This window comes from Pseudopipra pipra, chromosome 3 (genome assembly GCF_036250125.1).
Source record: "Pseudopipra pipra isolate bDixPip1 chromosome 3, bDixPip1.hap1, whole genome shotgun sequence".
Classification (NCBI taxonomy): Eukaryota; Metazoa; Chordata; class Aves; order Passeriformes; family Pipridae; genus Pseudopipra; species Pseudopipra pipra.
Window position 1 is genome coordinate 44264723 of NC_087551.1, and position 288358 is coordinate 44553080.

Genomic DNA, 288358 nt, shown 5'->3' on the forward strand with positions numbered 1-288358 from the left:
AGACTTAACTTTGGCCACTGGGAGTCAACTCTGTTCACCTAGGACCTACAGCCCTGGAACCATTCCTGAAAGGAGGTGCCTACCTATTTGCTCAGATAATGACTAAGACACTGGTATTTTCTCCCAGAAGACTGTTGGGAGAAGAGAAGGTTTGGTGACGAGATGCCCCCCCACCCCGTGCTCACAGAGCAGCCTCACTGCTACAGTCCAGCTGGGAAGAGGCAAAGGTAAGTCGTTGTCCCTGTGAGCCACACCAGCAAGGCTGAGATTTTAGCCAGTCTCGTGTCCAACTTAAAATGCAAAATTAAAACTGGGAGCAAATACAAGTGATCTGGTGCCCTGCTTCCCCTCACTCTGTCAGGTGGCCACATCATTCCAGCAAGTCAGGCTTGCTCTTGTCGTCCCTCACGGGCAAATCTCAACTCTTTTCCTACAGAGTAGTGCAACACTGTGTGAAAGCCTTCCCACCTGCTCCCCTTACAGACCCCTGCCATCCCAGTTCCCATGCCGGCTGCACTCTCACATGCAACTGGATATGTGGGGAAATTGAGCTATGGCCTATTCGTGAGGAACAGGGAGCAACACTACAGAACTTGAGATGATGTCAGCCTTCTTTCAGAAAATTACTACATTAAAAAAAACAAATTATATCACAGAAGAGGGAGGGAAGCAAGGGAAGCGAGAGGGTTTATGCTATGTGTGCAGCACAAGCACCTCCTTCCCGAGCACGGTGACTCCCGTGCCCCTCAGGGCGCCTCGCTTTCCCAGATCTGATCCCAAGTCTTCGATTGTATCTTCTTACGCTTTGTGCCGTCTCCCCCTGCCAGCACCGCCCAGCCAACCTGCCCGCGGCAGAGCCATCCGGACCGAGTTCCAGCGACTTGCTGTGATCACTCTTAATTACAATTTCCTCTACGCAGACTTCATCGCTGTCAGTGCGGTGCACTGATTACCCGCCGAGAACATCCCCTCCAAACCTCGCGCCTGCCCCACCAGCATCTCCCCGTCACCAGCCCACACGCGGGCTAACCCCGTGGCTGCCCCTACACACAAACACACCGCCCGCCCCGCCCTCTCTTTTCCCCTCCCCGTGTCCCGCCCCGCCTGGGTCCGCCCCACCGCCGGTCCTCCTCCAGGGCTCCGGCGTGCGCTGGATGCTGCATCGGAGGGGACGGCGGAGCTTCGCGGCCGGGGCCACTCCACGGTAAGTGCACGGGCTCCGCCGTCGGGACAGCGGCGCAGGGGGGTCCTGGGGCGCCCGTGTCCCTCCGAGGTCCCTGCGGCAGCAGGGAGGCGGGCGCCGTCCCGGTGAGCTGCCGGGGGACAAAGGAGGCGGAGATGGGTCCCGGGTGCGGGGAGCGGTCCCGGTGGAGCCCGTGGGCGCTGTGCGGCTGCGGGCGGCGGGACCCGCGGAGCGCCTGGCTGCGCCCGCCGCCCGGGGCGAGGGGATGGTGCGGGCGAGGGCGCTCGGACGGATGTGCGCTGCCCGCCGAGCCGGGGGAGGCTCCGTGCTCCGCCGGGCGGCAGTCGGTCCTAACGCGCGGCAGCGGCTGCGAAAGTGTATTTACAACTTTGCGGCTGAAGGGCGGTGCGAGCTGCGTCCGGAGTGGTCTCCAGCTGTGTTACGTTATCAGGGGATTTTCCCGTCAGAGCCGCCGCCGTGGGTGTCCCTTTGCGATGGTGGCTGCGGCTCCCGAACGGAGGCAGCGGGAGCGGGCAGGCACAGACTGAGGACAGGAGGGGACGGGGCTCTGGAGGAGTTTGGAGTCGTGACAACTCATCAGTCCCTCTGTGTCGTGGACTGGGCGCCGCCGGTGGGTCTGGCCGGTGCTAGGTGGTGGAGTCATGCTTGAGCGGGACCGGCAGTACCACCGGCTGCGCGACGGGAGGCACCGGGGCCGGCTGCGGCCCCAGGGAGCTCCCGTGGGCCACGCGATGGCACGAGTGTGGGACGCGTCCCAGCTGGCGCTCGGATGGCTGCCACCTGCCTCGCAGGTGCGGGAGAGTGACAGGGCCACGGCCCCGCGGGTCCCCCCGTGCTGCAGCACCTGGGGCAGGTGAGCCGCGTGGGTCCAGCACTGGGCCGGCACCTCCGCGGGGGCAGCCTCGGGGGCGAGGGGCTGGAGGCATCTCGTGGGGCTGGTCTGAGTGGTCTGACAGCCGCCAGGGACTTTGGTCTGCCCGCTCTGGGCGGGACAGGGGAGGAGATGAGTGTCCCAGCAGGTGTGTGCGCGCAGAAGTGAGTGGGCGTCCGAAGTGAAAAAGTCTCCATACGTTTCTGTTTCTCTACTTCTTGGAATTTTTGGTAACGATTTACAGGGAAAGGCTCTGGGTTTCCTGTGCTGAGAAATCGTCATCATCTGTACCAAGAGATGTTTCTCCTGCTGTTCGGCAGTGACAGACTTTCAGGTTAACTCCCCTGTGGCATTTAAAATGCACATCTGTGGTTTTCCGCCACACCAGGAAACTAACGTGTTTTCTGAACCTTGTCCCTTCTTCAGAGTACTGCCATGATGCCCAGGCCCTGACAATAAATACTTCAAAAATGTTAAAAAAAAAAAACCAACAAAGCAGCAAACCACAACTGTTTGGACATTGGTGTCCCATTCATTTATTTAACTTATTTAATTTTTATTTTGTTCGTGGTAAACTTGGAATGACAACAGTGTCTGGGCCTCACTGTTGTTTGTTCCTTCTATTTAGTTGTTGTACATTCTTTATCAAAGCATTCTGTTTTCAGCACTGGTAATGTTGACAGTCTGTGTAGTAGTCAGTGATTTGGCTTCAGATGAGGAATGCCACATCAGAAGAAACTGGAATCTAAAGCGGGGGGGGGAAGAACAGGGGAAGTTTTCTTGCAGAGATCACCTTAAGGAAAAAAAAAGGGAATAAAACAAAAAAGAGTAAGACAAATATAAGCAAAGATAAGTCTAAACAATGCTATTGAAGAACATAAGTTGTAGTGATTCTTTTCAGTGATTTACCAAAAAATACTGTCTGTGCTCTTTGGAGAGGTTTTTTTTCCCTTAGAATTTTCATTATTGTTGTTTATATGAGCATGATAAACTGGGATAGACACCAGTGACACAAAACACCATTTATATTTACATGTGGTTTTCCATTCTAAGTGTTTTTTTTAATCGGAGAAGTTTTTATATATCAGGTAAGGGCCATGTCATTAGGGGTTTTGTGGGTGATTTTTTTGGTGGGGTTTTTGTTAGTTTTTTTGTTTGTTTTTGTTTTTTTTTTTTATAAAAAGCAAAGTTGATAGTACCTTCAGGCTACAGCACTCTGCTGTTCCCAACGCTGCAGGTAAAAAGCAGATGAATCCAGTGGTTAGCTCTGTATCAGATAGCTTTTGTAGTAAAGTCCTTGCCCTACTGTTCCTGCAACACAAGACAATGTAAATGACTTGCATGCTTACTGTGCTCCAGGGTTACACTTCTTTTCTTGCAGAAAGCCCTGTAATACTGCACTGCTCCTTGATTATCTTGTTGGTGTTTAGCAGTGATACCTTAATTCTTCGTGTGTGGCTGGTACCTGAGCATGGACAGACGGTAGGCTTGGCCCAAACAAAATCCTCTGACAAGGAGGACCTGCTCCCTGGAGAATTGCAGGAGGAGATAATTTGCTTCTTGTTAAACCATTTTTTATGCTTGCTTTTTCTTTTTTTTCCCCTCTATTTTCTCTTTTTCACAATTCTGTATCTCTTCAAAAATGCAGCACTCTCTGTAAAGCTGGTTTGCTTTTTTTTTGTTCTGTTTCTTTTTGGTCTGTGTCTTCCCATTTCCCCATTGCTTTGGTGAAGTTGATGTCTGGCAGTGCTGTGTGCAGTCTCTGAAATTGCATCTAATCGTAAAGACCCTGCTGTTAATTTTATCAAAGTATTGGCAGATTGGCATTTTCACACTTGTAATAGAGGCAAGCTGTGTTCCAGGTGGAGTTTTATCTATTCTTTTTGTCCAATTTATGTAAATCAGTATTCCTCTCTGCTCTGAATATGTTCAAGGCTAGCTGTGCACTTCAGGGGGAAAAAGAAGCAAACTGATGCAGAAGCTGCCTAGTTGGTCTGAATATTTAGGTGGTGATTCAAAAGCCATGAAATCACCAGTGGACTTTCTCCTTCCTCTGGGGAAGTAAGCCAATTTTTTTTTACTGGTTATTGCTGGTAGTAAAGCTATTCCTGCTCAGAAGAGTTTGTTATGTGATATATTGTGATAAAAAAAGCGTGTCTGTCTTTATTGGTCCTGTAACTTAAGGTATTACTTTTTTTTTTTAAATAAAGGCTTCATAGTCTGCTTACTTGTAGAACAAGATCTTGGTGAGAACAGAAAATGAAGGAAGAGTTTATTTATACTTTTTTAGACGGCTCTGCAAAATACTTCTGGAGTCTTGGAGATCCATTCCAAATCAGTCCAGCCTAGGTCAAGTATAAAAAAATACTATCACTGTGAAATAACTTGTGCAAAGACAGGCTTTTAGAAGATTATCTCTCAGCTGTTGTGCTTGGGGCAAGAGTATATTAGAACCCCTTGGGAGATACCCTGTTTATAGCCTTGGTAGACTAAAAAAAAAAAAAAGGAGTATGTTTCCAGTTGGAGAATTAACTGATAGGCTTTTGGGTCAGGAGACCTCATGCATTTGCGATTTGCATGATATAGAAAGGTGCTTCTCTTCTGAGTTGCCAGTAGAGAGACAGGTCTTGCTGCTGCTCTTGCTGCTCTTCCTAAGCTTCCCAACAGTTGCAATGGCTGTGAAGGAAACCTCACTTTCCCTTATTTTAAAGAACTTGGAGCAGCACTGTGTCTGTACTTTTGCTTTCCTGTTTCCCATAGATAGAAAAAATGAATGTTCTGTACTAAAGATTGCACTACATAGCAGAATTGCCAAGCACTGGAGTGCTAAACTGAAGTATCTTCTGTTTGTGTTCTTCGTACTGTACCTTACTGGCGTTGTCTTTACAGCACTCCTGGCTCTGCATATGTGTGCACTTAAATGAGATTTCCCTAAGGCTCCATCTCAAAAGAGACATGTCTGTGTGTCTGAGACGAGGCAAGCTTGCTGTTCCAGAATGGCTATTCAAGCAATTCACTTCCCTTAACCTTCTCAAGATCTCATGCCATGCTGTGTTGGTGATCCAGCTGAGAAAATGGAGCTTGGCACTTTTGAGCAGGCTTCCTCTGCAGCTGCTCCACGTGAGGTGTAATGGATACTGAGGCTGGCTCACACCCTATCCTGTATTTTTGCTATTTTTTCTTAAGCTTCTGCATTTCCCTGGGCCAGTCGATACCTCAAAGTGCTACTTACTCTTAAATTTCAATTACTATGCTTGATTTATGAAGTATGAGGAAGTCTTATAAGTGATTGGCATTCAATAGACAAGTCCATTAATAGGTTATGCAAAAGTAAAGAGATTCATGATGATGAGAAACTACATGTCAGTAGTCAGATGCAATAGGATACATACTACTACTTTTACCTGAATTGCATGCTCTAGCTGCAGACTTTAGTATTTGGGCATTCTTTGAAACATGTACATTGCTGAGTTCTGCATATGCTTCTGATAAAATAATATATTTTAAAAGGCTGCCTGTTTTTGTGTACAAAAATTCAAAGCCACTTTCCATCACTTGGAAGTGATGGGAAAACATAATCTCTGTGAGATCCTAATTTGTCCTTTTTTGCCTAGAGTCTTTAATACTTATTTGTCTATTTCTCTCAAAGGATTCCTGAATTCAGTTTTGGTTTCAGGAAAATATTAAGTTCAGGTGAGTCATGCTAGGCTGTCCTCAAAGGGAGCAAACTGCTGAGGAGCTTTTTTTCATCCCATGGGAGAACTGGATGGAAGCATGGCAGCCACCCACCGTGGTCCTTCCAGTGCTGCCCTGCCCTTGCACTTCCATGCTCTGCAGGAGCACCTCCTTTGGTGCTCTGTCCTCTGGTAAGCCTTTTTCCTTTCCTTGAGGACTAGTTAGTGTGCCCAAAAGCATGAGTCACTTTTACTTGGCTACCAGAGAATGCTACCATCCCTACGTAAGGAGAGTTGTCCCTGTCTTTGAGCTTAAGGACTAGGGCAGCCTACAGAGTAGCATAGCAGCATCATCCCAGGAATGGGTGTCCAGGGATTTTGGGAGATCCCTTCTTTCCAACGGCCACATTGTGGGGGATGCAGAGCAGAAGAGTTACGAGCTCAAGAGCATGTTTTGTGTTCTAGCACTCACGTGCGCTGCTTGATGTGAGGCACGAAAACTTCATAGCACAAAGGTGGGGAGTGTGAGCAGTCATGCCTAACTAAGAGCTGTGTCTAATCCTGCAAAGAAGACTAACGAGAAAGCATTTGCCTTGCTATTGTTAAAGCTCAATGTCGCCAGGGAGTGCTGCTTGTACAGGAAGAAAGAAAAAAATAGGTTGGTTGCTACCCAAGACCAATGCTCAGCGATTTCCCCATCTGTCCCACCTGCTTGGGTTCACAGCCCTGAAGTTTTTGAAGGCATCTTGCATTGCACCTCTTGAAAATCCTGAAGGAAAGGTGGGAGCCAGGCCCATATCCCATCCCTGCAAGAGGACCATGCTCAGACCTAACCTACTTGTGGTTAGCAGATGCAGAAGCCTTGCTGCAATTGTATCTCCCACATTAGGAGGCTGAAGCCAGTTGTCCCTGCTGCCAGTGTTGCATCTGTCCATAGGCAAGTGCATCAGTTCTGGGATCCAGTCCTTCTGAGCACTCAAGTGACTGGGAGGTGCCTTGTTCAGTGGCTTTGAATAGGGTCTTCCTACTAAGTAGCTATCAGTGTTTGAAGGCAGGTGTGTGTCCCAAGTAGTTTGTGGATACCAAATTTGGTACCTTACCTCCTTGTGGCATCTTTGCCCTTGGATGTGTTATGCTAGTCCTGGAACGATGCTGAGACAGACACATTTGAAAAGTCAGTGTGTTTCTGGGAATATGCTGCAGGATGTGACCTGGTTGTCTTGACTCTTGGTCACCTGTCACATCATCTGTAGCCGTGATGTAAAGCTGTTTAGCTTCAGTCTTGTTTTCTGCCCTGACAAGCAACTTTTTTCCCCCCTCCCTCCTGACTGATGCATCTTCCCAGAGAAACTTTCATCATTGCACAGTGTAGTCAAAAGAGGTGGGTGGGGTCTTAAAGTTGCTGGGAAAGGCTAATATATGCCATCATGACATCTTTTATTTACTCAGGCTCTTTATTACTCTGTTTTGCAGACAGTACTGGTGCCCTTCAGTGTGTGTCTGAGGGGACAAAATACCTGGAAGGTGAGGGGGCTTCTTGGTGTTAAATCTGTGTTTCATCATGAGTACAAAGTAGCCCACATGTGGGTTGCTGCCAAGGGCAGATTTGTTTCCAGGCAGTTGTCTGTCTGTCTTGCTGCAGGACTGCCTTGATTAAAGCTGCCTAAGCTGATTGTGAAACTGCAGCCTGGGAGTCTAGTTGTCTTAGAAGCCTAAGACATCTCTGGATAATGGCTGGAAAATGTTAAGAAGAATCTTAATGTTTCTGGACAGTTTTTGATGGGGTGCTGTAGGGTCCCTGTGGTAAGGTTTCATCAGGAAGATGCTCAGTGCTCATTCTCTATCCGGTCTAGGAAAAGCAGGTATTTTACTGTAATAAACCTTACAAAGCATGTTTCAAGGTGTTTGTGAGAGAAGCATGGAGTTATCTGTTGTTTTTTCTTGTTTTGCTATTCTGACCTGGTAGGTGATGACTCGTTCATCTGTTCCCTTTATCCCCTTGAGATGTGGCTGTGGCAGTACCTAAAGGCTGAAATCAGAATTAGCACCCAATTCGCTGTGGTCCCATGAAATCATGTGTAAAATACAGTGACGTTCATAAGGTTACATGAACCCACATGCTGTCTGGATGAGACCTTCCAGAGAGGTCGGCTGTGGTGTGGCCCCAAATTCAGTGATGGCAGGTTATCCTTGTGTCATTGTGTATATAGGGGGTATGAAGTGGTTTTGTGAGCCATCTTGCTGATATCCAAAGCAAACAGGTTCCTTTCTCCTTGTTCTCCTCCTCTTCTTCCTCCTGTGGAGGACTTTGCTGCTCTTATCTGTCTTGCTGGAGGAAACCTCATCCAGTCTTGCTTTGACCCGGTGAATGCTGAGGTTCTGGCCCTGTGCGGGGGGACAACTTGAGGGTCTGTGGAGAGAAGAGAGGAAGATTTAATTGAGTTTTTATGGCTGTGTTTCAACTGCTTAGCGAGAGAAGGCTTGAAATTAATGACAGGCATGTTTTCCAAAGCTCCGCTGCATGTGTGTTTAGGTAAAATAAACACTGCTAAATAAGCTGTGCCACCACTTTGGGCATTAATAAGCCCCCTGTCTGATACCAGAAGAATACAAATAAATACTGCTTTTGACTGTTGTAATTGATAGACTTGCTGGGCCTTTGAGCAAGCAATTACCTCTCGAAATGCACTTCTGCAGGAGCTAAAACATGAAGTGATGCTAGTTTGGAAAAAAAACCCCAACACAACAAAACCAAACCACCTGTGGGGTGTCCCAGAGGCCGATGATTGACTTCAGCTTTTATTAATTCATCTGCAGTGCATTTGCTGGAGCTTTTAGGGTTTAATTGAGGTTAAGAGGTTGGAATCAGTGGTAAACAAAAGAATGGCATATGGGCAGTCTGAAATTGTGTATGTTTAAGTAAGAGCATTCCTTCTGGCCAGTTGTTTTCATTGGGCAGTTTCTCTTGACTCACAACTCTTTTTTTTTTTTTAAAGGTGTAAACACACAATAATAGCAGGTTAATGATTCATTATGTTTTATCACATCCTAACATACCTCTAGGAAGAGAAGGTTGAGCTGAGCTTGTGTTTGACCTCCCCCTTCAGATTAAGGACATTTCTTTTTTAACCTCTTACCTGTTGTGGCAGGGTCCACAAGCTCATTTGTTTTAAAACAAAGGAAGAAAAACACGTTCTCTCCTGCTTTTCTCACTTCCCTGTTCCGAGGGTCCACAGCTGGCCTCTTAAAAATTGAAGTGGACAAAGCAGGTATGAGACCAGAGAACAAGTTTTCCAAAAGCTTTGTTTTATAGAGGCTATGGGGAAGTGGGATTCAGTTTCTTCAGTTGTCCCCAGGAAACTGTGTGCATATGTTTTCCATGGTCACTGTTTTGATCCTGTTTTCAGTTCTGGTATTAGCCCCATGAGTGTCTGGCCGTGATTTCCCCTTGGAAGTGGGAATGTGTACTGGCCAGTGCAGCAGTTTGACAATTAAGGTAAACCTCCTTATGTAGAAAAGCTTGAGTTCATTTTCCGAGGTCTTTATGCTGTTGATAAAGTTTATGGCATGTATGACATCAGCTGGCAATAATAATGGTGACTTGTTGCCCTCAAGTTATTCTGTAGACATCTGTACTTTATATACAACCATTAATAATGCGTAGTCCAGAGCCTAAGAGAGCATGCCAGTATAATTATATCAATAAGAGAACATAAATCAGAGTTTTTCTCTTAATATTTCATTTAATAACAGCTGTCACCTGTCCCGGAAAGTCAAATGTGTTTTTGTCACTTGCTTATAATTTAGAGCAATCTTTTTAAAACTCCTAGTTCTTGTTTAACTAAATACCAGTTTTGAAAAAAGTAATAATTATAGCCTTTAATAATCCCCTCTTCTGCAATTTTTTTGTGTACTTCTGTCTCATAAGGAATGCTCTACATAAATTGAATCAAAAATTGCTGTATTAAGAAGCATTATATATGCTGGCTCAGGGAAGGAGGTGCATGGAACAGCTTCTATACTTGTGAAAGGACACTTGTAGATCTTTCCTGTATTTGATTTAAAAAAAAAAAAAGAAGGATTGAGCATGAAGTTGAAGGGAGAGGCATAAAACCAAGTTCTGTTTTCTGTACTGTACTTTGTTTTCCTATGACAGTTTGCTTTTCCCACCTCCCACACAAGAATTTGTTTCTGCCGTGTTTTCCTTCTGAACCAGGACAAACATGATTTTAAATACAAAATGATTTTAAAACTTATGTGTAATGCATACATGCATGTACGTGTATTTGTATGTATGTTGTGTGTTAGCATATTACCTGCTTACTTGCTGCTTATGATCCCTCATCTTTGAATCCATTGTGGAGAGTGAAGGAAAAGCCCATGCCTCCCTTCACAGCCTGTCCCCTGAAGGTGGGCTGTGCTGTGGGTTGTGGGAGAGGGTAGCACTGCCAGTGCATTTGGCTGCCCTTTCTGGGGTCTGTGCCTGTCCCTGGATGCAGGGGGGATTTGTGGGCAGATGTCAGCCAGCAGCACCTCTGCTGTGGTGGTGATGAGTGTCCAGGTGTTGAACGGGAATCATGCTGGGGTGGCTTTGTTCAGGGTGGTTGGGGTTTGACTTGCATCAGATCTTGCACAGCAATGGAGTGGACTCCATGGTTGATATCTTGCTGGCTGAGGTCTCTGCTGCCGTTCTTACCTAACCCACTCTCAAGGAGCCTCTCCCTTTCCCAATGAATTTGTCAGGTGCCACAGGATTCTTCCTTGAGTGGAATGCTGGAGAGCATATGAGAGGAGAGGACTGTACATAAAATGTCACAAATTGCTTAGGAGACTGTGTCTAACCTAGCTGTAATGAGAAGATGATGTTGGCTATGTACTTAGGGCTGCTAACAGAACTTCCATCTCTTATTTCTGTTAATATCTTCATTTCAGCTCTAAGATACTCGTGCAGTCTGGGCTCAGCCCTCAAGAGGAGGTTGGTAGTGCTTATCTCACAAAAAGTGTTTGACAGTGACTCAGCCTTAGGAGTTTGTGTTCCACCTCCTCTTCTGAGTTGAGGTATAGAGGATTTGAGGCAGCAGTTTCCCAGGGACTGGGGATGGAGTGATGGGGAAGATCGATCAGATGAAGTCTTCTGCACTGATGCATGCCTGCTAGCCCATTGAAATCTCTGCTTTGGCTGAGAGTGAGGTACCTGGTCGAAGAACAGGATGCTCCCCCATGTCATGGGTGTTTTCAGGAAGCAGTCACCTGCCTTATCATTTTCATGCGTCTGGAAACCTTGAGTCTGGTTTGTTATTCCAGAGAGACCTCATTGCTTTATGGTACTCTCCTGGGACTTTCAAGCTATTTAAAGGTTGACGCTGCCTGGTCTGTGCTGTGATGCTGGTGGAAATGTTGGCTGGCCCTGGAAAATGGATGACTGTTGTTTTGTTTGTTTGTTTTTAAACAGCAAGAAGAAAAACATCCCATCACATGCATGCTGTGAGCTGCTTCCAGTGCCGACAGAAGCACGGCACTGATGCTCTCACCTTTTCAACAGGTGCATGGGATGAAGGGAGCCTGAGACCCGTCTGGAGAGGAGACCCTGGTCCCTGTGGAGTTGCCCACCATGAGCAGGGCACTGCTGACAGGCAGGATGCAGCCAGAGATCCGGAGTGTCTGCGTCTTCCTGCCCACCCGTGAGCAGCTCAGCCTAGCCGTTGGGGTGAGTGGCCAGGAGGGAGACTGGGAGGTCACTGCATTGTGGCCACAGTTCAGTTTTGTTAGCTCCCATTGTTCTCCCACAAGCTTGGTGCTGGTCTGCTGACCGAAAGGCTATTAGCCTGCTTAGGGTAATTGGTGCTCCATTTTCTAATTGGGCAGCTTCAGCTTATTTGCAGAACTCCTTAAAGTCACAACTGTGTTACAGGATGGGGGGTCCCCTCTGCTTTTTTTCTGTTGTTATTTACTTTTTATTATTTCTGAGTGTTTTTGCCACTCATAATACTCCAGCAGTTTTTGAAAAATTGAACCTGAAATGCCTTGATGACTTGGCAAGTGTGCCCAACACATGACTGTTTACTCTGGCATTTTAGCTATCACTGGTTTTGATAGCCCACAGATCCCTTCAAAGCCTCCAAGGCAGAGTAAACAGCCACTGAAGGTGGGCTTTTTTTGCCTCCTTTGAGTACTGTGCACACAAAAAACTAGAGGTAAGTTGCTTCACTTCTTTGATCTCTGCTTCGAATGTCTCAGAGTGTGCACAAGGTGAACAAGGTGAATCAGCTGGCAGCCCAGGGTGGCATAGTGTCTGCCACAGCACGGTGCCTCTTTGTGCACTGCCGGCTGCTCCTTGAACTTGTGAGAAACTCAGCTGACAAGAGGCACTTCACGTTCAGAGGACAAGGTAGCCTCAAAGATAAGTGCTCTCTTGTGAGCGTGTGCTTGCACTCGTGTGTGAGCTGGGGAGATTTTGCTTTGTTTTGGGTAGGTTTTCCCCCCCCCCCGGGATGAGGAGGGGGAGAAGACAGTTGAGGTAACTGTTATTTTAAGCACTTGATTGAAACAGCAGCTTTTGAAATTATGCGTGCCAATCTTCAAAATCCATGTCGGAATTTTCCTACCTTCTGTGTGTAAGTGTAGTGTCCTTAACTGAAACAGAGTTAAGGGCTGGATGGAATACAGCTTTAACAGCAAAATCTGGGACACTCTGCTTCTAGGTTACTGGTTCAAATCCAGCCCATCCACTGTCCCAGAAGGCTTCTGCAATCTGCTGGCTTTTGTGCAAGCCACAAAATGATGATTTAATTAAGTTCCTGGTGGCAGGTGCACAGACCTGGGTAATGGTCTGTTGCATCTGACCCTAAATCTCACCTTCTTACAGCTTTTATCAGGGAGGCTGAAGATGTGAGATAGTGGAGCTGTCTTGCTGTGGGGAAGCTGCAGACTGGCATGGAGGAGGGCAGTGTGCCAGCAGGGCTGATATTGTCACTGCTTCTCTCTGTACCTGTGCCCAGATTGAGCATGCAGCTGTTCCTTCACCACTGGCTTGTGCTCTGGTAAACCCCAAATACCTGCAGTTTATCATCAAATCAATTTAGAGTGAGAAAGGCCCTTAAGATCGAGTCTGACCATAAACATGGCACTGCCAAGTCCACCACTAAACCAGCTCCCTAAATGCTACATCTACATGTCTTTTTTAATACCCCCAGGTTATTTAATAAGCATAAGAAATGGTATGTTGCATTGAGTGCCTGCCCCTCCAAAGAGCTAGAGTGCCTTGAGCATCACCATTTTGTCCCACAGAGGCATCCCTGCCACAGCACTCCTTTGTATTCCTTTTTAAAGACATGCACCATCATGGTTTCTGCTGCCCTTTTCTTTTATGGCTGGGAAGTTGGGAAAGTGTGTACTTGGAGATGCCTGCATGTGAGAGGGAATAGCTGCCTGGGCCAAAACATGATACCTCAACACACAGTTGTGTCCTAATTGCATAGAGAGTGAAACATGACCTGTTACAGCTGGGCAAGTCACCAAAAACAGCTTTTCATTTGGCTTCTGACTTTACCACAATACCCCTTCAAAACAACAACAAAAATTAAGATTTCACAGCTGGAAAGATCTTTCTTTTTTAAAGAAACATCAAGGCAATTTTCTAGTGATGTTGGTAGAACCCAAATTTAATTAGCACAACCACAGATGATACTTTGCGCATTTATTAGAATAATAATGCCACTACTAAAGATTTCCAAAGCCTTTTAACCTCTTCAGAGTGGAATGCAAATACTAAACAAGCTTGCAGCTCAGTGAGGTAGGTAGGAATGGTTATCCTTCCAGCAGAATAAATTATAGATCCTTCCCCTGATAAGCGCAGTGTTTATGCAGGTAATTCCTCTCTCCCCTCTGCCATATAAATTCCACCCTTCCAGATAAGAGTTTACCTATGTGTTTTATGTGGTCACATACAGACTGAAGCCTGCTCTTTAAAATGAATTTGTCTTATGCCCTTCACAGATAGTGTTGTTGAAGAGAGAAGAGCAGGAGCCATTTTAAATTCTCTTCCTTCTAAATCAAGTATCTCTTAATTAACTTTGGCATCCACCTTTCTGAAAGCACATTGAATTTGAGGGGATAGTGAGGAGGAAAACTGTCTTCCTGGGGCCAACTGTGAACATGAGGAGAGGCAGAGCAGTGCCTCTAGTGGGCACCCACTAGTGAGTGCTGCAGCTGACCGGCTGCCCTGAGGATGACAAGGCAAAGTGAGAGATTTCTGCTTAGGAGAATGGACATCAGAGCACAGAGCAAAGCAGTCTGCCTTGTTCCAGGCAGCCCCAGTGGGGAGATGGCATGTGAACACCAGGGAGCTTGAGCAGGCTGTGAGTGAGAATGGTGCAACCAAAAGTCATATCGGTTGTACCAGAGATCTTGTACTGGTATCCAATTCATTCAGTTTTGTTTGTCTTGACAGCATTGTGGCTTATCAACACTTTTGAACCTGTTGGTCAATATCAACTAGTTTTTATGATCAATATCGAGTAGATTTCTTAAAATTTTTTGGGATGGTAGCAGCTGAAGGAAGGAGAGATGTATGCTAGCAAAGGTTCAGCTGCCAGTGAGGGGAGCAGGGCAGGCAACCACTCCACTTGTGTTTGGGTAGTTCAGGAGCAGGCACAGCAGATGCTGTACCTTGCCTAGCTGACAGAGTAAGGGTGGGAGCATGAACAAATTTTTGGAGGGGAGGAAGTCTGGTGAGGTTCTGTATGTTGGTAAATGGCAAGCATAGCTCTGAAGTCTTTCAGTGGTTCTGTGAGCAGAAGAACTGATGTTTCAAAGCATATGGACCAAGAAGAATAGAGATAGATAACTAATGCATATGAATGTACACAGAATGACCTTGGAGTAGCAGTTGCCTTCTGTAAACTTGCACTTGACTTCACTTTGGACTAAATTTTATGTGAAAAGAAGCCCTGAGTTTGACATGGGGCAATGCTGAGTATCAGTGGAAGGAATGATTCATGGCATTTCTGGGAGGGAGGCTGGCACAGGAATCTCATGCAAATGAGGAAAGTCCAAAGAGAAGCGTCCAAATGAAAAATGCAAAGGGAAATATTAGTTGCTTTGAGCAGAAGGAAAAACAGGAGGAGGGAACAATTTCAAATATAATTGGTATTGCATAGCCTTGAAGGCTGGGAGTAAAACTTAGTACAGAAAGCAAGTGCTAAGAGGAGAACGGACAAGGTGGTAGTCACATACCTGCTGTTCAAGAAATCTGCTTAAATCACTGTTTAGAGCTGAATGTCACAAAACATTGAAGTGCTTATTCCCTAGAACTAAGTATCATAAAGCAGGTTTTTCTTTCCTTAGGTGTGAAAGCATGCCATTTAGAAAATTCATCTCATAATATAGCATTTAGAGAGACAGTCCTGTGCTGCCAGTGACTCTTGTATGCCCATTAACTATTCTGGCTAGAGGTAGGTCTTTCTTAGCAAGTCCTTCCCAGGTAGAACAACATGCTCAGAGCTTGTTTTCTTGGGAAAGGAGACTGATCTGTGCCTAACTTTCCCTTCCAAATGTGTGTACTTGGTGGCTGAGCAAATACTGCATTTAGGAGTGAGACTGTAACGGTGCAGTCTCATGTGGAGAGTTGTGATAAGACCCAGATGTGGGTTTGGGTCTTACTGGAAGTGTGCCCTACCTCCTCCCTTCACAAAGCACACATGTGTTTGCACTGGTGTAGTGCAGGCTTCAAAGCTCCTGATGAAACAGTAGTGAGTGTCTGGCTAGTGATGCCTTGTCAAGTAGAAGAAAATGAGTACTTAAATGACCTCCTGTTTCCCATTGTCCTTGTCTAGTGACATGGTACATCCTGGGGCAGGGAGGGGAGTGCAAGCTGGTTTCTGAGGAGTGTGGCACACCTACCCTAAAAGAGTTTGAAGAATTAGGATGGTGTTTGGTTTGTAGGAGAGTTAAGCAGTCAACTTCTGCCCTGTCATCTTTGTTTCTCTGAAGGTAGCCCTGCACTATACCCCTCAGGATGGCTGCTCCTGCTGCTGCTGATCAGCATGATCGAGCAGTGGGTAATGAAATTGAGGGCCCGGCCCATTTTGCAGCTGGCTGCACCATGGCCTTAGCTGAGGTTGTCTGTCAGTGTTGTTCCGCTCTCCCCATCTGCTTTTGCTCAGATCTTCTTCCCCTAGGCCTCTGTGGGTTGGGGGGTTTCTGTTTGTGCCTCTGGTTTGTCAGTGCTTCTGGGTTGGTGCAGTGGGGCAGGCAGAAATGAGGCTATAGATGAGGGGATGTTTAGTGGGGGAACCTTCCAGTCATAGTACATATCCAGGTCTGCACATGCAGTTAGCCAGAATCTCACTCTTTCTGGAGGAGCCTGTGCTCCAAGCAGCCCAGCTAGCAGATTTACTCAGGAGCCATGCTGCAGTGCCATGGTGCTCCCATGGCCTGTGCCATGGTTACAAGTACTGCCCAGTCTCTGGTCCCCTGCAGGAGCATGTGCTGGCAGCTCTGTTTTCCCAGGGCTTCCTCAGTGCATGCACAGCATTATGGGAGGCAGGGGTATTGGAAAGTCTCAATGTGCATGGAAATGGGCAAGAGCTTAAAGGCTGTTTGTGACAGCAGCAGAAGATGAAGATGTTAATGACTGTGTAACCAGAAGTCAGCAGGAGACAGAACAAGCTCTTCTGTGTGGGTTACAGAGCAACCTCATCTCTAACCTACGAGCTATTTCATTTCAAACCACAGTATTGTGTTTCTTTGTGTACTTTTGTTTCTAGATCTGAATGAAAATTTTCAATTTTTTTTCTCTTAACCTTTCAAAACAAAATCTGCAAGAGAGCAGTATTTTCATTTCTGTATTTATTACTGATTATTATTCTGTAATAATACTGAAAACAAAGCATGTTCTGTGGGGTGGTTGTATTTGGTTTTTTTACTAGGGTACCCAAAAATGTATTGGCCAACGTAAAGAAGAGTTGCTCTATCCAGGTGCATGAGCCATCTGTGATGTTGGATTTGTTGTGTCTTTCAGGTCAAAGCCACTGGACAGGAGCTCTTTCAGCAAGTTTGTGATTTAGTGAAGATTAAAGAGCCTCACTTCTTTGGCCTCAGCATTGTTAAAAGTAAGCAAACTCAGTGCACGAGCAAGTGACTTGGCAAACATCCACAGACTCACTTGTGTATTTACAGTGTGTGCATATATACACAGCGGCCATGCCTGCAGGGGGAATTTGATTGTAATAAGGTCACAAAGTATGTAGATTATGCACAAGCTTCCCAGAGCTCTTTTGATCTTTGGTATGTGGGCAGACAAATTGGGAGAAGGGGGGGCTTTTGTTCTCCACCTTTGTTCTTAGGTTCCACCTCTTTAGGGGCTTTCTCTCCTGTAACAGGAATTGCTAATCAACATATTTTTCACTATATATAATGCTGTAAGTATTGAACAAGAGGTGAATTTTAAAAAGGACTTTGAGACTGAAAGTGTTACTTATCTTCTGAAGCCACACGTGAAGAATGTAGCACTGGGGAGGAAACTCAAATTATTTTAGGGGACTGAATGCACATGTGGGACACCTTGGGTTTTGAAATACCACATGGGAAATACAAAACTTCTCAGTCTGTAGGTTAAAGGCGAGTCTGCTTGGTCCTGCAGCTTAGTATTGCCCAGGAAATTGTGTTAAGATGATGCCTTAAAGAAGCAAACTGATATGAGAGATTACATTTCTAGGATGCTGTGAGCATTGGCACCCCTCCAACTCTTAGTAATTAGAAATGGATCTGTTGTCCTGCTTAGCCTGCCTCCCCACATTTTCAAAAGCACTGAAAGACTTTTCTCTCCTCCAGAAATTTTCTCAAGTATGTTATTTACTACTGTAATTCTAGATATTTCATTGAAATGAGAGTAGTCTTTTATGAGTCCTTCTAAATAAGGTTTCTTTTGCCCCCTTACAAATATGTGGGATAAAATAGGGGCTTTTTAAGTTTAATTGTCTCATTTCCTTTTTGCTCTCGTTCTCTTAAGAATTTTTGCTTTTTTTGAATATAGCAGTCAAACTGAGACCAACATAAGCTTTTTATCTCCATAAGGTTTGTAGAGTCTCCGAGAGATTCCATCAAAATAACTAAACCAGTAGCTAACAAATATACCTGTGTTTTTAAACCAATTCATTTTTTTTTAATGTGAGAAACGCTTGAATGCTTTTAACTTTTTTCACAAACAACTGTGTCTCTGAGTCCTCCCCTTTGCCTCATTTTTTTAACACCAGTTTTTGCCTATTCCACTTGGAGGACATCTTAGCTGAAATTGGAACTCCTGTCCTCCCCGGTATGACAGGGCAATTTCATTCCTATTTTCTTTGAATTAGGTACTCTTCTCCGGTTCTTCCTGTATTTCTTTCACTTTTTCCCTCCCTTCACATGTTTTTTGCTTCATATTTTCTGTACCCTGCTTTTTCCTTCCCTCTCAACTGTCGTGTGGTCCAGTTTCCTTCACCCTTCAAACAGGGGCTCTGACCCCAAAATACCCTATTATGGCAGATCTCTTTCAGTCTGTTGGAAATGCTGTGTAACCACCCCATCCCAAAAAGCATAATAAAGCTGTGTTGACTAGACCTTAAAGTATACTGTCCACAGCTTTAAATGGAAACTATCTTCTCACTACACGGAAGTAAAGGAAAAGAGTTGCAGGAGTCCATGAGGCTGAATTGACCTTTCTTTTTGGTTTTGTTTTCCTCGCTGTTCCTCATTCCTGCTTGCTGTAGCTCAGTTTGTAAAGCTGCTTAATTGAAGGCTTCTCATGCTCACCCTGGATGCTCCTGACAGCCATCTCCCTCTGCCACCCAGGCAGGTGCCAGAATTTTGGATAAGAAGATTTTGTTTTTATTTGTGCCCCTGTTTAAGAAACTGTTGGGGCCAGATGACAGAAGAGTGTCAGCAGTGAGTTTCTCAGCCTGAATGGGCATAGCCATCAGGAAGGCTGCAGCAAGCTCTTGAGAGAGGGAGCAAACCTGCTCAGTTTATTGCTTTCTCTGGTCCACAACTTTAGTCTGTCAAAGTCCAATAAGCTGTTGCCTGGAGTCTGGTGGGGGGTGGAGTTTAAGGTTTCCTTTATTTTGTTTTTAAAATAGCTCCAGGTTTATTACTGTAGAGCTGTAGCAGAGGAAATACTTTTTCTGTTCCACAACTTGATTTCCTCCCCCCATCTTGTTTTGGCCAACAGACTGGCGATTATCTCCCTTGCTGCCCATGGTGGCTGAGGTCTTGTTTCTATAGCAAAGGTAGCACTCTGAATCTGACATTTGGAAGTAGCCTTTAGGGCATTACCTGCTTTTCAGGGATTTTTGGCTTCATAACAAGCTATCACCTCAAGAAAGGGAAGCGCTCAGGTCAGGTTGTGGGGAGGCCTTGTGTAAGTTTTGCATTGCCCAGGGTTGTCTTGAGGTTACTTAAGTCAACTGCCTCGGGTGGGGAGCAAGTCAGTGTACATCCCACAGAGGCTATGAAGGGGAAGCATGGGGCTGGTCTGTGAGGAAAGGCTGGGTTAGATGTCCAGAAAATGGAGAGGAATCATCCACATTTGAGAACAAAGTATTCCTCTTCTGTATCATGCTTTTGCCTCTATGCTGCAGCTCTAAGACACCATTTTTTAAAAAAACAGCTGCTCTGTTTTAATAATTATATATTTCCTGCTTTCTTAATGTGTATTTATTTTTGAGAGTCTGATGCTGCCACATGCAAAACTAGGTATTCTAATCCACCTGCATCCATTACTTTCCTGCTAATTTATCAACAAAACCCTGACTGTCAGCAGTAGCAAGAGAATGAAAATTAAAGGATTTCTACAGCACTGTAGCCAATCACACTGCATGGATTATCTGGATTAGGAGCCCATTTGACCTGCAGACGTACAGATACACTAATGCTCACTTGGTCTCATAGTAAGTATGTGTGTGAGGGGTTGGGGTCCTTAATCATGAACAGAAGTTTAACCCATAAGTGTGGCAAAAATGAAAACAGCACCACAAAGCACCAGGCAAACTGCAAACCATGAATACTGTAAGATCTGAGTTCTAGGTCATGGAGCATGTTTTCCAGCATTCATTTCCTAAATTTGTTGCCTTCTCTTCTGACTGTTGCAGATGCTGAGGGAAGGCTCAGGATTAAAGGACGCAGTATTGGTGGCAGGACAGAATTTTTAGCCTCTTCTGCTCTTAAACTTTTATTCTCAAGAGAAAAACCACTTCAACCAAATATATTTGGTGGGAAAAAAACTTCTGTCTATAAGAAGCTGATCACTTTGAATATAAAGTTCAGGAGTGTACATTAATAAGAGGCCACACCAGCACAAACCCTGGGACGTGTTGCTCTTCTAGTTTCGTCACGGATTGTCAGGCAGGCTATACCTTGTGTGCTGCTGCTGCTGCTAAAGTGCATTTTTTCCTTGTAGTTTACTCAGTAAAAGACCCTGCCACCCTGCCAGGCTCAGTCTGGCTCCATAGGCATCAGCAACTGGGTCTTATGTGGCAAATCCTCCTGAGGGATCAACCTTATCTAGTACCCTGTGGGAAGTTTCTCTCTTGTTATCAGAAAGTGTGTGCAGCGACACATTCAGTCTTCTAAAACAAAACAGATTGTCAGCAGACAGAGAACAGAGAGGCCTCCTTTGTAGTTATAACACAGATCCCTCGATCCTGAGTCTTGGGTTTTCCTTTCTAGGAACAAACCTTGCTTGACCCAAGCAGATGGAAACCTTCGACTGGGAAGGAGCAAGACTGCAGTTCCTATACCCTGCTGCTGTCTCTCCATGCCCTCTTATCAATTTGTCATGCTGGCTTTCTATCAAAAACAAATCCCTTTGCTTCAGCTCCCCTGCCTCGAGGATCATCCTTTGGTTATTACAGCTATGGCTGTTCACCTTGCTAGGCCCATGCTTCCCAGCACACACTTAGCAAGGAGCTCAGTGATTAACTCTGCCAAGACCACTCTATCTCCAGTTAATTCTTCTGCATCTGTATATCCTCGAGAACTGAAGTTCATGGACAGAATATGCCACCATATTATCTTTATATTATGTGGATGTCTCTTACAACAAAGGGTCTCTTAAGAGACAGATGACAAAAGAAATTCTCCAAAATAGCTTCTGATGATTTCTACACCCCAGTCCTTCCCCACTCTCCCTGCTTCTGCCTGTCCTCTTAAATCTGCTTGGATAGTTGCATCTCCTTTATGAATTTTGTCTGTATTCTAACCTAAGGTACAACTCTATTACAGTGACTTTGATACCTCGAATGAGTTAAATGCAAGATAAGAAAAACATGTACAGAAATGTACCACCTAGAGGGAATTGTGGGATTTCAGCTGTTCAGAGAGTCTATAGTACTTCTTTAAAGTACTTATGCAGTCTCTTTCTATGAAGACATATTTTTGCCTGTACCTGCTGTAAATTGTTTCTCCTTCAGCATCAGTACAGCATCCAGCCAAGGGCTCTCCTGCCTGAGAACTGCAAGGAGTTTGTTTGCTCCTGGATGAGCAGTGCTAGAAATGGTTCGGCAGCTCTTCTTGTGCAGAAGAATCACTCATGACACCGCCAAAGTTTGAAAATCTGTGCCTGGGCTTGCCTTGTTACTAACTGTAAGATGCCAACATAAAATTCCTGCGGTGCCTTTTCATTACCAGGAATGACTGAGCCTTTATCTCAGTCTATGTTCAGACCTCAGCAGTTCCTAGCAGCCGCAGGACCTCAGGCTTCTTGATATTGTCTCCTTTCATAATAACCTCCATGTGCCTTGTGTCCATCCCAGGTAAAGAGACCTCAACCAGGACCTCTCTTGCTTTACTCCTAGTCTCTGTTGAGATTTTTCACTTGTTTTACTTGTATTTCCAACTAAAGCTAAAACCACAAGGTTATCCTGAGCCAAGTTCTTTTAGACCCCTTTGTAAACTAATCAACCAGGTACTGGAGAGTAGACAATGTTTCTTTCTGTTGGCTTGAAAGGTAACACCAGGAGCATCGAGAAGTTGTGTAGAGGTGATGGGAGCGGATGCCATTTGGATAGTGATGTTCCGAGACCACTAGCACTCACTCGGAAGCCTGGGGAGCTGTACATGCAAAAGGAGTGTGTAGCCAGCTCTTCAATTAAAAAAAAAAATCCATGCTAATATTCAGGGAAGCTAAACAGGTTATGTGAGCTCTACAGTATGTGTTGTGAGGTTTTTTTTTTGAGGTGGAGGGGGAGTGTTTAAGCTTTAGCTCTCCCCTAACCCCAGCATCCTTCTGTCCTGCTTCTGCTCTTTCATGTTGCGCCTCAAGGGACATAAAGGTGTTACTATGAGGCTTTTTGCAGCGTCTGGGAGAACTTAAGGATAATTTTTTCCCTTCTCTTTAAGGCAGAAAATGTATGCTATGTGGAAGTTTGGCTTTGCACTAAATTATATTTTATTTGAATCCTATTCTTTGGGAGTGTTTGGCTCTATTACTAAAATATAACCAAGTTAGTTAATGGGATGTTCCTGGCTGCCTAAGCTTTTCTCTTGGTAGAACACCTCTGTGGAATTTCTCAGTGCTTCTAGCCAAAATGGGCACAGGAGAACAGGTTTTTTGTTATTCACCATTACTTAGCTTTTATGCAGAGAACTTACCTTTCATAAAAAATGAGATGAGGAGGAACTGGTTAATGCAAAATAATGGCTTTTAGAGTAACAATGACTCAACTGATTTGACCCTGTATTACAGCCATCATTTTTTATTCCCATTTTTCCTGCAGTGTAAATAATGCCTATTGTAAATGTACATCACTCACTGGAACTGTGTCACTTTTTTTATTGACTGGAGACCTGGCCCATTATTTTTTTGCAACAACGCGCGTCCTACATTTTCTCAAGTATGTAAATGTGCTAAGCTAATTTTGCAGAGTAGGAGTGGTGAATGTTTGCATTTCTGGTAACTCCTTAATTTGAAATGTGATTTTTACAGCATAAACTTTCAATTTCATTTGACAGCTCTTAAAAGCTGAAATTGGGAGAAATGTGTAAATTGCATTACTGCTAACTAGCTGGCTGTCCAGAGACATTTCTTGGGGTTGCAGTGCAGTGCACTGGTGTGTTGTGCCAGGTCTGGTATCTGTACACACATACATGAGGGAACCTTGTAAGAGAAGCTGAGGTATTTCATAAGGTCACTGACAGCGCTGAGATGAAATTCAGAAACTCGGTGTCTGCAGATGGATGAGTGTGTATTCGCATGTGTGCATGCTTCTAAGTACCTTTCATGTGTGCATGGTTCTTAGAACCTTTCAGTTGTCCTTCAGCTGAGGCCAGTGAAGCAATGGCAGTTTGCGCCTGCTGAGTATCCAGCCCTGTTTGGATCGACAGATCAAACGTATTCTTCCCTGGAAAGATGGCCATCTGTGCATTTCTATACTGTCCTTTACAGCACTGCTCAGAAGTGCTGCAGTTTGGTGCCCTCATATCTGTTAGAGATGCTTGTTTTCAAACCAGACACAGTTTTGGCATCTGTCAAAAGATCTCTTAAGTTTCATCACTAATCCAGTTAAAGAAAAAAAAAAAACTAAAACAATCACAAACCAGTAGGGCTGCAGAGGGGAATACCTCTTTGTTTTTGTAGATGGAGGCTTACACTGCAGGTTGACATTCCAGCAATATTAACTTCATTAAGACAGGAATGCAGTGCTGCATTCTTGGACGGGAGGGAGGATGCTGGACTGGGCTGGGGAGGAGTGGGACCCCCAGGGAGAGCTGATACATTGGGGTGTCCTCCTGCAGCCTGGCTTATTCTTGGGGTCTGTGGACACCTCTCAGTAAGCCTAATAATAACCTGGAGTCCTCAGGCTTGGCATCTGGGCCCTCACAGAGTGATCTCTCTAACCTGTGTTATGTGACAGATAAATAGGGGCTGTGGGATGTGGGTAACTTTGACAACAAATTACTTTATTACAGTGTAACTGCTCTGTCATACTTTTCCTTTCTGACCTAGTATTCAGCTGTGATGGGATGGTTCAGGGTATGCCACTGCTCTTGCTATCACTATCTTTCCCTTCGGGCTGAGGAGTAATTCACCTGTTTCTCTAAACACCTCTGTGCATGGGATCATTCCTGAGTGAGAAAGGAAAACTGACCCCTCAACTTGGTACAGCTGTGCAGGTTCTCTACCCTCTTTACGAATGGCAGCTAAACACCACGGTGCTGGCAGAGCCGATACAGGCTTTACCTAGCAGTGCTGTGCCATCAGGAGCAGCCTGTTGTGGGAGACTGTAGTGAAGCAAGTGCCCTGCCCTGGGACTGCCAAAGCCCAGGGAGGGATGGGGTGCCATGCTTATGTTATCCCACTCCTGCCACTTGCTGTGCAATTGTTTCCTAAACGAGTTTTACTTACTTTTTAATAAAAGCTTTACAGAGAGATGCTTACCAACTTGGCAGCTGACAAGGGATAGAGGCAAGTCTAACGGATGAACAAACTCTTCTCTTTCACTGACTAGGACTTTTACCAGCCTCTTCAAGGCAGCATTATCTGATCTTAATGGACTTAGAGAAGTAAGGGCTGGGGCCGGCATAGCCCCCCTGCCACCCTATCTTACAGGCATAAGTGAAGAGGCAGGTACAAGATGCAACGTCTGTGATGATAAAATTTCTTCCTCTCCTTGTCCAAATAGCCAAACAACTTTTATATCATCTTGTATGCTACAGCACTTAAATTCCCACCACCAGCACTTTCAGAAATTCTATACAGTTTCAGTAGTGCTGTTAAATACTAAGCTGTTTCTGTAACAGAAATGTAATTGTGTTAAAATTACAGCTTCAATCAGTACAATGCAGGAAAGAGGATAAAAATGGAAACAGGACTTTTGGGGATTGTCTTCTTCATATCCAGTGTTACTGTATTTTACACAAGGTTTCCTATTAGGGTGGGATGTGGACCAGTTTGGGATAGCACCGGGTGTGGTTTCTTTCCCTTGAGGTGGGAGTTGAAGGAGTTGGCAATAGGGGGTTGTTTTGCTTGCTTGTTTTTTGAAAGCTAGTAAAGAACATATTTGCTAAATCTGCTCCTGTAAGCTTTGGGAGGATGGCTGCTTGGTAGCTTAGAGCCCCCTTCAACACCTGCTATGACGCTGGCTGCTGCCAGTCCTGCATCTACCATACAGGCACGAGTGCAGGCTCTCATTTGGTTGTAAATCTCCATTAGAAAATTTTCAAAATTTTTACCTCTATTCTCATCTTTTTTTTTTCTTTTTTTCTTTTTCTTCCCTTTTTTTGTTTGACATCAGAAAGCAAAAGCCAAAGTTTGGAAGTCCAGGCTGGTCTTCAGGGGCAGATTGTTTTGTGAAGGGCTCTTCTTTCTTTCTTTTTTTTTCCCCTGCACCTTTCATGTCTAAGAAACAAGCTCTTCATCTTGGCACTTATGTTACCTGTCAAAATGCTGTCCTGGGCAAGATCAAAGAGTAGAGGGACTTGTCAGGTGAATGTGCTCAGCTGGCATTGCTGCTGAAGCTTAAAACACCCATCAGGTCTTTTTTTTTTTTTTTTTAAGAACTTGAAGACCCGGGACAAAATTGTTCGCTGGCTGAGTTGTTTATATTTGATAATTGGGAAACAGTGTTACAAAATATCAGCTTTGAAAGCAGCATAAAGCTTTTTCAAGATGATGTGCCATTCTTGTTCACCCTCACTATGGTGGAGAGCAAGCCCTGGTCCTTTGGTCTTTTGAGAGAGGCCAGGTTTCTCTTCCTTTTCTTCATCTTTTTTTCCATATGAAAGAAGTTGGGTGTGAGCAGGAGAAACAAGACCTTCTGAGGAGGGCATTTCCCTTTGTTCTTCCTATTTCTCACTCTCTCAGAGGATCCAATTCACACGTAGATGATGAAACCTGTCAAATCCCACTCTGTTCGATTACTTATGCCATGTTGGAGCATGGTGCTACATGATGGCAGAATAGGAAGCTTGGGTAGGATTTGCTTGTTTAATAATAAAAAACTGAATCTGCTAAACTGACAGCACAAGTAGCTTACTAAGATGATGTTTCCCTTTTGTAAATGGTTTCTGGATTATAAAGTAGGAATTTTATATTTCTGGCCAAGGTGTTTGGGAAACTTTAGCTCAGCATCTCTTGAATCAAGGCATGACTGACCTTCCTTCCATACTGTCTGGAGTAGTGTATGTACTTAAGAATACTCTCTTTTTCCTGCCCTGTCTAGTCCCTGGTCGGCTATGTTTTAAAATGTATTGTTTGGACATAACTTGTAGAGTCATCTAAATATTTAATGAATAAAAATCTCTGATTATTTAACATGAAATCCCTTTCCTACTATCTTTCAGATAATGAATATGTTTTTATAGACCTGGAGCAGAAGCTTAGCAAATACTTTTCAAAGGAGTGGAAGAAAGAGACCACCAAAGTAAGAAGGGTGTTTTATTTTGGAGGCTGCTGCTTTTTTATTGAACTAAACAGTGAGATGAAAACTCTTAAACTAAGGTCCATAAAGCATTTCTTGAAGATGGTCTGCAGAATACTTTTCAGTAGCAATATGCAGTGACTTGTGCACAGCTGTAAAATTAATTAAAAGTGTTGAAACAGCCCCTTAAACAACTTTACCTGAGCAATAGTAACCACATGGTTGCGGCTTAGCTGCTACAGAAGTGGAGTGGGTCAGTGGGTCAGTTTTCCATTTGAACTTAGTCTAGAACTTAGTCTTGAGACCTCATTGTTATCCTTAAGCAAAACAGCCTAAAACCTTTTGTGACTTGAACCTGATAAAAGGGAGATGACTGGAGCTGTGACTCTTCTAGAGTACATGCAAAAGGACAGTGGAGGAAGAAGAAGGATATTTTGTTTGAGAAGAGTCCTAGTTCTTTAACGCTAGCCAGCCCTGTCAAGGGAGGGAAAAGCTGCATGAAATAAAGACAAGCCTATGTAATTGTTTAATGCTGGTCATTAAGACATCATAATGCCTGTTTGTGTATGTCATTATTAGAGGAGCCATAGACTAGAACAAAGTATAACAAGCAATTGGATTCAGATACCTTAATTGGCTCATTATGACTTTTTCCATCTTCCATAAGGGTTTTCTTTTGCAGAGTAGGCACGCTTGCCATTTTTGCTGCTCAGAGAAATTTGTAGATGACTAGTAAGGTTGGAGATCTCTCTTACCCCCAAACAAGTGCTCTGCTTTTCCCAAATGAGTGAGAATTACTTCAAAGACAACCGCAGTCATGCAGAGGCCCATCCTTTCAGCAGAGGCAGGTGTTTTTGGTCACCTCTGGATGGGGTACGCTTTGCGATTGCTTTGTGGTTGGATTCTTGCAGCACTTTCCAAGTCAGGATAAGTGTTGAACCTCTGATGTGATGTGAATCATAAAAGACTGAATGACTTGCCATTGGCAGTACTGCAGTCTGAGAGGAGTTAGCCTATCAGACTGGGTTAGTTGACAAGGAATTAATTCCTATGAAGAGGTTTCAGGTGGAAAGCTGAAAGTCCAGCTGATAAAATAGGGTGACAGTAAAAACGTTCCAGAAATAAAATGGAAATATTTGCATGATGATCAAGAAGCTGTCTGCATCAGATGTGCCGAGCATGCCACGTAACTTGTCCCAGTGAAATGGGTCCAACCAGCAAAACCTTGGAACTGCCTGTAGGAGCAAAGTTACCTGTGTGAGCAGTCAAGTGGCAAAGTAGGAAAGATGAAAGAATGAGGTAGTAAGATGTTCCTTTTTTATTTTCCCCTTTTTCTTCTTTTTTTTTTTCTCCTTTTTAAACAGGGCTGTAAGTCTGAAAGATAGGCTGTAGTTAAAACATCAGAACTCGTGCTGGCTTTCTTCTAACAGACATCCCCAGTGTGAAGCAGACATCAACATTGCCTTCTGGTCTGTGGCTGCAGGAACATGTGAATAACTAAACACAAGCCCTGCCAAACAAAAGGCTCAGAGTTGATATCAGGCTGGTGCGCCTCAGCCTTGGGCAGTAAATGCTGAACACGGCAGCACATGTGTCCTTGATAAGTGATGTGGTGCAGCACAGGGATGGCTGGTTACTCCTAGGTGTGCCCTGTAAACGCCACAGCCATGCCAGCATGGCATGCTGCCCTGCTGCCTTGCCTGGTGCTTTGAGGGAGGCCGATTTAGACTTGCTGTGTTCAGCACTAATGCGTCTGGTGCTGCCAGGTGCTGAGCTAGGTAACTCTGAGCCAGGCTGGGTGTCCCCAGGCTACACTGGGACTCATCCCTTCTATCCAAAAATCATCTTCTGTTCATAGGATATTTTGTGATTCAGCCTGTCTGAATGTTTTGTGATGCCTCATTGTTGTGAGCCTCCAAGACAGTCAAATTCCCCCCTAGAACTTGCCAAGAGCGAAGAGTAGAAAACGAAAAGCAGTGTGGGTAGTGAGCTTGGGAGAAGAGAACATTACCAGACAGGGGAACAGGAATTTTGGATGCTGTTCATAATTTAACTTGTCTTCTGTCTTTGCTCCAGGGAACAGAGAAATTCAGCCCTCCTTTTGTTGCGTTCTTTAGAGTACAATACTACGTAGAAAATGGAAGAGTAATAGGGTAAGTTCCCTTCTGCAGTAGCTACTGTGTTTTGAATTAGTCATTGTGTTCTTAAAGGGCAAGAAAAATAAAGTTTCTTTGTTAAGCTCATCTCTGTGAGCTCACAGAAATATCCTTAAAAAATCTATTTAAGAATTTTTTTTTAAGACCTTCACAGACTTCCTCACCCAGCTATGAATGTTTTCTGCCTGAAGCATACTCCATATCCCTAGGAAAATTGTGACTGCATTTCCATCTGTGTTTAGAGAGCAGGTTGAATGACGACATTATCAAAACACGATTAGCACTCTTTTGCTTGTGTCTTTTGGTTGTATGAAAAGCATCAGATGGATATACCAAAAATAGTTACTTATACTCTAAAGCACTTGCTAACAATTTTGGATCTGCTTTTTGTATCTGAGCAGTGCTCTGTTCAGTCTGCTCCTGGAAATGGACCTTTGTAAATGGACAAAAGAAATTACTTCATAAGTTAGAGAGTTTTGCATTTGGAGTCCATTCACATGGAATATGGACTGCACTCAAAACAGCACCACCCTCACCCACGGTACAGAACAAAGGATGAGGTAGTTGAAAATGAACAACTGACAGAGTTAATTTGCATCAGCACTTCTGGTGTGGCTCTGACCCTGGGGCAAGCCAAGAGTTGGGATCATTTGGGTGGATTAAAATCTTTACCAAATTTTTGGCATTTTTTTCTCATCTTGAACAAAGCTTGTGGTTTTCTGTGTTTTCTCTCTCCATAGTCTTTCTTTCTTGGATACAGGGGAGTCTTTCTTCTGGAGTATGTTTGGCTGATAAGTGCTTCTTATTTCATTTTGCTCTTATGTACAAAAGGAGATTACATATTATTCTGCCGCTCCTGATGTACATGTCCTTCAGCATGACAAGCAACTTTCTCTTGCACTAGTAGTTTAATTGGAGAGATGTGTGGAGCCGTGCAGAGGTAGTTACCTGGCCCCTTCAAACTATGCACACACACTTTTACAAGCAGTCTGTAGTGCCCAGCACCTCACCTATATGTACATGTCAGCAGCCTGCTTTCCATGAGCTCTAAGAGCAGGGGCTGTGTGGGTTATCAATGCTGCACTACAGTTATTATGCCTTATCAGACCATCCCGATTTAGCAGCTTGAGGAAGAAGACAAAAATAAACCCAAGGCTCCTCTACCTTCTGATCTACCTTGCAGGGAATTAGCTGCTGAAAAGTATCTTGAGCCTAAGGCAAGGTGAAATAATAAAGCAGTGCCAAGTTTAGAGGGGAAAGGAGGACAGGTGTGCAAGCAACAGGACTGGGAATTCAAGGGAGTTGACTCTCCTGGCTCCTACAGGCTTTTCAGAGAAACAGAAGTGCTTGATTGTAGTCAGTCTCCAAAACAGGTGTGGCGTGATTTTTCTTTCATCTACCTTCTGCACTAACTTCTTAGATCTCATGCTTCTCAAGGTAGAAGCTACCATTTCCCATGTTTGTACAACACTTAGTGGGAGAAGACCTTGATCTTGGTTTGGTGCTCCCTACGCACATATAACTGGTATCAGGGTGGCATTGGCACACACCAGAGATGTCAAAGTTTAATCCCTCTTCTCTGCAGGATGATGTTTTTGAGGGGTCTTATCTGAACTTTCTTCTTCAGGTAAATTTGCCTTTGTGTTTTGCAGCGATAAGGTGGCTCGGCAGCTCTACTACTGCCATCTCAAAGAGCAAGTACTTATGTCTCATTGCAATCACAAAGAAGAAATCTACTTCTTGCTAGCTGCCTACAGCTTACAGGCAGATTTGGGCAACTACAGAGAGAAGGTCCATGCTGGAAAATATTTTGAACCTCAGGCTTATTTCCCACAATGGGTAAGTTTGGGGGGAATATTTCTGTCAACAGATTGTACACACAGCAGGAGCTGTGTCAGGGTAGTACCTAATGCAGCCATGCAACTTCCCCAACTCCCACTGCAATGATCAGGCAGAGGGGTAGAGTATCATCCTGAGTTTCCCTCGGGAGATATCTCCTGTCTGTCCACTGGAGGTAAGTGCCTGTTCTTCCTGGACTCATTCATCAGTGAGGTGGGTGCTACATCCTTCCTTGGTGAGGGAATGTGCTGGTGTTACATGAATAACTCTGACAGTGCAGCTGTCTTTGTTTAATTCTTCTATGGCTTAAAGGGTTGTGCATTTGTAGTGGCACATCAGCAAGATCTGCACAACCCAAGCTCTCCAGAAAACCTCTGGGCCTGGAAGCCAAGTCCATTGTCCTTTGTTCCCATCTCTGTAATACTCGCCTCAGGGATGAATAAATCCAAACCCTAAGGGTTTGCTGTGCAGTGCCTCTTGTGCTTGCTTTGTCATTAATCTCTGGCTCAGCTGCAGTAAGAGGAAAGGGAAAGGCCTGGAAATGGGTTTGCATGTTTGTTTATAAGCATGTGCACATGACTTGTGCCCTTCAAGCCAAGAGCTGATTTAGTTGTCAAATGAAGGCAAACTAGCTAAGGCTCTATTAGTTCACTGTCCCAGGCAAGCTGCATCTCCCCTGAAGGACGACACTGTCACCTGCCTTGGGAAGAAGGTTTAGAACAGTGACAGGGATTGTCTTGGGGAAGCAAGGCTGATAGTCTCCTTTATGCACAAATCCTGGCTTGCCTGCCTTGCTGTGCAGAAATGCTCCTTTGTCCTAGACAACAGGCCCTCATCCCATGCCATTCTTTGTTATGGGTTGCCTGTCAGGAGGTAGCTAATGAAGTGCTGGAAAAGGTGGGTCTCGTGTGTGCTGTTTCTGAGGTAGTTAAAGGGCTTATCACAGACTATTGCTCATTTGGCAAACACTGCAAAGGCCTGGGCAAAGCCTGGCTCACCTGTGCTGAGCCACAACCCCAAGCGAGTACGTGGGTGATTTATTACATCATTATAAACACTGAAATCTGGCAGGCGTGGGGACGCTTCTCTCCCTGCCTCTGGGCTCCCATGGGGAGATAGTGAGAGATCTCCTCCTCCTCCAACGCAATCTCTTCCTCCAACACGTGCTTCATATCATTTGGCCAAGGGCTGCCCCAAGTCTCGTGCAGGTGAGGAGAGGCAGTGCTGCCCTGGGCTGACCCACCCAGCTTTGAACTGTGGAACTGGCACGTCTCTTTCTGCTGACGTTTTGCAGCTGATGGCAATGATGCTGTCCTCCATCGGGGCCAGCCTTCCTCGTGGGAGGGCAACTAATCGGTCAAGGCATGCAGAGGAGGGCAAAGGTGTTACCGAACAGAGTAAACAAGGGTTTTAATATAAAATGGAAGTGGGAACTGGGTGGTGATGGAGTCTGGTTGTTTTGAGCCAGGACAGGTTGTTTCTAGCAGGATATTCTCAAGTTCCTGGTGCAATCTAGTTTTAAATGTCCCCAGTGGTCGGGTATGTTGTGAAGTGAATTCAGCTGATGTCCCTCTTATCCGTCACTGCTGTTTACAGCCTGGAAGGGGCCAGTCAGGCATGGGAGGGGTCAGGGCCACCCTGTAGGCTTGTATGGAGAGAGCATGTGTGCAAGCAGGGGAACTGGGCACCCACAGGGCAGGAGCAAAAGGCCCAGTGCAGATTTTTGTACTGCTTAGTAGAGCCACGTGCCTGCCAACCACTCCCAATAGATAAAAAAAATACCTTGAGATAGTGTTATCTGTGCCTTTGAGAATGGAAATGCTAAATAAGCCTAATGTGTAGTTTCACGTCTTAAAAGGAAAACCTAGTATTTCTGCCCTGTTTGGAGATGTTGCTGCTGATTGTGTTGGTATGCAGAGCAATATTTGTTATCTGCCCATAAACATTTATGGATGCCAAGAGTTAGGAAAACTAATTCCAATACTTAAAAGTGAGAAGAGCTGACCCGACCTCTGTGGGCTTGGTCTGTTACAATTTTGCCATCTAGGATCTGTTTGGAGACATCAGTGTCATCTGGGCTGGTTTAAATGCTTATCCTCCAGGGAGGTAGAAGTGAACATGGACTAACATCTTGAGGGAATATATGAGCCTCCTCCACCTCCAGTCTCTGCTTTGCTGTTGATCACAACTGCCTCCCATGTGGATCGCTGAAGAGTTGCTGACCTGTTTGTTTTCTTTGTGGTTTAGATAATTGCGAAGAGGGGGAGCGACTACATCTTGAAACATGCCCCAGAGATGCACCGAGAACAGCAAGGGCTGAGCACTAAGGAAGCAGTTCTGAAGTTCATTAAGGAGTCTTGCCTACTGGAAGATGTGCCAGTCCACTTCTACAGGCTGCAGAAGGTTAAACAAAGAGCTTCTTATTTTGAACTTCTCTCGCATCATTGATTGAGTACACCATTGCATTTTTCTCTTTCTGTTTTTTTTGAGGGATGGTTGCCTCTGATTCAGAGAGGCCAAACAAATCTAAAATGCTCAGCCAATGAGGCCTGTCCCCACAAACAAATCTGTTGCCAATATACAGATATAGCTGGAATTTAGTTTTGTTTCTTGGCCAAGAAACTGGCCACAGGAATGGCAAAACTTAATTTTTGTCCATGCCTGTTGGTAGAATTGCACCAGGAAAATCAGAGAAGCCTTTTTTTTTTCTTGTTGAAGTTCATTAAAATAACGACAAGAGGTCAGCCAGCTTTCACACAAATGTCATGTAATAAGTGAAGGTGACACTGAGTCATTCCGACTTTCTTATCCCCTTCCTTCTCCAACCGTGTCAGACTGGTTGGTGTTTTTGCAGTTATATGTCAGTTTTGGATTCCTGGATTGTTCCTTGTGCCTAATATAAGGCAATGTAATGGCACAAGGCTTGCATCTTGCAAGACAGATAAGGAGAGATGGTTGTGATGCAAAGTTTGAGTTCTGTGAGCCCATAAATTTTTATCCCAAAATTTTCTTCCTCCTTCTCCTCCTAACAAAAACATGTCTTCCTTTCCCTAACTCTGCTGTGCTAGGAGAGGCTGAAAGAATTAGTTTATGATTTTTTTTTGGTCTTCAAGCAGAGGAATCTTATCAGAGACGAAGTATGTCATAGCAAGATACAGCATGAGCTAAAAGCAAGGCAGAATTCCAGTCCAGATGCAAACATGTAAAACCACCTGCTCTCAAAACCCAGATTAAAAGGTTAGAAGGAAAGTCCCGTAACTCTGAGTATTGATTAGCCCCCCCAGCCAAGGGACACCTAAGATCTACGAAGTCCCTAGATGGGAACAGCAGTGCCATGGCAAGGAGAGGGGGATGGGTGTCCCTTTGTTTTGGGCTCTCTGTTACCTGGGGAGTGAGAATGGTGCATGTTTGTGGGGATAGCAGAGACAACACATGGCAGTATGAGAGGTTACAAGGTACCTCTGAGAGCAGTAATGGTCCATGCTCTCAAATCACTAAAGCTACAGGATTCCCTGTCCAGGGCAGCTAGGACATGGGCTGTTGAAATTCCTGAGTCTCCCAGCACAAGGGGATTTAAGGTGTAGATATTTCAGGGGTCAACAAGGCAAGGTGCTCTTTAGAAACATAATAAAAACCAAATGAGCTGATGGCATCTGCCTGATGAGGAGTCCTGCTACCTCTCCTGCAGTAGGTGCCAGAACAGGGGCATGGTCTTTGTAGATTAACCTTTGACTCCAGGCTCTTCTATTCTTTTAGGATAAGAAGGAGGATCGACCAACAGTTATCCTGGGCCTGACCCTGAGAGGAATGCACATCTATCAGGTAACAGACTGCTGTGAAAGCCTTCTGGTGTAGCATTAACTCTGCCCAGTTCTCTGTCCTCCCCCCTCACTGTGGCTCCTCTGCCTCCCCTGTGAACACCAGGCTCCACATATCTCAAATTCTTGGTTGTTTGCAAATTCTTTGCACATCGCTGACTCCACCCTGTACCTGCCAGTCCCTTTGTCACTCTGAGTTTGATGTGTTGCAGGAGGTGAATCACGTTCGCCAGCTCCTCTACGACTTTCCCTGGTCGCACATTGGGAAGCTGGCCTTTCTGGTGAGTATGACGGAATGGAGGCCATCTGGCAGTGGCTGTCAACCTGGGATGTGGCAAAGCTGTCAGCCTGCCTGCACTGCCATGTCAAGTCCTGTCACTTGCATGCACAAAACCACAGCTATCTCTGGTAGCTGTGTGGCTGGAAACATGCTTTTGCTCATTTCTCTGGTATCTCTCCTCTATACGCAGGGGAAAAAATTTGAGATCCAGCCAGATGGCTTGCCCTCTGCAAGGAAACTGGTTTACTACACAGGCTGCCCCTTCAGGTCACGGCATTTGCTGCAGCTGCTCAGCAACAGTCACCGGCTCTTTCTGAATATTCAGCCAGTGTTGAAGCAAATCCAAAAACTGGAGGAGGCTGAAGGTATGTTAAGGAACAGCCAGGTGACTTTGGTAAGGGGAAGAGCGTATTAGGCTCTGCTGTTGCTTCACGGTGGCTGCTCTGTATCTAATTAATGGTGTTTCTGACTTATCAAGGACCCCGTGAGAGAAACAGAGGTGTTAGATGTTTCAAGTCTGTTCCTGAGAAATGTTTATGGCTCCCACGTTGTAGACTGTGATCAGAAAGCATGGGTGTGTGAGAGTGGTAGAGGGGGAATATCTCCTTTTAAGTAAGAGAAGATCCTTACTCTCTGTGTTTCCAGTTTGTGGATATGATGCATGCTTCTGAGTGGAAATAATTTTAAATAAAAAGCTTTCCATTGGAATGAAATCATCTTGCATTCAAGCAGAAGCACAAATTGTGAGCCTGTGTCTTAATTTTTTTAGTGCCCTTAACTAAACACTGCACACAATTTAGTCTTTAGTGTCATCCAGTTAAAAGCTAGGAGTTGCAGGTGCGAGAAACAGCCTGAGAGCAGATCAGGGTTCCCAGAATTTGTCTTTTCTGATGGGGTTCCTGTAGAGTATCTGTAGGAACGGTGATTTGAACACAAAAAAATACTCCCTAGTATCCTTGCAGGCAAACTTCATTCACCTCATCACCTCTCAGCTCACCCCCTTTCATTTTCCAGCTCTGCAGGCTGGGTTTCCTACAACTTCTCAGCCCACCTCTCTCTTCCTGGTGACTGTTTTAAATGCATTACATAGCCCTTCTTTCATACAATTGTGTCCCCTTCCCTCTACCCTTCACCTGAATGCTTTTTTCTCCTGTTTCTTTCCTGACTGCTGTTCCTCTTATTGTCCATTGATACTTTGTCTTCTCTGAATTGTAAGCTTTGTATTGTTACCTTCAAGGTCAGTAGCAGTCAAAGAGTAGCTCGTCCTCTTGCCCAAGGACATAGGCTGACTCCTTCCAGGTAGATCTCAGGAAGAAACTTTTCTGGTCCTTGCTCATCTCAACTAATTCTGATGAGCTTACATTAATCTCTGAAGTGGTGATCGCTGGTTGTATGGAATCAGTGTACAGGGCAAGGCAGCCCTTGGTCTCATCTAGCTTGGTTCTTTCTTTTTCCCTTCAGTGGGGTAACAACAGTGGCCTTGAGCTGTGCAGGCAGAAACACTGGCATGTGCAAGTCACCTGTAGAAAGGCTCATTGATCATGTATGCCTGTGGGCAAAAGGCCCTAGGTGGTTTTGTGTCTCTTAGGGTCTCATGGACTTCTTGACCACCCTCAGCACATATAAGCCATGGGAGAAACAATAAGTCATTAATAAACACCAGCTATGGGGATTCTGTTCTTCGCTGATTCCACATGTTGGTGACTATTTCAAGAATGAGCCAATGCATCTGATTTTAAAGATTGAGCACTTAAGTTAGCTAAGTAAGCCACTCTCTTTTTTGTTTGTTTGTTTATTTTTAGTTGACCTTTTCTTCACTGTGGAACCTGCTGTTTTCTGTATCATAACTGCCTCTACCTGCCTGTTCTAATTCAGAACATGCTGATTTACTTCGAATATGACTAATTCTTTTACAGCCAGCTGGGCATCCCAGTATCTGCTGAGCAAACAAAATACAAAACTGTCCCTCTATTTGTTCAGTAGCTGCAGGAGTTGTTCTTTAGTTGTGAGGTTGTGCCAATCCCAGAACTTACTGAATACTTTTGCTTCCCTTCCTTTGGTCTTGCGTAAAGTTCCCACTGGTTTCTCTCTTCTTTCTTCCCCAGAGAAGAAGCGTTACCGAGAGTCCTACATCAGTGACACACTAGACATGGACCTGGACCCATGTGACAAGAACTCCCGTGGCAGCGGGAGCAGTGGGGGCAGCCAGAGGGATAACCGTCTCTCACGCCAGTCCACAGGGAGCCATGGCAGCTCTCACACATCGGGCATCGAGGCTGACTCCAGGCACCGGGTGTCAGTGGAAATGTCGGTGGATGAGCCCTTCAGCATTGACCGGGTGCATAGGAAAGAGAAATCTTGCAGCTCAACCATCAGCTACGGTAGCTCTGGCATTGACATTGGCAGCAAACAGCGGGCTGATGATGACACTCGGGATGATGGTAAAGAATTTGGAGACGTGGAGCGACTTCTAAGCCCACTTTTGTCTTCTCCTGCAGGAGAATGGGGAGTAAGAGTCTGTACAGCAGCTTGGAGCACAAGTGTAATGCTAACCATTCTCCTGCTGCTCTCTTTCTCCTAGAGCTTGAGCTGGCAGTAGATGAGCCAGAGGAGATGCCTGTAGATGAGCCTTTAGAGGGAAACCAGTTAGAGGAGGCCACTGTGGGAGAATCTGTTGAATCTCTGCCTCTAGATGCTGCTAGCTGCCAAGGTGAGATGGCGTTCTGGTACTGCTCAGTGCTGCTCTTTAAGGCTCTAGCAACAGGCATAATCTGAGGGACCTAAGAAAACTGTTACCTTCTTCCAAACAACTGCCAGTGCTACTTACTACCTTCTGCAACAGGATTTGCAGTCAGCTCATCTAGAGGTTAAAGGGCAGCATTCCATGTTGTACAGTGCTGCTCTTCTTTGTGCTCCTCAAAGTCTCCCTTCTCCAAATGTGCCAAGTTTATATTCAGTTAATGACCAAAAGATAACTGAGGTCAATCTTTTTTAGTGAAGTAATTTGCTTTAAAATTTTGATTACCACAAAACAGCCAAGGGATTCAACCACAGAAAAATGGGCTAGTTACAGGAATTCATAGGTAAAGTTTTGTGGCTTGTGATACAGGGAATGCTAGACAACCGGCTCACACATGAGCTGTCTGGCCTTAAGATGTACAGCCTTTATAGTAAAACAAGATGGGTGAAAATGGGACATGTTGGTGAGAAACTCTTTTCTTGAAAGTTTTTAAATATTGATCTTTAGGGGTGAAAAGGAGCACTAGTGAGCAAAATTCCTGGAGCACTGAGGGTGCTTACTGATGCATATTTATATTTAGAGGATAGCAGGGATTGAATGTGGCCTGTGAGAACAACTTCCCTTTTCTGCAGCCCACAAAACCTCAAACTTGCATTGCTTTTCCCTTTCTCTTTCTCCTTTACAGCTATAAATCATGGATCGCTGTCTGTAGTGCAAGTCACGCTAATCAAAATGAGAGGCCAAAGCGTGGAATCCCTTCACCAGGTAAGGGAGGGGGTTGCTCAGCAGGGGGGTCTGGCATGTGCATGGGCATTGGACCAAGGTCTAGTGTAATGGAGACAGCTGTAAATCAGGTGACCTGAATTGGTCTGGATTTGACTCATTTTTAAATGGTGTAATCAAAACCAGCTGTTGGCCTGCTACTGCTCTCAGGAATAGGATGAGAGCAGCATTGGGTTCAGAATACTATAGAGAGGTTTGGAACAATCAGCGAGGAAATCTTGCAAGCCAGTTATTGTCTACCTTAGGTTTCTGGATGGGAAATGGAAAATCAACCACTTCCAGATTTTCAGTGGATTACAGAGCAAAGACAATCCATGCAGTTTGGGTGTGGGTTGCAAACTTAATCATCTTCCTGCTCCTGAAGCCAGAAGTAAATCACATCAGGGCAAAAACAGATGTTCAAGCTCTAATTATTATATCATTTGTGTGATTATACTCTGTGTGTGCTGAAGTCTTTGTTGTTGAAGTTTTCTTTCCATCAAACATTTGAGAAAGGGCAATTATATATAGTAAAGTACATAGTTTAATAAGTTTTGTTTGGAAAAGTCTTATTAAAATGTCTTTTGAAGGCCTCTTTTCAAAGTATAGCTGCATCCACTGGGGTAGAAATGTTGTGGAGTTTTGGAAAACAAACAAAGAAAAAGCCTCCACATTTTCTTTTCTCTCTGAATCCAAATTGGCGTTATCTGCTGAAATAATTGTAAATATCTGAACAAGGATTTCAATCACTTCTTAGGAGGTTTTTTTTTTAGTATTTCATGTTTCTTCCTGGACCCAGTCAAAAGTAATAAGAAATTTTCACTTATCACCAAAATAGTCTGTAAAGTGCTATAGTAGATTTGAATAAAATCTTGGTTATTTTTTCCAAAGCTAAAGACCATGCACTACAAATCATAGTGAACTTATGCCTATATTTGAGTTGACGGCTTAAGAGCTCAAGGCTGGAAGGAGGCATCTTGCTTAAAATAATATTTTTAAAGTTACTGCTGTTACCAACACATGCTTACTCTGTTACTTGACTGGGAGGCACCTGTTTTATAAAAATGTTTCTGATCAACACTTTTATACAATTGCAAAGACCTGGCTGCCACTTTTATGCATCAAATATTAGGTGCCTCCTTACAAAACCACCAAAACCTTTCTTACAAGGCCATGTTACTAAATGCTGCAGGGTTTCCTTAGCATTAACAGAACCATGCAACATATTCCTGTTTCTGGGAGTACAGCTGAGCCAGCACAGGGTTTCCTTCAGGGTGGTTTTTTTAATGCCCTTCCTATTGCAGTGAGAGAAGTGATACTGGGAGGACGTTTTCTGTGGTGCAAAAGAATACTCCTGAAATCAGCCTTATTATCAGCATTTAAGAGGTGACTATTAAAGAGGCAGAGCAAGACAAGAAGCAAGTGGTAAAGTTGGAAATGTCTCAAATGGTCAATAATTCCTTCACAGAGGCTGACTCATTACAGCTTGTATAGCAAGATGCTGCCTCTAGGAATTACTGCTGATTTGTTGCTCCTGTTTGCAGAATGATGTTATGTAGTGAAACTCTGTTGCAATTACTGGACACGGTAGCCCATTGGTTTGCATCATTGCCTTTTGAACCTTCCTTTCAGCTCAATAGACTTAACTCAGTGTGTTGAAGCGCTTGGGGTAGTTTTGTTTTAAGTGCAGTTTGTCCATTTGAGGATGACTGCATGGATCTGCCAAGAAATGTCAGGTCATTCAGGTGTCAGTATCTGTCAAGTGTTTCATCCATTGTGTTGGACACTGAGAACACAGTACAAACAGATCAGAATCTGGCTCAACATGATAAGGCAGCTTAATGCACTTGTAATTTTTTAATGGTTCACAGTTTCTTCATTAAGCCAACATCCTTCAGAAGGCTGGTGGGGCTCTTTTGAAAGAATGGAAGAACAATTTTGGAAAATTTGTAGCATGCATAGCATCCTTAGTCTGTATATGAGCTCATTGTTTTTATTCATGTATGTCTTGCTGAACTGGCAGGTCAGATCACCCAAAAGCAGGAGCTGCATGGACCAGCACAGCCAGAGTTTGGATGACATCCGCCTTTATAAGCACCAGCACCCGCCACTAAGTGCCACACTGTCTTCAGACACGTCCCACAGCTACACGTTTGGCTGCAGCCTGGAGGATAAGCTGTCTATCTATGGCTGTGTTTATTCCACAGCGGACTGCAAAACCAAGTCTGCCCTTTACGGGAAGCGGTCCATGAACTGCCTCTCCTTAGATCTTCTGGGAGAGGATCAGCTCCCAGAGGAGTTTGTGGTATAATGAGATTGGAGCTCTTCCATACCAGGAAACAGCTCATTATGGAAATATATACCTCATTAACACACGTGATGTCACTCTGGTTCTTGCAGAAGATTGTGAATGGTTTTGTTATTCAGCTTCGTATCAGGAAGTGACATCCCTTCTGCAGACCTGACTACAGGGCAAATCAACGAGTGTAGTAGCACTTAACGTTGACATTGGAAGTGTCTGTCTGAGCAGAAAATGGAAGTGGCTTGCACTATTAGCAGTGACACAACCAACATAAAAACCAAAAAAGAGTGGACCAAAACTGATGCTGAGCTAGTAAAGCAAACTCTGTCTAAATGGATTAATCAGAAAGAAATTTAAAGTCTATGTCAGTTTATCTTCCTGCCTTTCTCTTGTGGTCCATGTCTGTTAATGCTAGTGTACAGATAGTTTGGCTGTCTTGAGTTTGTGGTGCTGCAACACTGCCAACAGCTGTCAGGCCAGGATATACTCTGAGCACATTTGGAGGGCTGTGTATGGAAGTGTCTGGCCTGTTTCTGTTATAATGAATGCAAGTTGCCTATTTGCTTCACTGGGAGCAAGACGTGCTCTGCCAGGAGTTTATTCCTCTTTTCTTTGTTGTTGTTGTTTTGTTTTGTTGTAAGCATCCAGCCAAATACAGTGTGCGGCCTTTTTTTTTTTTTATTTGCTGCAACAAATGGAACTGTCTCTCAGCTGTCTAGTATTGCTGTGATGCAGATTGATAAATAAATGCTTATATCCTTGGGGAGATGGGGAGATGATAAAACAAATGACTTGGCTACTTCTGAGAGTACAGAAGACAAGTTAAGAGTGTTAATTGACTGGCTTTTGAAGACAGGAGTGTGACTGGAGAATTTGTCCAGACATGATCACCCCTTACTTTGATTCATACTTTTATGTTATTCTTGTTTTGTTGTTGTTTTTAATAAATCTGTTCCTTAGAATTTTTTCCTCTGCTTAGAAGACAAGTATGGACTAGAGAAAGTTTCTTTGTAAGGACAGACAGAGTGACTATGTCCCACTTAGTCATGGATAGGTCATGCAAATATGCGTGTGTGGTGCTGCAGGGCTGATGATGGTGGAAGTGTAGGCTGTTTGTGTGCCAAACTAAGGGTACTTGTTTGGTGATCTTGAGAGTGGTGGAGCTGGCTGTGCTGGCTCTCACTAGTAAAACAGTAATAATGACGCTTGATTCAGGCATTTGGTGTGGAAAATATCCTGCTACCTTGTTAGATACAAATAAACATATGTTTGATTTCCTCCCCTATCTTTCCCCAGTACCTCCTCCCCTCATCAATTCACAGCATTTCGGAAGCTTGTACTTGAAGGTATGTGTAACCTCTGCCCAGCTTTTGACAACCTTGCAGGTGTGTTTTGGCAAATTCTAAAAGCCAAGGGATGCTATTCTGCTGGTTGAGGAAGTGTGTGTTGTGCAGAGGAGGGGCGGGAAAGCCAGACCACGATGAGGAAGGTTTGAGCTGCTGCTTTGATGGCGGGCTTGCAAACTTAGTAGTTGTATGGTAAATTGCATTCCCATAAGCTGTCATCATCTCACTATTTCTATGCAAGTGTGGTGTAGAGACAGAGCATGCAGGTGCCTCTGCATTTGCTGAAGTGGCATCAGGGGCTGTACTTCCTCTGAGATGAATCCAGCACTAAACCCTAGCTGTGTGTTTGAGGAATGAACGGTGGGCACAGACTCACTGCAGCCATGACTTAATTGACTGTGCCCTCTTTGATCATGCTGTTCTTTCTTTTTGTAATGAACAATTAGAAACTGTGTGTTCACTGTAGCCTCTTTTCCTTTCTTCCAAACAAAGCCAAAATGCCTTTACAAAGTACTTGAGGTATGCTTACTGCATCCAAAATAAACTCTCCTAAATGGATCTAAATGGATAAAGTAAATCTGGCTGTCTGCTCTTGAACAGTCCAGTCAAGCCTCCCGCTGTCTGTTGCTCCCTGCTACCTGGGTCCTGTTTGGCTGTAAGCCATGGGGGATGGGCACAGCCAGGGTTCAGGAGGCCGGTGGCTGCACTGCAGGGAGCAGCCTTGCAGCAGTGCAAGAGCCTTGCTTTTGCATCCAGTGCAGAGCTGGAGTGGTGGGTCTTACTGCAGCAATGCCCATCTGTCTGTGGAAAAAGTGGGGGGGTGGGGTCTGGAGCAACAGCCATGCTAAACTCTCCTATGGTTACTTGTGGTTCTGGCAGTGGTCATTCACAAGACAAAAAGGTCAAAAATCAGTGTGCGTAGTTGTTTGGAAAACTGTCATAAAATGCATGTGCACCGTGTGCACACTTGTCTCAAAGACAATCACGCTCACACCTCCTTCAGCCTAACCACTGAAGTGTTTATTGCCACCAGGCAGCTTGGTATTCTCATTTTACAGTTACCAGGCTTCCAAAGGATTTGGTGAAGTGCTATAATGCTGCTGCCACTGGTTACAAAATACACCAATGCCTGAAAACAGTGTAATTGACTTGCATGAGCATCCACTGCCTTGTATGTACCTGTATTTATTCATGGCTGGTGGGGAAGGCAAATTCTACAGGTCTGGCCATCTTCTCTCAGTGGTGTGTGCAGACTCCTCCAGTACTATAAGTGATATATGCATATGAAGGGAAGACCAGACGCTTTTGTGTACAGACTGAGAATGAATATCTTCCAAGCACTGTGAATATCTATTATGCAATTTTTTGTATTCATATCAAAACCCCCCCACACGTGTTTCTGCTAGTAGTAGATTTTTTTTATTTGTTTGTTTGTATTTGGATTTAGAAGGTCTCTTTTTATTTTTGGTTTGATAGTTTGGTAGACATTAGTGTGTAAACATTTATTAGTTAGAAACTAGCTGCCAATATTTGTACATATTTGTAAAATACTCGTGTTATAATCACTCTATTTTAATGGTAAAAGTTTCTCCTTTCCATGAAAGGAATTTCTTGTTTAAAATAAAAATAATTATATGTACACCTGCAATAAAGTATGGATAGAAAAAAGTGGTTGTGTAGCTTTTTTTTCTTTTGCGTCCTAGGAGGATGGTGTCCAATGATGTCTTCGATTTGAGATAGGTTGTAGAAATTAATTTGCTGCCAGACTGTAATCCATATGAGCTCTGCTTGTGATGACAAACCCAGAGGCACTGTAGTCACTGGAACAACTCCTGTTCCTCCCTGCCACTCTCAGTAGTACAATGCCAAAGGGGCCTCTGTCAGGTATTAAGAACCCAGTTGAGCAGGTTGGAATCAGTGGGACACTAATGGGAGCTGAATCTAACTGAAGAGACAAGTTAAGCTGCTTGTGGTGGTTATTCAAGAAAACCAAGCGTGTGAACTCTCAAGGGTGTAGAGAGATCCTGTCAGCATCATCTGTGGGCTGCCTCCAAGGACAGGCACACTAGCCCACATGATTCAAAGTGCTGCTGAAAAGCAGCACTCTGCCAAAGTCACCTAACCTGCTGGTCTGGAGTCTGGCATGGATAAAGGAAAGTTTTCTTTTCTTGGGTTGTAAATCTATGAACGAGTGCCGTAGTATGACTATTTGGACCTCTTCTTGAAGAAGCTTGATGGCTGGGGGTCACTTGTTTGTTATTTGTTCTCTTACTTTCCTCTGAATATGTTATGAACCATCAAAGCTAGCATTCTGAAAAAAAAATTTGCTTTTTATAGATTTTGTTATTGTGTTGCCCTTATTCTTATGACATCCCTTCTTGTACTTCATATTTCTGTCCAGCACCTGCTATGTTTCCAGTAAATAGATTTTCAAGGACTAGAAACTCATCCATCTTTGGTTTGGGGATGCTGGAAGGAGGTGGTTTGATAACTCATGGAGCTTTCTGTGGAGGTAAAAATAACAGGCAAATACTAAGTCACCTGAATTTGAAGGGCTTTGTCACTTCTCTTTGTTTCTTTGCTTGGCAAGTTATAGCACTTTCTTGCCCACTAGGCGGAACGCTGCTGACCAGAATTCATGGAATGAGTCTGTTTCTGAAGGTGGGGCTTCTCATGGTACCGACAAATCTTGTGTGGGTTAAGCAAAGCGGTACGGCGTGGGAGGGGGGCAGTGTGGTTACTGCACTGGATCTGTGAGGAATGCCGGGTGTGGGAACTGCATGGGGGTACGGTTCGAAAGCTGGCGGGTAAGACAACCCAGGTATTTTGGGTGAAGTGAGAGCAGTTCCTCAGTGGAGTTCTTAGCAGTGGGGCCCGAGACACTGAAGGCCGATACAGCCCCCTCGAGGCTTCCCTCGGCGGCAGCGGGGTGAAATGGGGCACGACGAGGTGCCCGTGCCGCTGCTCCCGGGCTGGCGCGGCCGTGTGGCGGCAGTGCCGGGCCGGGCCGCGGGGCGGCGCCCGAGGAGCGCGGCGGCCCCGGGGCCGCGCTGCCCGCCGGGGCTCCGGGCGGCCCATAGGGGCCGGGGTGGGCCTGCCTTGGGCCGGGGGACACTCCTCGGGCAGCCTCTGCCAACACACTGCGGGCCCGGACTGCCTGCCGCCCCCGGGGCACGGGCATGGGCCGGCTGTGGGACGGGGGGCACCGGGGGATCGGGAGTCGGGCGAGCAGAGTCCAAAGCTGGCGGTGGCCAGCAGGTGTGCCTGAATCCCGCACGAAAAGTGTATGGAGTGGTTCCAGGTCACGGGGGCAGCATGTCGTCCAGCTCCTGCGTGCAGGGCAGTATGCCTAAACTGCACTGGGGAGAAAGCCTCTGGTAATCCTTGGCATGTGTGATAAACAAAGTCTCGAGTTTCTATAAGTTTCGAATAATAGTTTATTATATGGTAAAAGCAAGCAGCCGGCTGGGTGACAGAAATGAGACCAGTTTCCCAAATCTGCACACACCTACTACAGGGTACATTTAGTATTTATCTTAGCTACTTCATGCATATTAATTATATCATATACATATACATTCTACAGGTTTTTGCTAAGTATTTAATATATGGGTTTTCTTACAGCTAAAGCTAAAAGGGTTATCTCTACAACCAGTCATAATTCATGCATTCTTGGACGAACAGGCACCTAAAGATTTAAAGTTCTACTATATTTTATCCTTAGGATAGTAAGGAGGTTTTAGGCCTCTTGACCTTGTGAGGGTCTGTTTTATTTCTTTATGGGGGTGTAATTAAGTTTTACAATCCGTTTGTTTTATTTTGATGTAATCACCCATTTGTTCCACGAATCACAATTATTTATATATCACAGCATGGGATGCTCCAGGTGTGAAATGTCGATGTAAGTTCAGAACCACCCCAAGCGACTTGGTTTATGGAAGACACGCTCATTCAGTGGGATGGTAAGTCCCAGAGGCCGGGGCAGTTGTAGCCTGAGAGGTGATAGCTGCGGCAGCATGGCTCCGTGTGTGTTGTGCCAGCTCTGTGGCTGTAGCTGCCTTCAGTGTCATGCGTGGGGCCATCGCTGGAGGCAGGACAGGGGTAGACGAGCCTTGGGTACTACTCAGTGAGGCAGTTTTTCTTTCCTCATCGAGCTGCCTGTGCTCAGGGTGAGCATCTTTTCTGCAAAACCTCTGCAGTGTCAGAGCAGCGTCACTGAGTATTTCCCCTAGCTGCACCCGAGAAGTTAGATGTACTGAATTTTTAATTCTGTGCTGAATTTTTAATGACATCTGAGCATGTTTGCAAACACTTGCCCACTGCCCAGCTCCACTTCCACGACCCCCTTGGGGAGCTGAATATTAGTTTTGGGCTGCTGTCTTGTCACAATTGGGCCCTTTTGTCCTTGCCTTCAGCCCAATTGCAGCTGGGGCAGGTGCCAGAGTGGCTGAGCCCACAGCTCAGCAAGGCATTGCACAGGTACTGGGTGCCTCTTGCACAGCACATTCCTGGCATGGCACATTCTGTGGTAGCCATGGCTGGTGCTGGGCTTCACCAGGAGGGAAACAGAGGAAAAGGTGAATCTGGTTTCAGCAAGGTGCCTTTGGTCAGCAGGGATGGACTGGAAGAAGTGATGGGATGATGGAGAAATGTATGTGAAGGATTTTCCTTCCCCATGGATGATTTCACTTCTCTCATGCAAACATTTTATAGAGTAAACCCACTTCAAAGTAGTTCTCATCCTTCCTTTGCTGGCATGTTCCTCAAGCTTGTTTTTTGGGGGCACACTCCAGCCCATAGCCATGCTGCATTTTCATGCTCCTGGTCAGCCAGATACTGGCTGTATCTGTCCTTCTGAACCCTGAATTTGGCTCTGCAAGGAGGAGATTGTAGTTGCTAGAGTAAGATCCAGGTAGCAACCCTGCATGAAAAGTCTGTTGTTCTACCACAGACATGTAATGATCAAAAATCATATTTATCCTTTCTGGTAGACTGCAGGAGCAGCTGAGTATGGGCCATTGAAAAGCATAGCTGTGGTATTTTAAAATTCTGCTTTATTTTTATTCCTGGAAATAGAAACCTCACATTTTTATTTTAAATCTCATAAATGTCTGTACCAATCTTTATTTTTCTTTCTCCAATCACTGATGTTCTCAATATGTAATAAGATAATTGAATATGGCATATGCTAGAAGCCTTCAATCTCAAGCCATCATGTGGAAAAGTAGAGTATTCAGTGTAGGAAAAATTAGTTTGCATTAGCCACAGAAAGTACTCAACTCCTTTTGTACAACGAGCTAACAAACACACTGAGCTGGTTGACAATCATAGCAACAGAGAATGATTCCCACATCCACATTCCCTTATAGAAAATGAAGCCTTGACTGTGGCTCACTCTCTAATCAAAGGCTTTCAGGCTGGAAGACTTGCATTGAGGCAGCCCCTCCCTGCTCTTCTGCTGGATACAGGCTCTGGGGTTACCCTCCCCTCTGCACCCTCTCAGACACAAGTGCATTCAAAAGAGCTCTGGCTATTGGGATGGAGATTCCTGAGCAAAATCATGTGCTGTAGAAAGCCGGTACTTATCTCTGCTCCCTGTGTAACTTCAAGGGATGAGAGCGAGGAGGCTTTTTGCCCTGTTCTGGGGTACCCACCACAGGAAATAAGGTCTGTGCTACAGTATATTTTTGTTCCTGGCAGTGGTATTGAAATCTTTCTTGCCTGGCTTGTAAGCTGTGCTCCAATATTTTGGGTTAAATGAGTCACTGTGTGTGGAGGAAGCATGGGAAGCTAGCCTGGGTTTTATCTGTATTGTCCCCTGAAGTGGATCCTTAGCTCTCTGTGTTTGCAGGACCAGCAACACCAGTAGTGTCCTGCTCCTCTCCTCTGGCACACACTGCACACACTGCTGTTGCAATCAGGGAGGGTTTTCAGCCCATATGGTCTTTCTGTGGCTAATGCAAACTTTCTGCCTATTGTCTTTTTAGTCAGACATGAACAGAGGAATCCCATAATTCCTATGTTAAAGTGCTAATGGATTATGCAATGCATTTTTGGGAGCTCCTGTTCTTGGGATGGTCAGGAAGGACATGCCAGTCACCAGAGTGGGTGCATTAAGGCAGGTGAAGCACCTGGGGGCAGGGGGATAATGTTAGTGTTGCCAACTGTGACTGCATTTCTTGCAGGTGTTGCAGTGTTCTAGGTTTTCTTTGTAAAGCCCAGCTTCCTGAGTCATGCTTTTGCATAAGGCTCACACCTGATGAAGGGAAAATTTGGCAGTAGGAGTGCTCAAAGGGCCCAGGCCAGAAGGGCAGTAGAGAGCCCCAAGTACAGGTGAGTTTTTGAACACCTAGATCCACACTCATGCTTATGCAATGCCTTGAGGCTGAGAGTGGGGACAGCTTCACCTCTGGAGAAGCTGTGCCCCAGCCAGTCCCAGCCCAGCCTGGCTGCCAGCACTGGCATTCAGCTGGCCACAACTTGCAGGAGAATGAGTGGCAGGGTTTGCTGTGGGAGCAACTGGGTATGGTTTTGCTTAACATGTGCTCTGCAAATAACAGAGAGGGTACAAACCGTTGCTTTCCAATCTGCTTCAACACAAACCAAATTGAGATCAAACATTTTCAGAATTGCTGCTGAAAAATATAGGGCAAGCATGTTGCCACAGCCACAATGCTGTTTTTATCCTGTTTTCAGAATGAACACAGGCGGGTAGGAGCTCTTGCAGGCTGCTTTTCTCAAGGACACTGCCCGAGCATTAGCTGAGCTTGCAGACAACTGAGAATCTTTAAGGTTAACAACCTTTAAAGACTCCTCAAAGCTGCTGCTCGAGACTGCTACTGCCTGAATCTGGGTCTGCTTCATCAAGGCAGTACTGAGGCCCAGAGTTGCCTCTCTAACTCCAGGCAAGTGCCTGCAAAGCTCCAAGTACAATTTCTTCCCATTTGAGGATGAATGGATAAAATGGAGAGCCCCACAAGTCAGTGACAGCAGGGACAGCTGCTTTAGTGGTGACATCTTAGGTGTGGAGGAGCATGAGGTGGTTTATGGTGTCCCTAAACTGGTCTCCTCTGCCTCAGGGCAGGACCCATAAAGGGTGGATCAGGTGGTTACCTTGCTGCAGCTGGTAGCAGGTCCATGTGGAGAGTGCTACAGAGGAGGGCAATCAAAGTATAGGAAATCAATTCTCTTCTGAGGAGAAGAGAAGGTCTCAACAGATGCTCTGGAAGAAGTTACCAGAAGGCTTGGGTGTCATCCTGTGGATGAGCTACCCAGGAGAGAAGTAAGGAAAGCCTTGCTGGGGTAATGGGGTAGGACTTGTTTGCCTCTCAGTCTTTCCAAATGTTCACTGTAGGAGCCATAACCTACAAATTGCTGGGATGGAAACTGCTTCTACCTTCCTCCTGTCTGGTGCATCCTAATGGTGAAGATTCTGTCTTTTCCCTGTAATGTGCTGGTGTAAGGAATAACTTGCAAGGACTGCAGGCAGCAATGACATGGGTAAGGGCAGCAGTAACTCAGCAGGACCTTGTTAAGTCTTCTGTTCTCACTGCATTAGGACAGGGCTTATTCTATCTCTGACTGCCCTTATTTTATTTCATCTGTGTCCCTCATCTTACCTGGAGCTTGGTATTCTCCTGGGATAACAGCTCTGCACTGCTGGTCTCAAGCTGGAGAATATCTTGGCTTCACACGTGTCAGTTGTCCAACAGTGTCCTCTCCAGGGGCACATGTGCTGTGATTGCTAGTCTGACCTCCTGGGAGCAGTGATGTCTGGCTGTGGGCCCCAGATGCCTGGCAGTGTGAGCAGCAGGGTGAAGGTGGCAGCTCGGGATGTGGCAGTGGGACATCTGCAGGGACTGACCTGGTGGCAGTGCCACTTGGTGAGAGCAAGTGGGAGACACCACAGGACTTCCCCAGGAGACTCTCAGATCTGCTCTGTCAAGAACAGGTGCCTCAGCTGAAACTCTTGCCATGATCTGGCAAAATCTAAATCCTACTAAAAATGGGACTTGAGCTGCCTCGTGCAAAGTGCCAATGAAATCTGAACTCCCAGAGTTCTTTCCAGGGCTTCAATGAGTTAATATTGTATGAGACAGTGTCACCACATCTCCACTATCTCTGTGCCTGCCAGACCTTTATCAGAGCTCCCTCAAGACTCTGTGTCCTTTTCTCTTTTTCTCTTTCCACCCCTTCTGGGAGGTAGATGGTGTCCAAAAGTCACTGGCCTTCTTGGAGGCTGGATTCTTTTGCTTTCTTGTGCCTGTGATGGGGTGCCTCCTTGCCTTCAGGTGTCCCATCACCACACTGCCCTGTGACTGTGACGTTGTGTGTGGCCCAGAGCACAGCTGGCTGCAGGCATCCACACCTGGCCGTGTACACAGGTCCTGGTGGGGCCTGCCTGGTAGTGTGTAACCCTCTCTGGCTCTCACAGAGCACTTGGGGGTGTTGGTATCCTGAGTGCTTGGCTGGCCTCCCCAAAACGGTGACCTGGCTGAAGGCAGTTGGTGCTGCTCATGCAAGTTCCACAGCCAGACTGGATGCAGTCCTGGTGATATGAGAGTCAGGAGGCAGTACCTGTGTTCCCAGCTTCTCCAGGTGTTGCATTTCCCTGCTATGTAACTTGACCAGAGAAGGTTTTTATCTGGATTTCAGGACCCCTCCCAGGACCTGCACAGTGACTGTGCAGATAGTTTTCTTACCTTTCTCTGCTCCATGTCCCCATGCAACTGCACATTTCTACATTTTTGTTATTCACCAATTCTTCCGCTTTTTGTCTGTATGCCACAGGAGCTGAGCTAATGACTTGCAGCTGGGATTGCAAAGGATGATTTCATGGGACTAAGGTAGAATGGTTTAACTTAGACCTACCTGTGCTGAAAAACTGTTGGCCTGTTTCTTGCAGCCTGAAAGTGGCTGTTGTGTTTCAATCCCATGCTGCCTACATCAGTGTGTCCATTCTAAGTCCTCTCTCCTTCCCATGGGCAAACAAAAGAGCTAATGCTGGTGAACGTGCACGTATATGTGTTCTGGCATCACAGTCACATCCTGCCCATTGCTGTTGCAAATGTTATGCTGAATTTAGCAGATAAACCAGATTCTGGCAAGGAAACAAAAGTCAGGCTCAGATCTGACTATGGGCACCCTTTACTTCCCTTTGAATTGGCCATTCTTCACAACACAGCTGCTGGTCTGGTATCTGGTACAGGCAGTTTTGGAGTCTTCACAAACCAAGGAGAGAGTTAAAGAGTTCAAGAAGTATGTCGCTGTAGTGTTTTGGCTGATGTAATGGGCTTGCTACCACAAGGTCTTTCTGGGGTCTCATGGAATCAGGGAGCCAGCAGCAGCAAAAGACACTGCTGTAATTTCCAGCTGGCACGTGCCCGTGGTGAATCTACAACAGCTTTGCACAAAGAGGCATAAAGTCTATCTTCTGGATGGAAACTGGGAGGGCAGTGGACCGGGCACATGTTTCTCCATAAGGCAGCATCAGTAGGGGCTGTCCACGGGTGTGATGTCCTTTACGGATGCCCTCGCTGGAGGTAGCCCGGCAGTGGCTGTTGCGCTGCCTGACACCTTCCCAAAACCCAGTTTGTCATCCCTCTGTGTTGAGCCGTGTGCCATCTCCATGAGATGTCCCTGTTTGGACACTGCAGTATTGAACTGCCTGTTGTGAACTTTGTCCTGTCTCTGTTGGGAAGTGCTTTGTGCAAACCAGACACCATGAAATAACTTGTCAGGTCTGACTGCATAAGCTTGGTTGTGTTAGGAGGCATGTTAAACACCAGCTAGCCGTTCTTTATGGATTCAGCCTTGGCAGCAAACCCAGCCGAAGCAGCATGGGCTCCTCCCCCAGCTCCTTTTGAAGTAGCCCCTGAATGTGTGCATGCATCCACCCATGCTGAGCCATGCCCCTCCGGGAGGGCTTGGGACATGGGTCAGGAGAAGAGGAGCCTGGACACCTGGACCTCAAATGCAAACACTTGTCGGAGCACGTGTAATGCCTGTTATGCTGGGAACATTGGTGCTGCCTGGCCAAAGCACATAGAGCTGGAAGTATTGGAGGCCCACAGGTAAGGCATACAGGAGGACTGCTCCCTAGTGTGTCGACTGCCCTGCAAAATGCTCCCATTTCTGAATTGGGTTGTGTGTTTATCCTGGAGCTTGTGTAATTCAAAATGCCAGACCAGAACATGTAGTGGGCAGAGTCTGTGTGCATGTGTGTGTGTGTGTGTGTGTGCATGTGCTCAGAAGGAGGTAGAGTAGGCTCATGATGCAGAAGCCCAGACATCTGAAGTGAGGGAGGAACTATAATCTTCTTTCTCTTGGAACTTCAAAGCTTCTGGTGTAGCTTCCAAAACTTCTTACAGTAATGGAGTGGGGGATTTTCTTAGTGGCTTTTGTTTTTTGATTTTTTTTTTTTTTTCTTTTTTGTTTGTGGTGGTTTTGGTTTATTTGGTTTGGTCTGGTATGTTTGGTGGGGTTTTTTTGTGGTTTTTTGGTCTTTTGGCTTTTTTTTTAAATTTAGAGGAGGTAAATTAGTAAAGTCCAGAGGAAAATGAGAGAAAAAAACACTCCTTCTGGTGCTTGCCTTTAAAACTACTGGGCACTGACTCATCCCAGCCAGGATAGTAATTTCATGTTCCTGAAGAAGGGCAAGAGAGAACATGTGTCAGAGGGGATACTTGCAAGGATGAAGCCAGAGGAGCTGGGAGAAAAAGGGATGATAATTTGACTTAACTGTGGTTCCCCAGGAAAATGAGCAGAGATACAGCTTTAGGCCTGCAGGTCTGCAGATAAGATATGCCAGTCGCATGCTCTTGGAGTTTGACAACTATGGATTTTTTCCCCCGTGTTGTTTCCATCAAAACTGATGCTAAATATTTGGTCCAGATAGCTGGAGTAGCAGCTGTCTCTTCTTTGTTGCTGAATTTAGGTCCTGGTCTTTGAACTGCAACATCTGAATGTGTCTGGTCACTTGACTAGCATTTCAGCAGGTTTTCTAAGACTGATCTCCAAATCATTAGAGATGTGTCATGTACTGAACAAACCAGGTGAATTTTGAGCATTGCATCATCTTAATCTAGTACTGAGTTTTGGACTCCTCTTCAAAATGCTTTGTTTTATCAATCTCAAACTCTTGGGTATGGAGAAGAGAGCTCAACTGGGTTTTTTTTTCCATCTGAGATCTTGGGTAAGAACACAGGCAAAGAGGAGTGCTCAAATGCCAAGTTGGTTTGTGAAAGGCTGCAGAACCTTTGGCATTTCTGCGCTCTGGGCATGTTTGCTCCTCCATGAGCAGATGCTGCTGCTTCTTTGTCTGGTTGGAAGGGACTTGCAAGCCCATCAGCTTGCAACTGCTTCTCCATAGCAGGAGCCAAAAGCCCTTTCCAGTAACCACTTCATTCGGCCTGTTCCTCGCATTTTGCAAAGGTTTGGAAAAGTGCTTCATAAAATGGAATCAGCAATTTAATAACAAATTAAACATTTTTGTGAACCTTCCAACACTGATTATGGTTTTTCTAGCCTGGCTAAAACCAAGAGCAGCCTCTCTTTGTGGTGTGGCTGCTGCCGAGACATGAAGCCACGTGGAAATTAAATATATAGTTTTCAAATGTCAGCATAGGTCAAGGCTTTGTTTAAGAGTGGGCAAAAGGCACTGGGTGGTTTAATTACTTCTTTTTTTAACCCCATGATGAGATACAGCACTCCTAAGCAGTTGTGAATCACATCTCTTCCTTGGGCTCAGCTGATAAGAGTGTTCCCGGGTGATGAGGAAGATTAGAGGCTTGTCTGGAGGGGGTCCAGAGTGCTATGAACTGCAGTGTTACCACTCAGAGCAGAGGTGTTCCCTGTGGATACTGAGCAAAACATTCTGAGAGGGAACTGTAGGAGCCGCTGGACGGACAACACCAGCCACCTGGATGATAAAAGAAGAAGAAAATACTGAAGCAAGGATGTTGTGGTCCTGAGCTAGCCAGAGCTAAGATTAGTGTATGCGTGAAAAGAATCACAAGGTCAAGCTGGAAAGCCGCTTGAAGCATGGCTGTTCTCTGGAAGCAGTCACGTGGCTGTGTGTGGTGTGTGGGTGGATAAGAAGCATCTGGCTGGCTGGAGAGCTTGGACGGGGAGTCGGTGTAGATAGATATGGGGTAATAAAGTTACAAGAGAGTTCTGCCGGGACAAAAGTCTGTCCCATTTGAATTCATTCACTGCAAATGGTGCAGGGTGAGGACTTTTTTCCGCAGGGAACTGATGGGGAGCTGCTCCTATGCCATACGTCTGCTCTGCCTCACTGCATGCTGCCTTCCCCTGTTCAAAAAGCTGGATGCTGCAAGTGGACTGGGGACAGATTTGCAAATGCTGAAAGACACGGGTTGGACTAATACCACAGAGCTTAAGGTTACAGCTGGGCAGGTATGGTAGGGATTGAGGTTGAAAAAATGAGTGAAGAACCTCCACAGCAGTTGTATGTTCTTCAAAATCAGGTCCTTGAGCAATCAGTTTCCCTGGCTGTGGCAAACTGAGAGTTGGGGCTCTAAACCCTTTGCCTGGACTCCCTTGCTAGACTAGGGAGGCAGAGGCATTGCTGAAAGTGGATCTATCCTGTTAATCCCTTTCCTTTGGCTGCAAGGGGAACCACCAACCACAGTTGATAAATTCCATCTGTAATGATAAACTGACAGTGAAATGTGGGCACCAAACTCTACTTTTGGGACAAATTTTGGACTGGTACTGTGAAGGTTTTTGTGATTCTAGAGAAGTCTAGGCTTCTGCTACCTTTGTGTAGTCTGTGTGTACATGTATGTGTGTATTTTACCTTAGATAAGCACTTGCTTCTATTAGGACTTGGGGATTGGTCTGACAGAGTCCCATTTTACCTATCTCCAGATCTGCTGGATGTCCTGAAAAGCCAGAGCATTCACATGTGCTGGGAGAGACAGGAGCTCAAACATTTGTCGTTGAACTGAATCCAAATTTTCTGCTTTCTCAGAGGGTGCTTGGCCCGTAGGTTAGAGGATGTGTGAGTAGGGTGGCAGGGGCAAGGGGTGTGTGGAGTTTGAAACCTGCCTCCAGCTTTACATAACATGTTCGGGGTACATTGGCAGGAGTATGAGACCCTAAGCCTCTCAGGCAGCCGCCGTGCTGGTCAAGCTTCATGCCATTGACTCCTTGACCAGCTGGACACTAAACCAGGATGCTGAATACTGAACTATTCACAAGAGCAAATTCTCTGGTATTTGCTGGTTTCTATAATGGGTAGGCTTTTTGAGGAAGAGGTGGAGGCTTCTGGCTCCTGTTGGTAAAATGGTTTGCTCAGCTGCTCTGTGGAGCAATGAAGGCAGCAGCATAAACTCGAGAGGGGCGCTGAAGGCCAGTCCCATGGGTAGCTGGGGTTTGCGATGCCTTACATCACTGTGTGGAGCTTCCTACGGCCAGCTAGGGTGCAGAGGAAGGTGATATAGCTGAGCACTGACTGAATGGGCCACAGGAGATGGTTGGAGTCTAGGGGAGGAGCATGAGAGCCCAGCAGTGGAAGGTTAATGTGTTGACTGTCACCAAGGTCCATGCACCAAGGATCATGGACAGGAGAGAGCACCCCCTTATATGGAGCAGCACTGCCTCCAGAACGGTGACCCAGTGACCAGCTTGAGCAGGCAGAAGGTAGTTGGGAGTGCTCTTGTTTCAGTACAACAAGACAACAGCTGAATGCTGCACCATGCACTCATGGACTTCATTGAAATTAACTTCTCCTGACTTAGGTAGCTTTCACTCTTACTTGCTTGTGTACCCTTACAACCTTTACCCTTCTTCCCTTCAGTGCATCGCATCAGACACTGGGATTGAGCAATCGCATCTCTATAACCCAGGAAATTCCAAACCTGAAAGTTCTTAGAACAAAATGTTAACCTTCCTGCCCTGCATATCCTGTACGCTCCGTTGTGCAGGTCATACACTGAGCAATAGGCTACACTGACAAGGAAAACAGGAATAGGGAATGTTACATACTCAGAATTTGGCAGAGTTAATGTCAATGTACAAACTTAACCTTTTGGTACTTGCTCATATTTGAGGGGGTTATTTCTCTGCTCTAACAATAAGTATTGCTGCTTTTCCCCTACCATACAGATTGTAAACAAATGCAAAGTTTTGAAGAGCAGTTTTTCTGGAGAAAAGTGCAGCTCGTGACAAGTTGCATTTCTGTGTAACACTTAGAAATGTCAAATCCCTAAAGTACTTGAGGAACTTACTTACAGATGCTGGTGGAATCAGCTAGCCCTTGTCACTCAACCTCTCTTTGAGCTGTAATCCAGGCTGCCTTAGTAGCCTAGCTGTCCGGAGACTACAATGAGCTTGAAGTTGGCTGCTCCTGCATTTCACTTACCAGGCTAACACTCTTCGCTCTGACACTTTCTCACCTGAGATTGCTTTACCACCACTCAGCTTCATAAGTTCCAGTGGCCAAATTCTTTTTGTAACCATCTGTTACTGTTGGAATCAGGTAAAGTTAAGGCATTTTTTACCCTCATGACATTATTTAGGAAAGCAAGTGTTACTACTTGGTTGGATAGTAATTTCTGAGCACCAGAGCACTGCATGCAACACAGCAGCTGTTACATATTCAAGGCTGAAATTCCAATAATAGTATGCTACATAATCTCTGGATAAATATTTATGTTTGTGAAGGTTAAGTGACTTGGAGTACTATAAACTCCAGCCTTCTGGGTAGGCCACTGCAATTTAAGCCTTCTTGCAGTGACCCAACAATGACCTCTCTCCCAGTCTAGGGGCAGAGCAACTGCTGGTGGAAAAACTTAGGAGTGGATCTTGAGGCCTCTGCTGAGCAATAACATAGTGGGTAAAACACATCAGATGTTATTTGAACCCAACGGCTCATCTCAGAACCACTTCTCATCTCTAACACTGCTTAAACTTCCTTGAAACTTCTTCCAGTGTAACTTCATTCACAAACCCTGCATGATGTTTTCTCAGCACTGGTATAAGAGGGTGAAAGCCACTTGTGGATTACAAATAGCATATGACAAGCTGCTACTTGGTGTTTTATTTGTGTGATGGATGGTTATCCTCTTCTAATCTGCAGGCACAGCTTAAAGGTTGTGATGTGTTTAACTTGCTTCAGAAATGCAAGAGAAACAAGAGGCCAGAGTACTACTAAAACAGTTGTACAAGGTGGGTCCCATTAGGATCTTTAGTTCAGGGCCTCTCAGCACTCATGAAGCAAAAATACCCCCAAACTAGGCAAAGCTGTGGTTTTAGTGAACTCAGCAGAGCTGGAATTCGTTCCAACCATTTAACCTAAGTGTGTTTTCAGAAAGTTGTGTAATCCCTCATTTGCTTCCTAAACTACATTCCAGAGGGATAACAGATATAGCCTTACTCATTTTTCTCCATCTCACTAATGCCATTATTTCCCACCTAAAACCAGAGAACAGAACTCCATTCAATACAGCTCACAGACTGCTTTACACTCCTGCCTGTTGATACTGCATTAGGAATGACCCCATCCGTGCTAGATAGAAGAGCAATCCAAAATGTTTTGAAGCACTGGAGTGATATTTAGACTCTTGTCTTCTACTGAGAAAACAGAATGCACCCTTGGCCTTTCAGAAGTGAACCATCCTAAATCAGGGCTCTGTTGACTCAGTTCTACTTGCCCAAAGGTAACACACAGACAAAGCCATGTCTGAAAGCCCAATTTATTTCTCTGCCATTCCACCATGGTTGGTAGCTGTTGTCAATACTTACTATTATGTTAGGAGAAAGAACAGTATCAGCAGGTTTATTACTTACTAATGCCATGTTGAGGATTGTTTATTTTATCTGGCAGATGATATCTAAAAGAATGGCTTTAGGACAACAATATACATTTCAGTCTGAGGAACTCATTAATAATACTTTAATCCACAGGAGTCTTAAGTTTTATTTTGCTTTACTAGGCATTGGGAAATTTTTTTTCTTGGCTTGTCCTCTCTGAACTTGCCGAGCACGAGTCCCAAATCCCAGAGACTGCATTGATTCTGTTAAGTACTTCTGGCCAGGAGAGATGCAAAGCATAACCAACAGTTTAGCATCGCCTCCTAAAAGCAGGGAAAAGGCAAAACATACTTATTTACCTCATTTTCAGTAAGTTATACACTGGTAATGTATTGATCTACACAACAGTAAGAATAGGTTACCATTGCTTTTATGAAGCAGAAGATTGCTCGTGAAGAAAGCTGTTCAAAAAAGACAGCCCCTTCAAGGGAAGTCTATATCTAATAGTATGATATTTACCCCCAAGTGTTTCACAGTTTGTAACTTAGATTTTTTTTGCTCCTTATAACTTCATCAGTTAATCAGCACGTATGTTATGGGCCTGGGCACTTCATTAAGTTTTGCCAAATGTTTGTAAATTTGGAGCAATGGCAAAATGGCTTATTTGTGTGACAATAAAACAAAACAGACCCAGAAGTTTACCCAGAATGATCTAACAAAGGAGGAAATTGCCATTTTCAACACTTGACATAAACAGTGTCACCAAAATCATACACCAGGCATGGTTAAAACCAAGCTCAGCGCCTACACATAGCCCCTAAACTCACTTCTCTTTTTGGCTTTCCCTTTTCACAGTAGAGACTCCAGCAGTAGGTGAAATTCAAAGTTTAAGCAAAAATTAACAGTATTTCAGAAGCTCTGAAGAACTATTACCTCATTCACTGTCAGTGCCTTGGAGATTAAAAGCATGAGGGCTAATATTTTCTGGCTGAAGAAAAATGGACTAATATACTATAAAAATGGACACAAATCTGACACTACTGCAGGAATAACACTTGCTTTAAAACTGCTTCTGCATAGATGAGGAGCTAAAGAAGAGGAAGTGTCCCAAACACAGAAAGAAGTTGTAGCACAGTACCATGTCTTGTCTTTCTCCTTTGTCTCACTGCTACAGGGCACAATATTAAGGAATGTGCAAGTACTTGATTATACCCTGTAGTAATAAAGACTGAAGTTTAACTTGTCAACTGTACCTGACATGAAACACCAGTGAAATGCAATTTTTAACTTTTACATGATCCTATTGAGATGTTCCTCAAATGAACCTTGGAAACAGCAAGGTTTAGCCAAATTCAGGAGGAGTTCAGAACCCTCACTGTGAGAACACTCACACTGGCTCCAGGACCAGAGTCTTTGAACAGAGGCCACATACAAGCAAGGAGTACAAGATCATCCTCTAGTTTTATACAACAAAGGAAGGTGAAAACTAGGAGGAGAAATCTATAGTTAAACAGAAATCAGAATAATCCCTCACCTACGGAGTCCTGAAGCAGATGGGTAAGTTTGCTGTTCCGATATGGGACGTGAGACCGCTGCTCTGCTATTGCTCCAAGAACATCGGCCAGGGCGGACAAGCTGCGGTTAATAAACGATGTCTCTCTCAGTGCTGCCCCTGTCACTCCAGACATACCTGGTACAGTGTAGAAAAAGGCAATGGTAACACTAAGCAAAGCTACTTCAAACTGTAATGTGGGGAAAATTCTGTTGCTGTATCGTCTACTTTTGACTCAACATTTTTAAACACAAATTCTGAACCACGACTTCCAGCACACCCATGCCAAAAGCAAGATGCAGTGGTTTTTCAGTCTGGACTGCCAATAAATTGTTTAATACTCTACACTCTTTTGAAGAACTTTCTTAAAGAAGGTTCAGTGTCTACAGATGGTCTGAAGCATCTCATGTTAAAGTTGATCTCTTCATCTGTACAACGCACTTTGGCTTCATATGTATTAAGAACAAGGAACCGAGAACGTAGGAACACCTTAAGATCAGACAAGACAAAACACCAGTCCACAATGTCCTCAGAAAGAAGTCTGTTTTGTTTCACCATTTTTTATAATAGGTAACTGCCCCATCTATATCCCTTAGGAAAAAGAGGGGAGGCACTGATGGTACAAGCTGCAGAAGCAAAACTGTATAGCAGACACAAGCGTGAGGGGTTTGTGTTCACCCAAGGCTGTGAGGTGGAGGTTTATGGCATGATTTGCTATAAGGAAATGGATAAAGGAAAATTATGCCCTTCTACCACCCAACCAGCATGGTGGTATGTAGCTATGCTGCCCCTGAGCAACACTGGAAAGGTTTGGTCTATGCAACACATTGCACCAACTCAAAGAGGTGCTGCAAGCTCAACTCTGATCAGTATGGATGAGTGTGCAGTTAAGAGTAATTAATTCCTCCTGCCCATTTGGGGAAGAGAAATTTGCTATTAGCATTTAGTATCACATTATTCAAATTTGAGCTTTGTTCAGGACAGTGGATGAGGTACAGAAGTGATCTGCAATCACTTCTCCTTACCCAGAGCACATGATCCATGTTAGGCAGAGCTCACAGTAGTGGGCTGATCAGATAGGGCTAACAGTTTCCTCTTCTGCCTACTCTCCCACCTCTAGACAGGTACAGGGAGCTGCTAGAGATCCTGTGTTTCCCATAGGGCAGCATTTTCCAAACTGGGAGGACAAACGAGGAGTTCAAGAGGCAAATGTGAAAAGGCACAGTAATAGCAAAAACCCCAGAAGTCTGGACAATGAGGAGAAATGCGACTGTGGGAGAGGATGAGGTTAGAGTGGTAGAGACTTGTCAGAGAGACACAGAGCAAAAGAGTTTGGAAGACTTGCCAAAGGGTGGACAACAATCTGTGATAGGGTGAATCTCAGGCTGACATTACTGGGGCCATTGTGTATACAGACATCCCCAGACTTCGTTTATTCAAGGAAAGGTGGACTCCTGAGACAGCGGACATCACCTTAAAGCAGAAAACTGCAAATAGGTGAGGAGGTACTTGTTTAAACTGCTCATTATCTGCATTTGGTTAGATGAACTTCCACGAAAGCATGTAGCTGAGTTTTCAAACTGAAACCTAGTTTGCCAGAAAGGGACCACTTGGCCTGTAAATGACTCAGGATGGCTGTAGAGCTAACAAGGCAGGGTGCTGAAGTGTGTGAGAAGCCTGATGTACTGCTGCTCCCTTAGAGTTGCTGACATTTTAAAACAATTATGAGTTAACAGCTGCCCTCACTTTTACCAGGGTAAATTCACCAGCACAGCTGATGGCAGAGGGCAGTCTGCTGTGTGTGCTGGGCCACATCTAACACTGATGTTAGCACAGCTCTTCTAGCTTCACTGGAGGATCTGGCCTGCCGAGCCCCAACCCAAGGAAATGTTTGTCCTGGTTTAACTGAGAGAACAAACACACACCCTGTTGCAAAATTACATGTTTTCAGCATTTAGAGCAAATGAAAAAAATAATGTATTATATTAGGTTTCTCTGTAGAACAAAAGTTTAACAGTGAGCAACAGCAAGAATTCTTGGCAGTAAAGTAAAAGACTCTTTCATAATACTGGTTCAGTTTTCAAAACATTATTTCTGGAATGGTACATTTGGCTGCATGGTTTTTCTTGGTAAGAAAGCTTGTCCTTTAGGAAATAATCAAGTTTTTGAAATTACTGTGTGCATAGAGGAGGCAGGAGGAGGAATATGCTTTGAAGAAACAACAAAAATAATATTATCTTTTCAACACTAATTTCCACAAAAAGGCAGAAAACCCTACACATGGTGATATCAATTATTACAGATATTTGTAATATTTAAATAATTTATGCACTTGAAACATTTCTGTACAAAAACATGCTACTTTCCAGAGCAGAAAACCAGGCCTAATAAAACCAGTTTGAACAAATAATATACTTATGATATGGGTAAACACCCTGAGCTTATTTTAAGCTTATGCAGTCAGATTTTCAGTTATACTGTACCAGTGTAAAACTGGAACAATCAGCCCTCAAATTTTTTTTTATGGCAGGATCTGTGGGTTTAAGTGAGCCTGGTATGTGAGCAGGGTAGCATGTACCCCTCTATAAAGAACTAAAGGCAACTATTGTAACCTAGATCTGGGGTGATCCATGCCCACAAGCAGGCACATTCCCTTACCAACACACTCACTACCAGCGAGGTCCACCAGCTGCAGTCTAGTTTTGACTTGCTTAATTTTCTCAGTTGCTTCGACTTGCACTGGTGAAGAGGTTCCAGAGGAAGAGGCAGATTTACTATCTCTCGTTTTTTGTGGAAAGGTGCAGGAAACCTCTTTATTTAGTCTCTGACTGGCTTGTTCATCTTCCCATGAAGTACCTGTTTAATGGAAAAAGCAAACAAGGAGAGCTTCTCACTGACACTGGTAATTGAGATAGGGGAAAAATGGGACATCGATAGGGGATGTACAGTATCTGCTGTTTAAGTCTATTCTAACAGAAGCAATATACAAGTCAGAATCCATGGCAAGGCAAGCTGAATCACTTTTTCTATCTTAATTTAAGGTTTTACTTATCAAACTGATTGTACCGACTGGTAACAAGTTCTGGTGTAGGTTGTGTTGTATACAATGTGGAAAGCAAGAAACAGGAGTTCAGTAAGGCCTTTAAAGAGGTATTTTTTTCAAGTTTTAGACTGACTGTAACCAAAGTGAGATTTTGGATCTTTGGGAGCAGTAGGCTCTAAAGTCTGGTTCTATGTATTAGAAACATAACTTGCTGGTGCTCTGGCAAAAAAAAAAAAATCCTCATCCTGCCTTTTCTACTTTGTCCTTTCCTGTTGTTCCCCCTAGACTTCCTTCAGCCCTCATATCCCACTGCTGGATCTACACATGATAAGCTATTAGCTTCAATAGTATTACTCCCATCTGTCCAGGTTTGTTACCTACTACTATCCTTCCTCTTCCTCAGCAGCAGCATCTGGCTTTCACTCTCTGCTGAGAAGGAAGACAAAGACTGATTCTCTGGGAAATCTGCTTTCACATTAGCTTAGCAGGAATATATTTAAAAGGGATTTCCCAAAGCAGTTTTGCTTTTTAATTAGTGTTTTGGTTTTCATCCATCTCTCTCTTTCTCTCTCTAAAAGACATAAAAGAATAAAAGACACATACTCTGCTACAGGTCATAGAGACAACAGACCTTCTTGGGTGTTTAAAGAGTCTAGTTGGAATAGTACAAAGTTTACAGCTGCAAAACTTGAGTAAAGAGCAGATGACTTGTCTTGCAGAGCTCTATACTTCTCCAAGTAAGGAACAACTGCTAAAACCCAAGCTGGATGTTCACAGTGTAGACAGAGCAGCTGTGCTGGTTTACACAGAATAAATGGCTTCAGGCCATACAGTGTCAACTTAGTGGTCTCTTCTTTAGTTTCAGACAACAAAATTAAGAAACAGCTCTTCTCAAAAGACAGATAATACATGCTAAAACACCTTAATCAAATCTGAAAAAGTGCTGGCTTGTCAACCTTGGCTTTAGGTGCTGAACTCACCACAGATTTTACAACCTTTTATTTAGTGACAGATATCTGGTGGTATGGTATTTGACAATTGCACCTGGCTTTTAAATCAGGATCTTCTCTTTTTAAACAAGACAGAATGTGCTGTCACACATGCTGTCACACTGTTGCAGTGAGGCACCCTTTGCAGTGTTGCTCCGTGCCCCTACAGGGCACATCTTCATCCGTGCCCTGTGAGCTGAAAGCCTGAGTCTGCATTCAGCAATTACACATTTCTGCAGAGCTTTGCTGCCAGACAACATGCCACAGTGGAGTGACTGCAATTAGAAGTGGCAAAGGGAATTCTGGACTAGACAAGATGGCTGGTACCTAACAGTGCAACACTGAGTTTTGAAAATTGTAACATCTGTCTGACTGACAAGAATCTGGAGCTGCCTAGAGCTAACATCTGAAACACTGGAGCTGCAACTTCTGAAGTAACTGTGTCTTTTGGCAAGGCCTGTAGGTAAGTAAGGGCACTGTTTGTTCTGCTTTGCTGATACTGGTGGTTTAATTTCTGATAGCAATCTAAGGGAAAAAATGTGAAATATTTCCCACTTTCTAAAATCATACTGTTGTTGCAGAGTATGAAGGAGATGGACCAGAGCACTGGAAACAGAGAGCCTAATTATAACATAAGCAAAAGAAAATAAAGTTAACTCCAAAAATCCCAAAAGCAATAAACTGGTAAGTCTTGGTGTGGTAATGAAAAGTAGAAATAGAGATGTTGCCACCGTATATAAGACAACTATATTGTCTTTTCATGCAGTGACCTATTACTAACAGTTCAAGAGACTGAATTTAATGGACTTTTTTGCAAGGTTGGAGGTAAAACAATTTGATTATTTCTCACCCAAAAGCGTATCCAATCCCTATAATGCATGGTTAGCTTTACCACAAACTTTGTATGACATGTAATTATTCATTCTAAGTGATTTAACTACTTTATCTATCTTACTGAGATCTTAACTCTCTTATGACTTACTGACAACATTTATTCATTAATTGCTCCATGCTATAAAACTCCAAGAACTCTGTAAGTCAAGACATGTAAAGAAAAGTGGTAAGTTTTTATGAAACTCAAAGTTTCAGTAGCATTCAAACATCCAGGTGGTCTGTTATTTAAGAAGGTATGTAGAAGTTAGAAAAATGGAAAAGAACTGAGGGAATGTATCAAACATTGGAAAAAGGAAGAAAAATAATATGAAAATCTCACAGTCCACAGACTGTTTTTCTAAAAACAACTGGCTCTAGATGCATTTTAGTAACATCCTACTTACCAAAGTTATCTCCAAAGACAATTGTGGTTATGGTCAATGTCACTACCAGATGAGAACGAGAGGAGTGAGCATGCACCAGTGTTGGGTGCCTGACTCTCAGCTGTAGGCCTTTCTTGACTAGATGTAAAAACTCAGATGCATTTTCAACAGTCCTAAGAAACAAGAAGGATATTTAACTGACTCACAGGAAAAATCACATGAGAAAGCTGACAATTTAGGTGAGAATCTCAGCATCTCCACGTCCCTGCTCTTCTCCTTATACTGATCTCAGTTTTGAGCTGCACAAACAGCTGTATATAGATTTTTCCAGGTGGGATACAGTCCAAGATGAAAATTCAAGACAAAAGCTGTGATGTAGTCCTGAAAGTGCTGCAGAAGTGGCCTGTTAGCCTTGCAGGTCCATAGTTACTGTAGCTCAGCTCTTGAAGAAACTGAAATTTCTACATCTCCACACTTTGGAAGAGAAGACATAGGTTTAGACATTGCTGGAATCTCTGGTCTTACAGAGGTGGATTTGTCCAGTTTATGTTGAGGTAGCTCCTTTTCTTAGGTAGTATTAGGCAAAACCCCCCAAAATTTCTCTGGGCCTCTGGAAAACATATTTCACATTTGGAATGAAAACCAGAATCCCTGGAAAAAAGTTCAATTCCACTGTTCAATGTCAGAATAGATTAGGCATAAGTTCCTATAGACCATTTTATCTTGTACTATCTGTTTACTTTTCCAGTTAAAGGAAGTACTGCAAATATTATCAGTCAAAAGGCAAAGACCTAACACAGAAAGTGAAATTAATACAGAAAGTGAAATTAATACAGGGAGTGAAATAAATTGATTAGCTAAAGAAGAAAATCACTATGATTTTCCCTAGGTTTGCAGTGTTTAAAACAAATGAGGAAAGATTGCCTACCCTTTCCTTTCTCTGCATTGCCTTCTTCAATCATCATTCAAGATACAACACCTGAACAATAGTTTTTAGGTGGGGGTACGAGTTAGGACTGCCTGGTGACTGAATGCCCTGTAATAGCAGAATCATAAATAACACTCCTGACAGGCCACAGGCTTGGTTCCACAATGCTGAAGTCAGCAAAAGCAAGCATGTGATAAAAGGCAAGGTCTTCATTATTTAGATTTGGCTGATTTCATTAAAGGTCACACCGGACACAAACTTATTTGATGTTAAGAGCCATACTTGAAGAGTTTAGAGACAGAAGAGCAAAAGAAAACAAACTATGCCCAACTAAAGCAATTTCCTCAGAAAATAAAGCAAGGGCACCTGAAGAACAGAAAAGCACTTGGCCACACCATATTTATAGGCACTTAAGAGAAGCAGCCACCTAAAAGCAGTTCTTTGTGTATCCAGGGCTGCATGAAGTAAATAATCACTACAGACTTCTCCTGTCAATCCTGAGCCACACATGTTGGCCTCCCTTGTAACACCTCTTGGTAGAGGTACCACTGGTGATGTCTCCCTGGTTGGTTGACCTGGCAACAGCAGGGAAGCAGTGGCTCTAGTTCCTACAGTCAGAGCCTCATACTGGGGTGATCTGAGTATTGCCTCCAGTCAAAGGAGGCACACATCCTGCCTTCCCAAGTCTTGAACTGCATCTTCCAGTGGCTGGTCAGCCAGGACTGGATGCCCTGAAAGGGAAGCAGCCTTGGCTGGGATGCAGCACCAGACTATTGGGTTCTGCAAGGTGCTGCTGTGCCCTATCAAAGGGGTCAGTGCCATGAGCTGCCACCCTACAATGACCATTTGCAGAAGACAGGCCTCAGGGTGTGCTGTCAGTGCTTGTCACCTCCTGGACAGCTGCAGCTGGCTTTGGAGGGAAGCAGCATCCCCAGTGTGGTGAGCTTGGCACAGTAGCTCCTCAGCAGGACTGACAGAAATAATATTTAAGTATAATCTCTACGACTTAATGATGCTCTATATGCCACACATTCCAGGACCAGATTCTACAAAGAGAAGCCCTATTGTGGTTAGGTTATGAATTTGATGCTGAATGTTCTCCAAGGTCAACCACACTATAAAAGAAGAAAGAGACTTGAGGTTTTTGTGATTCTCTAAGATGAACATGTTAGCAGGAAAGAGACTACTGTACTTTAATGGATATATGGAGAAGCCAGTGAGACCCAGCAGGCCAATATATTCTAGATGAAATATTATCATAAATGAGGATGTGTTTTTATTCAAAGCACCAGCTGTTTACTTTAGATTTTGGGCAGCCGGGTGGCCTCATTCAATGGTTCCCTTACTTTGTTTGGGTTTGCTTTTTCTTATTAACCTTTCTGTGTAATTATTAATATAACCTGTTTATGAATTGGAATTTTTTCACTGCTTGCATTGTAATTGAAGTACAAGTCCATATTTTTATTTATGTTTGCATTAGAATTTAGTATTAACTGATTGAGATAAGTGGTTTTTAAGAGGTTTAATTCAAGGCGCCAAGTTCCTTTAACATAAATTAAAATTTACAGAAATAAACAGAGCAGCCATTTTATTAACTAGAAGGACAAATGAAACCTTATTGCAGCTTCTACTTCTTTTCTCTGTGGCACAAGTCCCACTGCATCTCCCCTCTCCCTTCTCCAAAACCTACAAAAAGGTATGAGTCACTCACTAACTATACAAAGCTCCCTTGGGAAATGGAGTAGGCACTTTCCAGGAATGAACTGAAGCCAGGCCAACATCCTAGTTACTGAAGTACCATAATTAAAAATTACTTAGAAGTTCTGATGAAACAGGAAAATTCAACTCCTCTCATGCCCACACTACATGCACCCATCTTCATTTCTTATGTCATACGGTTCCTTTCCTCTCTAGTCAAAGGAAAAAGATTTGCTCCTCCAAGAAAGATTCAGACACACAGGTTAGGCTCTGCTCCCAGCCTCTTCTGGAGTTTTTCATTCCCTTAACAGCATAGCCTTACTTAGTAAGTAAAAGAAGGCATTACAGTAAGTACAGCTGTAGCCCTAAATACCCTAGCTCTTCCTACAGTGTCAAATTGTGTAAATAAGAATCAAACTTACCATACATCGATGGTGGGAAGGTATACATCTTAAAAGTGAATGGTTAGAAGCTTAGCTGCTTCTTAGCTTTTAGTTTGAAGAACCTCCGTTTTCAAGAACTATGGGTTCAAACCATATCAATGGTTTGCTAACACATCAACACATCAATTCCAACTTTAACGCCTCCAGTTGTGAAAACAGAACACTAAGCAGTAGTAAAATGGATATTTGTATTAAAAGATCATGTAAAATCTAATTATTTTTACTTTTTTTTAACTCCAACGTATGTATGGAAGGCTAACATTCTACAGCTGCTTAAAAATTTACAAATAGTACATAAATTTCTATTATAATGTGTAAATTTTATCATTTAGTAAGACTAAATGGAAAGTGCTTTGTGACTCTTATTCAGCTGACAAGAAGAGCCATAGACCCAGCAACAAGAAAATATGCAGCAATCTTCAGGCATTCTGAGTGGAAGGCACTTCACACAGGAGTATAACTCAAACTAATTGTACAGTTATTTCTGGAAGTATTTTGACATTTGCAGTGAACTGCAGTCTAATAGACTGAGCCAACAGAAACAGAACTGTTCTTTTGCACATGATAAGGACTCATTGTTTAGATGCAATCTCGTGCCTATAATGCAATTTTGTGACAGCTATACATTGCATTAACACCAGACCATGTTTGGATGGCAAGGATCAAGTCATGTACTTACTCATGCGTAAGCAATGGAACATCACTCTTCCCTTCTCTGGTTGTGACAACATCACGCTTGATGCTAAATACTTTTCCATAACTGTCTTTGGCCAGAAGATCAAAAATTTCATTATTATACACTTCTACAACAGAAACCTCAACCCAGTAACTTCCTGGTGGCTTTTCTGAAATAAGCCTGGAAAATAAAAATAAGGGAAAAAAAAAAGAAGAAAAAAGCCAAAAAATGTTCAAGTCAAACCCCAAGTAAGCAACGTGTAAATAAAGATTTATTCTTTAATGGTAATCTAATTACAATCTGATTAAAGTGCTTATTAAGTATCTGTAGCTGTGGTTGTTAAGCTGAAGAATCAGAATATACAGTTAAATTATACATGAGGCAGTATATAAAACTTAACTTTCCAAACAGCTGTACTGACTCAAATTGTTTTTCTCCACTAGCCTTCTGCCTCAAGATTTTTTTTATATCATTTCTCTGCTGGTTGTTATTGCATTCAGAGCTCAGGGTATAAAATCTGGCAGAGTGCAAGCAATGAACAGACAGAGATGGCAAACTAGATCTGTAAGAAGTTATCTGTCCACAGCCTGGGAAAATTAATAAATTAAGGGCTTGTCTATTCAGGAGAGTATTTACAGTTAGACAGTTATTCTCATACAAAACTGGATCTTTAATTTAGCTTGTACACTTCTCCAAAAGAAACAGGCTTAGCTGGAAAAACCTCTAATGGCTCTTCTGTTATAACACAGCAGCACATCAGTTCTTGTATTAGGTTCAAGTAAAAAAATTCTCAAAGCAGGAGCAGATTGTGGTTAAAAATGCTGCTATCCTTTGGGACTTAGATCTAATCTGGATCCTCTTCAATTGTCAATTTTCACTAAACTTGTAAGAACTTAATTATCTTTTGGACTCCACAACTATGGTTGAAACATATTCAAAAGCTAATTAGGAGTCTGAAAGACAGATGGACAGATAACACACAGCAAGACTGCATAATCTTATTGTCTTAGAAAATCAGATTAAGCAGGAGAGAGACTAGAAATCCATATAAAAACTAAAAAAATCAAATGGCAGTCAGAGAAGATACAAATATTAATAATTCTGAAGCTGAAATCTGTAATGATAAATACATTACAAACATTATTTCATTCTTTCTATAAAATTTAAGGTGACTACCACTGACAACAAGCCTTTACTTAGTTTTTACCTGAACACTTCTTGGGTAGCTCGAGGAATAATTCCAAGTTCTGATTCATCTTCTATAGTGAATGCAAAGTTCCCCTCTACCTGTGGTCCCAACATTGTGTATGTCTTCCCACTTCCAGTTTGCCCGTAAGCCATGATACACACATTGTACCTGAAATTTAAAAGGGCTTTCATTTATTTTACTGTTACCAAATGTGTTTGTTAGGTGGCAAGTCAAACCCCAAACGATTTGGGAACACAAACTGAAACAAAAAAATAAATACACTGCCCCTGATTTCTTTCTGGAGATCTCAAAATCTGAAAGTAACTAAAGTATTGCCCATAACATCCCCTAAGCAGATTTTATTTTTTAAGCAGAGTTGAAGGGATGCTTTTAAGAAGTTGTTTCAGGGATGCTTAGCTTGGAATGACTGATGAGGTTAGATGTCCTGTCTGCCCAACTTCCAGTAAGTGCACTACTGAGCTGCTTGTAAATCAGCTTGTGAAGCACTGCAGTTTACCAGACAGCATTTTAAAGTAAACCATCAGTGGGTTTGATTTGTCTTACAGTGCTGTGCTGCAAACCACTGCACTAGTGTCTTAACAGCTGGGAACTCTTCATCTCTCATAGCCTTTTTCAGGCAGGCTCATCAGTCAGAGAAGACAGCTCTAATAATAAGAGGCACAAATTTTATACCAAAAACATTAGTTCAGTACGAGCATGCACACAATGACTACTCTGGAATAAAGGTGGCAGGAACTGCTCTGATATGGACAAGTCAAAGATGAAAAGTGTACAACATTAGTGCACAGGTACAGGCATCTATGAAACACAATTCACCATCTTCTGAAGTAGACAAGTAAATACATCTAATGCACAGAGCTCTGAAACTGCCTTTTTCACTGCACTGAAAATAATAAAAAAAATAGTCCACAGTTGGGAGCTCAGTTGTGGATGTCTGTGCTGTTCAGGGATCTGAACTTAGAGGTATGATTCCTATCTAGAAAGTGTGTTTCTAACACAATTAGATCAAAGTCAACACAAACAAAACAAGTGGGAGGGCACAGATGCATCCAGCCACAGTACTGCTTTGTAGGGAGGACCGATACTGTATTGTACTCCTTGGCTGCATCTGCTCTGCAGCACCTGCCAGCATCTTGGTGTTGACCATAGAACTGTGCCAGCAAAACCCTTGGAAGACATGTAGTTATGCTGATAGGACCACTCCCTCCCTGGACTATCTTGTTTGTTCAGAGACACAACATTAGCAGAATCTCCATACACGAGGAGCACTTTGCCGTTTGCTGAAATTTCTGCTCTATTAGAGAGTCGCAAGAATGGACTTGCTCCTGTTCTGCCAGGGAGTAAAATTTCACTGCCTAAGCTACCTCCTCTGTGGGCAGACCTGAAACAGCTGCTTCTGGTTATGCAATGCTTTTCCTCATATCAAAAATGTTGTTTCAAGCACATGCCATATTTCAATGAACACCCCTCATCTAATTGTTTTAAATGTATGGCTTCAAGCCATGAAATATTTACATGGCCACTGCCACAATCTTTTGCATATTAAACATGCCTAGAAGCAATTATTTTGGGAGGATTATTTAGAAAGCTTTCTCTTGTTAGAAAGAAATGTGGGCTGATAAGCCACACAGCAAATACCTGGGTGACCTTTCTGGGGATGTGAAATCAAAGTTGCAGTCAGAAAACTTATAGTAAGGTCCCTCCAGATTTTAGGATACAGAGTATAAAATAGGATTCTAATCATAGATTTGATGAAGTAAAGGAGATAACTGTAACTGAAAACAAATAGCACTGCAGCAAAATTAAATGTGATGGATATTAGGGCTGTAAATCTGAAACGAGGCCTTCTTGAAGTATTCACTGCTGACATGACTCTACTTGTATTTATGTCAGTAGAAAAGGTCACGCTAACTTTAGTAGTTTTCAGCTAGACTAATAATGAGCAGTTTTCCCAATTCCACCCCTCATGCACACTGCCTGGCCACCTGTAGCTTATTGAGACTTCTAGCTCTGCTTCAAAATCAAAGAGATCTTTGGAACCAAAATGGGAGCCAAAAATTTGCAGGTTGTAGTTTTCCACAGGAAAAACAGAATTCAAGTCTTCTTAGAAGTCTGTCAGACTTTCCCATAGTCCAGCTAATCAAATTTTCCTTAATTGTTGCTTGTTAGAAGACAGTAAACATCATGGACAAAATACTTCTGGCAGGATATAAATGATATGATTAGAAGCTAAGTAGACAAGTGATTGGAACATTGAAGAGACAGATGCAAATTGGGTATCAATCAGTGAAAATTTCTCTGCCAAAGCCAAAACAGTATTTCAGTAAGCCCAAATGAGCTAAAACTGGCCAAAGCGGTATTATATCTAAGTAGGCACAGGAGAGAATGAATTGTTGGGGGATTCAACAAGCACCAGATTACTATATATTTACCTGTATAATAGTTTACTTCATTGGTGTTCTGGTTACAACATAAAGGTTTCAAATAGAGAAGTCTAAAATTTTTTTACTATGATTCATCAGATATTTTTCCTTCTCCTCTGCTTCTTACCATATATAACAGTTATATTCTTGTTTAGAAAATTCTTACTGTCAAGCTAGAATACCAGTAGTTTTGTAGCACTCTCCTGAAAAGAGTGTGGGTGTTCACTATAGCAAAGTTATGACTAGGAGAAACACTGTTTAAGAAAATCAAAAGGAGGAGAAATATATTTTCCTCTTTAAAATAAACAAAAAAGTTTGATCCTTCAATGCTGTAAAGAAATGCTATATTACTCCCTTGCTGGTCCTGTATGACTCATTGTAAACTTTGAAGCCTGCTGTACTTTGTTTTGCATATGGAAAAATCTTTCCTTCCTGTATATTTATACTGAAAAATGAAACAATTCATTAAGAAAGAAAAATAAAGAAAAAATAAGGAAAAGGAGCAGAACACTACTTTCCACTTAACCTAAAAGTTGTTACAGACCACTTTGGAACCCAGACTAAAACAATCAGGAGCAGCGAAGAGGTTCAAGGCTCAGACTAAGTATGTCTGTTTCCCATTTACAATAGGAAGGCTGCTGTGCTCATATGCACAGACTTACCTTCCCTGAAAATCTGCTCCTGTTTAAACAGCACTTCTGAAAGAACAAGACAGGTCTTTTGTTTTTGATAACATTTCCTAACTGAAAACGAAAATGCTGGATTCTAGGACAGGATTCTCCCAGTGTGAAAATTAGAAAGTGGGAAGTACAGCAGATCAAGGTACAAATTGGGTATATCTGAAGACACTTAAGTGACATACTGAGCCAAAGCAAAATTATGTTCATTGCAAAAGGAAAAGTAGGGGGAGAAAACAGTAGTTTTAAGACTTCTTTAAACTCCTCCAACCTAGTGGTCCCTAAGTTGCTTAGCTACAGAAGCTGTGGTCACTTATCAGTGGTAAACAAGAATAATGTGATATATGACTTCCCTCGGCCCAGGTAGCCCTTGGGGGCCCCTCTGTGGTATATGCAAAGGGATGTCTGGGATTTCCCAATATCCACAGTATCCTGATATACCTCTTTTAGGCCGCTTTTAAGAAATGGAGACTTGGAAACTTCAGTGCACACACTGCCAGGAACAAGGACTGCGACAGTTCAACTCTGCCACTGTGGAGGGAAAGGAACTGTCTTTTCCTCTACAGGGAGGGAAAGTTACATGACAGCTTTACCATATAATCAAGTGACATTGGAGCAGGGATGAAAAAGGAGCAGAAAAGAAGTTATGTACAAATCTCAGTTGAAGCCTAAAGGTTTATAACAGTATGCACTTTAAGGCTTCTTTGCAAGAATAGCTTAAGTTGGCTCTAGTATAAATGAGAAATCACTTTATAAACTTAAGCGGCTAGAAGTAATTTCATATACTCGCTAGTGCTTGTTACTGATCAGTCTTGTATTCAAACCAGAATGCTGTTTTACCCCTGTGCCTGAAGAAGCAGTAGAACTGCGACTGAGGATGTTCCATTCTGGTTCAACCAGGAATCGATCACACCACGTCCAATGGCCTGTGCTCGCGCATAACCAGAACTAAGAGTGGCCCTGGCAGGCCTTTCATATGTGAACTGTTGGACAAGATGTACCACCATTTCTGCAATTGGAAAATGGTTATGAAACATAACCTACAAATCCCCCATTAGAAGCGATGCTTCGGTTTGCCAGAAGCAGACCAGAGGAAAAAACTTTTTTTATTTTTACAAATTTATCTGCTCTGCTAAATTTTGTAAAGCGTTTTCACTGTTTATACAGGGAAACATCATTCACTTGGTGTTGAGTAGAAAGAAAACAGGGAAATGGAACTGTAAAGCCACAAAACTTGACTGGATCACCACTATTAAGTAATTTTCTTTTTTAATTTATGGGTTTCAGTAGATTATTGTGCTTTAGCTTTCTTACTCCCACCTTTTAACTTACCCATCCAGAAGAGATGTTAGCAAAGGGGCCACATCTGCAAACACTGCATCTTGAGACTCTGAATCATTGTAAACTCTGAGGAAAAAAGTGCAATGATTAACCAAATTAAAAATATAAATATGTTGTCACAATACAAGAATGCAAACTATGGAAAATGTAGGCCAGTGACATAAAACATGGAGCCTGCTGACATTTTTATGTCAGGGAACTGAAAATTAGAACTCCAAGGTTCTCACTCACTTTTTGGGAGCAGCTGTTGTGTGTGCTGGAGGGAACGAGCCAGACGTGTACACTTGTAAGAGGTACACAGGCTGCAAACTTGCCTGGGGATTTGCCTCAGAAGACTCAGTGGCAGAGCAGAAATCAGAATACACCTGACGGTCATGTTTAAAGATGCACTGTCTTTGTGGGCAGTATCAGTCTAAGGTATTTCCATCCTCACCCCCATGAACTAGATTATCTACTCTGAAATCAACACTTCTCACTCAAGGGAAGACTTTCTATTACATTGTAATATGAATTGCAGATTAATTTTCAAAGAGAATGAAAGACAATTAAATTTAATGAGTTATTCCGCCTCTTAGAAAAGAGCAATGACAGTTCAATCCTTAGGCCAAAACTATGTCTGAAACAATCCCAATAGTTTTTCAAATCCAAGGAGTAAAGAACCAAACACAGGACATTCAAAGAAATCTTTCCTCCAAGCCTTTCAAGTTTGTAACAACATAAACTCAAGACCTGAAAATAGGAAATCATCAGAGAGAAGAAATTCTGATCATAAAACGTGGACATGCTAACTCATTCATTTCTTCTCTAGCACACCAAAAATGTATCCTCCCCAAGATTACAGCCTGCAGCGCGCATTGTTTATACAAGATGAACATAATCTAAAACATGAATGTCATTAGCCACACTTAAATATTTGAGGTATGAATGCCTATTTTTGTCAAAAGCTCCCTTTCTGGTATCTTTCTGTGGTGATTTTTTTTTATTTTTTTGTTTAGCTAGCTCTGTTTTCCAATGAGTGATACGTGTTCCTTATAGCTCACAGCAAAATGGCTAATTAGAAACGGGAATTTTGGTAGCAGCAAACATTACAAAACATAGGCACTTCACTGTGTATACAGTGCACTAGTAGACTTCACCTAGCAGTATCCCACAGCTTGTGTATGATACTACAGGTTTAACTGAATGAAGATAAAGTGTGCTCTTCAGCATTTACTCAACCCTCTTTTTATATCTGACTATGATCTGTCTGCTACAGTCTATAGAGTCCACAAATATAGTTTTTGTATTCATGTTCTCCATAAATAAGACTGTGCAGAGGGATCACTGATAATCAGATACAGAACTGGAGTCAATACACTGAGTTCTGCATTTTTCCTGACAATAGACAGAGGAAGGAGCAAGAAACACTATGGTGGCTAGAGACACAATAATTCATCTCTGTGCCTCATCCTAATCCTTGAAAGCTGTAAACTGGCCTCAAAATTGAAATATGAGTTGAATCTCTGTTTCAAAAAAAATATTATTAGAATTAGCATTCAGTTTCTTTTTGCATCTTGCTGAATTCTTGGCTTGAAGTAACATCCTGTGGCAACGTGTTCCACAGACTAATTGTAAGTTCCATGAAAATGTACTCTCTTTAATCAGGAAAGGAGCACTTGTCTGGCTTGAAGAACACATACTGGTTGTACTGCCATTTCTCTGATGTGCCCTTATAGTACACAGAGAAACCAACAAATATGCAGAGATGTGGCACAGTTTGTACCAGGAAGACACAGACACTGAATAGCAATACTCCATCCTTGCTTTGCATGCATATGAGCATATGCTTCAGTTAACTTTGCACATCAAATCTGCAAGGCCAATACAAGAGTGTAAAAGCACTTCTAAACACTTTTCTCTGCTTCATCTATTATCTGCACTTGATGAAATATTCATTAGCACCAAGTCCTTCCATCTTAACCAACTAGGCTTCTAACTCAGTATGTGTTGAAATATTTTTTCTTAGCATATCAAAACATCTCAGAGCTAATACATAAATTTAAAAAGGGAAATGAAAAAAGAAAAAATAAACTTAAAAAGGTATTTTAAAGACTAAAACATTCACTGTGTCTTCAGATGCCATTGATGACTTTTGTGGACTAAGACAGCAAACAGATTGCTAGCGGCCACAACCCAGGCTAGAGTCAGCCAGTCTTAGCAGTTCATTTGCACTGCAAATTAGAATCACAGAATCATTAAGGTTGGAAAAGACCTCCAAGATCATCAAGTCCAACCTTTGACCAAACACCTTGTCAACTAAACCATAGCACTAAGTGCCACGTCGAGTCGTTTCCTGAACACTTCCAGGGATGGTGACTCCACCACCTCCCTAGGCAGCCCATTTCAATGCTTAACCACCCTTTCTGTGAAGAAATTGAGTGTAGTGCAGCTTGAGGCCATTACCTCCAAGTAGTACAGCCTCAGACAGCTATGTCAGGGTCAGGCTCTGGTAGCCGATCAGCGGAAAGGCACAGGGCTCCATGTTACAGTAACTACTCCAAATATTTACTCAACTTCCTAAAGGAGTTTTACTGCCACTACTTAGCTGCTGTGGTTCAAATGCTACTCCTACCCAAATAAAATGGTTTATAAAGTAATCTTGAACTAGTTTTTGCTACACTATAACCACAGCACCAGCTGAAGTATGGACACCCACTTCACTAGCTATCTGAAACCATGAAAGATGCCGCAAATCCAAAGACTCTCTTTCTTTAACCCCATGTATTTTTACCAGAACGATGATAGATTTGTCCCTGTGTACTGATTAATGTTAATTTCACCTTGAAAAATTCTGAGCTTCTTTTTTATTTTCCTAACTGATTTGCCAATAAAATCGTAAAAGCATAACATGCTGAAAGCTGGAATTTTCTTCCTGAGCTGAAATCAAATATTTTGACATTTATTAGTTCCATAAAATGTTGCTAAAAAAATAAACATTTTTGAGTTCATAAGAACCATATGCTCCTCTGTTTATAAAAAAGAGTTGTGCTGGGACATTAAAAAAACATTCTCCAAGAACTGCATTCTTTGGGGGATTTACATTTTTTTAACCCTTTTCCTGATTATCAGGATCTACACCACATTTCCAGAGTCACAGCACTCTGGAGTCCTGTGTCAATATCATTAACTGTATTGCTCTACAGAGTTGAATTCCAACATTATTCTGTATTTATTTCAACTAGCATGGCTCTGTTAGGTACAGCTGAAAGGTGAAAGGATTTACTTTGAGTAGCTTAGCAGACGTGTGAGGGGGCCATGTACCCTAAGAGATCTCATATGCCTTGAATCAAAGGAGTCCTATAACCTAGGGAGTCAGTAAAGCTTCCTCAGGATTTGCATTATCTCAGGAATTTTCAAGTGATTGGTGGCCTACAGGACAGTCTCTGTGAATAGAAAAAGGCAGCATTTTAGAAGGAACCTCAAGGAAAGGGTGAATGACTCGCAATCTTTAGCAAACCTATGGCAATTCAGGCTAAATCTTAAGTTTAAACCAGGACAGATAATTCATTTTGCATACATTTGACTTTAAATAAGGTTTTGCCTTCAAGCAAGGAAGCATGAAACTGTCCTCAAATGTTCTGTTTCCAGAAGGTTTTGAAACATGGTTGGAGGTTGAGAGCCTACCGAGTCATTGCAATATATAGATACAAAGTTTGCATTAGAAAAAAGGCACTGGGGTAAAATTTTGTATTTTTTTTCGTTTACAGAAATCTCATTTGTATTAACTCTTCATTCCTGTTTTCAGAGATTCAGGTCAGCACCATTCTGAAAGAACAGAAGGCACCCTTCAAGCCTGACTCCCTGCATTTTTCTGTCTCATACTGACTCTCTGGTGCCACCGAAACCCTTATCACAACTGGTACATTCCAAATCACACTCATCTATGCGGATTTTTGAGCACCTAACATGGAAAGTAGTCACACTATAGCCTTTCCCTTGGGGAGCAATGATTTACATGCCACTACTCTACCCTGCTGTCTGTGTTCAGGCTGTTTGGACATCAACTCCTACAAGTGCTCAGTCCAGTTTCTGGGTCAGTCATGCTGTATGTCTAATGCTGAAGTCACGCAATCCACCTCAATTCATAGAATCATTGAATGGTTTTGGTTTGAAGGAATCTTTAAAGGTCACCTAGTATAACCCCGCTGCACTGAGCAGGGACATCTTCAACTAGATCAGGTTGCTTAGAACCCCATTCCACCTGACCTTGGATGTTTCCAGGGATGCAGCATCTATTCCCTCTCTGGGTAACCTGTTCCAGTATTTCACTACTTTCATTGTAAAAAAATTCTTCCTTATATCTATTCTCAGTCAACCTTCTTTTAGTTTAAAACTATTACCCCTTTTCCTATTGCAACAGGCCCTGCTAAAAAGTTTGGCCCCATTTTCTTATGGGCCCTCTTTAAGTACTGAGAGACAAACGTCCTTTCCTTACCTTTAAAATATTTTGCTACCTCGCAACATGTTGCAAGGATCATGACAGCTACTCAGATTGTGAAGAGTCAAATAAGTCTATACAGGTTTCAAATTTAGGCATATCAGCAGTCTTTATTGAGAGGGAGCACTGTCATCTATACCCCAAAGTGCACTATTCTGCCCTGGGAAGAACATATATATCACACTAAAAAAATATTCCATCAATCCAGATTTCCAGATTGCTACACAGGACTACCCACCTTTCAAACTGAAAAGTCTTGTTTATTGATGCATGACCAGGACGGCTACACTTGACAAGGACAGTTTCCTAAGAGAAAAAAAACCCAAAATATTTACAGTTAATATGACAGGCACACACACAAGAAATATGTATCAATTCTAATGTTCCAAGTGGCAGCAGTAATTAAGGATCAGGAAGTCCAAGGCCCTTCACCCACCAACACACAAGGCTTTAGAGCCTGTACACTGCAGTGAACTAGCAAGACCATAAGAAAGGATTTCAAATCCCACTGAGGTTATTAAATAACAACCAACACAAAACATACACTTAAGTTCAACAGAAAGAAACAAGAAAGAAACAAGAAACAAGAAACAAGAAAGATACAAACCCTTATATGAACTTCTTTTGTACCTAGAAAGTCACAGGCAAGTAAAACCAACCTTCCTAACTGCTACCACAGGTAGAAAAAATGGCAAAAAGAGCTCTTTTTTCTTATTTGACAAATTTTCACAGTGCATTTTTAGACTGATTTCATATATAGTTATGTCTAGAACTAAGCACAAGATGCACATTTCATTAAATAACAAGCTAGTTCACAACTGTAAGAAAGAGTTGCACTGGTACAATTGGTAGAATTCCATGAGGTTTTAGTGGAATCCACTTTCCAGATGAATTATACAGTAGCTTTGTAAGTCCAGCAAACATGTAGGCCGCTCTTTAAACTATTAGCGGAGTACAATCACAGCAGTCTGACATGCCTTATGTAGCAAACTCTGTGCCCTTCTGCCCCTCATGGCTGAAGTTGCCTAACTGCTGCAAAAAGCAAAGAAAAATTATGTGGGGGTTTACAACAATTTGGGTGGAAGCTCGCTAGCACACAAAATACTTCATCCCATTCAAGGAGGTTTCCTACCTTACTAACCTGTGGTTACAGAACTGTATTTGATGGGAGTGCTGAAATTCATAATGTGCTTCAGGCAAGTAGCTTGGAATGCTGAACTAGTGGCCTTCAAATGAGTAGTGCCACAGACTGAAGTCGTAAAGAGCTGAGCAAATAATGATTGCATAGCAGTATGCCCAGCAGGCAAATGGTTAATAAACATCAAATTTCTTGCTTTGAGTTTACAAGTATTTCTTCCTCTTTGGAGAAAGAAAATGTATCATTATCAAAGTAATGATGACAGAAACACTTACTCTACGTAATGAGGTATGTTACCTAGCAGTGCCAAAATTAGCAGAGTACAGATCTCAGTAAAACACTTTGCTACAAAATGGTCTGACACAGAAATTCTAATAGGATCAGCAACCAACAGGCTACAGGGGAAGGGAAAAAGGAAAAAAAAACCAAAAAGCATATAGAGTTATGGAAGACATTTCTGATTCAGATATCAAATTTACTTGCAGAGCAGCTTTCTCTAGGGTGAAAAATGAGACAGAAAAAACCTCTATTTTGTGTTAACACAGAAACAAAAGAATTCACTGTAAATAGGCAGAAGTTTCATATGAGCATTTGTAATGACCTTCCTTTCTCAGGAGCTCAGTATGGCCTAACATATCCACCACAGCTGCAGGCCTACAGAATCTCATCAAGTTTCCCTGTCAATAGGGTTTGTGAAATCCATACTGCTGTCTCACATGAACACCAAAGAACCTTTTTTGCACCCTAGAGTTACAGAATACTCCCAGTCTGAGTTCTTTCAGTGCCATAAGGATCATGAAAATGACAAAAGGATACTTCAGAAATATCCACAATCATAAATATTCACTATCTGTCCTGACACCCAAGCATGACTCCTCAAGCCTGGTGAACAGATCAGTAAGTGAAATTAAGGCAGAGAAATAATTTCAAATGAGTTATATGGAATACCAGATACAGACATGATCACAGAATCTAGCTGGGATAATTATAATTTCTCATTGCTTGTTACTCTGTATCTGCTGAATGCTGACCCCTTTTCCATGACTGCTGTTCCACATCACAGACAATGTAAGGGAGCCTGTGACTGCTCCTCATGTGTCACTGTCAACTTCAGTGCAACTAAGACTGACAAGGACAGCTTAAAGGATTCCCCATACTGGGGAAGCACCACAGGAAGAAAATTCTAGCTGGGGATAGTGATAAGCAACTGGGGAATCATAATGTCTTCAACTGCTCCATCCATCTGATCTACTACAAAATTATCTCCCAAGGAAAGAAGGGTCTTGGCTGTGTTAATTCATGTTTCCACAGTCCTATCTTTATTAAACAGCAGAATTTTGTGATTTCCTTGATATTCAGAGCAGCCTCTTAGCTGTCCATTTGAAAGGAATTAATCAAGGGTCCAGAGAAGGGCAGCAATGGAGCTGGTGAAGAGTCCAGAGCACAAGTCCTGTGAGGAGTACCTGAGGGAACTGCGGATGTTTAGCCTGGAGAAGGCTCCAGGGTGACCTTATTGCTCTCTACAACTACCTGAAAGGAGGTTGTAGCCAGGTGAGGGTCAGCCTTTTCTCCCAGGTGAGAAGCAACAGGATGAGAGGACACAGTCTTAAGCTGTGCCGGGGAGGACATTAGGATTATTAGATACTGGAATGGGCTACCCAGGAAGGTGGTGGAGTCACTGTCCCTGGAGATGTTTAAGGAAAGACTGGATGTGGCACTTAGTGTCCTGGTCTAGTTGACCTGGTGGCATTCAGCCATAGCTTGGATTTGATCTCAGAGGTCTTTTCCAACCTAGATGATTCTGTAAGGTAGAGGCAGACACCTTCTCTTCTCTGCCAAAGGAAGTTGAATTCCAACATCACTTCAACAATTAGGCATCTCATTTAAGTATCTACATTTAGTGCTGTGAATCCAGGCGAATTCAGAGCTACTCATTCAAACATGGCACCTGTGTTCACTAGTGCACAGAGCACAACCTCCAGAGACTGACGGAACTACAGAAAAAAAAGAAGGCAGAATCCTGGATCAGAATTACAGAATGTTCAAGATGGGAAGGGACTTACAGAGATCATTGAGACCAACCCCTGCTCAGAGCAGAGTGACCTACAGAGGCTGCCCAGGACTGTGTCCAGTCAGGTTTTAAGCATATCTAAAGATGGAGAGTCCACACACCCTCTGGGAGACTTGTGACAGTGTTCGACTACCCTCACAGCTTCTCATGTTTAAGCTGAATTTCCCATATTTCAGATTGCTCTCATTCCCCCTTGTGCTGTCACCACCAAGAAGACCCTGTGCATTCAGTACCTCATCTGCTCATTTTCTCAGGTAGTGACAATATCACCACTGCTCAGTGTCCTCATCTGTGTGGAGGAGCTCAACCTGATGTGTGGCATGTACTCACTCTCCACCATTATTGCACAACAAGCTTCAGACAGTTGTTGAGGTTATGTTGAGGAGCTGGGCACACACGGGAAAGCAAAAAGAAAACTTCAAAAATCTTCAAGTAGCTCAAAAACTGAAATGAAATATTCTTCTGTACATCCAATAAAATCCTAAGCTTTTTTTTAGACTTAGAATGGGAATTTTTCTCTAAACAAGACGAGCAAGATTATAGAAAAGACTGCATGCGTCTTTCAAAGAATGATACAAATATCTAAATAAACAAAAGACAAACCACTCAAAGACTAAATGGAATTTATGTAGTCTCACAAAAAGATACACAACCATTCTGTCCAAGTGTCAATTCTGCCTGTCTACAGACAGTTTGAAGGAAGTCTTACCACAGCTCCTGGCAGAAGAGAAGCAAAGCTAAGTTATACTGCAACTTCTGTCATGGTCTTCCCTATTCTAGTTACAAGACAAAGCTGTAGCATAGATGAGACAGATTAGCATATTACTAGAGCTGCGGTCCAGTCCAGGAACAATGTCAAGTTGAAGCTTGTCCAAAAGATCCAAGCGTAGTTTCCGATATGTATGCTGGACTGCATTGTGAATCTGATTCTAAAATGTGGCTCTGTTTTCTGACACACACTAGCTCTGAAATGATCATGGCAGACAACTGCCTGGTTATGTTAGACACACAGAGTATTTTCAGGAAAAAAACCCGGAAAGACAGGTGCGGTGGTTTGGGCTAGGCCTTCCTTGGTGACCAGTTTGTAACCAAGGAAGGGTCCAGATTTACCCAGTATTCCCTACGATTTTTACGTAAGCCAGACTATAAGAAGAAAGGAGGAGAGGCCTTCGCTCCCTTTCCTTCCGGCGGCTTGGAGGTGCAGGTTCCCTGCTGTCGGGTCTGCCTGTTGGGGAGTGAGGCCTGGTTAGGCCTTGTCGACCTTGGGAGGTGGAGGTTGCCAGCGATCGGTCCAGAGCGACTCTCGGTTGTCCCAAGGAAAGTGTGAGATATTTCCTTGCTAACTCTTTTAGTTACTAGATCTCGGGCCACTAATCGGGAGATATATATATATATATATATTATTTTGGTTTTGTTCCTTTTCCCTTCCCCCTTCCCTTTCCCTTGGGAAATTGTATATATTTTAATTGCATATAAGTGTAACATAGGTGTAAATATATTTATATATATCATTTTAGCTGTCTCTCTCTCATTTCGGGTTTTCTTGGTTGTTTTTCTCCCTCTTCTCCCTGAGGTTTGGCGGAGGGGGGAACTCTTGTGGTAGGGTTTGGAGACTTGGCAGGGAGCCAGCTTCAAACCATACCAACAGGCATGATCTAAAAAGCAAAACTAATAAACTCAGCACCTCTATCACTGAGAAACCTCCTTCACCTTGATCTAAAAATTCCTTTAAATCATAAGTATTTGTCTGCAAAATGGTTAACTTGTTTCTAGAAATACAAACAAAATACAAACTTTGCCTGTGTTGCAACTAAAAGCTCAATAATAAAGCCCCATAATTTAATCTGAAAATTGTGTATTTATCCTAGCCACAAACATAACACCTTCAGTTGTTGAAATCAAAATAAACAGAAAATAAACATTATTTTCCTCTACTTTTGTTAAATTAGTCTAAATTGACTGATTTTTTTAAGAAGGATTCTTACAACAAATTCTTTTTTTAAAAAAAAGATAAGTTTGTGTTAAGAAAGTAATACAAAGACTTAAGGTGTTTGATCAAAACTGGAAAGTACTTTAACCAAATAAATGTCAGGGCAAACCAATAAAACATTTGAAGTCTATGTTGTGTTTTCCAAAACCAGGAAGTTAACACGTTGCAAATTGCATTTGACAATCAAGTCTATGCTTACATATATATTCCTGAAATATTCAATAAGGTTAGCATATTGAAGGTTACCGTGTGAGTCTCATACAAACTAAAATTCATAAGCTCACATAAGTAAGCAGATATTGCTTTGTCTGTAAATGTACAGATATTTAATAAATCAGGTATCATATGAAATAATCCAAAACCTAAATATTGTCTAATTTCATCTTAATGCAATAAAATTTAACAGGTCAGAGATGGTTGTGGTATTTTATAGTACAGTGAATGGGCTGTGGCATCCAGAACACTATGTCTACCATTACAGGTCCCTGCTTTTTATCTCCTGACATATTTACTCTTTCTTAGTCTCTTAATGTGCTCCATTAGTTATCTAATTGCATATATACATATATATATAATTATCCATATTATGCAAGTGAGATCTGCCTAATGAAGCTATAATTTGGGAGATTTAAATGCATAACACACTGTAGGTCACTTCAGCAATATTTTAAGCACTACACTGTAAAAGAGAATTTGGCTAATCACCATGTAAGTAATAGTGAGCAGCCAACTAAGAACCATGGCAGCTAAGCAAATTAAGCCCCAAGTTAATACTTTAACCTTAGCTCACACTACTGAGCCTTTTTAAAATTTTTTTTATCTTGGTAATGGCCTCAATTACTGTTAGAATGTCATTTAGATTTGCAGCTTCAACTCATTCTCCTTCCTCCAATGATCTAAACCAGGACACTCTAACATGCTTGACTGCAGTACCACCTAGGCTGCTGTGTTTCATGTGGGATCATATTTCTCTCCTAGTGCATTAGCTGTGTTGCAATAATAAAATTTTAAAAAGCCTGACATAATTTTAGAAATAGTTACAGCAAATACAAGTGGCTCAAAGGGACTGACTGCAGAAAGTCTGCAAAGGGACTGACTGCAGGACTACTGCAAACATACAATCTCTGTTTAATGGATGGCTGCACCAGCAGAAGCTGCAACCTATTACCACTACGAAGAGTCAGGATGAAAACAGCACAAATTACCTGCTATTGCACCCATGGGTGATCAAAGCTGGGCTCCAACTGACAAGAAAGTACCTATATATTTTTTTAAACTCATGGTTCACATATCCCTCTTGTTTCTTCTTCTAGTATCTATGAATCTACTTTTGAATTTCACCATCAAATACTTACATCATCAGCTGCATATGCCACTTTTTCTGAAAAGTTTCTTTGCCTGTAAGGGGAAAACAAAAGCCAATGGGGAAAAAAAAAAGGTACCATTCAAATAATAAGTGTTCCACTCAGCTGAGGAAAGCCCATGTTCAAAGTGCCTGAAGAGCACCTTTCAGAATTGCCAAGTATCCCATGTACCTAGTAACACTACAGTTAATTATGAATAAAAAAGAAATTAAAGTGCAATCAAGCAAAATAATCTGCTTTAGAAAAGACATTTAGAACAAACCAAATTAACACTAATTCATATGCAAGCTATTCTATTACTTTTAGATTGTAACATGAGCTTGTAACAAGAGGCTTTCACTTTAGAACTTTAAAGTGAAAAATACGCCCTTTTTAGGTATTTGTCCCTAATCTTGTATCCATTACTAGTCTAAACACTGACTGGGAATGCTGAGGTGTATAAATTTATTCATTTGTGTAAGTGTTTGGAGAGTCAGTCCCCAGTTTTACAGTTTATTCTAAAAAGTTTTATTTAAATTACTTTTGATACATTAAGAAAAGTTACTCTTAACAATTTTTTTGGCCCAGTCCATCATGTTTTACACTACAAGTCATCACTTGATTGCAATATACCATACTGCAATGAAAACAGCGAGTGGGTTCCTTCCCAGCTATATCAAGCACAAGTTAATGCAAGTTTCTCCTTCAGGCTCCTTGAAATATTCTGTCTGTAATTTTTGACATTATTTTAATTAAGACAGTTCTATTTTTTTTAAGATTTGCCAAAAATTAATAAACTTTAAAACACTGAATGTATTTTTTTTAAAATTACCACACAGTAATAGTAAAATAAAGCTCCAAATCAGTTATTTACTGACAGAGCAAATTATAATGTTACTGGTTTCTAGCCACCCACCAAGTTTTCTCCTTCTTTCTTTCTTTGTGTATGTTTCAATCCCTATTTTCTTTCACGTTAGTCATCTATGGAGAATTTGGCTTGTTAAGCTCATCTAATCTCTCTTTGCCTTTTGGATCTTGGAATGTTTTGACACTTTGGTTACAGTAAACATATTATAAATTAGGGATGCAGAGCCAGATTATACTGAAATAGAATTACCACTGTGTGTGCTAACAGCCAGTGTGTTCTACAGCATTACAAAACAACTGCAATGCTGAGTGTGTTTCTCTATCCACAGTTTCTGGCAGCTATTACATTACTGCATGCCAGAATTTGTATAGGATAGAGAATACACTCTAAACTGACTGCAGCTGTGTTTCTTCTGCCAAGACACGGATAATCCTGGCTTGGCAGAACAGGTATGGCTTTCTACTGAGGTGGATATACTTTTAGACAGGGGGCTGAGATTGGCTAAAGCCAATTTAGCAAGAGAAAGAAAACAGCAATTAGTTTTTATGATACTATATTGTCTCCACACACACATAAAAACAGAAAAACCAAGGACACAGTTTTTTTCACATAATTATAAGTATCGTTTTCACTGTATATTAATTATGAGTCACATAAGATCTAAAACAACCAAAATAAATTACCTATCTTGTGATATCAAATGCCCAGCAGCATCATCGAAAGGTAGTAATGGTCGAATCCTGCAGTGGACTCTGATATTTCCTCTCAATTCCTAGGGTTAGAGTATTGAGCTGTATTTAACACAAGCTGCTGTAGAGGACAAATACACTAGAATTTGCCAAACAGACATGAACATGTTTAAGAAAGCAAGTGTTTACAACATCATAGCCCTAGACGCTGTGGGAAGAAAAACAGAATCAATATAATTTGTCTTGGTAAGGTAGGAAAAAGTACTTGAGGAAGTATGAGCACTTCAGAGATCTGGAATTGTGTAGCCCTCTTCAGTTTATATGGGAAAAAAAAAAAAGGCTTTCACTCCAAGACATTCTTCCCTTCCTTTTTCTCCTTCCTCCTTACCTGAGCTTCTTCAGATACCTATGTTAACTCAACAGACAAGATTACACACTCCATTTCTCTTCCTGCAGTCCCGAGCAAGATGTGGAATATAAAACATGTTGTACATTTTCCTCTCCACTGTGTGTTCCTACATGATTAAAAAGCCAGTAGCTGATTTTTCTCTGCAGGCTGTTTTAGACTTCAGTTTCTTTCTTCCTTTTTGCTGGTGGTCATTTCTTCTTGTTTTGTATGACTGAAAACAGCTAGCCTTGTGATGACTAGTGACCACTGTCATTAATGCCCCACTGACCTGAGGAATATCCTTTCAATTAACTGCAACATAAGGCAGAGTTTGGAAGGTAAGCACTTTTTAACAAAGAGCTTCATTTTCCCAGATAGAAAGTCTTTAAAGAATTTTGTTTGAAGGTGGCTTGTGTTTCTAAAAATCAGGTCCTGAATCAGGCAACCCAAAACTAGTCATTTGTGGGGGTGGGGAGGAAGTTAAAGTTCATAAAGGAAAAAATTAATCCCAAATGAACCATCGCTAATGGCTGAGCAGGATACATCTAGACATATTTGAAAAAATAAAACACAACTATTTTGCAATTTCAAGTTAATATTTTTAGAATTTTAAAAACTATTTCAGAAGCTTCAAATTTAGAGAAGAGGATGAAAAAACTCAAGTTTTGTCCACTATTCAAAATGGATGGTACTCAGAGCATTATGTTGCACGAGTGCATTGGAAAGATCCTTGTGTAGAAAGAAAGGGGTGGTGGGGTTTACTGTAAGACAAATGTGTCTCAGCAAATAGGTGTGTCATATATTGACAATTGGGGAAGGTGATATATCCAGGAAAAGAGGAAATTATGCAAATAATTTCAACAAAATAAGAAAATGTTCTGTCATTAAATATACTTACAACCAAGCTGTTATGTAGAGCCCTCCTCTTCTGCTTTTCTTTCTCATATCTCTCTGTCACTTCTTGTAGAGACTGCTCAAGATCAAAAGCTTTTATCTGAAACACTAGAAGAAAGCAGTTTCAAAGAAAAAAACTCTGTGACTTTACAAAATTAATTTTCTAGCAGCACCTCATGAAATCATAGAATCATAGAATCATAGAATCATAGAATCGATTGGGTTGGAAAAGACCTCCGAGATCATCGAGTCCAACCCTTGGTCCAAATCCAGTCCATTTACTAGATCATGGCACTCAGTGCCACGTCCAATCTGTGTTTAAAAATCTCCAGGGATGGTGAATCCACCACCTCTCTGGGCAGCCCATTCCAATGCCTGATCACTCTCTCTGTAAAGAATTTTCTCCTGATATCCAACTTAAATTTCCCCTGGCGGAGCTTAAGCCCGTGCCCCCTTGTCCTATTGCTGAGTGCCTGAGAGAAGAGACCAACCCCCACCTGGCTAGAACTTCCCTTCAGGTAGTTATAGACGGTGATGAGGTCACCTCTGAGCCTCCTCTTCTCCAGGCTAAACAACCCCAGCTCCCTCAGCCTCTCCCCATAGGACTTATGCTCCAGTCCCTTCACCAGCCTTGTTGCTCTTCTCTGGACCCGCTCCAGCACCTCAATATCCTTTCTGAACTGAGGGGCCCAGAACTGAACACAATACTCAAGGTGTGGCCTCACCAACGCAGAGTACAGGGGTAGGATCACTTCCCTGCTCCTGCTGGCCACACTATTTTTGATACAGGACAAGATCCCATTGGCCTTCTTGGCCACCTGGGCACACTGTTGGCTCATGTTCAGCTTCCTGTCAATTAGTACCCCCAGGTCCCTTTCTGCCTGGCTGCTCTTCAGCCACTCTGTGCCCAGCCTGTAGCGCTGCATGGCGTTGTTGTGGCCAAAGTGCAGGACCCGGCACTTGGCTTTATTGAACTTCATCCCATTGGAATCAGCCCATCTCTCAAGTCTATCCAGATCCCTCTGCAGAGCCCTCCTGCCTTCCAGCAGGTCGACACTCCCTCCCAATTTAGTGTCATCAGCAAATTTGCTGATGATACACTCAATCCCCTCATCTAAATCATCTATAAAGATGTTAAACAGGACTGGGCCCAACACTGATCCCTGGGGAACACCACTGGTGACCGGCCGCCAGCTGGATGCAGCTCCATTCACCAGCACTCTCTGGGCCCGACCCTCCAGCCAGTTCCTAATCCAGGAGAGGGTATACTTGTCCAAGCCATGGGCTACCAGCTTTTCCAGGAGTATATTATGGGAGACAGTGTCAAAGGCCTTGCTGAAGTCTAGATAGACCACATCCACAGCCTTCCCCTCATCCACCAGGTGGGTCACCTGATCGTAAAAAGAGATCAGGTTGGTCAGACAGGACCTGCCCCTCCTAAACCCATGCTGGCTGGGTCTAATCCCTTGTCCATCCTGAAGGTGCTGTGTGATTGCACTCAGGATGATCTGTTCCATAACCCTGCCAGGCACCGAGGTCAGGCTGACAGGCCTATAGTTGCCAGGGTCCTGCTTGCAGCCTTTTTTGTGGATTGGGGTGACATTCGCCAACCTCCAATCATTTGGGACCTTCCCAGAGAGCCAGGACTGTTGGAAGATGATGGAGAGCGGTTTGGCAAGCTCTTCTGCCAGCTCTCTCATCACCCTGGGATGGATCCCGTCTGGTCCCATAGACTTGTTGGGATCCAGCTGGCTCAGTAAGTCGCTAACTACATCCTCCTGGAATACAGGAGGGCTATTCAGGTCTCTGTCTCTGTCTATCTGCTCTAGAGGCCAGTTGTCCTGAGGGCCACCTGTCTTACTGCTAAAAACTGAGGCAAAGTAGGTGTTAAGTACCTCAGCCTTCTCCTCATCTTTGTTAACTATATTTCCCTCAAAGTCCAACAGAGAACTGAGGTTTTCCTTGCCTCTCCTTTTGCTATTAATGTATTTATAAAAGGACTTTTTGTTATCCCTAACTGAATTAGCCAAATTAACTTCAAATTCCACTTTTCTTTCCCTAATTTTTTTCCTGCATGACCTAGCTCTCTTCGTAAATTCTTCATAAGTAACCAGCCCTTTTTTCCACAGTCTGTAAACTTTCTTTTTATCCCTGATTTCTTTTAGAACCTCCCTATTTAACCAAGCCGGCCGTCTTCCCCTCCGGCTGGCCTTTCGGCACACTGGTATAGCCTGTTCCTGTGCGCTCAAAATTGCCTGCTTGAAGCATGTCCATCCCTCCTGGACCCCCTTGCCTTTAAGGGTTGTTTCCCAGGGTATGCCTTGAATTAGTTTTTTGAATAGGCCAAAATCTGCCCTCTGGAAGTCCAGAGTAGAGGTTTTAATGATGGCTCTCCTTACATCCCTGAGGATTGAAAATTCAATTATTTCGTGGTCACTATGCCCCAGGCAGCCTCCAACCACTACATCATCCACCAGCCCCTCTCTGTTTGTAAACAGTAGGTCTAGTGGGGCCTTACCCCTGGTAGGCTCATTTACCAGTTGATGAAGGAAATTATCCTCTATACACTCCAGGAACCTCCTTGACTGCCTCTTCTCTGCAGTATGAAGCTCCCAGCAGATATCCGGCAGGTTAAAGTCACCCACAAGCATGAACTTTTTCAAACAAATTTCAGTTAGGAGGGTTAGTTCTTGATTTACTAGACACCTCTGAAAAATCCCATCATAGCTCTTGCTTTGTGAAGCTACAGATAATTACCACAACTATACATACGAAGACTTGAAAAACAACTAAAAATATAAAATAGTTAAAGGCAGTTCATATGTGTCAGTTTTTTCTAATACCCATGCTGTTCACCTCTAGTTCATAATGTTCTTCCACAAGTGCATGCATGCAGGGAAACCATGATGTTAATAGCTGGGGAAACAAAGTATGAGAGTTTCACTATAAAAAATCCTTTTCTTGCGTCCTGCATGTGGAGTGATAATACTAGCATCTTTTTGTTTGGAGAATCCCATGCAAGTATGTTACCATAAATTGCCAAAAGGGTCTCTTATAGTTACTGACCGCTAATCATACCGTATTTTTCAAAACACAAGGTTAGAATTCATTGATTATTTAAGTAATCTCCATAATAAGTATCTTTATTAACAAATTTTTGTACACACTTTGAGTTCCCCAAGTCTCTTGACTAAGCAGTAATAGGTGCAAAGCAATAGGTGCTAAGGGTAGTCTTCCATTATTCCAGTTTTGAAAGGAAAAAAAATTACTAATTTTTTTCAATATTTAAGTGGTCTCTTCTCGAGGATTTTGAGAAGCCAATTGGACATTATAGATCCAGTTTCAGTTAACTTACGCCCTAATTACTCTTTTTTTTAATCTTTTTCTGACCACCCCTTCTATGGTGAATATAACTGAAAACAGAAATCAACCTGGGGGTTTCCTAATTTGACACTAGGGCTTTTGAGCAACGTTCTCTAGAAAATGAGTCGAGTTGTTGCATTTAGCAGATGGTACTTTGATATTTGTAAGACTGATCCATCAGTTTTAATGTCCATTTTCTGTAAAGCTTTATGTGCAGCACAGAAAAGCTTCTTGAAGCTTCACAGAGCAAGTTTCCTAATGCATAATTTATTTCTGAACTTTTATTTTTTTTCTGAAAGTAGAGCCATATAGTTACAAACACTTATTTAACACTTTCCTAGTTGTCTGCTTGGCATTAGCTGCAAGCTATTTAGGAGTTACATTTTCATCCTTAACCTAGGGGCAGCCATTGGGTACATCTGTTTCAAAATACTAATTTTACTTAATCTTCATTATGCAAGTAGTTACTACATGCCTGCAGTGCTTTCCCCCATGCTTTGCCCATCTCATTGACCTATACAGAAATTCTCTGGGAGCTGGGAGTGCTGATTTTTTTTGTTTAAACATTACTGATCATAGTTAGGATCTTTATCAATAATCAGACTAACAGTTGTGATGTCTTGCAAGCACATTTAGGATTGTAATGTTCCTTTAACTGACAGTCCCTGTTAAGAAGTTTTTCATTCCCTCCCATTCAGTGCAGCAGCAGATCTTTTACTGTGCTTGCACACCTGTTTCCACAGTTTTATGGAGGTCTAAAAGCAATCCATCTTTCTGAGCAGTTTCTGTCCTGGATCAGCTCCCTGATCTGTTTTGCATGTGGTTACATAAATAGTTACACAACCATAACAGAAAGTTCCATGAAAGGGACATGAAAAACTGGAGCAGCATAACAGCACAGCCACAACTGAGATATGGATGTGTAGCTGTCCCCATAGCTCCCTGAGGTTTTTAATGTTTCTTGCCATACTAGATTCCAGTTTAAAAAGGAGACCAATCTGATCATGTCTTCTAGGACAAGCAGCTATGATGTAATAGACTTAATTCCAAAACTTCTTTTGAATTCAGCTGTTTTATATCCTGGGCTATAACATTATTTTCATCAGGGCCTATTGCAAAAACGAGAGGTAATGGTCTTATAACTAAAAAAGGGTTGATTTAGATTAGATATAAAAAAGGCGGTTTTTACAACGAGGATGGTCAAACACTGGAACAGGCTGCCCAGAGAGGTGGTGCATACCCCATCCCTAGAAACTTTCAAGGTCAGATTGGATGGGGCTCTGAGAACTTGGTCTAGTTGAAGATGTCTCTGCTCACTGCAGGGGGGCTGGAACTAGATGACCTTTCAAGGTCCCTTCCAACCCAAACCATTCTATGATTCTGTGATTATTCTTTGGGCTTCTACAATATTTCTGTCGCTGGATTCAAGGTCCCTCCCCTCCTCAGATACTCCACGCTAAGAAGAAAATGCTTTCAACAGGCAGTTGAGCTGTTGAGACACGCCTGCTGAGTTGAGAATAAAAGATGCTGTTAGTTCACGTTCCACAAACACATCTGCACAGTGCAGAGCTCAGTCTTCTCCAACAGTAACAAAGCACACAGGTGCTGGGATATGGGTAAAGTGGGAAATAAGTTCCTTACCCAATCTGCCCTCTTCTCCAGCCCAGAGAGAAAGTGTCCTGGAATTGCAAAGTATATCTAAGTCACTGGGCTGCAGCAGCACAGATACTGTAATTTCCTCTTTCTGACAATATCTGCGTGGTGAAGCAATCTAAAAAGTAATCTTAAATTTTTATAAATACCTACTCTTCCAAAAATCTCCTGAATTACTGCATCTGTCTCAGTAGTATCATTTGAGTTGGGGGGCCAGTATTTTTGGCAAAAGTGATAGCAGCCTTGTTTATGAAGGAAACAGGCCTATAACAATAAAATAATAGGCACTTCTCTCTCTTATTAATTGCTACTATTTAAATTTCAGTGGGAAAGGTGGCAGTAGCCTGGTTTTCAGACTGTGAATAAATATTTCTAGGTAAGGGACTACTCAGTTATTACAGGGAAGTTTTCTACTTTGCTGGATGTCAACTACAGCCTTGGAATTAACCTATTCAAATGTTTCTTCTATAATTCTCCCCCCTCATTTTCAATCTCTATTTTATGATTAAACTAGTAATATATATGATCTCCAGAATATATACTTAGGGCTTTCTGTCTACAAAAGATTCTATGTAATTAAAGGATGGCAATTCCAACTGTCATATTTAACCTTAACAACAGAATCTCCATCTTAAACATTTGACAGAGAACTGAAAACCAGTGAAATTCAAAACAAAAGTCATCCACCAAAGTACCAACACGCTATTTTGTAACAGGCAGGGAAGCTTCTCCTGCTTATGATTCCATAGAACAATGCATCGTGAAGTGCAAATTGAGAACAGTCAATAGGAATTACTAGTTATTTACACCACAACAGCTCAAGTGCCAAATCCAATCTGCTATCTGTTCATTTAGCCTCCTGCTTCAATAAGGGAAACATTCACCTTTAGATAAAGTTCATTTTCCTCTTTGGATTTTTTCTGTTTTAAAGATGCCTTGATGGAGCATTTTCTGTACACGGATAATACAATAAACAAATCAATTTTAATCATAACTTAGTACATTACAGGGACAAGTTCTGTAAGCATCTATCACCAAGAATGCTGTTTGTTGATATTGACTTGAGGAGTCCCATGAGAATCAAATCAGTCCAAAAATGAAGTGTTTCAACCAAAAAGTAAAGCAGGACAAAACCAAATCTTTTAAATGGTAACACATGGATATCAGAGTATCGCACAGGGTCTCTGATTATATTGTTTATTTGTTCTTAGTTCATCAGGCTGCTAAGCTTCAATATAAGCTCTGTATGTGTCATGTGCTTCTCAGCTCGGTAAGAGCTCCACCAGAATCAAGGATACTGAAAGCAAGTGCAGAGATCCATATCATGAGATCCAGGTGTCAGACCAATGCATGTAGCCCTCAGCGAGGAGGGCAGAGAGCACCAGTGCCTGTTGTGTCTCCTCCAAGAACAAAGAAGCACCTGAATTCCGAAACAGTAGTCCATGTGGTGTTATTATCTACAGTCTAGCAAGTGGAACTGGGTTTTGATTTGGAAGTAATTTTTTTTTCTGTAAATACACAGAAATATTAAAAATCCAGTCTATCCTAATTTCAGGCAGTGTTTTCAGAAATCTCTGAATTCACCTAAGTCCTCTTCTGATACAGTCAAAAGGAGACAAATTTCAGCTTTATAAAGCAACACATTCTTTATTTGGCTATTCTAAAACAGTCGAGATATCACACCTTAAGAACTGCAGTTTAAAAATGTTACAGCTGAGCCAACTCAGCAACAGTCTAATAGCAGCTGCAATCCTAAAAAAAGCTAAATCTCTGCAGAGTATTTGCACTCCTTCTAACTCATCAGAACTCCCTGACAATCTAACGTCAAACAAGAAACAAGTGCTACAATTTCAGTGACACATTTCAAAAGATCAAACTCAACCTTTTAATGTTAGTAACATTTAGCAATTATATTGTTGATGTTACATGTTCAAAATGTAAGTGCAATGAGCCTTACTTTGCATTGCTTCATTTTGCAGCTGTACCCCTTGGACTGCTGCCAAAACTTGGTAAAGACAAGTCTTGCTTTGACGCCGAAACTCTTTTGAAAGCTCAAGAGCAAATGAATGGAGGCTCTTCAGGTCTTGCTTAAGCCTCTTCTCAGCAAGAAGAAAAATATGTTATAAAGACACAAAAACAGCAGTTAAGAAGAATCAATATAACAACACAAATAATTAGGGTGAGATATCATAGGCAGGAAGAACCCTCTACTTGATGAAAGGAAGTCTTCAGGAGTATGTCTTTCAGCATGTTTAGAGAAGGATCCTGCAAGACATTTAGCAATGTAATTTCCTAAAAAAATTCAGCAAGCCTATATGGATCTTATCCTACATATTCTGACTGTTACTCAGTTTCAGGTGTATACCAAATCTCTTTCTTATTTCATCAGACAAAATAAGTGTGTGTGAGTGTGTGTGTGTTCTATTCACTTATAGGACGTATTCAGAATTACCAATGAAAAGCTGTGATCTGTATATCCCTTCCTGCATTCATTTTCCACACTTTGATCAGGAGATACTTGCTAAGATTCAGTCTAAGTCATTTCTTAAGTAAGCTAATTCTTTGCCTTCTTATGAGAATAGGTGTATTTTGAAAAGATCAGAAACCTTTATTGTTCAGAAAATTATTTGTACTATGGACATAACTCAGCATAAGATACATTATAAGACTTTTAAATGTTTATAAGATGGGCTTATATTCACTTACAAGTCCAAATAAATAAAAACAAATTGACCTGATTTTAGGATTAGTAGACTTCTTGACATCTAAGTCTTGAAACCAGCATGTAAAACCATTTGTAAGATGAACTTAACAATACCTTATCCAACAGAAGCATTGTGATCTTTCATTAGTCAACCTGGTACAAAGTATCACATATTCTGTGACATTTTATTTTTCCAACTATGGTACTGACCTCGAATTAATCAACTAGTTTCAATGATAAAAAGGCAATCTTAAGGGACAAAATCACTGTATTTCTTACTCTCAAATGCCACAGAATGTAACTGGGAATAAGTATTTTTTTTTATTACAGGTATAGGATTAACATTCATCTAGACTTTTATCTGGAGAGCTTTGCTCTCTCCTAGCATTCACTGATGTCTAATAGTAAACCATCGCAATCCATTGCTATTGCATCACAGGCAGTTCTAACTAACCGAAAATGTAAAACACCACCACAAAATTTACTGAGCAGAATCACTGTATTTAGAACAGAACAGAATAGTTCAGTTGGAAGGGACCTACAGTGATCACCTAACCCAACTATGATACAATTAAGCTGCATCCTTCTGCCTGTTAAGAATCAGATTTTTTCATGAGATACTTTTCAGTCATTTTATGCAGCCAGTCAGTGCTGCCCTGAGAAAAGCTGACATTTGTTTGTCTCTCTAAAAGGAACTCACTACCCTATGCAGTAACATAATGAGTAAGTACTTCGATAAAGGAAAATATTACAGCACTGGCATTGGGAGAACAGTTTCAGCCTCTCTGATGCAAAATTAAGAAAACCTGAGTAAGCATACAGCAAACTCTTGTGGCAGAGTGTCTCTTGTGAGACCTCTTGTGAAGTCTGCCAGATCAGAACTCTTAGTAATCAATGGAACCCTCCAATGTGTTTTTAAAGGATCAGCCTATCTGGTTAAAATATATCACAATTATTGTTTTTAGGGGATGTCAACATGATAATCAAATTAGGAATTGAAATGCTTTGATTACAAAAATATCTAGCTTGGGTATTGACAGCAGCCTGGAGCTCAGGAGCAGCCACTTTTAGCAGTCTCTCAGGTGACTTTGCAGCCTATTGCAGCAAAACCACTGAACAATGGCTACACCTCACTGCAAGCTCTGCTGTGAATAGAGTAAAGCCACAGATCAGGTTCATATCTAACCATTTTTTGTGTTTTACTGTATTTGATAAGCATGTAAATGTTTAGGGCATAGATTATGCCTACGTTATTACTAAATGTCTTTACCTTTATTGCTCTGTGCAGCTGGGTTACAAGAGAACTCCTCTGCAATTTCTGCTGCCCGCCACGAGCAGCGTAGAGCTGCAATACTTCATTAGTGCTTCTTCCGGCCAACCCTTGATACTATTTAAAAAAAAAAATCACCAAAAAATCACCTTAAAACACTCATGTTTCCTGTTGCATTCTGTCCCCTTTGTCTCTGTAAACACTTGTAACTCAACTATCTGATTACATGGGATATTGTTAATACATCACCATCATCATGGCTGGGCTTCATGAACGAAGACATAACTTCTTTGCTTTTACATTTTTCTAAATCACATGAAGAATCACCTCATGGTAGCTGGCTAACATCACACAGCTCTGCTTTCTTAGTGTGGTAAACCTGAGCACCAGACTTCTAAAATGCCTTTGCTGTACCTAAACCCTCTTACGTATGTTTGAGGTGGACCTAAAGGGTTAAAATTGTGTCTTCACTTTGGGAAAAGGGCTGGTTACATAGGTGGATTATTAAGTGTCTCCTGGAAACTAGATTTAACTCAGAAAGCATTCTGGAAGGACATGAAACAGAACAAAGACACACGTACACGTGTTAACTGCTGAAGTCCTGAAGGAGCTGTTAATACACAGCCCCCAACTTAGTGTCCATTGCTCCAGCCGCCTGACAACACCGACTCCATTACACTCTGTAGGGCTGTAATGGTGCAAAACTGTGCCAATAAAGCCCTATGCTGGGTCTTCAGAGATCAAAGCAACCAAAGCAATTGTCATTTACTGACAGTGCTGGTATTTCAAATGAGCTGCAACTTCTTCACCCACTTTCCCCAGTACTAATTGCCTCTTCCTTTATTTTTGAAATGCACTTGTCTCTTGTGTGGACTTATTTCCTACTTTATTCACACCATACATTCTGCAACTGCAGTTTCCCATTATTCAAATTAGCAAAGCATAGAAGAGTACAACAGAAGATATGAAAGAGCTAAACCTACTCACATAATGGGTTTTCATTTAATTCCAATAATCTGATAACATTAGGTAAAAATTAAACATTTAATTGCAGTTTAACTACAGATGATATTGGCAAAAACAACAATACAATGTTTTGGTGCTGTAAGGACAAAAAAAGATTATATTTTCAAAAAAAGTACTTCACTTATCTAAACGAATGTTTCCACATGGCTTTTTCACCTTCACAAAGCATGCATCTTCCATTTACAAATGTAAGTGGAGACTCTTCACAACTATGCAGCACCTTAGCACTAATATAAGAAGTTCTTAAATGGAAAAGAAATAGCAGGAAGAGATTATTTTAAAAAAATTATAATTTTCTTTTTGTTACAGGCTTTAAGCTCCCAGAAATTGAGACTAATTCTATACAGTGTTTATACATTCTTTTATTCTGAGGATTTTCAAGACTCATGTTACTCAGATGCAATATTTACAAATAGTTTGACAAAAATGGACCCAAGTAGCACACCAGAATTAGTATTTCTAATCACACGTGAAAAGTTAAGCACATATATAAGCAATTGCAGTACTCAAGCATCATTACTAAATAAGCTTAAGATAGTTAAAACCTACTTTTAACATCTAATCTGCACCATCTGCACAGATTCCCCTTGACCCTCCATATTTCCTAACACTAACAATAAAAGCAGCATGGTCGACTGCTGGTCATTGCAGTCACCCTCTCATTGCTTCCACTATCAAGTTTATCTTTATTGCAAATGTTGCCTTGGTTTAGAAGTTTTCTCCATTAAAATAGTTTTAGCATTCATCAGAGCTGTTCACAGGCCAGAACCTGCAAATCTGTGCTCATGCACAGAAGCAAAAAATTGACTGTAAAACTTTTTATAGTCAGCTTTATTATAAACAGAAGTGAAACTGAACTACATAATAGTGTTCTCCAAAGTGAAATCTCAGTTTTGCAATTGGATCCGTTCTAGCAGACTTGGCTTTATGTAAGGAAGGCTGCGGGATCAGGACCTCAAGGACAGCTAACAAAAGCAAGGGGCATGCAGGTAGATAAACACATTTCCAAATAGACAAAAGGAAGCTTACCAAGAAAGACTCTGATTTCCTATGTTCAGTAACAACTCTTACAATATGCTGCTAGGATAAAAATATACTGGGCTGCAGAACAAAGTGGAAGTGCTGTAATTCATCACTGTCTCAAGGATATAAGGGAAGGTCTATAGCAAGAGATAACTGATGCAGCCTACAGACAAACATCTACACTGCAAATCCTAATTTATGGCAATCCTCATAAGTTTGTCTCCAAGGATCCCTAACTCACTTCATCCAAAACGAATCCAATTAGCTTTTACAAGTTAAGAATGAGACCTCTCTTAACCCTGGTCACTGTGACTGAACTTGTTACAGCTCAATCACTTGGGCAGCTCCACCACCAGCAGATCTGAAGGGTCACGTACTAACAGCCAAGGGCAGTAACTTTTCTCACCAGCATAGCTGGTGAAATACTGAGAGATATTGTGCAACATTGCACAACCTTAAATAATACTAATTTCAATTAGTATTGTTTTACATAGTCTTCAGTTAGGGTAAAACTATTTCATAGATGTCAGTTTAGCTCACGTTTTCAGATTGCTGGGGCAAATTAACCAGGAAGAAGTGACACTCAAGTATTTTTAAATAACTGCCTGAATAGAAACATTACTGCAAGGTTAATTGCAAAGTATTTCCAGAAATCATTTGATATTGTTTCTGACTGGTCCTCATGTGTCTGTAGGTGTTCATACCTTTACCACATTTTTCAATAAAATGAAGCAGTGCTCTATTTGAAAAAGAAGGCTTCATTATCTAATACACAGGCAACTTCTTCCTACATCTGAAGTACCTTACTGACTAGAATAATTTATTTCTTGTGTTTGTGATGGCAAAAAACAATCAGCTAAAATACTTCAGGCTTTCAGTGAATATTAGAAAGCAGAACAAAAACAATAAAAACATTTTCTCAGAATAAATTACAGTGTTCTTCTGTATACCTAGCAAATTTCATTTCAGCTGTACCATCTGCTTCCAGTCAGACTCTGAAAAATGTTAAACCCACTTTTATCCATGGGTGTTAACAAACCCACAGGGAGGGTAAATGGCTTTCCTGAGGTCACAAAACCAGTTAATGTTTCAGCCCAGATTAGAAACTCTTGGCCAACAGTCTGTATCACCACTAATACTCGCAGCTGGCTCTGCTCTAGCAGCATAGATTCTTTACATCTCTGAAATCTTACCCTTGAAGGCCCCAAGCATCATCACAGGCAGCTCCTTATTTCAATAATGGTCTAGATAAACAACCTAAGCTTCTGTAGAAGGATATAAGGAAATGAGGGCATCCAGTTGTTGCTGGGTGCTCTGTGACTCGGTACATGAGCAACACTACCTCATCTTTTCCAGACAAGTGTAACATTAGTGCTGTGAAGACACGCAACCTGGCATCTCTGGTAAGTCTACTCATAATGAAATGTCTTTCCTGCACTCTATGAACAGTCCTCTTCAAAGCATCATCCTAATTGCATCTAAAAAGTGTTCCTGAAAAATCTACTACTGTGTTTTAGACAGACATGTTCCCTGCAAGAAGAAAGCAATATTCCATATTAAACGCTTGCAGAGTCATTCCTTCAGTTCAGTTTTATATATTCAAAACAATAGCAAATATTTAACTTTAAGACAACTTCTAGTTACTTAAACAGTCTAATACTACGATTTTGAAAAGAAAATAAATGCTGAGCCTTAATCCCTTCATAGATTTCCCCAATTGGTAAAAAGTGCAAAATCCAAAAATGGGAAGGCAGATTTTAGGGTATTTTTTTTTTTTTTAAATTTCCTAAGAACTCTTTTTGAAAAAAAATAACTAATAGTCACCTCTGCAAGTTTTAGATGAAGAGCAGCATTTTCAGTTTCCAGGACAACTATTCTTTCTTCTTTGGCCTAAGGAAGAAAACACACCCAAACCCCCACAATAGTAAGAATGAATCACTTATTTAATTGAGATGATAATAAAATGGCAATCAGACTCATTCACTCTGATTAACATTATTTCATTTTGATAGCTTTCATTATTACATTCCACTGCTTCTCAAACTTCTGGGATCAAAGGACTACCTACTCCCAATCTCCTAATCACAATAATATTTCTATACAAGCTTGTAAAAATCAGGGTAAATAGTCCTTTATTTCTATCCTTTCTGTCATTTTGCCTGCTTGTGTGGGAATGAACAGGTACACAGTTTAAATCCCTCTTGCTTTATGAAACCACCGGTTCTCAGAGAAGCACAATTTTATTTATTTACACATAACCACGTAAGTTTCCATTTCCAAGGCAGCACTGTCAGAGGCCTTCCATGGTGTGGCGGCCGAACTATTCCTGAGCACAGGTGCCATCTCCCACAAGCGCTGGGCTTGAGGGAGGCGGGAGAGCCGCTCACTGCTCTGGCACCCCGTTTCTATCCCAGCCCCAGCAGGAGCAGCCTCTCCCCCATACTAGGCGGCCCGACAAGCCCCCCCCACGCTGCCGGACTCAGGCTCCTCTCCCGGAGCCCACTTTTACCGGGAATGGGCAGCATCGGGGAGCGCCGACCGGGACCCCGCGGCACGTGCGGGACTGCAGGCCCCGCCCCCCAACGCCCCAGCCCCGCCCCCGCTCCTCACGCGCAACTGCTGCTCCAGCTGCCGCAGGCGCTGCGCCCACACGGAGCCCGGGTCGAGCCCACGCCGCGGCCGCATCGTCCTCCCCGCTCCCGCGCCCAGGCGGAGCAGGAGCTTCCCCGGCTCCGGCTCCAGCGGGGATTTAACCCGGGACGCGGCCGCCGCGGCCAGGCGGCTGCCATGGTGACGGGCCCGCCCCCTTCCCGCGCTGCTATTGGCTGGACGAGCGTCAGCACCGTCCTCAGCACCTCCCCGTCCGTGAGTGGCAGGGCATTCCACCAATCCTCGAGCGGGGAGGGGACGGGGCGGGGCAGCGCCGGGCGCCCGTGAGGCAGGGCGCCCCCAGCAGGGCGGGGGTGGCGCTACCCTCGCAGCAGGCCTGGCTGAACGGGAGCGGGCTGCTGTCCCTGGGCAGTCCCCTACAGCGACCCATGGGATAGGTGACATCAGAGGTCCATATCCATTATCCCCAGAGGCTGGGGGGGGATACTTCTGCCTTCCTGCTGTGTCACTTGGAATGAGTGACCTCAGAGATCCATATCCATCATCCAGAGAGGCTGGGGGGATCCCACCACTTGCACCAGCTCTTGGGATAAGGGACCTCTGAGGCCAAGGCAGAGAATTAGGGCAGGGAGCACAGAAACAGAAGGGAAGCCTGGTGCTCCCAAGGCTGGTGTGAGGCTCCCCGGTTCCTGGGCCCAGGGGTGCAAACCTCACACCACCAAAAAGGGCGAGAAGGAGGAGGACAGAGCTGAGAGCTCTGATACTGGCTACAGGATTTCTCCCCGTGAGCAGTTGGTGCTGTGTGCTATGGGCTAAGGCTGCAAAGGCCACAAAGAAGATTAAGGGATATGAACATCTGTTACACGGAGTGTGCTGGGAATTGTGCAGCCTGGAGGATGGGAAAGCTGAAGAGGATCTAGTCAATACGTATAGAAACCTGATGGGAGAGCATGAACACCACTGCACCACAGGACAGGAGTGTAAGGGTAGTGTGAGGGTGGTCAAACACTAGCACACGGTGGCCAAAGAGGTTATGGAGTCTCCACCCTTAGAGCTACTCAAACCCCAGTTAGACCCAGCTCTGGGCAAGCAGCTGTAGCTGACCTCGCTTTGACACTTGGTGGGATGATGCACCACAGAGGTCTGTTTATTAACTGAACACAGCCAGTGTTAGGGCTGGACTTAGGACAAGCACAAAGCCTGTGGGTTCAGCTGGTGTGGGAGTCCTGAGAGGCTGCCCAACACAGGAGCTATTCATCCAGGCTGTGGCTGGGGGTCTAACATGGTGAGGTGAATACATGACATACAGTAGTAATATTCCTTAGTGTTCTACTGTATTGCACTGAAAGATTAACATGATCTCGAAAGCAGTCATAATACCATTTGACTATAAAATATGAGAGTATGCCAGAGACAAACATGTCAGCTTCTTGGAAGTGGGAAATAGCACTATTTTTGCACTACAGCTGCTTGGGGGGGTTTAAACCAAAACCAACATGATAATTACAGAAGAATCCAGTTCTGCAAAACAGAGGTCTCAAGTTACTGTCTACTGAACATGGCAAATGTGCTCTCATACAGGCAGCAGAAAATCCAAAGACACAGCAGCAAATCTCTCCATGTTTGGCACAAAGGGATAGCAATCCTTTACAGCAGAACCCAGATGCAAGCCATCTATCACAGACCAAACCAAACACCCCTGTGCATCTCCATCCACTGTCTTCTGTGATGCTGCAACTTCAACAAGTTGCTATGACCTGTAGCCTCAGTTTAAAAAAAGACCCAGCTGGCTGGTTGCAGTTGGGTTTGGGATGCAAAAGCGTAACTCAGTAGTTTGTCCTTGCAACTAGTTCTGCGTTGGTGGAAAAATGAGAACTAACAAATGGATAAAGGCTAAAAAAGAGTTCAAAAGTGCTGCAATGCTGTGGATGTTACAAGATGTTGGCACTGAGTAAGGCAGACAGGATTTTATCAACATCAGCTATTTTGGGGAGAATAATTCAGTATCTTGGGGGGTGTGACTCACAATTCTTGACAGAGAGCTGTGATTTTTATATGTAATGCTTATCAGCCTGCAGCAGCAATCAAGTCAGACCAATGTTATTTTCCAACAAAACTCAGCTTCATCTCAGAAGTGTAATGGTTAATCTCTTCCCTATTGCAGGTTTCATCCACTATTAATGAGATTAAGGATCTTGTTTCTGTAGGTTGTAACAGACAAGACTTAATTTATTATCACTCTGAACTAGTAACCTAAAACTGAGCATCCATAGACTACTCTTATTTAGTCATTTCTCTATGCACCTCTGGAAGGTTGGATAGTACTGAAAACTGTTCCATCTGTATAAAAAAATAAAAATAAAATCACAGTATGATCTGTGACTCATCATAACAGCAGCAATTATTTTTAGGGATTTTCCTTCTATTTCCAGATTTTAGGAGAAGCTGCTTGTTGGGCAAGGAACATAAGTCTGTCAGTGAGATCTAGGCAAGAAACAAACATGAAATCCAGCCATCTTCTGGAAATGCTGCAGCATCAGTTGAAAAAACAGGAAGGAAGAGCCAATGTTTTTCCATTCTTATCATCACAATTACTATGTATGTTTTAAGACTATTTTTAATGAAGCTCATTTTTTACCACTGTAGTTTTTGATTACTTCTGTTATCTAATTGAATTAGGAGGTAAAGAACAATCTTACACAGTTATCACTGTAAGGGCCATCATCAATTAAAAAACCAAGAGCTATGCTGCCAAGGCTGACAACTCACGTTCCTAATGCAAAGCAGATGCTGTTCTGCACTGTTCAGTGTCATCACACCAGTGTGCTCGCTGAGCAAACTCGGCCTGAACTGGGCAAGGCACAGCCCAAAACTTTTTCCCCACTGATAATGCATTACCACTGCTGCACATCACACACATTTCTTCCCCTGCAGCCCCTGGACTATTTTGGTCTGGAAATCAACGTTTCTGTGACACAGTTCACAGCTGCAATAACTATAGTCTCACCAAATACACCACTTTTTGCTTGTACCAGGTTCTTTGTTCTTGCTTAGACTGAGGGACTCCCATACAGAAGAGCAATGGATCGTTTCCTTTTTCTTCTAGGCTAGACATTCTACATTCAAGTAAGTTCTTTTTCCTTAGGCTATTCTTACAGTCAAAAGCTACAGACTCAAAACATGGATAAAAGATTGCCTTCAGCCATGATTTGAGGTCCTGGCAATCGTACTTGCAACATACTAAACAACACTTCCAGCTTTGTGAAGTTCCTTTGTCTCCTTCCCTGTCTTTATACGTGTATCTCAAACTAAAATCCAGATTGTCCTCAATAGTGATTTTGAAAATTCAAGAATGTTAGACCCCACAACTCAAAGAGATTAAGGTACTCACCTGGGAGGAGGCATAGGTGGCTCTCAATCCAGTGGACATACATCTACAGCAGAAGGCATGTGTACAGCACTTCACTGAAGCCTGGCTCCCTCCCCAGGCAGTGCTTAAACTGCTCACTCCCATTAACCACAACAATCACAGTGGAGACTGCATGTAATACTATTTACTTTTCCAAAAGAAGCCATGTTCCAGGTTCCTCTCTGTTGTTAGAAAAACAATGTCAGTATACAAATACAGTACTACTAGCCTGCAAAAATGAGCCCCACTGGTATTTACTACTTCAGACGTTGTTGGTTAAGCTGTAGAAATCACTTCTTTTAAGTCAGTGCCACAGTATCAAACAACACTAGGCCAAGAAATTCTCCTTTCTGATCCATGAAGATCAGCCTCCTTCATTGATTCTCCATGTAAAATTAATTGGCGGTTTTCATCTACTTACTATGAGACACACCAGCTTTGCTTGTAAATTTATTTTAAGAGGACAGGTAAGGCAAAACATACAAATAGCCCCTTTGTTTTAGGATAATGTTGTTAGGAACGCAGAATTAAATAACAAACAGTAGAAAAAACATTTAATGCAAAGTTAAATACAATACAAACTTTATTAAAAATAGGTTGCAAGTGAAATACAGTAGAAATGGGAAACTACAGCAGTTTTGATGTTTTTCATAATAATGCACAGACAAATATGAAAAGCACTTTTACACATATTCACACTTGACCCGAATGCCCAATAGCGGCCAAATCCACTCAACTGAAGGTTATAGGTATTTTTTTGCTAAGCCTTTTTCGGAATCCAGCAGCAACAGTAATTCAGCAACAGCATAAGTTTTTTTCCTTAAGGAAAGCTTGTCACTGTAAGGCTGCTAGTGTTCTCAAGATAAATTGGGAGAGGCTTGCTTTTCCTGATGAACAGACATAGCAAGCATGCAGATCCTTCATTAACACTTTGAACCAGTTTAATCTTCTACTTCATATTTAACAGGTGAAACGGTAAAAGCACACTTTCAGATAAGAAACCTGAAATACGTAAAAAATATTTACACTCCAATTTTCATTAACTTGCATTTATTTATCATACAACTCTTATTAAAAGTGATTTCTTTCCTAAGGCAGTGAAAGTCTACCCCTTTGTATCTGGAAGTGTGCACAATTCCCTAAATATATATTTATAAGAGAACAATATGATACAGGAAAAAAAAATCATCTAAAGCCAGTAAAGGGCTTTGTCAAATAGAAAATTTATTTGGAATCACAATATATATTGTCTTAACATCACACAATGAGAAAAACTTCGATGAGGTCCTTATTCCCAACATCATCAGCCACATAAGCATAGCTGAAGAAATAGTGGGAGGAAAAAGATTAACAATTTAAAATTAAATAAGGCTATTACAGTGTGAAAAAATAGCTTGAACTGCCAAAAATGTTTTCAGTACAACAGTAACAGGATGTCAGTAAAGCCAGCTAGACTGAAGAAGAGCTCACTAGCACTGCTTCCTCAGCATAAGCAGTGATGGTTCCTTGCCAGCGCACCAGCTCTGTTAATGACCTTACTAACCTTCCCACTCCCAAACTGCAGTATTCTATTTGATGCTTCATACTTCAGTCTTTTTCTCTAATATGCCAGTTCACATCTCCATAGAACAAAAAATCTATTGCTGAACTGGTAACAGACTTATCAATACGGTTCCATGCCTAATTACCTAATAACTTCTAAATCTGCCTTTGTCAGAAAACATATGTATCCGTTCTGCTCACCTTGAAACTGGAATCATTACTCCTCACCTTTAACATATTACCAACATTTTGGTCCTAGCTGATGGAGGGCCACTAGTGTAGGCTACTATCTATTGCTTATGTAATTTTTAATGAAACAGTTAACCAAAGGTTTTTATCTTCCCATTTTTGAAAGTCTGAAGCACATATAGTGAGGATGCATCAATATACAGACTTTTCCATAACTACAGATAAACTCATAGGCAACCATTTTAGACCCAACAAATATGTAGGACTAGAAATGTTTTTATTCCAAGGTTCTACCTACAGAATGTGTGTTATTCCAGTACTAAGTAATGGTAAGATCTGTATTGATATGATCATTCTATAAACACCATACAGTATGTCAAACTTGCATATGAAGTCTCAAATTTAAGGTGGCCCAAATATTGGCTTCTTATCAAACAACCTAAAATACTAATTTTCTAGTGCACAGCTTAGTTTAGGCAGTTCAAGCTATTCTCACTCTCTCTGCTCAGCAGCTAAAACAAAAGTGTGTCTGTAAAACACCAGGAAACAGAACTTGACAAGTGCTACTTGGTCTGGTGCACAAGAACTTAACCCCCAAAACAGAAAAGAAAAAGTTACCTTCACGTGATTCATATCTTTAAAATTTTACAGTGCTTTCATTGTATAAACCACAAGCTCCTGGCAAAGTAATCAGTTTTCTTGCTATTGCAACATCTCTAGATCTTAATTAACAGTCTTAGATATAGAGGAATCATAGTCACTCCTTTCAGAAAACATTCATTTTCTGTTCATTAGTAGTGTGCCCCCCATCTCAATCCCTCAATTTGGAGATCTTCCATTACATCTGATAAGGTGCTTTAATCTTATTTTGTGTTCAACTCATTTTCCAGTTCCATTAGTTTCCTAGAAGCTTTTACTTTATTAGATACATCCTGACCCTGTGAAAAAAGTCGTTGGCGTTCCCTGAACGTCAAGTTTTCTGGTGCTCCAGGTAAATCTGCATCTTGACTGGAAAGGAAAAAAAAAATACTTTTTTAAATTCTGATCTCCAATACCTTTAAACATAATAATTCTTAATTACATGTATTGACTGATAGCTTCTTTGACTACAGCAAGAGTCTCCACTCTGTGTTCTGCAAGGTTTCGTTCCCCACACATACCTTTAATTGTGCTATCACTTAAGACAAATTTATAGCTTGTGACCATTTCTTGCATCTTAAAATGAATGGAAATGCCTGCCAATTTTCAAAGTGAAGGGCAGGTATAAACTAAACTAAGGTTCTGTCTATATTAGCACAGCATTGCTGCTCTGGCTAAATTAGCAAGCTTTTCTATGGTGGCATAGGTCTAAGAAAAAGCACTGGAAGACAAAGCATATCTTCAGTATGCTGTATGGTAAAGCTTGTATGAGACATATATACAGCTTGCATTATTGACACTTACTACAATTTTGGTAAGAATCCCACTTGAGAGGTTCTGTTCAGAGTCATAGATACACATAAAACAGTTGCTGCTGTTAGTTTACGTAGATCATTTGGTTTAGTTGTAGTGTCAAAATCTGCTGCTGTTCAGCAGTGCTTCAGATCACCTGGGGACTTGTGGAGAACTTAGCTTGGTTTATAGTAACCCATGATAGAGCCAACTGCAGAACTAATGATTAGCCCACGGAGATACAACAACAGCAACAGAAAATACTGCAGAATTTAGCCAAGTCAGGTGTATACAAGTTCATGGAGTTCTGTATGTCACCTTTTAGATCTTTTGTCTCTTGGATCCCGATAACCTTCCCCAGCAGCTGCTCCTGTAGATCCAGTGTATGAATTTATTCCTTATGCAAAAGAAAAAGTACGTTGAAGGATTGCAGTTACAACACAAAAGTTTTATATTGCATTCTTCAAAAGGTGCAGTGCTTCTTTTAAGAAATAATCTCAAAATAGAATCAGAAATAAATTTAGAGGGTCATCTGACTTCTAGAATATTTAAAACCATTACTACCAAATTCCATCCCCCTCAAAACTGCTTAATTTTTTTATTCCTAGTTTTAAATCAGAACCCATTTTGTTTAGATTATCCAGCACACACCAAATCATGGTCTTTATCTTATTATGGCTTATCTGTAAGACAGACATTAGAAGTTGTTCAAGGAGATCGATGGAAAGAGCAACACACTTCGTCATCCTATGACAAGCTCCACAGGAAATAAGTTAGCTGCAGCTGCTCTCTTTCAAAAGCTGGAAGATTAGTATATATCATGTTTGCAGTTCAGTAGTCAGAATTTTATTTTCAGTTTAGTCTAAGTGAACTGTACTACTCAGAAGATGCCCCCTCTCCCCTGCACTTAAATTTCAAGCAACTATCTTGCAGCACTGCACCTTTAGGTTTATATAACACAACAGGTTTTATACATTTTATTAATTCTTTCTAAAGGCCACAAGACAAAACCTTTTATTTCTAATCAAAAATTTCAATTAGTTAATTCATATTTAAGACCATATTCTCTTAATAACTGTCAAGAAAAGAGTAAAAATGAGTGTCAGCACACGACTCAGATTTGTTTTTAGATAGTTCTGGTCTCAATATTGTACATGTTATGTCTTGTGAACCTTCTTTGGTACAAAAGGAAATGTTTGCTTCTTCCACTGGTATATACAACTTCTCATAAATATTCAGTAAGAGACATATGGTAGTGGAACACACAGGCAAATTTAGTTAGTGTTCTCTAGGCTAAATTTTTTCCACCAAAAATTTGTAGCGGATCAAATCACACTAGGTATGTCAGGCATATGAAGATTTTTTTTTTTTGCTCTCAGACATGAGTCTTAAATCAATGTAAGTACTACCCTTCCCTGCTTTAGAAAGTCTGGATCCACATGCTGTGGTTCAGAGTTTCATTTGCATTAGGATAATAGTTTTCATCTGAGTGTTGGCTTTTTCCTTGATTAGTTAAGGGACCCAGTGGTCTTAAGAAACCCAGTGGAAGAAGGCAAGAGAGCAAAATTTGCAGAAGCGTGGTTTACTAGAGTTAACACTCAGAACAGGAAAGAGCTGTAAAGGACAGGAATGTAACAGAGTCAGCAAGATGGGAGATGGTAAACTGCACAGTGAATTCTGCATTTTGTGCAAACGGCTTTGTACGTTACGCAGGCAGTCTTCATAGAAGCTTGAGCAATCAGGTGAAGTTAACCTGTTCTCATGGCTATTTTAAAAATTATGAAATAAGAGTATTCAGAATTAGTTGTATGGTTTATGAATTAGGCTATTAAAGGCGAAGCATCGTATTACAATATTCCTTAATTGTTACCAAAACCCTAACCAAATCTTTGTGGATTGTCCTTTCGATTGTTTTCCAGGAAAAACAAATGTGCACACACAATACCACTGAACATTTCACTTTCATGAGATTCATTTTTCAATTAAAATTAACAGAGAGCAGCATTGGGAAATGCAATTATATATGAAATGGTACTCTGGGTTGTGGATGATGGGAGGCAAGGAAAGTGGTGGTGACAACTAGTGACTGATGGTTCTAGGGTTGCTTAATTCATTACATGTCTTCAAAGTGCCAAATAAGGAAGGGAAGCAAGGCCCTTTGGAAGCCTTGTTGTGATGGAAGGCACATTTTACTCTACTATAATTGTTTTCAAGTAAGAACTTCTAAAAAAAAAGAAAGTCCTTTGAAAGAACAAAAATTCAGGACCAAAGTTTCATGTCAGAAGCCCGCCATTTCAGAATAGTCCTAAGAGCAAGTTGACAATATAGATAGTTATAGTGATTGAAGATAATTTTTTCCACTATTCCCTGTCTATAATCTTATTTTAGCTCACTAATTCTCTGTGATATCCAGTGTTCTGATACAAAACTGGCTGTGGGTTTTTCAGTGGCTTCACCTGCAGGGTAGGTATAATGGAACTACTTGCATTATAATGGTAGCACATAGCAGGTAGTGTCCAGTGTGTCTGCTTATACTCCAGTCTAACAAAAACACACTGAAAAGCTAAAACCTTCCCTCATCTTCCTTTAAGATTTGGAACCTATGACAGAGCCAGACAGGAGTGACAGATGGGCTTGCAAGACCCATAGACATTACTACATCTTGAGATCTCACAGGCAACACCAGGGTAAATAACGAGGCTTTTTTTTCTACCTTTACACAACTTGGGTGCTGTACTGACTCCAAATAGTGAAACTACTAAGCATCAAGTACATCAGTGGGACAGTACTTTTAAGTGAGCTAAACTAATGACACTTCAGCAATACTAAAACTACACAATACTGTTCAGAGCTTCCCTTCGACACTTCCCTTTGGAAGCAGTCCAAATGTAGCAGAAGCCAATTTGCCCTGCAAAGGAAAGGATGTCTTGCTGGAAAATGATGGCTTGAGCCTCAACTGAAAATGAGGCAGACAGGAAGCTCAGTGGCTTCATACATATCCTAAATCAGATTCGTATACTACTGCAGCTGGATTAGAAGTGCTTCTGAGAGATGGAAGCAATTCGGAGGCTCATATTCTCCCTGTGACCAGGGCACACCTCTGAATAAAGCAAGTAAGTGATTTTCCTAATTCATCAGATAGTCAAAAAAGTGATGAGGGATATAACCATATTGTAGGCTTCCACCTGTGTAACTGAGACTTGAATCCAGCAAAAAAGTTATCCATTCTGCTAGAAGCCAGCCTAAACATTTTCCCCTGCGATCTCACGTGACTTGGTACTCTTTTCATTTTAGAAAAATGACTTGCTCAGCTGGAGTTGGTTGTCAGGCACTTGTTTACTTCCAGCATAAGTAAAAAGAATGAACTAGGGCAATAGAAGAAACTAAATGTAGGAAAAGCTGCCAGCAGATGCTGCTGTTTAAAGACAAAGTATTGTATCAATAAGCTGCAAGTTTATTAGAGTGAGATATACTCAAAGAGTTAAGTATATTAAGATTCCTCCTATACAGCAGCAGTTTAAAAAAAATTAGCATGGAACTTTGGACTGGATTAGCTTTGACTTCATCGGTGTAGCTAAACTAGTACTCTGCAGATAAAATATGGTGCTGAGTTACTAGCAACTAGAGCTCTTCTTTAAACTCCATTATGGTTGGCCACTTGGAGTTACAAAAGAAACAAGATGAGGAGACAAACACAGAGGTGAAGAAGGAGTAAAGCAACAAGTGCTAAGATGAAACTTAGATCTTTGCCTCTCTGCAAGGAACTGCACTTAAAAAAACAGAACTACAGGAATAGTGCCTAATACATGAAACTAACTGCATGTCCTTTATGTCTCTTGGTGCTTGTGTGTTTCAGAACTACATCTACAAAGGTAATTTTTAAAGCCATTTGCACACACGATTAAAAGAGAGTACCCTGGTACCAACAACGAAGCAGAGGATAAGCTCTGTCCATGAACCCATTAGGAGAGGTTTCCTGTGTTCAAGAAAGGTGCACTTCCAGATGCCCTGAGTAAACAGTGGTCATTCATACAAAACAAATCACTGAAAGATACAGAGTGAAAGCCAAGACCAACAGTACTTTGAATTGGTTGAGTAGCAGTTAAAATAATTTCTGATTCATTGTATGAAAGATGGAATTTTTGTTTTTGAAAAGTTTGGGTAAAGAGGAAGAAAATTTGAGAGATCAAAATAATTAAAAATTGGAGGATTCATATTAATACCAGGATTTAAGTTAGATCACCAGTGTGAAAACAGTGATTAAGTGGGGGGGGAGGGGAAATCACAAAATAAGCGATTCAATCTAGAGCACCAGAGTTGAAAACGCAAGGATAGTTCTGTAGAGACGATTGATTTCATTGTGTCTACCTTTAGAGCTGCTGGAATGGATGAAACTCGGTTTGTTTGATGGGGGTGGGGGCTGGGTTTTTTTGGCAGTAGTACTGTTGGCATTGACTGGAGATGACTGGAATGAGTTGGAAAGAAAGATGCCATCTGAAACTGGGCGAGGCTGGCGGGAGGGCTGCTGTTGCTTAAGGGTGGCAGGAGGAAAGTCACCATAAGATTTTCTTGTGCTGGAGTACTTATCCTGACCTGCTAGATTGGAATCCTCCTCCTCCTCATCATCATCATTGTATGCAACAAACTTGGCAGTATAAATCGTGTCAGGGGAGAGGACCTGTGTTTTGAGGTAAGAGGTGTTTCGCTGAGGTGGGGGAGGAGGAGCGTTAGATGAAGGGGTTGGGGATGGGAGTTCATATTCCCGTGGAAGTGGAGGTCTGTACAGACCAGGCTCATCAGGTTCCAGCAATCTTCGTTCAGCTTCATCATGCTGCCTGCGCCTTTCAGCCTCTAAGCGACTGTAATATTCCTCTTCCTGTCGCCTCTGTAAGCCCAGAGGAAACAGAAACACACTGGTCAGACATTTCAGTCTAAGAGAGATTTAAGCTTTCCATCACTGAGCTACAAACATCTCATGTAAATATTTTATTTTTTTTTTTGTCTCCTTTTCTGGCAGTGAACAAAGAAGGACATCTATATGGATTCGTATAAAGAATATTTACTACTATGAAAAAAACTGGCACTCATGCCTGTGGTCACTAAGGCAACTGCCTGTGTGAACTAAGGGCAATTACAGCATTTATTACTCAAAATGTAACTACAGTTAATAAGGTGCAGATTTACTACAGCTGTAAAGAATCTGTGGGAGAGGAAAATAACTAAAATTAACTACCATCTTAAAAAAGGAACTTTGTAATTTTGCTTCATGCTTATACAATGTAAGTTAATCAACAGAGCCTTGGAATAGATGACTCCTGACAACACTTCTGGTATAAATACCAGGAAAACTACTTTCATGCAGAAATCAAATTACAAAGAACTTTTCCAAAACAGACATCAAATGAATATTTTAAAAAAACGTTTGTAACAGAAACTATGCTAATGATATTTATAAAAGGCTACTGACCATTTAGAAGGCCATGAAATATCTTTTATGTATTTTTTGACTTTAAAAGTTTATTCTTTAACTAAATAACATTTAACTTTATTCAGCTCTTGTCTAAGACACACGGTAAATTAATACAAGAGTTTATTCAGTAGTTTGGTAACGAATGAAAATGTGTATTTGGGAACTGTATGTTACCAAACCCCTTGTGTATAAGCATAGTAAGCTTCTGCTGGGAATATATGACATTTTGAACAACCACCATATTTTTAATCCACATGTTTAAAGAAATCCACCTTAGCTCCTTATCTGTCCACTACTGAGTCAGTTATCCTGAAAAAGATCATAAATATGGTCTTGTTCATGTAGAGTAAAGAATGAAACTCATCCTCTTGTACTATTCTCTAAAACCATTGTACTGATGGTAGGTACCAAGTTCCAAGTTTGTAAATGTGCAAATATCTCACACAAGATCTGTCAGTGAAAACCCTTTCAAGTATGTGATCCAAATGTCATTTGCTTGCATTATCATCAGAAATTAAGAAAGCCTTGGTTGTTTTTTCTTGGTTGCCTTTTTTTTTTAAGCTTCCTACAGTATACTTTTAAATTCTTTTCTCAGTCCAGATACACCTTCCTCACTTCTCATCCATTTGCAACCAAAGCTTAGCTCTCTTCTACTCATCAACCCATGCTGCTTATGAGAAACAATTTAACAAAGTATGAAAATAATGTAACAAAAAAAATTAATAAAGTTAATACATCTAAGGTTGGTCACTGGGTTTTTTTTAAAATATATTTGCTCAATCTTCCAAGATGACCACCAAAACTACAAGATAGCTTTCTTTCTTCTTTCTGAAGTCAGTGTTACTAACAGACAATCTGAAGAGAAGTAACTGCTCATTCTATAGGAACAAGAGGATCTTAAACACGCTAAAAGCCACATGAACTGCTTAGTCTTCTAGTTTTGATCAATAAAGCTTCTCATGTATAATGTTCTGAAGAAACCGACAATCCTGAACTTTTACAATCTGTTTGACTGCACAGTGACTTATCTGCTGAAATTATTTATTTGCTTTCTAGAAATTAATTCTCTTCCTCCAATAGTTCAAACATAAAAACAATTTGGAATACTCATTACCACTCCACTGTATTTCATATTTCGCTTTGTATTTTAAAAATACTGAAAAAATATTTAAGTGCCATCTCTGAGATTTAGCAAAACCCAATACCACTAACTCATCCATTATATTAAAGAAGGTACACAAGTCATGCTGGGGGACTGAAGGAAAACAGGAAGGAACTGACTTCTTCCATAACTTTCAGAAAGGCTATGAAGGCAAGTCTTTGCCACTGCTAAAAACCTTTGGACGATAAGCCTACTACCGCAATACCAGTCAACTCCAGCCAGCAGGAACGGGCTATTAATTTAATTACTTGGTTTATACTGGAAAAAAGGAAGCCTTGGGTCACTGGGCTACTGTGTTTAACCCCTGCTGACCCAACACTGAGCTGTCCCTGGCTAGGAAGAGAAAAGGCCTGCAAGAATCCCTGCAGCACTTGGAATACCACAACCTTTTCTTCAGCCTCTCTCCTGGTCCGCTCCTCCTCTTGCTGTCGTCGCTCTTCTTCCTGCCTGGCCCTGTCTTCTGCTTCTCGTTTCCTCATTTCTTCCAATTGCTGCTGCCGTCTGCGTTCTTCATCCTGTAACTAACAGAGACACATCTTTAATTTTTTGCCACTCACGTGGGCAAGATGAGTCAAAAAAATGTAACTAAGTACTGGCATCTAAAAATAACTCATTCAGTAGAAAGTGGTATACTACAGATTTCCAGCTGTTAAGAGTATGCTTTGTTACATTCATTTTCCTAAAATCCCTAAGGAAAAAGAAAAAAAAAAAGACAGAGGTACACAGAGGTAAATACATAAAAGCACAAAGTACACAGGGAGACATTTATATATATGGACCCCTAGCAGAAGACTGAGGTGAGTCACGTTCCAGACAGGTTCAGCAACCATAGTCTCATAGGTACAGTAAAGTGAAATTAAATACTTGGAACCAACAGTCTACAGCTCCAGCAGTCAATTGTTTTTTTCATTCTGGATTAGTATTTAAGCACCGGAAAATCATGACTCATTAGTCAAAGGATCAATCCATTTAAAGTAACAGGCTCATTCAACAAGTCTGAGAAGAGTCTCAGGAGATAAATAAAATCTCCCACTGTATCTGCAGCAGATGTGTTTTGGAAAAAGCAGAGAACAAGAGAAAGAAAACTGACTACTGAGATTAAACAGCTCACATGGACAACTGATGTCCAACAGACAATACTAGTTTATATATGCTTATGATACTGAACTGACAAGAAAACTGAGCAACAATCCAAACTCTGCATGATTCTTTAAAGCTAACAGTATCTAAGCCCTTCATGTACAGGAATATTCACTGGCACAATACTCACAAGTAGAAATTAACTGGATGTTAAACTAACTGGATGTTAACTAAAAAATGCTGTGTTATTTCTTACTGGAGCTATGTTTTAAAGAGATTTTTTTTTTCTTCCACACAAGATTTTTTTATACTGATTGGTATAAATCAGTAAATCACTGGATCTTGCTAAAACCTGCATATAGCAAGGGTACTTTTCTACTCCTGGATTTCTTTTTACAGTCCAGCTTCACTTACAAAGAAAGACCCTTAAGATACAAAGCAATAATGATATAGTAAAATAATTTAGTTTTAATAGACTTTGTGAGGACAACCTTCATGTAAGTGTCCCCCCCAATTAATTAATGGGAAATGTGCTTTAAAGCAGAATAGATTCTTAATCAATTTTCCAATCAATTCTGAAAAGGTCTAAATTTTTTTTACTAATTTTCTTGCAATTATTTCCCCCCACTGCTCATTTTTGAGCATGAAAGCTAACGAACAAAACGAATTCATTTCATTTAGGCAGTTATTTGGTGAATGTATACTAGAGGATGTCACCTCCAAGTAAATTTCACTTATTTAGGGCTAAAACTGTCATTCCTAACTAAAAACACATAGAGATAGAGATCAAGATCAATTTGTACTGCAGAGCAGGGAACATAGTAGTTAACTGAATCCCTGCTTGGATTTAGACTTCTCTTTGTCTTGGTTATTAAAAAGACGTTATTTTAGTGAAGGAGATAATACTGCTGTCAAAAGGAAAGACAGCTAATAATTCACAAGAGTTTATACAAGATGAGTAATTTCCTCTTAAAATCAAAAAAGGGTAAGTAAAAACTGCATGATGAGAAAACACAGGAAAACTCCTTGACCCTATCTCAACTGCATTTAGAAAATACCATGAAAATGGCAGTTACTGCTCCCAGGTTATTGTATGCATGCCTTTTTGCTTAGTAGCAAATATTCCTATTCATATGCTCTTAAACAAGAAAATATTTCCAAGTAAATTAAAGGGAAAGTAGGACTGGTTTGTTTAATTGTCTTGTGACCTTAACTGAAGAAATAAGGCAGCTTGGGCAGGCTGCCCACCTGGGAACTGTTGTCAACATCTGAGTCATAATAACTGCGAAGACAACTGTATCCAAGTTGGAGGCTATTCTAAACACAATACCTAGTAAAATAACTAAAAACTCTATGTAAGGCACAAGCAAGAATACAGCAACTATCAAGAGATGACATTTCATTTCTTTATGATCAGTAACTAGTTTCTACTTTGGGGCATTCTCAGACCAAGGCAGGGAGCAGTGGGACGATAAGGCATGCCAGAGCACTTGCGGGCATTCGTGTCTGTCACTGGGTGCATACCACAGTACCCAATTCTAACTTCATCCCAAATTTTCAAGACACGAAGCTTTGTTTCCCGCTTCGAGTAAGAGGACTATTAGATTCCTGAGTCGAGAGTATTTCGATTTCATGCTTCTTTATCCCGATTAGTTATTCTCGTTTAAAAGTCATGTTTTCATGTGATTTACTGATTTTGGATTTTCTCCAAAGCTGCACATGCTTATGTTTTAACAGGTAACAACTGATCTGTAGTGCCAGAGTGAAGGAGAAGAGTGTCCTGCCAGCTGTAACTGAGCAAAGCAGCTGAGTACAAAGCACCAATTCTTTTCCCCTGCTTTGTCCCAGCTCTACAGCAAAGTGCCAACAGTTCCCTCAGCTGCGCAACTGTCCTCCTATTGCCAACATATGCTCGAAGCACTTTTCCTACCTAGAAGGGCAAAGATGACCAACTTTCCCCTGAGCTATTGCTCCTTGTAAAAGGGCCAGTGGGCTGATCCCTATCAGGAATGTTAAGATATTCACAGGACTAGCTGGCATCCAGGAAGTCTCAGATTTCAGATAAAGTTCATTTCTCTAAGCACTGCTTAGAACACTCTGAAAGATGTTCCAGAAGAACTTTAAATTTATACCTATTTATTTATGACAACTAAAGCTGGGTCAGATCTGATAGTGGCCTGGGGAATTTAAAAAACAAACACTAGGCCAAGCTGACAATTCATCAATTCATGCATTAACTGTTCATCACCTTTCATCAGCCCTGTAATTAGCAGAACAGCTAACACCAATGCTCACATTAGACATACATAAAAAGCATTGAGCATGGGAAAGCTTTTTTTTTTTTTTTTTTTTTTTAAGAAACAAAGTAGTAATTTGGGTACATGAAGTGGCATAGTTGAGATGCATTTATGTCTGGAAAGTCATATGAATAGTATGAAAAAGGTGAAAATAGGAAAACGCTGCTGGGTGTAGCGTTTAACATCATCTATTTCAGAATTAGCTTGCTGTCGTTTTTAAAGCTAAATTTTTAAAGCTAAATCCAATAAACATAGTAAATTATTGACTGATTCAGGCCATGGATCCATCTAGCACAGTATTCTGTCTCTGACCATGGCAAGAAGAGCTGTACGTGAGCCTGTCCACTTCTTTTAGTATCTCCCTAGCATTCAGCACAGTACCAGAGATGTCAGCTGGTACAGCCTTGTGTAATCCTTGAAGTAGCTGTTTACAGGCATGATGTGTATGAATTTGTCTAATCCATTTTTAAAGCTGATGATACTGTCTGCCTTCACAACCTCCTTTCACAGACAGATCCAGAAGTTTACAGTCTGCTTGGCAAAATGCTTTATCTATACAGTTGCAGCTCCAGGGACCGAGGTTTCAGCAAAAAAATACAGGAGTAGAAATAAGAAAAAATACTGATAGATACTAAGTCTGAAAAAAACATGACTCCTAGCTTGTCCAATAATTCAGAAACCTGGCGTATTTCACCTTTTTCATTGCTGTAAACTGCTTAACACTCACAAACCTCAGATACAAAAGTGAACACCTTAGATTTATAAGTGAATCGATTTATAAGTTACCTGAAGTATGCATTTTAAAAGATGATTTTGTTTTTCATAAAGCAGTGCCAAATATGCAAATCTGAGTTTTGAACCAACACATTTACAGTTTTTTCAAGCAGCACAAAGTAATTATACTAACAAGAGCTGCACACATCACCTTTCTTTCAAACAGGTAGACTAATTATATAGAAATACACTTTGAAGGGCATGTACTTCTCTAGAAGACTACAGAACTTCTTTTCCATGTACCCATGTCCAATGAGAGCAAAAAAATACAGAACTAGCTGGAGTAATAGCAATTACTTCTCCAGTTTGAAAGCCAGTTATGTTTTAGATGCAAGAAAATAGTAGTAACCAATTTAAACTGAAATTATATCATTGCTGAATAACTGCATGTTTATGTAACCTACTTGGAAATATTAGTTCAGAAGTAATTTCTGAGTTTAGAAATAATTTTTATGTTAATGACAAAACTGTAACACCTGTAAGCATTTCAGCACATTTCAGCATGTGCTGAAGTGGTATGCTGTATTTTTAGGCTCTCAAGACAATTTCACTTCAAATTGGAAAGGAATGGTGTTCCTAGAGCTCCTCTAAAACCTTCATGGGTGGTAAAGGGAAAGGAAGAAATCTTACCTCACAGCCTGTTCATTCAAAGTTATTAGTAAGATTTTATAAACACGATTGCACAAAACAGCAGATACATAGTTTTATATTAGACCACTGCTACAACAAACAAATCAAGTTTGCAAGCAGAGCACAACATCTAAAAGGAAGGAAACACAGGGAAAGGAGTCACCACATCTGAAAACACTCAAATGCATGCTTGCAGTTAACTTACTGCTTACTGTATCACAATGATTTTTGAACACCCAAAGATGCCAAATCATCATCCAAAGCACATAGAGTGTTTATTAACAATATAAGGAATTGAAATGGCAAAGAGATATTGAAGAGAAAGAAACAAACATACCAAATCTAGAACAGAGATTGCTGGCACTGCAGTCTGCTGCAGGTAGTAAGAAAGGGGGAAAAAAAGAGAGATGCACAGTGAAAATAAAGATAGGTTCGACTTGCACTATTTCAAAAGCATTTTCTTTTATTTGTTTAGTCAGCTGCTTTAGAACAAGGAACTGAATTGACATAATCCTGAAATACAGAAATGAAAACAAATAATCCCAAATTTTAATTAGTATTGCTTTGACTCATTCAACACCTCAGTAGTTCTCCAGAGATACTACGTATTGCATCTCTAGCAGTGAAATGTAACCAAAATCAAACATTAATTCAGTTCAAGACAACTGTTATTTTTTAGTTTCAAAATGTTCCAAAAAGCTGGAAGAACTTTATGGAAAAATAGTGTTTTAAATCCAGCACTTATAGAGAGGACTGATAGCAAGTTATGCGGTACAATTGGCTTTCTTTTAATGACACATGGCTTTCTTAGCCTTGCTACAGTAAAATTTTCAAGACAGTTTGTTAAAATGGCAGTTCAACTTGAATTTTTTATGTGCATAGGTAACTGCCTGTGTGCTACAAATTACATGTTAGTAATGCTGGGCTTTAATGCAACCAGTTTGCCAAATATAGATTTCGCTTTTCCTTTCTTCAGTTTCCAAGTTTGAGGTATCTATTGTTTTACACAATAATAAAGTTAGCCACAAGAAAAAAAGGAAAGCAATGCAGACTGCAGCGAATATGAGAAGAGTAAGTTTAGGAAATCAAGCTGCCAAAACAATCCTGAACTCAAATACTACTCAAGCCGCTAGCTATTTCTGAATGTAAAAACAAGCATGTCCAAACATTTCTCAAGAATTAAACATTGCTTATCACAGAATTAAGTCAACTTTTCAAGACAAACACACAGAAGACACTCAACATATTACAGAGCTAGTTTTTAAGCCTGGCAAAGCATAGCTATTGGTATGTAACTTGGGTATCCATGCTATTATTCAGAAAAGAACAGATTTTCCGACAAACTTTTTCTCATTAACAGTAGTAGATTTAGCAGAGTCCGAGAGACAACAGCCACCAGCAGAGCGATTAAAAACTTCATCATACTATTCAGTTGTATTATCTTTTTACATATGAGCTTCCACAGAACTGAAGCTAAAGTAAGCAAACCTTGTCCGATGCTGATCAAACAAGACACCATGCAAAATCCAGGTATGTATGAGTTGGAGCCCTAGACAGGGTCTATTAGTTGTTACAACACTCAAAACCACATGGTTCAACCCAATAGCTTCCCACTGCCGGGGTCAGCACTGAGGTGGTGGTAAAGGTAGAGGTAACACCTTCCTTTACTTGGAGCAGACCAGCAACTCGGAATCGCCATTCAGTTCACGATTCCCTGGAAGCACTTATGTCATGCACTCACGTCCAAGACTATAAAGAAAAACTCTTGGGAGTAAATATACTGGGGGTGGGGGGAGGGAGGGAGAAATCACATTATTTTTGTTCCTCATTCTCCTACAGACTTTCAAAATGTCAAATGTTTTTGCATACCTTTCTGTAAGCAAATTTCTGCCATATTTTACCTTTTAATCATACTCCAGGTACGCGGCAAAATCCCTTTATCCAAAGGGAATTTCTTTCCCCAAAACCAGAAAAGTAAATTCAATTGCTAAATATTCAATTGCTAAATCTATAAAAGGTAGCTTTGATACTTTTATAATACATCATTTAACTAGTGAAGCCACTCTAAGTTATTAGTTTTAAAATTCAAGATATTTAAGAAAGCTTCATCCTCCTTTACCCTTTAAGAACATCAAAGTACCAAGCCAAAGCATGAAAACCCACCAAGCTAGATATTTACAATACTTTTGTCTAGAAAGGATTATCCCCTTTTACCCTTGCTCTTCTTTCTGCCTCCAGTCGCTGCATGATGAGCATAGTATCCACATCATCATCCTCCTCTTCATCATCATCTTCATCTTTTTGCTTCGATTCTTGAAGTCGCTTTTGGAACTGCCACTCAAGCATGAGTTTACGGAGGCGGTCGTTTTCTTCCGCTGTACGATCAGGCTTGTTCTGAAGTTCCTGAATCTCTTTACTAAGCATGTCCACAATGTGCATCTGTTGCTGCTTCTCCAGTTTCTCCTTAGCATCCCGTTTCCAGGGATCTGGAGAGAGGCTGTCACTAGAGGACAGTTCTTCCTTGCTGATAGTAATGTACTGCAGATCTCTCCGCTCAATAGTCCGAGGCTGCTGCTGGGGCTGCAGCTCTCGAATAACTGTTTCTTGAGACCTCTGCAAAGTTGAAGGCTTTTCTGATTTCACTTGCTGAAGGGGAACAGGAGGAACCACAGGTTGAGCAGGAATTAGTGGCTGAGAACGCATTTGGCCCAGTTTTCTCTCCTGCTCACGACGTTTCCTTTCTCGTTCTTCTTCCAAACGTGCCTTTTCCTTTTCATACCACCTCTGATGCTCTTCTCTTTTTTTACGCTCAGCAGCAGCTACCTGAGAGGATGCCTGTGCTCCTATCTGGTTTGGAGGAGGAGGGGGAGGCAGAGGCAAATCCATTTGTAGTTCATCAAATTCGGCTGCATAATGCACTGGAGGAGGCGGTGGTGGAGGGGGAAGATCTGTTCTGATGGGCTGGGAAATGGCCACTGGAGTCGGCTGGCTAGTAGCTGGAGTTTTCCAGCGGCCAGGTCCACTTTTAGCTAAACAAGAACCAGGTGAGACTGGTTTGGAGGAATGGTTCAGATGTTCCTGGCTAGATGTGCTGGAATCCACAGATGAATTTATCCACTGATCGCTGTCCGATTTCCGATCAATATATTCCACATCCTTCCGTATAACAACTTCCAAACGACTCCTCTCTGGCTGGAAAACTTTATCTCTGAGCTCCTCCTGGGAACGAGCTACACGCTGAAAAAAATTTAAACAAGGCATGTATATCATAGTCCATCTATATTAAAATGTATTTGAAAATGGCTTACAAAACACATTCTTATTACTGGAGGTAATTACTTTTCAGCATTTCCATGCCCAGTAAGTTTCCCAAAACCAACAATAAAATACTCTTCTCAGTCTTCCTAACTCATTTGTGTGATGGAAGACTTAACAAGCTCCAAAGTGCCTGGGAACTGGACTAGGAGGAAGGATGAATGCAAAATGGAGTTTAAGCTGAAAACCTCCCCAGCTCACACAATTTCTCAGGACTATCCCTGACATGCCCTCCCCCACATGTGAGTACAAGAGTCCTGGCAGCTCTGAGCAGCGGCTCAGGCATACCAGCTCTGCCATTCAGGCTTCAGCTGGCTTGACTGAACATCTTTCCTATTGGGAAGGCAAACAAGAGAGGCTGCTGAGAGAGAGAAAGGGAGCCTCTGCCCACCCTCCTCCATTAACAGGCGAGATGACCCGCAGGAAGCTCTCATTACTACAGCGCCATTCAGGGTACGGAATCCGGGCAGGCAGGTCTGATTCTACCTGCTCCTGAGGCATGGGTGTATTGGTCTGACATTTTGTTGCTTTTTTAGTGCGTTTTTCTATACAAACTCGGGGTCTCATTGCACTCTACAACAACCTGAAAAGGAACACTGGACCGTAAATTAGGCTTATCAAATCTGTTAATTATTTTCTTGCAGCAAATATTCCTAGTTTGAATGTTAGGAACTACTAAGCACTGAACACATAATGCACCAATTATCAACAACTGAGAGAAGACTAACAAAGCAAACTCCTTTTCTTTTTCCTCCATCAATGACCTAAACCATGACCTCTAAAGAATGCCTTCTTTGAGAGGAACAAGTGTATTTTTTATGCTCTATTAGTCCAATAGAGCTGAACACACAGCTATTTGTTTTAGATTTGCTGTAAAGATGCACCTAGCCAAACAGTTTGCTAATGCCTTCAGAGCAGAAAACAGGCATTTAGCAGCTTTTTTTACAAGCCCGGTTCTCACTGCAAAGATTTAAAGCCTTTTTTAAAAGTCTATTTTCCTCTAATTTTCAACTTGAAAGAACTATTGTACGGCAGGTAAAAACTGTGAACGCTTTCAATGCTTGTAAGGAGATAAAGCTTCTAGCCATTTGCCTTATGAAAATGCTTTTCTGCAATGCATTCAGCCTTAAGACCATAGCTCCAATTCCATATGAGCCAACAACTTTAACAGATGGGCTTCATCTCACCAGTTTTAACCACCTCATCTAAGCTATTCACTTAAGCTTGTCTTAAGCAGGGGAGAAATGCATGTCCAGGCAGCAATTATCATAGAATCTGGTTAAGACAAATGGGTAGGAACCATTCTCTGGAGGCAGGAACCTCCCCCTCTCACACCATTGACAGAGAGCACCTGGACATTAACTATGCAGGTAAGATTAGGTGAGATGAAATCATGAAACCTGAAAGAGTTAAGCGTGGAAGTTCATCAAAATATTTAAGAATCTATTCACCACAGTCATTTAATATGCAGCATTCTCCTTCAAAATTACCATCCTACTTTGGCTATAACATCTATACATCTGTTTTCTTAACAGCCCAAATAATTAGGATTTGATATCTATAATACTAAACAAACAAACAAAAGCACTAGCTTTTTACTCAATTGACTTTTTACTGAATTCACTCACCCATACATCTATGAGTAATCAATAAGCAACCCCTACTTTGCTTACGTACTTGCAATCTCAAGGTAATTTACAAGAGACTGCTTTTCCAAGAGTAAAACATAATGAGCCTGCTGTAAGGCTGTGCTTTTATTACAAATTAAGAAATAGTGGGGAAAAAAAAGAAAAAAAAAAAGCTTTTTCTCTGTATTTTTAAGCCTCATGGATTAGAGAAAAAGATCATCCAGTAACTGGGATTTAGTAGATCTAGGTTTAATTTCCTGTATGATTTGAGTGAAGTTCTCATTTACAAAGAGCAGAACAACATTATTTTTGAATTTTTAAAGGTACAAATGGGGTAAATCAATTTCACGTCAAGATGCATCTGCACTTTGATAATAGATACAATTGAAATGATATACTTCTTTTTTTTAACTGAGAGCAGGGAATGTGTTTCAGTGAAGACTTTAAACAGGTCTCAAAGTACTGTTTTATTTCAATTTTAATACTTGCCTTTGTCACTTAAACAACACACCCTTCAGGCAAAGAGATTTTTCCACATAAAACTTCTTGGAAGAATGGAAGATTTAGGTCGTTTTTCAGAAAACCATAAAATATTTTACAAGACAAACCATACTACCACTTGCACCCCATTACCTCTAACAGGGGATTAAAACATCCCAGATAACAGGTCTGCAGAACATGTTAACATAAATTCTATGAAAGGAAGAAGAATTTTAAAAAAAAGCAAAATGAGAAGGAAAAAACAAACAACAGAAAAAGGCAGCATAGGCTTCCTGAACCCAAGCCCATCCTGGCAAAAGTATAGTTGTTCCCCTCTTGTAGTGTAATTTCTCCTCAGCAACTCAGAGATCATAGAGAGCTGTCTATTCTGAAAAAATGTCTCTAGTAGTCTGGGAGTGAAAACAAGCAGTTCTTTTCTGGTTTGTTTCTTTATACTGAAAAAAATTACTTCTCACCTGCATGGTAGTGTTGATAGAATGATTGCTCTCTGCCTGGATCTGTGGTTTTTCTTCATAATTTGGCCACTGACTCTGAGCTGGACCCATTCGATCCTGGGACTTGGAAGCTGGGAATGTGAAATATTCTCTAGTATAGGTCTGTGTTGGGATGGGATAAGCTTCAGGTCGTGGTGGCAGAGTCTGTTCCTGAAAAAGGGAGAAAGAATGTAAGGCAGAATTTTCTTATCACATAGATCCGTATGTGAGATTGTTCCAAACATGCATGTCCCAAATGTTTTCTTTTGGCTCATAAGACCATTACTCATCTGGGACAGAAGATAAAGAGGTTGTCTAGTATCAAATGTAACTATGGTTATGACTTATGGTCTCAAAGCGAGTATGTAATATTGTACAAACCCAAGAAATCACAAGGACAAGTTCAAGAACAAAATTTAATGAAATCACTGAAAGCTGTCCCAACCTTTCACTAGCTGTAATAAGCAAAACCCCCACCCAGTCACTAGCACCAGGATAGTTAAGACACTGGTTTGACTCAAGTACACTGATGCTATTGATAGCTAAAGGAAGTTTAATAGCCAGCATTTTGCTTTCCACTTCTGACCTCTGTACAAAGATTTCCAGTAGAGACTGAGGTTATTTTGGTGGTAGTTCCAGATGCATAAGCATTCTTTCCCCCAGGGCTTGGAGGCTGATCTGTTGGAAAGTTAAAGGAAGCATTTAAGTGACTGTTAATAATAATTTACAGAACTTAATAAAATAACAGTATTCACAAAATAACTATGATTTTTCCTTTAAATAGTTCTAACAAGAAGCTTGCTCCAAATGTTACTACTACACTGGTATTTTAAACTTAATCCACTTTTAAAAACAATCAACCCCCTTTTGAATACGACAGCCTCTGAAATTACTGGTAGTGGCATCTACCCCTAAAAGAAGGATAATCTTTCTTACTTGCTACATTGGGACTGGATCGATGATCAGCTCTGTTCTTCATCAATCTGTCATCCCCTGGCAGCTTCTTTGGTTCGCTGTACTCTGTCCACGGCAGCTGAGGACTCTCAGGTGATCCATTTTGAGTGGAGTTGTTATACAGCTCAAATCCTTCACTCTTTGGTCGGGGTTTACCTGAGCCACGGCGGTCAGAAACTGTAACAGTTGGATATGTATTTTCTCCCTTTCACTTATATTAACTACTGTCTAGCACATTCTTTTTTGAACCAGAGCTACCTTGTATTTATATTTAAAAACTAGTTCACAGTAAAGTGAATGCTAGATTTTAAAATTTGTACTTCTTCAAATATGCAATCCCAATCTTGTATCAAATACCATGAGAGGATGTCTTTGATTTTTATTCTTCCAAAGAACTTTTGAAAAGGTATTGCAATATTTGTAAAAGCCAAATGTGCTACGCTGAAAGGTCTCTTTCTGACTGAGGCATATGGCATCTGGGATGCCATATGTAAACTGTGATAATAAGGATTTGTTCTTTTAACCCATTCTTTTCTATACTGTAGTACTACCCTATATGTAGAAAAGGTCTTCCTTGACAAAATTATTTCCTTCAGAACATTATTTTATGTCTTTTGTTAGTTCCCTGAAGTAGGATGATAACATGGGAGAAACATCCAAGAACTTCTTATGATCAGACACAGAAACTTATCTCCTCAAGTTTCAACATTTCTAGCTTAAAAAAGAATTAAAAAATAAATCTTAAATGACAAAAATACGTTCCAGGGGCTTCTGTCTCTCTCTTAGTAATTACACTGCACTCTGTGGTTACAAGGAAGTCATATTCTGAGAGGAGGAGAAAAGCTCTTACGAAAGGGGCAAAAAAAGCCATCAAGTTTAATGTCCTTTGCATTCATTATATTCCATTTGTAAAGTAAAAATTAATTCAAATCAGAAATGTGTTTAAATGCATAATTAAGTTTTAAAAGGTACATGTGCAGAGCATTTATTAACAATTAGACTAGCATAATTTCAAATAATATTTAAAATCAGATGACGTTGTGATAAGAGAGGAAATGTGTTTTTTCCTGTGCAATTATGTTTCTTTTCTGATTTAGTATTATGGTAATACTTGATAAGATACTGTAAATTATTATATTTTCTGCATTCTTACAAATGCAGAAAGCAGACTTACGAAGTTGTTATTAACACAAATAAAATTAGTATATTTACCTCTTTGCATCATTGGGGATGGCTGATTAAGCAGGGTTGCCAGACCATGGTAAATTGCTCCTTGTTTTGCTACTTCTAGTGTTACTACAGAACCTGTCCTTGTCATAAGTTCTGCTGCCCTGCAATAAAAGCCAAAGCAAAGAAAACAAAATAAAATTAGGCACTGTATTACTTAGTTCTCCTTATTATCAGTTTGTATGTCATCATTTCTCCCCTTTATTCTAGTAATCTTTTGTTTGACAAAGCACTCTTTTTCTGATTAATACTTAAAATCACTTTGAAAAAAACTAGAAGATGATGACTAGAAGATATGCACAGAGACAACACCTACTGGCAAGTACTATTTATTCAGCTTCTGCATTAAAGGTCAGAAGCTGAAATATTTAAAATTAGAGCTAAATATGATTGTTCAATCTATACAGATAACCTGTATCATATGCAGAAAACAGTACACAAACACTTGAACTTATTACTAAGATTATTCACAGGCAGTTATCAAAAGCCAAGATGAAGCCTAAAATGTAAAAAAATGAGCTTCTGCTCATTTCAGTAAGTTATTAATCTAACATTTTCTTCATGTAAAGACAACCAAGGAAAGCATTCTGTACCTTTCCTGGGACAGGCCCACCAAACTTCGACCATCCACACTAAGCAACTGATCCCCTGCAGCCAGACGACCATCCTAAATACACATTCAAGAGAAGAAAATTCATACACCAATGCTAACATGGTTGAAATTAAAACAGTTATTCACACATACTAGTAAACAAAGGATTTTAAAGCATTTCCAAAGGATCTTTCTACCTTTGAACATCTGACATTTAAGAGTATTACTAACCACATCTGCAGCGCCTCCTTTCACAACAGACTTGACATATATTCCAAGTTTGTCTTGACCAGCACCCTACAGAGAAAGAAGCATTAATTTATTTAATTTGTACTTGATCTCTTAAGCATTCCACAAGTGTTACTCAGAAATTTTACATGTCTAAGTAAACCTCTACCTTCTCACTACTTTTATATATTTCCAAACTGGAAAAAAAATCCCAACTATACAGAGAAGAGTTACATTCATTTAAAGTCATAAGAAAAATTTAATATTAGGCCTATTAAAATGGTAAGCTTTGTTAGAAACAAAGAATACTTGGTCTTAATGCAAGTTTAAATAAGAAAAAAAAACCTCAGCTAAAACTTATACTTAAAAAGTTTGTTCTAATCCCCTTCTAATAAGAAATACTTATTTGCACTTTTACATGCATGTTATTATTTATACCTCTTTGTATTATGTTTCAAAAGAGTGCACTGTTTCTCTTGCTAATAACCCAATGAAACAAGGTAAATTGCAGATTACAAGAAAAAGGAATAGAAATGTTTTTTACGTTCAGTAGGACTGTAAAGGAGCTAGTGTAAAGGAACAAAGAGTGCCTCTAGCTTTACATAAACAAGTAAAGCAGACATAATAAGTATTTTAGAATTGACAGAGCCAATATTTAAGTCTACTGCAAAACCATGCGACTTTGCTCATAAAACACCTTCCTCATAAGTATTCTGCTAAATTTTGAAAGGACTGTTAACAGTGAACTTATTGCAAGACAACCAACAGATTCAAGACACAAGAACATAAGCATCTATTCAAGCCATGCTGTTGCGTCATCCACATGCTCCAATGTACAAGACACCACACAAATCAGTCTAACTGTTAGTATCACAAACCTCTAAATTGTCACTTACATTGTAAGACTATCGTTTGTGTGTTCATTATCTACTATAGCAAATGATGCCGTTTTACTCTGCAAGTCACTTAGAAGAGTGCTAAGTACATTTTCAAAAGAGCAGTCTTAATTGTAACATTTTTCTAGAATAATCCCTCAAGTTGCTTTGATATTGAATATACAGCTTCCTCTTTTCTCTCCCCCCTGCTTTTCCAACTCTTTCCTTTTGGCAGCAAAAGCATTCATTACTCTCACTGTTATAATGAAGTAAAATAAGAATCAAGGTGAAGATTACTCAAAAGCTAGTGTTATACATACAGTTTTCTAAGCAAGTGAAAGACCTATTTTTATTCCTTAAATCCTGAGTTAATCCCAAATGTTTACACAAAAGCCAAAGAAAAGGAATTCCTTTAAGTCTCATGATTCCAGATTAACATTCTACGTGCCCAAATATTTCATAATTGCTTAAGTCATACTTATGGATAAAAAGGGAAAAAAATGCAAAAAGTAACTGAAATAAGGGCACTTCTTTGTCTAGAAAGAATATAAAGGCAAATATAATAATTTAGTTACTTTTTGTTTGTTTTTTTCTAAAGGGCTCTAAAGAAATATCACAGTAACTGCAGAATATTTTTAATTTTATACCAGAAAAATTGGTTAAAGTTATGAGAAACAAGTCAGAAGACAGCTAAATAACTGTAATGAAAAATTAAATTATGCTTCACAAGTACTTCCCCCCCCAAGCAACCAAGACACACATAGGGAAGGATGATCTGGTTGACAGAACAACTAGATTTCCAAAAATGGACGTTGCAAGATGTCTTAGCAGAATTTCTTCAAGACTTTAAGGTGACATGCAAGAAGGAACTTCTCCTTGTATTTTAGTAACTGGTTTGGTAACAGATAGAAAGTTGTTAGTTTTCACAAGGAATGGAAGTTTTCAGAGAAGCCCTAAATGACTGTGCTGTTCACCATGCTTTCCAGAAAAAAGGGCAAGAAATAATGTAACTAAATGTATCAAATATAACTTTGATCAAGTAAGTCAAAACCAAGAGTTGGAGAAGGATCACATGATGCTGAACACTGAAGCCATAATAGGGTGAAAATGTATTTCACTGCTCCAAATATGAAGTAATGCTCCAACCTTCTAAGGTATTGGTCCCCATCAAGGCACTGTCAGCAGAATCAGTCAGCAACTTCCCTTGTTGGGAACTGAAAATTAAATTATAGGGTTTATATGCTCCTTCCTCTGCCTCCAACAACTAAATACACCTAAAGGCAAGCTCCTTGACTTCCAAAGGGCAAAACAGTCAATAGCAACTCGCCCACCCACCCATCCTTGTAGTTACAACCTCCTGTCATTGCAGGGACCAAATGGCAGCTTTTCTTGGAGACCAGATTGACCATGAGTAACCAGACACCTCTAAAGACATCTGGGATTGACAGCACTTTTATTCCTTCCTAACTTCAAAAGATGCTAGCAAGAATTTTATCCCCTTGGGTCCAGAAATTCAGACAACAATCTGCCTAATATAAAGATTAGGTAAAAACAAGCAAGCCTTTGGAAGAGCATTGCCACTTACAACAGCACACATATTAATCAAGCAACTTTGGGGTTCTGACTCCAGTATTTGGGTATTACATTAGATGCTATTTCCATCCATACATATCACCTTTCTCATGCTTGATTATGGCTGTTAGTGCACATTAAATGAAGCTGAAAACTTCTCTATAAGCCCATGATATGTGCATTGGTTTGCAGATAGTGATGACATAAACATTTTCAATGGCACAAATATCCATATAGTAGTTTCTGAACTGGATTTATCTCCTTGAGAAAGATCCTTCTAATGACTATTTTCAGAGCCATCTTACATCAGCTCAAAAATCTGGAAGCCAAGAGAACTAATAGAACAGAACAGACAAATCAGAAACCATCATGGTCAGTAAAAAACTAAAAGGGTCACATTTACAAAACTGTTTGGAATTCTGGTTACTTCCTTACAAAACAACACCAACAGAACCATGAGGCTCAGAGGATAACAAGGATGATCAGAAACATGGGATAGCTTTCTTGGGAGAATCAACTAAACAGACATGGACTCCTCAGCTCAGCAAAAATCAAGGAAGTGAAGGCCAACAAGATTATGTGTTGCAGTGACAGGATTATTTATAATCTCTAATCAGCCAACAAAAAAAATGCTTTCTTACTTCTGTTATCATGTCTAGCATATTTTAAATAGTAAAACACAAACTCAAAACCAAACAAAACAGAACAAGAAAAACTCCACCCAAACATTTTCCATAGGATTTCATAATTAAATTGGAAACATCCAGAAACAAGACTGCTGTAGATGTCAAAGTGTAAACAGAATCACAGATTCATGGTAGGGCTCTCTGAGGCCTTTGGAAAAATATCCAAACAACAAACTCTCCAAAACAGATTATAATGTAATCTCAAAGAAATTCTGAAATTACGGAAAGTTAGAAACCAGGAGGAACCACAGAATCATAGAATGGCTTGGGTTGGAAGGGACCTTAAAGATCATCTAGCTCCAATCCCCCTGCCATGGGCAGGGATACCTTCTACTAGACCAGGTTGCTCAAACCCCATCCAACCTGGCCTTGAAACTTCCAGGGATGGGGCATCTACCACTTATCTGAGTAACCAGTTCCAGTTCCTCATCACCCTCAAAAGAATTTCTTCCTAATAACTAATCTAAATTTACTTTCAGTTTAAACCCACTCCCCGTTGTCCTGTCACTACATGTCCTTCTGCAGAGTCCCTCTGCAGCCCTCTGGCAGGCCCCCTTTACGTTCTGGAAGGCCACAATTAGGTCAGCTCGGGACTCTCTCTTCTGGGTGAACAATCCCAATTCTCTCAGCCTTTCCTCACAGGAGAAGTACATCTTACACTTGTTTTGTTATGTTCTTTGTCTAAATATCCCACAGCTGGAAGATACCATATCACTCAGACTTTTGCTCTAACTGCTCCTATACTCTAAGCCTGACAGTAATTCTTCATTATGATTTCGAATTGACATTTTATTTCTCCTTCCTTTTTTTTCCATATTTTCATGAAGTCTATACAGTTTGTCAATCTTTTCCTGTTCTTTTAAGGGAAGTTATGAGCAGATGTGTTAGCTCCAAATCATCTCACAAATACAAAACTAATAAATTTTGAATGCATAAAAATTATTTAAAAAAAACATTTTTGTTCAGATTACATTAAAAAAAATCTTAATCAGCTACCACATCTACTTACATATTATTAGGACCAATGAATTTTTTCTCTGTCTAATTCACATGTCACTTGATATGTTTCTACCAACATGCATGTGCTTTCACATGCTTGGGAAGACTTCTCACGAGTATCCTTAAAATTAACTCATCATCTTCCTTCAACTTTTACCCTAACCTTTATAGTCATTTGAATCCACATTCTTAATTTCTGTTGAAACAGACCCAATTTTGCTTTGGTTCCACCTTCCAGGAGACTGCATTAGAAGGAAATATATAATTATTAGGGACACAAAAAGGTTGTTGATATGTCACACATACTAAACTCCAAAGTGAATAAAATTCTCATACATGCCATATGAATTTTTCTGTTCTCATTTACTGATGTTAAAATAAAACAGGTTTTTTTATAAACTACTTATTAACCTGCTTTTCTATCAAAGGAATGTGAAGGTCAACATAATTAAAACTATTCCCCCACAAACAAAACAGAGAAATGACATGTCTATATCAGTAACAATAATATGATAAACGTTCTTTGCACTTCACTGTATTTTCTTCTGAATACCAAAAGCACATGCATCCATAAAGCTGCTAGTCCAAACAGAAGAACATAACTGAAGTTAGATAACTGTGAAAAGCAAGACTCTAGTAAGCTTAAAATGATGGTTTATTCTCTCCCCCCAAGATTAACATAGTGAAATCTACAGCATATTTTATCAAATATACATAAACAAATATAAAATCTCCAAAACCTTTACAGGTATTTTTCAAAAAATAATGTAGTATATTCTAGATTAAAAAAAAAAGCTTCATTCACAGTAGTAAACTTTTTTACCAATCTATCTGTTTTCTTTCACAATTTGATGCAACTTTTTCCCACAATCTTTGCAGAAAGTGAAACAATATACCCTTTTGAGGAAAAATTTGGGAAATCCTTCCCCTTAAGTAATAATTTAAGGAAACTTTTATAGACGTGTAACTGGAAAAAAACCACAGACCTACTATAGCTACTTCAGTTCACCTGGGTGACAATATTCCTGAACTGAATTAACTGCCTGAGTATAACACTCTATTCTGAAGACCTCCTTTGTTCAGCTCTAAATAATATCTAAATGCTATCATAGCTAAAACAAACCTTACTGAAAAAAAGTTCTATAAGGACGGTATTAGCTGAACAGAATTCGACAAATAGCGAATTGTGGACTGAAGAAGAGAAAATGGTACTTAAAAATTCTGATATCTCATATACATCAGATCTAAGCTTCAAAATGAGAAACATCTCCATTCTGTGCTTTTACAATACAGTTAAAGAATCAGTACAAAAAACCAACCCAGATAAAACTGTATAAAGCTCAGAGAACCAGTTTGGAGGCTACCAGTGGATCACTGTTTACACATTTCAGTATTTTTAAAATAATGTTATGTTAAATGAATTGCAATTACAGTAGCAGTGCACTCATACAGAATGCCAGGAAGAAACCCACCTGTCTGCTCACATGCTGTCTCACACTTGGAGCTGCGCAGGCACTACTGTGTTGTGGCAGGTCCCGTGACAGACCTGGCTAGAGGCTAAGTTGATCCCCAGCTCCAGTTCCCGCCTGCCAATACAATCTTTGTTTTCAACTAAATCAGCTTCCTTGACTTGTTTACAGCACATCACGACTGTTCATAACCTGACAGGAAATGGGTTGCTAGGAGGGGCCAGGATCATTAAGAAGGTTTGACTCCACTATTTGGTGAATAATGTGATTTTTTAACCCAACAATTTAAACCGTTTGAAATTCCTAAATCCTACTAGAGGTCACCCATTGACTTTTCAAGCAGCTCTGGGTAGTGTCTGCGAAATAACAGTATTCTAGTGGAAGCTAAGCCCCAGAACAATTGCAAACCAACCAACCAGCCACATACATGCAGATTCCCACACAGAGAAGCAAATGACACAGTGGACAAACGTCTTTAAGATTTTGACAGCTTGCGTGTCAAACACGCCAAAACGATACTTTCCAGCTTGGTCACGTCCTACTCATTCCCCTTCTAAATGTGAAAAAATCCTAACTTTATTTAGCAAGGGATGGAGATGAATGACATCAGTAGAACTGAAGCAAGTGCGTCCTGCTAAAAAACACAATGCACTTTTACTTATGTAATTGCAAAGTGGGATAAAAAGGTCCCCCCTCTTTTTTCCAGAAAGCCTTATTAGGCCTCTGAGTAAAAACACGGAAAGATTCTTGAAAATAATGTTCTCCATACTCAGGCTTATTCATCTTTAAGATATACATAGCCAACGCACGAAGAAAACTGAGGAAAACAATTAGATCCAGTACCCAGAATGGCTCACATCTGCATGACCTGTATAAAGGGGTTTTTATCACACTTATCTTAAGAAGTAATTAAATGCTTTAAAACAGCACAAGCGGAAAGATGTTAACATATTCCACTTGCAAATTTGTCATGTATTTTAGTCAGACTGTGAGAATAATTAATCCTAAATTTGCTGTGACTTGCAGGTTGCTGAAGGAATTCTATGACAATAAGCAACTTTCACATTTAGATGGAATTTTAATACATCTTCTAATCCTATTTAGGGGGAAAGACAAACACAGGACAGTTGTGCTTATAGAAGTCTGCTTAGAATGGCAACTCAGGTCTTTATCCTAAATCTAAATGAAGAAAAGAATGTATGGGAAAATGTTTAAGTGACCAAACTACCTTGTAAAAAGTAAATAAACAATGAGTCTCCCCCCACTGAGAGCTAGAATAAAAGGAGCTACAAGTCAAGAGGATAAGCGAAAAACTGAGGAATGAAATTATCAATAAATCCAGCAATTAAAACTCACCTAAGTTTTACTTCCCTTAGATCTGGCTTTATTGCACCTGTGTGGGCCACATACATGGTTTGACAATATTTAAAGTGGGATTGAAGATAGGTAAGCTTTCAGAAAAGAGGACTAGCTTTATTTTTGACGAGACAGTCTGGTTTGAAACAGTTCTTATCACGGAACAAACACATGTTTAGAAAAATCTTAGAAGATGGAATCTAAAATTACAACCTAAGGTTATAAAGACAAGCAATGAAATAAAACACAGAGAGAGTTGTTTAGACATTTGGATGATGATGATTGTTGAATTTCACATCAGTACTATTCACTCGTCATGGGTTGCAGAGTCCATGCAAATCTAAGTCTTCATTTCAAATTAAATGAAAACTTCAAATTGTCGAAGTGGTATTAATTAGGCCCTAGTTCAGTGTGAGCATTGTTCAGTGATGTCCAGTTAACATTCCAATCTGACTAATGCACATCAGGAGAACTTAATTGTAACATTTTTCTGGTGGTTTGTAGCTGAATTGATAAGAGACCTTCTGAAATAACTGAGTAGACCCTACACATGAACTGACACTAAAGCATCTGCATCTGAAGTCTACGCATGCAATAAATATTGAAAATCAACTCCCAAATACTGTAAAATTGTATTGTAATTAAACTCCAAAACATTATCAACTGATCAGAAAAAAAAAAGGTGATGTGCCCCTTCTGGTATCTAAATTAAGTACTTTACAAAATACTTCAAAACTTCCTAAATCAATTCTTTTCAAAGCAAAAACTCCTGACCTGTTAGAAGAAGAAACTAAAATTGCAGACTATATTCCCAAGCCATAGAGTGACAGGATATCATGAACAAGAAAGAAGCTTACATATGGAAGAGAGAAAAATTACCAGTAGCTATCATTTGATCGGTTTAACAGGATATTTTACCATTCCTCTATCATGCTTAATGCGAGGGGGGGGGGGAAGAGGAATCAGCCTTAAAAAGCAAAACCCCAATACACTTAAAATGTAAACAGAACCTCACCTGAAAACACAACCAAAGACTGAAGAGCAGAGAACAGTTAACCAGCTGGAACTTCAGCAAGAGCTTTTAGTTCTTTCAAAAAACCACAACTATTTATCTTGAAGATTAATGAATTCAGACAGGCTGGAGCCAACAACAAACCCCATTAAAATCCGACAATTAAAGCCAACATTAAAATCTCACCTGAGAGATAACTCTTTTTTTTAACATATATAACATTGGTATATACTGACATAATATTCTTTTATAAACAGATACATACATATTCTTCTCTACTAGTTCATTAAAAGTATTTGTTAAGTATTCACATTTGGAAAATTAAGAAGTAACAAAGACTCCATAAACTTTCATTTATAAATGTCTTCTAACTAAGCAGTAGGACAACTAGGAAACCTGAGCTAGCATACCACAACATATCACTTCTTATAAGGGAATTTAGTAAAGAATTTACTGAATTAACAAATTAATTGACTCAATGACTTTCCTGTAGGACCTGAAAGATCGGAAGAACTCTGCAAACTCATAAAATAATGGCAATCCACAGAAGTTAAAGAGCAAATTTTGGCACCTCTGCTCTGCCTCTAGAACGCTGATACAATATCTTTAAGACTCATGGCACTGACAGAGGGCAGAGGAGGAAACAAACACTACAGTGGCTAATTAAAAGAGAATCTGGAAGGTGAAGAAAATAACCTCCCCACAATATTAGGTTTGTTTACAGGATTTTCATTCTTCAAGTCACAGACTGCAACCTCAGAGAAAAAAAATCTAGAAAATTGCTGGAAGGATGGAAGGAAAACAAAATTGATACAACAGAGCCAAGTCAATCACACATTTAAAGCATCAAAAGAAAAAAAATACAAAAATACGCTCAGCTGAGACAATGGTGCGCAAAGATTTCATACCTGTTGTCCAAATGGCTATTTGCCCCTTTTAAGGCTGGTACAATTTTCTGATTGACTACAAAAATTCTGTCATGTTAAGCCAAAAGACTAAATTTGGATAATGTAATCTAACCTTGGTTTTTGAGACAGCCTAACAAGAAACAAGTCTTTTTCCATCACATCCACTTATAATCTGGACCATCTATCAAGCAACACACCAATTTACAGTAGTCCATACTTGTTTGCACAATTCATATTATTTTGCAAGCTCCTTGTTTTAACAGGATTGTGCCCAAAATACTGCATTTGCTTAAAAAAAATCACTACAAAAACTCTAGAAATAGAAAAGGCAGCATTTAAAAAAGAATTGCAACTACTTCTACAGAGTATTCAGACCAGTGAGGAAAAGACTGAGATAAGCTACCGTGATCTGAAAAAAGAAACAACTACTCCTACAACAGAAGGATGTAAAACTGAGGATGTACAAAACTAACCTAGTAATGAATTAATAAACATGACAGATTTAATTAAAGTATTTAAGGAGAACAGATTTTATTGCTAGTGTTGCTATGTTGTCACAAGATGAGTTTTATAAAACTTCCTTATCAGTTACAAACTCAGGAAACTTTGGCTCACATACACTACAGCAGCCATAAAATCAGAACTAGTGCAAGTGTGTACAAAGTTGTAGTTTGAGTAACAGGAACATCAGATACAGAGTTCATAATGGCAGCATCCCAGCTATCCACGAGCTAGTGAGTCAGTCCCAATGGAAGAAGAAATCCTGCCAGGTCCTCCTTCCCATTTGTGTTCACCAGCAGAAGCAGCTGTAACAGCACAGTGAAAACAACAGGCAGCTCCTTCTAGTGAGAGTCAACACACAGCTTCATTCCTGGGTGAGCCACCCATGCCGGGACGTGCCACACAGTGACCTGCCACCAGCAGCATGATGCATTGGAGGTGCTGAGCCACACAGCCCCACCAGTATCCCAGTCTAAAATAGGAGTGGGAATGAAGGTCCAACTGTTGACCAGGTGCTAATCTCTTAACAGATAAACTACTCCCATCCCCAAACATCATGCCCCACCTAACTGCTGGATCCCAGACTAGCTGTACTTTCTGTGAGGTTAGCAAGATTCTTGCAGTTTTAGTAGATCTGTAGGATGACCTAGTTATTTCAATACCTATAGTGAAAACTAAAACTACAGAAACTATTATAAGAACACTTTTCCAGTTGTTAGGAATGACAGTAAAATTATATTAAGTAATTAAGGAAAAACTTTGAATCTGCAAAGCATATCTGCAGGTACAGCACCTAACCAAACTGGTACTGCTGCAAACAATTAACAGGAAGGTCTTGTCATTACTTGTTCTAAACCCTCATTTGCTCACACCCTTTTAGCTTCATATACTTTGTTTATCACTCCAATAAAACTGGAGTGATGAACAGTTTCGAATAAAGACTGGCAGAATCATGTTTGGTTAAAGAAAAAAATACCCTTCCACAACAAGTTTCTTAAAAATGTTGTATTAAAAGTCTACTTTTATTCCATAAAATGCCAGAAAGTCTTCCTAATGATCTTTCAACACTGATTTGAACATTTCTGTCCTAAATACATATGTGTGTAAATGGTTTCATGCTTCACATGTATATTAATATGAAAAATAGTCCCAAAGTGACAGTATTTTACTTTTCAACTGCACTTTGAATTCACAAAAAAGTGTCATACAGTCATCAGCCTTTTCAAAGTAATATTCCAAGTGGCTTCAGCTACAAAGCCTACAGGTCAAACCACTCCAGAGGTTCACAAAAATCACAGAAGATTTTTAAAAATAAACAATTTTCAAGATTTTATTGGATTTTCCATAATTATGCAAACATTAAATAAGATTTGATTTTAATAGTGTAGATATCACTGATGTGTGTGTACATACACAAATATACCTTGCTGAAATATCAGGATCTGGTATGCTTCATAATGCTTTAAGGATGACATTGTTTCCCCAAGTCAGTCTTTTTTGTTAAGCTTCTGTAGTATTTTATAAAATGCAGTTTTTATTAAATGCAGGATGAATAAACTGCAACTAAAATGTCTTTAAAGAAAACAGGACAGAAATGTAGCTTATCAAGCCTGATACCAGCCATCAGCCTGAAATCTTTTATCTGCCTACGCCCAGAGTAGATTTCACTGATTTTTATCACAGCTAAATCTCTGATTCCAGACTCTTAAGTTCACATAGAAGATCTCTAAGTTTTAATAAACATCCTTAAAGGCAAGTTTATGGAACAGAATCAAGTCTCACTCTGACTGCCCAGGCAAGTAATTAGTCTAGAAGCAATTAAATAACCCAAGCTTGTAAGCATTTCAAAAATACCAGTTTACTAAACTATGCAGCCAGTTTACAAATTCACTCTCTAGGAGGCAACAGCAAAGGTTTCTGACCACCCAAACACTCACATTCCATAAAGCTGCATGCATTTTGTAGATTGCATCTGGATGAGTACATATTTCTCTCCTTTAGGTACCAAACATAGTCTAAGACTCCTTGAACTACTTGGTGTCAGCCCACAGGCAGGAGAAAGGCCAACTTTGTAGCTACTGGTCCCGCCTCCAGTGAAGGCAAACTTTCCTGGACTTGAGGATCAGAAGAAAACCCACTTTTGTCAGAGAAAGCAAAGGCCTGTGCCGCCTCAAGACCAATGCCGACACTTTGGAAATCTGTCATTGTTAGACAAAATACTTTTCAAATATAAATGAGGTGAACCAACCTACTATATGTAAAACTGGTCTGTTAGTTGTGGCTACAGCTGCTCTGCATCATGCTGTACCCTGACTTAAAAAGAATTTAAAACTGACCCATTCTCTACATGCATAAACTTCTGCTTTCCCCTCTCAAATACTCCTCCACACTGGGGACAAAAAAAAAAAAACAAACATCTCTGGCACTAGACAAAGTACAGTCACAACTGGGCAAAACATTTGCAATTAAATAAAACAAGCAGTGGAAATGCCAACTTTGGTGACAATCATCATTATGCAACAGGTAAAGAAACATCAAGCATTTGACTGCTATGACCAATTCCACTGCAGCTTTAAGTTGCACTGGGTGGGAAAACAGATGAAAAATAAGTGTCTTACTAAGATTTAAAAAAGCTAGATTGGCAGCAGTCTGGTGTATCCAGAAGCTCTATTTACAAGTAGCCTGAAAAGGTGTAAAGCGAAAGGACTGAAGAGTTTTGTTGTTCTCTTTAATGGAATAAAGATTACATTACTTTTTTATAAAAGAATGTCTGCAATCAAGATTGACCTGCACACAAAGCAAGCAGGTGAATATACTCTCTATCTTCCCCAAGTGTGCTTCTCACAGGAGAAGCCAGGATATTCTGTAATGGACCCCCTGAAATGGCATTAATAAAATATGCACTACTGTGCTCTTGTGCATATGTAGTTGTTTGGGAATTTTAACAGTATTCAGTATGGAAAGTAGGTACACTGACACAAATAGTTGTAGTGTCTTCTGCACTAAACATAAGTATACACATTTATAACAATGTGATTTCTCTCACACTCTGGAAACTGAGTACTTCTAAAAGATAAATCTTTGATGAAAACCAAAGCAGTTACATGAACTAGCTAAAGCAATTGGCCTGAAGGCTCAAAGGAAAAATCTTTCATTGAGCTCAAGGAAAATGCACTGCTTGAGCTCTATTTCCCAAACAAGGGTTAACTTTTTAATGCATGTTTGCTATAAATACTCCATGAGCAGTGACACACTACAGGCTATTCAGAGTTATGTACAAATCTACAAGTTGTACTGCAGGTTCTGTGATGCTTTTCCCTGGTAAGGCAACTCTGTTTTAATATCTCAGCTTAATTATGTCTGTGCATCGGGCTTTACAGGCAAGACATACTGAGCAATTTATTATGGAAAAAACCCACTCTGTATCTCTGCACTTCTTTGAAGAAATGGCACTTGGCTCTATAGCTAAGGATAAATTATAATCCAAAAAACCCTATAGCAAAAACTTCCACATAATGCTGCTCTGCAGTTTCAGATGGATAACTGCTTAATCCAGGATCAGTACATACACTATCACATACTATTAACCACTTAAATTTCTAGTCCAACTGAAAGTATTACTCATATAGGGAAAAGTCCACACAGAATTTGTTAACTTCTGAAAGTCTTCTTCATTAACAGAAGTAAAAAAATTAAAATTAAAATGCTGAATTAACATGTATCTAAAGGGAATCTTGAAAGTTATTAGAATGCCAGGACTGATTAAGTCTAGTAGAGGAGTTCTAGCTAAAGCATATGTGCAGCGTAACTTTTTCAGGCTTGCTAGCAAGGGCCTGCATACAGAGTATTAGTGCCATGAGGAAATGCCACATGAATTTTAAAACTCACTTTGTTCCGGAAAGCCTTAAATACAAATGTCTGGATCACCCTCTTACAGTATCAATCTAAATACAAGCAAATAAATAAGAAAAACCACTCTATTTGAGCAGAGCTGAGTTCTCACAGCTACTGAGAAGAAAAATCATGCTGTGATGGTGTAAGCTTCAGGTTTTACACATCAGGTAAAAGCATTAACAAATTTTATACAACATCTACAGGACACCAAAATTTAAGCAAAAACCCTGCTGGAACTTATGAAACAACAAAAAACAGCAAATTGCTAACACAGAGCTACTTATTTGCTCATGATGAAGACTAAACTGGTAATTTACATACTATTTTATTTCTGTGAGACTGAAAAATCTGTCCTGGAAATGACAATTATATACTGTATTTTCACTAAGGTCTTCCTAAGAAGCCTGTTAAAGCAACATCAGTAGTTCAGACTGCTGAGGTGAATTAGTATTGAGCATTAAAACAAAAATCCAACCCCCCCACAAAATAACTTATCATTGAAACATTTCAATTAATTCAAGCTGGGAGGAAAGGTCAAAAGATTTCTTTTAATACTCAGAAAGCACGGACACAAGAAGATTTCAGATACTGAGGTATATGAAATCTTTAAACTCAGAAGATTTAAAGAGCTACCAAACAGTTAAAAAAAATACGTATTGACTGTCTATATTTGCAAACACAGATTAGAGAGAACCAAATTTGTATGTTGTTACCAGTATTACCTATAAGCATAATTTTCAATTTTGGGGAAAAAAATTCAATGAATGTTTAAACCCACTCCTTCTACATGGATCACCTACAAAATATTTGTGGAAAAAACTTTCAGAAAAATTTTACATCAAAATTTATATTCCTGGTAGTCTCAAACCCTCGTTAAATTTAACACCTTAAATTGACAACTAAATATAAAATGACAAGCAACGGTTTAGAAATTAATGCAACTTAGAATGATTTAACTAACCCTTAAGAACAAACAACATTGCCAAATACAAGTTATTTATCGTTAAGATGCCACACATTTGCTTTTAGAACACTAAGTCCGTTCCCCAGAATATTTACTGCTGAACTGTCACACTCAGTGTTTGAAATGCTTCTATTAAAAAAGAAACACCTTATGACATCTCATCCTATTTTAGTAAGTGCTATGAAATTACTTAATCTGACCACCTGTTAAAAATACACTCTGATTTATGTGCCAGTAGGGGCTTATGCATATGTATTTTAAGGTGTTTGTATATATTTTTAACTTTTTCTGTTATACTACTAGAAGACCATTGAGCAAGAAGCAGAAGTGTGCCATACTTTAAAGAACTAAATCATACCATATTAATGAATATAACCAGCATGCAAAGATTAATCAACAAAACCTGCTCTATTGTTCTTGTAGAACATGAGAATCCTTTCTTTTGTGCAGTAATAACCTAAACAGAATTTAAATGCCTCACCTCTGTGAATGTGTCGAATAAGACACCCTAGCTGCAACCTATTTGCTGTTCAGAAGGGTCTAGGGTATTAAAACTGTTATACTGTTTGGGATGTCAATTTTAATTATTCTACTAAGATTTTCTAAGGGGAAAACAGACTTTTAGAGGAACCTGGATTAAAGCCAACTATATTACAAGTAAACAGATCACAGGTCATGCTACTCATGCTCTGGCACAGTAAAACAGTAGTTACCACACCTGAAACTTTAAATATTAATAGTCACTTCCAGAAATTTGAGAAGTGCATATGAAGAACAAGCTAAAAAATTAGTTTTTTCTTTCTAGATTTTAGAAAGTTAGCTACTAACATCTGACTATATTTAACTGCATGCTGTATTACATAGTTGCTACATGAACAAATAGCTACTGGCAGGTTTAAACAAGCAAGAGAGAAGGAAAAAGTACAGGGATAGTAAAACTTCAGAGAAAAACAGTCCCAACAGAAACCTGAACAGACTTACCATGGATTCTGTTCTTCCAACAACAGAAAACCACATTTTGATCTCCGGGACTACAGATCCTTGAAAGAAAAAAAACAATTCTCCACTTCTCTTCCAGCCCTCAACAGCAACCACCGCTCTAGTCTGCTGGATTTTCCAAGATACTCATCAAGATAACTCGGAGCTGGATGCTATGACACAGTGTAGCGTTTATCAACACCAGCTATAACCAATACAATATTCAGACTCTTACGTAATCAGTTATGCTGTTCTGACTCCCATCTACTTTAGAGGCTTTATTAAACTCTGAAAACTGCTAGAAAAAACAAAAAGGGAGCCCTTTTGTACTAAAGACAAAAAAACTCCAAATTAAACAGGAAGTAATGTGCTGGCCCACAGATGGCTAAGTCACATGTGAAAGTCCCCAAAAAAGTGATATATTTTTAAAGTAAACTCTATGCACACACTGCTTCCAAATCATCTGGATTTCATAAAAACTAAACCACAATGTGGTTGGGAGTCTGGCAGCTTTTAACATCAAAACATCTTTCAGGGTTAGAGCAACCAAAGTCTGCACACAACCTCAAAAAGCAATACTGTTCCCTGTTCCCAATGCCCGACCACTCCTACCAACTACATTTCCATATACCTATTACAAAAGCTATTGCTAATAAAGCTACAGGAGTATTACTGTAAGAAAACATGCAATACCTACAAAAGGGTAGAACAACAAGTTACCTTTCTGGATCACATATGAAGCTATACAGTTTAATTTTAAATAAAAATAAAAATTGGTTTAAAGCATTCAGTTTAAGAAATGTTGTTGGGCATTCTCCCAATTTACAAAAAACTGAAACAAAATGCAAACCAATACAACACTGTTTACACTGCTCTGTCAGCTAACAGTTGTTTCACAACTAAACTTGTTTTCTCTGCTATATTTGCATATAGTGTACACACTTCCTACATATTTGCTCAAAGGGGCTGCCCTGCCTCAGAAAACACCCTTACAGCAAAGTGAGGTGAACTAGGTGATGCACTGTAGTTCTGCTCTCTCTGGCAGTCCTGGCAGGCCTTTAAAACTTCTAATTACATAAAATATGAGTAGCTGTGACAGAGAAGTAACGCACTTCAACATTTTACCTATCACTAGGTGGGAAGAGGATCCAATACAGGGTTCCCCAGGGACCTAACACTGTCATCTACTCCTTGACTCTTCTCTTTATCTTTTGTTTTTACATTCACGTACACATTCACGTATCCCATGGTGATATTTCCATCATAAGAACAAGCAGGTGCACAGCATTTCAATGCAGTTGCACCCCTTCTCTGCTTGTATAACCTTAGCTTCAACTTCAATTCTCTTTTTTTCAACTGCAGCAGAGAAGATGTGGCAATCATTTGATGATTAAGAACATTTGGTGTAAAGGCATATATAAGGTATTGTATCTGATTTCCCCATTAGAAACTTTCATCTACAAAATCCTGCAAATAAAATAAATAAAAAATAATAAAAACTCAAAAAATTAGATGATGAATTTGTTAGATGTTTCCTCAGAGATGAGCACAGGTTACTAGGAAAGTGTACATTTTTCTGCAATGGTAGAAGGAAGAAAACCAGTCCATTGGAATTATTTTTCTTTATAATCTCGAGAATCTGCCCATTTCATCCATCTCTAGAATATTCACCAAACTATAAACTTCATCCAAAGCCAGTGACAAGTATGAGGAGCCCACAAGACATAACAAGAAAGGCAGGTCAGCACTGACATGCAAATGTATTCTCACAGCATGTTACTGAAAGCAACTGTTTTCTCACATCACAGGATAAAAACAACTGCTTTCCTAACAAAAGCTAAACAGATTCAGGGTTGTCCTTCACTGGTTGGTACAGGGCCACCTGTTGACCAGGCACCAAATTTTCTATTACTACAGCACCTTCGAAGCACTCTAGAAACCAATAGTTCAATAAACGTAATTGGGTCAGCAATCAAACTGGGTTCCTGTGAAGGGCAGCAGCAATTATGTATTTCTGAAACTAAGTATGAACTTTCATTTCATCAATTATATGAGCACTTGATAGTCAACCTTTACTATTAAAAAGTTAGAAAAAATCTAAATCTATCCTCACAATTGCCTCTCCCTCTCATTTCAGATATTCTATTTAGTTAATGTTTAGAAAATTTTAACAAATTGTCTACTGGAGTTCTTCATCCATTTTCCTAAGCCAAAGTTAAAAATGAAATTTTTAATTTTTATGCAGGTAAAAGATTCATGACTTCAGACACGTAGAAAAAAATACCAGTCAAAGTCAACAAGATAGGAATAGAAAGAAAAAGTCCACCCATTATTGCTAGCTTCTCAGTCATGCTCACTCAGTTCTCTAAGCTGTTCTGCTCTGACCAAACTGAGAAAATGAATGCCTGTGTGTTCTTCCTTACTCTTTTTTTGTTTTATGAAGCCTATTACAGGAAAAACATACTAATAATTACTTACAATATGCAACTTTGAACCTCTTGAAAATAATCCTATTTAACTACTATAGCAACTTGTTTCAACACAATGCATACGATCATTTTTATCCAATGAACATTCTGATGAATTCAAATTAAGCAAAAGTTTGTATTCTACATACACGGAAACTAAACCAACCTGCTTCTTGCTTATTTCAGACCAAGGTTTAAAACATAACTGTTTTTAAATCATAATTCCAATATTATGACAGGCACACAGTAGTAAGATGAAATGCAATCACTGCCTAAACCAGTGTTGCTGCAACTGTGCAGAGATGAAAACTGTTGCTTCCATGACTGACCATGATAAAGAAATCATGAAATTTGTTAAATAATTGTAAAAAACCTTCAAATCAAGCTTACACACTGACCAGTAGCACTGCTAATGCTGCTAATGGAAGTTAAATGTCAGTTGCTAAAATGACATCTAGAGGCCAGCCAGCTTCAGTGAAAAAGGACTTTTCCCCCTGCAATATCCCGCTTCACTCTAGATGAGAAATCAGATTTCAATTTTAATGTGAAGAAAAAAGTAGTTTCCACTGCTCATTTTGAAACATTCAACAGAAATGCTGATGGCAGTCAGAAGTCTGATACGTATTTAATTTGGTGTCAACATCTAGTATTTGTTTCTCAAATTATTAAGTCACTCCACCAAATAAGAGCAGAATATTGAGTTAATTTTTTTACTGAATTGTTTACTGAATAACTGCTGATTGTTAGCACCATACATTTGACACTAGGTATTCCCTTACAGATGTCAGAAATAACTCTTTAAAGCTGATATCATGCAAGATTACCATTTCAAGAACAGACTATGAAATGAGCGAAGTTGTAGGGAAAAAAAAAAACAGTGCTGTTTAGAAGCAATTAGCTACGTGAGATAACTTAAAAGCAGTAAAACAATTATGTTTTCAGCTCATGCACTAAAGTGCCAAGGAGGACCACAGTATCCTGAAGCTTCATGTATTACACAGTGAACAGATATTAGAAAAGACTTGTTCTATCTGTTGTACACCACATAATTACAACACAGACTTTTGGGTATCGCTGTTGTGTAATTTATAACAAGTTTTAAACTCAAAAGCTTGTGTCTACTATTTGATCCAGTTAATAAAGCAAAACCAACCAACTAGTGAAGTCTTCCATCTGGTGGCTGGAGCTGTATGTGCATTCTATACATTACTATCTAGTGCAACTAAGAACAGCACACACCCACAATTTTGGCAAGTCAGGGCAAGAGGTACACCCTCCTCCACCCAGCTGTTACAGCTGTAGCTCTCTAATATAAAGAAGGAAAACTGAAACCATACTTGCACCTGTACACTGTGCAAAAGAAAAGGTGTGTTCACATCAGAAAGTATATAAACCTTAATGTATACAACTGAATTATTTTATTTATTCATCAATTAAAAAAAACCCCACACATTCTATTCTTTGTATTTACTGCTTTTCTTTCAGCAGAAGTTCTAAATAAGCCTGTTTATTAATTCCATTTAATTACAATGCCAATTTTTGTCTCTAAAAAAATTAATAAACTTGTAGTAGAGATTTGAAGTTAAATGTCATAATAACTAAATCCATATTATGTTTTCTTTTATATTGTCCACATCTGTGTATTTTACAGAAACATTCCCCAGTCAGAATAAAAACATGGTCAACACCATGTGCACAATAAACTAAAGGGAAATAGATTTTTTCATTAACATTTTCCACAGTAGGTTGATAAAAATAGAAGGTTTTTTCAATAAGACTTAAACAAACTGACTTCCGTACCTTGGCAGCAACAATGCTCAGTCCCATTCCGTTCTGTTTTTTTAGTGTTACAGTGATAATTTCGGGTTCTTTCCTCAAAGGCTGAGCCTATCAAACAGGAAAGGGGAAAGAAGAAAAAATTCAGAAGTTCATATTTACTGCCAGGCTAGGAAAGTTATTGCGCAAAATAGTTTGTTACAAAAAACTCTTAAATTGCTAGAGCAGCAGATCTTGCATCCTAAATAATACATCTGGTACTCCATTTTAAAGGTAGAATATCTAACATTTGATTACTATGGATTCATATTATTAAGTACTGCACCTGTGTTGTAAACACTGCTGAAACTTTGAAGTTTACCCATTGTTCCTCTTCCTCTAATTCAGTAAAGAGATTATTAATGAGTTACAATTTGAAATGTAACAGATCTATAAAATTGTAGTAACTTTTAAAGAAAACTGAAGTTTGGACTCTGAAGGCCCCTATACAAAGGCGAGGGTGATCTACATGGAGCTCAATTTTTAGTCCTGCATCTGGAAGATAATCCTCCAAACATAACGAGAGACCAAATAATTTAAAAGGCAGAGTTAAAGCCTTGAAATAAAGTTACAAAAAATTTCACTTCTGAAAACTCTCGAATACAGCTCGAGTGCCTAAACAAGTTCAGTAATTTTTTTGGGGGTCGTGTCTTTTAACAGTGCTAGTTCCTCAACTCAAAGTTGTCATCACAGTCTTCATAGCTGAAGTATATAAATTAGAGCATCTAGGGTTTGACAGGAATACAAGCTAACTGAAAGTTCCATAAGACCCATGACAAAGTAAAAATAAAAGCCAAGGAAATTATTTTTAAAAAATATTAACACTTTTTATTAAGCTCAAGTACTAGAAAAGCAAGTAGTTTTTAAGATGGGAATACTAATTATAACTATGAAGGCCTTTTCTGTTTAGTTGCTCTAAAAATTATTTCACACAAAGCCACCATCTTTCCAAAACCAAGTTGTTCTGTAAATTTGATATTCAAACAGACAGAGGAAAACCTCACAGAACAAACAAACAAACAAAAAAAAACTATAGCAGAAAAGAAAAAAAGCTACCTTGCACTGAAGTGAAACCCTTCTTTAATAAGTATAATGAAAGGGAAAACTAAAGTATTTTTTCCTACTTCCTTTCTCCTGATACTTTCAGGAGAAAGTATCAGATTAGAACTTAATACTAAATATTTATTTGGTAGCTGACAGTTTATAAATAAAAGCAACCTGCAGCTCCATTCACTTTATAATATATTTACAGTATTTACAATTATTTACAGATATATATATATTTTTGCCTGTGTTTAACAGAAATTTCTTCACTGGTTACTCTCAGAGCAGTGGGACATGATAGAGTTTGCTTATGTGAAAATTATACCATGCCACAGCCTAGAAAAACAGTGACTTAAAAAAATCTGCAAATAGTTCCTTAAATTCACCAAATCATTGATGAACTACATGTTTAACAAAGCAGCCTGTTCTTCCTAACAAGGACTAAAACTGATCACATAAAACTCAATGGCTTGCCAAGATAGCAGTTTTGGCAATTATTCACTGAATCAATACTTACGAGCTCAGCATTCTCATGTGACAGGTGACTTTCATAGTCTGCACCTTCAAAGTATATTGTCCATGTGCCTGGTGACCGTGGATGAGGTGTTAGTCTACAAAAACCTGAAAGAAAAAGTAACATCAATATAGTCACGGTATTTTCTCAACAGATTAACAGAAACCATATCAGACCCAACCAGCACGGGTTTAGGAAGGGCAGGTCCTGCCTGACCAACCAGATCTCCTTTTATGATCAGATGACCCGCCTGGTGGATGAGGAGAAGGCTGTGGATGTGGATTATCTGGACTTCAGCAAAGCCTTTGACACCATCTCCCACAGCACACTCCTGGAAAAGCTGGCAGCCCACGGCTTGGACAGGGGCACTCTGTGCTGGGTTAGGAACTGGCTGGAGGGCCGGGCCCAGAGAGTGGTGGTGAATGGTGCTGCATCCAGTTGGTGGCCGGTCACTGGTGGTGTCCCCCAGGGATCAGTCTTGGGCCCAGTTCTGTTTAATATCTTTACTGATGATTTAGATGAGGGGATTGAGTCCATCATCAGCAAATTTGCAGATGATACTAAGTTAGGAGGGAGTGTTGATCAGCTGGAAGGCAGGAGGGCTCTGCAGAGGGACCTGGACAAGCTGGAGAGTTGGGCTGATTCCAACGGGATGAGGTTCAACAAGGCCAAGTGCCGGGTCCTGCACTTTGGCCACAACAACCCTATGCAGCACTACAGGCTGGGCACTGAGTGGCTGGAGAGCAGCCAGGCAGAAAGGGACCTGAGAGTTTGGATTGACAGGAAGCTCAACATGAGCCAGCAGTGTGCCCAGGTGGCCAAGAAGGCCAATGGCATCCTGGCCTGCATCAGGAACAGTGTGGCCAACAGGTCCAGGGAAGTGATTCTTCCCCTGGACTCAGCGCTGGTGAGGTCACACCTGGAGTACTGTGTCCAGTTCTGGGCCCCTCAGTTCAGGAAGGATATTGAGGTGCTGGAGCAGGTCCAGAGAAGAGCAACAAGGCTGGTGAAGGGACTCAAGCACAAGTCCTATGAGGAGAGGCTGAGGGAGCTGGGACTGCTCAGCCTGGAGAAGAGGAGGCTCAGGGGAGACCTCATCACTCTCTACAACTCCCTGAGAGGAGGTTGTAGCCAGGTGGGGGTTGGTCTCTTTTCCCAGGCAACTATCAGCAAGACAAGAGGGCATGGTCTTGTTGTGCCAGGGGAGGTTTAGGTTAGATATTAGAAAGAAATTCTTTACAGAGAGGGTGGTCAGACATTGGAATGGGCTGCCCAGGGAAGTAGTGGATTCTCCATCCCTGGAGGTTTTTAAGATGGGACTGGATGTGGCACTTAGTGCCATGGTCTAGTAACCGCAGCGGTAGTGGATCAAGGGTTGAACTTGATGATCTCGAAGGTCCCTTCCAACCCAGCTGATTCTATGATTCTATGAAACAAAATAGTAGTATTTATCTTTTTATATTCGCGAATGTGTTGAATCTTACATCTCAGGTGCCATTATGGGCTTCACTGCGATTTCATGCTATCTACAAAATCTACAGCTGCTGTTTCTGAGAAACATATGTATTTAAAAACACAACAAGCTCCCAGAAAACTCTGGGGCTGCAAGATACTGTTTTTACCAACCAGTTTCAAAAGAGACATGAAACATCAAATCATCTTCTAAAATACAAACCACCAGAACTCTGATTAAGACAGTGCCACAGAAATCTTCTGCTTTGCAGAGGGACTAACCCATCTCAGCATAAATTTGGCAGAGGTGAAGCTTTGCCTGGACTCATAACCTTTTTAAATGTAACTATTCAATTAAAAGAGGCATTTAGTTTGATTTACTTTGTTATTTGAGCAATTCCTAGAATTTTGAAAAAGAAGCAACAGCAGTTCAGAGGTATCCAACATTGTTTCCTAAATCAGGAACAACAAGAATCTACATCACAGGCAAATTATGAATCACTCCATCCAAATATGTGATATTTTCCACATATATGATATTCTCCTCCTCACAAAGACCATTTTCCAGCAATTGAGTTTACACTCACTTACTGCAAAAAGTCCCTCAGTATAATTTAAGGGAGGCCTAAAATGTAAAATTTTGAATGTATGCATTAAAAAGGCCTTACTTACAATAAATATACGGCCATTTTTATGGCAACTGAATTATACTTACTAATTAAAGAATTTATTCCACCAGTCTCCTTTAGTCTCCACTCTACATCCTCTGTAACACACTGTACTTTCAAAACAGTCAGTTTCCTACTTTTCTTTCTAAATGCAAGAATATAGTTTTTCTATAAATTAAGTTGGAACCAACCACTGCAAAACTTTACTGTAGTATAGGGCAAGTCTGCTTTGTCGGTAGTCTCCTTTGCTACAGCCTCTTATTTACCATGACATTCCTGTACCATTTTTTTAAACAACTGCTTTTAAACAGAAAATTAAGAAATTCTAATTATAATAAAAGAAATTCTAATCAAATTGAGTAGCACCAGATAAAGATTATAACTTGTTAATTTAATGTAAATGCTCTGACAGACCCCCTGCTTTACTTTCTCAAGTTTAAGTCACTTTCATCCAATCACAAGAGCCATCTACTTGTCATCTGAAATTTAGTTTGACTACAGATGCCCAAATCATACATTCTTACACTGATTGACACTGAAAGAACTATTTTTAGCTCATGTGGTTTTTTTAATGTTATAAGAAAGGAGTTGATGAGCAAAAAAAAAAAAGTGGCAACTATTTAATTCACATTGGCTTTAAAAATAAAAAAAAGGTTCTGGAGCAAAGGCAAAACAAAGTTTCAGTATGCACTAGTAACTCAGCACTGCTTACTTAGAACCTTGAAAATGAATGAAAGGGGCAGGGAGAAAAGGTAAGGATTAAAAAAGCCTTAATAGTTTTAATGGGTTGCGAAAGTAAACACTTGAAGAACATAGTATAAGAAGACTGAAACATACATAAGGAAAAAGTGGTTCACATTTATCTAAAATGTATTTTGCATTCTGTGTGCATTACACCAAAAAGGATAACTGTAAAACAACCGAAGCACTAACCTCTTTGACAGAGTGGATCTAAAAATTCTTGTAAACCACTTGGAACATTTCTGACAACGTCACAGGAATAGCCATCTTCTGGTAAAAGAAAAGGTAGCTGTAAGTCAGGATCCTCTTCCAGCTGGACTTCTCGGCCATCGCTGCGAGCAAGTTCATCAGCCGTATTCTCTGCAACAGTTACTACATTCTCTATCAATTCCTGGACAGAAGGCAGAAAGACATTGTTACTGAAAAGGAATAATTTCATTAAGGAAAAAAACTTAAGTCTAAGAAGATATAAAAACTGCAATCAAAGAAATTTGGAAAATAAATTATCAGATATAAAACTTCATTGGTTCCACTACGTACAGTCAGTACACTGCATTGTTTTATTTTATGAAATCCCATAGATAATTGTGTTAGCAAATGTAACAGAAGCTATCAGAGTCTACCTTAAGAGTGTTTTCTACAATTCTGCCAGGAACACATTCTCTTTTGACTTTTCCCATGGATAAAACTTAGAATTGCCAGTTATGTTAAATATCAAGATATAAACCAGTTCCAAAATCAACATTATACATACATCTACATATAAGTTCCAGGTATCAATCTGTCCAAAGGACAATCTGTCTACTACCTGCATGAAGGGATTCAGGATTCATGGATTTTTACATTCCTCATGTGAAAAAGCTTAGTGTTCCTACTGCTTTTCTTTGATTTCTACAAATTACCAATATTTGTTCCTTCTGGTTACACACAACCAGCTTTTAGGGGTGCTCTGTTCTCTCTTCTACCGCCTTTCTGTATTTCATCCACCAACAGTATAAGGTGCAGTGACATCTCCCTGAGCATGTGCAACGTGGAGCAGTACCTTACTTTCTAACTCCATGTAAGAGAGATTCTTTTTAATATCCTACTCGAATCAGTGAAGTACACAAAGATAAAGCAGCTATTTACAGCCACTGTTTTTCTTCTCATTTATGTTAAAACTGCACAGTGAGGGATAGAAGAGACTTACTGTTGGGATGAGTGGTTCATCTGGAGCACAGTGATAATTCTGCAACAAAGCTTGTAGCTGCAGAGAATTCAGCTTAAAGCAAGTACTGTTAATATGTGGAACATCTGCATGTGAATACTTGTCCATGGTAAGCAATGTGGTTGCCTGGAGAGGGGGGGAAAAAGTCACAGATGACAAATTCAAACCATAATGAACCTTAAGGGTTATTTCTGAGTGTTCTTCAGACAAGAGAGAGGAAAAGACAAAGCAAGAAGCAGATTTGTAACAGAAACAACACAAATAACCCCAAACAACCACTGAATATACATAATGTATCTATAAGATGAATTAATAGTATAGTAAAACTATGATAGATGAGGCATATCAGTTTTTCAGCTGTTTTTGTCTCTGTTCAGCATAGTTATAGCTCATTTTTATAAACAGAAATGGAATAGCCTGTTCACTAATTATTAATTTCACTTGCAACTTAAATGTTAATCATGTTGAAAACACATTTTGTGTCTTTTCGTGCTACCTCAGCGTTCCAGGATTGATTTACACAAACTACACTTGTCCACATGCTATTCTCTAGGAACACAGAATATGCATTCTCTTTGAATATTCTCTTTGAATATACAAGCATGTGAGAAGTGTTAATCACAAATACACACACTCACCTGCACTATTCTGCTCAGGTGACAATCAGCAGCCAATTCTAAACCTTGTTTTTCTGCCCAGGCTTCAATGTGGCCCAACTGTTGACGAACAATAGCTCCCCAGTAATGTGAACATAACCCTGAATCTGGGGCTGTAACTAATCTGTTAAAAAGCCACATGTTGATAAAGTGAAACAGCTGGGAGAAGAGCTGTATAGTCAGAGCAGCATTCACTCTACATCGTCGCAACAGGGACATAGCTCCAGTCAATGTATGCAGCACATCATCTACAGAGATAAAAAGCAAATCACATTCACATACTCCAGTGTACATCTGGTTTAGGCAATAAAAATATAATACAGAGACAGTTCAGTCAGTCTGGTGAATCAGACCCTCCCATAACATCTCTACAATGAAACTGCTGAGGTAAGGACTGGATAACCTGATGGTAACATATGGAGAGAACTGGTTGGACCACTGGACTTGGTGGATTTGTGGATACAAAGTCCAGTTGGCAATCAGCTATTAGTGGCTTCTCTCAAGGATTGAGGCTGAGACTGCTCCTGTTTAATGACTATTAATGACCTGAGAGATTGGACGGAGTACATTTTCAGCAAATTCACAGATAATGCCAAGATGAGGGGAAATACTGAAATGCTGAAGGGTAGCAGTACTTTTCAGAAGGTCCTCAGTAGGCTGGAAAACGGGTTGACAGAGACTTCAAGAAGCTCAAAGGCAACTGCTAAGTCCTGCATCTGGGAAGGAGTAAGTCTATGCAACAGCACAGGACAGAAAGCAGCCCTGGTGAAAATTATATAGAGATCCTAGTGTGTCTTTGCTTGAAAGGTAGCCAGTTGCATACTAAGCTGTTAAGTTAGCAGCAGGGCAGCTAGCAGAAGGAAGAGAGGGAAGAAATTCTTCCTATGAATTCAGCATTTGTGAGACTACATCCAGTTTTAGACTCCCCAGCACAAGGAGGATACAGATTTACGGGACCAAATTCAGCAGAGACACGCTAAGATGATTGGCAGCCTGGAGAAAAGAGCATACAAGGGAAAGAGAACTGGATTTGCTTCATCCTTGCGAATGAGAAGGCTAAGGGCACAGCTTATTGATGTCCTCCTCTACCTAATGGGAGGATTCAGAACAAGATGCCTCCCAAAAGGTGCACAGTGATAGCACAGTGCAATAGAAAAACCAACACAAAAACTGCAACATGGGAAATTCCAGTAAGATACAGGAAAAGTATTTTCACCATGAGGGCAGTCAAACATCAGAACAGATTACTCAGAGGTGTTATGGATACCCATCCCTCAGTGGACATTTAAAACTCTGAAAACCTGATCCAGTTTCACCTGCCTTGAGCAAGACACTCAATTAGATGAAACCCAGAGGTTGCCCTCCATATTAAATTATTGCATGATTTTTAAACCCAGTATAGATCACCTGAATGTCCCTACTGTCCTTTCTTATCATCCATACAAAATTGATCCAAACAATTTTCAAGGGTTAGGGCAACTCATGGATGTCATATCACTAGTAATAAACAGAACTTCTGTCAACAATTAATGGTATGTTTGGAAGACAAAAGAAATGATCAAGTAGTCTAACCTATTTTAGGCCTCTGAGGATTATTTTCCTCTGGATCATCAAGGAATGCTGGCATGTAGTTATTAAGCTCTGACTGCAGACAATGAACCAGGTACCTGGAAGGGAATGGGGAAAAAAATAATTAAATCCTGTATGTGCTCATTACAAATGGTTTTAAAGAAAAGAGATCTATCAAATTACAAGATTCTTGAAATCACAGTGTTATGAATGTGACTGTAGGAAACCAAATAATATGTTTTAAAAGGCCAGAGAGACCAACTCTCCCATACTTTTCCTAAAAATGTTGCAAAAAGAATGCGGTTGTCTGGGAACAAGCACAGTCATTTAAATGCAGCATCACTACCGCACTTGTAAGCAAAGGTCACATGCTACACAAAGAGATGCTGTCAGGCCAAACCTGGGTTCTGTAAGTTTGCAAAAATTATTTTTTCCAAACAGAAACACACTTTTCTCTGTTTTAAAATCTACCAAGAGTAGTATTAAAAAAAAAAAAAATAATTCCTATTCTGACTCAGGGTAAAAAAATCCTGAAACAGCCCTAGTGTTTTGTGTGAGGAATTTTTTGATTCTTGTATTTCTTTTAACTTTACACTGAAAAGAAAAGTCTTTTTTAGTATTCTTTCTCTGCTATAATTAAACATTTTCTTTTACATTGTTTTTGTGAATTCATTTATACACTTCCTGTTAAGAATTGAAACTAAAAGGGAATCAAATTGTAAACACCTGCATAAAGGAAAATATGTCATGGCTTTCTAAAACTTCCCCTTCTGTTTCACTAGTAACATTCCTAATGAAATATCACCAGTTGCTGCAAAATAAAAGCCATCGCAATTTCAACCAGTCCTGGCATATGCTAGTCACCATCAAGTAATATTTTCACAGCAGATTTCTGCCTGTTATCATCAAATAACATTTTCAAGGCAGATTTCTTGTTTTCCATGCTTCAATTGTGTTGTTTTATTTGCCTCTTAAGTATATATTCCACAGTTCTCCAAACGTTTAATACACGCATTTGGAATCTGCCAGTTACAGTGTACATAGTGAGAATTCACACAACTAAAATTCAGAAATATTTTTGCATCCAGTCTGTTCATAATGCACAAAGGAAAATACAGCACCATTGCTTCCTAGCCACAACAATATTCTGCCTTCGATGACTACCTAGAAAATTGAAGTAGCAATGAGTTGTTTCAAAACACCAATGCAAAACACTGAGCTGTAGCAAAAAGGCACAGCTTCATTAACAGTTGGTAATTTAGAGATGCTATAAAAATTGAAAGATTTTGTCAAAATACCTACTTGCTGTACGCTATTTGCTCATAATTTACCAAGAGAAAAAATAAATTTGTGGGAGTCCATACAAAGGGGTCTGGTGCTCCTCTGAAACCTTTTGCCAAGTTCAGAAAGCAATGATCAGGTTTTACGTACTACACATATTGCTCTTCAGAGAAAAGAGGCACTTTTAAAGCTAAATGGTTAAACCATGGTTAGGTCTTCCATCCTGTCACGGTATAAAAAGGGCACAGAATATAATATTTCATATTACAGAAAAATGGAAATATATTTTAAATAGGCAACCTACTAGTGAAAGAAGGCTGGGTCTAAGTCACCCAAGGTACACTGGAGCTTCTCTAAACATTAGCTTCCGATACACAAATTTGCTGAGAAATAGTTGTTTAGCAGTGGCTCAAGGAGAAAATAAATCTAAATATGAACAAAAATTAAGCCTTTCTTGTTGATTAGTGCTGTGCTCAGTCAATGTTGTTGTCTTTGTTCAAGGATCCTTTCCTCTGAGGGTTTCCCTTCCCTTTGGGTACTTCTTTCAAATTTTCTTTTAATCAGTATTGTAATTGCCTGAGCAGACAACCATAATTTGATTTTTACCCCAAGCCAAAACATGTCCTTCTACTTTTAAGAAAAAAAAAAAACTGGGCAAAAAAACCACTGAGCAAATCGCTATTTATGAGAATTATGAAAGCGGATTATAATTAGAAGCCCTTAAAGAGCACAAGATTCGTTACTTTAGAAACCGTAAATATTTAATCCTATGTATTTGTATATTAACAGCAAAAATAACCTTTCCTCACATTCTCACATTACATTGAGAGAGCAATCAATACAAACTAAATTTAAATAACATTTCCTTAACATTTTCATTGGCAGCCTCAACTTTCACAAGAAAAGCTAACAGATGAAACTCATTGCATAACTCAGTGATCCATATTCACAAAACAAGGCATCTGTCTGAAGAAGTAACTCTAGCCTTTCTTATAAGTTCTCAGATATTTACCAATACACAAAAGACATTATTGCTATACCTACAATTTGACAAAAATGTGAAGGTTTTCTAAAAACCACAGAATACAGTAAGTAAAACATTAAGTTTGAAAGCCTTACTTGAATGCCATTTGAACCAAGTGCGCCAAAACATCTTGTGCATCCACAGTAATTCGGCTAAGATCTCTGTCTTGCTTTATGAAATTCAGTAATTCAGATGCATTTGCCATCCAAAAGGCAAGTGCCCCAGCAATATTCTTCTGTTTCTGTAAGTGTAAAGAAGCAAGAAATAATACAGGGAAATAGTTTTCAAATAAAGCATGGCAGCTTAAAAAGACTCCAAAAGATAGACCAGTACCTCTTCCCATTTCACCATACATCTCTCAGATACCAGATATTTGCAAAATGTTTGCATGTAATATTGCAAGTGCTGTAACTAGTGAGTTCAATTTTAACATGTTCACTGAACACACGAACATCTGATAGAATGCCAATAGCCATATCAATAAAGCCACAACGTAAGCATCTAGTGCTAAGAGCTTATCAGAACGCAGTATCTGGTAATCTGTGCACTTTTAAGCGCATATTCACTACTGCCCACTGCCACGCTGATACTGCGCTCACTGGCTGTGATACCAGGTGATTCAGTATCAAGTACTGATCTATCTCACCATCTCCCGACCACAAATGCCAGGCCAGGCAACCTCAGATGAAATCCAAAGAATAGGAACCACAAACAACAAAAAAAGAAAATAAAGGGAAGAAAAAGAACTTTGGTCATTTCATATCCACATTGAAGTGCGTTAAGCAGAAATTATGGAATGCCGTAAAAGTTGCAAAGTCAAAAAAGGATTTTAGTACTGCATGTTCCAGTTGCTGAATGAGTGTTATGAACTGTTCAAGTCCAGCTGTTTGAGTATTGTATTTTGATATGAAAGCAGCATGAGAAACTGAGCTAAGCCAACATAGCTAGGATCAGTTCCCAGCAATATATCCTACCTGATCAACCTGGTCTACCTCCTGGAGAAAAACGGACGAAGGAAATCAAACAGAATAGAAGAAAGAAACTTGTGAACAATCATGAAAGCTTTAGAAATCAAACACTAAATATGAAGGTACAACACATGTTCAGAGTTATACACAGATGCATTAATCAGTAGCTGCGATGCAACTGAGCTCCTTTGAAAAACTTAATTATTTTAATAGGACTAGTAGCACAACAGCTACAAACTGAAGTGCCCACATGTCACAATTCATCCAAGGAATGCTTTATAGTAGCTGACATTCCAAACTAGTTGATTATTCCATGCTCAGTGTGCCACAGAAACCCCCTAGGACTTTTTGCAGGCAGTGGGGAAACTAGCTATCTGAGTAACAGATCCAGGGAGCTATTTGCCCACACTGCTGCAATGGGGACAATATACAAACACATAAAAAGAGAGACAGAAAACACCTACTTAAAAAAAAAACAAAAACAAAAACAAAAAACCCAACCAACAACACTCAAAAGCAAACAAAATACATAAAACACCTAGGACAGATTTAATACATGGCTTTTCAATTAAAGAACAAAAAGATCATTTTAAACAACAAAAGATTCAAATGAAATACCACACTAAGTTTCTTAATGCTGGTACATACAAAGGTACACTGACTTAAGAGGGAAAAAAAAAGAACCTAACAGATATGTTTGTCTGATTATCTAAAACTGAGCTCTTAATTATTTTTGGCTTTCTATTCAGATCACTCTCCCTGTAACACAGTGAGTTTAGATGCAAATATTTGAGACAATATTTGCCATTAATTTTAGTTAGAACTCCAACCCCCAAATTTCTGTTTCTTTTCCCTTTCCAACCAAAGCACTCTGAACTGATTGAAGATGTGTTGGCACAGAACAAAAGAAGATGCTCCTTCTACAAATGAATGTTAAAATTTAAAAAGGATGAAAAATGCCACAGAATGATTGGGGGGGAAAAAAAATCAGGATACAAAAAATGGCTTTTTTATATAAAGTATCTATTCCTAGTTTTTTATTGAAAGCCCTGAGCCGTCTCATAGATCTCTCCAATTTTATTCCTATCTCATATTAAATCATCTATAATATTTGCATACACTAATGAAGAGACTACAGAAAGTCACATATTTAATTTCTTAGCAAGTACTTCTTGAGTAACTTTGTAAAGAGATTTTCTGATCTAGGCAGGCAAAATTAGGATCTAAATCATTTATTTCACTGCCACAGTACAGCACAGGATTTGTACACCTTCTCACTACTTCTGTTTAGGGTGCCTCTCTCCCCTTGCCTCCCATTTGTTTTCTCTCTCACACCCTCATATCATTTTTAGTGCAGGAATGCTTTACAGTCAGACATACAAAAAAGGAATTGTGACATGACTTATTACATGGTAACTTAACTGTGATGGCCATCAATATAACTTATTTTACACCTTAGATGAAGCAATTTGACCTAGCTTAGCTCCTACTGTTTATACTCCACTAAGACAGGTCCAAGCTAAAGACATTTTACTGCTCATTATAAGCAACGCATTTCTTTGTCTCCAGCACATTAACCTTGAAACTCACTGAAGTTTACTTTTTTGTCCCCCATGTGATTTTCCCTCTTTCCTCCAGCTTCTTCAGCATGACATTTGAAAGAACCTCCTCCTAATTTTTATGTAACCTCCGACTCTTTTTGTTTTTTTTCTTGCAACTAGGTAACATCTTTCACAAACCACAAATACACTTCCTTGTTGATGTGTTCCTTAAAATTCAGGTTGGATATTAGATTGCAACTGTGGAGTTACAAAGCTGTAGAAATGGCCTTTCACAAAGGACAGTCCAGACAAACACTTGGTTTTAACAGTTTTGTAATAGTATTATCAGGATTATAGAAAATACAGTTGCTTGAAAAACAACCACAAGGCTGCACGTGATTTGGGAAGCCCTTCTCAGTGCTGTAAATGAACATTTTCAGAAGATAATCTACTTTCTAGCTTTGATTTGTTTTCAAATCAAACTGATATTTGAGTCCAGCCCTCTAGTATCTTCCTGCAGCTACATGGTTAGTTGTTCAACATAAACAATGGAGAACATTATTTCTGCTTTCCCACTGTACCAACCTCTGTCATTCAAAGTCTTTTTTGGGTCATTGATAGTATAAATTGAGTGACTTTTTTTGAATAAGAACTGTAACTTCCAGTTTATATTTGAAGCCTACCCTTTCTCTGTTTCCATTCTCCCAGCTGAATTGCTTATGTACAGGCCCTTTCCAGCTCATTTTCTCCACTACAGCCAGTCTCCTCTCTTCCACAACGAGATTTTCCTTTTTTTTTTTCCTAAAAGAACCTGAATATTTAATTTTTTGATACCATTTCAATTTTATCTAATATCCACTGTGACATCAAGATTCAAAGCGACATACTAGTTCTTCACTTCAGATTCCAACTGCCCTCCACCTTCAGATCAGCTTTGGAACATACACAGAAGACTAATCTTTATTTTCTTATTGCAAAATGTCCTCAACACTGGCATTTTCTCCCATTCTTTCTTGGGGGCCTGTTGTATAAGTTTACAGACCTGTCTAATGATGACATTCCCCATGCTGAAAACTCCACTCAATCTTTACAAAATGGGAAGAAAAGTTGAACAGTTTTGGTTTGCTGTGACTTGTATGCCACTTCTGTTGTTTACTTTCCTATTCTTCCTTAATCAACCTCTTTTGTAACACTTGCATTGTAAATTCTCTAAGGCCGGACTGATGCATTTGTTATGCTCTTATAGTGTTTAGTGCAGCAGCGTCCTTGCTCTATATAAGCTACTCTGGCAGCACTATTTGCAACAAATACACCTGCTTGAATAAATACAGAAACATATTTCAATTTCTCCTCTGAGAAAAAACCTGCAGACAAAGAAGTTGCAATAATTAATTATTAGAGATATCCAAACTAACTCCTTTTTGAGGATATGACCGTTTTATCAAGTTACACAATGCAAGGTATTGTCTAACTTCACAGACAACCCAGTGGATCTGATCCTGCATTCCTACACTAAAGAGAACTCACCCGGTGCTTCTGTAGAAATCTTGCACATATAGCAGCAATAGTGTTAGACTACATATAAAATGTTGGAACATTTGAGAACTTGTATTTCCATTTATAAACCAATTGTGTCAGCTTGGTTCAAAGAGTCCAAGTTTTTATTGCCAATTTTGTGGTTACAAAAGTTGTGAAAGTAACAAGATCAAAACTAAAGAGTCATGAATCTTTTTAACATGTTCACTTCAAGCATCAATCAGTGCAAACAACTGCTACCTATATGGTATTCTTTAATAGGCCCATCCAACTTGTTCTACAAGTGTTCACAGCCAGAAATGTTTGCAAAGATCTTACCTTCTAGAGAAAATTGACCTCGTCAGGGAACGTATCTTCAGAGCAACAGCCACTCCCTAACTTTCCACATTGCTCAGGAGAGAGTTTCTTAGCGCTCACATTACTCACTGACATAAAAGCAAACCTCCTTATGGGCAATCAACGTAGGTATTACAGTTTAACCCACTGTTGTTAAGGGTCAGACTAAGCAAAAGACTAAGTAGTTTGCTAGATTACCAACAGCACGTATGTAATTCCCTTGACATATTTTTGCAGAGTAACTCACCTGTATCACTCCTTCCATCATGTTCACCATCTTGTTGACTATTGCAATGACTTTGTGAGTACGCTCAGCAGGAGTGATGTCAGGTCTGTACTGGCTGGACAATACATACCGACATGTCATATACAACACATACGTAGGTGACAGCTTAAAATGAACTGTCGAGCTATTTGTGTAATTTATAATGGCAGATAAGAAGGCATCTTCAGCTGTAGAAAAAGAGGAAAAAAAATACATAAAGCCAAAGACAGAAAGAAAATTTTCATAACTTGAGGCATAGATGATTTCTTTGGTGGGAGGGAGAGGGGAGACACAGGAATTTGAGCTCTTAATTGTCTATTATGTCCTACAGTTACTCAGGCATATTAACAACACACTTCTACAGAAAGATAGAAAATCTGATCATTGGGAAACATTTCTGTACTATTTTCTATCTCTTTGCTGAGAATTTGCACCTTCAAGGGAACAGGAAAATGCAAGATTTCTCTTGTACATTTTATTCCTACAAAGTTTCCATACAAAAATAAAAAAAATAAAAATCAGTATTTGCTTGCTTACAGATCTATTTAGTTTCAAATATTTGGAGTCTGGACAATCTCTGGTATGATATTTTTCTACCAGATCTGAGGCCTTAAAAACCTGGGGAGCGAGATAATAAAAATGAAATTCTAAATGAAAATGTTAACCTAATCAAATTTAATATAAAATGGATTTTGACCAAGACATAATCTATTATCCAAGGCATAGAGAATTGTATAGAAGAAAATGAATACTGTTGAGGAGATGAGATTAGAATTTTTTCACATTTTATTTCAGTATCTGAAGATAAAGAGTTGAAATGCAATTAGAATTAGATACGCATGAACCTGCCTCAATATCTGAAGTATCTGTTCACCCTCCCAATAAAACAAATTAGATTGTTTGATCTAGTTGTCTATTGAGATTGTCTGTCACCTGTACAGACATTATTTTTTTCAATGTTTACTTAAATTACCTGTAAGTTTTCAAACTCACTGAAATATTACAGTACAGAAAAAGGTGTCAACATGGTAGTGTTGTAACTTCACAATTTACTCACAGCTTTCCCTGAATTCAATACTGGCAGGCAGTATCAGTTCTGGTCCATGGGTATCCTGAGATCTAAAGAAAGATGAGAACAATCAAAACAAACAATCCACATAGATGATATGAATTCCACTGTAAAATGACAGATTTCTCCAAATACACTGGTTCCAGATGTTGACACAACATCCTTCCACAAAATGATCCTTTTTTTACCTTTCGTCCAGAATCATTCAAGCTGTGTTTGACAGCAACGCAATAGATCAAAATACAGACTTTAACTGTCGAGTCTGTGATATTAATGAACACCCTCTTCTGCACTGCACAGCAGACTTACAGGATCAGTTTGCCATCTGCTATTGACAGGATTCAAATAACAAATTATTCATGGACACATGAAAGAAAGTGAATGAAGCTTTGCCTGGAACATCAGCTTGGTTACAACAAATGTAGTTTGCTGCCTTTAATGCCCTCAAAACTGATGAGGATTTAGTGAACCTATTTGTACTTTTTTCTGGTAAGGAGGAAAAGAAGGTCAAATTTAGCCCCCAGCCTCACCTGGCTGTTGCTACACTACATTAAGAAACAGCAGTCATCGCACGAGCCCCAGAATTACACCCTCGCTGTAACTGACTGTAGGGCTAGTTCTTACCACTACCTTTAGAGAAATCACAAAGTAGAAAACTGAACAAAATTTGATTTTTCTGGTGTCTGCAAAAGGTGAAGCACTTTTCATAGAATCATGTATTTCACAGAATCATCAAATATACTGAGTTGGAAGTGAACTCACAAGGATCATTGAAGACCAACTCCTGGCCCTGCATAGGACAAGAGTCACATCATGTGCCTCAGAGTATCATCTAAATGCTTCTTGAACTCTGTCAGGCTTGGTGCTGTGACCACTTCCCTGGGGAGCCTGTTCCAGTGCCCAATCCCTGTCTGGGTGAAGAACCTTTTCCTGATGTCTAACCTATCATTCCTCCCTAACGTAAAAGCATTAAATGAGCTGTTCTCTGCAGTTGAGCACCTATTTTTTTGAAATAAGTAAAAGCAGCTTAACATTATCTTCATGCAATAACCATTTTTAAGCACATGTAACACAGGTAGCTTTCAAATACTTTCCCCAGCAACTTTTATAAAGAAATTAATGTAATATAATTATATAAACCTCATTCTCCTGAGTATTATTAGTTATGCCACAAAGCAGAGATAGGACATTGAAAGCCTTTATTCAGCTGTCTCCTGTAGTAAAAACAAAACAAAACAAATCAAACAAAAAAAACAAAAACAAAAAAACTTTGAAGGTTGATATTAAGAGATCTAAAATTAAATTTTAGCATATTGAACCAAAAAGTTAGGGTTTTGTGGGGGTTTTGTTTGGTTGCTTGCCTTTCTTTTTTAAACTTGCAAAACTTTAAACCAGCAGAGAGAACTCAGTTATGCCATCTAGATAATACCTATATTAAGCAAATCCAAGTTCTGAGGAGCTGAAAGTTAAGGAACAGCAGTCACAGCAGGGCAATATGTACAAAATTTCTGACAGTTCAGTTACATTTCAAACATGACAACATGCTCTCTTTATGAAAAGCACTCATCTGGTGTGTGCTCATCTCTTTTTATTGCTATAAATCTAAAATGAACTAATTTCTAACTATCTCCACATTGTCAAGAGTGCATCATCTTCACTGAAAACTTAATTAGTTCTATAAAATACTAATACACAGCATTATAAAGTAGAACTATAGTGACAACTCCAGAGAAATTTCTAATCTGTCATTAAAGGAATGGTAATAAGGCATAGAAATATTTTAACAAACTGGCTAGTAAACCAGTGACAGATTGCAGCTGAAGGATTTATTTTATTTTATTTAAAAAAAAATTATATTGATCTCTTTCAGCACAAGTGAATAATTCTCTGTGCTTCTGATATGATAGCAGCTGCCCAACCTGCTTTGTTACTGGATACATTTTAAGTATATATTCTCTACGTGCTATTCTTTTATAGATAAAGCCTCTCTATGGTGATGAAATTCTTTGAGCTAAACCAGTCTGAAAGTCTAGTTAGGTTATGTCTGGGAGGGCCATAAAATATTGATTAGGGGTTGCCTTCTCTCTTAGTATAGTATCAGGTAATACTATACTTTAAAATTGCACTAAAAACAGTACATTCTCTAGGTATTTCTGTATTCTCCTAGATTGTCTCTGATAAACTGCATAAAAATGAAAATATCCTTGTGTGATTGTTTTAGCCAGCCTACTACGTATGTATAAATTCTGTAAAGCATGTTAAAATTAGGAATCGGGTGAGTGTCTGCATTTAGTTAACACCACTTTTCTATCACTATTCTTATTTCCAACCAATCACATCTTTAAGAACTCTTGAAAGGTATCCAAGGCAAAAATGATCTTTTCTGATTTTTATTATATGCTTGCCCATATTAATTGTAGTCAGTTATCTAATGAGCATGTATGACTGCAATCTTTAACTAAACAATCATTATATTTTATTTCCAAGAATCACATTTCAATCAGAACAACTATACCCAATAAGTAAACTGGAGTTATGCTCTCAGTTCTCAATTAATTTTCTTTCTAGAAATGAAAAAACATGGCAGCCAAGTTCTAATCTTTGGTCTTCAACCCATTCAGTGAAGTTGTAGGAAAAAAAGTCTTATTTGACTTATTATTCACCTTTGAACAGTAGTGATGAACACTCAAAAAGTAGACACATGGGGTAATATGGGGTGGATTAGTGGTACAGCAACAAGAACCTGCAACTGCTCAGTGAAGATTTTTTTTGTTTTTCAAACTAATATAGCAGTTCATGATTACTATCCTTACAGTTCACAAAATGAGACCAGAGTATCCTAGAGGAAACCTAATTGAAGATCCACGAAATACATCAACAAAAGGGAATAATTCAGTGTACTTGAGCAACACACTGCCTAATTTGCCAAGCCCTAATTTGACACTCTGACTTTGCTAATTTGTTAACCTCAACACAGTGAATCTATCAGAGAAAGAGCACATGATAGAAATGCTGTATTTAGATTAATAACACTGGGATTACACAACACATACTATAGACATGTAAGATACATACAGAAATAAAGTATCAATGCCAGTGCTGGTGATAAAAATTTCTGTGGTTGTAGTTATCACAAATTTAGGTGTGCCTCTGTAAAAATACTTCATGCACAAAGGAACCAAGGTGAAAAAAAACTGTAAAGACTAGCAATGAGTACTCTCTTTAGAAAGAATTTTAAAAGTTTTTAAAAATACAACAAAATAAAGCCAAAATGCAGCTCACAGATGGCTCTGTGTTTTTGAAATAAAGAACTATAGCACAAGATAATCCTCTTCATAGAAATGTAATAATCTTCACACACATACACAGATCAAGAAATACTAACAGCAGCAGCCTCAAGAACTTCTGAAAGGCTATAAAAAGTTCAGAAAGAAGTTTTGGTCATCTTTTATGAAAGAGGAAAATTACAGTTAAAAATACTAGTAATTCAATAAGGAGGAGTTAAATCTTCAGTAACCTTAATAAAAGCAGTTCTGAAAAAGAATCTCAAAATGCCCAGATACTCTACCAAGAGACTGCAGAGTAGAGCAGAGTTATATTCTACTGCAACTTCACTGAAAGTATTTAAAAGATTTTCTTACTACAAACCCTTGAACATTCAAGTTCAGGCAGAAGCACAATTTTCTGCTCTTTTTTGATTGTATTTTTTTCTACCACTCACATCTCTGAACTCTGTTTTCTGTCTAGTGAAAAATAAATCCATCTAAGGGTACTAAAAGCTTCATACTACAAGCATTACAACTTGAATCACTGCACGTTTTATCCCTGCAGCACATTTACCTTACCTTTCATCCATTTATCATAGCTGTTCATCTAAATTTAAAAGGTGATTTATGTAGACAGCAATACAATCCTGTATTTTTCTAAAGATTTGAAAAAAATTCTGTTCACATAATCACTGATTCACTGAGGTGAGATAGGAACTCTAGAGATTGTTTGGTCCCATTTCCCTGCTCAAAATGGGGTCAACTAGAGCAAGGTGTTCACTACCCTGTCCCCTCAGGTTTTAAGTATCTTAAAGGACAGATTCCACACCTGCTGACAACACTATAGCAGAAATAGCAATGACCTGGTTATTTCACTCTCCAGAGGAAATCACAACTTCTTGCCACTGGCGAATGAAAATTTCAAATAATTGTACCTTTGTTATTGAAGACATTTCATATGACATGCCTAACCACAAATCAACAATGATGTGACACAACTGTCAGCCTGACTTCACAAAGAGAACTGCAAATAAAAAAAAAAAATAAAGTAATCCTTTGCTTCAGTATTTTGTTAAGTATTTTGAAGTTTTTTGCTTTGCTTGTTAATTCTGAGGTTTATTTGGAACAAGATCTCAAAGAAAACCTCATTCTCCATGGGGAAAACCAGACTGTTTAAAATACTTTAAAGCACCTCTACTATTATGATGCTTGATCTATTGGAACAACTTATCCATTTTTTTCCATTATGAGAAGTAATGGGTTACACGTTTCCTACCTGCTTTCCTGTCTGCGGTAATCTTGCTGTTCTATTCTAATCATCGGCTTCACCATCCCTCGTTCAGCTGTGCTGGATGCTGATGATGTCCTGTCACCATCAAGCCTGCTGGTGCTCTAATTCAAAACAGCAGGACAGGTGCTTAGCATGCAAACACTGGATTAGCTTGGCATTACTAAAATGAAGTGTCAATTTGAGGCTTGAAAAGAGATGGGAGAACAGAAGAGAGGGGTATGGCACAGCGACCAGCAGCTCAGCAGGTGTTTCCGCCACAATGAAGCGCTGCTTGCAATTCAACAGACCACGATGGCCAGAGAGAAGCAGCTCTTTGTTAATGTACGGCAAGAACTTATAATGAAAATTTCAAATGTCTTTAAAAGTTGCAAAGCTATCAATACAGACTGAGTTGGTAATGAAAACTTTAGGTAAGAGACAAAGTTAAACATATTTACCGATTTAAAACTGTCCATGCTCCCCCACCCTGATTCTGCAATAGTTCTAAGTGCTTGCACTACTGATCCATAACATAATTTATCCTGATCTTAAGGAAACTCTGATCTGCTAGACAGTACACAGTTTTCCAAGACAAGAAGTGGCAATTCAAACTATGTTATTTTTTTATGTACCATTTAATTTATTTTCTTTCAGTGTCCCAAAATTCTGAATAGGAAGCTTTTAATTTTTAATTTCCAATTACATCAAACTCTACCAGGAAGGGGACAAACGCTGCTTTTAGCAGCAAAACACATAGCAATTATTTTCAGTATAGAGTTGAAAACGAGACATCAGTAAAATATGAAGTGTTTCAACACTTCATAAGAAGTTTCTAGGACTAAATAATTTGCTTTGACATAAGAAAACCTACCAAAAAGTGCATCTCAAAACGAGTTTTAGCAAAATATTTTTTTCAGTACTGACATGCCAATCACAGAACCACTTTTCATCACCATATCTCAAAGAACTTTCATTAAAGTTACTGTTACCCATTTTCCAAATGGAAAAGCGAACTTAGAAGAGAGGAACTGTTAGAAAATGAGTGATTCATCAGCGAGATAACAAGATGTCATATACATTCTCAAACAGCACAACTAGAAAATAAAATAAATTTTCATAATAATCCCTAGGCCCACTAGTATTTTTCTAATGAGTGTGAAAAGGATATGAAGTCGTATCAGAAACTCTTACTCTGAGTTTTAAGACATTTTATTAGTTTGCAAATTTCTGGTAGGTATTTCTGATAGGTAAAGAACACACACAAGATAAAAGAAAGCACTATCACAAAGCTAGAAAGAAAGTAGAGAAACTGAATCAAGACTGTGGCAAGGCAAAAAAAAAAAGACTAACAAAGATATTCAAAAGCTATCAGAGTATTTTTAATACCTACGCTGACACATTAATATTGCTAAATATTTACAAGTATTTCAATTTTATGGTAGTAGTAATAAAACATAAAAGGAAATGCATTTCTGGGAGGATTAGTACATTTCATACTGCTGAACTAATTCACACTCTCATTTCATCTGAGGCATGTGATCATAGCCAAGTAAGGCATTAACCATTGTGCCATTTTACTGTGCTCTTGTAAAACGCAATTCTGACACAAAATTTATTAACAGACAGTGCAGAAAGCAAGCCAGCAAAGATTACCACCTCATAAAATGTTTATAATTATGACTGCAGAGACAGTTTGTTTAGGCAATGTGTGTACAGGAGCTCTAATGAAGCCTAATGTCACATCCATTAAATTTTAAAAGCCTAGTTAAAGTAAAATTTAACACCCTTTCACATTTTATATAAAACATTTATTTACTCGATCACAGATGACAATAGCCATATGCTACACACACAAGGTAATGATGTATCAGTTTTAATACAAATCTCTACCTGCACATGTCAATTTGGGGAGAAACTACTTCAGGCTCAAGGAATTTCCCTTTCTAAAAAATGTCACTATTCTTGACAGAGAATGCATGCCAAATGCCAATACAAATTTAAACGAAAGAGTTTTGTGGGAAAAAAGCCTCAAACAAAAAAAAAAAAATGCACATGATACCTGAGCCCATCCACAACAGAAAACGGCCAGGGAGACTGATGAATTGGCCACACTTCCCAAAGTACTACTGATGTTGTAATTTTGATTTAACCTACATATTTTATTATTTAGTCATTATGGAATACCTTGCTTGCTGGTAGTGCTGTTCCACTGTGAACATCTCCCTCCAGATCAAATGTGGTTTCCTGTACAGCTCTAAAAGTAAGATAACATTTAAAGTACATTTTAGAAATTATACTGTTCAACACTTAACAAAAAAGGAACAGAGTAGTAAAATTAATAAATTAAAATTCAACCATGAGTCCAGCTAATATTAACTTTTTTTAATACTGTATCGATTCTTTATTAAATTTTATTTTATTAAAAATTTAATTAAATTTTAATTTTATTAAAAATATTTACACAGATCATTTAATTTGGAAAAACAGATTCTTAGCTAATTTCACAAAATCACAGAATATGTTGAGTTGGAAGGGACCCACAAGGACCATTGATTCCAACCCCTGGCCCTGCACAGGACCATCCCCAAGAGTCATACCATGTGTCTTGAGAGTATCAAGTGAAAAAATATAAATACACATAAACAAATACACATAAAATACGTTCATGGCCTTGTATTCCCTACAGTAGACTTGCAACAGTTCTTCAGTACTAAATGTACAACATTCTGGATAACATAAATAATTCATAAATCGTACTAATGCATGTTATTATGTTTATTCTAAAGATTTTTAAAAGTATTTAGTTGTTCAAGCTTCAATAGCCTTTTGCCATAGCTCTGCAGTAACGCAGTGCTTTGCAGTTGACTATGTAAACCTGCAAGAGCATTTATTTATTGATCTGCAGGCTAAATGCAGAATGAACTCAGGATTTAAGTAGGAATATTACAGGACAGCTAAATGGCTGGAGGTCTTCCTACAGTCAGGTCCTACAGCAAGCATACAGTATCCTTCCACATGAAAATAAAGTGGAGAAAAAATAATAATGGTTAAAACAAACACCTATATTAACTCAGCAGATAAGCTTCTTTTCCTAGATACCTTTCCCTCACTCATCTCCAAGCCAATTTGTTTCTTTTCAAAACCACATTATACAATAATGTGTATAGCAGCAATAGTAGCCTCATTTGGACCCAGAGAAGATGGGAGTTATGTTAGTTTTTTTCCCCCGCTATACAAAATGATTTTAAGATTGTTTCTTCTGATTATTTCTGCAGCAATTGAAGAAAACACCTGAACCCCTACAAGTCACTAAATCTACAATCAGTATTTTTATTATGCACCTATCAAAAATATGAATATACAGAAAAACAGCAGCGTGGACTTCTGGACTGTTCGTCCTTGTGACACAGGAACTAGAACATAAGTAATCATACTGTAAAAAGAGCTTGCTATATTGAGACATTTAGTTCCCTATCTTAACAGTTTCATTTCGTGATTACTTCATTTCCTTCTAGTGGAATTTTAAAAGTTATCTGAGAAAAAACAAAAACCAGGCTCTCTGAAAACATTCAGCAAATTCTTTACTTATCCCAAAGGTTGGATGAATTTTGAAATACATTAAAGTATTTAACATGAGGAAGAGGAGTGAGCATGAGGAAAACTTGTTTGAATACTCCATAATGAAAAGACACTTGCTAATCCTAAATAAAATCACAAGGTGGAGCTCAAGTATTCAAATTATATATTTAACACTTTAAATGAGTTCTGAGTAGTTGCTTTTAAGTCATACTCTAGTCACAGGCCATTTATAATGCACTCATTCTCTATTTTTTTTCCAAGGCTCACCTCCTCACCTCAGCGGGAAGAAAATAAATTTTACTCACCCAGTTTTGTGTCTTGGGCCTTTGACCATAAGACTTGCATCAGTAGGTCTTTTGGAAATAATATGGTCCTGAGTAGGATCCACAAACTTAAATACATGAGATGACCCAAACTGAACCTTCATTCCACTTTGCAGCATGGTGGTTTCTGAAATACGCTGACCTTCCACATAGGTTTCAGCATCAATGCTTCTTGGGGTTACAGTAACAACTCCATCCATATTAGTGAGGTCACAATGATGAGGCTGAATTCCTGGACCAAATAACTGGGAATAGAATTAATTAACATAGAATAAATTAAATTATACTGCAGCAGAAATTAAAATAAAGAGACTGAGCTGCAGCTTACCCTATTTACAGACTAGTAATTTAACTTTCCTTGCTTACGAATTTCACACAGATGAGTGGTACTATGATCAGTGAGCTTCACTTCATTTTTCATTGTACGAAGAATAATAAAACACATATTTAACTAACATGTGCAGCAGAAATCCCTTAAAAAGTTTTTCACTTTTTTGGTCATATACTGTTCAGACTGTTTTCTTCCACTTGCTGTTTTGATGTGAAATCTCACAATGCAAGTAATTACAAGTCAATTAACTGCACTGACATGGACCCAGGGTGCTATAAGAGACTGCCTGTCACGAGCTTCACATAAATATTCTTATTTTATACACTTAAGAAATTCTACCTCAAAGGGATCGAGACTAGGACTTGAAAGCCATTAAGCAATTACAATAACACTGATATGCACCGTTTGACCCAGTTACGAAACAGAAACCCCCATTTTGAATAATAAAATCCTTAAATTATAAAGACCTTACTTACCCTACTTAAAATAATAAAACCCTTCTCTTAACACAAGAAAGGAAATAAATTCAGACAGTTATGACCATTAATATGACTAATATAATGAATTCATATGAAATTGCAGCAATATTTTACCGTTCTAGCTTTGAAGAGTATTTATAGCATATTTTACTAGTTCCCACAATTACATATAACACACCAGAGATCAGACCAGTACTGTCATCTGAGTCTGCTTTTTTCCATACCTGAATGGAATTGTCATCAAATTTTTCAGTTCCAACTTCAGTGACACTTAGTTGTAGACGATAGAGCTTTGGCTTATCTCTGGAGTCAGAACCATCTGTACAGCAAGTAATAAATATTAATTTGCAAGTTATTAAAGTTCAAATATTCACACAATATTTCTACATTTTTGCAATTTAATTCAGAATACCAATGTTCACAAAAACACTGAGTGACGTCCTTTCAAGATTTTCTGGGAACTTAGTTGTTCATCATAATGCAAGAACACTGAAAGTAGACAGAGCCTACTTGGAGCAGCTGTTTTCTACAAATGCAAAGAACAAAGTAATCAGGAACTACTATTTTGAACATACTTTGAAAAACCTTCTCTATGTCCTAGTAGTTTGAACAATACAATTTTTGTTAAACTCTAAAGTTTTATATGGGTATACCAGAATGGGTTTAAAGATTAGGAAAATAAATTACCTGCAGATCTCTATAATAATAGAATTTATTGACCTTACTGAAGTACAGATTATCAGCAATATGTACTGTCAAGTGGTCCACATAACAAACTCTTTCCAATTCATCAGATACTGGAACTAGACCAATATTAAAAGAGAATCTTACATAATGTTTACTTACAACAGCTTTAGTCTTAATATATAGGACTTTAGCACTTCTGGCCTTATCTTTATAGTCCCATTGACCTATATTTTCATCTCACAGAAAATGAGGTAAACAATAAAGTTCATCTTCCTACTCCCCCCAGAAGTACATACTGTCCAAGTAGAATAAAATTTCACAAGATACATTGGACATAAAGTGTACATGATTTTAGTTAGTGCCTTCACAGGCTAATACAATGGGTTGTGGAGTACATATAAGTGCTCCCTGCTTCCCAGAAAATCCTACAACTTTAAACACTATCAGCTATTGAAGTAATACTGTCACTTCTGACTTCTCTCCAATCTGTTCTCCAAAGCAAAGATGTAAAAAAGGGAGGCTGCAAGACAAAAAATGTCTTACCTGTGGATATGAACAATGACTTCAAGTCATCCCCCAAAAAGCATTAGAGAATATTATTAAAGCCATGGCACATACAGTGACAGTGTCTGCGGTAGGATACTAGTCATCTTCAAGTCTTTAAATGAAAGTCAATATAAACAAAACCTCCATAAATCCAGCAGCAGAATCCCAGCTTTACTACCAGGATCTGTTTATTAAAATCAGAATGCAAGTCATTTAACCGTAGAATGGTAGTAGTAAGCTTCTTCTGGGGTTGTTTGGATGCTATTAGGACATAAAGACACCAGGCACAGATAGTCCATAGACTGGTACTGCAAATACGAAAGTGAAGTGCTGATACTACGGTAATATGCAGTTACTGAACACAGAATCACTGCCATTACATTAGTATGTCACCCATCACAAAAGAAGCATTAATCATAAGAGTACTCCCTCCTCTAAACATTTTTCAGGTACAGGGATAAGCCTTCTATTAAAACCTTGTATTTGAGTCTAGAGAGGCATACATTTAATATCACTGTACCCCAAAAAAGGTAATGATAATGCAGTATCTTCAACAATTTGAATTATGTGCAGTTTTTAATATTTAACAATGTTAAATCAGAAATTATATGGTTGCATCTTCAATGTCACCAAAAGCAGACATGTAATAGGTCACTGAATACACCTGGCTGCTTATACCAAATTCCATGAATTTTTATTATGTCTCCTCACAGCTTACACCTCAAAAGTTAAAGTAGCTTCTTTCACTTATTTATGATTCCAAAAACCAAGCATTTCCTCCTCCTACCTACATCCTAGTTTGGTAAATCTGGCACCCAAAAGATACAAGATTCAGTTTGGAGGAAGGGACCTTTATTCAACAAGCAAAAATAGTGGAATTTCAAAAAAGTCAATGGCATAAAAGTCAGGGCTAGTTATCTAGGGCTTTTGTACTTAATTTCTTATGGCACTTTCTCCTAAGCTCTTTATATACAGATTAGAGAATAGGCTTTACAGTCTAGTGATTTCACCCCTATACTAAACATACTTCCCACTGCCCCCTGCTTTTTCATTTCTGACATTTTAAAAAGAAAAAAACAGCACCTTTATAATATTCCTATATATTTCTGCAAGATACATTATAAAATATTGTTTTCAAGTGTTTATTTAAGAGAACTTCTTGATCTCATTCCCAAGTTCAGCACTTGTGACTAATCAATCAGTATCAAGTTCTACTAATGTTTACATCACACCACTGTATATCCTCAATATAGATTATATCCAAAAAATGTGTTTTCACATATGAAATATATTTTAGTATCACAGCGTTTCTGCTGAGGCATATTAAGACTCTTGTTTCTATGCAGTATCCATTGTAACATGAAAAAAACTTGTTTTGGAACAACACTAGATACAAATGATATTTTTAATTCCTACAAAAACGATAAAGATTTAAGGAGTTACTCAAAAGTTATTTAGAACACACATGTAATACTCCACCCAGTAAAAGCCAATTTCTACAGTAAAAGGTCTCTTAATCTTGAAGATAATTACTATAAATTCTATAAAAGGATGAAAGGCCTTTTTGTTCTAGGGGAGAGATGCAGGAGGGAAGGAAGGTTGCATTATACTACAGTGTAAAGTGTTTTACTCCCTGTTTTTCAACAGCTGAAAGCTCACCTAAATGTTGTTTGGAATGTATCCCTCATAACTCACTGCAGCAGGACAAAGATTCTGCCACACCTATGGCAAAGACCCTACCCCAAAACATGACAGTCCACTAAGGCGGTTCTTAGCTACGGATGATAGATTTCATGACTTGGTTTATGCAGTTACGAGTCAACATTCATACTTCAAATAGTAGCGTTACAAAAAAACTGTGTAGTGAAGTGAACAGTCACTGTAAGCACATCAACTCAGAGATTCAAAACACAAATGTATATTTTTTGAACAACAGAAAAAACTAAGGCTGACTTTCATGGATATATATTTTAAATATGTTACTTCACCACTAATAGGTGAGCCCTACACTACTCTGGAAATTATAATTTCAATTGATTTCACTAATCTAATGCCTGAAACAATGCCAGGAAATAGTACAGACTTAAAACCAGACCAAACCAAATGATGAAGATCAGATCATAGAAAACAAGTAAGCCCAAAGCTGAACAAAAATGGTCACACAATGGACTTCACCTACTGAGTTTAAATTAGTTAAACCTACATTTGAAAAGCATATTTCCTGCACAAGTTCCTCAGTGTTAAGAGTTTAAACCCTAATAAGTTCAGGAGATGGTTGGGCAGATTTGAAACGTCATGTGAAATTCAGGAGATAATTCTGCTATTAAATTTCCAACAAGATGTGCACTTCCAGCAGAAAAAGCCAATGGAAAACCTTTTTATAAACTGTTCTTCTAATAGGGAACAAAATTCTTTCAAACTAATTGTAAAAGTGTTACACATATACTGCAGTTCTGTTCTCAGAAAGAAGGTTGGCTGAAAGCCAAGGCTTTCAAACCTTTCCAACCTTCTGCAATTCTTCTTTCTGAGTTGTTATACCTGCATGTCCTCTGCATCTTCCATTGCTATGTATTTTACAGCTCAGGTTGTTCTTTTTGTGATGAAGCATGGAGAAAAGCCTTATGGCTTTGCCTCTTTTTCTTTTTAATGCTTTGTAATTTTGATTTCAGGCTTGTAAGATCTCAGGGACTCACATCCTGAAAAAATGTGGTTTTGTCATTTTCCTCAGCCTTTAAATATTAGAATTGAATAACTGAAGTTAATAACATCCCTGAACTCATCAGCAACCACATTCACAGATAACATAGACAGTATCAGCTATTCAAAGTGCTGCCAAATCTCACTTCAGTCTATCCAGTCTATTTCTATTACTATCAGATTCATCTCAGTTTATTGGTTCATTTCACAACTTGGATACAGAGACAATTGCTCACTGCCACATTTAGAGCCACAAGCTACTGAAGTGCATCTTCTAGCATCCAGAATCCAATCTTCAGTCAATGAAACAGTCATACAACCAGCAACATCAGCAGCTGTGGAGAAGTGGAAAAACTGGACAAACTCCTGTAGCAAACTTACTGAATTTGTACAACTGCACAAAGCATGAGTCTGCTAGGTTCCTCTGCAAGAATACAGACAGTCAACGTTTTGACAGGAGGACATTTCTACAGGAGTTATTTCTATAATAAATACAAATATCCTGAAGTGCTTTGTTCCAAAGAGACACATTGGACTCTAGAATACGAAGATCTCTTTTTCACACTCTAAGATTTAAGAAGCTGTCTTTTTTTTTTCCAGTGAGACACAATCAAATTTCAAGCTTTCTACTTAATGTTCAAGTGTTCCTACAGAGCCCATCCATGCTTTTTAGTTCAGCACACTCTACAAAACTCTTCTACTCTCTGGAATAATGATGTTAATGAAATGAAAGTCTGGATTCAATTCCAAGAATTGAGCACTGGAGGCATAGGTTTGAAAAGAGTTCTTTAAACCCCAGTATTGTACTCCACAACCATGAAAGAAAGGGTAAGCAACATGGGCTACTACATGTAGTACTTTTACAGCAGTCTAGAAAACAAAATGAGGAAACTGAGAATAAAAATTAAGAAAAGAAAAGGTATTTTGGTAAGACATTTCACAATGAAGAAAGTTGCTTTGTATTCTCATCTGTTTGGCCAAACCAGAATGGATCAGCACATTACTCTAAACTCTACAGAGAATCGAGGATGCATAATGATTTGTAGGTTAGGTTATCAATTTCAAATACTGCAGATAAAACTGAACAAAACTCTACAGTCTAACATGGCCAAATCTTTGATACATACCACTTACGTTAGGCAACAACACAAACCAGGCAACAGAAATACCAAAGGATGCTATGGAACACCACGGAGTAAAAAGTAAGGTCACTTTACTAGTGGTCCAAACTATTTCACACAAAAATCACAGATTTCATCCACTGCATCAATGCAGTCAAACAGTGGAAAGCATGGTTAAGTTCTATGCCATTTACCCAATACACTTTTTAACTATGAATTTTGCAGGCAGATGGATCAAAGAGCTTTTTATTTCTACCATAAAACTGCTTGCTTTTAAACCACCCTATGAAACTTAGCTGTTAATTGTAGATGGAACATTGAACTCTTTGGATGATAGCACATTCATGATAAATTTGATGCTTGTTCACAGATCAATAATTAAAAGGTAGCTGACAAGACAGGTAACTACTTCACCAAAGCAGTCCATTGGAAAAAAAAACCCCAAAGATAAACAAGATAGCCCTTCATTTGTCAAAAAGAAACACGAGATTTACAGCCAGTGAAGTTTTTAGTGACTAATGAGAGAACAGTATTAAATACAGCGTTACCTTCGTAAGCGTGATAGTTGTAGTAGGCAAAGTGATTCCTTCTCCCTGGGGTTAGAAACACATGCAGAGGACCCAGGTGAAGGTAGCACCAGCAGGACAGATACCATGCAGAACATGCGGAGGAGGGCAAGAAAAGAAAAGACAGGAAAGGGTGAAACCGTAGCCAGACCACACTTATTCATTTTATAAGGATGAAGTGCATTAAACTCTTTCAACTTCAGAAACTGGGTAGAACATAAAGACATCAGTACTACAAAGCTACCGAATGAAACAGTCCTTATTGTTTAGAAAAGGGATAACAAGCTGTTAGAAGAAAACCATGAACAACAGGTCAGTCCCAGAGGCAATGTGTGAAGGCTTAGTACACAGCGCTGACACCTGTGGCAGTTCAGATTGTTTTTCCTCCCTCAGTTCATGGATGTCTTGCTCCACTGCCCAAGCACAACATTTAATACTGCGTTCCATGAAGAGTAAGAGTTCAGAGCACAAGTAATCAAAAGTACTATTAAAAGAATCCAAAATATTAATATGCAAACCAAACCTCACCATATAGAAGAGAATAATAGATTTAATATATTCTGTGCACTGCTAATTTCATCTGGATTAAAAAACCCAACCAAACAAAAAACCCACACTATTTGACTATGAATTTAACCTTTTGTTTGCAGTTCTGATCAAAGGTTTTAGCACCAATTTCCAAACTTGCTTCTCAAAAGGTAAACAACCGCACTTCAAATTGTAACATTTGCTCGAATATCTGAGTGTACCCAAGTGACATGTAATAGGAAAAAGAGCTGTGTATAACTAAATCATCAAAAATGAAAGTCCATATCCAAATCTTTAAACATGAAGACAATATCAATTAAGAGCACATGTTATGTATGTTGTATCTCTCCTGGCTGTTCCTAGATCATAAAATTAACTGTAAATTACAACGCAACCCAGAGAGTTGTAACGATGCCAAAATAAAACTCAGCCTTGCCAGTGATTTGAAGGTTCCATATAGACTGAAAAATGTTTAACATTTAAGTTTGATTTAAAAATTCATGTTCTTGTCCTGTTAAAAAAATGTTATTTTCCATGCAGAGTACTGTCAAATTCCAGGTATGCTACAGTGTACTTGTGAATGTAAAACAAATGAGATTTGAGCAGTGCTCTTCTGGTTTCCCATAATATGACATGTTAAATTATTTTACTTATTACCAAGTTTTAAAGCCCAAAATACAAAGAAAGCTGAAGATTCAATGATTTTTTTATTTTGTTTTTAAAACACTGAAAGCTTCATACTAATCATACTAATACAGACAAAGTCTTACGAAATAATTTCTCCTCTTCTTGCACTCCAAACATTTGCTGCTAAAATTCTGATATTACAGAAATATTCAGCTCTACCTTTAGACAGCTCCAATTCAGGGTCTGGCATCAGAAGAACAACTCATGTGGCATTCACCTACACTGCCCACAGACTTCCTTGTCCTTACAATGAAAGTCTTACTTTTGGAAAATCCAAATGACCATGTAATAATGTAATTTAGACTGTTAGACAATCAGAATTCTTACCTGGGCTTAATTCTACCAGGTACGGTAGTTTCTCAGGAGGAAGACAAGAGCCATAGCCAGACCCGTCAACTCTTTCCTTCCCCTTTAATGGCTTTCCTTCAGTTATTTTCCTGGTTTTCTTTGGGACATAATCAGGAGGCCGCCTTTTCAACTGAAAGACTAGTAGTCCTAAAACACAGTATTATACATCCTTTGAGTCACACTATCAGTGAACAAACACACAACCAATATCTATTAATTTTCAAGTGTTCCATAGGATTACTTTTAGCTTACTAAATTCCTGACACTTCTTCAAAATAGTTTTAACTTAGAAATAAGTATGCCTTTGTAGAAACTTTAGGATAAAATGTAAAATCTTTCTGCTACCTAAAGATGTAATGCTACAAACAGTGCATAATGAAATAGTTAATAACTCTAATGTTCCCTAATATTAAAGGTGCCCAAAAGCAAAACATACTAAAATATATGTTAGAATTTCTTACTTTACAGGGGGTCCACAGCACGGACCCAAGGTACAAAAATCTCTAAGCTTTTTGGACATACCTTTATCACTAGGCCACTCCCTGAAGATCTGCAGCGGACACTCATCATCATCAAGAATAGTTTCTTTAGCACCTTTATCATCAGAGTGCTGAGCACCAGGAGGCAGCATGACCTAGAAAAGAATTGTCAGTTTTCAGAGCTGTTAGTGGATAATCAGAACAGAGTATTCAGGGGTATATCCTCTGATTACTTTTTTTTGCATGTGAGAGATAAGGCCAAATAATTCAGTAACTTGAAATGTATTTTGCTTTCCAAGACTTTTTCTAACTCTCCTTTCTGACCTCCTGCTACAGTTAAATCACGCTTCCCAGAACACCAGATATATTTAAAAAGCAAAGAAAAGCAAGTTACACTTAAGGCAGATAAGATCTTTCTTCTAGTAAAAAAGTATTACTCCAATAACTCAACAGCCAAGGCAAAAAAAAAAAAAAATCTGTGGAGATGACAGTTATAAAACTGAAGTTTCCTTTATTATTTCACATATTGGAATCAGCCTTGCATTTTGCTAATGCCATTCTGCTAATGCAACACAAGTATCTTCAGAAATGACACCACAAGCTGGCTAAGACAGTGTCCTATCTCCTGACTCCTTGTCTTACCCAAAATTTACCTGGTCTACACAGAGACTAAGGGTACAACTGGAGCATTTCACACAAGTGCTTCATGCTGTCTGGCTCTAAGGAAGAAACAAAACTAAGTATACTTTTGGAACAGAACTATGGACTATTCAGACCTTTTACAGCTATACCCTTGCAAAGCAGAGGAAGGGGGAAACCCTGATTCATGAAGTCTGACTCTGAAGGAGATTTCATGCATTACTGCTCCCCACAGTGATCAAGCACAAATAACAATGACAGGAAGTATTACAGTGCATGAGTACCTTCTAAGTTAGACAGATCTTTCAAAGCTGAATCAAAAAATAAAATGTGTTTTACTCCCTCATTTGTAATCCTAACAATGTTATTTAAATTCATAGACAATTCTATTTTAAACAAACTGCTTTAAATTATTCCCCTCTCTGAACTATGACCAAGGTAACACCTTCGGAAGTGATGCAGCTATTGGCTACAGCACCCAACTACGCTGCAGCCCTCAAGAGGCTTTCCACTCATTTGTTGCCTCTCCTCCACACCCACTTCTGCGTTAACCAAGTTCTCACAGATCCACCTCAAACATCCTTTCATCTTCTTCCAAGCAGGAAACAAGTACATTTAAGATCAAAAGTATGTAATCCCTAAAACATTTTCTATGCAAAACCTGGTTAAACATAGGACTAATTAAATTATCTTTAATTAGATTTTCAAATAGATAAGATATTATAAAGGGAGGAAAACATTAAAATGTATAAACCAGAGGGAAACAGAAACACATCTACATTCAAATCTTATCTTGTTAAACCACTCTATTTCACATCTCATATTTTAAAATCAATTATACCTACAGGATAATTTTGATTATCTAATTAAGGTAACACTGTATTTAAAGCCTTATTCAACAAGCCACAATTTTTAAATTCCAAAGCCCTTGAGACAGAAGGTAACTAGTTAAAAAACAAGAAATACATGTTGCGGCATGTGTACCAGGGGCTGACCAAAAATGGACTAAGGAGCAAACCAAAGAAAACCCAAATGCAGTGAAATCAGAGGAACAGAGAAGATATCAATGCACAGGTGCTACTAATTTAACCTGATATTACTTCTGCCGTGGAACTTGGATAAGCATCTGTTCTTGGTGTCGGGCTTAAGGGCAGCAATGGTAAACTAGACAAGCTAGAGAAGAGGGGTCACAAAAGCACTGATCCCCTCATCCTCCCAGCCAGTTACCATTCCTCTTCTCTCTCAGGAAGAGCCGAAAACGCAGACATATCTCACTTTAAAAAGCATGTGACCTAACCTGAAGAAAGATACAAAACACCACATCTGAGCTTATTAAGGCTAGGCCACTTCTGATTGGTTACGATGCCTTTTCAGAAAACATCTGTGTTTTAGGTGAATGCTGTCACCACAAAGCTGAAATTCCTACATTTTAGAATAACGGAAAAACATAGGAATAAGTCTATATTATGACTGAGTTTTGGCTCATGGGCAGAGATTTGCTTTAATTTTAAAAACAGATGCACTTAAATATACTTTCATGAATTTGCATCCATACAGACTACTGAGATGAGGCACAGACACTTCCCTGACTTCTGCAACTGCATAGGAAATACAGATGGGTAAAACCAGCTTAAGATCATATCTCTTGGAAGCAGGTTGTCAGCTGACAACCTATGAACTGAAACAAATGCGAAACAGGGAATTAGGAAGAATACACTGTGCTTTGTCGTAAGTGCATTCATGAGCATATATAAATTATCATAAAGTCATTCAATTTTGTATCTATTAATTTAAAATGCAGTGAAACAGGCAGAAAATACAAGCTAAGAAATGTAAATGAAGACCACAGCAACTTCAGACTTAATTTCCAAAGCATTTGCTGGAATAAAAAAGAGAAGATAATTCTCAAATACTTACTGTGGTTAAGCAATATATACAGATCAAATTATCAGATCTGTCCTTAGCAAAAGTCTCACACAAGAAAATCCCATGCTATAATAGGTCTTTAATAAGCTCTTCTGTAATTTTAATGTTTTTTTAAGTAAAAACCTCATATCTACAGTATATTTGAATATATCTGCTTATTATAAATAATTAATCCTCAATTTTCCTTACAAGCTGGGAACACAGGCTCCAAAGCAAAACATAAAAAACCAATAAAACAACCCGCAAAAAAACTCTCAATGAATCTTGCTAAAAATATTTAATGCCTTATGTCTGTAATGACTATTTCTTAAAAAAAAAAAAGAAAAAGAAAAACCTACTCACCATGAACTGCATCTTTTTGCTTGACATTACAAAAAGTTATTTATGTCTTACCCTCAAGTAAAAAAACAAGTGCATGCTAAACCAGAAATCTAATCCAGACTCTACTTTTACAAGTTAACTAGTTCGCTGCACGCCTGAAGTCTTATGCCCTAAGTGAATATGCACAGGTAGCTTGGAAGACTGTCTAATTAATTTGACATCTTCAGAGATGTGCAGTGAACCCCATATTACTCAGGGAAACTCCAACCAAGCAAACTGAAACAAGTAAAACACACACTGGAACAAATGCCTGTTTACTTGCTGACATAGAAAAGCACTTCAGCAGCAGGGACAAAGGTACAGCCCAAACACTGCAAACTGGCATATGAAAGCAAGCAACTGACAGGAGAATGACATTTACAACAGAAGTTGTCAATGGTGTTACAAAAAATCCTTACAATGTTCATCTTTCCTGAAACTTCAGGAGTGAGTTATGCAACCTTATAGTGGTCTTGTCCTACAACTTAAAATCCATCTTAGTAGTTAAGTAAATGTCAACAGTTGAAGTCTTTGAAGACACTTTATCTGCCACTCAAAGAAAACAAAACATTTAAAAATCCCAACCAGTAAGAAATTGAAGTTATATGTTCCACTATACACAGTTAAACTCAACATATGTTAAGAATAGGAACATGTATAGGATTTGACTTCCACAGAAAACTGTAACATCAGAAGAACAAGGGGAAAAGCCCTACCAAGGGTAAATAGCTATGAGACTTCCATATAAAAGGAGTACCAATGGCCATTGAACCAAATTAGCAGTGTATTTGTGAGTTTCCAAAAAGACAGAACAGTGATTAACGACACATCAAACTAATGCTAGGGTATTTTAAAGTTTCAAGCAAGGAAAGTAACTTCATAAAATATTTGGAAAAAAAGCAGATTTTAAAAGTTAGATTTAAAATACTCTATTCATAAAAGAAGGATTAACATATTAAAACCCAAGACTTTATCAGCAGAGCACTGAGAAAGGCCAAGCAGATTTTACCAACTCCAATGACTTACGGTGCGCAAAACAAAGGTTTCATACACTTAGAGTTATAAAAAAAATCTGCTATTACTCAGTGAAGACTACTCACATTCCAAATGTAAATATAAGTGCACAACTTACGTCAGTACTGAAACTTACTGTATGAATAAGATGCATTGCTCAGAAAAGACAAAATATTTTCCAGAAGTGCTTTCCAAAAAAATCACTTTGTTTCACAGCTAAGACATTTTTAACCTATCCCAAGATTAAAACAACATCCTCCAGACTATTTTCTATATTAAACATCCCCACAAAAGATCGGAAAATAAGAGGAGGTAACAGGGAACACCACCACTACAACAAGAGTAACTTGCAATAGTTTCCTGGGTAAGTGTGCAATCAGTTCAATAAATTCCCTCATACACAAATATTTTGTAATACATCATGATGTCCTCTAACTCTGCACTAAACAGACTGAAGCAAAGCTATCTTCCAAATTCAGTCACAATGTCTCTGCTGTGATTCTTTCAAACCAGTAGAAAAACTGGAATGTCAATTCAGCAACCTGTTTAATAAGATTAATGACTGAGAATCATGAATTGCATTTATGGATCCCACAGTATGAAGATAATTGTCATAATTAAAACTACACATACTTTGCAGCCAAAACTGAGAATCAATTTTTAATATACTGTGTCATTAAAAGAATCTATTACTTACAAAAGTATTTCCCTCTAAAATAAGAACCTGTGTAAACTTTTACTGTAAGTAAAATGAACTTTCACGGTTGGAACCCTCATTACAGGATAATGAAGACAAGGATAAAATGTCCAGAACTTCATTAAAACTATGCCTAGAATGAAGATAAAACAGTTGAAAAAATGAAAACTAACATTAGTTCACTGCTACAAAACTATATCACCACTACTATCACAGTTTCCTTATTCCTAATATTAGAGCAACATATCAATTCCAAGTTAATTATACCACTACAGACTGGAAGCACAGCAGACACTAAGGTTACTCAAAGATATCATAAAAAGCAAATCAGAAAAGAACTTTTAGATCAAACATATATTCACATCCTTTAGAGCAGCTACAAAGTGCAGAGAATAGCACTTACTGCTTTCTTACTGCTTACCAGAGGCACTTTAAGCACTGGAGGAGGGGCAGGGAAAGAGAGCACAATATTATGAGAGGCAAACTTTTTTCCCATTCTTTCATCATATTAAGGAGCAATAAATACACGTTTATTAGACAAGTCATAGCCAAAAATGTAATCAAGATTGGACTCAAACAAGGATCAAATGTTTTCAAGTCTCACTATTCCCCTTGAGAAGATGACATGGTCAGAAGTTTGTAACCTTTAATCAGTACTGCCCATGGGACTTTTTGATTAAAACCGTATCTCTAAGAAACAACAATTCTACAAAATTCATTTGGGACTCCTAAAATAATTAAATTCTGAAAACAAGCCTAAGCTTCACTTAAACGTTTAATCTTTTCTGATTTGTAATGATGGTAAGTTACTGCTGAAAGCTATAATGCAACAGCATACAATATACACCTTTTACAACAGAGCTCGCCTCAGCACTTCTGCTTCTGAATGGATGCTCACTCTTAGTTCAGGGAAATAGTTTTATGCACAAATTCTATGTATCCACAGGACCAACTATTAGTTTATACCTGTGTGAATCATAAGCACACCTAGTGGTATAAAACCGCAGTGCCAAGTGCAGAAATATGTTACTTTCAGTATTAATATTTATCTATATAGCAAGGAATAATTTAGTAAGATTGGAAGATTTAGGTTTTAAAACCAAAAAACCTGAAAGGTCACCTGAGAATTCCTGAGGCTGTTAGATTTAAAAAAAAAAAAACAACCAAAAACCTTAGTCAGTGAACTAACAGAGTAATTCCATTTAATTTGGAAGCTACTGCAGGGAAAAAAAACCCAAACAGATATGAAACATGAGAAGACTGTGTCTTAGTACGTTCACTTACACGAGCAATACAATAATCCTTGGGATTTTCTTTTTCCAGACCATATTTTTCCAGTGCTTCAATAACTGCAAAGTCTGCAGTATCTGTAGTGGACAGCAGAATTGTCTTGTATGGTATATTTGGTTTTAAACTGTCTGCATAAATTCTCAGTGTTCCACCTTGGAAACAAAATGGAATTAACAATGTTACCAGAGAATAAAAAGACAGACATGCAGTCATTCATTGTATTTCTAACAGAATGTAAGAATGAACCCCTTCAGAAATCATTCTGTCAATCCGCTAATACAAGAAAAGTTACATAACATCCTCAAAATAAATTTATCACTGCCACTGGTAAAAAACTCCAGTGATACTTCCCTAATTTATGTAATCAAGTCTTCTTCCCAGCGTTTCACCATGCTTGGTATTACCTGAAGTTAAAATGAAACAGTGACAATGGCTGAAGAACAGACCTTTCCCATCTTGACAGGAAGTTTGTTGTGACCTTCAAGAATCTCCCGTCTCTTTAAAAAGCTCATTTAAGATTTCCCCCAGATGATGTTTTCTACACCCCTAACTCTTTCTTCACTGCCCTTCCATGGACAGAATACAGCATTTGGGGTTTTATCAGTACTAACACTGCTTAATTTATTCCTTTCTAATGATGTTTATACAACCACTGCTGTTGTATCCCCACCCCATGAATGTGAAATATTTAATCACTGTTATTCACAAGATCTACCAGAATCCTTTGTGCAGACCCGAACAATCAGTCCTTTACACCTTTTATTTGTGCTACTGATTGCATTTTCACTTTCAGGTCATTCAACTTGTTACTACAATAAAAGACAATTATTTCAGAAGGCCTCCTCTGTCTCTCAAAGTCCATCCTTCCTTCTTTCCCAGTTCAGCACTGCTAGCAAGATCAATGAGTATACTCTCTCCCACCAATTTGCCCATGACTGAAAGCTTTGACTGGCATTCATCACAAAACACACTCCTGCAGAATCCTACCTTTACAAATCCTGCATTCAGTTACACCACTGATAAATTAGCCATGTACAAAAAATGTTGGAGAAAGCAAAAGTTAAGTCAAATTTACAGGGGTTGCTGGCCTTCAGAATATTCTCTCGGTAAACAGTTTACTGTTTATAACTTAACCACAAGAAATCCAAGTACCTGAGTCTGGTCTGCCATCGGAACTGCGAAATTCCTGCATTCTCTTCTCTAGTTTTTGCTGTCGCCGCCGTTTCATAACCACCTCAGGATTGGATATTGTGCGAGTGAAGCTGGTTTCAGGCATATCTTTGTAAACCTCAGCTGCAAGGCGAAAATTCTCACTGCCAAGTTAGTTTAGATAAAAATTAAAAATTGTCATTAACAGCTTAAAACACATATTCTCATTACTTCACAAAGGATAGAAGGCCAGTAGGATCCATACACATAGGAGCCTCAGTTAAGTTATCGGAAGATGGTTTCTATGTGAATTTCACTTTTTCTAGGGTTAACACTGTTCATGTACCCATGTTCACGTGAAATAAATAATCAATTTAAATATTGATAGTTGCTAGTTTTCAAAGAAAGAAGAGGCCTTCTACCTCTTAAAGATGGAGGTGGGGAGAAAGGCATTAAAGAAACTTTACATTTTACCCCTAACCTTATTATGATTTACAATACTGCAAAGCATGTGGAAGCTGAGTTACCATGTGCTTGCAACTTGTGCTTTTTCTTTTGCTAATGCACTTAAATACAACTACAATTTAATTTTAAAAATATAAGTTTAAACCACTTACATATCATCTCCATGAAGAAGTCTATCATCTTTATCTGATGCTTGTCGCAATGCCTCTTTTTCACGCCTCTTTTTCTCTTTTTTTTCCTTTTTTGAAAGAGTTCGCTTGAAATTCTGAATTACTCCCTCCTTTTCTTGCTTTTCAGGGCCATTACTCTGAGCTTTCTGAAATAAATGAGTTTAAGACAACTTTCATCAATTTTAGTCCAGTGAAAAGTTAGTATTGGTTTTAACTTCCCAGAAGAATCTGATTAAGACATATTATCACAAACACAGAAACAATACCCCAGGCAACAGTACTCCATTATACAGTGATGGGACTAATACTCTTGAGAATAACATAGAGAAGGCAAATACAACATCATGTTCCAAAGCAGGTATGAACTGATTGTACTCAAGAAAGTAAAGCAGCAGCAGAATTTTACTTGAATAATGCCTGCTATCTACTTGGCCTCAAAAGATTAACTGAAGGCTGTAAAACATATTTCTGCCTCCCAGTAAAAATACTTCATAACAACACTGTGCTTAATCTGCTTTCAAGACACCTGTGTTGGAATGCCACATCAGAATAAACTGCAGAAGGAAAAATATTACAGAGGACTTTTCCCCTATGGTATGTTTTTCTGAGTTGTCTTTCCAGTGTTCTCTAATTCCTGTTCCTTGCATACACAAGATACCTGTAATCCTAGGCTCATTTGCCTTTTGTAGACAGAGTACATTAAAGAGCACGAGAGAAAGAAGACATAAATTTTCCTGCTTCTATCAGGAAGTGAAGAACACAGAGAAGGAAGACTGAAGACCATTTAATTCAATGAATAGGAATAGCAACATTGGTACGTGTCGTGCAAGACATCATTAACTCCCCACTTGTAACACGAACGTATCCTGTAGCCAAAAATGTAGTACAAGCTCATGTACCCAAAGCACTTTTAAAATTAACAAGCTCTAATTCCAAGAGCAACAGATTTAGTGCTCAGCCCAAGATGAAAAACTTGCCTTAAGATAGCCCACACTGAACAGCATGTTTTCCATAGCTATAAGCATTCAAGCTACCTAAAATATATATAATTACATGACTTCAGAAGCCAAAGTCTTATCTAATTTATTGTTTAAATTACTAATATCAAAGGAAACTTTTGTATGGCTGATGTTGGCAGCTCTTCCATTTGGAAGAGAAAAAAAATCCAACAAACAAAAATCCTCCCTACAAACAACAACAACAACAAAATCATCCACAAAAGGAAACAGTCTCCCATCAGTTTTTTCAAGAAACAGATTGTTACCTAGGGAGGTAACAATTTTTAGTTATTTAACTCCCTCTGGCCTCCCCCTTTAAAGGTTTCGCAAGAGGCAGGATAGGCATCATATCCTATTTGAGAAAATTTTAAAGTTTAAGTGTCTAAGTTCCCTGGGCATTATATGCTCCAATACATGGATCGCAGCATCACAAGCCATCTGAAAGATCACAAAAATGCTGTGTTGCAAAGATGCATTTAAAGTATTTAAAAATATTTACTCCTCATACTAAAGGTTGTCAGCAGCAGTTGTTTTCAGGAATTAAAAAGCAGAAATTATGTTTTGCTATATAAGCAAGTCCCACACATTTCAAAACTGCTGTTACCACTAGCATGCTCTGTAAAGACTCACCTTTGGAGGAAGTGTATCGTTTTCATTCTTGAGGACAAACCTTCCCTCTCGATCGTCTTTGTTCCAGTTTAATTGTACAACAAGAGGCTTCTCATCTACATCTAATCTTCTTTCTTCTTCAAAAAAAAACAAAAAGCAGTAGCAGTTACTTGGTACCTCAAGAGCAAAGATATTTAGAAATAAGTTAAGCTCTTAAAAACTCAAAAGCTTTCCTTCACAGGACACATCAGTGGATGTTATTTTGTTGAGTATAGGGACAGAAAGAAAGCCTGGGAAGGTAGAAATACATGTCCCCTTTCCAGCAACCAGCTTAAGTATATTCTGTCTGTTTACGTAAGCAAACAGCCCCCATAAAGTAGTCTTGTGTAACTCCTTTGTCAGAACTAACTGTGGGAAAAGGATTATCACTCAGGAAGAGAAGTCAGACCTAGAGTTACAATGTTTCAAACTTTAGAACTTCATGAGACTTCCAAATACTGATTTTCTTTATTTTAAATTTACTTAGACTGCAGTCTGATTGGGGCCTGAGAAATAATATTCCAAAAAGACTGCACAAAAATAAATGAGATTAGAAAATTAAAAACAAACAAAAAACCTCTCCAACCCCCTCCCTCCCAAAAAAAACCCATTATGCACATATACAAAACAAAATTTCACTTAGTGTATTACATCTATTTTAAGTATATGGAAAAAATCTGAAAGAGTGGTTAAAAACTTAACCAAGTTTTGCCATTTGATCTCCCTTTGAGAAGTAGGAGACAGTACTTAGGCATAGCAAAACAATAATGTCTTTGCAGTTATTTTTATTTAGTAAGAAACACTCCTACTGATTGAGGCACCTCTCATGCCTCAATCATGTTTTAAACATCAGGAACTTGCTCTGCAAAGCAAACTATTTCATTTTGACTACAGGTACAGTGCTAAGAGATTTTTAAAGAAACCTAAAGCAGAAAAAACCCACATACTAATCATTGTTTAAACCAGCGAAGACACAAAAACTTTGCCCTAATCCCATATAATACACACCAAGTCATCATTCATAGATCATTAAAACTTAAATGTATGCCAATAAATTTCCATTCTGGATCTTAAATTATTTTCAGTCTTCCAAATGGAGAATTTAAGGTAATTCAATCATTTGTATAAGCTTCTGAAGTACAAAAAGGAAAAAGCACAAATAAAAGCTATTTTCTCCTGCTTCTGTCTCCACCACACACACTATCACCTTCCAGCCTGAAGGAGACAAATGGTAGCAGTACCAAAAGCTATTTTGATATCCAAGTTCTTCACAGGTAACATTAAAGGATCTGTTTAAGAAACACAGCAGCTTCAAACTAAGTTTTAACTTCTACTAAATTGAACTTCCCCCAATTTAGCAGTAAAAGAATATGCATTATAAGGCTACCTATCAAAGGCCCACAACTTCAAAGAACAGAGGATATACTCTTAACTGCTCCAATTTAACATTCCTAGTCTCTTAATAAAAATTTAGTCTTTACATACTAGTCCTAAAAATAGCAACTCTCTCACAAATGTCAACAAATAAACAGGATGTCATGCACAGCATTTAATAGGTCATAATCAAAATTTACATCAACTGCAGGCCTGATATGCGTAATTACGTTTTTAAATACCACCCCTTCAAAAAACAATTAGTAGCAATGTACTTAAGGACAAAACACTCAAGTCTTATGTGGTTCAGAAGCTGAGGGCAAACCTAAAGATATTTTGGCTAGGGGTAGACAGGACGGTGGTGAGGATGCAGGAAGGACTCCATGAAGAAATACTAACCGCCGCTGACATGCACTTCATAAAGCGAATATTTAGGAGATGACAACATTCGCATGTCTGGTCGAAACTTCTCTGCGAGAGTTTCTATCACATCTTGAGTTGTGGCAGTACTAGAGACACGGATACATTTCGTTGCAAAATTTCCAGCTGCTTTGTCTTGAAAGTAGAATCTCATTACTCCATGAAACTCCAGATCCTGTAAAGAAGTAAAAATACAAAATCTGAGTGCTGGCTAGCAATTATAAGGTTCAGAGTTCTTTTATTATTTATTAGTTCCAAAAATATTATGAAAATATAAGACATTCAAATATCAGACTGGTTTTCAAAATTTTCATTACAGTAAAATTAACAACTAGGACACTATAAACTTGAAAACAAAAGAATATTGTGCAAAAATAAATTAAGTACTCTTTTTTACTGGAAATACTGAGAACTCAAATTTTTAGGTATTCAAATCTCAGCTATTGTCAGGAGAATCAACAAAAACTTTTTTCTTAAACCTAGAAATACATCTTGAACACTGTTTTGTTCCTGATAGCAGGCAGGCCTCTGTATCCCAAGTCTAGTGTTATGCTCAAGGAACATCAGTGTGTCTCAAAGAGAACAGCTTAATGTCACAGGAGTCAAAGAATCATCTTTTCTCTCCTCTTTCCATCCCTTCATGCATTCCTCTCTCATGCTGTCATCTGTTCGTCCCAGAAACAACCTCTTCAAGAAGTTAAATAATTTGATTTGTTTGTATTTTATGTTTTCAGAAAGGTTAGTCTTTGGTACAGCTCCCTAAACACTCTGGGAGGGAAGAAAAGCTCCAGGACCGATACATGGTAAAGAAAGGGGCTGCAGCTGTCAGCCAGGTGGCTACACTACCACTGCAATGACAATCTCTCAAGTATTTTCCTCAGCCATCAGAGCCCCCTGCTTCACTCTGCAGCCTACCAAACTGCAGGAGGATACCGTCTGCTCCATTACTGATCCGAACACCAACTCCAAATTCAAATTTCAGTCCCCCAGTGGACTCCACCTGGCCAGCTCTTGCCCCTTGCATAAATCCCAGCACTCATGGGGCCCTGCACTCAAGGGGAATCAAGGATATTCAACTCTCTAGTTGACTTTGCCAAGCTTATTCTACAATTTAATAATTGCTTCTGTCTTCCCCTTTAAATAGATAAATTTCAAAAGCTTTGAAATGTAATGACTCCATTAGCGGGACACCCTCAGGTAGTTGGAAGTAAAGCCTTTCAAAGGCTTTGAAAGGGACAAATCCTCAGGTGTCCAGCACAGTGACAGATTTCATGCTAAGCAGAGCCCCTTCCAGCACTACATTTGACCTCAACACACATCACAACATTTCTCTGAGCAGCAAAGAACCCAAAATATTTATTGAAGCTATTCTCTCATTCAGAAAACCTTCACAAAAAGTGAAGAAAGGAAAAAGAATATTTAAAAAAAAATTAAAAAGTCAAAGAGTTACAATCTATACTAAGACAAAGACCTGTTTCTCCTAGATACATGCAGAAGTAAGCACTGTTCTTCCCAGGATACTCCCAAGTCTACACCAATACAATAGAGTCCAGTGCAAATGCACCACAGACCTAAACAATGGCTGATTGTGTTTCATTCTGTTATCCTCACAACTTGCAGAATTAATCTTTTGGAGCCTGCACTGGTGTGTTCCCACAGAACTATCTATTGTACTCCCAAACTAGTGTTCCTTCCTGCAAAGAGTTACAGTTTCCACACTTCTCACATCAGCTAATTCCCACCCCCACATACACTCTGAACTTAACCGCAATTATACAAAGGTGGGTCTCAATTCTTCAACCCTAAACATTTTTGTAACAGCTACTACTCACCTCTGAAAAGCATCCTATTCACTTCATTTCTTGCCTTTAATTACCTATATCTAATTATTAACTAATCATCCACACAAGGAATTACCCCTCTCAAGCACAAGGCTATTATATGACTTCTGGAAATCCTACCTACCATAGCAAATTGGAGCTTCCTTACATGTATTCTTGCTAACTCCTTCAGTGAATTCCAAAAGGTCTGAGGCACAACTTCCTTTCAAAGTTCTGTCACCTTTCCACAACCTATTAAAATTACCACATGTCCATGAATTCTACACGTGTATCCGTGAATTCTGCAAGTTAATGTAGTTTCTACTCACACAGACAACATCCCAAGTAAACATCCTTTTTAATATTGGTCTCACACTGCACTTACATCCAGCCACCTGAAGGTGTCCAGCTAACGGAATCATTACATACCACTTAGTAAAATTACTTCATCTTCACTTCCTATAGTTACTGATGAACACCGTCTAGTTCTAGTAACTTGTTTTCATGTTATCCATTTGTTCTCTAAACTCTCAACAAATGCTGAAAGCATTTGAAAGTATTGCTCAAATTCTTTTGTTCTATCTTATGCTTTTATATTTTACTTGTCAGACTTTATATCTTCGCAATTTTCCTCACATGGGTACTACTTCAGTTTTCTAGTACCTATCTTTGCCTAATGTTCAGCCACAGTAACTTCCTTTCACACTTTCCTTGATAGCTGGCATGCTTTTGGTCTGTCCCTCCAGCACAGCATCTTAATTCTCAGATGTCAGTAAGTACTTCGCTACTACTTGCCCCTTTAGCTTTGACAAGCTTTCCCAGGGCAGGTATCCTGCATTTCCCACTGGGTTGGAAAATTGTGTAGTTCCTGCAAGAAAAATGAATTTAAGCATGTCATGATCTCTAGTACAGAGAGCATTCTCGCAGGGAACGTTCTGAGCCACATCCCACACACTTTTTCGGACTCAGAGGGTTGCCTCTTCTGTTAAAGCTCCTTAACCATGACACTTCACACAACAGCCAAGGTATTTTTATAACAAACTTAAGGTTTTGATCCACATGTTTGATTACTGTGAAAGACAACAACACATTTGGTTTTTACAGAAGTATCATGAAGCACAATCATATCCCATTTCATAACATTTATTTCCCTTTACACAAGTTTTTCTCCACCATCACCTCAAGGTAGTGCTGAAGGATAAGATTCCATTTGATTTTTCCAATTTATTTTTTTTAAGGAGAGGAGATTATTTTGTTGAGAACACATTCCACTGCCCATGAGGCATGCTATTAATCCTACAGTTGTTTTAACAACACAGCAGAGATTGAAGAGCAAGGGAACATAGATTCTTTTAGAGAAGATGTAGAAAGCAATTCAAGAAGCTTTCTAAACTACCATAGGAGTTTTAATTTTTATTTTTCTTCAATGTTTTACTATTACAACTTATTTCTACTTCTGGACACTAACAAGGCAGAGGGGACAAAACTGCATTTTAAATTCTCAAGATACAATGTTTGTATGAAGGAAGTTTTGTTTTCCTTTTCTAAAAGAAGTAATGTGTTCTGAAGAATCAGCATTTGAGTTTTGTTCCATTGTTTTGACAATCTAGGTATGAAAACAACTGAATGCATTGACCACTCTCCCTTTCTCCACACCCTCTTCTATGGCAGCTTCTCAAGCTGTTTCCCCACAGCCCATGTCCTGCTTTTCTTTCCCCCCCCCAACTTTTCCCAAAGTTTCCTATTAAAAAAAAAAAAAAAAAAAAAGACTGCACAACTGCATCAGAATGTTCTACCACTTCCCCATATAAAACTCTCTTTAGTTTCATGTTTCATTTCCATTATGTTCCAAACTGTACCTATGGGCACTGCTAGAATATCACAATATTTAAATAAAAGTGTTTAGTGACAAGGAAGTAACTGGTTTCACATTTCAGAAAAATCAGGAAAGTAGGAGACTACAAAAAGAAAAAAAAACCCCACACCTTTTAGTCTTCATTATTATTATTAGACATCTCGTGTGTGTGTGTGTGTGTTTGTATAGCTGCAGTTCAAGCTACATTTAACTTTCTGACCATGTACTTAGCAGATGAATACCAACCACGCGGAAACCAATGCCACCACTCACACCCAGACAACAAGGTAGGCACTACAGCACTCTCCACTCTAATTCTGAATTAAAGTGGGTTTTTTTCAGAGGTACATATGATCCTCAAACTCATTTACTCCTGAATGTTTTTGTCAAGAGTGCTAGGTAGGTTCACCGTAGTTGATAACATGAACTTCTGTCAAGAGAAGAGGCAAAATAATAAAAATCACTTGTCCTAAACCAAATAGATACAGAAGTATCTATTATTGCCTAACCCATTCTTGTAAGCAAAGAAATATCCTCAAAACATTTACAAATCTCTTAAAACCATCTTTCTCTAAAGATAAGAACTGCCGTTTATAAGTTATCAAAAAGAAATTAAAATGTTTTCTGGATTTCAAGAGTGACTAATTACTGAAGTGTATGAACACTCAAATTGCTCTCAGGAGCTTAAATGCATCATAAGCTATTTTAGCTCTCTCATCTCACCACACATTAGGTATTTTAGGTGTGCAAGTTCATAGTTCCTTATGTGAGGATATAGATCAGTCTTCAGCTACACGAGTACAGTTAATTTTCACAAAATTTTAATTCTGATCATCTAGACTGCAAAATATATTTTAAAGAGTACCTAACAAAAGTCAGCTTTTTAGGCCTTTAAAATCCTAAAGGCCATTTTCCTTAAATACAAAGCCTAATTATTCATTTTAATCACTATCAAAAGAAAAGACCTTACAGTAGTTTCCAAAACTATATCCTACCAAAAAGAAGGTTTCAACTTACATAATAATTGCCAGTTAAGTATTGTTTCTTGGGTTTACAAACAAAAGCAAGCTGCACCCCCTTTTCATTAGGCACAAAGAAAAAGAGTTTACAAAAGCAGTTCAAATACCTAGTTACCTATCTTTGCATAAAGTCAGCAACAGGCATTAACTGCTTCAAAACCAATTGGTTCAAACCAATTGTTTGATCTTTAAATCCAGTTCCTGTTACTTACTCTCAAGTACTTTAGAGCAGTAATCAGTAATAATCAAGGTTGCTCATGTGAAGCTATGTTATAGAGAAGCGCAAATAAGTAAGAGATGCAGAGAAGAGCGACTCAAGCTCCCCTCTCCAATTATGAAGACTGGTTACATACACATACAATAAGTGTTCATAATTACAGAAAAGTGTTTAATACTTTGGTTACTTAAAAATCCCAACAAAACACAATCTTTTCCAAACCTCTCTTTCTGCCAATCATCTCACTCTTTACACACAAGAATATCATAGTCAAGAAAGAATATGAAAAACAAGTAGAAGGAGATAAAAAGACTGTGCTGTAAAGGAAGTTTGGAAACAGCCTGCAATGTGACACAATGGGATTTGTAGCAGGGAAACCTGGACTTCCTGAAGAATCAGAGAAGCTTCTGCAAACAAAGCAGTAATATCCAGGAGCCCTGCTCCCATAGGAGAAAGGAAACGCCTCCTTTAAAATGTCAGAGGAGACAATGAGAGAGTATTATCACAATATGTAAGGCACAGCAACGAATGAGATGAAGATTACTGTTCCCACAAGCCAAGAAAAGACTACTCATAGGCTTTTAAATTGCTATCCCACCTGTATCAATCGCAAAGCACTATATACTTCAATACTTAAGCATATTGCACAGTATCCATTCTGTAAACTATTCAGTCTCTGGAGCAGTAGAGAATATACAAGTTTCCTTTCAGAAATCCTCAAGTGTACCCCCTCCAAGAGGCTATCTCTGATCTCTCATAGCTGCACTGATAACACTGGTTGCCTTGCAAGCGCATTCCGCATGACTGCATCTAGAAAATACCAAAACCCAGCGTTAAGAACGTCACATCTTTCTTCCTGCCACATTCAAATTCTGCAGGCAAAAATCTAAAGACAACTCCTAACTAAGCTGCAATTACTATTCAGGTACACGTATTTGTTACTCAGGAGTTTTGTTAATAGAATATAAATAACAATAAAACCAATCCACAGTGCAAATATTAGAATTAAAGCCCATACCAGTTGCTTTCAAATGAATTCAGGTCACAAAATTGATATAACAGGTCAGTACAGCAACAGCATAATCACTGCAGGATATTCTGAAACATTCATATAATGCCTTTGTATCTGACCTGTTGTCAGTCGACACAGTAAAATGGAATTGCTTCCTTCACCATTCCAAAAGCCACATGTATGCAACAAATCTGTGGAATTCTAATGAATACAAGGATATTATAAAAAAAAATCCTATAAGATTTTAAAACCCACTTAAATCACCAAGGGAGTAAACACTGAAATTACATGATGGTCAGGTTTCCAGTATTCATTTCCAGAAAAGAATCCTCAACTTGAAACTAAAGGATAGGCAATCCTATTAAAAAGGAATTCCAAATAGTTTTCAAAAAGTCTTGGCAACTGTTTATATTTTATAACCTGTTTTCCAATGTCACAAATAAAAACAGCATTCTTGCTAAGCTACAGTTCTTCAGATACCTTCAAAAAGTGCAGCTTCATGATTAAAGATAGACTACCTTAAATGGTTCTAAAAGAAGAGAGGAAAAACAATACAGATGAAAAAACAGCTCCTATAAAAAAATAATTTCCATCAGCTTTATTTCCCCTTTCAAACCTTTGACACCTGGATCAACAAAGACTTTCCACTACAGAATGACTCATTCTGCCACAACAATTTACAGACACTAATCTTCACAGAAGCAGGACCAACAGCTGAGCTTTCTGTCAGAGAAAATTACCAATAACCCACAACACAAAGATTGTAACTGAGTGAAACTCCCTCTTTATTTTCCTAAGGAAAACTACATCTTAGGAACCCGCCTCACTGCAATACGAAAGGAAACCTCAAGATCAAAACCCAAAAGGTACTACAAATATTTTCACAATATAAATGTAATGAAGCAAAGTCAATGCAAAACCCACTGCAGTATATGGCAAATACTATACAAAATCTTAAACCTAAGGCCAAAATTCAAGTCTATAACTAACACATACTCTAAAAAAGGATTAACTTTCATAAATACAGCTTGAATGCCCATGTGAATGTCAAATTATCACAGATATAAATATTTTACTGTATACTTTATATGCATTGTCCCTTCTGCCCATCTCCTATCTGCTCTCAGCAGCAAGACTGATAAATATAATAATTCTTGGGATGAAACATATGTAATCTTGAATCTGTAATCTTGAATATTTCCTGCTGACTTACACCTCACAGATCAAAAAATGAAATTTCACAAGAGACCCATCTACATCAGGTAGATGAAGCAAAGCATTTTCTTCCAACTTTAAAATAAAACAAAGAAGTTGTTTTCAGAATAGTCTTTTACCAAAGCCACCTGGCTCTATGGTACAGCCATCGAACACACTGAAATTTTCATAAGCTTCTACAAAAGACATTTTTATACAAGCAACATGAAGTGTCTTCACACAAGATTTATGACTCCAGAAGCAGCTCCCATTAAAAATTTAAAAAAAAAAAAATTCACCGAGGGCATTCCTCAAAAGCATTACAGCCATTCATTTCTAACTCGAATTTTCAAACCTATAGTGAGTGATCAGCAAAATCTGCACAGTACTTGCAACACACAGCTGCTGCCTGCCACCTGCAGGGTGTGCTTTGTTAAACTGCAGTGGACAGCATCATTTACACAACCAACCAGAGACCACATAGATTTGTTCTTTGTGCAAAGTGAAACCTACTGCAGTTAACTGAAAAAAATCAAACCAAAAATGCTTTAAACAATAAGCACTACCTACACTTCTGTAACTTTGTAATCATTCATTAGCCTGATTAAATGCAAAATACAACAAATAAAGCTACAGGAGGTTAAATCATACCCCAGGGTTAAAGCACACCACCCTTTATAAACTCCAGCAATGTTGGTATCATTAGTGACCCTAGTACAGAGGATCTGGCAGCAGATACTCACAACGGATACTCCGAAAGAAAATATACCCCAAAAAAGTTTGTTAACAAAGTTGTTATTACTGGGAAAATTGTTTGAAGGAGGTGACATGACAAAAACACAAGGAAAAAGTAATTGACACACATTTGGTATATCAAAATACCCTGAAAGTCTCCAACAACAAAACAGAGGTTCAGGCAGAGTTCAATCATATTTGAAACTAGGTAAGGAGCCAGTTGAAACCAAAACAAAGCCTCCTTTGAATTAGTCATAACATATTTAAAAGCAAGAGGAAGAACAACAAATAGTAATGGGCCTCAATAAAGTATTGCTTACCTTTCTACTATTCATCTGCAACCTGTCACTGCTGCGGAACTAAGAGCCAAATGCTTCTGAGCAACTCCAGAAGAGGAGAAGAATTAAAAGTACAGATGATCCCCTATAACAATTTTCGAATGCGTATTAAAAAAATCACTGAAATAAATTAAAGTTCTCCATACTATTTACTGTGTTGAAGACTGTTCCTTCTGAACAATCACATTTCGAGGAAAAGAAACAGGTTACTACATCCACCTCAAACCAAAATACAACAGGAAAATTGAAGGGGAAGAATGAAAGTTCAGAGACTGAAAGTCTGACTTTTCATTGGCATTGTTACTCGCCAACCTGCAGAGCTGCAATCCGTGTATTTAAAGCATCTTCAGGCATCAATCAGGCCACAAAAAGCTCTTACGCATTTTAACATTAAAAGTGTAGGCACACAGTCCCTTTAAAGCAACAGAAACTAGTGCTGCAGAAAGCACTTCCTCATACTGACATACTCATTCCCATCTCCTCTCTTATGCCAGGCACCAGCATCCTGCAGCTGTACAGCAGTGTGAATCAGGTTAACTCAGAAGATACTTCCCCTCCCTTCATTCAGTGTGGAGGAAACTGTCAATTGGAGGAAACTGTCCTTCTGCTAGCACCTTGTATTAACCTGAAGGAACCATGAAACAACAATCTGTCAAACTAGACCCTTTATTCCCACTTCTGCACTAGCATCGGTACATACCTGACTCCAGCACTGTAAGCCAGCAGGCACTTTTTTTTTTTTGTCTTAGGCTGTGTTAGCTTGGCATGCTGTGAAGTCTTTGCACAGGTCAGACAAGAGCCAGACCAAAGAAGGCAGCAGAAATGTTGCAGCCTAGCAGAGACCAACAGTCCTGATGAGCTAAGTGGTAACTGTAGCTTGTTACAGGAATGGAAAATCTCTCAAATATTTTAAAGACTTATTCCAAAACATATGGCACTTAGAAAAAGTAATTTTTTTACAGTCACAAAATGAAAGTTTATAATACTGTAATCTTAAGGGCATTTCTATAACAGAAATCCTGCAGGAGTTGTTGGACTCTGGAGTTACATGATAATTTCTCTACAACTTAAAAAGATTGCATTTTTTACCCTATAATAAAACTCTGATGGAGGAACTTCTTAGAAATAATCTTAAATCCCTAAAAAATGATGATACCACTAGTCTTCAAATTAATATGTGGAACTACTAAAAGTTGAAAGAGGTATCTTCTTGAGTGAAAACTAACAACTGTAAATCTACTTACAGCAGAAAGCTGCATTACCAAAAAAATAATTTTCACCAGCAAACAAACTCGTGAAGCCTATTTTCTTGTGGCTGTCTTCCCAAAGCTGATCGCGGTTTTATTATAGGTGGCATAAATAAAATTATTCCTAACATTTCCCTCCCACATGAATTCTCCAGTGTCCAGAAGTACATACCCTACATTGTACAAACTAAATCCAATGCCTTATCTCTGACCACTTACTGACCACAACTTCACATTCCCAACATGGGCTGAAGGTTCATTTGAAGAATCAAGAGATCAATTAAAACCCAAATTTGACAAGCTGGTACCCAGTAATAGGCTGACACCAGTGACTACACGGAGCAGCTCAGAAACCAACTCCACTTCAACCACCTGACGTTCACTTGGAAAAGTATTAATCTTCATTTGCTTTCAGCATTTTGCTATTTCAGTATCAGGCTTCAGTCTGGATGCAACAGGGTGTCAAAAGAAACCAGAAAAAACAGGGTCATTTTTACATAATGCAACAAGGGGTCATGTCATATATTTATGCTGACACAGCCAGAAGAGACTGAGCCAACTTCTACTCTGCAATTATAAACTTGATTGTGCTACATTAATTTCTCACTCCTGTGGGATGAGCTGGACTCTGCACCATACAGGGTTAAGACACCCAGCTACACGGACTGAACTAGAAAAACTCGAGCTGCTATCTGATACTCTGCATGCAGGAGCTTTGGCAACCAGGCTAATTAGTCAGGAGTTTACAGTAGGAATGCTAACAAGCCTAATAGGAAACAAGCACCTGATTCTCCTGGAGTAGATAAACTGCAGCCCGGAACCTGCATGAAAAAAACCTGAAGACTTTACAAAAAAGAAATACCTCAAAGCTAAACAACAACAACGAGGGGAAAAAAAGAAAAATCAAAAACCAGCACAAGACCAAAATGTACTTAGACCTCAAATTAACACAAAACCTATTCTTGACTACACCCAGTTCCCAAATGGCCTGCTCTATCCTCTGAGGCAGGGTGGACCCACTTTAAAAACATTTTAAAAGGAGCAAAGTATTTACTCTTTTCTGGGAGACCTTAGGGTAGCTATGGATATGAAGAATTATACAACCAAACAAAATGTAAGAGGATGCTGTGGCAGAAATGGGCAGGCTGACAAGGGATTACTGTGCATGTAAATTCAGGAAGAATGGGGCCCCAAACCAACAACCCCTCTCAATTTGTGTTCTCTATTTACAGCACTTGGCAAGAGCTCACTGCAAAACTGACACTGCTAAAAGTTTTACAGCAGGTCAAGATCTTGCCAAAAAGCACTGTGATAACACAGGAATTGACTGGGCTGTTGCCAGTTTCATTAACCTTACCTATTTTACTACATCAAAAGACACTAATGTGCAACATTTAAATTCGTTCAGTTGCACAATTATTGTTGAATTGTCCTGGAATTCAGTCTATTATTATTAAATTAATACATTATTGATCAAATCCATACATTCTGATCCAAATCCAACTTTTCACTGGATTTCAAAAAGTTTTTTTCCAAGTAAGTTAGGTTAGTCTAGCAGGTTTGAAGTAATAATATAATTTCAAAATGTATCCCTAAATGCAATTTTGTTGTAACAAATTCTATGGAAGTAGGGCGAAGGACTTCTTTTTGAACTATTATTCTCCTCCCTACCTGAAATACATACTTTCCCCTTTCCTTTTTAAGCACAAAACAACCACGCTTCAGTCTATGGAATAATCAACATCTACAATAATAGTTCTGAAACAAAAACCAAATTGAAAATCTGCACTGTGGAATGAAATTTAATGAGAAGACCTCTGTCATAGTCAAAGACACACAACCACAGTGCTTATATGTGGCTTCATCTAGAGTAAACACACATAGCAAGCTAAGACATCCATCTAGTTACTTCTACCATACATTCAGAAAAACAGGACATTCGCTCACTACAGATAAAACCAAACAAGTAGTCAAATTTACACATGAAATTGCCACACCGTTTTAGACATTAGACGCATTAACTGTAACCTTTTCGAACATTTAAAAGAAATATAGGGTCCACATTACAACTTCCAAACAGGAGAGCATCTCAAAAAGAGCTGTGTTCTTTCTTTGTTTTTAAGTCACTCAAAACTCCTTCAGGAATTCTCATTTTTAATGACCTGTTTATTTTTACATTTAAAGGAATCAGGTTGTTTCTTAAAAGCTATAAAGCAGCTTATTAATGCCATTAATTATGTTAATGTTTGTTCACAGGACTACCAAGGCCAGAATAACTTGGGAAAAATCTTTATATTAGTTCTAATAGTTTGGTAAAATTTATCTGTTGATAGCCTTCTCTTTGCAAATCCTACTTAATCCTGTTGTATAATCTTTGGCAGCAATTTCATGAAGCACTGTGCTTGATGAATTGACATTCAGATTCAGTTAGTTGCATTTAAAAACAACTGCTGACAAGTTAGAAAGGGTCTTTCTCTGCAGTAACACCATATACAGTATCTTCACGCTGATAGTGGTTTTGCACTCTCCGTTTTGTGACGTTTTCTTTTGACTATTCTCATACCACAAATTCCTCCATTCTAACACATAAGCTCAAACCAGTCCTAAGCATATAAACATATCTCTTCCTAAATTACCTGCACAACCTACAAATTGCTTTGCTGCTGCTTTTACTACCTTGCTACTCTGTTTACTTTCAGGTTTGAAAGAGAGGATACCACGTAGCTATTAACATAACAATACACTTCAATGCTCCGAACTTGAGCTGGCACCCTTCTCATGGAGAGTTTTACCTTCCAATTACCCAGCAGCTTCCTTTTCTACGAAGAGGTTCCACACTTGCTCCCACCTACAATAGTGCCTATTCTGCCAGACTGAAAGCAAGTTCGTTGGCTAAAAGGTCCTGCTCTCTAAACAGGTTAATCTAACAAGAAAATCTCTACTTTCTTCTTTTTGTATCCTCCACGTTAATAATTATTATTAGAATAGAACACAGAATGTACTATTCACACAGACCTAGAAATAAATTCCCCAAAAAGTCCCTAATTGTTGATTACTGGAAGATAACCTCAGGAGAAAAGTTACTCCATGTGTCCTTGTGGCAGCACGGGAGAGTATGAGATTAAGCTAATCCAATGGCTACTAACAGCTACATTTGAAAAGGCCTTCCTTTTCCCTATCTACCCCCACTCCAGCTGTGTGTCACTTCAATTGCTTCAACACAAGCGAACTTTAATGAGCTAGTTCAGAGAGAAAAGCCCAAGAAGAATTAATCCCAGTCCCCCAGCTTTCCTAAGAACTTCACCATGGAGTCACATAAAACCCAATGCCAGCATAAAGGAGGGATTAAAAAAAAAAAAAAAAAAAAAAACACAAACCTGGTCAATTGAAGAAGGGATGAAGGGAGCACACTCTTGCTGCTGGAAAGCCATTTTACCATCTTAAGCTATAAATATGAAATCTCACCTTCATGCTTTTCCCTTGTGTAGTTATTGGCACCCAAAATAAAACCAATAACAATAGTTTACAGAAGCAAGGAACACCTATGCAGATCCAGAACCCAAACTAACCCGCGGTATGTTAGAGGCTGGCTTACACAGCTTCTAGTAGGAATAAGCTGGTTATCTATGGGAATGCAGGAATTTCATCACCCTGTCTAAACATCTATTTCATTTGCCTAGGGATGAGCAAACAAAACATTATGAAAGTAATACAGTATTTGAAAGTATAAAAGGCCTAAGAAAGGCTATTAAAATAAAACCAGACTGCAATTCAATTATTGAAATAATTTCACTGAGGAGAACTTAAGTCATATTTTTGCTTTAGTACTGGAGGACACAGTAATCAATGTCTATGAGTAGCACTCCTAACAAATAAACACTGCTTTCTATTGTTTCAACTAAAAGTAACAAAATAAATAACTGAAGTTATCAAATACCAAGGTGATGTTATTTTCTGTTGTAAATAATGTTTTTCCCCAAAAGGTCAGGAGCCATTGAGTCCAGAGCACATTAGAGCTACAATCACCAGCTGCTAATACTAGCCTCTGAAATATTTTTGATGTTCTGGGCACAAAAAGACAAGGGTTCAGCTAAAGCAGGAATGACACAAATGGTGGAGGAATTACTTAGTGGTGCAAAGAGACCCGCAAAACACTACATCAAATGTTTTCTCAGATGTTGTCCACACACAAATACTGACAGTTTTACAGCCCCGAGTCTCTGAAGTCCTGCAGAGACCACAGCAGCACCACTTCAACAAAACAAGTCAGGGTAGGAAAGTAAGCAAACTTATTAAAAGAAAACGAGATTTGAAGAAGCAGTCACAATTAAGAAAGTCAGTCCAGAGAAAGGGTGGGTTACACATGTTTAAAAAAGCTCAATTATATCTGCACAAGGTAACAATTTCATTGTGCCACCAAAGAGTCATTAAAACAAAGAAGCGCTCGAAAGCTTAACTATGTGAGTAAAAAGCCACACTCTCTCTGTAACTGCAGTATTTCATGGCCAGCGTATTTTCCCTTCCGTCCTACTACTTCAGAGCTCCTTATTCCACTTTCAGGACAACAATGCAAATGCAGCAACTGTGAGTAATCGCCAACACTATTCCCGATAGGGGAAACAGCAGCTGACCAGTTGATTACATAGGAAGCTCCTGATTTCCTTTGCAGTTCTCTTCATAATAGCATAAATAATCTAGAGAAAGGTATCATGTGGTACAGACATAAAGATCAATTCTAGCAACTTTTTGTCAGAAGGAATCCAGTCAGAAATCACCATTAATTTTTCAAACAATAGAGCAGAGAAATATAAGCCCCAGATAAAAAAAAAGTCTGAGTTACTATTTTATAATTGCTGATCATAACCTCCCAAATATTTTGAGATCGAGCCTCTAATTAGATTAAGTGTTCTGTGCAAGACTACTCACGTTTTATGAAAAATTATTACTTCCAAACAGTAGCAAGGCAGCTCTTTTCCCACTCATAAACACTGATATATCATTACTTCTTTAAAATTATATAAGGCATTTTGAATTATCATTTGGTTGCAATACAAGGTAATATAAGGATCTGGCATTTGGACATGATGAGGGGTTAAAAGACAAGTACAGGATTGATTCAGTCAATTAAGTGCTCAAAATTTCAAGTAGCCAGAGTCACTTGCTCACTTCTCATATAAGCATCAGAACAAATCTACTCCAACAGATCAGCAACCAAACTAATACTTCCCCGTCGTTTTGTAGTGCCTTGCTCTTTGTTTCACAAAGGTTTGCCACCAGCTGCTTTAGGAAGAGTGAGGAAGTTTCAGAGGGCAGGTCAGCCAGATCACCAGGTGCAAGACTGGGTGTGTGGGGCTGGGAGGAGATAGGAACAACATAAAGACAACTGAAAAGCTGAGTGCTTAATCATCACACAGGCATCCTTCACATTACTACTTTCTTCCTCACCCATCCTATCCACCCCTGGTCTGGAATAATGCTCTTAAAAATAAACAGTGCATTTCTGTATTTATACATTGCTTAGCCTAGGCAGCAACTCCATTCCTAGAACTGAGAGAGCAGATGGTTACAGATCTTACAGAATACAACTCAACAGCTCTTTCAAGAGTTCCTTCACTCAACATTAAGGCTTCATATTATCATAATATAGGCAGTCTCTCCCCACCACTCACTTCTGTGGCTGTCTTAGCTGAACAGCTTCCTTTTATGAAAGGAGACTTCTGGAAGGTTGTTTTTCTTGAGGAACTCCAGATTCTGATCTCTGAACTTCTGGGACAAACCAGTCCCAACCTAACGACTTTCCAGAGTGCACAATAAACATTTTTAACCACGTGTTTTTCAAAGGAAATCCAAGAACAAGCATCTGGACCTGGGGATTATCAGCTAAAGTGGTAGTTTAGCTACTTAAGAATGGGTAGCAAGTTTGCATCAAAACAGACTCGAACATAACATGCAAGAAAGGCCATTTAAAGTTTCTTTAAATTTAATATCAACATAAAAAAATCAATGTTGAGTTTCTGAGATTTTTCTTACTTGGTTTATTTCAGTTTAAAATTCCTGCTATGTTAATACTGGCCTAAGAACATTTGCGGAATTAACAGATTATGTTACCCAAGTTTCAAACTAGTAATTTAAATTTTAACTGTAAAAATGCCCCACTGAAGTAACAAATAGTTGTATTAAACATCCTTAGCCAGATGAGATCATAGTCTACTTTCAAAATAGTATTTCAGCATTTCTTCCATCATAAATGGCACACTATCAACACAGCCATATTTCCATGCTATTGATATGATCTCCATTGCTAACCAACTATACCAGATGTTTTGAAGTTCTGATACCATGGGAAAAATAGACCTTTCTGTGGTTGGAATTGACGTTTCGTATATAAACCTTTTTGTTTCTACACAAATGCAAGATATGCTTAGTAGCTTTCACTTGCCCCAAGCAATGCGCGTTTTTTAAGACTTTTTTTTAGGCATCCCACAGAGACTCATATCACAATAGCAGAATTCAAAACACAAAGAATGTGAGGCTCAGTATGAATAATTTAACTAGTCAACACACTGTACCACACAAATACAGTATTATAGAGCTAACAATAATCAGGAGTAAAAGCAAATATTCTTCCCAATAAACACATATCAACAAAAACAATCCAGCACAACTCATTCACTGCAAGTGACTGATACAGGCATGTGATCTGGACAAGGAGGAAGCACAAAATGGGAGCAAAACTGTGTGCAATTTACACAACTTACAATCACTTCTTGTCCTGCAGCATTAGGACCTCATCCTTTCTCCCCTGGGCAATCTATCACATAAGCAAACTACGTTTTGTCAATGTATGCCTAAATCAAAGGACACAAAGCAATCCTGAAACATTAAGGTACTTGCAGTCATAAAGGTTGGGTAAGACACAGGGGTAGAAGAATGCTGTGCTCAACTTGAAGAAGAATCTAAGCATTTCAATATTGAAAGCACTCAAGTACATGCCTAAATGTTTTGCCAGAGGAAGTTCTACTAAGTGAGGTTTGGTGGGGTTTTTTTGCTTTGGTTTTTGTTTGGGGTTTTGAGCAGCTTTTTAATTCAATGGAATTCAACAAGGGCAAATGTAAAGTCCTGACCCTGAAAGGAAAAATGTCTTGCAACAAAACAAGCTCAAGAAAGGCTGGCTGGGGAGAAGTTCTGCTAAAGAGGACCTGGGGATCTTGGTGGACAGCAAGCTAAAGATGATTCAGGTGCAAGCCCTGGCAGCAAAGAACACCAACATCATCCTTGGTTGCATTAACAGGAGGAATATAGGCTTTAGATCACGTAAAACAATTACACTGCTCTACCCATCAGTCTGGTTTTGGGCTGCCAATACAGGAAGGACAGAGATAAGCTGAAGTTTGGCAGAGGGCTACAAGATGATCAGGAGACTGCAGAACTGTCTTAGGAGGTGAGAGAGAAGGAACCGGGTTTGTTCCCTCTGGAGAAGAGACAGCTTTGGGGAGATCTACAAAGTAGTTCACAGTATCTGCAAAAGGCCATCAAGAAGATGCTGCAGCGATCTTCACAACAGGGCACGGTGGGAGGACAAAAGACATTGGACATAAGTTGAAACAAAAGCAGCCTTTAAACTGAATATACAGAAAACTTTTTTCACCATTAGGACAGTCAAGCAGTAAGGAAGGTGTCCAGAGAGGTTGTGTAGTAACTGGTGCTTAGGGGTTTTCAAGACTTCATGGATAAAGTCTCAGGATTGACTTTGCTTTGAACAGAAGGTTGGACTAGAAACCTCCTGAAGTCTCTTCCAAACCAAAGTATTTATTTAAATATCTATGGAGGACAGGCTAATTGATTTTCCAAGAGTGCTCTCCTATAGAAAACACCAATTATTACACCAGCCAGATATCCTCAGTTTAGACAAGTTAATCTCCAAGCACACATAATAGAGACTGAGACCAACAGAAGAGCTCCAATACCGAGATGTCCCGACATGTGTCTCGAGAAGGGCTATGACAAAAGAAGGGATGAAAAAACTAAATAAAATAGTTTAAGTAGCAGCATAACATTTCTCTTTAGGTACAAGTCCAACTGGTAGAGATTACAGACAGTAAAGCCTATATTAGTAGTTCTACTACACATAAGAGACATTAATAAATGCAATGCAATCCATTCCAGATGGAAATGAACTAGAATGGGTACACACACCATGGATCCACCCATAGGATAATTCAGGGCAAAAAGAATCTCATGAGTTTCCAATCCAACCTCCTGGTAAAGAAAGGTCATCTCTGAGGTCAGACCAGGCTGTTTTGCAGCTTTATCCAGCCTGGCCTTAAAAACCTCCACGGACAGAAACTGCACAACCTCCCTGTGCAACCTGTTCCACTACTTGACTATTCACTGGCATCTGAAAAGTTTTATTTTGCAGAACACATTTGTAGTTAGTGACAGTAAAATGACTTCACTTTTAATACAGATACTGTGAACTGTAAGCCTGAAAACATTTTTTCAAATATTATCAGGTAAACCACTGTATAGTGGCTCTAAAACAAGCTTACTTTATATACCAGAGCAAAATACTAAGACTAGCCTCTCATTTTTCCTCTAAGAATACAGAGTGATATTTTATAACATAGGTTATTTTATAATAAGTTATCAGGAATTTTCAAGATAATTCTTTTAACATAGAAGTTCATTCTTCCAGAAAGATTATACAATGAAAAAGTAATGAAAGATCAGAAAATGCAAAAGAAACACAGAAATTTAAGAAAAATACTCAGAAGAAGTGGCTTCCAAAAAAAACCCAAATAATTAAATATTCTCCACCCTCCCTATATCCCCTAACTGGTGAGATTTCCATAGGCTGTATATGCTACTTTTGAACACAGTTCAGTTCTAAAGTTCCAAACGAGCATCTAAGTGGAACAAGGGGAATGATTCACTACCATCAATACCAATTTGTTGCTATCCTCTAGTTGCTACAGGGTATGTGGGACACAGGAGGGCAGGAGTGGGTGGAAATATTATTAATAATAATAAACACATGCTAACCACAGCAACACAACTTGATTTTGAGAACACCACAAAGTAACAGAACATGCAAAGAAAACAAACTCAGAAAGCAGGAATGAAAGTGGGGTAGACCAAAACAAAAGAGAGATCAAGAGAGCAATTATCAGAGGGCTGGAGCACCTCTCCTATGACAGGCTGAGAGAGCTGGGGTTGTTCAGCTGGAGAAGTGAAGGCTTTGGGGAGAACTGATAGCAGTCTTCCAGTACCCAAAGGAGGCTAAAGAAAGAGCACCTAAAGAGAGCTGGAGAGGGACTTTTTACAAGGGCATGTAGTGATAGGACAAGGGGGAATGGTTTTAAACTGAGAGTAGGTTTAGATGAGATATTAGGAAGAAATGCTTTACTGTGAGGGTGGTGAGGCACTGCAATAGACTGCTCAGAGACATTGTGGATGCCCCATCCCTGAAGGAGTCCAAGGCCAGGTTGGATGGTGCTCTGAGCAACCTGGTCTAGTGGGAGGTGTCCCTGTCCAAGGCAGAGGGGTTGGAACTAGGTGATCTTTAAGGTCCCTTCAAATTCAAACCATTCTTCAACTCAGTTAATGAAGAAACGCTGGCCTAGTTACATTAACAGCCAAATTTCATGCTTCTCAGTTGTTCACATCATAAAAGTAAACATATGGGGCAGGAGCTGGCAAAGAGACCCCAACACTATCTGAGCTTAAGATAGTAAGAGAAGCCTCTTTGTTTAGTGTTTGTTCATGAACAAAAAAAACCCCACAAGAGGAAATCAAAAGCCCCAAATCTGCTAAAACAGTTAGAGGATCAGCCTTCCTCCTGCATTTAAATAAATAAACAGAAAATAAATTAACAGTCTTATTCTAAAGAAAAAAATGAGCTTGTGACTCGCCTTATCAGTTTCTAAATTCTAGGCACTCGGTTCAACATAAATCTTTTCTAAACCTCAATTCACAGTTAAAAGATCTTATCTTCTGAACTTTATTTAGCTAGGACATCAATATGTAGCCAATAAGTTGTATGTAACAACAGAAAAATGTCAGAGACTTATTTTGCACATGTCACTGTGTGGTTGTCATTGTATGACAATGCAGATACTGTTTATATAGTACAGGTCCAGGATCTCCATCATGTGAATTTGTCACAACACTGGTTCCAGAAAACAACTACACTGAAAATGAAGATTTTTTTTTTTCTAATCATTGTCAATAATGTCATGGATCAAAAATTCTGAAGTAAGTATCCACCCTCGCTGAGAATACCTGACTAACAATAATTCATTGCAAAACCTACATGGTCTTATGTCTGTCAGTAATGAGTTGCTTCCAAACTGTAATCCGGATATCCAGAGCAGTCAAGATGATTTGTCCTCCACAGACAGCAGGGTCAATCATATCACTGACAGTACTTTTAACATGTGAATGCTTTGTCACCTTTTAGGAGGAACTTAATATTTAGTAGTTGTCAGGTAATCACTAACTATCTGAAAGATATGTATGTCCAAAAAAATGACACGGATGAGTCTCTCCATTTCACAACTGTAAAAACACGGTCCTTGTCATCAGAAGTCTAGGAATTCTTAATGCAGAATGCTTTGATAGTTGCCCATGTGCCATTTGTATCAGTTTCTTTTCAGATTATTTAATGCAATAATTGAATAATCTTTTCCTTAATACTAACTCAGCTACCTGAGCACTGAAGAACTAGGATAATGAGCTCTTGTGGTTTTTTACATCACACAGAGAAGAACAGTTGTTTTTACTTTTGATTTGTACCTTTCAAATGCATATCCAAGAGACCACACACATTTCAGCCTCCAAATGCTACAGTCCAGAAATTTTTTTTTAATTAAAATGACATACAACAGAAATTAGGAATAATTAAATTGATCAATTAGTCTGATTTACTATAGAAGACAGGAATCACATTTTTAGTCATTTGTCTTGAAATTAAACTGCCACACAGTTAAAAAACAAAAAAATAAAATTTATGCCTTTGCAAGTGACATACGTGACACCACTATACATGTCTTGACCAACCAAAAACACTCTTCCCTCTCAAGAAGTTTATTACTAATGGTATCACCTCCACAAGGTCCTCAGCCTAAAACTTCAAGCTATATGTCTCAAATTGCTAAAAGTAAACAAACAAACAAACAGAAACAGAACATCTTTTTCCCCAAAGCCAAATTTTTCAGAGGTTCTACTGAAAAACGAAGAAGTATAATTTTCTCTATAAGGATATAGGCACTCTTTCTGCATGCTGTTCTGTTTGAACAGACCCATACTAATAAAGAAAGATGGACTTATTTGCAACATCAGAGTCAGAAATGGTAATTCCAGTATGCATTCATTTTTAAGCTGTGATCAAGAACTACTGACCTCATACATGCAACTCCTCCCTGTGCCACAGGCTACCCACTCTTCATCATCAGGCAGGTTTACACAGCTAAGCAATGAAAATTTTCATGCTTTATTCAAGAAAAAAGTCATCTCCAGGAGCAGATTTTGACAATAATCAAGCCTAGATCAGATGTATTTTTATTAAAGCAAGGTAATTTTTTCTGGTTAATTAAATTTGTTAATTAAATTTGTTCACTACTTAATATTCAAACTCTCTGGAATATATTTTAGCTTTATGAAAAGAATGCTCAAAATGCTTTTTATTCTGAAAATACAATATAAGCCTTTCAATATATCAAAGTAAATTTCATTCTGCAACTTGCAGCATTGAAGTTTTCTATAATCTGCCTCAGATATAAAGACAATATACACTTTTTTTTTCATGTAGAGTAACGAAGTCATAAGTACTTCCCCTGTCAGGAAAGTAGCTTTACTCTAAGGAACCCACTCATGAACACGCTCATTTTACCTTCAAATGGTAAGATTTGGTTACTAAAGAGCTATGCTTTTAAAAGTGCTACCAGCTCAATTTTAAGGATATCTTTTAGAAGACAATAAATGACTGGTTTTATTATGTAGCACTGGTTAACAAAACTGGTCTCTATAGCTGTGTTAATCAGGAGTTGCCAAAAGAATGTGTTTGCCAGTGCACTGTGCAGGATTTCTTATTTTCAACAAGTTCTGCACTTCTGCCCAGTAGTTACTTTTGCAGCCAGTGACATGGTTTGTATGTTTAGCTAACTCCATTTAAAAAATTCCAACCTTAGATTTATCATCCCTACTTTGCAAAAAACTACCACAAAAATGAATTGGTTGCTTACTTTCAGGCAGTTTCTTCCTCTGAAATACAATTCTATCAAATACCCTTTATTTTATCCTTATCAAGGGGCCGTCATTTCAGTGGCACACAGACCAAGGACAAGTTACAATACAAACATTAATGCAGATGATTAACAGGACTATTTCAAGTTTAAACAGGCTCAGATTACAAAAGCATTTAGTAACTTGGTTTGGCTTACTCAGATATTAAAACATAGCTAGTGAAAGCATAAGTGATACTACCATGCAAGATTTCAAGTATACTTTGACTCAAGGTGAAACAATTCAGGCTTTAACTGCTGATATTACCCTAAGAATCTTTGCAGCACATCAGGATTAGCGTAGCTGAAAAGTGACACCAAAGACAGGTCTATCATTAGTGTGGGAGTGTGTCACAGGAACATGAGAAGATGACCCAAAACGAAAATTCTGTCAGGAAGCAAAGACAGTGGTATGCAGAAGTGGAAAGGAATTTAAAAATCTAAGGAGTCTCTAGCTTCTTTTCCTCTTAATTAACAACCAACAGTATCTCCCAGTGTAGTATGTACGCTGACTAATGTTTTGTTTCTCTACTACTGAGGACAGTAAACTTTTCAAGGCTTATTCCTACAAATATATTTTATTTGTATAGAAATAGAAAGAAATGAAACAAAGAACAAACCCCAAACAAACAAAAACACATGCACATTTCAATACACGTAGTTAACACCATATTATGTGTGCTGTGTATTTTTCACTGCTATCCACAATGAGAAGCAAGCTTTCCTTAGGATTAGGTACTTAGAGTAACTCATTCAAGAAAATTATTTTTTTTAATTATTATTGCAAAGCACTTGGGGATTTTGAATTTCTTTGTATTCAGTATTCACTTCAAAAATGTTAATAAAACATATATACTTGTCTTAATTGACAGCTTACAAGCTTCCTAGCAGTCTGAATACCAGAAAGTGATAAAAGGAAATCATTGGGGAAAAAGTTGAGGCTATTCAGTTTGGAGAAGAGAAGGTTGAATGGAGACCTCATAGCAACCTTCCAGTATCTGAAGAGGACCTACAGAGAAGCCAGAGAGGGACTTTTCATCGGGAACCGTAGTGACAGGACAAGAAGTAATGGGTACAAATTTAAAGAGGGGGAAATTAGGTCAAATATTAGGGAGAAATTTTTTACTGTGATGGTGTTGAGACATTGGCACAGGTTGAGCAGGGAGGTTGTGGATGCCCCAACCCTGGCAGTGTTCAAGGGCAGGTTGGATAAGGCCTTGAGCAACCTGGTCTAGCAGGTGGTGTCCCTCCCATGGAGAGGGAGCTTGGAACTAGGTGATCTTAAACGTCCCTTCCAATCCCTTAATATTCTGTGATTCTAAATTTGGAACTTAAGTTACCTATTTACTGAAATGAGGCAGTCTGATGTACCTTTGATATATAAGTATTTCTGAAACAAAAAAATAAAACCAAAGATGAAAATGATTCAAATTTTCTATGAAGATACGAAAGCTACTTCCCATCATATGCAGCTACCAAAGATGGAAAAAGGGCATTCTTTGCTATCCCATACAATTCATCTTAAGATTTAAATCGGGGGTGGTGTGAGGCTGCTGTTATATGACATCCTAAGTGTGATTAATTCCCTCCCCACCATATTTTATAAGGTGAAATCTCAAATTAGCATGACCCAGCAAAGAGTAAACTGCATACATGCATTAAAAGCTCTTTCTGGCTCTGTAGTAACTTAATTTACAATGCAGTTTTCAAACACATTACTTCATGTATCTATGTCACTGTTTTCCCATCCCACTGTCCTGGAGACATTAAAACAAGTGAGAATTCTAGATGTCTTTTATACAAACACAAGACAGTTTAAAAAGAGGATACAACCACACACAAGTGCAAGTTCAGTACGATCTAAATAATGTCATCTTAAGAATCACTGAATGGCTTGTGCTGGAAGGGACCTTAAAGATCATCTAGTCCCAACCCCCAATTTTGTTTAATAACCTGCAAAAGCACTATAAACAAACAAATAAACAAATAAAAATCAAGTAATATAACTCAGTTCCAAACATAGTTGATTGACCATTGCCCACTTTCAAGAATTGAGATGCGAAATTGCTCATTACATAAAAAAAATTATCATAAATGTTCTACCTACTAAACTGGTTTAGATAGATAGTCAAAGTAAGGAAAAACTCAGACTACCACATTATTTTGTACTGGCATATATAAACAGAAAAGCTCAGTAATTACAGAAGAACGTCCACTTGTGTATAGCAAGTAAGCAGTTTTTCCCAACACACGCGGTAAGCTTTAGAAAAACTTAAACTTGTTTTTTCTTCATCTGACCAAGATTTCACAAATGTAAATACAGAAATTTCTGAAATAAACAAGCACCAATTAAAATGTTGTCAACATTTAATGTCATTTAAGTCAGATGGACATTGAGAGTAGAGAATAAGGGAGAGGAAGGGCTGACCAAAGTTTCTGAAAGCCACAGTAAAAAACAACACACAAACTTAACTGCTACCATTCAGTACTTGTGGCTGCTGTACAAGTCACTATCATCAATACCACAGAGTTGGAAGACAATCAAAGATTGACAATTCTGTGTGGCAGAAGACAGAACCCCACGATGGCAATCAGACTGCAGTAATGCAAGAAAGAGGATCAACACTACCTACTTGCTTTCTTTCAGAAGTGCTGAAAGGTGGGTGAAGAAGTGGCTGCCAACACAGTACCTGCATACATGTGAAGGTATTCATCCTCTCACAGATGCTGAGATGAAAAAGGCTTCAGACTACTTAGGCATCTATCAGTCACACCAAAGAACAGTGCTCTTCAATGTTTCACTTCATAAATTAAGATATAAAGGTATCAGAAATGACGGTATCTCACTCTGCTTGCAGACTTCTACTACTACTGATAATGCCATGGTATTGAAGACAGCTGACACTAGGAAACAGGTATGTGTACCAAGGATCAGAGAAATTGTCCTGGACATTTTGCACCATAAAGAAACATTGTTCATCCTCAGGATTTGGATAAATTTAGCTCCACCTGCTGAGTACCACCCTCTGAGGTGGTTAGGAAGGAATTTTTCCTCTTTATGCAAGATTTCCTTCTCAGCAGCTAAGGAATGCAGTGCAAGGTTAATCCAAAAAACTCAGTCTCTACCTAGCAGGTACCCAGAAGAGATGATACAAGCTGAAAGCGGATTAGAAGAAGAAATCTCCTCAAAAATAAGGAAAAAGTATCTATGGTTATAATAGCATAGCAAGCAAGAAAGCACTGCCTTAGAAGAAAACAGCCACCATCAGCACAGGGACTAAATGGTTATAAACAGGTCCAACTGCAAGAGTATCCACTCCAAACTCCAAAGTCCACATGGCAGGTGTAGAGGACTGGCTGGCTGATCTATAACCTCATAGGAACCTTCTGAAAAAGTCAGATAATCATAAAGCTGCTCCCAGGGTCTTTCTGAAGCAAATGTAGCAGGATGAACATATTTGAAGACTTCTGTAATTGGCATTTTCCCCCTAAAGTAGAAGACTGAAATGTTGGTTTAAGGTTGTGGATGTGAGATTTTGGGGGGGGGGGGGGGCAGGGAGTGCAGGAGAAAAGGTTTAAACACAGGTAGGTTTACTGAGAGAGCTAGATCAGTGCATTTATAATGATATATACAGATATTTATGAGCATCCATACACACATGGATGTTCAAAAACCTGGAGAAAAATGCAAAACATTGAAGGTAAGACAGACACTTAAGGTAAGTGCTGAGTTTCACTAGGTTTTTACAAACCACCAGTATCAGAATGTTGTACAATACTTTTGCTTCAGCACATGACTGTCTCACATTGGTACAATGGTACCAACTATTGTGCTGCCACTTTACATCACCCAAGATGAATGACTACTTTGAGAAGGCAAAGTCTTCGAATTTGGATAATCTCTCACAAATTTGATGCACTGATTTTCTCAGATCAAGCTTAATCTTAATGCAGGTGAGAAAGCAAAGCATGAAAAAAAAGTATTGTGGAGCTGTAGTAAACCACAAACAATTTAATTTCAACAGTAAGAATTAGTAACTCCTTCAGAACTACTAATACTCAAGATACTGAGCAAGTATCAGAATGTTAAGAGATTTTGATGATTACTGCTTCAGAAAACTCTGCTAGAATTTTGACCACTGTAAAATTCAAATACTGTAAGGTCATGTCAGATCCTACCTTACAGGCCAACTTTAGTCAAAAGCTACATAAAGACAGGCAGAAATCAGAAGGTAATACAAAACTAGATTTTTTTACTGTAAAGGTTCTAAGAGAGAGACAATTCCTCTCTTCTTTGACCTTTTTTTCTCCCATTAAATGTTTTCAACACCTAAGAGAGACTTCAAATGCAGCTCAAGTATTGATAACTTCCCAGAACTGTAATAATTTCATCACTTTGGGACAGCTGGTTCTTCAGATGCTGGTAGATGGCTTCAGTGGATACATCAGCAGTCAGTGCATAAAATTATTTTTCTCTTTTTTTTTTTTTTGATATATCAATCTATCTGAAAACAGTTCAGTTTGCTACAGGTATAACAACTTATTGAAATAGTCCTTGCTGTGCTATGGCAACAACTAAAAATCTCATGTAATACTAGATACAGTTTCAGTATTGCTGGAGACTTTATCGAAAGTATTACAATACATCTCTTACACAAAACAAAGAAGGGCCTTGTTAGAGCATTTCACTGATTTTCAAAGAAGGAAACAGTTATTTGGCCTTTTATTTTTTTAAAAGGCTTCAACAAAGCTGAAGGATTAGATCGCAAAACGCAGTAATCTTAAGTAATTTCACTTTTGAGTTTCTTCACTATACAGCAAACACTAGACATAATAGGCAAATCCATCAAAGCCAATCAGCAGGATTGAGTAATGTTTTCATTAGTAAACATTGTCTTTCCATCACAATTCTGAGAGTATTTTCCTTCTCCTGATATGAAAACAAACTAGCCCAGTCTTTCAATAGCCAGAATACATACATACGAGTGTTAAAGAACTCTTAAAACCTCCATTCTGCCTACACTGAAAACAAGTAATAATCGTGTTCAGTAAGACTATCACTTTAAGTGGAAACAACTCACGTTTCCTAATAATGCACCCAGCATTCTACAAGATATACTCAATGCCTGGATATGATCTGAATGTAGTACATATTATCAAACTATACATGAAAGGTGAATACAAACCAGATTTCAACATAAAACAAGTGATATTATGAAGACCATTTAATCAATGCAAAGCTTTCTAGAACACAACCTGGTACAATTTGGTTTGTTTCCAGGCAGACATTTTCCCATTCAGGAGGACACAACATCACAGAGAGCATTGTCCTGATATTTTTTTAATTAACAACATGGCACAACTGTTTTTTACTAAAATTGAAAACAACAACAAAATGTTTAAAGGGCCCTTTTCAATTTCAAGCTGATGTATTGCTCAAAGTAGAGCACCTTCTGGGAGGCCAGTAGGAAGGAGACCTTTTCTTGTTTTACTCACTGGGGAGGATTTCTTTGTTCTTTGCACTCTTGCCCAACCCTAGGTTATCCAACAGCCACTAATCTTCATTAAGAAGCAGAATTCTGATCTTCCATTGGGTTTTGTGAGCAATACAACATACATATAAAAGTGCAACACTTTTGTGTATCTTGTGTATCTTGCCTGTAAGAAAATACAGGTGTGTGGACTGACAAGACAACTCCACTAACAAAGAGAAAGGTCTACTAAACACATCATGGGGTGCTTGAATAATCTAGGCACTGAAATGTTAGTTCATAGATACTGCTGTGGGCAACATACTTTGTTGGCCAAGTAAATACTGTTGCCAGACAACTCATTCTTTCACTTTTTCACACTATAAAGGTGTTCTCACTACACAGTAGAACCAGATATTGAGGCCATGCCCTGGAACACAGTTCACCAAGGGGAAGCCTTAAAGCAGTTCATCAAGGACCTATAATCTAGTACTGGGTAGTGAGTTGTTGTGAGAGCTTTCACATTCCTGAGTTCTAGTTATAACAGAGTACAAATTATCAAAGTAGCAATAAAACTAGTGAAAAACGAAAAACCCCACGCTGAAGCCATTGTTTCAGTTTGCCACCATTCTATAGAAACTAGTACTGTATTGCACAAAACCTATTGCAAAATATTTACCCAAAGTTGGCCTGGCATTAGGAGTCATAGTCAAACAGATACTCAATTTCCAGTTCCATCCAAATTAGAAGGTTTTCTAATGTCCTTACACTTGAATCACTACAGTGATATATATAGTGAATCACTATAGTGATTCAAATGTATTTTATACTCTTGGAATACATGAGTAAATTTAGAAACCCATTTATAATTATTTTTAAGATACACCAAAAAACATTTAATAAAAGCTTAAAACTTCCAAGGTTGACGATGTGTGATTTCTGCTCTTCACTGGAAGAGGTAACATGAACAAACTTACCAAAGTGTACACAGTTTCATCAGTGCAATCATAAACTCTATTAACAGTCTCTTCTATTTATGTGATAAAATTCAAAGACAGACTACAAATATGTATTGGAGTTTAATTTACATTTCCTAGTATTTCATTTGCACTTAAAACTAACACTGATCTTCTAGATGACAACTCTAGTCCTATGACTTTTTCCCATTCTTTCAGGATTCAGACTTACTCATTACTTTTGGAAATATCTTTAATCTACACCAAAATTGTCCAAGACAGACCAGGGCAATAAAGAGCCCTCTTCTGCTCAGTGTGAAGAGAAATTAAGAAAGCAATATGTAGACAGAAGGCATCTTCACAGGAGACAAGAATGAAGGCAGAATCAGAGGATGGCTCCTTGGTAAGAATATCTATGGTAAAAGATGATCTGAAGAGGAGCTGAGCAAAGGGTCTAACTAACAGGTGAGCACACAAGGGAAGAAAACAGCCCTAGAAAATGTAATTAAATATAACATATAATAACAATCAGTTGATAACCTTGAGGCTAATGCCTGTAACAGAAGTCAATGACCATAATCCTGAAGCACTACACAAAATAGTTTTACCAAGTTACACATACCTAACATAAAAGCCACCTAGAATAAGAACATATGAGCAAACTAAGCAAGTGCTAAAAAAATATAAGCAACAAACACTGGACTTCATGTCAAAGCAGATTTTTTTAGTCTTACTAGAGAACCAAACTAGACAGTAATAAAAGGCAGAATTGCAATTTGATAACTGAGGGCAACCAATCACATGGAATATCTGCTAAATTAGACTTCTTTTAAGTTTATCATAACATTTAGTTTATTACTTCGCACAGTGATTTTAAATCAGAACCACTGGTCAAAACAAGAAGTTTTTCTTTATGCACATTCTGAATTTTGCATTGCTATGTTTATAACAAAGCAATTGCTCAAACAGATATTAACACAAAGATGAATTCAGAGCAGTTTCTTATGATCTACATCCTTACCACAAAACCCAGTTCATTTCAACTTTTAACACCTTCCAGCTAAGTTTTAGTTTTTGTTACCCCTTTAGATGACAAAAACGTTTAGAGACAAGGACAAAATTTCATGAACTATAAAGCTAGGTTTTCCTCAAAAATCATAAAAGTGTGTTCCACTCACATTGTTTTAACCTCTTTGAAAGAGAAATTGTTTTGCAGAAAAAAAACACAATTGCACAAACAAAGCAAACCCCTAACATGTCCAGAGGACATGGGGGGTTTTTTTTCAACTGAAAAGTAATGTTTGTCAATGGCATTTTAGTCAGAGAACAGACTCACACATCCAGAGGGAATTCTTAAAGCCAATATGTCTGAATTGTATGGACCTAATTAGCCACTAACTTAAGAAATAACTTACATAAGGAATATAAAAAGCATGGCATAAAACTTCTTCCTAGAATTCTTTTCATGACATTATATTGTCTGTAGACTGTGATCAGCATCTTAATTCAAACTTATAATTGTTACTATCTAGAGAGCAGCTAGATTTCATTTGTGAAGTCCAACTACTCACTTTTACTCAGTTAAAGGAAAAGTGGTCTGCAAATAGTCCTTTTGATGCAAATGAGCAGACCTGCCTCCCTGACTTCTTTTCTCCAACCATTTCGATGCAGAACTAGAGCTCAACATACTTGGTAAGCTGCAATTTTTAAGCCCAAACCTCTAGCTAGTGCTCCAGTGTTTTTATCTCTTGAACTGTGTCTTTTTATTGGTAACAATTATTGAAAAATATTCTATTCACTAAAAAGCACAGGCACCAGTCCTCAGGATTCCAATCACCTTTCCACACTGACTAAACATTAAACATTTGTTGCAAAGAGAATTTATTTTCCATATCATAGGTTTAGCAAACTTAAAAGGACAGTACTTTCAGATATATCATCAGGCTTCTTGAGGTCTATACAACACGAAGAGTTGCACTTGCTCAAACTACTGAAAGCTGTAGAATCCAACATGTGGAGAAGGCACAAGTATTTCTACCATTAAGATGACATTTTCTTACCTCCAGACTTGCACTTCCACTACTAGTATCACCCGTAACACAATAGGTTCCCAATCTTAAAACACAAGTCTTCTTAAAAAAGTCTCAGAGACAGATTTTTAAACACTTATGGGTTAGCAACCACGCAAATAAGAATCTGCAGGGAGTTAAAACCTAAAAATTCTCATTTCTTATTGCTTTAACTAGATTGAAATAACAATCTTGTGTAACTACCATGAAAAGTCTATAAGTGTATGTCATATCAGTCTTCCCTGTAACACTTAATGAACCAGAATCAGATCTGAACCCAAAAAGACAAAAATTGCATCAACCCTAAAATATCCTGCCATCCAGTGTACTGTACAACATTTTCTGTGAATAGATTGCTTATTTGTATTTAAAGCCAAAGAAAAATATTTAAAACATGCTGACATGACCAAACAAATGTAACACCAGAACACATTAACACACCAAACAAAAAAACTTCACCCTCATTCTGAAGGGTTATGTCTTAACACCTTGTTGCTGAGCCTACACAAGTTTTTTCAGACAAAAAAAAAATCAAATAGCCATAAAGGCCTTTCAAACTCCTTCTTTTTTTTAATGGCCATTTAAAATTTAAACTCTACCAGGAGTTATTGGTAATGCAAGGCATGTTATTTCTCTAAGCTTTTTACATAGACCTTTCTACTTTTGCTAATATATAGGTATATTAGATCAGTTTAGAACAGCATTCTCCATCAGGAAACAAAACTACAATGGATCAATATTTCTGACAACCATCCCCCAGTTCTTGGGCAACTGTTCCAAAAAAACTGCACTTGTTCTAAAAAGTGTCTGTCTCAAAAAAATTAAATGCAATTCACATTCATTAACCCAAAAACCATGTTTAGGAAAAACACAGCACTCCTCTTTTCTCTCACATACAGTTATCACAGCACACATTAAAGATGAAACCTTATTTTGCCATCAAGACTAACAATAATTATAAGTAGTTCAGTATAACATGTTAAGCCAACAAGTCTGAAATACCTTCAGGGGAATTTCAGGGAACTACTATTGTATTCTATCCAATAATGATAAATGCACTAGTTAAAGAACTTTTTCATTCCTTGCTCTCCCCTGAAACATCATATGCAGTTATTTTATATAATCAATCACTTAACTCAAGTAAGCACTTTTATTAAAGGAGAAAATAAAAAAATGTTAAACTGTATAAATGCAAATCATTTCCTTTCTACAAGTTTCTGAACAACTCTACGCAGTTGTTACAAAATCATTAATTCAAACTTAATCCTGTTTGAAAACTTTGGGTGCTATAATCTCTCAAGACTTAAATCAAGATAAAAAGGTCAATTTATCTCCTACTGGAGATAAATTTATTTCCTACTGGAAAAGGTCTAAGTCGTTTTACTGCATTTCTATCCTTGACAAAAAAAAAACCAAAAAAAAACACCAAGGGAAAAAACAAGCCAAATATCTAAAGCCAAATATCAAAAGCATCCAAAAAATTGGTAATACTTGGAACAAAGGCAAGGGGAAACAATTAAAGAAAAGGGTTAACATACTGCTTCGTTCTGAATATGACTATTAATTTATCTACAAATAAAATCATGATTGACCCCACATTTACCCAAAAACTTCTGTATTTTTTTCAAACTTGTCAGATTAAGTAGCTGCCTCACCAGTTAAAATAGACACAGTAAAGCTTAATCAAGTTTAAATCATGACCAGTATTACAGACATCTTTAGCAAAGGTCTGTACCTTGCAGCACTCCTGACAACATTAGAGTTTAAACTGCTGCTAGAACTTTAAAAACAGTTTTGGTTTTGTTCATTTATAAGCTTTTCAAGCCACAGAGCTTCTCTCAGCTACTATCTGAATAAAAAATAATTTCAAAAACCCTTTCAGAATCAAAATAATGCAAATTAACAGATTTCTCAGAACAGTAACAACTGTTAGAGAAAGTAAGCACTTAACAAAGTTAAAATTACCGCTTTGCTCTCAAGTATTTGAGTCCACAAATGGCTTCAGTGAAAGCATAAATGAAGATATGAAATCCTCGCTCCCAAGAAGTCTTCAGTCTTCCTCACATGGGGTACAGAGGAACACTCAACTCTGAGCATGCTACAAAGTTTTAATTCCTGTTTTGCTGAGGAAAAGCAGCATTGAATGACTTAGTTAACTGCTAATGTCACAAAACAAGTTAAGAAACAGTAACAGAACTCAGTATGTCCTATCCAAGGCATTTTCTTTCCAATGTCTTACAGGCAACACACCTTAGGAAATAATTTGTTTCTAACTCTCAAAAGACTCAAGTAAACAAGTAGATCTCTAATCCCTTAGGACTAGTCTACCCAATAAAATATTAACAGGAATTCAAATGGATTCATTTCATGAACCACTTCCCTGAAAAAAACCCCATACCTTTAAACTACTTCCAAAATACTACTGTACCTTCAAAACAAAGCCACATTTTACACTCTGCAGTGAAGTGATGAGGACACAATGGATTTGGACAAACTGTGTCTCACTGAAGAAGGTCTGTCTCACCTTTCAAACTAATACCAAAGTACATCAGTTGGTCACATGCAAATACTGCATGTGCACATGTACTGTCACTGCTTAAGCAGTCAGAACTCTTGTCCATTTACATTAGATTTCACTTTTCTTTACAAAAAATATAAAGCTCCCTGAATCTCTGCTATTAAGGAAGTGATTACCACCTCTGGAAAATCCTACTCTCTATATATAGGAAAGTTACAAGTCACTTAAATCAGACTGTTTTCACTGAAGAAATTCCTGGAGAATCACTACAAGGCATCAAGTCTACTGATAAACACAGCCAGCAGCTCCTGGATGACAGTCTGCAGCATGGGCACGTGCCAGCTGCAAAGTTAACCCAGCAGGCCAACAACCACGTCTGGACAGTTTAAAATTATTCAGTTTGACCCAGCTCAGGTACATACAACCAAAAATCCTATCCAGGTTACTGCATCTGCACAGATGCCACGCTTGCTGCAGTCCCTACAATAAGCAAGATGTGGCTTATGGTCAAGCTGAGCCTGGAAAAACAGGGAAAACAACAGAGGATTGTCAGTTTTCAAGCAGTCTAGTAAAAGGGCTTTCATTTAAGCTGATAAATAGTACACATGTGAATCACACCATCATCTGGGTTGAAAATATGGCCAAATTTGGGTCAGCTCAGGGAAAAAGTGAAAATAAATGTGAACATTTGTAAGTGTAATTATCTGGAAAGAAAATATACTTTACTTATGAACTGTTACCTGCTGCCAGTTTGATGTAAATGCACCTGCAGTCTTATCAAACACTTTCAGAACTAGCAAGCTAAAAAGCTCATGCATTCAAGGAAATATGCATGCACTTAATTTTTTACTGCCAACAGTTCAAGTGAAATGCCACCACCACTTCCCACCATAGTGGGAAGTAGGCTCCTATACAGGTTCAGAGACTTAACTGCAGAAGTGTAGAGCAAATACAAGTAAAATTATTTTTTCTTTTCAGAATAACTATAACGAAGCTCATAATTTTTGTGCAAAGTCTAGTTAACTATGACAAACATGCACAGCTAACCTAAAAAACTGTAAGATTTGTTAAACTACTTACTAACAAAACTACAGCAGGGCAGTCAGCCACAAACAAAGAAAACAGGCTGGAGTTATAATGTACTGGGAATGGACTAACCCATGAATAGGATAAAAAGCTCAGCCACAGGCAGTTAGCAGTCAACCTGCAGTTCCAGAAAGGTTGTGCTATGTTCTCAAACACAGTCATGAAGGCTCCTTCACACCAGCTTCAGCCCACTTTTTTGAAGGAGCGACTGTCAGCCAACAGTGATGCTGATAAAACCTAAGCAATGCACACAAGGAACTCTAATTATGATAAATATTGCAAGACGTAGGAAATAATCACAGGAAACCCTCATTTTGGTGTTCAAGAAACAGCCTGCAATGAGCAGAACTGAAAACACACAAAGCAATTCTTTTCAAGCTACTGGGGTTAACATTTTTAAAACTGCCTTCAAGACCTTTTCGTCGCTCTGCAAACAGTCAGCACCTGGGTGCAGAAACAGGAGCAAGCCCCAAGAACGAGCCAACGTGATTTCTCAAAGGCTCCTGTTAATAAACAACCAGGACCAGGGCCAGGCCAAGAGCAAGTGTGAATTTCCTCCTTTTCCCCGGGAACACTCACATGATCAGCCTCCACCCTCTGAGCAGGGAGCCCGCTGTCACACACAAACAGGGCTGCAACCTGCCTCCCCAGCCCTCCCCCCCCGCCGCTTTCAAACCAGACGCACAGCACGAACCAGCCAAAGAGAACATGACAAGGGGCAGCGGGAGGGTGTGGTTTGACTATTACCTTTTTTTTTTTTTTTTAAAAAAGAACAAAACTCAGCCTCTCTCAGCCATCAGAAACACCCATTTCATTAGGAAGAAATTACCCGCTGTGTTTTTCCAGTACAACATGTGAACTCAGGACTACGAACCTGCTCCTGGTATTTACTTTAGGCGGCGGGCTGGCAGCCTGCAGGCTCCGAGAGCCAAAGCGCTCCGTCCGTCACGCCCTGGGAAAGCCACCCCGGAGATTGCACCAGCGGCCCGGAGAGCCGCCGGACTACGGCAGGTTGCTTTGTAAGAGGCGCCTTCTGCACGAAGCCGAATATTTAAAGAAACAAACGAGCCAGCCAACAAAAAAAGCGCCCAGCGCCGGGATTCTCAGTCCTCCTCCTCCACCAGCCGCCTGCCGGCTCTGTTCAAGTCACAGACAGACACAAAAAAAAGCCCACGAAGGTACCTGTTTTCGGGCTGGGCAGGGGGGCTACTCCTGTATTTTCGCCCTTGCCCGCCCCCTTTCGCCACCTCCAGCTCCCGGCGGGTTTCTCGCCTGCCCCGGAGCCGCCCGTCCCGCAGGGTCGGGCCGGCATGTGCCTGCGGGAGGAGGGCAGGGCTCCGGCCCTGCGCTCCCTTCCTCTGCCCGTCCCCTGCAACCTGCCTTCACCCGGGCAGGGCGAGGGGCCCGACTCTCGCTCCCGGCCGAGGAGCGGAGCCCCTTCCCCGGCCGTGCCCGAGGGGCGGCGGGGGGGCCCGGCTGCCCGCGGGGCGCGGCCTGGCCCGGGCGCGGTGTCTCACCGGGCCGGCCGGGCGGGGGGGCCCCGGCGGGGTCGCTTACCTCTGTGGGGTCGCTGATCTCGAACAGGTCCAGCCGGTTCGCGTTCCAGTGGTTGATGATGTCGGCGAGTTTGCGCCGCTCCTCCTCCCGGCTGCCGCCGCCGCCGCCGCCCGACATCCTCGCTGAGCCCGCCGCCGCCGGGGAGCCGAGCCGGGGCCGGGGCCGGGCCCTCTCCGCCGGGCCCCGGACGGAGCGGGGGTCCCTCGGTCCCGGCCGGGCACGGGAGGGGCCGGCTCTCCTCGCGGCCGCTGCCGGCACGGGCGCCGCGGAAACGCCCCGGTATCGCGCCGCCGACAGCGATCGGCCCCGGCGGACAGCGAGGAACGAGAGAAAGAGAAGGGGGAAGGGCGGGCAGGGGGCGGGGATGAGGAGGAAGGATGCCCCGAGTCGGCAGCGGCCGCTGTGTCTCCCCGCTTGGCAGCGCCTGTGGCCGCTCGCCTGCCCTGAGCCGAGCGAAGCGGCCGCTGCTGCCGCCGCCTTTCTCCGCCCCGGGTGTCGCCCTCCCTTCGCTCGCTCCCTCCCTCACACACCGGCCGTGCGCGCCCCCGCCCGGCCGCCCGCCCTCCTCCTCCTCCCCCTCCCGGGGCGTGTGCGCGCCTGCGCGCGCTCCCGCTGGCCGTCACCTCCCGCCGGCGGCGGCCGCGCGCCTCCGCAGGGCGCCCCCGGTGTCCCGCCCTCCCGTGCTGCTCCCCCGCTCCCGCCGGCGCGGGGAGGCGGCCAGGGCCGGGCGCGGCCAGGTGCGGCGGGAGCCCCCGCACGGAGGCCGAGGACACGTGGCGGTGTTGGCGCGGTGGGGGCAGCGCGGCGGGGAGCGGGATGCGGGACGCCGGCAGGAGGCCCCTCGGGAGCGACGGCGGGAGCCCCGGCTGCGGCCGCGCGGGGCCCGCGGCCGGGCGCTGGCACCAACAAAGGGCCGCTGCGGCCGCGGGAACAAAGACCCCGCGGGCGGATCCCGGCGCGGCCCCGCCGTGGCCTCCCCGCGCTAAGGCGGGCGGGCGGGAATGTCGCCGCTTCCCAGCCCTCCCTGCCCGCAGGCAGAGGTCAGGGTGCACGCCCGGGGGGGGGGCCGCGGGTCAAGGCCGGCCGCTCGCCCCAGCCCGCCAGGTCGCCGCGGTGTCTCCCGGCACAGCCACAGGAGCGACGCTCCGCTGCTGCCCCGGTCGCTGCCGCGTTCGATCATGTCTGTGGAGTGCTTTGGGAGCGCCGCGTGAAAGGAATTGTTTGAAAAGGCTGTATTGACACAAATGTCCACAGTTCGAGATTAACCTGAAGTTAAACCATCAGATACGTTTTAATGGATTTTGAATACGTAGTTTGCCTGTGGTTTCTCACAAAACGTGTCAGTTGGCTGTAAGAGGTATCGCCCATTGTGTAGACGCTGGAATCCAGTCCAGCTCTGGGGGTTTGGCTTTGTTTTTCAAGCCGCTGAAGTAAGTAATGCACCCCAATACTTCAGCGGTCGTATTTGTCGTGCACTGGGCATCCTCTGAAACTTTGTTCTTGGACAATCCTGTCTGAACTCGGTTGCCCAAGTGTGTATCTTTTTTGGTTTCTTCAGGTGGTTAAAGAGGGGAAATACTGTTTCCTTTTAGCGTACCTGGCAAAATATTTGAAGTTCCTCTTTGCAGAGGGAGTTCACAGGAGTGGATTTTTCTGATGAAGTTTTGATTTGACTGGCTTATGGGAAGGAGATTCCTCAGAGGCCTTGTCTATGTTAAGCAATTAAATTATTGTTTTTATCCAGCAGTGTTGCTCCTGTATAACTACCTACCAGCAGTTCTGGTTTTACAGGTGAAGGTCAGTTACACTTTTGCCCTACATATGTAACTGTGCCATATTCAGGCTCTACAGTTCTAAGGATGGAAGGGATCCTATTCTTTGGATCCCAAATTTTGGGAGGTGTTGAAAGCTCTTCTGAGAGGCTTTGAAGAACTTGGAGGTGGGGGACACAAAACCTCAAGTTCTTGTAATACCATCATACTAAACCTATACTATATTCCTTTTAGAAGTGTAGATAAAAGGAAAGAAACAAACATAACTCTTTTACATTAAAAGGTGGGGGGAAGTATGCTGATTTTTTTCCCTGTATTTAGAAAATGTGTTACCAGATAGCTTTGGATGTTCTGCAATGCCTGCCAAAACCATGTAAAATCTGTGATGTGATAGTCCACAACCCAGGCAGATAGCTGCATGCCTTGTCACAGATGACATTTGTGGAGTGGTGTTGATTTGAATGCTTGGCTCTGTCTGGATATTGGTGAAATGGGAGCTTTCAATTCACAGGGTGAGAAACAGTGAATGGTTTACTTCAGGATTAGAAAGGAGGCTTTTAGGTGAAGGGTGTGCATAGATCACCATTTTGCTGTTACAAGCTCCATAGATAAAATTGGTTTTCCTGGGGAAAAGAGGTGCTTGCTCTGGGAAAACTGGACCCACACGGTGTATATAATCAGCTGTAAATTTATTTATTTCTAATTTAGCTGCATCTAGTCAGAATTTTTAAACCATAGCTAGACTCCAGACCAGATACAAACAAATCCCTCAAACTGAGAAGAATTGAAGCAGGCTAATAATGTTTAGATATCTTTTCTCAGAAATCCCAAGTGACTATAATGTATTTCTGTGTGGCGGGACCAATGGAAATGCTACTGATGGTCAGATACCAGCAGCAACTACACTGTTGATTAGTCCCTCTTGTACCTGCTGAACAAGTTGTTGCCATGAACAGTCAAATGACAGCAACTTTAGTACAGAATCAGGATTTAAGAAAAATCGTAATGTAGGCAAGAATTTAGCTGTCCAAGTGAACCAGTTGGACAGTATGCTTATGGAGATTGTACTGTGGGAGATAAAGCATGAGCTCTGATTTCCTTGGAAAAGCTAGTGTGCGGGCAATTAAAGCATGAAATTATAGTGAACCAGCTAGTTTACAGTGGAAAATGTCTGCTATTTCACTTGCAATCCCTATTTTTTTCATAGGGCTAGTGCAATGAGAAGTAAAACAGCTGCTGTAAAGCCTGGAGAGTGATATGATTCCTGTGAACGGTTGTAAAAAAAAATTTAGAGATATTTATGAATGGAAAGCGTTATACACACAAAACACATTATAAACAGGATTGTGTTTGAGCTGTCATCAAGGCATCTTCCATTTAAGTTATTGCATAAAGTTACTTGAAACCAATAAAATAAATTTTCCTGTATATTCCTTCTGAGATTTTTATCATTTACGTAGCGATTGAGGAGTTTCCAATTCAGGCCGTCATTCCTGTAGGTACTCCAACTGAAGCTGCTGGAAGACTTAGATTTAAGTCTTTAAAAGATCACATACTTGATAAAAAATAATAGGGTAAGCAAAGCAAAAGAACAGGAAACAAAAACTGCTTTTCTTGCTAGCGATAATATTTTTTTATTTCTTTCCTTACTGAACAGCGTTCTTTTCTTTTTTGAGGTGCTAAAGATAACTAAGCTACTATAAGACATTATTCTGATTGTTTGTTCAGCACTCAGTGTAAAATATGCATTTTACAGAACAAATAAGATAAACGCCTTTCCCTGTAGGGCTTGCAAGCTAAATTTTGTCAGAGGTGAGAGCACCAAGAAGAAGAGAGAACCATAAAGAAGAAACATAGATATACAAGGAGGCCTTTACAATTCTCCCCATTCCCTGAGATGTCAAGAAGCGTGGTGCCCATGTGGTTACCTGCCACAGGAGTCTGTCTGCTGTCTGTGCAGCTTCTGTCATTAATCACAGTGGCATACATCTGTCCCTGGGGGATCTGATGGTTATGAGCAACAACAATGTACAGGATCCCTTTATTTCTGCTCCTTGGCTGGTGCAGTTCATGCAAACAGCTCTCTTGCATAGGGAAGGTTTGTGTGAAGGTAGTGTCGTGCTCTGCTGGTCTCCTGGCCGCTCGCCAGCTGCCCATATGGTTGCCAGAATGCAGCATTAATTTTCTGAGGCAGCATGCATCTGATGTATAGTGCCACACTGTTGTAAGTCAGCACACTACTGAAAGTTACAAATTCATGGATAAGATTGAAATAACATGGCTTCCCAAGTGTGCATGTGTTTCTAAAGCAGAAGTATTGGAGCTTTAATTTTGCATAATGCAGTGCAAAAGCTTAGGTTAGAGCAACATTAACAGAGCAGACCGGGATCATCAGACTGCAGTCCCTACAGAGATGACACACCCACTGAGGAAAATAAATTAGCCAGAATAAGGATTGCAGCTTTGGACACTATAAACACACATGAGTCAGAGAGGGAAATGAAGTTTTTCATTGCACCATTATCTCACCTGCATGAATTGGACACACTGTGTACATCAAAATATCAACTTCATAGCCTAATTGGTGAACAAACATAGTACATGTAGGCTATGTGGGCAAATTCATGCTGTATGAAAAATCTTTAATGTATATTTAGATCCTGATTTTCTTACTGTATGAATATTGGAGCCTGTATTTAATAACCTTGACCTCTTTAAAATACAAGTAAGAGGGGAAAATAGAGCAAGTGTGGCAAGTTATGTAATTGGGTTTTGAGAATCTTTAGGTTTTTCAATTCAATTATCCTTGCTCTATTTTTAGGGAGAGGGAAGCATAAAACTGTATAAAATGGCAGCTATCTTAATGAATCTATCTTACTTTTTGGTTCATAGATGGATGAATTACAAAACCTGTCAAGAAACTTCCCTTAAGGAAGGTGCTTCATTTTTATTATGTATAGAAGATCTTTCAAAGGAATGTATTAGTAAATGCCTCTTGGGTCAAAACCTCTCGAGTTATACTTGTACTAATAAAATAAACAGTGTAAGGACCTTTCTCTAGCCCTACAGCCAACTGACTTAGCCTGCCCATCTCCATGGTTTTAAATTGGTTTAGCTCTAAAACAGAGTGGATGCATGCAAATTGCCTCCTAGAGTGATCGCTGGCACATGCTGACTCCTAATCCATGCCACAGAGCTGTTCATGAGCTCTCTGTTTCAAAGCCAGACCTTGCTAACCTTTTAACTTACAGATAGTTGGGCGTGAAGGAGTGGATCTGGAAGCTGAAATGGTCCAGGGCACCATTCAGCAATGGAGAAAGAGCCTGGAAGCCCTTGTGCATCTGGCTTCAAGGCAGGGTCCTCTGCCCGGATGGGTGCTCAGGCATACCTGTGTTTGTAGGCTCAGAGCATGGACAGCCTTTGCACTGTTTTTGCTGAAGTGTGCTGTGATCCACGTTCAACAAGGTGGATGAGAGCCTGACTGTCTTGTAGCATTTGAACATTCATGTTGACTTCAGCAAGATATATGTTTGTCCTCAGGTGAACAGCTCCTGGAAATAAGCACATGGGAAGAGCATCAGGTCCCATTAGAGGTTAACAGTCAGTGTCATCCTAATACTGGAGTATCTGCTGGATTCATCCTCAGATGAATACTGAATGCATTTCTTTAAAACCCTTTTTATCTGTGGAGTGCTCTTCTCAATGTAAAGGTATTGAGGAGAAATTTAAAGGCCGATATACACATTAGATTACCAGATGATTTCTCCTGGCCTTATCCCATATAATTTAAAATGCAGTCAATTAAAGCAAAATTCAGAGCTCCTGCAGGTATGAAAAAAGCTTTCCGATAGTTTTTATTTTTAACCACAGATCTCTGCTTTAAAGTATTTTCTCCCAAACTGCTCTGTTGTGAAAGAAGATGAGAAATTGGATGACCCTAAGAAGAGAAAGAAAGAAATATAGTCTATGTGAAATTGTCAAGTGGACCATGTAAATAAACTGACATCCCGTCTCCAGAAATTTAGATAATCTCTCTGTGGTATACAGCATTATTTATAAAAATGGTAAAAATTTTTAGATAGAAGTTAGGCATTTCTTTTAAGTTGAAAGTAGCTCTCCACCCAGCAGTCCAAACTAGGCTATTAGTTACAACTGTGTGTAATCATTTCAGGGCTCTTTGAGCAAGATGTAGTGGGTGTTTGATCATGTAATTAACCTCCTGCCATTGGCCACACATTCTCTCTACCCTGTAATTACTTGACTGAAAAAATAATGCCACTCAAAGCATACATTGTATAGAAAATTAAAAGCATTAATTTTAATCTGTCTTCACACACAATGACTATAACTTGAACATACATTTCACATATTAGCAGAAATCATTTGGCTACATCTGAGCAGTTTTTCAAGAAAAGTTTGATTTGGAAGCAAACTGCGTTAGCATGCTATTGGCTTTTTTGTTTTTATTTCACTTTTTTAGAACCAATCCAAAAGTATCAAAAGGATTTTCACTTAGAAATATCCAGTGAGCTAAGAAGGTAATAGATATTCAATTATTTGGTCCAGCAATTGCTGTTCTTTTAACTCTTATAACATGCATATAAGTTCTGTATGTGGAGAGATTTAGCCCCAAAACAAATGCCTCAGGAAGCTTGTAAGTGAAAACAGTGATGTAAACCTGTGAAATTAAAGTGCCTGCTCAGCAAAAAAAGGAGGTCAATCTTTTCCTCTGCAAGTTTTCCTTAGTAATGCTTCTGTGTTCTTGAAGTCTTCGTCCAGAACAACTATGGAATAGAAGTGGGGTTTGTATGTACAAATCAAAAGCAATAGCAAGCATCAGGGAACTCCTCTGTAGAAACTTGCAGTGGGTTATATTAGCTAACATAAATTGTCTAAAAGTTAGATTGAAAGGATAGACTTCCTTCCATAGGTAATGGAGAGAGCAATTGACACCTATCTTGTGACAGATTTAATCCTAATTTTAGATGGCTACAGAGAGGTGAGATGAATTCCTCTTTGAGCGAAATGCTGCCACCCTTCATCTTCTTCAAAGCTTCAATCTTTTGGTTGTAGCATAGGCTTCACCTCCAAGCCCTCCGTTGCTCTAGCCAATGATTTAGCCTGATTTTTGTATCGGGCATGGCACAACTGTACTGGTCATCTCATTTACACAAAGGTGAGTCGCAGCTGTGTTAAACCAAATGTATCAAACTCAATGAAGGACCTAGTTTTCGACTTGTGGATGTCACAGCTCAGTCCTGGCCTACTGAGCTCTAGGGAATAGCTCTAGGGGACGTATTAGAAAGTATATTTACATTGCAGAAATAGAGATACTTGAGTTACATTTTTAAGTGTGTCCTTTTCAGGTGGCTAAACTTGTCTATGTGGAATTCTTTTCTGTCACCTTCTAGACAGCTAGCTGTGATGTCTGTGCTCAGCACTGTATCTGCCAGCATAGGAATACTCAGTAATTACACTTTGAAATAATGGAGCCCTGACTCTTCTCTTTGAGAGCAACCTTTAATATCAGGTTGTGTTTTGGTTTTTTTTTTTGGTCAGACACCCTTACCTTTATCCCATGCCACTCCTTGATTGTGGGAAGACACAGTATTTCCTTCAGACCTTTCTAAATTCACTACAGTTGTGAAGCTTGTAAAATACTAGCCTATGGATAAGGCACTTGGTGTGCTGCAACCTCTGCTATGTTAACCGCATACCTCACATTTTTACCATGTTTTCGACATATTTCCCCTTTCTATCTGGGCATTATGTTCCTTTACTCCTCACTGTGTTTCAGTATGTGCTGGGATTTGCATATTACTTTGTGGCAGGGACCATTTTCTTGTGCATGTGTGCAGCAGTTATCACAGCTCAAGATGGCAGGGGAAAGATGCATCACCATGTGACAAATATTAAAGCTTGCTGGAAAGCAAGTGTGACTATCAGACCCTGGTACAATAATCACCAGCATTTTGTATCCTTGGCTCTCTCTCCCATGAGTGCAATTTTTTACAACAACAGGGAATGGAAAAAGCAGACCATCTCCTGGCAGTTCAGTCAGGCTGACACAATAGCAGCTGCACCTTACTGTTTAAGACCCTCATAGGTCATTTAAGAAATGTGTAAGTTTGTCCTTACTTAATGTTATCCAGCAAGACCCTGTGGGATCTATTCGCTAAAGACAGTATACCTTCTAAGCACCTTCAGGGTCAACACCTCCAAGACACACTTTCCCATATGCAGTTTTTAAAAGTGCAAAATGTATCCTTACATTTTTCTCACATTATAAAAGTGCGTTTAGATATTACCAGACAAAAAAAGAAAATCAAACCATGAACAGTTTGGAGTAGATCTGACATAAACAAAGTACGATTTCCAAGACATACATACCAAAGAAATTTATTTAGGTCCAGCCCTGCAGGCCAGTCAAATGAGAAACCAAGAGTTCAAAGATGATTGTAGACAAAGACTAGGGGGGAGTACAGCTCTCTGGATGAAGGATCTCCTGGATCACATTACTACTACATTTCAAACTGGGAAGATCACCGCTTTCTCTCTTTCTGACTGAAGTTAGAAATGTGTGCACAGAAATAGGCACCTAGATTAATGACCTGTTTTCCAAAATGCCATAAATTCCCAGTTATCAAAGGCACCTTTGAGTCTTCATTTATGAATTTAGACCACAAGGCTTGAAAAATGTGTCCTTTGCCTCCCAATAACACCTATCCGAATATGGAAATTTAACAGGAAGGCTCTGTAAAATTGCTTCAACTGACGTGGTTATGGCAGGTGGATGTAAACTGCTTAGTGTGGCAAATCACCAGTGTCTGGAGGCACTGCTCTGAAGCTGAGGTGTGCTGCTGCTGTGAGTTTTCCCTGCTGGGAGTTCTGCCTGCTCAGTCCTGGTCCCAGAGCACAGTGGAGATTAGCCACTCTGGGCTCATCTACGTTGTACTTGCTGCCAGGTATTTCCATGGGGCTGGTCACTTTGTGTGTCACTAGCAAGGATGTTGTGGCAGCAGGGAGCTCAGCAAACCTCACCGAGCATGATGGTGAGTCAAGGGATCAGTGTGGTAGGCCCCTTTGCTGTCAGAGTTGTACTGCTAGCAGCATTTTACAGCCAGGGCAGTGTAGTCATCCCAAAACACAGGCAGTTCAGCATGAGTAGGGTGTTTTGAAATTCCCAGCCTGTGCTGGATTACCATGCAGTTCTTGACCCTAATCTGACACCAGAACTACCATCATGTGAGAAGGCAGTGTGGTGAGATTACAGCTTCTCACCATAAATTTTGTTTTACAATGGACTAAGGAAACATCATCTACTAAGGAGACATAATATAAAATGCCCTGCTGCAGGCATGTACTCTGACACAAGTGCCACTATGCAGAGGGAGCAGTGGGAAAAACTCATCTATATGAGGCAGAATCAGCAGTAGATTTGTTCTGGCTTGTTTAACGCAAATTGTGGAATTTAATTCAGCTAGTCTTTAGATTAATTCAGTGATTTACATTTGGTGAAGTACCATCTTTCATAATGATTTGAACTGAAGATGGCAATAGTCAGAGGATAAAGAACCTCATGAGGTTTGTTCCAGCCGTTAATCATCCTTGCTGCTGAGAGGTGTGTCGTATTCAATGTGTCCAAATTCAACTTCCAGGCACTACCACTTGTCACGCTTCTCTGTCTTGTTCAATAGCCCTCTGGTACATCATATTTTCTCCCTTTTAAGACGCTCATCTCTTACCTGCTGGTTTAAAAAGATAATTTATCTTCTTCTTTTTAATGAGCTGAATAGACAACCCTCTCTCACTGTAACACACTTTTTCTTGCTTGGAAGTAAGCACTGAGGCTGTTGACTGCACTTGCAAGCATATCTTAACTTTTCAGAAAAAGGATACTAGCATCCAGCAAAACAACAATTTGTATTTCTGGCTGTAGAAGCTGGAGCACAGACCAAGTCCTCCAGGCACAAAGCAGGCCATACTGCATAAAGGAGGCCATACTTCTTGTATTGAGCTCTTCCTGAGCTTCCATTATTGTTCTAATATTGCATATTAGAACAACATTCCTTCATGTGCACAGTAACATTCTTTCTAACCATGTGTCTTTTTAACAAATGTAAAATATTTTAAGGAGAAATGAATTCCATCTGCAGTAATACAACTAGTTTCATTCCTTAAACCAGGCTTTTGATGTCTGAAAGTATAAAGAAGCTTCTAAACACTCACAATTCTCTCTAAATGAAAAAAATATATATAGTCAATCCTTTTTTTTCACTCCATGTTAAGCTTTTAGGCCAAGAAGTGATGTGTTAAGTTACATCAGGGATGGTCTAAAATTAGTCCTAATGATCTGATGGATTGCTTATGGAGAAAATGCTAAGACATCCTTAAGGAAAGCAGTGATGGTTGTTTGCAGTGGATCAGAGATTGCTTGCAAGGACTCTGAAGACTGTGTATATATGATAACTCTTCTATTGTTAAGGATTATAGGTTGTTCTATTATAGGAGCATTACTGCAGGTCAGAGAGGACTGTCACTGTTAAAGATTTCTGCAATCTGTAGCATTGCTCAGTGGCCGGTTTGTGGGTTTCTGTCTCAGAACAAGCTATAGCACGTACACTTCAAGAAGGAGAAAAATTATACAGGGACATGAAATGTGCTTTCAGAAATATTTACAAAATGTTCCAAAGTCCTACTTACTTGCATTTTTTCCCAGAAAGCAGATATACCAGTGTTACAGCGTTCAGCCTTTCAGCAGGGGTAAGAAATTGAAACAAATTTAAAAGAAAATAACAATTTAATACTGTCATATACAAATGATGTCTGGAGCTCAAAGGGCTCCATCAGACTGAACAGAAAAAAAAAGTCTTCAGAAAGTATTATTCCTTTTAAATATAATTATTTTCCTTCAGGAATATCCTAAAGTGACTAAACATCCTAAAGCAACTGTCCAGCCTTCCTCTGATATCTGTACAGCAGCCTGTTGGATTAACTGTTGGATTACAGGAGATTTAAAAGGGTTATTCCAGATTTCACACCAGTGATGGAAAAATAAAATTACACCAGACCCAAACTGAATTATGCAGTTAAGGACACAGCCTAACACATTAAGATCACCTTCTCACTAGTGATTGAATGTTTTTCAAGCAAAGCCATTGTGATCCTTAGCCATTGATATAAATATATTTGCTGTTGACTGTAGCATAACCAAAATTGAGGCTCATTTGTTGTTCAAGACTTTTTGCAAAGAGATTGGACCTGTAATAGATACGCAGAGAAGGGATGAGGGTAGAATAAAAGAAAATGTCCATTTTAGAAGAAAGTCCCCTTCCTGCTCTACCTGTTCTGTTTTTTCAGTTTTGTTTTCCTCCTTCCTTCCTTCTTTCTTTCTTTTCTCTGCTTTTCTTTGCCTAGCCTTGCCCCTTCTAGAAGACAGTTACATACTTGCTGAGTTCCTCTTTATGGAGAATATAACTCAACGCATGCCAAGTTATGCCTACGCTTACATATCTTTCCTGACTACAGATATTTAGATGAAGTCAGGTGAATTCTTAATTAGAATCTTTAAAGACTTCTCCAGCTGATAACAAGTTGCTGCCTTTACTATGGGAAAGCCATACTCACCACAGCTTCTCTGCTGTTAAAGAGAGGGTCTCACAGAGGGCACTTCAGGGCAAGATCCTCTCTTTCCTGTTCAGAATCAACCCCCAGAAATTATTCTCTTCCTTAATTTTGGAGCAACGATAGAAAATCCTTTCCATAGAACATGCCTCAAGTCTCATCACATGCCAGACCCCACACCCCATTGCGTGGAAAGCCCTACAGCAGCCCTGGAGCAAGGTGTTTCAGTCACCGTTTCTGCTGTTCGTGGGGTGTCTCTCTCTGGCTCCCATGGGGCTGGAGTGGGCAAAGGAGCCTGGTGCAGGGCAGGGGGGCAGGCCCTGTGCCTCAAGCTCACTACTACCTCATCCCTGGGAGCTGAGGGATGCCCGTTCCCTCAGAATAATGTCAGCCATAGCAAATATCCTTTTGGTGGCCCTTCCTGAGGAGAGAGTGCTGGGTAAAAACTGAGGTTGATAAATCTATCACATTTGTCATAGTGTGTTTTCTTATAGAATAAGCACAGCACACACATACATGAACAATGAGGAAGGGGAGAAGACACAGGTGCATGTTCCAGAGTCTCATGTCATGCTGTGCTGGATCTTCCATCGTTTGACACTTTCACGGCTGTGCCCCAATCCACCCTGCTTTAGCATCCATCTTGTTCCTGCATTGATGTACCTAATGATGGCATGTTCCTGAACAGATGCCTATGCTGCTCCTTAGACAGGACAGAAGGGAATTTGCCTACTGCAGAGGGAGATCCTGATAAAATTTGAATATCCAAGTCAGGCAAACAAGTTCCCTTGTGGGAGTACTGCTCTTCTCTGACATGCCCAGCCGGTGACTGCTTTGTTGAAACTGCCATATATCGGAGTGGGGTATAAAGCTGCTGCATGAGAAACTTCAGTGTCCACTGACTACTGAGTCTTTCCAGAGCTGGGGAAGGAGTCAGATCATGATCTCAGTCTGACTTTCTCTTTGACAGAGCTCTTCAAAACCCTGAGCAAGCCTAATAGCTGCTTATGAAAATTAGAGTGTGAAAATTAATCATAATGTTCTTCACCTCTTTTCATCCAGCTATCAAAACTGGGAGTGAACTTAGAAACTCCCAGATGCCGAGTGAATCAGTGAAGCAGAAAGAGGAGGCAAGCCTCTGACTCCTCCTCCCTATCCACTCACCTGCTATGTCTCCCATAGGCACCTGTCTTGCTGCTTTTGGCTGCCATTTGTGAGAGGTGCTAGTAAACACAGCTGTTCTTAGCTATACCTGGGCAGAGCCCATGGATGCCACCCTGGGCTAAATACCTGTCGAGTACCCCAGATATGTCCAGGTACCTGGGCAAGTGCTGGTCCAAATAGTTTCCATGCCTTAGGGGCTGTGGGGAGGGTAGAGGGGAGGTACAAGTGCCTTTCTCATACTCAGCAGCAGCCTCAGCATACCACCTGCCTGTTTGTCAACAGATTCTCCCAAAAAGGACTGCATGAGGACCTCCCCACTCATAATCTGTTCCTGCAGTGTACTACTCCCAGGTGAAGAGTTTTGTTAGAGGGAGGTCAACAAAAGTGTGTTTGAATCTCAGCAGCAAAGGTCCACTTGCACTCTCCTCAGAACAACCACTCGAAGGCAAGACTCCACCACACTGTTGTGACTTACTCAGTAAAAGCTGTGTTACAATCAAAGACAAAATCCTCTGATTTAGGCACCCAGCAGAGATGAGATCCTAGAAGTTCAGACTATGCCTGAGGGATCTTGCTGAAAAATGTCTGGAAGAGAAGCTAGCAGCAAAGTCCACAATGCCATCGTGGAAGCCAGAATAGATTACAGAGAGAGAGTGTTAAGGGTTACTCAGATTATGTGCTCATATATGTCAACAGTGCTGGCAATTTGCCTTCTACATAGTGGCAGTGAGTATCAGCTTAAATCCACTTTGTAGCTCCCTAAGAAATGAATATATTTTCTTACAGAGCTTTAAAGAAAAACAACACAAACTCAATACAAATTAACCTGTCCTTTAGACAGGAAGAAGTGAGCCAATTATTTTGTTACTAAGTTCAAAATAAATAATTTCTTTAGCAATACATAATAGTGCTCTGACTCTAGCTATTGAATAGGCAAAACCTTGGTCATATGGATGAGAATTGGAAGAAGTAATTAGCAGCAGAGAGGCAATTTTAACAAGTTTGAGTTTGATTCTCATGGAGAACTTAATATCAGTCACATTTCCTAAACAAAAAAATTTTGGCAGTCTTGTGGAAAGTAGTATGTATACAGATAGACTCATTGTCTTGCTTTCACCCAAGCTTTTTTTGATTCAAAGAGATAAATACATTAGTTGTTTTGTGAGTTTTTTTAATTTACACTTTTGGCTGGTACAAGTCAGTGCACTTTCAGTGATTCAGGTCTGAATTAAATTCAGCAAAGTCAAGGCAATGCACTGCAGTGAAGCTAAACTGATTTACACTTGCTGAAAATCTAGTGAATTTTTTAAGCCTCTTTTGTAGTGATATAAATACAGTGTAAAGTCAGTGTGAAATCATGGATACATAAGAATTTTAATACTTGGCTGTAACACATATATATGTGGCCATGTAACTAAAAATGTATGAATATGTCTTTTACTCCCCAGTGTTTGTCACAGGTTTAATTTAAGGGAGTACAGCTGAGTGACCACACATTCCTTATGAGTGCTGCTTCTGGTGCCACTGAATCTGTAAACAAAGGTGGGTCCTTACATAATGCTCATGTTCCCTCTGTATTGTTACGGGAATTGTAGCTCACCCAGATGTGGAAACTCACATAGATACAACCATCAACTTCAGCAGTTGTCCATCAGCCTTGACTTCTCTCTGTTATGACCATGGTAACAGCTCTAGTCATAGAGGAAACATAAATATAAGGAGTAAAGATTTAAAAGTGAGGGACAGTAGGACAAGAATTAGTCCAGGCAAGAGATGCAAGGTAAAGCATATAGACCAAAAAGGCATGGGCAGAGGCAGATATGACAACCTGTGTCAAGGCAGAGACCAAACAAATAAAAATAGTTTCTAAGCAATTGTAGGGGAGGGTTTCCACCCAAATCAAAGTACCACATCTTTGAAACTGTCTCTTGAGTCGTAATACTAGTACCAATACAAGAATACTCGTATTGGTATATACGAGAGAATACTCGTCTGCCAACAGCAAGATTTAGCTCTAGTTTTCAGGACAAAGAATTAGTAGGCATTTATGCTTCTACTCCCTTCTAAGAGTTGCCACAGCTGTAATGCCTTGTTTATGCCTTGTTAATGACATTTACCAGCACAACGTTTATTTTCTTCTCTTTGCTCTGACTTTGGACAAAAGGTGGCTTGCTATGGGATGCAATGGCTATGTGGACTTGTGTAAATAATATTTTCTACTGCTGGTGGTATTGCAAGATGGTAACATTCCCATGAATGCAGCTCTCAGTGGAAATAACACAATGGAAGAAACTTTCACATTATTTGCTATATATTTCAACCATTTTCTGCTATTGACAACAGGGAGCTATGATGTCCAGATTTCCAGCGCAGGAAGATCAGCTTCAGAAATACAAATCTGCTATATACAGTTTATTGGTTTATGTGAATTTTACTCCTGAATGGTTTGAAAATACTTTTCCCTTGCAAGATGAAATTTCCAGTTGACAAAGAGCTTGTCTTGGAGCCCATTTGTGTTCTAGTAAAGCATTGCATATCAGCTGCTTTGGGGAAAAAAATCACCACAGCGAAACTTACTTTTAGAATAACCATGCCAAATATCTCTGACAAGCAAATGCTTGGTGATGAATGTTTATCATAGTTCCTTTTAAGTAGCAACTTCTATTTTTATGCTGAACTTTCTCTACATTGGTGACACAATGTTATCTCAGGACCTTTCAGCCAGATAAGACCATGCCAGTTTCCTCAAAAATGGTCATCTGTCTATGAATTTCATACAAAATTTGCGTAGGGAGGCACTGTGGGAAGCAGAACACTGACTGTATTTAAATTACTTTTTTAAAGCAGAATTCTTAAAAGTTGATGTTAGTTAGGGAGTTGACCTGAAACTTTTTGGTAAGTGACATGACTTTAAGATAGGCCTCATACCAGATTTGTCAAAATACTTTGGACAGATTCTCTGGAAAGCAAAAAGAATCAGCCCCAAAAAAAGAATAAGAAAATGAATGATGTAAAATCTCTGTGACCATCTACCTTGGGCAGAGGAAAGTCACAACACTAAAAAGGACCCCTACTAGCCTGTGACTAGTCATCTTGAATGGAGCAAAAGTCTGTTCAAGAGATGTGATGTCCAGCAGATCGCCATCTGCCTTATTGGCTGCACTCCTAGGTTTTACTTTGTACAAATCCAGAAGCCTGAAAGAGTTGACATGTTCTCAGACTTAAGCTGTCTTCAGAAATTTATTGTTCCTTTTTTCCCCCTCTAGTTTTCCATGATGTCAAATGCCATGGTGTTTTTATGTTCCTTAACCTGATATGTGAAAACAGGCATATCGAATACATGCATATGAGCATGTCGAGTCAATCTAGAGAAGGCTTTGCTGTTCAAATAATATTTTATGAAGTTGTTTTTTAGAGTGTATTGTCTGTTTAAAAACCTGAAAAGAATCAATTATCTACAATTCTTGGTAAATAAAGTTTTCAAACTTCTTATCAAATTGATAAACCTCTCTGATGGGAGAGGCAGGGAAAGGCAGCAACTAGGTTTTCAAGGTTGCCAATATGATTTTCAAAAGCACAAAGAAGTCTATCTGTTTAAGTACTCAATCATTCAGCAGCATAATTCTAAGAAGAAAGCTTTAATCATCATCCCTGAGACAATCAGATTGTTGGATGGTAGTTTTATTTCAGCACGCAGAAGGTTAACTTTTTCAATCGCAACTGTACAGGCTTGGGCAAAATTCTCCAACTTTCTAAACAGTGGACATCCCTCTTCTTTTAAAAATGCATAAGGCAAGATCTGATTATTTTTTAAGTAGTTTGACTAAATTCCTATGTAATATTGAGGCTCATCTGACGTTGGTATAACAGTTGTAATTAGTTCTAAATCTAGAGCTATAATCTATATTAGATTATAACAACATTTAATTTTATCATTTGTTTAAGTGTTTGAATTAATGAATGGAGTAGACACTGAGTTTCCTTTCTTGTGGCACTTGGGACTTACAAGGCTGTCAGTCGGTCAGCCTAAACATCTGACTAGCCTTCCTGATCTCCATCCAATTTCCCAGGACTTTCCCACCGACTGAGTTGTGCTAGTTGAACTTAGCTGTTGTTTTTAAAGCTGATTAAGAACAGCAAAAAGCTCTGATTTAAAATATTTAAATTTAAGTTCTTCTGCATTAAGCTGAAGGCTGCTCAAGCTTCTCAGGAGCAGACTGAAACTGCACCTAAGCTGTGAACAGAGAAGACATGCCAAACCAACCCAGTGTTTGAAGGCAGTGTCCATTGACATGGCAATGAAATCACTCAGGACCAGTGTAGATGTATGGGGTTGGCTTAGCCATTTACCTTGAGGTGACTCACAAAGTTTCTTCTTCACTGCCTCTGCTCTCCTTTTAAATAGTCCCTCCATTGCTGCCATTCACAAAGGGAAGTTGTGAGAAAATCAAAGTCCATGAGGGTTTGCTTTCCACTGCTCAACTTGAAATCACAGAAGCTCAGAGCTGATTAATGTGCAGCACAGGGCCAAATATAGTGGGCATGGGGAAGACATCTAAGCATTATTTTCTTGGGCATCATTCTCCAGGACAGTCCACACTTAAAACAGTCTGAGGCCTGTTGTCCTTACTCTGCTATGGGGGTGGTGACAGCTGGCAGAGAGGTGGCAAGAAACAGAGGGTAAGAAAATCTCCCAGTGAGTTGTGAGGTGAATATCAACAAAAGACCTCAGTGAATCTTAACCTGAAGAAAGAGTCTGCAGATAAATTTGGAGCTGCTGGATTAAATGAGAAAGACTCTGTCCAGAGGGAGAGCCTTGCTGCAGACCACCTGTCACCTAAAGCGAATGACCTTGGACAGCTTCCCTTTGCTCACTCAGGCAGAGCCATGTGTGAGCACAAGCACAGGTATGTTTGGTGCCCTTAGCTCCCACAGTATCATGTAGTACCAGACTAGACATGGAGAGCTAGATCCAAGAGAGTTCAGATGGCTAAAACCAGGACATATAAAACCTTGCATATAAAGCAATGTTTAGGTGTTTGGTTGCCTGCAGGGAGCAGGGAGAGGGGTCAGTGACTCAGAACAGGACACAGACCACACGCTGAATGAGGTGGTGGCCGACGTCAGTGTGCTGCTACCAAGTGTCCCCATAGAGAAACACTGCATGCAACTGCCTTTGCACATTCTTTCCAAAACATCACTGTGCTTACTCCTTGTATCTGTTGATGGAGAGAGTGCATCTCCTATGTATGTCATAAATTGGTGTCTAAGGAAACTATGAGAAGACAGAAGTCTTCACACTGCCAGGGGCTTGCAAGCACAAAAGCGATGCACTTCATTCTGCTTAAAGGAAAATTTCTCAGTACTTTTTCGCTGGCTTGTTGTTATGTCAAAAACTTATAATTTGGGCCATGACTATACAAGTATTCATTTGATTTTATATTTGTATTGCTAATTTCTGGGATGAAAACTAGTGCTTCTGGCCTGCTTTATGAATTCTGAATGCCATCTGTATTCCAAAATATCTGAACAAAGACTGTTCATTAGATGCACTAATACTAAGAAAGCGGTAGTGTTTTACAGAAATTGTTACATGCATTTCACTGAAGTGACAGGCAGAGCACACTCCTATTTTTTGGTTCCCATATGTCAGCTACTTTGAGCAGCAGGGGGGGAACTAGAAGGTTCCCAGAGGTTCCTTCCAGCTTCCACTGTTCTGTGATTCTGTAAGTTGGTGATTTTATGGATAAAACACTGATTGAGGGAAATGCTGTTTTCTAGCCATGTTTCATTTCAGCCTTAATCTGTTTGTACAACTGGATTTGCTTCTGAATTGACAGCAAAACAAAGATGCTGATATAAAAAGAAAAACAGATAGGATACTTTCACAATTTCTGAAGAGAGGAAATGAGAGAAATCACAGTTGCCTCACTTTCACCAAAAGGAGAAGTAAAAACCACAGGGGAAACCATCAAAACCAAGTGTGTCACATCTTCCTGTATGTAATTGTTAGCTCTCTTATAGTGAGTCGCTGGCACATTTATTTAATCTGATTACCTGTTGGAAGACAGCTGTCGAATACAAACTTTCACAAACCATCTTTTGTTTATTTGATTAAAAAAAAGAATATTTTTTTAATTTAAAAGAAGATAAAAATCAAGATAAAGGAAGGGTAATTAAAGTGCCTTTTTATCACACCCAAACTCAGTCATATGTCTTTTCTCTCTGGAGAATTTTACGTCTCCTCCCTAATATTAAAATTAAGAACAGCAAATGATATTTTCATCAATTTTAATTTGTCAGAACTGAGATTTTGAATCCAAAATTTGTGTCACCATTTCTTCTGAGATCAGTATAAAAGAAGAGTTTTCATTTCTCTTATGACCCTTTGCTTGCTGCTTGCAGAGGGATGACAGCCAAATTCATCAGCGATGCACTGGTGCCCTCTGGGTCTGCTGGGCTGTACAAGCAAGCCACAGTGGTCCACAGCCAGCAGCCCCTCCACTGAAGCCAGGGTGACCTGCCTGGCCTGAGAAGCCCACTGGGCATCCTGCCATCCCCTCCTCTTCTGGGAGATGTGGGGATTAGTGCAGAGAGGCTTTGTTCTACCCCTGCCACTCACAGGTCTGAGGTACCTACCTGGGCATCTCTCACCATTTTCCCTTCCACACACCCTTCATTTCAACAGCCCCACCTGTGCCATTTCTTCATTAGATGCAATTTTTCCAGCAAATGAACTGAAAGCAGGACTTTTCATTTGTGCTTTTTCTGGCATGTGCTGGGCAGGAGAAACAAGTTCAAGTTTTTCATCTAAGAACATGGCCCAAGTGCTGCCTTGCAGCACTGTGTTGGCACATGCAGTGCCACCATCAGAGGAAAGCTCTCCTCTCTCTCGTTGGCCCCCCACAGGTATTTGCTTGAGGCCTTATTTGCTTGAGGCCTATGAACTGATGTCTTTCAGTTTCTGCTGAGAAGCGAATCTTGACCTGGTCTATCTTCATCATGTGTCAAAAGGATGAGTAAAACATGTATGAACTTGAGCTGGGAGCACCCCACATGCCATCTGCACCTTTGCCTCACTACACAGGTCAGGGATCAAAGACTTAACCTTGCTGCTTTGAATAAGGACCTATGGACATGGAAGGTGGCTAGGACCGTGTACTTCTGGTCAAAATGTGCTCTTCTCTGAAAGTGGCATCACAGTCACAGGGATGGTATGGATGAAGAAGCACTGTGCTGGGACATGAATGCAACCAGGAGGAGGAACAGCTTAGATAGAAATCTGCCAGTCCTTTCAATGTGGCATCTATATAGCACTTCTTGTGACATGTCTCTAAGTGCTTCCCTGCCTTTGATTCCAGATCCTTGTCTGCTCTTTTTTTTCACACCTTGCTATCAACCCTTCAGTAAAGGAGGATCTGCACTATGAGGATTTCCAAACACAAGGCTATTTTTAAAGGTTGGAGAGTAATAGATCTCCTTCTAAGGCATACAGGAATGCAAGGCTTGGAGTTATTAAAATGAGCCTTTTTTTTAATGTTGATTTTTGTTGTTGTTTGTTGTTTCTTTTTTCCTGAGCATTCTGAGTGTCCCTGGTAGTCTTCCTTTGAGGTCTGTAGTATCACTGGGACTGGGCACGAGTCAAAAGGGAGCACTGAAGGCCAGTTGCCTGTGCCCTTTCCTCCTGACTGTGAAATAACATCCACACATCACATTGCTGCGATGACAGCCTCTGCCTAGGCAGGGGACACAGTGGTTACTAAGCATATGTGGGACTGGGAAGGCAGGTGAGGAGATGAACAAACCTCCCTGGTGCTGATCCATGAAATGCAAAAGGCTGTGGGTCACGTTTGAACATGTCGCCAGCATCCATCTCTTGGGCTTCAGCTCTCAGTAGCTGTAGCCTGCTGTGCAGACATAGCTTTTTCTGCATGCTGATGAGCAGTGCTGAAGACAGATATGCCTGTTTCCAGGCTGCATTCTGCCTGGGCTCTTGTTAAGTGCACCAGGACATACTGGAGGCTTACGGCTCTCAGTGGGTGTCCACCAGCATGCTGCTGCTCACAGTCCCACTGGCTGTCACCTACTGAGGTTACACCACTGTCACACAGAAGACTGTTCACACACACCACCAGAGGGTCACTACTCAACAGACAAGCTGTCTGGTCATTTGTAGATTTTTTCCCCCCTGGGACTTGTGCCCCGACACTGGCACACGCAGTGCAAGTCAGCAAAGGAGTTGTCAAAAACACTACCGCTCCAAAGCATGGACACTGGCTGTCTTATTCCTTGTACTGTAGGAAAGCCTGCTTTTAACTCTTGCCTGTTCTCACTCTCATCTGGTGTTCTGTGACTTGCATATCTCCTGAGCAGCCTCTGAGGAAGGGCTGAGGACTGCACATCACTCGGGTGTGGGCTCAGGTCTCTGCGGTGCCCTGGGCTGTGCTCAGTGCCAGCCCATCTGTTTCTCCTGGCAGCTACTGTGGGCATAAGTGGCAGGAGGGGAGAAGAGCCCATTTCCACACACACACGCCCGCCCCCTGTCCCAAGAACAGAGGACAGAGAGGGCAAAGACAGGTGGCAGTGAGAAGGGAGACTGTGGCAAGCACAAGTTTCACCAATACCATGGTGTGGTGGGTTGATCTTGACCGGAGGCCAGGTGCCCACCAAGCTACTCTATCACTCCCCTTCCCAGCTGGACAGGGGAGAGGGAAATGACTCAGAGGTTGAGATAAGGCAGTTTACTAAAGCAAAAATGAAAGTTTGCGTATGCACAAGCGAAGAGAGAATAACAAGGTTTATTGTCTATTTCCCATTTGCAAGCCATGTCCGGCCACTTCCTGGGAAGCAGGGCTTCAGCACGTACAGTGGTGGCTCAAAAGGCAAACATTGTAAATAAATTATCGTTTATATCTGAGCTGACATCATAGGGTATAGAATATCCCTTTGGTTAGTTTGGGTTGGCTGGCCTACTTCTGTCCCCTCCCAGGGTCTTGCCCTCTATGGGGGATAGAAATGTTCAGAGACAGTGCTGATGCCAGCACTGCTCAGCAATAGCCAAAACACTGGACGGTTATCAACACCTTTCTAGCTACCAGACCAAAGCACAGCACTGTAAGGGCTGCTATGGGGAAAGGAACTCCATCTCAGCCAGACCCAATACACATGGTGACAAACAGGTTTGTGATGTAGGAGAGCAGGGAAGTAATAGGAGGAAAAGGAGAGACACTGGCAAATGGGGAGATGGGGAACAGGGATAAAGGGAGAGCAAAAAGGACAAGAGAGGGAAAGGAAAAGCTGATGAGAAGGAAGATAGCAATAAATAGTGTTGTGAAATAAGTAAATTTCAATAGCAATCTGCTCAGGGTACTGGGCAAAACATGATGAACTTGCAATCAATTAAAGGTGGTGAACAAGCTATGTGTTAGATTTGACCAGTCAGCACACAGCCAATCAATAGCAATGCAGAATTGAAGGACAGGAAATAATTCTAATACAGACAGGTAACTCATACATTGCCTTCTTGGTAGGGTGCTCCAAGAAGGACCGTAAACCTGCATAGCTGGAAGTCACAGATGCATGAGGAAAGGAAGCGTGTTGGCAGAATACTTCTGCATATCAAAGAGGTGTAAAACCAGAATGGCTGTCAGGATCCTCATAAAGATTCTCTATCAGATTTCAGGTGTGCTTTGAATTCATGCCATACCTCGAGGAAGACTATGGAGAGCTGTCCATACAGTTTTCTCACTCTGGAAGATATTGGCAGGTAAGAGGCTGGAGCACTTAGTGGAGAAAGGGTAGCTCTGATAAATAACTGGATTGTGGCTGGGATTTCAAGACTCTCCTCCATACCACACACACACCTCCATACACCCCCCAGTATATCTGCAGAGAATTGCAACTACCTTCTTTACTAATCTTGCCCACAAAATAATGTTCAGATACTACACATAAAATCAATGTAGCTGACACCAGGCAAGAAAGCACAGCCCAGATGTCCCCGTAACTGCATTGTTCTCCCACCTCTTCTGTAAAAGTACTGGCATGCATTCTCTAGGAGTTTGGATCTAAGAGCCCATTGTAGGACTCAGGGAGTACATAATTAGTCTGAGATGAAATATCTCCTGATCAAGATAAAATACAGGTCATCATTAATACAAGAAAAATTTCAAAATCGTCTGCAGACATTTTTTTTAGTTATAAATTTTACCCAGAGGGCCTGACCTGAGTGCTTGATACATATCTTTGTAACGAGCAATAACATCCTATCCCATTTTAGCTTTAATCTGTAACTCCACTGGATTGCTGCCATGCTCCCAGAAGTGTGCAAGGTGGCATATGCATGTCTGTTGCACTATCCCAAAATGTGTCAAAAAGACACATATTTTATAGAACATGCCAGTAGAAACCCTACATCTTATGCCATTCTGTCCTTCTCCCAGCCAGCACTTTCATGCTGTGGGGTTTGCCTGCAGCCTTCACAAGCATGCTGGCCCAGAGGAGGCACCTGAACACAGCACATCCACTTACTCCCACCCCTCTGAGCACCAAGCCTTGCCATATGTACCATGCTCAATAACGAATGAAGAAGGGATGGGATATATTATGCAAAGAGGAGAAGAAAACTCAGTCCGATGAACAATTTGCCATATGAGCCATAACACATGGCAAACCTCTGCAGAAGAGAACAGCAGTGGTCTTCTCACAGTGTCATTTCCTTGCAATGACCTATTCCAGCTCATCCAAATGATGGGGTGAGTGAAGGCTACTTCAGTTTTCCTGTGTGCCATTCACATTGCATGGCTCCTTTGCATCTTGTGCATGCTCACAGCAGTGCTTGTCTTTGGTTTGTTGACTTCTAAAGTGCTGAGAAATGCTGCCTGAATACTGAGCTGTCTGTGGCAAAGTGAGGCTCTAAGATGCGTTAATGCTCTTTATTATGACATGCCCTTGAAGCTGCAAAAAACAGATGCTGCTGAACAGCTTCTCAAGACCTCAGCTCACAGGAGTCACAGCATTTCTGCCTCACCACCTGCTCTGGCTGACTCTGGGTCAGCAGCATTCTTCAGCATTTTACACTGAGCAACTTGATCGAAACAGAAAGCCTGGAACAGTGCTGCGCAGGTCGGCAGCACGGCTGCTGCTCATCACAGGTACCAGCTGGAATGATGCAAAGTGTACTTGGCAGGAAAGATGCAGCCACCTTTTTGTTTGCCACTACCCCACAGGGTTAGGTTCACCTGGATGGACATTGGTCCCCCATTTTGTGGCAGACCTGCAAGCTTCCAGCACAGGTACCTTTCAGCACTCTAAAAGAATGATCTTGGAAGCTGAGAGCAAGGGAGAAAATGTGGTCTCCACCTCTGTGTTCTCAGAGACTGTTGTAAAACTGATCCAAGCACTAAATCCCCAAGGACAGCTATAGGGTGCTCTTTAACAAATTGCATTTCATGCAGTTGTGTGTAATTAAAATAAAAAAGAGCAGATCTTTTTTTATCCTGCTCTATGCAGCTGATAAAAAACACTTTTTTTTTGCTTTTGGGGAAAGGTGAAAAACTCAATTTATTCATGAATTCACAGCTTTTTCTCTTGGTGACTAGCCCTTTGAATGTGTGTCCTAGGGAAAAAAGAAGTGATGCCTTGTGTCTTATCCCACTGTAGAGCTGTATGATGGCATATTGCTTATGACTTACGTCTAAGGCACGAGAAAATACTTGTGTGTCACTAAAGCAGACTTCCATCCTGGTTACAGCTGCTTGGTGAATGAGAGACTGCAGGAGCACAGAAGAAAAGGAGAAGGCTATGATCCAGGAATTAGGGGCTCCTTTCCAGTGGCAAAGAAATAAAACAGAAAGGGGCAGTCAGTGGTCCATACAGTGAGTTGGAAGGCCAAGCATGGCCTGGAGTAGAAAATATGGCCATGCAAAGAGTTACGATTTCTTGGATTATACTTTCTGTCAGAGTCCCTCAGAGAGGGGGAGAAGGAAGAAAAAAGAAATATTCTGTTTTCCCTATTAGAGTCTTGATACATCTCCACAGACAGCATCGCCCTGCTTCTTGGCAGGCAGATCTTTTTTCTCTCCCAATAAAAGAGCCTCTGGAGAGCAACTAAGATGAACAACTTCACTAGAGTAGCTTAGGACAGCACGAGCCGCCCTACATGGCCAGATTGAAATCTGAACTTCTGCCCCCTTCCATGTGCATGAGTTCATATTTTGGCAAGTCTGTAGAGTTTCTAAACAATTATATGTTTAGTTGACTGGTATGAAAGGGGAAGCCACTCCAGACGAGTAAATAAGATACAGAGATAAGTTTGTTGAGAAATTAAGGTCTCAATGAATACACAAATATACAAAGGATGTATAAATAAATGACATCTATTAATAGTATACTTGTGTACTATTATTCATACTAGCTTTTTTCTCCAGATACTGTTTAAAAGAAAATAGTTCTGTAAACATATTTTCCTTGACTTTTATTCATGATGGCAAACACAATTGTGCTTAGAACACACAATGAAAAGATGCTGCTTCCCTACAGTAAAAATAAACATTCCTGTATAAGGTCTCTCTTTTTAATTTAATGCATTCAGAAAAGTTATGAGTCTTGCTCGTGACAAAAAAATAGTTTGTCTTGTTTTCCTCTTACTAGTAGCAAGGAGCAACCTCAGTTCCCAATGTAGTTCAGCTTCTCTCACTGTCCTCAACATCAGAGCCCATGGTTACTGTGAGGGCAAATGGGAAAGGAGCAATCCAAAGAAGCTGGCAGCCCCTCTATGCTTTTCAGCCACTCCATTAGGAAGCCCAGCTCAGAGACATTCCTGTCTTTTTGTCTGGTTATTGGAATATAATCTGGAAAAAAAACAATCTGTGTGTTATAAAACCCTGTAGACCTGTGTAGGTTTCACTGACGTATTTTACATGTGGATGGTGCTTTACTCACAGTACTCCTCTGCAATAGGAACCTCGGCTGTGAAGGCAGTAACCTGGAGGCACGGGAGCTTCACAGTTCCTTTCAAAGTGGATTGGACTGCCCAAGGGACAAGACCAGCAGTGAGCACCTCTCAAGAGCCTAACACAGGTGACTTACTCAAGGGCAAATAAGAAATTGGTAGCAGAACTGATACTGAAAGTTAGAGCACCAAACTAGCATCCATCTTCCTAACTGGTCTTTTCCTGGCAAAAGAGCAATACATCATTAATTGGAAGATGATGGCTAGGGATTTTCAGAGTATGCTCTTCATTAATATATTGTTTCATGGTTTGAGTTCCAGTTTGAGACAGCAGGTCCAATTTTCAGAAAAAAATAAACTCAATTCCTGATAAGCAGACTCTTTAGATGCTCTTGAAGTGGATACCTCAAATGTGAGACAGCCAAGAACACTAACCTATTTTGCAAATCTTCCTGCCTCGTAAGATTTCAGCCATCATTTGCCTTAAAAAAAAAAATAAAAAAAGGAAAAGAAACAGAATTTCATTCATTTTAAGAAGCTTATGATGTCACATGTGAAATGTCAACAGATAGCAACTTAAACTAATCTCTAAAAGATGACCTACTTGAAGGTGTTTGTCAGACTAGATAGTCTTTCTATACTGCATCAATGAATGACATTTTTATGAAGCCAGATTTTACACGCATCAGATTTTTGTGCTAACCATCTGATTTACTTTTGGATTAAACTTTATTTCCTAATCTATCATTTAAGACAGAGAGTATTAAAGACACAATAGTCTCTGTAAACTGCCTACAGACCTGAAGCTTTCACATTCCTCTAATTCATTTTATCTGATCTGTTCCTTTTCATTACCATAGCTACCATAGATATGAAGTTAAAATTTTCTTATAATTGTTTTCTTTCCAGGGAGGTCTAAATTCCTCCAGACTGAGGGCTTGCTTTTCCTACAATCAAGGAAGTGTTAGCCACAGACTCTGTTGGGAGCAGAAGTATAACCTTAACAGATACAGACCAAAATTACAATGCAACGTATATCACATGGATAATTTTAGGGAAAAAGATAATTCCACCAAGCCTAGACCTTTCAAATAATCAGGGAGGGTTTTTTCTCCCAGTAGAGGTATTTTTCCATGTGACACAGAACCCAAGAGAATGGAGATTCCTTCACGATAATAAAGGTATTGGCTAAGCAAAATTCAGCCCTGCCCAGAAGGCCAGCCCAAGGTCTTAAATGATCTATAGGCTTTGTGCTGACCCCGACTGTCTATGCAAATAAAATGGGCAGGCTTGTGTGCACTGGAGTTGGAAAAGGGCAGGGGCCAAGTGTGGTTGTACAGGCCATTGATTTTATGCTCTTCTCTCCCTAATTTCCTTGTTTCATCAGTGTTTTTTGGTTTAAAATTAATGTCTTCTGAATATGCCTGTAAGAATTCTTCCAAGAAAGAGATATTTGGTCAGGGATGGTTGCAGAGATCCCCCTGGGGTGCAGAAAGAGGGACTCTGACGTCCGTCAGTGCAACCTGCATACAGCTGGGTGGGATGCACTGGAAATCAAACCTTACGGCATCACCCTGACACACTCCTGTGGCACAGGGGTTGACAGGGACGAGTCCTCACTAGCACATGAAGGAGATTCATATTTAGCTTCAGGTTATTTGGTATGGAAACCTGTGCCTCTCTGTGCTGCCTGGTGTGGAGACCTGAGAGAGGCTGGTTTCAGGACCCGCCACTGATGGTTTAGTTAAAATGGAAAAGGTTGATGAAAAAGTGCTGACATAATGGAGCCAAGACTGCAGAACTAGAATCTTCCAGAAGGCAAGATCATTTTGGGAATGTTGATGTGACAATGCTATATGCCTAACATATTTTATAGCATTAAAATAACCCCACAAGCAATCACAATAAAGAGGATCCAATAAATAAAACATAATTCATACGTGCAAAACAGCTATATTGACAGTCACTGCTACAGAGACCAACTTTGTATTCAGGGACAGCTCCCAAACCTTAGTGAGAAACTGGGGACATACACAAATCTTGAAATGCAGAGTCAGATTTATGGAGGTTTAATTTCTTTCCTGTGTCTCTTGGCTTCAATCAAAACTGATAAGCAAGTGAAAATGGATGCAATGTCTTCTTAAAATGCAGGGGGAGTTCAGAAAAACGAGGCCTTGTGGAATGTTACTAGCTGTTCTCCACCTCCACAAAGGGAGAATGCTTTTCATTACACATCGCCACTATATTTTTCAATAAAATTAAAGCCTGGCACTTTTGTGAATATTATGTATATTTTATTGATCTTATCCACCCACTGTGGATCTGACAAAAATAACTTTTTAATGTAAAAGAATATTAAAAGAATAAAATTAAAATTGAAACATAAGATAAGCAATTGTCAAGAGAATTGGGACTTATGTTCTTATCACATTAAATGAAATTATACTGGATCTTTACTATAATAAGCAATTAGCAAGGTGGTCTCACCTGCAGCTATTTGGATTTTGTGCATATTTTACAGACAGCATATTAATATTTTACCGGCAGTTTTCTGCATATAAAGGAAGAAAGCAAATGGGGGCCAGTGGGATAGAAAATCTTGTAAGCTTGTAATATTGGAAAGCTCAACAAAGCTTGCAGTGGACACAAAGTCTGGATGAGAAAACAAAGCAACCTATTTATTATATGACTACAATTATCCAGGCTGTAGAATCAATTTTAGACAGGCTAGCTGGTTATTTTCCTTAGGTCTTCCCATAATCCTCAGTTTGACTTTCTGTGGTATGAACTCCAGATGTTCAAATGAATCAGGGAAAACCTGCTCTAACTGCCTGTGATGGTCTGTGTTCTGGGAGAACATCACCTGTGGCACCCTGTTAGTATTGCAGGCACAGTCAAGAAGAGGGCACAGATTCTTTTCCCTCCTTTAAAATCATGGTGGAATTTGTGGAGGGAGAATTCATTATGACCTTGTGTGAACTGGAATTTTACTGACAACTCACTTATTTTGGGAACAACAGAGAAAGCATGTGCTGGCAATTTTGCTTGACTGCAGAATTGTGTTCACCTTTGAGTCTTCTTCAGAAGATATGCCTCTTGTTTTGTTTTGCCAATATTGCTTTATGGCTAACAAATATATAAAAATTCATGTGTGAGGAGTGAAATACTATTTTTTAATCCTTTTTACTAACAAAGTCTTTTAAAAAATAGGAAGCAAATACAAATTTTAATGACACTTTGAGATAGACTACTATGCAAATTTGGCTTTGTTATATTTTACATTTCTACTGTAATACCTAAGGCTTTAGGTACTCTCTTGTATACTGCCACACTTATTACTTATCATTTTTCATGCGTGTATATATATACATAGTGTACGGATATGTGCATGCATATTTATATGCAAGATTAAAGGCACAGGACAGTGTCAGTGTGATCTACTCTACCTCAGAATATTTATTAACTTTTTAAGTGGTTAAATGAAGACAAAAAATACATGCTGTAAGAAAGGATGTGAAGTAACTCAGACTTAGTGTTGTACTGAAGTTTGGGCTACTCAGCATAGGGGGAAAAAAACTCCCAAACTTGTTTTTTGGTGATGAGACTATTTTCCAAAATCCTTACATGAACCAGGAACTAGTTAAATTAACCCTTCCTCTCAGTTTTCCCAGTGTGTGAAACCTAGGTCAAGACAGAATGAAAACTGAAAGTCATTACTCCTTGGGGTTGAGCCAAGATGGGAGATGTTACTCACATCTCTACTTGGAGCGAACTGCATGAATTATGACCGGGAATGAGCCCCTGAGGACATTCTGCATTTTTTAATTCTCTCAGCTCCTCTGCTCTCTGAACAGGCACAAGTTTTGCAGAGCCATGCTGCAAAATTTGTGATTCATGACATTTTGTAGGCAGAAAAAAAGGATGCTAAAATATAAACTTTTTAAGAATGTATGTCTACATATAGAAACACATAATACATAAGTAATATTTTATTTATTTATTTACACAAATAAAAGTGACTTCAAAACCAAGCTTTGCATGGAAACACAATAGATATTCTAGGGGATGTCATAATGCAGTTGAGCTGGCTACTAAGACAATCTTCTGAAATAAGTATTTCTTAGGTAGTTGTGGGGAATCTTTTCTAAAAAAATTCCAGGAAATTCAGAATTAATTCTTGGGCAGAAGAATATGAAAGAAAAGAGAAGGAAATATTTGCAAAAGAAAGTAACTTATAACTTGTTTTATTGACCTGCTCTGCTGTTTGCTTTCAGCAGCCTCTTTATTGCTTGCTCCAAGATAAATAGCCTAACTGTTATAGAGTAGCAGGAGCCACTTTATAGTTAAAAATAGGTTTTAGGCCAATTTTCTACCTAAAACTTCTCAAAAATCTAAAAATTTTTCCCAGTAAAAATCCCATTTGGCACATCCCATCCCAAGGAGCAGTCTTGAAAGACACCAGGCAAAAATCCACCTATGGCATTTTATTTAATATGTCCCTTTTCCAGATTTTAAACCCTAAGGTTCTTGGCATGTTATTTCTTGAGCGTGGTTTGTTCTATGGAATGCCATTTTTCATTGACTTAGCTGAGATATATGTTTTACAATTGTCAGAAAAAAAAATGGAGATTATATAAAGACCTGGTGTGTTAACATCTGTGTAGCTTAAATTTACTAAGGTAGGCAGGATAAGAATTATCTAAGGGCTGATCTTTGATAGTTAAGGTACAAGGTAGCTGGAGATGAGCTACCTTGGAGAAAGCTCTGAGGAGAAGCACATATATATCTAGCAAAAGCCCATTTGAGGTATGTAGACTAAGGCTGCCAACTCCCACCTTGCAAAATGGCAAATACCAGCCTTTTACATGCAAATCTCTGCTGATTGTTTTTTTAGACAGCTGGTTAGACAGGCATGCCTAAATGGGTGCTGACAAGTTGTCCCTATTCTTCCTTTTGTTCTGTTTTTGTCAATTTAGTGTCCTCATTCCCTGAATGGAATAATCACATGGATTTCTGAACACTTGGTTTTCTGGAGGGTGGCTTGGCTTTGTTATTCAATACCAGACTGCAAAGTTTGCTTAGTGGTTTGGGGGTTTGCGGTTGGTTGGGATGTTTTTTTAGGAGTCTTCTAAGGGCATGCTTCTGGTCCATCCACATCAGTTAATGAGCAGAAGTTCCTGATAAATCCATGCCAGGTGTGCTGGTTGATTTTCTGCTCCTAAAACTGTCTGTAGCTAGGAAACCAACCTCAGAGCAGCAGCCTGACTCCATCTTTTGTGTAAGTATGCAATGCGTGCAGTCAAATGGAAGGGTGATGATCAATGGAAGGTTCATAGCAAAGTAAAAATAACCTAAATTTCTCAGGATAAACAAACCAGCAAAGAATACCCAGATATGTATGTGTGAATGTCATTGTGAAATCCAGCGAAGACTGATTTATTCTGGAGTAAGTTGGAAAACTCCACATCTTCCTGGGTAGCCCAAATGTTCCTGATTACTGCCAGGCTTTGGGCTACATGCAAGGCTGAAGAATGTTTCAGAGGCAACAAATGAGACTAAATTCCCTAACAGAATAAAGGTAATGAAAAATGCCTCAAATTGAAATTAATTAGATTTTCTTGCTTCAGGAAGAGAAGAGCAGCAACACTGAATCAGACCAGGGATCACCACAGCCTGTTGCATTGCTTTGGACAGGAGTCAGTGGCAGGTGTATAGGGGCTTGCATATAGTGATTTTCTTTTTTAAATAACTTTCCAATTTCCAGTGATTTCTGTGTCTGGGCTTCCATAAGAAAGAGAAGGTGTATTTGTATTTAATAGTCCTCAGTGGAAAGTCCATGGAAGAAAAACCACCTCTTAAGTCCCCTTTCCCCCAGTCAAGGTATGCCTTTATCCAAAGAGTTGGACATGAGCTTGTTGCATACTTTTGTTCACACAGCGGCTGGAACGTCTGGAGTTCTTGGCAAGGGCTATTTACTTACCAGTGATTCAGCCTTCAGTAGCAGCACAATGGTGAAACTGTACTGTGGCAGCTCAGGGACAAACCTGCAAATCCTACCAGCACCTCCCTTACTTGTCCATTTTCTTCCTTTTAAGAGGTGGGAGGAGTGATGTGAAGCCTTCTTCTGACATTTAAATATGTGATCTGATGAGTTATTGCTGAAAAACACCCAAAATAAAAAGACTGGTGAGAAGTCACTTGGTTCTTCCTACTAATCAGATGTAGCAACTTTTTAACTCCTAGCCTTTTCTAAGTTTCTACATTAATACTAAATTCCCTACTCTTAGCATTTAGATTAATTATGTATTTATACATAATTTATGTATAAATTTATTTAACATTTATATTACTGCATTTTGCTTATGGCTTGGACTTTTGGAGGCATGAAGTGTCTGATCTCTGCTTCTAAAGCAGAATTTGACTTCAGTCCAGTGATAATTTGGTCTAAATCAGTTAGTTTGGATTGCTCCAAATCAGTTACTTTGGGTCATGCTTCCATGAGTCCAGAAATGAAATTTTGGGTGCCTGGCACTGTGTCAAAAACATAACAGTCACAGGACATTAATCCATTTATCAGCCTAAAGAGACTGTACTGATTTAGAAGTGCTCATGTTTGATAACGTATTCTCAGCAGATTTGCAGGGCTTTTTGGCTGTAGATCTTTGACTGGACCTCTCATAGTCTTTTCTTTCCATCTACACACCAAGGTCATGGTCTCTGGCTATTGCTGCGCTGCTCCGTAAGCAGGTTTGGACACAGGGACTTCCTCTTCTATTTGCACACTCATCAAGCATGAACCATGATCATACTTCTCCTTGCCTGATGCTAACATGCCTTGGTTCCCAGACACATTAGTGTCTGGACTCACTCAGTGTGTCTCCATTGCTCCATCTACACCTGCAGAGGCAGAATTCAACTTCTACACATCCAAACTGGATCCTAGCTGGACCCAAGCACAGGTATTGGCACGGATGTATCAGGACACCAGTCCATGCAATTGGCTGTCTCTTGAAACCTATGGAATAGCACAGTCTGTCATACCATCCCTCAAAATTGTTTCAGCACCTTGTATAAGCCGTTTTGGACTAACCGATTCACATGGCACTATGAAAAGCCAACAGCTTGTGGTACTATTTTGCTCTTCTTGGGGCAAAGGAGTTGGACTGCATTACAAGCTGGGACATAAACACAGCCCTTGAATATGATAATGATGCTTTTCGGTAGCATCTCTTACCCTGTTTGTTTAGAGGCAGTTGATCTCTTCTGAAAATAAAAGGGAGACAAGAGCATGAAAGACGACCAACAGTACATTGACTCCATTTACTTCACTGCTTTCCTTAACAGAAGCACACGTGCTGGTCTCTCATGCTTTAGCCAGGTAAGAGTTATGGAAACCAAGGTGGTGTGCACCTTGCCAGGCCAGCAAACCAAACCTGCAATTGTCATCTAAGGTGATTCACAAGGTCCTGATACAGAACAGAGAAGGACAGAGAGAGGCATGGGGTAGGTATCAGCCTCTTCCAAAGGGTCCCAACCCCGGAGACACCCATATAAGCAAGCCCAGGCACACTGTCCATCTGTACTCATCCCCTGCAAACAGTATGAACAGAGACTCTTCTGGGCAGCATCTATCAGCTCCAAAGTTATCTTACTGGTTGTCCAATTTCTGCACCAAAGCAGAGTGGCAATGTGTGGTGGACAACTCTTTCCTTGGTATTCACCAACAGGCAAGGGATCAGGAAATTTAGCTTAAACAACAGGGTCTAAGTGAATCAGCTCTGCCAAGTGTAAAGATGCAGCTAGGTGTGGATTAATCCAGCTACTTAATGGGATTTGGGAATATTTTGCTGACAATAGTCCTGAGCTTCCTCTGAACACCTTTTGCAGGACCACATTGGAAATACATGTGTCCTGTCCTTGAAGCTGGATGGCTGGTCCCTTGGGGTGCCACGACCAAGCAAGCACCACCAAGTTGTCCCCTCAATGCAACTGGGACAACACTCTTCAGTTGTGCAAAGGAAACTGAAGAAAGAGGGTGAAAACAACACCAGGGCTTCCAGGTCATGATTGTGGCGCAAGCTGGCACAGACTCCCTAAAGTACACAACTACTAACCTGATAGAAATGCAGCTGAGGGCTTGTTTCTGATCTGGATTAGACTTGTACTACCAGATGATCTGGTTGATACAGAGCTGGTATTAATGAATATTGAATCACAGACTCAGTGAATGATACCTCGGTCAAGCCCACTCCAAGCCCACAAGTTATGCTAGTCAATGAACCAATGTGATGAGATAGAAAATATTTTTATTATTTATACTGTGTCAGGTAAGAAAGGGGATGCAGGTAAGAAATATAAGAACAGTGAGAGTGGCAATTAGAGCTAATATTAATCTGACTGACCTGCCTTGACATTAAGTGCATTGGAGAATTCATTCTGCCATTGTAAAGTGTGTTTTTCTGCATAAGTCTGATTAAAGGAGGGCAAGTTTCATGCAAATGCTATTAGAAATGTGTAGGGATATCTCAGCAGGTCCAGGCTGATCCTGGTAGCAGTGGAACCAGTGTGTAGATAGACAGTGACCACTGCCTTTGGGGAGCAGCAAAGAGGAATTACATTATAAAGAGATGGGCTGCTATTTAAATTAACAGAAAAAGATAGCTAATGTTAGTTTAGTTTAATTTCTGTCTTAGACAACCGAACAAATAGTTCATGGCAGCTAAGTGTGAGACAGGCCATACTTGGCTCATTCAAACTGGTGAAAGGATGGGAAGAAATATTGAAGGACAAGGTCCTCCTCCACTTCAAGATTTCTTAAGATGTGCACTCCTCTTTGCCAGATAATAAAAATCAGAGCTCACCCCTAAATTCTGCAAATCTGTTTTCTATTGCAAAGCCATATCAGTGATGCCATTACGTGCTTGTGCATATCAGCAAGTTAGCACGAGGGCCTGGCTGCTTCTGTGCCTCTGGGGAGACAACTGGCCTTACTACCACCAAGACCACTGCTAAAGTAAAGAGTGTGGTTCTTCTCATGGTGTCCTATGGATCAAGTGTGAGGTGTAAGTTAAGTGTGGGAGTGAAGAATGGTGCAGGAATTTAAACAGCTCTCAGATTCTGCACTCCTCTTTTGCAGCCCAGCACTCAGTCTACTGGGGTATTTGGCAAGTGGTGTCATTCCTGTGGCAGCTTGTTTATCATGACATTTGAATTCAGCTGTTTGCTGTTAAGCTCAGTTGGTACAAAATGCTCAGTATAGCTGATGTGCTTGGTGTTAGGACACAGTAAGCAACAAGCTGATCCAGACTTAGAGGGTGTTTGGATGTGCATAAAGAGAAGCAGGGTAAACCACTGAAAATGCAAGGATCAAATTCACAGCACTTTTTCTCTGGTAGTTGATTTTTTCACCAACTCACAGTGAAAAATGCATGAGGGTTCAAAATATGTATTATTACACAAAAAATAAAGAGTTAAAGCTTGTATTGAAAACAGAATATCATACTACTGCCATAGCTGGAGAGGTTATACTGTGGATAGAATGGGTCTGTTTTAAACACAGCAAACCTCCCTTGTGGCACACGTATTCCTTGTCTACACTAAAAGCCTTGATATAGATGTCTTAGCAAGCCCTCCTGCTTCCTACAACTCTTCAGTATTTTTACAGATGTAAAAGAGGCTGCCAGCAGGGAATGTCGCAGTATATAGAGAATTAATTATAAGTGATAATAATCCAGCAGACCTATACTGAGATTAAAATGTCTCACGGAATCGTTTTTGTCCTTGAAAGGTAGATACTGGCATTTTTGCACAGTCTAACTTAGGGACACACAGTAAAAAGCTCTCTTGCAAGTCCTAAAATGAAACAAACTCTAACAACAAAAGCACTTTCCCACTAGCAAAGCGCCACAGGGCATCCTCTAATAGAGCTGCAGCAGTTTGCTCTACAGACTTTCCACACTACTGGTAAAACTCAGAGATGGACCAGGTCCCATAAATTTCTGAAGGTTTTCCACAAGTGAAACTATGGCTTTCTAGTCTTTTGGTAGTTGTGTTGTGAGTTCAGCTCAGTAGGTAGTAGGTTAGAGCGTGGTGCTAAGAATGCCATGGTTGTGGATTCAATCCTGGCATGGGCTATTCACTTAAGAGTTGGACTGAATGATCCTTATGGATCCCTTCCAACTCAGAATATTCCGTGGTTTTGAGTTTTGGCAGTGTGTATGGTCTAATCAAAGGCAATGATCATGATGGCCAATGTATTGTATGTAAACCCATAATAATCCCTCTATCACCTTCCCAGCAGTTTGGGAGACAACAGATAGTGACAGTCTCCTGCAAAGTGCTTTGTGCCTAGATATTGCACACAGGTGCAATCACTGTGGCAAGGTGGGTACCAGGCAGCAGCACAGTCTTTTTTGCATTGCCTAGCACAACCACCATGTTGTAAAAGACCTATTTGTGGCACAGGAGGACTGCACCCTCATGATCACTTCTGTTAAGTCCTGCCCTGGGTGCTGCACAGTGGCAGAGCAAGGGAAACCATAGAGCTGCTGGCCCTGAGCAGCTGGCCCAGGGCCAGGGTAAGCGGCTGGGAGAAGCCGGCACTGATCCCTTAGCTGCTGCTGACATGACCTCACTGCATATCCCTCTTGTTTCCTCTGAGGCAGGATATGATTTGACCTTCCAACAGCCACAGAAGGGTGCTGGGGGTTGTAGCTGAAAACCAGCTTTGAAATGGTGATTTCCAGCTTCTGTTATCCTCAGCACTATGGGGATGATAACAGGGACAAACTGGAGGTGCAGAGGGGTAGAAGACCCTCCAGACCACACAACATACCCTAAAGCTGCCCACAGCTCTTGGCAGGTGGGATTTCACCTGCAGTTTGAAGCAGTTGTGAGGAGGGACCAGCCACTGCTTCCCCTTGTCAAGATGACTGTACTGAGCTTTGCTGCTCCTACATCTCTCAGGCCCTTTTTCTTACAGTTAATGCAAGAACCTACCCATTGTAACACTGGGATTATACATGTGTTTATGGTTCTTGCTGAATGGGAGTCTTAATGCATTATGGGGAAAACTTTAAGGAAATTGGCTTGAAGGCTTGAAAAAATCATTACTGTATTTGCCCAGACAGAAAATACAAACTAAGTGTTTACCTCTTACTTTTTTTTCCAGGTAACTAACAGATCCTACTACATGATAATTAACACCTGAGTTGTCAAATCTAACACTGGCCATTTTCCCCATTAATTAAACACTGTAACAGCAGATGGAGTTTAGAATAGATACATTTATTAGATTTGGGATGAAACAGTATTTTTACAGGAAGTATCTGGTATACTAGTTTGGGGGTGGTGATGAAACAGTGCTTGATGGTCCTGTTATCTTACCTACTCATCACATAACAATCCAGCAGCAATTATCTAGTATCTTATGGGAAGCTGTATGAGCTGCCGAACTCGCTGAGCAAGTCTCTCAGCACCCATATGGGTGGCAACAGGCTGAGAGCTACAAGTCGTGCTGGGATGTTGTCTGTCCTGTCCCCTCCAGGAGAGCAGCAACATCCCCAGAGGGCAGCCAAAGGTGGGCTTTCCTCATGAGGGATCCTGCCCACACTGATGAGAAACCATTTATCTATCAGAGGCTGGGAAACAAACTAAAAAACCCAGTCCCTCACAGACTCAGAAGTGAGCATGACCTTTTCTGAGCATGTTATCTTATATCTTCTGCTTCTCAGTTCCAGTTTTATCCATTCCCCACATATTCAACCTGCATTTACAATTTTCCCACTATCTTCAGACCCATGGGAGGCATTGTGGGAAGAATGAACAAAGATAAGTTTATTCTCTCTGGCTGAGCCTCATGCTTAGGCTGAGGTGCCACAGGCATGAGCAACCAGAAGAAAATTCTGACATCTAGATAGCTGCTCAGTTCTATGACATAACACTCCCATTTACACAAGGCAGGAGACACACCCAGAAGAGCTAGTTTGGAAATAACAATAATAAAACAATATGTGCCCCATCCACCCTGTTTGAAAGGCAAAGGCAGATCGAATGCTTAGGGGAAAAGTGGTTCTGAAACCCAGTTATTACTGTTATTTACCCAAAACAGAGTTACTAGCAAAAGATCAACAAGGCCATGGCAGTCCTCGGGCTGCTCAAGGAACTTGAGAATAGTAACACATGAAAAGACTTCAGACTACCAGGCATCTTGATCTTGACTCTGATGTTGGACTTTCTAGTATTCAGTGTTGTTGAGATTCAAATTCTTCAGCCAATGATGCAAATAGTGGTTACCTTCAAAGATGAGATCAAGGCATGGCTCAGATTTTGAACAGAGCTTCACTAGGGGGTATGCTGGTTTCCCCTGCAATAAGAGGTTTCTGTTGTCAAGTACTGGAATTTGGCATCTGCATGTACAAACTTTGTTTCTAGTGTAAATCTAATTGTCAGCTTTCCCCACATTGGTGCTTTTATTTAGAATGGCGACATGCACTTCCTCATAAGCATCTTGGTTTTGCTCACCCATTTCTCTCTGGGGTAAAATGTGTCCTCTGTCTAAAAGCTGAGCATTGAAATTTGCAGCTGGAAGGGCAGGTCTGGGGTATAACTTTACAAGAACTTCATTCAGCTGCTTTCTGAGTTGCTAGAACAAGGAACACGTAGACCACATTTTTCTTTTATCAGGGGATTTGGATTTTCTTGTAAGGTTAGTTGGTAAATTGTGGGATTTGGAGGCCCCATTCATGACAATGATTCTGTGGGGAAAGAAGCAATCTGTGGTTCTTACTGAGTCTTGGGAGTCCAGCTCTACTGGGGCAGTTACCAACCGAGGGTGTAGTTTACTCCAGTCGTTACTGAGTAGCAGGCACAGTGCATTCCAGTTTTTTTTGTTAGTGAATACAACTATACAAGGACTTATGGGGGCAAAGCCTCCCTGTAAAGCATACAGGTGGTGTCAGAAAGGCCACCCTGGAAAAGAAGAATGAATTTGGAAAACATTATTTAAAATCCTGAGGTTATGAGGAATTACCAAAGGAGTTTCTTACTGACAGAATGAGACCCGTAACTAAATTCTGATCTGGGCGGCTTTCTGCTGCCTCACACCATTGTGCAAATATGTGATTGCATGCCACCACCAAGGCTGTGCAGTTGCGTACCTCTGAAATTGCCAAAGAGCTCAATTAGCTAACCCCATCATCATACACCTAGCATTGCTTGTTCTGCTTTTCCCTTGCTTTTTAACTAACAGGGTGGAGGAAACTAAGTAAGCACTTTGCTCATTAGCAGTCACCTTTTCCAGTTCACAGATCTCGGGAAATGAGGGTGCTTAGTGATAACTGGCAACACAAGCAATGTCTTTGCCCAGAATCCACTGTGCTGCCCTGCACATGGTGTGGGCTGTATGTAGTGAACTGGATATGTAGTGTGTCAGTCATGCTTGTAATTTAGACAGTCTATTCACCAATATCCCCTGTATCTCCAGTCAGGGAATCATCTGTGGAAATGTGTATGCAAAAGACAGAGCCTGTTAGGTATCTCAGATTTCTAGCACTTATACCACACAAATATATAATATATCTGAAGAGTCTGGAACAAACTGAGCCTACATCATGTGTGCTGTCCAGCTAATTGCAGTAAATTGGAGGTGCCTGCCACTTGCTGGAACTTGCTAAGAAAGTGGATGTCACTTGGTCAACAGGGACACAGATGGTCTCCCTTGTGCACAGTTGGTGAAAGAGTGTGTGTGTGTGTGTGTGTGTGTGTGTGTGTGTGTTTGTCTGTGTGTATACAATGACTTTGGAGTCAGTGTGAAGTTGTCTGATGAGACAAAATTTATTTGACATCTGCAGAAGCTGGAAAAAGTCCAAATTCCTTTTCAGTTTCCTCATTTGGACAAAACTTGTATGCTGAAAAAGAGGGCAAGCTCACATAAACTCAGACTTATTGGACCCTAAATTCAAAGCATTTAACTTTCCTGCTTGTATGGGTGGGAAGACATTTTAGTTTTTGGTTCAGCTGCTCCCATGCAAAAAGAAGAATTGTATTTGCTGAAGCTGGTAAAACAATACTGTGCAGGCTACAGGTGCCTCTCACACACCTGTGCTGCTCTGTTCAAATTAAGTTGCTGGTGATGGACGTGTAATTGTGTTTGCAGATGTGTATCTGACAGGATCTTGGAAGTGTTTGCTCAAGAACAAAAGGAGCAGCACCCAACCCCTCCCCCTTGGCTGACATGGCTCTGCAGGGAGAACTTGAGAAAGCCCTGACAGCGATGGAGATAGCTGCATTACCTGCTTCACATTCAGCAACCTTGCAGGGTTTGCGGGCTGTGACACTTTGGGGAAATTTTAAGAGGTGACTTTTTATGTATCAAGTGAGCAGGGTTGATGTGGGAACAAAGAGCAGAGGGTGAGCACCAGCCCTGCTGTATCCCAGAGGCAGAGGTGGCCACATCTGCCTTTCTCTCCTGCCAAAGGCCTAGCTCCTAAATCCTGCTGCTCCCTTCCCACACCCAGCCCACCTGCTCGCCCCTGTTCTCCTACTATTTCTCCTCCTCCTCCCAGCCTGACTGGCTCCTCAGTGCCCTCTGCTACCTATGTTTCTCTTGGCAATTTCTCGCATGCAGGTTGGTGGCTGCAGGCAGCCCGGGCAGGGCTTCCTGGAGCAAGGGAGACAGTAGCCCAAGGCTACAGAAAGATAATCTAGTGTGCCTACAAAATTAATCTGTTGTGCCAAGGCCAGTATTAAACTATGCCCCTGTTCTTCTCATCACTCTGTTCATCAAGCTACACTACACAATCATACAACTCATGAAGTGCCTCATCCATACCAGGTCCTTCCTGTAGGCCCTCTTCCTGATCCTTCCTTTTCCCTGTGGAATAGATCAGAAATATTTTTAATTTGTGAGCTGTTACTGCTCACAAATAACTCAGTAATTTACTGTTACTGAGTAATCCCATCAATATATTTTTCAAGGACAAAAGTATATAGCAGATTCAGGGCATGTCTGCAAAATCCAATTATTTTTAGTCAAGAAACAATCATTTTTTGATTACTATGCTCCCTCCACACTAGATAATCATTCTTATCTTATTATATCTTATTCTACTGCTGTGTAGTGATTTACAGCAGAGGAAAACCCACTTAGTGAAATATCCACCATCACTGATGAATTCTGCATGACATACATGATTAAATGTTATTTAATTTTTTAATGATGTCCATAAGTGTATATGAGTGTTCTCCAGGGAATATGAATTTCCATGCAGCAACACTGAGCAATAAGCTACTCAGAAACCTGATGTGCTAAACAATTCAGATAGGTCAGATGATCAAATGTGACTGTTCCAGCTTTAACATTTATGGTTCCTGAAGAACAGAAACAATCTCATCATGCCTGAAAAAAGAAATCATTCCTTATTTGATTTTGTACTCCAAGCATCACTTGGCAACTTGTTTGTAGCCTTGTCTCTCATCTTAGTACATCCATGCTTATCCCTCCTTTTGCAAAAACATTATGCCTTTTGCCTTGATATTGATCTGTTTGCCAAGGATTAGCATACAATTGTACAACCCTCTTAAAGCTTTATCATATCTTTATTGCAAAACCCATATAAACCCTTTTATATTATGAAAGAAGAGTTTATATCACATCCCTTAATCTGACAGGCTTCTGTAGGAGTGAAAGATGTAGATAGATGTAGATATGATTGCAGAGTTTGAAAGTCCTGTTCTAGGCCAGTCCAGCTGCCCGGCAAAGGAATCTAAAGAAGATATATCAAGCTCTTTGCCAGAGTTTTGTAATGCAAGATGCCTCCACATGATGCTTTAAACACCCAGTCTTTAAGTTTATCATTAAGTGTATTCTGGATCCTTAAGAATATGCTGATAAAAATATCTTTTTTAAGATTGATTTTACACCCTTTTGACTAATGTGTACTCTCAGAAGCAAATCTTCTACACAGAATGGAATAAATCAACTGTGATGACAAATATTGGGACCATGTTGGCATAACTTTAAGACCAGTTGAACAACTTTCATGTACTGCTGAAAGTCTTTAGGTAGATAATGATGCTAGAATCTCTTCCATGGCACTCTGCCTTTTCTGCTAAGCCCAGTATTCATCAAGCATGCCACAAGAAGCATTTGTTTTCCTTTTCAATGGAGGAAGTCTGTGAACAGTTTGCTCTTGCTATTCAACAACATCTTTCCCTTTTTAGAAAAAAAGAAATTAAAAATGAAATCAAGAGTAGTTTTGCCTCCAGTGACTTACACCATAGGACCACAAACTAGGCAAAACTCACCCTTTTTTCTCTCCAGGTTGTCCTAATAGTTTAGGACTCGCAGGCTGAGATGGCCCAGTGTCACAGCAGTACTGGTGTTTATCCAGTGACACTTTTACGAGAGGTGAGGAAGATGTTTTCAGAGTGAGAAACTCTGGATATAAATAGGAAAGTCCCCTGCACCCTTTGTTTCCAGTGGCTGATAATAATAACTGACGTGGCAGCCTTGCTCTGGCTGGGCTCTGCAGGAGCTGGTGGAGAGGCGAATAATAGATAATCCACAGAAAGATTCAGTCAGCAACTAATTGAGTGCAGGGAGCTGTGTGAGGAGGGAGGTGACAGGCAAAGCCAGGGAAGAGCTCAGCCATGCAGCAATCTTTCATCAAGACTGGTCTTTTTGACTTTTTGATGACTGCTCTTTTTGAGCATTGCCTTTACATGTACATTTCTCTAGCAGAGAAATCATTCTGTAGAGAACTTCTCCATAGACTTCTTTTCCCAACGTGATGTTATGTAGGCAGATGAGTGTTTTGAGTTCAGAATTCTACAGGGAAAGAGGAGGCAGGTCTTTCCTTGAAGTTGGCTCTGGGTAGTTTTGTGCATATGCTGTTACTGCTCCCCTGAATTTCGCACCTCTCTCTCTTACACTGGAACCCTTGCTTCCCCATCTGCATTAGGCATGACACCTTTTCAGCAACTCCTCCCTCCCCATGAGTTTGTGGTGTCTCCTTTACTTGAGTATTTCCTTCACTGGACTAGAATCTCCTGTTTGAGTTTTCCCATTTTAAACTTATGGAAGTCTTTCGTGGAGCTCTCTCAATCCTTCTTTTTTACTGATGGTTTTGTACAGTCTGGGGCCAACAGCCAGTCAGGACCATGCAGCTGAAGCACTGTAGAGAAACAGGAACAGCTTTCCTCACACATGCTGCGATCCCCTTAGTGATACTCCTGGGCTGCCTTTCTCAGAAAAACGTCATATTTAGCTAGCTGGGTTACTTGACAAATTGTTTGTAGATCCTAAGCCAAAACCTCTAACACAAACAGGACCAGAATGCAACAATGTGATACTCAAGTATTCGGTCAGTTCCTATTCCAACTTAAGCTAGCTAAGGAATAATAAATGAAACAAAATGCTGGCTCCCCAAAACGTTTGGCTAATCTATCCCTTTATTTCTGGATCTAATCAGTGTTCCAAACTAATAAGCATTCAATCTTGCATTTATACGTTTTTGTTTCTGATCCAAAACTCTCGCTCTGCATATTTGGAAGCTACTTTGCTCATCGTCCCTTGGCAGGAGTGGTGACAGCCGTCCTGGGGCTGATGGCTGCACCCTGTCAGTGAGAGCTCCAGGTGCTGGGAGTGGGAGAGCACGGCATCATGCAAATGCGAGAGCTAAATTTTGCCTCAGGGTAAAAAACTGGGGGGAAAACAAGGTGAAATCTGAATGCAGGCAGCATCAAAATGAGACTGGCACATCAGCTCGTAGCGGCTGGGGGAAGGGACGGCGCTGCAGACTGCCGGGCAGCTGCTCAGCACTGCTAGCTTCGCCTGCCAGCACTCAGGCTTTGGATTTTTATTTTCTCTTGAAATCTCTTGAGGGGTGAGATGCTAAAGCACAGTGAAGAACAGGACTGCAAATCACCAGCCTGTCTGGCTGTAATGATGTGAGGGCATGATGTTGCAAATGCTTCCCCATCTGCATCCCCCTCTGGCAGGCACCCCAGCTGTGCTGTGCCCTGCCATGCCACGACCTACCCAGCACAAAGAAGCCACAGCCTGCCTTGTAGCCAGCCCTGCCAGGGAGGGGAAGGGGAACCCAGTCCTAAACCTTGTTAATTTGCTGCTTCACACTGAAATCCTGCGGGACAAGGAATGGGAGGCAAGATTAACATGTTCAGTAAATGCCATTAGCATCTCTTCAATTCCAGTGTGCTCTCCCAGATCCCTGGACAAAATGAGGGACTTTTTTTCTAAGGGGAAAGTAGGCAATAGCGTGCAGCTGAAGCTAGCCTGGTCTTTCTAATTGGTGCTGAAGGGAACAGCCTGAGCACATCCCTGAATAGGATCCACCCTCTTGTGCATTCAAGAGTTGCGTCTGACTCAAAGGCCAAGCAAAATAAACATATTCTCATAGCTTCCTTTGTAGAAGCTTTCCAGTTAGTTAGGCATGGAAATACTAGGCATTTTCAGGTGTGCATGAGATGATACGTGTCCATTGTCCCACTGAGGTGAGCAGGCTGCTGCCAAGACAGGGTACGGGAGACTCCTTCGTGCAGCTGCAGGTCTGGGGCCTTTGCACTTCAAATAATTTTTTAGTGTCTTTCTCATGTCATTTTGTCATCAGCCAGTAAGCCTCATCAAGAGAGGGCCACAGGGCTAGCACTGGCACTGCTCCAGAGAAGTTGCTTTGTCCTTCTCTTTAGGTTTGGGTTCACCCTGGCGCTTGGCCCTTTAGTCCCAGTGGGTCATGGTGCCAGCTCGCCATGGCCAATGCAGTCTAGGGAGGTAGCAAGAGGGTCTTGAGGTGTCCATGGCTGTTGAATGTGGTTCTGCTTCCCTGGGAATGAGGAGTTCCTTGGAAGCCCACTATTATCATTCCAGGGTGCCTGTCAGGCAGCAGCAGTGAGTACAGACACACCGATAGGAGCTCAGTCTAGAAAAAAATTACTAGAGCAGCTGAAAGGAGGACAGGGGAAAGGGCCTCAATCTGCTTTATTTAAAGTTGCATTCAGTTTCTTGGGAAAGAAAGCCACGGAGAATATTTTTCAGAGCCCCTGTTACCCTGAAAGATTTGAATCTGACATGGCTACCACTTTTTTCTGTCTTGAAATGCAGGAGAGAGAAGGGGTGGTATCCGCAAGGCAGATCTGAGCACTGTGACTCATGCTTATCACCATCCCACTAATGTATCTAATTTGGACAATTAAGTTAAACTTGGTATTAACCTTCCCCACAGATCTTTGAAAGCAAACCAAAGTCTATCCTGGCCAGGGGTACATAATCCTCGGTCTTCCACGATTACTATCAAAGGGCCAGTGTGCAGCTTAATTTGTTACTGATTGCAAGGTACACTTAGATCTCAGAGTAGTTATAACAGTGCAAAATATATAATTAATAATGAGTAATAGCTCCATAATCTGTGGCTCTCCCTTGTTTCTTGATGTGTTCTCACCCTAGCCACAGAATACAGGAACTCTCGAGCATTCCTTTATGTCATCTTAAAACCACTCTAACAGTTTGTTTCTGCTCATTCTTTTTCTCCAAATTAGACCTACGTGTTCAGACTACAAACCATATCAGGCAGACACCTTAACCCCATTATGTGTGAAAAATGTTTACAACAGAATAAAAGTATTGCTAACAGAACAAATGCTGCAGTAATTACATATTCATTGAATTTTATGTCCCAGTGGTAAGAGTAGATGCATTTGCTGGTCCCCAGACACAAAGACAAGCACCAGTCTCTTGCAGCACACACCATGCCCTGATGGGAGATAAGACACAGAGAGTGTTGAAGTGATTGCCAGAGATGCCATAGGGAGGATGAACTGGGAAAGACCAGCACAAACTGCCCCTTTGTGGGAGGCAACTGATCCCACGGAGAAGGGCATCCCCAGGACTATGCCAGAGTTCACCTTTGGTGTTTCTTGATATTACCACTCTCTCTACTTAAGATGATGACATTATTATTATTAATAGTAGCAATAGGAGTAGTATTATTATTATTGTTGATATTGTTATTGTTATTTGGTATTATCCCCCAATGACTGCAGACATGCTGCAGAGTGGCCTAACTGAGACAGCAGATGGGTATATGAGCTGCTTCTGCAGTCTCTGGGTTCACACCAGTGAGAGGAGCAGCCAGAGGCAGAAGAGACAGTGGCACAGGTCCTTTCCTGATGCCACTGCTTGAGCATCAACAGCAAAGAGCCCTGCACACAGTAGTGGGCTGCAACGTCTCAAGCTCCTGCAATTAGATCTTCCTACGTGTGCCACTCACAAGTTGTGGATGCCCTCTGGTCACATCACGTTGCACTCAAGTTGTATTCAGCAACATTTAAGGACATGGAACCCATTTGTCGCAGTCTTTCCCCTCACCCCATGGAATAACCTTTTCTGATATCATGTGTAGGATTACCAAACTATCTCTTCTCAAAGTGTTTCCCATCTGAACTAACATGGGAGGAGCAGAATGCAGCAGCTGGGGACAAAAAGGGCAAGGATGGTTTTTTCTGTGGACCAACAAGTGCCTCAAGAGCTAATCACAACACCCTTTCATCGATTTTGTTCAGCACTCAGCAAATGCAAAGCCATTGATTGTCCACTGAATAGTCTGTAAGCTCTGCTTTTGCTGAGTTGTACATGGAACTGAGCCAAAAGGAAAAGAAATAATTAACAGTCTGCCTTGTCCATATGTTTAAAATGTACTACAAAATGAAAACAATCCTGTGGAGAGTTCTCCACACTACAGCTTTTCCATCATGTGGAGTTTGAATATTTTCTCTGTTCCTTAGGGGAGGACTTAGGACAATATTTGAAAAAACAGAGTTACTAGTAATTTTAAGACTCTTTTTTCCCAATTCTTTCAATTCATAATTCATACGTTGCATGCCTGTATAAAAAAGAATTGTTATTTTATGTATTGAAACTATTTCAGATGTTCAGAATTCATAAGCATACTAAGAAAAAACTAAAATGATTTTAGACCCTGATAGTACAACTGGAAAACAAGATTCCTGTTTAAAACCAGATTTTTACTGGAACTTTATGGTCTAGACCATAGAGATCTATTTAGTTAAAATGGATCTGACATAACCAGACCAAAAACCATTTAAAGCAACTTGCTGGGTTTGAATTCCTTAGGAAAGAAATCACATACAAAAGCCTGTTAATAATAGGGGGTCCTTGTATGACAAAGAAGGAATTCATCTCAGTCTCTATCGATGTCATATGAAATATACCCACATGAATGCTGCCCATGCCTGTTTAAACGACTAATTTCAGAAAATCTCCTTAGGAATCATGTTAATAGCTCCCCTGTTTCTATCAGCTCCTGTTGGCCTTATTATTAGACTTATGGCAATTGCTTTCTGATGAATCACCAGTGCAAAGCAAAGAAGATCCCAGCAGAACAAGCCAGCAAAGGATCCTCACCTCTCTGAGTAGTCTGACTGAGTATATATCCAGTTTCCCATCCCGTTGTCACCCAGGGTTGTGACAATGGTCAAGACAAGTCTTCTAGCTTACCCTTAGGGGGTAATTCCCCCCTTTGCCACAGCTTAGAAAATTTTCATGTAAAAAAATCAAGATAAATTAGGCTGTTTGGACGGATTTGTTTTCACATGAAGAGCCTGCACAAAAATCCAAACTCTCCGTGTGTTGCTGTAGATGTCCTCCCCTGAAGATGACCTCTTCTGGTCCCCTGTACCAAGAGTCTATGAAAGCTAAATTGGCATAACTGGTCAGGTTTAGGACAGATCCCAAGGTCAGTCACCCAGCCTACACTGAGTGTTATCTTATTGGTATTCTCAGCAGAAAAACCAAATGCTGAACAACCTACATGGCAGCCAGCAGCTAAATCCTTAAACATGGCTCTCTGAATTTCCTTCACCCGTAGATATGTCCCTTCAGACTCATGTTCAGGTCCACTGGCAGAGCCAGGTGGGGATTTCACTAGCACAATGCAGGCTGCACCTGTAGATGTTAATCTCTCTAATCATTAATCTGGCACCTTGCAGTGCAAATACTCCAAGCAGACATATAGCCCTCTGGGTTGTCTGGACTTGGATCAAATATTCCTTGTGGAATCCCAAACATCTGCTGGCACAGACATTGCTGGACCCAGCACATCTGCTGTCCTCAAGAGGAAACCAACTCTTAGCTCCCCAAACAGCTGGGGATGGTTATTGTATAACAGCAGCAACCTCTCCCCGTTCTCCATGTCTCAGGGGCTTATTTTTTCTGTGGTCCTTTGCCCCACTACTCTGACTGGTATGGCAGGTTTGCACAGGGCTGTGCTCATGTGTTCACAGTTGGAGCATAGCTAGAGCTGCCTGTGGTGGCAAGGATGGCAAAAACTTTAGTGTCAATCCTCTACTTTCTGGGGAAAAAATATGAACAAAGGGTATGTAGGGCTAAGAGTTATGTATCACTGGATGGGCAGCAGGAGTGTCAAAACCTTCTACTCTTACTCCATTTTCTTCATGGAAACCAATGCTCTTGTCCTGCAACCTTCTCCCAGCTCAGACTGTGTGCCCTGACTCACTGCTGCCAAGGCCTCTTCCCCACCTTTAAATGCCAGAATACAGGGGCATAACATAGATTTCACCTTTCTTTTATTTCTCCACTAACTGAAAGGTCAAAACAAATTGAATTAAAGAACTATGTGGGGAATTCAGTAATTAAAAGCTTGTGAGCAGGTGTAAAAGCTAATCACAAAAATAAATAGTTACCCAGTAACTTCATCATATTAAGTTAAGAGCTATATATGCTGCATAATGTAATAAGAGCTTAGGGAGCTGAAACCACTGAGAGGCCGTACGTCATAGCTGGAATCACAGGAGAAACCCCATATTGTCATAATGGTCCAGGCTCAGGAGCAGCCTGGGAAGCTGAGCTGTGGGTGCACATGACATCCTGACATCCTCCTTAAATTGAATTACATGCATGCCCTTAGGTACAGTCTACCATCTTCGTATGCACAGCCTGCATTTCCTGAGCTGCCCAGCTGAGGGGCCAGGGGCAAGTGAAGCAGTGGGGACAGGTAGGACTGGAAGTCCTTTGTGTTATAACCAGCCTGTACTTTAAGGCGACAAGCCCCCATGCAAAGTATTTGCCCTGGGAATAGACTGCTAGGTAGTATCTGTGGGGTTTTAGACAAGTCTTCACACAAAAGGGAGAAGGGGGTATCAGGGATGTAAGAAAACTCATTATCAAATCAGTAATGTAATCCAAATCATTCTATCCTGATCTTGTCCAGAGGGAAAAAGCTGGCAGGCATCTCCTGACAGCAGAGTAGGAACGTCCTGCAGAACGGGTTGCACCTCTCCTTCCTTCCCATGCACTACAGAGTTCAATAGGGAAGAATGCTTTAGGGTTCCTGAATATTTTCCCAGCACCCTTGCTGCTGTTGAGGGTGATACACAATTGTTCCTTCAAGTTTCAGGTCACTGAAAAAATAGTTGTGGATGGGGCTCTCATAGCTCACACCAAGGTGGGAGCGACTGTGCTGTCAAGAGCCCATGAGCATAGGCTGGACAAGAACAGTGAGTAGCCTACAGAGCTACTTGGCAAAGTTTTAGAGGGCTGGAAGTGTCTCACAGCCTAAAGAACTCCTGCCTATCTTCTAAATCAAACTGCAAAATACCAGGTAAGTGGGTAACTGCATCTTGCAGATGGCTCTTGAGCAGTAGTCACAGCAAGATTTTCTGCAAAATCAGCCTAAAGGTAACTAAGGGAAAAATACACCAGCAAGATATTTAAATAACAGCAACATTGTTATTTAAATAAGGAAACACACCTTTCTGAAGCCACTGCAAGAACAGTTGAGTCTTAGCTAAATTGAGGGCCTCAAAGTTAAAAAAGGCACCACCACTGAGTCCTGAGCAAAAGCAATCCAGGGAGAACCAGCTGTCCACAATTGTCTGTAACAGAACTGACACAGGGGAAAAAGAAACCTTGGCTATTGCTAAAATTAATATTTTTATTTTCTGCTAAATCTTGTTGATCATGCTGGGGTCATCAAATTGAAATAGTTCTTTCCATTAAATAGTTAAATTTATGTAGTCCTCAGATGCTGAATTTTCTACTGATCTTGTAGGGCAGCCAGTCTGAAGGAGAAAGGGTAGAGGATCCCTTGTCCAGCCTTTTTAATTTTAATTTATTGCAGTCAGTACTGTCCTTTGCCACTGCATAGCTAGGGGGTAGGGAAGAGAGCTGAGCCTTCAGCTGGGGGATTGCAGTAACCTTGGTGTTTGAACACACAGCCAGTGCACAGCAAGAATCTCCTTTGCCTGTTATATGCTTTTCTCCATAATACTAAATTAATTTGTTTTCTTTGTAATACAAGGATCTAGTTTAGATTCAAACTCAACATCATGAAATACAGCACCTCTCATCTTACACTAAGGAGTTATGAAAATATAAGCTATCAAAAGCTGAATTTTTCTGTGTTCTTCAACAACTGTATTTCCTGAGCTCAAATATTAGCTGTGTGATTAGTAACTAGAGCAATACAGTCCTACTATTTCCAAACCCCCGTCAGCTCAGATATCCTAGTAAGCTTTGGAATTAAATAACCCAGTTTCAATATCTACTTTTTCCAGCAAGTCAATTTTAAATGGGGAGGAATCCATTTTAAATAATATGAGGGTAAATAAAAATTGTTCATGAAGTAGGAAAAATCTAAGTTTTCTGAAGCATTTTATGTTTGTGGCAGTAAATTGCACCCTAACAATTGTAAAATTCACCCTATAACCTTCACATTTTCAGTCTGTACATTGACAAAACACATGAAAACTATGATAGTATCTACAGGGCTCATTAAAATTATCTTCTTTTGGTTTGGAAGGGTCAGCAAGGTTAACATGCTGGTACAGTGTTATTTCCTACCAGTCTGAAAATCTTCTGAGTTTACAAATCCCCGAGTTTTGATCACTAACAAGACTCTTATTTGAACCATTAAATCACAGCTTGGTCCCCTAGTTCAGCAAGATGCTTAAGCACTGAATCTGAGCTTTAATGCCAAATAAACAAGCATATCATACTGTTTTGCCATTTAGGCTGCTATACAAACTGAAATAAAATGCATCTAGCTTAATGTGTGCATTAAACATTCTGTGTAAGCACACGAAATTACAATTTTAGTATTCTATAATGAAATCATAACTGCTGCCTGCAATAAACTCAGCATAAATCTTCCTGCTTTCCCAATGAAGCAGTGTCAGACTTCTCTGAAATCTGCTCCATAAAAGCAATAAAGTCATGAAGAAGCAAACAAGAAAAGTCAGTCAGGACTGAGTCCTCAGCAGACAAACATTTTTATGCTCCTAGAAATCAGATTTTTTTTGTGTTCCCATCTCAGGATTCATTCCTGTACCATCTCTTTCTTCCAGCGTGCTCTTTTGACTGTTGATTGAAGGATCTTGCAATACTCAGCATCATTACAAGTTATGACTTCATTCCTATCTATTGGTGTGTGTAGGTTAATGGCTTTTTGCCAATCTCTTGAAGTTGCAATCCAAACCTTCAATTTCTCATGCATGAAAGCCAGAAAAGTCTAGATAGCATTCAGAATGCCAAAAACCTTCTGATCTTGGCTTTCTTCATAAATCAGATGATGCACTGCCAGTAGTGTTTACAAAGGCTGGATACCAAGAAACCCACAACAACAGGCTTGTACTGGTCTCTTTACAACCTGTATTGAAATGTCTTGCTGACTTTTGTTTCTTGCTAAAAATGTAAGAAAACTCTCTTTTCAGCTCACTAACAAGCCCAGGTTTTCATTAATGATTATTAAACCTAACTAACCAATCTTTATGCCCATCTCTGCCTCATGGATCAGGCTCAGATGTGAGAATAGTGCTGATGGTCTGCATTCACCCTGTGGGCATTGCTGTCCCTTGGCATGTCAGCACCACTCTCCCAACAAGGTGCACATCACCGTAGTCATTGAGAGCAGAGATATGAAAGCTGACTTAGAATGGATGGGTGCTTATAGTCTAGGTGGCAGCAGGTTGGGCCCATCCCTGCTGGTTCCCTCTGAAACAGCCTGAGGAGTGCCTAGTCTGGCACTGGCACCACTGCCAGCCTTGGTGCCACCCCAAAAGGTGGTGGGAAGATTTACAACCAGGACCATACTCAAAGCTGTGCTTACCTGAGCATTTAGGCATGCTTAGGGAAGCACAGACAAGTATTCTCATTTCCCTTTGTTGTCTTCTTCAATTTCATCAGCTGACTTAGTTTAAGGTTAAAGAGCTCAGAGGGAGCTTAATGTGTTTCACAAAGTCTGCTTGCACCTCTTGCTTCAGTGGCCCTGAGAAGGCTTCTATCTCAAGTTCTTCTTTCTCCATCTGTTGCAGATGAGCCCTCTCAGCCATCAAGGTTTCCAGATGGCACAAGGTTTCCAAGGCACAAATGGACCCCTGCTTAGGTCAGTGGACTCTTGGTCTTTGAAGCCTCCATGAGATTGGCCAGGGAGCCACCCAGCTTGCTTTGTGTCCCTGCTGGGCATGCAACCTCTCCCTGGATTAATGAGCCCTTCTGTTCACTAGGTTATTGCTGTTTTAAAAACAAAGCCAGGGAAGCAGTGCTTTGGTTGGGAGGGAGGATATGCTAAGGAAGCATGCCTTAAGGAATTGGCCATTATTGCTTTTGCATTGCTATTGAGAAGCCCTGTGGAGGAGAAAAGGAGGAGGGTGGGAAAGCAGATCTAGAGTTATTTGAAGTGGACAGACCGGATTTATAGTGCTAGACACTGATAGCAGGGATGCTGCTCTTTGATTTGAAGCCTCTGTGTTTGCCTGATTAGCAGAGTGACATGTAAACACTTGGTAGGGAAGCATGACATAAAGCTAAAAGCAGCAAGAGTTGAAGTCACTGGCTGATTGCAGGAAAGCTTGGAGACTTGTTATTTTAATTGTGTCTGGAGTTCAGCTTTTGGGCCCAAGTTTATGCTTTTGGCAAACCCATTTCTCATTCTGAGTTGAAAACATGCTACTCTTATGATATTACAGACCATATTTGGAACATTTTATTTGGCCCATGGCTCCTCCTGCAATTTCTCAGCTTTCCGTAGTCCTTCATGCAATTCTTCCCAGTCTGAGGAATAGCAATGCTGCAATAGCCCTGAGGAGAAAATATTAATTTAAAAACAAAAACACAGAGGCAGTTGCACAGAGATCCTTAACTGTGTCTTTATGCCAGTGGCTACCTGAAGCAAGTGAAACATGCTGTTGTATTGTTTAGCTGTATTCAGTTAACACTATGCCAGAGAAATATTTCATTCAGTTATAAAGGAGAAAAAGAGCAAGACTGGAACATTTGAAAAAATTTGTCAATTCAGGCAGAATGTGGCCCAACTAATCTAGTTGGAAAGAAAGGGAGGAAAAAATTGGAACCATAATTTCAGCATTCTAATGTTCCCAATTTATTTTAAAATTAATTGTAGCTAAGTTGAAATTTGAAAGCAGAGAGAGAAAAAAGGAAATAAAAGGGCCTGGATTAGCTTCATAATTTTCCTCTGTTTTTTTTTCATTTGGTCACAGACCCAAGAGGGGTGGCATTCAGCTACCTGGAGAACCAGAAGAAAACAACTGTTGTGTCTAAACCTGCTGTGACCCAGTTAAAGGACATCCATGGCTTGCCACAGGCTTTGGGACAGCTGGTTTTAGCTCTAGGAGAGACACTGTTTGTGTTTCACTCCAGATCCTCAGTGGTACTCAGGTAACTAAGGGCAGTTGAAAACCAACTTCAGAGCTTCTGAGTAGCTGAGTGCTTTGAAAGAGTGCCATGGGATCTCCAGCAGTCCTTGGTGGCCATAGGACAGCAGTCAGTGGCAGCTGCTTCCCTCTCAGGCTTTGTGTCTCCAGCCTTGAGGCACTGGCTGGAGGGACTAAGTACATACTGTTCCCTCTACATGTTCCGAACTGCCTCCCTCTCCCCCTCCTTTAAATGTGTGCTCATGAGGTGGGACAACACCATGCTCTTTTCACCTCCAGGAGACTGAGGCATTGCCTGTGTGGGAAGAGTGCCAAGAGCAGCAACAAGCCCTTCCCATCTGTTCCGGGAAAACACAGACCTATTTCAGACTGTACTGGTTTATCTGCCCTAAATCTCTTTGACTCCCACAACCAGAACAGGCCATCCTACAAACTGCCTCCTGCCTCTCTACAACCCCATTGAGTGGGAAAGGAGCGGGAAGAGGACCTGAATCCAGGTTTGATAATGCAAGGTGACTGAATTTGTTGCACCTAGTGAGAGGAGTTCCAGCTTGCTTCTACCAGAAAAAGATGTGTCATTGATTTCACTGCCTCCCCTTCTGTCTGTCTGTCATCCATCATGCCCTCCCCAGCAACATTTTAGTTGGCTGGATGTTCTTAAACACCACCCAATGCAACAATGCTCCCAAAGGTGTTCCTGAAAGATTCAGTAGCATCAGCATCTGGGTATAGACAGAACAAACCCAAGATTCACTAGCTCTGCTGCTCACAGAGTGGCTTATAATAGTGTAAATATGTTTAATACCTTACTGCTTCTGCCCTAGAGATTTGCATTTATAAAAGGAAGAGGGGCTTGCAGATTCAAATGTGTAGTTACGTCCCCTTAATTATATTACTCAAAAATTCTGACACCAGGTAAGAACATAGTACTATAGACACAGGAGCATCCAAACTTTAGTGTTGTGTATCTGAAGGACAGAGAATGTGGTTGCTCCTTTATATGAATCACTGGAAACCCCAGAATATTTCCAAAAGATAAGCGGGGCAGTCTTTGAGTGGCTGGCTGACACATGGGATTAACATAATGAATTATCACACAATGTGCTGCAGTTAGAGGCACAGAGATTAATTGGTGAAGGCCAGATGGGAGCAGTAGGGGTGAATATAGCCTTTTGTTGAAGGAAGAGGGTGAGGACTGAGTGTGCAAAACTGCAGTGACCAGCAGGAGAGTGTGACTGCTCCTGGAGGTTTTGTCTTGGCAAGGCAGACGCAGGCAGAGCAGCCCCAGGGAGACCTGCCCTGAGCTGAACCACTCGCATCTTATGCAAAGAGTCAGCATGTGAGTGCCCCATTGTCTGTCAAGGGATAGGGGTCCACCACTGTGTCCCCAGATCCCTGTATACTGCTTTCCAAGATGGTGCCCCATGGCCTAGCACCACCCCTGTCATTGCACCCTTGCTCCTGCAGCATGCCCGTTCCAACTCCGAGGGCCTGGATGCCAGTTGTACTCAAGCTGCTGCTTCTTGTCTGGCAGAGTTGAAAGACCTTCTTTTCGTTTTCTCCTCCTGCCATTGCAGGACATGGTCAATGTCCTTCTGAAGGTCACGGGATTTTAAGAAATCTTTTAAGTGGTTTATGGAGATGACAAAAGTATTAAGTCATACTTCACATGGAGAGAAGTTATATGTAGATTATTAATGAAGGCTGGATGGGACAACTAACGTGACTCATTGCATTTCATGCCACCATTGAAACAGGAACACTTATTTACAAGAAAACTCACTCTTATTTTAATATGGATCTAGAAACCATTGCCTACCTATTTGCTGAATATGTCAAAAAGGGCTGCTTTTGGGGATCCTGACTTCTAAATACCACCATCTAGGGCAACATTTTGATTCTTATATTTAAAACTGAATCGGCAAAATGACTGCCAATGGGGCTAATTTACGGGAATGTGCTTCAGTAACACACAAACAATACAGAGATACTTCCCACTGTAATTTCAGCATTGATGCATTTCAATTGATTTGCCATCACAGAAAGCATCTGGGCCTTAGTCCAAGTGCTGTATCATTTTTCTATTATGGTGATACCTTGCTCGTTGATTTAGGGGGGGAAAAGTAATTAACACAAATACTATTGTTCAGTTTACTGGCATTTCCAGAAGGACACATTAAGACATGCTGCTCTGGAGCAACACAATGTCAAGCAGTGCTTGGTATGGATCCTGAAAGTGAACAGAGAAGGAACAATTATCTTTTTGGTAGAAGCAGGAATTGTCAGCGCTACTGACATTCACCTAATCAAAGACACTAACGCGTTTGAACCCTCCCAACCATCCACTGAAATAACCGTGTTATCCCTGTCTCATACACATCCTGAGCCTTAGTTTCTCAGGAAATACCAAACAGGAACATCAATTCTAGGAGCATCCACAGTAAGGAACTTCTCTGCAATTCCAGCTTCATGTTTTGATGGTGAATATGTTTATCTATCTTTTTACCATTGAAAACCAGCATTCATTTAGTTGGGGAATAGGTACACAGTTTGTGGAATGTGTAAAGTAGGACTTTATACATGAAAGAGACAAAACGCTGTAAAGAGGACATCAAGAACCCAAAAGACAGATATGAGTCCTGATCATGTGAATGGAACTCAAAGGACTGAAGAGAAGTGACAGAAAAATCTGCACTATATCTGGTCAGGAATTTCCAATCTGACTACCCAAAACTAAAAAGTTTTTGTAGTAGTCATTCAATTTTGAGGAAGTTCTGTTGACAAAATGGCACTTAGTTAAGCTTCTTGCTAGTCCATTGGGCAGGCTGATGGACTAGCCATGCTTCCAGAGCACCTGGTTTCATGGCAACCCCACCACAGAAATGTCTCACTTGGGAATTTTGGACTCACCGCTGCACTTTAGGGAGCCTGGATAGTTGCAGAGCCTTCTGAGGCCAGGGATTTCAGCGTTCCAGGTTCCCAGGCACAAGCTGTTGTTATTTAGGTTGATTTTTTTAAGGGGAAAAAAATCCCCAAACAAATAACATGCAGAATTCAGTCAGGGAGAAGCATTTCACTTTGGAAAAACTTAAATTTTGGAATTTATTTTCTCTGGGAAGTTCTGGAGTTTACTGCCCCTGTTCTAGATTTAGCAATGTAGAGTTTTCCATTAATGGAATTTTGACAAGGTCTAATTTATCACCCTTCTTCTGAGAGGAGCCAAGTTCTCAAGGCACAGGAGATAATATTGTAATTATCTGTATGACCTTCTGCCACCGATGTCTCATGTTTCTGGGATGGGGTGGGGGAGAGAAGAAGGAGAGTTATTTTGCAGGCGAATTCTGATTTTCAATCTTCTTTCCCAACCTCCCTCCTAATTTTAGCAAGATAAATTTCACAGAAATCCAAGCCCACACTTCTTTGGAAACTTACTGAATAGCATATGAAGAATGAAAGTGCTGAATCTAAGCAGCTGGTAGGTCTATTCCCTTTCATTTTTGTTATAGCTGTTGAATTTTTGCAGAGGTAAGTGTCATGTTGCTTCCAATATACACCTCTGCTTTCTACTCTATGTGTATTTCCACAGTCATCAAGGAAAGAAAGAAATCTTACCATATATAACATATGCCTCTCTTTTCTGTAGTTCATTCTTTATTGCTGTAAAGGAATTTATATGGATAATGTCTATTAGAATTTAAGTTGGGAAGGAGGAGACAGAAAGATGGTTGAATTTTTTCCCTTGCAAAATAATTTATATTCTCAGTTTTACATACTACTGACATCTCTCAGGATGCATAGCTGTCATTACCTAAGCCAAAACTAAAAATCACTTCACAACAAAATATCTTGTTATATTTTACAGCATAAAAAAAGCCTCAAAGAGAAATAGACCAGGGAAACAAAATAACCAAAATGAATTTAAGATGACCAGGCATGCAGCTGAGTGAGTTTTTGAAATGCAGTATTAATGCTCACATGCAATTTATTTTTCAGAGCCATAATCCTGTGAAGGACTGGCTAACTATTCATTAGGCCATCATGCATTCTTTAGTTGTATTTTAAAGTCTAAATTTAGATGATGGGAGGGCTATTTCAGGCAATTCAGTTAAAGCTAATACAGACACTAAGTGATAGCGTAACTGTTTCCAGAAAAGCCATTGATCTACTGCATACACTTGAAATTCATCTGGAGCAGGGATTTGTTAAAGTTCTTTTTATTAAAACAAAAGCAAAAACAAAAGAAAACAAAACAAACAAAAAAAACCCAAAACAAAACAAAAAAAAAAAAAAAAAAAAGAGAGAAAAGAAAACTGTGGTCCCCGATTAGTTAAACACCAGCAGGTTTGATGCTTCTTACTGCTTTATGTACACAACTTTTGAGAAAGAGTCTACTTGCTGCCTTTTACTCAAAAGAGCTGAAGAGCAAAGATGACAAAATATGTGCTAGATGACAACACAGGCCATTGTGGGACCACTGATCCCTGTTGTTTGTGGGCCAGATGAGAGCCAAGTCCAGTGTGCTAAGCCGCAGTCAGGAACTGGAATGCCGTGCAGGGATTAGCATGAAAGCCTGTTATGAAGATTAGCGATGGAAAACTCAAATGCCTGAACTTTACTTGAATGTGCTATGCTTTGAGTGGTGCAATATCATGGTGAAAGCAAGGATGGCTGGACAGGGTAGGCTGCCTGGATGCTCACAGCAGACAGGAGAACCCAATGATGGAAGATTCTCAGTGTGGCACTCTTGTCAAGTGCAAGGTGCCATGAAGGGTCTGAGAAATACTGATGCCCCAGGTAACCACATGTGTGCTGGTAATGTGCTGGTAAAGGGAAGAAACTGTCCAGCTATGCAACCATATTTGGTGCAAAACTGAGAGAAAGCACGAAGCACCAATCAGGAAAATAGTTTATTTAATAGGAGTCATCAGAATGAGATCTCTGATGCATCAAGGATGCAAGAAGGTCAAAACAAATTTCAGCCTCTGCAGAAGAGATTCAGTGTTTTAGGGCATTCGTCTTAGATGTGGGAAAGCCAAGCTCTAGCCCATGGCTGAATCATTCATAGATGATTTGTACATGTGTCTCCCGCGTCCCTAGCAAATGTCCAGGCCAGCAGGCTTCTGCCTCATTCCAGGAAGGGAAGATACCTGGAAAGCTTTTCATTTCATCCCAAGCAGAAGCAGGGAACACCTCTTAGCTCTCACTGTTTTGTCAAAAGAAGGATGTGTTCTTCTTCTGGCTCTTGTGTAGTGTGAAATGACATTGGGCACAGCCCCTTGTTTGCACACAGTCCCACAGAACAGCTTACCACTGCTCTCTCAGCAGACAGGAGAGTGTGAATGTTGCTCACATGTTGAGGTGCTAGCAAGCAGACACAGAAGTGGGGTAGGAGTGAGGCAGAAACACTGCAGTGCTGGAGAAATGCTCACTGACTGCTTTATGCCTAGAAAGTGGCACTGAGTTTAGTAGTGAGTTGCTAGAGTGGAGGGAGAAAAAGCCTCAGGCAGGAAAAGGTAGAGGAAGAACTAGTAAGGAAGAAACGTTTAGACCATTCCTGTTAACCACCATGAGGGGAGGAAAATTTAAAAGTCATCAAATTTAATCTAATCAAGTATTTTCTTATTCCTTGACCATTTGTCATCTGTTCAAGCACTTTTAAAGTGTATTCATTTGTGAAAGCTCTGTCCACAGTTTTATCAAATAACCAAAGTTCTCTTCAGCAGAGTACACAGGGAGATACCAGCAGACTTGGAAGCTGTAAACACAGCAGTGCAGCCTGCAAGCCACTCTCTAGTAGCACGTGGTGCCAGAAAAGGGAGCTGGGTGCCTTCATTTCATGGGAATATTGCTCACATGAGCGTGTAGTGAATGGCACCTTTGCTACTTCCACTAGAGAAAGGTGAACCCATGAGTTTCCAGGCAGCCAGGAAATAGGTCCCCAGAGCCTGTGACAGGGCCAGGAACAGACTCAACTCCCGTCTTCCTTGCGCATAACCATGATACAGCAGAAAGCCTGTCCTGTGGATCTGTGCCAGAGGAATGAGGAAAGACTCATTCCCCTGCCCCTAGTGTCCTCTGTTTCCTTTAGTTTTGCAAGTCAGGAACAAGGCAATGTTTGGCCCCAAGTGAGGACGATGGGAGAAAAGCAATAATGACTTCACAAGAAATAATGGGTGAACAACTGAACAACTCCCTTTGCCTTGCATGCCTGCTGTACACGAAGACGAGTGGCTTTTGGTCAACTGCTTATTTACTTAAACAGTCACATGAGGCTGATCTGACTTAAAAAAATATGAAATAAAATGTCATAAACTTACACAGTTGCAGGACTTGAGTTAATGAGGACAAAAGTGCATGACCCTCCTACATTAAATGGTAAGGGTGGAACAGGAAAGCTGTCAGGAATAGCACAGAGAAACATTTATTTCAAAATAAACAGGTAACTCTGCAGCCTCTAAAGCCAGTATATTGCTTCCTCTCCTGCCAAAGATGACTGAGTAAAGGATTATTCTTAGACCTATGACTGAGAGTGAAAATAATCATAACCCCTCTTCAAACCTTGAGAAAAAGTGTATCTAATGTTTTATTTAAACAGGTCTTTGCAAAATTCATCTAAACTATTCTGAGAATGCATCAGCAAATTACTCCAGCACACTTAACACTGGGGAGAGGTGACACCTGTCACGTTGTCTGTGACCAATTCTCAGAGTTCAGTAGGTGGTTCTGGCCCTGCCCTGCCTTACTGCCAGTGATGGCAGCTTTGCCTCTAACCTACACTGCAAGAGCTCAGTTTACTATTTGTACAGCAAAGGAATAATGATCCCTTGGAAGACACGTGGGACTGTGAATCTGGTCTGACATAGGCTTTGGCCATATCTCCTGCATGACTCCTGGCAAGCCCCAGAAACCCTTCCCAGCTTTACCTGCTGCTCAAGGAGGAGCATTGCAACCATCAGGGAGGGAAGGTTTTGGGCACAAGGACTAGCTCTTGACCTCAGCCACCCCAGAACTGCCACAGTACAATTTGTTATTGGACAGGGAGTTGTCTCCGGATTACTTTTGGTAATCTCAGGTCCTTTAAAATATACCTCAGTGAGACTGAGCAAGGCAGAGGTGGTCTAAGCATAAATACCCACTTAGTTATTTTCTAACCCAAAAGAAGCTAACATGCACAAGTAGGAGCACATTGACCAGGAGAAAGGACCTTGGCACCTCCATTTGTTGTGGGACATTCTTGTGACTGGGCACTTCCAGCTGCCTGTCCCACAACACAGAAGACTGGACAAGGAACTAACTCCCTTAATAAAGACACTGTTTAGGTACCTGCTTGCTTCTCCACACATACTCACACAAATTGCCCACAGGGAATACATCTTCTCCATAATCATCTCAGTTAGATGTTAGCTTACATTTTTGCTAAACTGGCTCTACATGAGAAAAAGCATCTTCTCCTGGAGATTGCTGGGTAGATTTCCTGAGCAAATAAGTTCAACTGAAGGTCAGATTAACATCTAGACTAAATTAACAAGCCTTTTTGGTTGGCCTGTTATTACTTCTTATGGGAGACCATATGAATTTCTATACCTGCAACTGAATAAGTAACCCGTAAACATACACTTTTAGGGGTTTGACAGTAAGAGTCTATTGGGACTCTGTCTTGGCCCTGATTTACTGGGAAAAAACACTTATTCTTTGATTTTTTTTCAGGCCAGATCCTCTGTATGTCATTCCAGGTAATGTCATTTACAGACAGTTGTTATCATGTTTACTTTGATCCTAGAGATACTCGGTTGGAAAGAAGTACAAGGAATTTAGGGGGTATAATTACTAGAATTCCCTATACCTGCCAATCTGGCTGCATTGTGAAAACTCCATTAAGTGTATTGGAGAAAACCTCAAGAAACACACAAAGAATTTGAGCATCACTTACCTTATTAATCTGCCTAAAAGCATTGCTCCAAAGAGGAGGTTAAGTATAATTCCAATTGTTTTACAGCCACTGCAGTCAAATACCTTCAATTAAATCTCTATGACTACATAGCATCATAATAATACCTTATACCTCCAGGGCCTTTAGTCAAAAGGCCTTAATAATTTTATAAATCTTCTTTCAAAGACTAAGAAGCTGGTCTTCAAGCTGCCCCATGAGACAGGACTAGACTAGAATACCTATTCTGCAGAACTACCAGAACCAAAGCAGTCAACCCCTCTTCCTCCAGTTATGGTGACCAAGTAAAAGCCCTGAAGGCACCTCACTGCAGGAGCTCTTCCCACACAGGTCTGTCTTAGCAGCCTCCACAGCCTGGTGCTTTATGTCCTGACTCCTCTATGGGTTGCAGAGAAATTAGAAATTCTGATGCATACAAAATGGGTTTAGGCACTAAGTGTCAGGAACACATCTATAGTGTAGAATAAAAGCTACACAAGCAATATGCTCACTTGTGATAAACATATTATGAGTGTATGGCAGCAAACATGTCCTACGAAACAGAGAATATGCCAACTGCTTTAATGAG

General features: G+C 40.2%; 3 protein-coding genes and 3 long non-coding RNA genes across 30 annotated transcripts; 4 read left to right on the top strand and 2 right to left on the bottom strand.

Moving 5' to 3' along the window:
- Positions 1–987: 987 nt before the first annotated feature.
- FRMD1 (FERM domain containing 1) lies at positions 988–41001 on the top strand. Its single transcript, XM_064648913.1, has 14 exons — positions 988–1204; positions 11292–11456; positions 16770–16860; positions 26066–26145; positions 28219–28295; positions 29951–30137; positions 32385–32540; positions 33894–33959; positions 34168–34236; positions 34426–34600; positions 36341–36676; positions 36817–36945; positions 37661–37740; positions 39761–41001. The coding sequence occupies exons 2-14, from the start codon at positions 11361–11363 to the stop codon at positions 40046–40048; spliced, it is 1830 nt and encodes a 609-aa protein (XP_064504983.1). The 5' UTR covers positions 988–1204; positions 11292–11360; the 3' UTR covers positions 40049–41001.
- A 16279-nt stretch (positions 41002–57280) lies between these two features.
- Positions 57281–101033, bottom strand: KIF25 (kinesin family member 25). Of its 3 annotated transcripts, XM_064648938.1 has the most exons (15): positions 100906–101033; positions 100120–100185; positions 96247–96363; positions 94230–94368; positions 87261–87364; positions 85969–86057; positions 84430–84472; positions 78114–78181; positions 73390–73464; positions 68955–69104; positions 67751–67927; positions 64024–64175; positions 61373–61570; positions 58697–58852; positions 57281–57485 (listed from the first exon to the last, which is right to left on the bottom strand). In XM_064648938.1, exons 1-15 carry the CDS (start codon positions 100978–100980, stop codon positions 57328–57330), a joined length of 1767 nt encoding a protein of 588 aa, XP_064505008.1. In that variant the 5' UTR covers positions 100981–101033; the 3' UTR covers positions 57281–57327. The 3 variants fall into 3 exon arrangements, with proteins under 3 accessions (XP_064505008.1, XP_064505009.1, XP_064505010.1); XM_064648939.1 differs by lacking the exon at positions 96247–96363; XM_064648940.1 differs by lacking the exon at positions 61373–61570.
- LOC135411423 (uncharacterized) lies at positions 61565–67756 on the top strand. Its single transcript, XR_010429143.1, has 3 exons — positions 61565–63209; positions 63328–63430; positions 67442–67756. It is a non-coding gene; the product is annotated as an uncharacterized LOC135411423 (long non-coding RNA).
- An 11-nt stretch (positions 101034–101044) lies between the features above and the next one.
- LOC135411424 (uncharacterized) lies at positions 101045–103550 on the top strand. The gene is made up of 2 exons (XR_010429144.1): positions 101045–101160; positions 103338–103550. It is a non-coding gene; the product is annotated as an uncharacterized LOC135411424 (long non-coding RNA).
- Positions 103551–104879: 1329 nt separating this feature from the next.
- On the bottom strand, positions 104880–227083 carry AFDN (afadin, adherens junction formation factor). 23 transcript variants are annotated; one of them, XM_064648916.1, is made up of 35 exons: positions 226608–227083; positions 191212–191407; positions 189421–189533; positions 187775–187938; positions 187161–187321; positions 186003–186160; positions 180126–180237; positions 179583–179750; positions 178023–178067; positions 172648–172742; positions 171596–171858; positions 169896–169965; positions 167718–167833; positions 163164–163225; positions 162089–162294; positions 158435–158455; positions 157556–157701; positions 155159–155253; positions 153569–153834; positions 152913–153056; positions 151916–152114; positions 148866–148969; positions 147290–147376; positions 127811–127876; positions 127581–127654; positions 126973–127091; positions 125743–125937; positions 125393–125484; positions 124789–124977; positions 121104–122126; positions 119227–119262; positions 114495–114629; positions 111845–112361; positions 107795–107873; positions 104880–107053 (listed from the first exon to the last, which is right to left on the bottom strand). In XM_064648916.1, the coding sequence occupies exons 1-35, from the start codon at positions 226722–226724 to the stop codon at positions 106909–106911; spliced, it is 5778 nt and encodes a 1925-aa protein (XP_064504986.1). In that variant the 5' UTR covers positions 226725–227083; the 3' UTR covers positions 104880–106908. The 23 variants fall into 23 exon arrangements, 22 of the variants coding, with proteins under 22 accessions (XP_064504986.1, XP_064504994.1, XP_064504993.1 ...); XM_064648924.1 differs by having other exon boundaries at positions 112070–112361; positions 125743–125916; positions 189421–189536; XM_064648923.1 differs by having other exon boundaries at positions 112070–112361; positions 114495–114623; positions 119227–119259; positions 189421–189536.
- A 51397-nt stretch (positions 227084–278480) lies between these two features.
- LOC135412511 (uncharacterized) lies at positions 278481–280668 on the top strand. The gene is made up of 3 exons (XR_010429709.1): positions 278481–278554; positions 279669–279846; positions 280122–280668. It is a non-coding gene; the product is annotated as an uncharacterized LOC135412511 (long non-coding RNA).
- The last annotated feature ends 7690 nt before the right edge of the window (positions 280669–288358 follow it).

Bases quoted from the DNA above. Each gene is read 5' to 3' on its own strand.
- FRMD1 (XM_064648913.1), top strand. From the start codon at position 11,361: ATGAGCAGGGCACTGCTGACAGGCAGGATGCAGCCAGAGATCCGGAGT. The intron at 36,946-37,660 runs GTGAGATGGCGT...TCTCCTTTACAG, and splicing joins AGATGCTGCTAGCTGCCAAG to CTATAAATCATGGATCGCTG. The intron at 37,741-39,760 runs GTAAGGGAGGGG...CTGAACTGGCAG, and splicing joins GCGTGGAATCCCTTCACCAG to GTCAGATCACCCAAAAGCAG.
- AFDN (XM_064648914.1), bottom strand. From the start codon at position 226,724: ATGTCGGGCGGCGGCGGCGGCGGCAGCCGGGAGGAGGAGCGGCGCAAA. The intron at 172,743-178,022 runs GTAACGCTGTAT...CTTGCTGTACAG, and splicing joins CAACTATCACGCTTACGAAG to ATGGTTCTGACTCCAGAGAT. The intron at 155,254-157,555 runs GTAAGGCTTTCA...ATTCCCTTCCAG, and splicing joins TTGGTTCAAATGGCATTCAA to GTACCTGGTTCATTGTCTGC.
- KIF25 (XM_064648938.1), bottom strand. From the start codon at position 100,980: ATGCGGCCGCGGCGTGGGCTCGACCCGGGCTCCGTGTGGGCGCAGCGC. The intron at 73,465-78,113 runs GTGGGTAGTCCT...TTTTTTCCTCAG, and splicing joins AAGACTTTTCAGTTTGAAAG to AGTTTACAATGATTCAGAGT. The intron at 64,176-67,750 runs GTAAGTACATGA...CTTGTTTCTTAG, and splicing joins GTTCCATTGCTTACGCATGA to GACTGTTGAAAATGCATCTG.